This window comes from Microchirus variegatus (assembly GCF_963457635.1).
Source record: "Microchirus variegatus genome assembly, chromosome: 8".
In the NCBI taxonomy this organism is placed as follows: Eukaryota; Metazoa; Chordata; class Actinopteri; order Pleuronectiformes; family Soleidae; genus Microchirus; species Microchirus variegatus.
Genome location: NC_139809.1, coordinates 19,172,700 through 19,461,057, shown reverse-complemented (window position 1 = coordinate 19,461,057; position 288,358 = coordinate 19,172,700). Strand labels below are relative to the sequence as shown.

The 288,358-nt window shown below is 40.4% G+C and overlaps 12 protein-coding genes across 14 annotated transcripts; 8 read left to right on the top strand and 4 right to left on the bottom strand.

The window, feature by feature from the left end:
• The first annotated feature begins 57,900 nt into the window (after positions 1–57,900).
• Positions 57,901–63,787, top strand: LOC310930395 (arylsulfatase A-like). Its single transcript, XM_083893363.1, has 8 exons — positions 57,901–58,148; positions 59,334–59,574; positions 59,655–59,873; positions 61,173–61,342; positions 61,503–61,627; positions 62,072–62,199; positions 62,279–62,381; positions 63,419–63,787. Exons 1-8 carry the CDS (start codon positions 57,922–57,924, stop codon positions 63,712–63,714), a joined length of 1,509 nt encoding a protein of 502 aa, XP_083749489.1. The 5' UTR covers positions 57,901–57,921; the 3' UTR covers positions 63,715–63,787.
• Positions 63,788–67,999: 4,212 nt separating this feature from the next.
• On the top strand, positions 68,000–75,298 carry LOC310930287 (arylsulfatase A-like). Its single transcript, XM_083893216.1, has 8 exons — positions 68,000–68,271; positions 70,450–70,690; positions 70,925–71,143; positions 71,463–71,632; positions 72,486–72,610; positions 72,892–73,019; positions 73,099–73,201; positions 74,966–75,298. The coding sequence occupies exons 1-8, from the start codon at positions 68,045–68,047 to the stop codon at positions 75,259–75,261; spliced, it is 1,509 nt and encodes a 502-aa protein (XP_083749342.1). The 5' UTR covers positions 68,000–68,044; the 3' UTR covers positions 75,262–75,298.
• A 2,752-nt stretch (positions 75,299–78,050) lies between these two features.
• On the bottom strand, positions 78,051–109,222 carry mapk8ip2 (mitogen-activated protein kinase 8 interacting protein 2; the record flags this gene model as incomplete). Its single annotated transcript, XM_083893562.1, has 14 exons — positions 78,051–78,123; positions 79,313–79,411; positions 79,504–79,574; positions 80,276–80,398; positions 80,491–80,600; positions 80,695–80,867; positions 81,821–81,896; positions 83,098–83,306; positions 84,235–86,485; positions 87,648–87,851; positions 88,037–88,115; positions 88,231–88,470; positions 96,063–96,168; positions 109,158–109,222. The coding sequence occupies 14 exons, from the start codon at positions 109,220–109,222 to the stop codon at positions 78,051–78,053; spliced, it is 3,879 nt and encodes a 1,292-aa protein (XP_083749688.1).
• A 2,899-nt stretch (positions 109,223–112,121) lies between these two features.
• LOC310931152 (zona pellucida sperm-binding protein 3-like) lies at positions 112,122–114,175 on the bottom strand (the record flags this gene model as incomplete). Its single annotated transcript, XM_083894262.1, has 8 exons — positions 112,122–112,180; positions 112,300–112,565; positions 112,649–112,731; positions 112,811–112,928; positions 113,028–113,205; positions 113,295–113,398; positions 113,519–113,637; positions 113,729–114,175. 8 exons carry the CDS (start codon positions 114,173–114,175, stop codon positions 112,122–112,124), a joined length of 1,374 nt encoding a protein of 457 aa, XP_083750388.1.
• A 1,259-nt stretch (positions 114,176–115,434) lies between these two features.
• Positions 115,435–117,602, top strand: LOC310931151 (zona pellucida sperm-binding protein 4-like; the record flags this gene model as incomplete). Its single annotated transcript, XM_083894261.1, has 8 exons — positions 115,435–115,891; positions 115,993–116,177; positions 116,261–116,358; positions 116,487–116,644; positions 116,726–116,918; positions 117,008–117,197; positions 117,299–117,374; positions 117,511–117,602. 8 exons carry the CDS (start codon positions 115,435–115,437, stop codon positions 117,600–117,602), a joined length of 1,449 nt encoding a protein of 482 aa, XP_083750387.1.
• Positions 117,603–119,135: 1,533 nt separating this feature from the next.
• On the top strand, positions 119,136–128,020 carry chkb (choline kinase beta; the record flags this gene model as incomplete). The annotated part of the gene is made up of 11 exons (XM_083894260.1): positions 119,136–119,467; positions 120,008–120,116; positions 120,268–120,381; positions 120,822–120,955; positions 121,057–121,161; positions 123,052–123,110; positions 125,964–126,051; positions 126,161–126,269; positions 126,473–126,573; positions 127,792–127,873; positions 127,964–128,020. The coding sequence occupies 11 exons, from the start codon at positions 119,136–119,138 to the stop codon at positions 128,018–128,020; spliced, it is 1,290 nt and encodes a 429-aa protein (XP_083750386.1).
• Positions 128,021–129,774: 1,754 nt separating this feature from the next.
• Positions 129,775–135,673, top strand: LOC310931112 (kelch repeat and BTB domain-containing protein 13). Its single transcript, XM_083894218.1, has 8 exons — positions 129,775–130,176; positions 130,742–130,930; positions 131,352–131,536; positions 131,631–131,982; positions 133,364–133,509; positions 133,589–133,743; positions 134,403–134,560; positions 134,677–135,673. Exons 1-8 carry the CDS (start codon positions 129,949–129,951, stop codon positions 134,857–134,859), a joined length of 1,596 nt encoding a protein of 531 aa, XP_083750344.1. The 5' UTR covers positions 129,775–129,948; the 3' UTR covers positions 134,860–135,673.
• Positions 135,674–137,651: 1,978 nt separating this feature from the next.
• cpt1b (carnitine palmitoyltransferase 1B (muscle)) lies at positions 137,652–151,282 on the top strand. Of its 3 annotated transcripts, none has more exons than XM_083893434.1 (19): positions 137,652–137,737; positions 138,919–139,071; positions 140,018–140,157; positions 140,280–140,451; positions 141,363–141,464; positions 142,791–142,928; positions 143,009–143,086; positions 143,252–143,326; positions 143,527–143,611; positions 144,290–144,485; positions 144,577–144,762; positions 145,353–145,458; positions 145,538–145,654; positions 145,753–145,917; positions 147,074–147,208; positions 149,265–149,417; positions 149,507–149,620; positions 150,365–150,457; positions 150,607–151,282. In XM_083893434.1, exons 2-19 carry the CDS (start codon positions 138,931–138,933, stop codon positions 150,742–150,744), a joined length of 2,334 nt encoding a protein of 777 aa, XP_083749560.1. In that variant the 5' UTR covers positions 137,652–137,737; positions 138,919–138,930; the 3' UTR covers positions 150,745–151,282. The 3 variants fall into 3 exon arrangements, with proteins under 3 accessions (XP_083749560.1, XP_083749558.1, XP_083749559.1); XM_083893432.1 differs by having other exon boundaries at positions 143,219–143,326; positions 150,607–151,278; XM_083893433.1 differs by lacking the exon at positions 137,652–137,737 and adding an exon at positions 138,068–138,196 and having other exon boundaries at positions 143,219–143,326; positions 150,607–151,279.
• Positions 151,283–151,458: 176 nt separating this feature from the next.
• On the bottom strand, positions 151,459–158,835 carry sephs1 (selenophosphate synthetase 1). Its single transcript, XM_083893435.1, has 10 exons — positions 158,796–158,835; positions 156,920–157,042; positions 156,718–156,814; positions 156,228–156,331; positions 156,001–156,108; positions 155,076–155,230; positions 154,902–154,992; positions 154,703–154,802; positions 153,898–154,110; positions 151,459–152,267 (listed from the first exon to the last, which is right to left on the bottom strand). Exons 2-10 carry the CDS (start codon positions 157,013–157,015, stop codon positions 152,053–152,055), a joined length of 1,179 nt encoding a protein of 392 aa, XP_083749561.1. The 5' UTR covers positions 157,016–157,042; positions 158,796–158,835; the 3' UTR covers positions 151,459–152,052.
• A 4,830-nt stretch (positions 158,836–163,665) lies between these two features.
• bend7 (BEN domain containing 7) lies at positions 163,666–172,862 on the bottom strand (the record flags this gene model as incomplete). The annotated part of the gene is made up of 9 exons (XM_083894259.1): positions 163,666–163,721; positions 164,266–164,379; positions 164,485–164,602; positions 164,963–165,070; positions 166,571–166,920; positions 167,007–167,123; positions 168,055–168,405; positions 168,480–168,557; positions 172,799–172,862. 9 exons carry the CDS (start codon positions 172,860–172,862, stop codon positions 163,666–163,668), a joined length of 1,356 nt encoding a protein of 451 aa, XP_083750385.1.
• A 2,217-nt stretch (positions 172,863–175,079) lies between these two features.
• On the top strand, positions 175,080–182,217 carry prpf18 (PRP18 pre-mRNA processing factor 18 homolog (yeast)). The gene is made up of 11 exons (XM_083894068.1): positions 175,080–175,234; positions 175,773–175,850; positions 176,076–176,102; positions 177,214–177,315; positions 177,517–177,630; positions 177,911–178,057; positions 179,567–179,635; positions 179,862–180,002; positions 180,100–180,171; positions 180,267–180,422; positions 181,773–182,217. Exons 1-11 carry the CDS (start codon positions 175,169–175,171, stop codon positions 181,851–181,853), a joined length of 1,053 nt encoding a protein of 350 aa, XP_083750194.1. The 5' UTR covers positions 175,080–175,168; the 3' UTR covers positions 181,854–182,217.
• Positions 182,218–279,409: 97,192 nt separating this feature from the next.
• mafb (MAF bZIP transcription factor b) lies at positions 279,410–288,071 on the top strand (the record flags this gene model as incomplete). Its single annotated transcript, XM_083894204.1, has 2 exons — positions 279,410–280,443; positions 288,044–288,071. The coding sequence occupies exons 1-2, from the start codon at positions 279,467–279,469 to the stop codon at positions 288,069–288,071; spliced, it is 1,005 nt and encodes a 334-aa protein (XP_083750330.1). The 5' UTR covers positions 279,410–279,466.
• Positions 288,072–288,358: the final 287 nt, after the last annotated feature.

Below are 288,358 nucleotides of genomic sequence, written 5' to 3'. Positions count from 1 at the left end.
TTGTGTTGATGTCCCAATATTTATTGACCTAACTGTATAATAATACATAATACACGGAATATATACACACATGTTTTATTTTTATTTGTCTGTGGTGTAGTAAGTCCCAATCATTTTCCAATTGATATCCTCAAAGACATTGTCCCAGCAGAGCTGTCACTGGAAAGCTGGAAACTAATTTAGCTGCTTCATACAGCATAGCTAAAATTGGGTGGAAACGCCATGCTGAGTAATGTTATATATTTTATATGACAGAGTTTTATTCTGGACCTTGTTCATGCTTTGAGGCAGGACTTTCAAAAATGGATAAATAAAAGTTGCATGTTACTGCAGACAGGATTATATTTAATAGTATGGTTCACATGAGGCAACAGTTTAGTGAAGGTGCACAGAACTAATTGAACTGAATGGGGGAACATCTCTGCAGTAGGGCTGCAACAATTAATTTAGTACAACCCAGTTATTAAATTAATAACTAACAATTAGTCAATCAATTGGCTTGAGTCATTTTTTAATAATCATAAAAAAAGAAAAATAGGTTCAGAATCAAAATTAAAGTGCGTAATCCAGACGGTGCAATTTATAACACACAGGTTTCCCATGGTTCCCAAACTGTGGTACATGTACCACCAGTGGTACGTGAACATCCTCTGGTGGTACCTTGGGGAAAATCACAAATACTGTTCTCCTGTATGTACCAGGGTATGTGATGGGAGTGGAGCATAATCATTATTAGAATCAACTTATCTCTCATTCCAGCTTAGTCTAATCTCACTATACCAGTGTGTGAAGTATATGTGAGGAAGAGGAGGAGGATGAGAGAGCAAATGATCTAATTGGGAAATAATCTGCCTCCTGTGAACTAATTACAACCTTTGAAAAAACCTGTTTGTGGTGAAAAACATATGAGGAAGTCCTCATTTTGAGGTTTGACAAACGCCAATCAAGATTTTACACCATTTTCTGCATTTTATGAATGAAAATTAAACCAATTGAATGAGAAAACTGTTAAATTATTAATTAATTAAGAAAAATCCTACACACTGCAGCCACGTTTCCCTTTTCCTGTGGAAAAGCTTCAAGGCTTTCAGGTAGCACTTTTATTTTGTTGCTCTATGAAGCAGGGGGAAATGATAGTAAATGACTTGATTTTATTCCACACATCAGAAATACTACAAAGATTGTTTTTTACCATGTTAAGAATATAGCCAGAGTTCGCCCGTTTCTCTCTCTTGCCAGCACAGAGGTGCATGCTTTTATCTCTAGTGGGTTAGATTATTGTAATGCCCTGCTCTCTGGTCTTCCAAAAAACAGCATCTCACACCTTCAACTGCTCCAGAACTCAGCTGCACGTGTGCTGATGAAGACCAGAAGGAGGGCTCACATTAAAACAGAAAAAAGAGTTTTAGAATCGCTGAATTGGCTCCCTGTGCGCTTCAGGGTCGATATTAAGGTTCTTTTATTAGTTTTTAAGTGTCATAACGGACTTGGGCCTTCTTATCTGTCTGACCTGCTTTTACCGTGTCAGCCCTCCTGGACCCTGAGGTCCTCCGATACTGGTCTTATATCTGTGCCCATGGTTAGAACCGAAACCTTTGGTAAAGCCTCATTTTATTATTACGGCACTCCCCTGTAGAACAGCCTGCCAGAGGGCCTCAGGGCTACTGAGTCTTTTGATGCTTTTAAACGCAGGTTCAAGACTCACCTTTTTAATTTAGCTTTTAACTAAGTCCCCTTTTACTCTTTTAGTATTACTCATTTATGCTGTCTTATCATTTTTCTTTGTCTTTTAATTTTTTCTGAAAGGTTTTATAATTCATTTACTTATTTGTTTATTTATTCATGTATTAAATGTAGGGCTGTCAAAAGATTATACTTTTTAATCAGGTAAATCACAGGGTAGCTGTGGATTAATCACGATTAATTACCATTCGTAAATATTCCAGAAAAATTCAAATTTTCTCTTTATATTGTTGTTTATAAGTATGTGAAAATATAAATGTAAAGGACGATAAAATAATGTAAATAACTTTTTTGTAAAGCTATACAAACTTAGTAAAAAATAAACATTACATTGTAAAGAACCCAATTATAAGACAATATAAATATATAGAAAAATACTGTATATAACTTCTTCTTTTTTAAACTTTACAAAATTATACATTGCACTGTAAATAACTCACATTATAAACAAAATATAAAGTATAGAAGTTAAATAGTTTACTAAACCTAAACCTACAGCAGGAAATTCCTCATCAGCACTTTGAAGCACTGCTTCTACTAGTTAGCGTTAGCGTCAGCTAGCATTCTGACGCTAATGTTAGCTGCTGTCTGTGTCTCCGTTAGTTAGACAGTAGTTAATGTTATGATTATATCTTTATCTGCGCCAGTAGCTCCACTTACCACTGTGTGTCTTTCTTTCTTTTTTCTTCATCCTCTTTTTTTTTCTTCCTCTTCTAACTTCCTGATTGATAACTCCTCTTCATTTTCCTTCAGCTTCGTTTACAACTTGCAGAACGATAACTTCACACAGGTTAACGTGAGGTGACGTGGGACCCCGTTAGGGGGGTTTCCTACTGAGATGTCATTGTTGTTTAAGGGGGACGGGGATGCGGCATGGATGTATAATATGAACTGGATAGAGCTCCGCCCCCTCTGCCTTGAAGACAATTTTTGCATGGTGGCCACTGTGGGTACTGCAACAAAAAATCCCATGGAGCCCAAAAAGCAATTTTCCCATTGACCGCAATAGTAAAAGAGACGCCTGTAAAACTGTCCACAGGACACCTCGAGACATGGACACGGGCTTTTATAAATCATTATATTCTATATTTTTAGTTCATGGAGTTTCATGTTTGAAAAACATTCCTAAAGGCCATAAAAAGCCCAGACAAATCTTACTTCTCAGAGTGACGTCACAGCTGTGTACGAGCACAGCCAAGCGCGGTCATGTGGCGTCTCGGGAACGGCGCTGAGGTCAGTGAACCGAACGACATTAAAACTTTATGAGAAATGTGAATAAATGAAGACAATGAGGGGGTTTCGTTTACATTTTTAAAATATGATGACAAAGCAGGTTTTAGTTGATTATTCGGCGCTCATTAACATTTATTTTCAAACGTATTATCGATGTATTAACGAGCTGCTTTGTGGGTTCATTGAGGAGAGGAGACTGACATGCTGCACTTTATCACATCGTGACAATGATGACGGTGTGGACTACGGAGCTGTGACCGTGTGATGCACTGAGACCTGCGGTCACTTCACCACTGATTCCCGGGGAGGATGTTTGTCTTATCGTAACTATCTGTTCATGAAGTTACTGTTAAATGTGATGAACACGTGAATTATGGTTGAATATAAACAGGTTGAGTGAAAGAATCGGGAGTTATAAAATAACTTTAACACGTTGTTATCGTTCGTAATAATATTTATACAATTATATAAGGGAAACCAGACAAAGACAACATGATTCCCGTAACACATATAAAGTAATAGTCACGGTCCTAACCCAAATAAACCATTTTTATTGATCGTTTTAGTCTTTAACTCCGTCATTGTACTTTTCAGCTTACTATATTCACTTCGCTATCGTTGGTTTTGCATTTATTTACAAATCCATGGTTTAAAGCCGAAGTTAACGTGACGCCGGTATTCATGAAATCAACTAGCGCACGTCATTAGCGTACTCCCATCATGCCTTTCGATGTTTTTTCCTTTCTTTTAGTACTTATTTTATCTATTGTCTCTTAGGGCGCTTTTACACCACTAGTTCGATTATTTGATCCGCACCAGGCAATACACTTGTTATTATGTAACATATGACTCCAGTGTGGTCCGCTTTCACACCAGCAAACGAACCAAAATTGGCCCGATTGATGTTTCATCAATGTGTATATATCTTCCGGTAGAAAAGCGCCAATTTTGACTCACTATGGAGCAACACATTCGCACATTGCTACTGCAATCTGCTGATGCGCTGGAGTCGGCGAAGACGTATAGCGCGTCATTTCAGGCAGAGGAGACGCGATATGTTCATGAATGTGGTCGTGCTAACTATGAGACGAAGATTGCTCACAGATTGCTCCGAGTTCGCGTTTTCTCACCAGAGGGACCGCACCAGAGTCTGACATTTTGTGCGGAGTCAAGCGGACCGAGACCACCTCTTATTAGCGGTCTCGGTCCGCTTGATTTGGTGCGGACCCGAGTGCGATTGATGCTTTCACACCAACGAAACGAACTAGAGTTTTTGGTTCGAATGGATCATCAACTGCTGTTGGTGTGAAAGCGCACTTAGTTTCCAGCTCCACTGTTCTCCACATGGGGGCCCTCCACTCAGGGAGTTCTGCCTGGGTCCCGTCCTGGGGGCTGTCCGGACCTGGATAGTTAGGGAGTCCCAGCCCAGGGCCTTGTGGCTGTGGTATTGAATGTTGAGATTTTCGTTTGTTATTTTGGCCTGGATTAACCCTGGAGTATTTTGTAAATATATTCTCACAAGCCCTGTCAAATTGTTTAAATTATGTAAATTGTAAAAACGGTTGTGTTTTCACACAATTTTCACTCTCCATTCAGTTTTCTTTATGTTGTGCTCTGGCAGCTGCTAAGCCGGGTGTAACAATTATATCTAGGTTATATAATATCATCCTATGTTCTTCACCTCAAGAAGTGTCTGTGCAGTCCTTGCAACAGCTCAACTAATGTATCTCCCCTTTTAACCTTCTTTTAATGTCAGATAAAAACAGAGAAATGGTTGATTGTATATTCCTGAACACACTGTATTGAGATAAGTGCTACAGGGGGTATAAAAAAGTTATTGTTAATGAAAAAAAATGAATAGGAATGAAATTCTTCAGGTTTTGCCTTCAAGTGCTGTCAACCTGTCTTTATGACAAATTAGCTAGGACACTGCTGAACTTGTAAATTATGGGCTAATGTGTGTGCGTGTGTGTGTGTGTGTGTGTGTGTGTGTGTGTGTGTGTGTGCGCGCGTGCGTGCATGCTTATGTCCCTGGGAGCCACAAACAAGAGAACGCTTGCTGGGCAAAGGATGCAACCTTTGCATTTTAAGTTGATGCCAAAGTCAGCAAGTCCCAGGTGTCACCTGCTCATATTTTTATGTACCCATGGCTTTTCAAAGACTTTGCAAAAACAAGGAAAAGGACAGTATGCACTATGGACATAAAAACAGAAACTATGGATGTGATCCTTTACCCTACAACTGAAATATTCCAGTCAGACCAATCAGACACTAGGTTATTTCCACTATTTTACAGGCTCTTACTGTACTTTCACAATAAATCATATCATTAACATTTCACATCCATCCATTATCTACCGCTTTATCCTACAAATTAATTCTCCAGTATGGATAAATACAACCTTTTGGTCAACATTGTTCAACAAAGTTCAACTAACTTGAACAGGGCTTGAACTCAACATGACTGTGAGGGGAGATTAGCTACTCTAAAAACAATTGCTTTGGCTCATCAAAAAAAACAACAATGCAACACTTTGCATCAATCTTTTTTAAGTAATGACAACTTCTAATGAAATTACATTCATTGAGTTCATTGCGTTTCTTCTGCAATAAAAGGTTTTTTTAATTACCAACTACTTATTATTGGTAGAATTAAATAATTTTGTTTTAGTTAATTACATATAAAATTAAGATGTTCCAACTAGTTTTTCCACATTATTTTAAAAGTTTTTTTTTTTTTTTTTTTTTATAATGATAATGATTTTTTTTTTAACACATTATTATTATTTATTTATTTTTTATTGTTTAACTGTTTCCAGTTTACTATCTACTTTAGCCTTTTAAAATGTTATTATTCATGAAGCTTTTATGAAATTAATTAACTCAACAACAAAATTGTTAGGCAATTAACTTTTTTATTTTATTTTGAACTGCATTTATATTTGGTCCTGCAACTTTTTCTTTTTCTTTAAATCACTATAGTAACGAACATTTAAATCAATGTACAAAACCTGCACATACATTTCCACAGCACATGGTCAGTCTTTAAAGAGTTTGAAACATTTTAACACACAATGCTTGATCATTCATTGGAACACCTCTTTTAGGATTAAATGCTGACTTGCTATACATTACTTAGCCAGTTGATCATATCACCATTCAGAATATGACCCAATTCATTGCTTTAGTTGACATTTTTTGTTAGTGAAATGATTCTCACCTCGAAAATGTCCATTGTAATGCAGTTGTTCAGCCGACAGGTTCTCTCACACACTGTTAACTGTCTGAACTTGGCAGGGGAGAGGACTTGAAATCCTTAAGATTGTGAAAAATAAGTTATCAAGTCATTTCAATTATGAAATTAATTTACTTTTTGAAGTTTGAGTTTAAATGAAAAACAACATTAAGTGGATGTAATTACCAGCATTATTATGTCAACACAACTCATCGAAATAATGTTTGTAACTTAGAAGTTGTATCTAAATCAATAAATTTTTACATTCGCAGCCATGCATTTAATTAAGTGGAAGTAACAGGTTCCCTCACACAGTTGTACCACCACCATCACACAGTTTTGCCATAAAATTAGGATTTGTTCCATATTTGAAAGATAAAAGACAACCCTCCTTCTGCTGTCTGGCCATCTCCATATGTCTGTCATTCATAAACTATCCAACAGAAATAGAGAACTTTTAATGTGTCATCCGATTCAGTGTGAGTCTTGTGCATCATAGCAACAGAGACGCGGTGAGATGTAAAAGTAAAATGGTGACAGGAGGGTACTGCTCAGGGGGGAAATAAGAAGATTGCAAAACTATAATACAATTATTAAATCGATTTTAAACCCATATTTGATTGAAAGAAAATTACATATACATCGAAATACGAAAACACTAAATGGTCTTTAGTAGTGTGACACGTGTGAAAGCAGTGTCTTCAACACAGTGATTTACTGTACAATCATTTGCTGTGAAAGTAACGCAATTAGTTGCAAGTAATTTACTGTGAATACCCAGTTAAATATTGTAGTGTATCCAAGTTCATACTTTGTATGTTATGAATAGCAGCAGCAGCAGCAGCCTGTACAAAACAATGCACCCTGGTCTGTACGCCCAGTCAGAAAAGCGGATTTTATTCTCTCACTTCCTGCCAAAAGGAGCAGAACAATGAGCATGGCTGGCCTTCACTATTGGATGATGTGGATTGGGGGGTTATTGGAGGGTCATTCACTGTGAGGAAAAAAAAAATATGGGCCTGATTCTGCATTTGAATATAATTCTTCTCTGAAAGCCTGAAATGAAAAGAGAAAATGCACTGAAGGTTTAATGCCATAACAACAAGATGCACAATGCCCTTTTTAAACGACCCTTTGCTATTGTAATGAACAGGTTGAACCCGGGCTCCATAAGCAGCAGATGGGGGGAGTGGGCTGGTGTATGGAGATAGATGGCTGTGTGTGGTGAACCACCCTTAGCTTTGGAAGCAGTGACATCAGTGATATGGCAAACTGGCCCTCTGTTGGATGCTGAGACACATGAGACCACTAACCAAAGAAAAGATGAACTCTCCTCTGTGCCACCTTGACAGGAGTAAACTTCCAAGCAGCCCCACAGTCCACCTCCTCTCCTCTCCTGGGTGTTTGTGTGAGTGAGTGTCTGAATGGTGAATGAACGCTTTGTTTTCAGAATGTTTCATTGTAGAACTGGAATTGTGCCGAATGGAGCTGCAGGTTCTGCCCCAGATGCCGATAGATAATGGAGATGAATACACGATGGATGATGACATACTGTCCCAATGCTCCAAGATGTTATCACAGGATGGTCAGAAAACATTACTCCTTAAATGACTCTCTGGATGATACTTTTGGAAGATTAAAAGTCACAGACTCTTTCCCTGATGTGAATACATTCATAAACTAAGTTGTTCAACTGAGGAGGGGGGCAAGCCATTTTGGAAATAAACAAGCAGAGGAGATTCTGGTTAAAGAAACTACGAGCTAAACTGAGGAAAGAGAAGGTCTGTGACCTGATGGATCCTCAGCAACAGACTAGGGCTGTAAAGTCAAAGTCCACTGGTCGACTAATTGGCAGACACGCTCTGGCTCGACCAAAATTGTGATTGGTCGACTAATTATTATTTTTTTTTTATTATTATTATTTTATGGTGAATTCCATTGGCAGGAAAGTACTCATTTTGGTTGAGTCCAGCCCAGTGGGTTGTTGTCCCTCCGTGGCTCATGAGCGACAGACAGATTAGCGTTGACATTAATTAGATGTGAATTTTGAGCTTTTCATGTTAGGCTACAGTCAGTCCTCCTGTCACATCCATGTCAAAGACATCAGCAGTGTGGCAGCATTTTTCAAAAGTAGATGATGGTAAAAAAGTGGAACGCAAACTTTGCACGCAACAGTTTGCTTTTCACAGTTCTACTACAAACATGGCATATCGTTTAAAAACGCTAAGCTAAGGTTGCTCCGTCCGTTTTGAGTATGAACATATCAGAATTATTAGCATATATTAGCATATTCAATGTTTGTTTAATAATGGTTGATTGGTTTCATAACTGCAGGCACATCTGCCCGCAACAGCGGCAGCGTCCCGCGGTCTATTTGTGTCTCAGCCGTGAATAGGGGTGTCACAGTATGAAAATTGAACCTCACCAAAATTATCACGGTTTTCGGTATTATCGCGGTATTTTTTTTAAAGTGTGTGAATATGTTCAGAAAGCATTGATAGTCCTAAAAGCTATGCATTTTTTTGAAGGCTGATATATGTGACCACAAGTCGGCAAAGCGCAAAACGAGAAAAAACTGGAAAAAGTTTTTTTTTTTTCAAAATTAGGGATTTCCGTTTTTTTCAAAATTACACAAGTTGAAGTTTTGAAGAAGCCACTACATGCTTCAAATCACAGTATTGTGGGTCTTTCTCCTCCTAGTTGGGAGGGCGTCGCCCAAATCGTCCCTATACACCGGCCGCCCCTGATATCACGGGCTATGATATTGCGCAGATGAACGTAATGCAAAACGCTGTCAGAGCCGTCAGACTCTGTTGATCTCCAGCCGTGGGCGCGGGTCTTTTCAAATTAAAATAGCCGCACTCCCAAAGTCATTTTTAGTTGAAATTTCAGGGCTTTAGTCGACCAAGAGTTTCTATGGTTGATTATAGCCCTACAACAGACCCAGCTCAAATGAGGAAGGTGGCCACCAGGTTTTACAGTGAACTGTTTACCAGTACAGAGAGGCATCAGACAGGGATGTCCCCTCTCCAGCATGCTGTATGCACTTGACATCAAACCCCTTTTGCACCACCTATTCTTTTGGTTCAAACCCTTCACAAACAGTCAGCTTGTCAGCCTACGCTGACGACGTCACCATCCTAGTCTGCACACACATCAGTGTTATTCAGACTAAAGTACTTCAGCTGTGATGCACAGTCATAGCAAATTTACATCAGGATTATTGGGATTATACTCTCTTTGAGTTGTTCAGTGAATGGGCTCTCGATGCAAATGAAGTGGGATAATTGATATTGATCTGTGAGTACCTGCCCCCTGAGAAGGATAGTGTTTAGTGTCTATATGAAGGGTATTGATCAACTGTCAGACTCATTGGAAACAAACATATTGTGCATGATAACGAGGTGTGGTGATTAGAGTAAACATGCAGGGGAAACCCAATATCATGCAGCATCCTCCCTCTGTGAAGTTGATATTCCACACACAGTCACTCAGATGAGCAGGGGAACGCTGGAGAGATGCAGAGATGGAGAGAGATGGATGTTTTGCACCTGGCAGAGGGAGACTGATTAATCATTTGTGACAAAGGAGAAACTTTGAACAGATAATGGAAAGGAAAGAAGAAAAATACCGGTAAAATGATCACCAGAAAGACGAAGCCCTGGATGTTGTGTGGATATGTGGTTGTGTATATACGAATTAAAAGATGATAAATAAGAAAGGTGTGTTGCACAGAGCTTGAGAACACAAGGTAAATCCTATGGTTCAAAGGAGTAGAGTGAGAGAAATGAAAGAGAGAAAAAGAGGGAAGCGGAGGCAAGAATTTGAGAAGAGAAGCATGACGAACTGAATCCTGAGGATCACCTCCTGGCTTTAAACCAGTTCTGTTGTCTTTCTCAGTTAATCCATCATCAGCTGTTCCCACATCCCTGCTGCCAAGCTGGAATGTGTGTCGTCCTGGGTGAGCGAACAACCTGATAAATGAAGGTCAGAGCCAGACAAAATGGCCACTCTCAAAACTGTTTCTAGGGCCGCGAGGGGCCAAGTAAACCATTTACTGACCTGCAGGATCTCGGGTATGTCAATGTTTTAACAGTGTGTAGATTCAGTTCAGTTCATATTCAAATGTCGGTTTGTTAATTCATGTAAACAAGATTCTTTTTTTGTGTTCAGCTTGTCCCAGACGCAGTGCAGTGTTTATGATAGTCTGTAGAGGGTGAGAACAGCTGGTGGAGTTAAAAAATTTAACTTTCTGTGTGTGTGTGTGTGTGTGTGTGTGTGTGTGCGTGCGTGTGCGTGTGCGAGGGAGAGAGAGAGAAAGATAGATAGCCGGAGCTGCAGTGGCTCAGCGATCGGCCATGCAGAACACAGAAACAGTAATCAAACACAAAGGCAAAAACAAACCACCATGACTACAACCCTACCACCTGGAACACCTGCTATCACGCATTTTTACCAGGCTCCAGCTTCTAAAGCCCAAACTTCAGGATTTGCTCTCCAAATGTCTGCAGCAACCTGGGAATGTGGTTAGCCATTTGTGAAGGGCAACCAATAAAGAGGTTAAAGGGTTTTGCAAACAGCACAGTGCAGCCTGGCAGAGAGGGACATAACAGTGTTGGAGCTGCATACAAGGTATACAGGCGATATCACATTGCATGTTTTTCAGTTAACTAAGTCCATGTCAGATGTCAGCCTCTGGAATCCCTCCCCCAGCCAGCATGTCCATATGGGCCTCATAAGGGTTTTGTTCGATATGACAATAAGTGTTTTTCATTCCCATGATTTCCCCACCTGTGTTTGCCCACATGGGAAGGTCATGTAACTTAAACCTTTATGGAACCTGGATAATATGCTGACTTCAAGCCCATGCCCAATAAGTACCCACTTAGTACGCTGGTTAGGGTTACAAATGTTACAAAAGTTTCCATTATGGTACGGCTTGGTTTGGTACAGTACTGTGTACGGTTTGGAATGCTAAAGCCCTTGCGCTTTACTTGTAAGCTTGGATGTATGGCAAGCCGTTTGAGCATTAATTCGATATCCTTGATATCAGACTTAAGGTCCATGTACGAGTAAGCTTTTTGTCTTCACTAGTAAGACAGTTTGGCACTGTGTCTTACAAGTAACGCTTTTTCCACTACTAGTACTAATTTTGGCCTACTAGTGCACAATCAAACCTTATCAGTAAACCACATTGCTGTACTAGTAACGCTACTAGGCCCTACTAGTAGGCATGTGTCACGCACTTGTAGCCTCCTAGACCATACTAGTAGTGCCAAAATGCCCACTAGTAGCACTTCTAAGGCATTTTTACCTCACTAGTACTACTAGTAAGCAACAAAATGCCCACTAATAGTACTAGTAAGGTATGTCTTACCTCACTAGTACCACTAGTAAATACCAAAATGCCCACTAGTAGTACTAGTAAGAGACAAAATGTCCACTAGTAGCACTCGTAGGATGTTTCTGACCTTACTAGTACTACTAGTGAGGCTAAAATGTCAACTAGTAATACTAGTGAACATTTGGACCCTTACTAGTGCTACTAGTAGACCAAAGACACCTTACTAGTACTACTAGTGGACATTTTGGTGCTTACTATTAGTACTAGTGAGGCCAAAAATGTCTTACTAGTGCTACTAGTGGGCATTTTGGCGGTACTAGTAGGGTCCAGGAGGCTACTAGTGCATGACACATGCCTACTAGTAGGGCCTTGTAGTGTAACTAGTGCAGCACAGTAGTTTACTAGTAAGGTTTGATTGCGCACTAGTAGGCCAAAAGTAGCACTAGTAGTGGAAAAAGCATTACATGTAAGACACAGTCATTCTACTAGTGCACCCTAGTAGTTCTACTAGTGTGCCAAACTGTCTATCTAGTGAAGACAAAAAGCTTACTAGTACATGGACCTTAAGTCTGATATCAAGGATATCGAATAAATGATCAAACGGCTTGCCATATGGATGTGAGCTATGCCAGACTGCCGCGTAGTGCGACGTTGTACCGGTGCAACAACAACGAAAGACATTTTTATTCATTTTCTGTTTTCATATTTTTTTACGCAGCCCCTGAAGTGACATGAGAAAAAATAAAAAAAGACAAAAAAAAATGATGAAAAAAAACTTTTCAAAGTCGAGATCTCGAGTTTCCAAAAAATTGTGAATTTTATATTTTTTATTTTATTTCGTATTTTTTTTGAAAAAAAACAACAAAAAAAAACATCACAGCAACCCCAAGCTAGACTAATGGACGATAAAGACACTGTGTGCAAATACTGTGTATGTCGTCTCGTTTACAGTTTAACATGATACTTGTTACAACTTTACTTGTGTTTATCTGTTTGTGTGTTACGTGTGTTGCAATAATCCCACAAAACATAATACATTTTCAACAAACGTAATAGCCCCTGCCTACTGCAAAATAAGCACGCTTTCAACCCTCAATATTGTAATTTTGTGATAACACAATGAGTATCCGTTGTTGTGGTTGTTGTTTGTTTGCCTAAACACACACTAATACTGACCCTGGCTGTAAAATCCAGCTGCTGGCTCTCCGCTCCATTATCACAACGGAGGACCCCCGCACGCACGCAAGCAAGCAGCATTGTCATTCCTTTTCAGTCCACAACATTATTTAGTGTTTAAACATAAACAGATTCATTTCTTTGCACAATCAAAATGCTTCTTATTAATGAGGAGCACCTCTCGCTCACCGCTGTCCACGGTGCTGAACCAAAGAAGCCCTGAACAGGGCGCACGTGAAAATGTTCGAGCGGCTGACAATCAAAAGAAACTCGAGATCTCGAGTTTAAAAGTAGAGAAAAAAAATATGCATTTTTTTTTGATAATTTTTTGGAAACTCGAGATTTCAAGTTTTTGTTTTTTTCCGTCTTTTTTTTTTTTTTCTCATGTCGGGGACTTTGGGGGCTCCATACTATTTTATGTGTTCCAAAGCAAAAATTCTCAATTCAAGATTGCAATGAGGCAGCCATCATTTTTATTTCAGCAATGTTGTCGTAACTTGTTGAGGATGCATACTAAAACAACATGTAAGCAAAAGCTTTATGCCATTTTTTTTTTCAGTAAATAAGAGGGTGTGCAAGCCTTTTTTCACTTGAGCGAATAAAAAGAATAAAACAAAGGAATAACATGGAGACAATTTTGTTTACAGCCCTCATTGAGTCTCAACCACAGACCGTATATATTAAAAAAAAGTCTTACGGGTACCTCCTGAAGCCAATTAACCAGTAAAAAAGAATATAATGAATAACCACTATACACAAACTGACAAAAACAATTCTGTTTGAATGGATGTCTATGGGAGAATCAGCCCACTTTCCTCTTGATATGTAACGTTAGTAGACCTCTTCCTGAGGAGCTCATGGTCCCAATCGCTAGTTTCACATCTTGTACAACAGAGCTTGGTGTCAGATTTGTAAATGATGTTGTTATTTAGAGGATAAAAGACGAGGAAATGTGGATATGAATGGACACCAGTGTGATTGACAGATTGTAACGAAGCTCCCTTTACAAAATGTCAACATGGCACCGGTCAAATTTGACGGGTGAGACTTTGGAAAACGGGTCTCTTATGGGTGAGGTCACTACCAGGAGACACTTGGTTTCAACAACCCCAGGAAAACTGGAGAAGCTGTGACTGTGACATGGTTGTCACCAAAGTCATTTAACAAAGTTAATATGCATGATAACACATGGTCAATGGCACATTAAAACTCCCTTATTCATGGATACAATACAAGCATGACCACCCTTTCTCTCGCCACCATTAATAACTGCTGATTGGACTTCGCAGCATCATCCACCTTCAGTGCATCACTATATGGGGTAGATTACACCGACAACCATAGCCATGATAATGATAATGGACTGGAGAGTACTCATAATCAGCCATGAGACAGACTATGATTACAGTTGTTATTAGTTATGATTACTTGGACTGATTAATAATTTAAATATTTCAAATTGATGGGTCCTAATGTGGTGCAGCAGAACTCTTATTAAATGCACTTTCGTCAGATTTGTTTGAAAAATTGCAATTGTTAATATGAAGTTTTCAAAAACATTTTGCTGAGTGAAACTATTTCAAAAAATGACTGTGATTTTCTTTTCTTTCTTTTTTTATTAGACACTATAACTTTTTCTGTATGGTTGTGTGTAAGGAGCATATGTGTACAGCTAAAGGCGGTGCTTCCTCATTACAGCTAAAGGCGGTGCTTCCTCATTAGCCTATTTATGCTGAACCCTTGTTTTCTTAATTGACATACATTAAAACTATCTACTGTCCCCCTTCTCGAATTTTTGTGTAATTTTTCCATTTTTTTGTCATTTATTGTCCTTGCTCTTATCAAAAGAGTGTTAGGAAATACAGTCACATAACAGGAATTCACTGCTCATGTTTATGTGGGTGAAACCATGTCTTTATTTACAGTACATGGAAAGCTTGCACTCCAAAATGTGCTCATTTGTTTGGGCTGCTATAGAATCATATTGGTACAATATAGTGGCCTTCGTAAAAGCAAGGCATTTGGCTAAGAACATGTAACAGGTGTATTCTAAGGCTATGGAAACCAATCAAACTTTATTTTAAAGTGAGTATACTATACAATATGGAGAGTGCATTCAATTTCTGCCAATAAATCCTCCTAAATCTTCCACATTGGACCTGAAACTGATATTTAACAGATTCCTCTAGACTTTGGAAATTAACATTTTTGAGATATAAAAGTGCTCAAATATAAACTTCCTAGTCACAAAATAGGTGAAATATATTGAGCTATTTGACTAAGTGCCCACCATCCAGGCCTGTCATGATCTGAGGTTTTCTCTATTGATCAGCGTAAATGTAAATATATGTACCTGAATGAACTGTTTTTGGGCAAATTATAAAATGACAGTGATAGGATTCTTTGGGCTCAAATCGTTCAGGGAGAGTGATCATTATTTGCACACACACTAATTAAGAGATTTGACCTCTGCATTTAACCAGGTGCAGTAGCAGTTGCCAGCAAGTGGGGAGCAATGGTGGTTGGGAACCCAGTGACCCTTCTGTTAAAAGCCCAATTCCATTCCACTTGGCCATGGTTTGCCATAATAAATGATCAAAGTGATGTATGTTGTAATCAAAAACGAATGGCAGTCCAACAAAAATGTGTGACTTTTTGGCCAGTCTGTGTATTTGTATTTTGCCTCAGCTGGACACTTGACAGTTTAGTGGAATAATTGTCATACTAACTGGACAAGAATCCAAGATGTCGTTACAACAGTGAGAACCTGAATGCACTAAGCTTATGAAATAAATGAATGGCACTGAAAAAAAAATGAATCATTGATATGTTTAAGGCCACTGTCATCAACTGTTTTTCTTGTTGATTTATCCACTCGTGAAAATCTTGAGCTGGTAACCATGGAGACCCCCAAAGTATTTCTAAGAAAAACAGAGAAGAAAGCTTTCTGAAGACATTTTAACAGACTGTGCAAACAACCCACTGCTTTGTTACTCAGACAAATGCAAAGACACAATGGCTTCTATGCAACTACAGGCAAAAGACAAAATCCATAACTGCAGTGATTTCCTGGTGGAAATAACAGGGCCATTTGAGCACCACTTCTGGTGGCCTTCACACACACACACACACACACACACACATGCGCGCACACACCTCTGTGTACACAGCAGAGTTTGAATTGTTGCGATGGTGACAAATGCATAGTGAGAGAGCAGAGGAAAGCGAGATGAGATTTTTGTGGGAAAGGTTTAATCTTTTCCAAACATTGTGCCAGATAACACTGCATGCACACACACACACACACACACACACACACACACACACACACACACACACACACACACACACACACACACACACACACACACACACACACACACACACACACACACGCACACACACACACACACATACAGAAAATCCCAGGTGATAAGAGGATGAGGGGCTGGCCAAGGAATGTCTAACATTTGTAGAGGATTCAGAGAGAGAGAAGGAGAGAGAGAGTGACAAACATCGACCCAGGAATGGACAACCAAGATGTAAAGAGGAAATCAATGTCACTATCTGTCCTTGTGCACTAAAGACACCGTCAACAAATAACTCACATCTGCCCTGCTCACAAGTGCAAAGTGGGGAAAACTGGCTGTGGAGGAAAGTAACTAAGAACATTTCTGCTCCACTTAGTTCACATGTTTGAGCATCAGCAATTAGTTATTTATTATCAATATTAATATTATTAGCATTATTTGTATCATTATTATTATTATCATTTTTCGAGTTCAAAATCGGCATAAAACATGAAAATTGTTTACTTCGGGGTTAATACAATGATAAACTAGAAAAGCACTCCATACAGATGGACTTCTTATTTTCTTTTGACTGGACTTCAAACTCAAGTGGCCCCCGTGTCATTTGAGTGTGAGACCCCCTGCTGTAGAAACAAACCACACCGAATGTCTGGCACAGAAGATAGCGCTGCTTCTTTATCTGATATTCAGTGGTACGCAAAAGTTTGGGCACCCCTGTAAATTTACATGATTTTCTTTTATAAATCATTAAATCAGTTAAATATATCATATAGGAGACAAACAGTGATATTTGAGAAGTGAAATAAAGTTTATAGGATTTACAGAAAGTGTACAAGAATTATATAAACAAAATTAGGCATGTGCATACATTTAGGCACCCTTGTCATGTTATTGATTTCAATACCTTTAGCACTAATTATCAGAACTCAAAATTGGTTTGGTAACCTCAGTGACCCTTGACCTCCATACACAGGTGAATACAATCACAAGAAAGAGTATTTAAGGAGGCCAATTGTAAGTGTTTCTCCTCTTTGCATCTTCTCTGAAGAGTGGCAACATGGGAGCCTCAAAACAACTCTCAAATGACCTGAAAGCAATGATGGTTCAACATCATGGTTTAGGGGAAGGATACAGAAAGCTATCTCAGAGATTTAAGCTCTCAGTTTCAACTGTGAGGAACATTGTGAGGAATTGGAAGACCACAGGCACAGTTCTAGTTAAGGCCCGAAGTGACTGACCAAGAAAAATCTCAGATAAGCAGAGGTGAAGGATGGTGAGAATAGTCACAGTCAACCCACAGACCAGCTCCAAAGACCTACAACATCATCTTGCTGCAGATGGTGTCACTGTGCATCGTTCAACTATTCAGCGCACTTTACACAAGGAGATGCTGTATGGAAGAGTAATGCAGAAAAAGCCTTTTCGCTGCACCAGCCACAAACAGAGACGCTTGAGGTACAGCATGCTAAAGCACATTTGAACAAGCCAGCTTAATTTAGAAATAAGCTGCTGTGGGCTGATGAAACTAAAATAGAGTTATTTGGGCAAAACAAGGGGCGTTATGCATGGTGGAAAAAGAACACAGCATTCCAAGAAAAACACTTGCTACCTACAGTAAAAATTGGTGGTGGTTCCATCATGCTGTGGGGCTGTGTGGCCAGTGCAGGGACTGGGAATCTTGTTAAAAGTGAGGGTCGCATGGAACGTCCAGGAAATGTCCAGGAATCAGTGACAAAGTTGAAGTTGTGCCGGGGCTGGATCTTTGAACAAGACCCTAAACGACCCTAAACACTGCTCAAAATCTACTAAGGCATTCATGCAGAGGAACAAATACAATGTTCTGGAATGGCCATCTCAGTCCCCAGACCTGAATATTATTGAAAAGTTGGCGTGTGATTTAGAGCATGGTGTCCATGCTTGGAAACCATCAAACTTGACTGAACTGGAGATGTTTTGTAAAGAAGAATGGTCCAAAATAGCTTCCGCCAGAATCCAGACTCTAATAGGAAGCTATAGGAAGCGTTTAGAGGCTGTTATTTCTGCAAAAGGAGGATGCACAAAATGTTTCTTTTGTGGTGCCTAAACTTATGCGCATGCCTAATTTTGTTTACATAATTCTTGCAGACTTTCTGTAAATCCTATAAACGTTATTTCACTTGTCAAATATCACTGTGTTTGTCTCCTATATGATATATTTATTTCTTATTCAAACAACCAATGATTTATAAAGGAAAATCATGAACATTTACAGGGGTGCCCAAACCTTTGCATACCACTGTAAATGAAGGTGTAGCTTCATATCCTCTCAACTAGTGATTGTCCGACCATGAAACTGTGCATTGAGGATCCACACAGCACTTTAAATTGAACTTTGGTGGATTTCAATAGTCATAGTGATCCTCAATTATTATGGAAATTATAAGAATTATGTCAACAAGTGGTTGTTCAGACCAAGTTGATCACACCATCAAATGACTGAAAATGACCGCCATGTCCAAAATATTGCACCGAAACACTAAGACACTGAGGAACACAATACCTCAAGGACTGTTCTCTCTTTCTCCCTGCAAAGCTTTCACCGGGTCGCTATGGTAACTTCGGTTTCATGCCAAGATCACTTCCAGAGAAGCAGATTTGAAATTCTTCCTTTCTTCATTTCCTCCTATTTCTCTGCCGTCCATCACTCTGCCCTCCCTCCCTCTTCTCACCTCAGTCTGTCTCACCTGGTTGTCAAGAAGCACGAAGAACTGTATATCAGTAACCCGCCATAAACTCGAGCTGACATCGACTGAGCTCAAAAACCCCTCAGTATTCACCATCTTCCTCATCTCACAGAGTGGATTAGCTGTGTTGACTTTGTGTTGTGGTATGAAGAGATAATTTACTTCCCTGGCAAAAATAAATACATTTAGAAAAATCTGCACAGTGACACTTTCTGCCGGGAACCTGCGCATTATAATACGCCAATAATTGAGAAAACAAACAGCACTTTATGATAAAAGCAGCTTGTAATCAAGAATAAAAGCCTGCTAATTGCATTACTAAACATTTCTGTCTCACATCTCATGCTCACACACTACAAAAGGAGAGCATGTGTATGTGCTTTCTGGAGTTTAATTACCTGAGTTAATATGTGTAATTGTGTCAGATGGTTTGGGATTAGAGCCCCAGTCAAAGTATAATTATTGAGGCGTTTCTCTTCACTGGTTTTTCAGGGTGAAAGATTATTTCAGGGTCTTGAATTCAACAGGGAAATCAAAGTGCTGGTGAGTATAGACTCCCTGGAAACCACATTACTTTAATGTCACTCAGTGCAATAGTAATAGCAGTAATAGTGAGTGTAATGCTGAAGAATTAAGGAAGTCAACATAAACATGACATATACACTCAGCAGATATCAGTCATCACCAACATGGGCCCTTCGGTGTGTGTGTGTGTGTGTGTGTGTGTTGAGGTTAAGGTTAGGTCAGTTGTAGTTATGATTAAAGTTCCAATTAACGCTGTTTTTTGTGTATCTGCATCATTACCTTGTTTATGAAGCCCTGAAGGTTCTAAACACACAGTTCAGCCACTGCTGAAAACGTTGTGTTTTATTGTAATCTCGGGCTCAGCGAGTTACAACATAACATCACTGACTCCAGAAACTCCATCCCTGGCCGTCTCACCTGATAATCAAATCTCCGCAACAGTATCGGCACATTGTCAACACTGATTTCGTCCAGTCTTTGCCTTAGCTTCAATTTCAATGAATTAGCCTTACTAGCTTACTAACTGTGTCTGGTTGTCAAAGTGTTCGGCCGATTCATGAAAATGAAGTCAATGTTGATAATGTCTTACTACTGACATAACCACATGTCAAAAAAAACCTTGAATTATCCCTTTAATCAAATAATGACTTGCGAGGACTCATGGTTCTTCATGTCTTTGTATTGATGAGTGTCAAAACTGGTGTGAACTTTCAAAACATCAGAACACAAAATCCAAAGACAGGTAAAGGAAGAAAAGGCTGGCGCTTTGGGAGCATGGAATGGAAGGAATTAAGCAAGTGAAGTCAAATACAACCTGAATAAATGAACCCTCAGAGTCAGCGGAGCACAGATTCTAGAACAGGGCGAAATGATTAAACACATCGGGGTGGTTCAGATAATCACAAGAGTGGGAAACAGCACAGAGCCAAAAGGTAATGCTAAAAAGACACGAAAGAAGGAAGTAAGGAAGTAGGAAGTAGGAAGTAGGGAAGTAATTTAAGACAAGGAACAGAAGGAAAGTGACCTGGAGGTAAACCTATAGCAAACCAAAAGGCAAATCAATTAAGAGACAATTTTCATTAAAACACATCACTCCAAAACTGACGGACCTTGATGAGTAGAAATTTAAATATTTCCATTCCAAAACACCAAAGATCTCTGCAACTCTTGACAAATCCCATCTCCAAATATAATTAGTTGTGGCCGAGGACAGGACTTCACAAAGTTTTAGCAGCAGAAAGTTTTCAGTGGCCGACATGCTCTGACCTCTCTGTCCAGAGCTGTCACTGAGCAGCAAATGGTGCACAGGACAAAAACAGACTCAGGGACGCACTTAGTATAAGACACAGCAATCATTGACCTACTCCGCATCTGTTCTGAAAAGTGTCACACTGAGAGGGTCAGTGAGAAGACTGACTGACTGAACACACACACACACACACACACACACACACACACACACACACACACACACACACACACACACACACACACACACACACACACACACACACACACACACACACACACACACACAGGCTTGCACTGATATCCTTTTAAGGACATGCATTGTCTTTTGTCTCCATTAATTTCGGCAGCCTAAACAAAGTTTAGTTTAGTTAGTTAGTGTCTCATCCTTACCACAATTCAAATGTTCGTTGTAAACATCAGCAGGACCAGGTTTTCCTTTTGTGTTTATACCACAAAAGGTCCTAAAAAGGTAGCACATACAAGTACACACAATCACACAATGCTATTCTTATACGCTACATTCACTTTCCAAACCCTGACCATTCGCAGCCAATAATTGGCCGTTAATATGTGTTACCCAGGGCATAACAGATGCCTGCATTCTGACTTTTAACCTTAACCATTTCTGGAGGTCTGGAAAATCCCCCTTGACCGGGGGCCATTAAAGTTGCTGAAGTTCACAGATATCTCCTGCAACCAGGCACTGATTGGATGATACTGCTGAAATCACACTAGTGACCACTCACATGTGCCATGTTTTATTGTCTATTTTCCTCTAAACAGGAACGTAATGTACAAAAATGACATTATGTTCTGTTGAAGCTAGTGATTAAGGCTATGAATGCATCAGGAAAATGTTTACCGACACTACTAATGAAGGGAGAATTGGAAGCTCATTTACTCATTGTCTTCAATACAAATGTAGTTCTTTTTGTAACCAGTGTTATTGCTCCCTAGTGGCTAAAACTACTTCCACCACTTTTCAAGGCAAAAGACTACACTCATATATCATATATTAGTGCCGTATGCACAGACAAAACAGACAAGCAAACAAAAGCAATACAATAGAACAAAATAGACACCATTTAGTGCTTGAGAAATCTGGGTTTAAAATAACTGACCTTAAAAAGTAAATTGCTGTGTGTCTACAGACATAATCCCTATCTCCTCTATTCAGTTTTACTCAGTTCTTATTTCTTACGACAGTTTTTAGCAGAAACAATCAGGCCACAGTGTGGGTCCAGATCTGATATAGAGGAATGCCTGTGAGAGATCAAATCACGTTAGCCTTATACCACTGCAGAGAAATATGTAGGCAGATACATGAGTAAGAGTAGTAAGAGAAATCGATGAAATGCATTGTAGAGGCAAATGTAGATTGATCAATGAGTGTAAATAGCCCGTTATTATAGAATTGAGGGAAATTTACACCTGAGAAAACATGCACCTAAACAGACTCACCTGTCTGCATTCTGACCTGTAACATTAACCCCATTGGAGACCATTTTTCCATGCAATCATGTTCCTTAGTTTTCTATTATGGCTGAGGCATGGTGACTCCACAGGAATGAACCATCTCTCCGTCTGTTCTCTCACACTTTCCCCTCAGTGTGGGCTGAGCACTGAGCACTAATTACTCCTTGTATTGGCCTGCCTGTCAGTTTTACCCTGGCCTCATAGAGCTATTGGCTGATAGTTTGGTGCTGTTGAGCCATTGAGAGTTAGAGGTGGAAGACGGAGATATTATTATTGTCTGGACCTCTGCCCAGCAATAAGATGAAAAGCTAGGAGACTTTTATGTCTGTCCGGTGGCCACTTTTAGCCAAAACAGAAACAAAGACGGGCCGGATCTGATACAAAAAAAAAAAAAATACATGTGAGAGGTGTAGTTTTGGCCAAACACACATTTCATGACTGAAAGTGAGATTAAATCTATTTGTGAATGTGAGTCTATTAAAAAAAACACATTTTAGATTCCAGTGCAATTTCACAGGCAAATGGAGACGGATACATGTCTGAGATTAAAGGTCCAGTGTTTACAAATCAGTGACATCTAGTTGTGAGACTGCAGATTGTAACATACAGAGGATTCATTCACTCACCTCTCCCTTTCCTCGGCTCATCAGGGAAATATAGTGGCCTTCAAGTTTATTCCGAGCCACACTTTGCGACATGGATCTTAAAAACTTTGGTAAGACATCAACTTTGATGTTTGACTTTTGTCAATTTTGTTCCAGGCTATCTTTGGTTGCAGGATCATGATAACGGTCTTCTGTGAACCTGTCTGACTGTATGATGTAAGACCACTGTTTTGGAGGCTTGACCAAAGACAGTGCCTCAAACAGAAAAACCTTTTTTAAAAGGCTTCATCCATACTACCCAATTTATATTTTACAAATGCTAAGATTCTGATCCGATTCTGCCTTTCTTTCACTCTACACACAAGGCACTACTTCCTGTCCTGTAGTATCTGACTTCACCATCGGGTGGCGGTACAAGTCTAGACGCCGGGAATAGGTTGCATTCCTACCAAAGAAGAAGAGAACGATGCTACAGTTCCCTTGAGCACGTCTGGTTGCCAGGTAGGAATGTAACGATGCATCGGTGTGACACGATCAAAATCGGTACAAATGCGTGACGATTCGCACTGGTTGACAGAAAAAATGAATCGTGATTCGCAAATGTGAGAGAAGTAGGATATGTTCTTTTTCTTCTTTCTTTTTTTAGAAATAGGTCACGTTGGGGTACAGAACGAGGGAAGACATGGCGACAGTAGGCAACAACTTTGAGATAGAGGATGCACAGAGCTGCTTAAAATCACCTGTGTGGTGGCATTTTGGATTCCCTATATACACAAATATAACCGGTGAGAAATGGACAGACAAAACCAAAACAGCATGTAAATATCGCAAGAGACTGCTAACATATAGCGGCAACACGAGCAACATCCAGCAGCATATTAGCCGCCACCTAAGTGAGAAGCAAAGTAACGTTACCTGCCAAACTATAATATGTCATATCTTAATACACACAGCACATGTTTAGACTTTTTTCCTACAAATAAAAGATTATTTTATTTGGCCATAATTTGTCTGTAGCTCATTTTGATTAAAAAAAAAATTAATTGTGAGCAAATCGTATCGTGAACAAAAAATCATGAACTGTATCAAGTCGTGAGTTGAGTGTATCGTTACATCCCTATTACCAGATCAAGTCTCGGATGACGATCCTTGGAAACTACTTCTTTGGTCAAAAATGTTTTTCCCTTCTTGGTGAGCGGGGCTTAACACTCCAGCTACTGGTGGGGGGAAAATTCCATTTCTGAGCAAGCACACGTATGTCAAAAACATTTACTCTAAGACTCACTGTCACCTTGTCATTGGTCTTCAAAATCACTGTTCCGCTATTCACTATTGTTGTTTCTTGCTTGCAATACTTTCTGAAACTACAAAACTATTTTCACTAACTGGTATGCTGCCTGTGGATGTAGATCAAAATGCCTCTGTACGTAATTGGAAAGACCTACAAGGTAGAAGTGATGGCTATCCAGTAATGATGTCTAATGACTTCAAATTGAAAGACAGCTGCTCTTCAGTGGCCACCATGTTGGATGTACAGAAAAGCTGCTAGATGTTGCTTCTCTGTCAGTTGAGTTTAGCTGTCACTAGAGTGCCTGGACGGGTTGTGATTGTTTCCCTTTTTTAAGAGAAGCTGGCCAAAACGGCGTACATGCCAGACCTGGATTCACCCAAGTTAGCGGAGGAGAGAATCAACATCATGCACTGTGTTTTTAGGTGTATTAGTGTGGAAGACTGCAGACAGAGTGGAAGTAGCCTAAGGCTATGAAAACCAAACATTTGTATTTATTTTAAAGCAGTTACACACTTATGGCACTTCACAGATCCAGCACGACTCGGCACAGCTTGGCACAGCACGGCTTAACTCTAAAACTTGACGTCGACAGACTTTCCTGGTCACTGATTGGCAGAGAGTGTAATCACTAGAAGAGTTATTAGCGATGTCCGACACAGAAATCAAACAGAATAACAAGACTTCAAGCTTTGTATGAGAAAAGACGGCAGGTGTTGAAGAAACAACGGTCGCAAGGGAGTGACGTTTTTCTGTCAGCTGACTCTCAGCGGTGGTACTGTCCTAGCTCCACCCTGACTGTACCATTTTACTCTGGTATCCCAAGGGAAGGGTACCAAGAATAGATAAGTTGGGGCTGGTTATTTTAGTACCCAGCACAGCTTTATGCACACATAGGTATGGGTAGTACATTCACTTTACGCTAATAAACCCTCCTAAATGTTACACACTGGAACTTTGGTGAAAATGATTCAAGAATGAAAAGAAATCTATAACTAGAAATATATAATATATGTATTATGTAACTGTATATAATAGCCCCACAGCTTTATTATGAGGTCTTATGAGATGCATGCAGAAATAAACACATACACATACACATTTATTTATTTCTGGGACGTTTTGCAGCCCTTCCCTTGATAGAAAAAAAAAATCTACTGCAAGGCTAGAAGAGAAGTAATGAGTTTTTGTGTTTTTGCTTGGTTTTTCTGACCAACAGCTGAATCGTGATCAGAGTGAGTGTGCTACCAAAGCTCAGAGCACAGAGAGGAAACTGCTGCACAGACCAAGGCACATGTTTTTCGGACTGTATGCAGAGGGCAAGAATTCAAAGAGCTCATCTCCAGCATTCTTAATTAGGTTTATAAGAAAAAAAAAACGAAAATTCAATGAGAAATGTAATGTTTCATAGAGAGACAACATCATCAAATGCATATTATCATAGTTGTCTTCCGTGTGTAACAGCGAAGCATTGTTGACAATAATGATATTAAAAGGGTAACAACCACACATGACCCCCTGCTGTTCTCTGTAATTGCATTTACTTCATCCAGCTCGTGGGCACGGACATTTGTTTGCATGACCACTGTTTTTGTCTGTTTCTAAGGATTTCTGTGAGTTTCCATGGCTGTCCATGCTATCCATCCACCAGTTAGGATTCAAACACTCTTCATTGCATTTCTGTGAGCAAAACCCCTCAGAGCAGAACCTTTGAGTTCCTGTTCCACATCTCTGAAGCATGGAAATTGCATCTCCTCAATCACTGTACAACTGTGCCATATTTCCCACTACATAGAGGTGAGTGAGTTTGTCTTTTGCCTGTAAACAGCAGGCCATAGCAGGAACCTGACTCTCCATTAGCTCTGGTTTTGGTTGCAGCTTTTATAATGGAGCTGCTTATAATTATGATTTTTATAGGGTCCCCATTAGCAAATGCAGAACATTAGCGGCTAAGCAGGGGCCACAAAAAGCATTTAAACATGACATCAGATAAAATGAGACGATGTACCAGGATGTCAAAAATACTGTTTGAATGGAAGTCTATGAGAACACTTTGGTTTTCCTTTCTCCTTAGGAGTTAATGGTTTTAATCACACGTCTTATTTAATAGAACAGGATGTCAATTTTATAAATTGTGCTCTGTGTTGCGGAAAATAGGTGATAGTATGGCATATATGAGCGGACACCAGTGACAGACGGTTTAGTCCAATAGGAGCCTGATGGCAGGTGACGTCATTTCCTTTGTCAAAGTTTAGGAGTTTAGATTTTCACTGGTGATGACTGGCCACTGGGTATTGTGTATTGTACTGTTTTGTTTTAGCTATATCATTTAAGGGTCACAATTCATGCTGTTGTTTTCCTATGCGATGACAATAATGGCCTTTTGATTCTGATTAAGGACTTTTCACTCTCACTTTGGGACTCAGGATGTGCGTTGATTGGCATTCTTGTTAGAGTGACTCACACACAGTTTCTCTTCCAAGTGTTGGTTGATTTTAGACCCTTTCCATTTTTCTGCACTGGTCCTTTTGGACATGGCAAAGATGGCCAATGAAAAGAGGGGTCGTGTAGGCCATAATTCCTTTTTTACCTCACACATACACAATTTTACCTCTCACATTCACAATTTTACCTCTCACATACATTTTTTTTACCTCTCACATACTCTCTTTTACTTTGCACATACACAATTTTGCCTCTCACATACACAATTTTACCTCTCACATTCACAATTTTACCTTTCACATACAATTGTTTTACCTCTCACATGTAATGTGTAAAAAGTATAATGTGAGATGTAAAACAATGTTATGTGAGAGGTAAAACAAAAAGTAACGTGAGAGTTAAAAAAGTAATGTGAGAGGTAACAAAAATGTAATGTGAGAGGTAAAAAATGTAATCTTAGAGGTAAAAAATGTAATGTGAGAGGTAAAAAAAGTAATGTGAGATATAAAAAATGTAATGTGAGAGGTAAAAAATTTAATCTTAGAGGTAAAAAATGTAATGTGAGAGGTAAAAAAATGTAATGTGAGAGGTAGAAAATTTAATGTTAGAGGTAAAAAATGTAATGTGAGAGGTAAAAAAAATGTAATGTGAGAACCCTTTTTGGATCCAGGTAGAACCTTTTTATAAAGGTCCCACCTGTAACCCTTTTGGAGAGTTGCACCGAGAACCCTTTTAAAACCCTTTATTCGGGAAAGTGGTTTTAAAGGGTTCTCTGGATCAAAATGGTTCTTACTGGAACCATTAGTGTTACCAAGAACCCTTGAAGAACCCTTTCTTTGGGAAAGCAAATGGTTCCTCAGCCCTTGTAGAAGGACCTTTTTGGAACCCTTATTTCTAAGAGTGTAGGGACCTCAAACTCAAATGACACGAGGGCCAATGAACGTCTAGTTTGGTCAGCAGGGTCAAGTAAAAAAAGAAAATCAACTGTTCATGATGATATTACACACCATTTCAAAATAAAAGCATAGATAGGTGCATTAAAATGATAATTTAAACGGTAATTTTATGATGGTCCTTAAATGAGAGCGCAGTAGTGAAGAGCGATGGGTCGGACTTTGAACAAGTCGTGATCGTGTACTTATCTCAGGGGAGAGACGCAGGAGGGTGCTGCGAATGTCTGTAGAATATCCAACCTGAAATTGATTTTACCTCCATTGTTGTCACATATTTATGAGGAAGCGTACAGCTTAAACCTCTTATCCATTTTGGTGGCAGGAGTTTTAGATGTCAGCCTGCATATGTTTGTGTTTTGTGATTTGTGTTTGTGTTTTGCAATTGTCATCTCTCTTTTCTTTAACAGCTACACTAATCTGCTGCACAGATATCGCACTGTGAACAAACTGCTGAGGAGAAAAAAAAGGGGATGTGTAACACTGTTGCATACTGCAGAACACCAGCACATTTATTTGCATAACCCAAGATACAACTATGTGTTGTGCTGTGTCACTGCAGGGAGTGTGAGCATCTGACTTGACAACCTATTAAGCCCATGCAGCCCATTAGAGTGCAGAACCTGCGTGAAACCAAGTCAAGGTAGTGTGTCTTCACTATGGCTCTATGAGCAGCACAGATGGAACCCCGTCGCTTGGCTGCTCCTCAGCTCACTCTGGACACCAGGTTAGTGCACGATGATAATTTACAACTCTTGTAGCATGAAAGATCTTTAACATTAGAGTCCTTACACCGTCAATAAAAGATTACAAAATGAAGAATCTTGCAAAAGTAAGAATCACATTTTTTGTGTATCCTTTTGTGGACATTAAAGGCGCCATATGTAAGAATGTGGCCAGAAACGGTTACTACACTCAAATTCAAAATACTGAGGTCTTTTAGGTTTCGTTTTCACCGCCATTGTAGCTCAGACGTAACTGGCAATCCGTGGTTGCTCGGCAGCTGAGACTCTACTGACTGCAATGATTGGTATATGGCGGTAGGTGGCGCCACATGCCAAAACATGACTTCAAAACATAAACATGATTTGCAGCCTGCAAAATATTGTTTTTAATGCAACTATTTTGGCTGTACTGTTGTTGTTGGTGAGTTCAGTTTGTTATATGAACATTATTCCTGAGTCTCTGTGACATATTAGGAGGATTTTATGGCCAGTTGCTTTAGATTTATTACATAATGCACCTTTAAACAATATATATACAGTTGTTTAAGATTTGAATTACATATTTTATAATGAATATTTTAATTGTAGATATAAAAATAAAGTAGTAGTCTTCTTTGGAGAAGACAAAGTTAAGGAAATGTTAAAGCCTAACTTTCATTTATTATTACTTTTTATGACAGAGTATATTTTACTATTGTTGGTTTATTTATTTCAGGAATCTCATGTCTAAATCGCAATGTTTCAGAGCTCCAATGTCTCAAAGTAAGCTTTCAGGGGAGCTTTTCGGGAGACCAAGTTCCCATCATCATAATCAAACATCCCCTTAATTTGAAACATGGCCTTACTGAAAAAAAAAAGCTCTCAGGAATAAAGTCAAATTATTATTAGAATAAAGTTGTAATAATGTGAGAATATAGTTGTAATATGAGAAATAAAAGTCAAAATATTACATCGATTTGTTTCCATTTTTTACTGGCCTATGCCTCCATCCACATGATGTAACGGGTAAACCCATCTGTGCAGCCATTAAGTGCAACGCCATATTCGTTTATCAAAGAAATCTTATGTCATAAAGCATTGTGCAGTGTGCCACTCTTTCTGAAATATTATATATCAATCTATTTGTTTCTTAAGAAACTATAAAACTTCTTTGAATAGCATGATGGAACAGCTTCAGCCTTTGCAATCGCTCACTTCCTACCATTTCCTCCTGCACAAAAGGAGTCTTTCTTCAGAATGACTTCAGTGTCCTGATACTGATGTGACCAAAGACAAATGTCCTTATTTGTCAAACTCAGACCAAAATATGACTGAAAATAATATCACGAAAATTTACTTTTCTCATAATATTACAACTTCATTCAGTGATATTCTGACTTTTTTTTGTAATAATATAACTTTTTCTTGTAATATTTGACGACTTATGATAATTGTCTTGCAATATTATGCCTTGAAATCTTGAAAGTGTAATATGTTTTCCCATCAGCCTGGCCCCAATACTATTGTCCCTTTCTCTCTGTTTTTTTTTTATTTTTTTACATAACAACATCAATAATTATAACACTAATAATAATTGCACGGCACATGCGTTATGTGTATGTAGCAAAAGTTGTGTTACAATATCAAAATTGTATTCATGAAACTATTCAGTGAGCCGTATGACACAGCAAAATGGATGAAAACACACAAACATTAGTAAGAGGGCTTGATAAATATTGTTTATTTAGTTCTGTTCCACTTGTGCCTCAGAGACGATAAAAGCCGAACAACATACAACTGTAGAAAACTAATGGTACAAGGTTTTATTATTGTAATCAATAAACGATGGGGGGAAAAAACATGTTCATTTGTTATACTACACCCATGTTACTCCTGCAAGGCAACACACGCATCAACAACATGATTCATTTAAGAAGCAACGTTGCATTCAATTACAGTACGAGTGTTTGCCAGGACAACAACCTCGAGTTAGCCAATAACAGATGCTTAATCCTAAATTTGCATTCTTGCATTATAAACCGTGCAGATTATAATGTAGATGCGGTTTGTGAGAGAATTCATAAAGAAAAAAATTCTTGCTCTATTGATCTACATGCAGAGTTATCAGTTGTAAGCATACATCTCATATACCTGCCGTTTTTATAGTGTTCATGTCAAATATTGAGCAGCTAATCCATAGCATCACTACATCATTTTTATGTAGTGGCCGGAAAAAGGTTAATGTGAAATAAAATAAAAATGGAAACACAGAGAGAGGGAAAGAAAAGATGGGAAATTTAAAGAACTTGTAGTGATGCTTCATTAATGTGTAGTTATGAGCTCACAAGTCTGTTTAATGCTCAGTCTTAAACTCAGAAAAACAATGAAGAAAAAACAGGAGAATAAATGAAGCTGGTGGCAAAGTGTCTCAACTTATGATGACAATTAGATCAGCAAGAGAGCTGAACCACAGAGCAAACACTTAACACCATGCACCACAACTGAATGCTTCTGATTTGACCCCTCAACACAAACATCATTTTATTATTATCAGATTTAGGGCCAATTCCAATTCCTATCTTAACCCTCAATCTTAACCCTCAAGCTCAACCCTTAATCTTAACTGGGCCTAAAAACCAAGTGTTGAGAGTTATTTTGTCACTTAGAAATGGGACACCCCTTAAATACAGATACGTCTTCAGACTGTAGGGGGCAGAATAACGTGAAAGCTGCGTCCAGTCTGTCAACTCCAAAAAAGAAGAAGAAGAAGAACACATTTACGTCAGGATTATTTATTACGATCCGTTTGTCAGTCAAGTTATTAGGTTGTCCTTTTTTTGACACAAAATTGCAGCTGAATAATGCATAATCATACAATAATAATGCCAATCTGATGACATATATATATATTATCATACCAACAACACCTCCAAATGACAGTGTTCAAAATCTCACAATATCAAATACTCAAGATCGAAACAACAACGTGACAACAATAAAAACACAATGCACAACGGCGCACACCCAATTTACAAAGCCACCACACACAATATACCACAGCCAAACAGCCATTTCAGCACCACAGACAAGCTGCCACTGGGAGCCCACGTCAGGTCTTGGCCCCCCCACACACACACCTACGCATCACAGTTACGCATTACAGAAATTCCACTATAATTCAAACAATATGTAAACAACATTATCAATTCCACTTAGAATAGATATGAATTAGACTCAAGCTGGTGCTTTGGAGCCATGCTGGTACCGTTCACACTGGATAAAATAGTACTACATGATACTCTTAAAGCTCCCATAGAGTGGTCCTATCGCACATATTGTATATGTGAGTTATGGAGGTCTACTTACATACATTAACTTGTTTTTATTGTCAAAAACCTCCTAGTCGCTGTAAATGAGCCGATAGAAATCTCTCCTCACTGAAGCTCTCTTCAGTCGCGCTGTTTCAGACTTAAATCTCACCCCAGAAGACAGACTGTGTTGTGATTGGCCAGCCATCGAGAACTTTCCCAACTGTCTTGTGATTGGCCAATACCTGGAAGTGACGTAATCAGCACGCCAGCTCTCAGAAGTACAGCTCCCCCCTCTGGAACGGTGGATGCACTGCTACTCATTATCAAAACATTGTTTTAACAATGTTTAAAAATAGCTTCTTCACGACTCCCCGCCGCAGTCCCTTTTATGACTTTGACCCGGAGTCAGAAGACACTGTCGCTCGTGAAACACCTCCACAACGGACGTTATTCTACTTCTGCGGTTCAATGTACGCAACCGGATGTGCCCGGACTAGTGGTGATCCTTACATAACGTTTCCGGCTTTTTCAGAGCACTTGCTTACGACGTAAAACAGCGTTAAATGCAACTTCCTGTCTAAGGGAGCTTTAAATTAACTTTTATTTTCCATTACTATATGTTAGTCCATTTGACTTCATTGGTATGATGATCTAAACCATTTTTATATTTGGTACCTATAGTATATAGTTTAACCACTAAAATGTCCACATATTGTGGAGCTGAAATGTGAGAAATATTTAAGTTGTGAACAGAAGTCTGTGTTAAAAATACATTTAAATTAAGAGAAGGAAATTCCACTTTAAGAGATTTTAATTTTATTTTTTTAAGGATTAGAATTTGAATGAAGAGAATCTAAAGTATTATGTTCTGTTGTGGGTTTCTTTGGTGCTTTTGTTTTGTGGTATTGTTGCTGACATTCTGAATTATTTAAGTTATTGTACAGGTGAGGCCAAAATAAGCTTCGAGCTTCAACATTGAGAAATGTATCTTGAACAAATGAAATAAAATGTATTCATTCATTCATTCATTCATTCATATAAATAGCTGTACAGTTTTTATATTTTTCCAGCCTATTCACAACACGAGCTACACTGTGGAGATGACATAAAATAGGAGACTATAAAGGTGTGTTTTTTCCTTTGTCTCAACTTTAATCAGCGTGTTAAATTATTGAAACGGCCAAATCAAAACCCTGGACTGGAGCCTCTGTGTGTGGTGTCACATTCCAAAGAATATTATTTCACGCCTGTAGACTGAGGTAAATTAATGCAATCAGATACCGTCTGTTGATAGAAGAGGCTAAATGTCAGGGATACTGAGATCAGTTTCCTCCCGGGCGTCCTCGTGCCGACCCACTTCTCATTATTAGCCACTTGGTTGGGAATATACCACCCATAAGTATGTTTGTATGAGTGTATCATCATTTTATTATAAAAGCCTTAGAATAAACACATTTTCTTCAAGGGTTGTGTTTTACAGAGACGGCCATCTTTTGACTTTGCAGTCTGGATAAAATGGATAAACAGACCAAAAAGTGGAAAGGTTTATTTAGAAAAGCACTGCAGTTGTACACTAACAAAAGAGTGCGATGTGTTAAATTTGAACAGTATAAAGCGTAATTAGCATTATTTACAAATCTCTCAATGTTTCTTCGTCTCTCATTGTCCAAAATCAGGCCAAAATCTGCTATTTACAGGTGTTCTTCCCACTCTCTCCTCTCTGGCGACAAAGACCCTGATTCTCTGGCTTCCTGAAACAGCACGAGTAAAATGTCTGTAACAACCACACGTTGGCTTCTCGGCCTTCGCAAACTGTTGGATTTTCTCTGATAGCACAAAAACATTGCGTAACTACAGTAATGCAACGAGTAGTCCGCGATATGCTCGGCTTTAAGGGGATAATGGCCAATTTGCACAGAATAAGAACTCTCAGTAAAACTACCACAAGTGGGAGGGGTCAATTGATTTATGAAAAGACACACATAACAACATAGCACCAGGAAAATGTCAAATGCCTAAGATGTAAACCCTGACCAGGGATTGGTCAACTGGTTGATTTTATTAGCAACATATCCTCAGCCTACTACATAACGAGGAGCTTATGAAGAGGCACCAGGAAAATTCTTGGGGACCCAAAGATATGACAATCATAAAACCCCCTAATTTACAGCTCATCATCTTTACATCCAAACCCCAGAAGTACCACTGCATGACACAAAAAACTAATAAATAACAAATAGGCCTCCAAGAACTGGTCTTAATGGCATGATGACATCACTGTGCTGTATATATGTTTGTAAGCGTGTACAGTTTTTAGTTATTCATGTTTAAAAATAAACGTTCAAAGTTTGAAAAGCACTGATTGCATTTTTATGAGGGCTCACGGTGCACAGGTGATGATGGTGGGGGGGGGCGGTTGTTGAAGGGTCCCAATTACCCTCTTTCTCTGGCCCCCCGTAGGATCACGTCTGAGCTTATGTAACTAAAGGCAATCACAGACTTTTCCTGACACCTCCATGCTGAAAAATCAGTGGAAAACTACTTGTAAACAATATATTTATTTTGTATTCGTCTATTCTTACAGCATTAGTATAACCTGGGGTCATTTTTTCAAATTAAAGTTGTCACAATCTTTACTGACATTGTCTGGTAATGATTACTGATGATGACAGATTTGGACTAAAAATCACTGAGACGCTCTGTTATCATTACTTTACCTCATAAACAGGGCTTTACTACGCTATACATACTTGACCTTGAGCATCTTTACAGATATTAAATGTGTCATTTCTTTATTAAAATATCTCAAATGATTGATTTCTGAATAAAAGTTTTGTTTTTCTTCATTTTAAATTCTAAATACATTATTTTATCATGCAGTAAATTGTAAATAACTGCCAGATATTAGGTGTTAAAGGATTAACTTTGAAGCAGGTTCCAGGTCGCGTGGTGTTTGTGACACATGAGGCTGATAAAGCCACTGATGGGCTGAGATTCACCAGCTGGTGTCGAATTATGATCTCCAGTATGGAGTGGAGAGAGGGAGGGAGGGTGGAGAGAGAGAGAGAGAGAGAGAGGGAGGGAGGGTGGAGAGAGAGAGAGAGAGAGGGAGGGTGGAGAGGCGAGAGAGAGGGTGGAGTTGGTTTTTTTGTTTATTTGGTGGGTTTTATTGTTTAATTGTTGCGTATACGAGCAGGGAAATGAGCCAACTGATAATGACGCCTACTCTGCTCAAATCAAAGCCCGGGAATCAAATACATGTGCTCACTTGATGGCCAACCTGTAGAAACAGTGGAACAAATATAATAATTTCGATAATAAAAATAATAATGGTCATGAAAGGATTTATTTTTTTTGGTTTTTTTTATTTAGATTTATTTTTTTTACCTGTGGCCCATCACTGGTCCATGCACCACACTTTGAGAAGCATGCTTTATAGAAAGCACTCTGAGAGCACAAATCCTCCGCATGGCTGCTTAGTTTGCCATATGTGGATCAACTCCACAGTATAACCAGTTCTTGAACAGTAACATTGTATCCACAGTAACTTAACTTAACAGGAGTTATGCTGTTCCCAAACAGACGGACATATGGAATGCAGAGAGAGAAAACTTTACGTCACTTCTAGACAAAATAATGTATTACTTATTGATCCCAAAGCAGCATATAACTACCTGCACATGTGGATGTTCTACTTCCAACAGCTGCAGCTGATTGTTGTTTTCTACAGAAACAGTTGAATAATCCAGCAGAAGAAAATGTTAGTGTCCATCTGTGGTTTCAGTGCTCTTATAGTTCTCAATACTAGAGCTTTTGTCAACACACCCTCAGTGTTTAACTTCTCTTCAATGATCGACCAGTCGTCCACTGACCTCGGCAGCTCCCCACCCCATGTTTGCAAAATCCGAACAGCGGAGAGAGAGAGAGAGAGGGAGAGAGAGAGAGGGAGAGAGAGAGAGGGAGAGACAGCAGGAGAAGCAGTCTCAAAGTGACAGATGAGACTGATTCCAGCCCCAAAGTGCTCGTCTCATCCTTGATGGGGGGTTAGAGACAAACAGTCAATCATTCTTCACAGCAGCTCGCCTTAAAACACACACATACACACACACAGACACACACCTATCAGTTCCTAAGCAATGACACAGAGCTTCAGCATTTACCCCAATTTTCTTGTCTGAAGAGAGAGAAACACCAAATGAGATGGTGAGATAATATTTGTAGTCTGTGTGAAGTCCAGCGGTGTATTTCTCAGCTGTGAAAATAGAAGAAAAACCCTGAAAAGCAATTAGATGAAGCCTGTGTGGTTTTTTTTAATGGTGCTAAAATCTTCTCCAGAGAAGAGGGGATTTGTTCTATTGCTTAGCCATCCAGTACATTCTTTTTATGTATTAGTCTTTAGTTTTTGTGTTAAGGCCATGGTGTTCAAACTGTGGTACATGTACCACCAGTGGTACACTGTTTATACCAGAGTATGCGATCAGAGTAGAGCTGAGGAATCTTGTGTGCTTAATAACATATTGTGAGGAAGAGGATGATGACGAGAGAATTCATCTGCCTGTTGTGGAATACATCTTTAAATAACGATGTTTTGATAATGTTGGGAAGTTGGGACAGTTGGGAAGGCTCGGCGCTGGCTGGCCAATCACACAGTCTGTCTTCTGGGTGTGAGATTTCAGTCTGAAACACCGTGGCTGAGGAGAGCGTCAGAAAAAAGAGATTTCTATAGGCTAGGGTTAGGGTTAGGTTTTGGTTTTTTTTTAAAACAAGTTCTTTTTAGACCTGTAGTGACATATAAATAAATTTAAATGGGTTTTTAATTATTTGGTACCTAAGAAATCTCAAATGGCACAGATGGTGCCAAGCTGTGCCAAAAGAGAGAACGCCTAGACAACTCTTTACTAAAACCTCTGAAATTTCACTCTGCTTCATTTCAGCAGCATCAGACTTTGTACAGCTCATGTCCACATGTTGTTACATGACCTCCATGTGTTTTAAAGATCCTACTGCATATTTTAAAGGTGATATTTGCTTTAAAATGCAATATTTATTTAGGCGAGAGAAAAAAATCCTTCAGTTATGCTGTGTTCCATGTACATTTACTCTGACACAGTGGCGTCTACAGTGAAATGGAATGGAATGTAATGAAATGGAATCTCACAAGTTTTACCTTTATATTGATACCAAGATAATCCACATAGAGCTTGTAACTGCAGAGATTTACTCTATTTAGTTTGGGCATGTCATTTCCGAGCAGGGACTCCAAAAAGAGGGTCAGGGAAGAAGTGGTTGATGAAGTAGATCTCCGTAACTAACATATATGTGCAACAGGACCACTCTATGTGAGCCTTAAAGGGACACTGTGTAGTATTTATGGGTTTATTTAACCCAAAATACACTCTTTTATACATATTTTGTGCTCCTGCATTGTCTATTCGTTGTATAATAGTTTTTGTTTCATTTTCGTAGTGTTTTTTAAAAAGTCATGTAAAATAATATGCTCGTGGGCCGCAGTTGCATTGCCACTGTTAACAGCAAGACGCCATGTTTCTACCGGAGCCTGTAAGGACAAATGCGAGAGAACAAATGAAGCGTCGCTTTACTTGTAGCGGAAGTCCCGCCTCCTCTCTCTCTGCTTCGTCTGCTACGGCCATGGTAGCTCGCCCTCTACCTCGCCTCACGAACCTCATCTGCTGACACGGAGAAAGACGACGAGTTTTTTGTTGTAAATTTCAGCCTCTCCTCTAGATGGCACTATAAACTACTTACTTCACCTTTAAGTCCATAAAAACAGCAGATGGAGAGGAAATTAATCAAAACAGCATAAGTATGAAATTCATTCATTACGAATAGGAAGTTGGAAAAAAATAGAGAAAGTCATGCACAAATAAAACTGCTTATGGAACAACTTGGATTTGGATTGCATTCAGATTATATGACCTCATAGGCCGATTCCGGGTCAAATTTAGATTTTATGAATAAAAATCAGGTTTTGTCCAATCTGATTTCATTATACAACTCACCTCATATAAACAACCAGAGTTGAAACTAATTTGGGAGCAGCAGGAAAATCTCAGTGGTGGCAAGTCGCAGGAAGTAAAGTTTCATGAATTGAGAGAAAATGGGAGCTACCAAAATGAAACAGGAAATGATGAATAATGCTAACAACCGGACTGAGATTTAATGTTTCATATCACACACAACTGATGTGTGTGTCAGTACGTTAACATGCACAGTTTAAAGGTCCCATGACATGCTGCTTTTTGGATGCTTTTATATTGGCCTTAGTGGACCCCGAATACTATATCTGAAGTCTCTTTCCTGAAATTCAGCCTTGGTGTAGAATTACAGCCACTACAAGTCAGTCCCTAAATGAGCTTTCCTAAAACGAGTCATTTCTGTCTGTAGCTTTAAATATGGTGTAATACAGCTGCCCATCACCCTTTTCCTAACACAGAATACCAGGTCCTTTTGTGTATTCAAATTAGGATGTCTAGACTGAACTACAACATCTGCAGGGAGTCGGCTCCTCGATACCTGCAGTAGACAAAGAGGGGTGAAAACACGGCCGGGAAAGGCAGACTCCTTTTTCTATTGGAGGAATGCGAAAGGGGAGTTGCTTAGATATAAATGTTTCGGGCTCACTATGCTCTGGGTCTTTCTCCAGCTAGGATCACTCATGTGTAGATTGACCTTTTCTTTGCAAAGAAAATAAAAACTTATCGGCCGCGGAAGTCTCTATTTCATTCTTCACCATCACATTATCCAGATATGTTAGTCCGATTAGGACTTGCTCAATTTTTGTCCGACTAACTTGTTTACATGACATGAAGAAAACCCAATCATTCACATGCATGTAAATGCATGAGTAAATGCATGAGTGAGAGAGACAGATTTTAGACAGGTATATCAGTGAATCCTGAGTAAAGATACTCAAAGGAAGAGAAGAATAAAGACAGTTATTCTGAGTTTGGCCACTTGTAATAACAGGTATCCCAAAAGAAAGTGAAACTGTGAAATACAAAATATTCAAGCCATATGTGCATTTACTTTCTTGCAGATGAGAAGCTCAATACCACTATCATAATGTGTGTGCATTAAAAAAAAAAAAAAATCATGATCTTACACCAACAGAGAATCAACTCTCCCCTGCTCTTCTTAACCTGCTTGTGAAGTCTCCTAACTCTGCACCTTCACAGTTAAATGCTCTTAAATCCTGCACATTCATCCTTTAAAGGCTCACTCTCCTGTACAATTGTAAAAGTGCTTCTCATAAATCTGGTTAAATACACAAGTTCCTTTTTATTCTAAAAACATTTTCTGTGAGTTTGCCACCAAATCTGTTCAATCTTACAAGCTGTCTACAGGCTACAGACACTGTTTATCTCCTCAGTGCTCAAGGGAAAACGTCAGTCGCTTCCTGTGTCTGACAGGGAGTTGAAAGAACCTCTGTTTTGCTGGTATCACGTCCTCTACAAGTGTGCCACTGGCTCACTTGACTGCCATTTCTGTGTGTCATTACAGTACATGTGAGTCTTAGTACAAGGATGGAACATTTGTACTAAAGCACAGAGATGTAGATGTTTAAAGGCATGCTGTGCGCCTGCAGCATGAGAGCTTTCTACTGAGAACACAGAGACTCAGGCCTGAGATGACTCTGTCACTACAGACTGGCAGACATCTGGACCTGTACAAGTAAAACATGTGGCATCGAGTTTGATGCATTTTAGAAAATGTCGCCAATGATTCATCTGTTTCAACGAGTGAGTCACGACAGCATATCATCACTGCTAATTACTGTCAACTGGGTAAACATGAGCATGTTGAGAATGAATAAACCAAAAAAAGAAAACATTACTTATTAACTGGAAAGCAGGAAAAATCCATTCATAAAAAAACTCTCACAAAGATATTTCTTGCAAGTTGCTAACCACTAGGCTGGTACCTGCTCTTTAGGTTTTGGCAAGCCATGCTTCATGTTTTCAGGCATCGACACTGAACAAAAACGCAACACTTGTTTTTGCTCCCATTGTTCATGAGCTGAACTCAAGATCTAAAACATTTTCTATATACACAAAATCACCATTTCTCCCAGATATTGTCACAAATCTTTAAAATAAACTTCTCCTTTTGTCGAGATAATCCAACCCTCCTCACAGGTGAGGCATATCAAGATGCTGATTAGACAACATGAATATTGCACAGGACTGCCTTAGGCTGCCCACAATAAAAGGCCACAGATGTCGCAAGTTTTGAGGAAAGTGTGCAATTGGCATGCTGACTGCATTACACTGCAAATAACCCACATTATAAAACAATATAAATAGAACAATAAAATACTGTAAATAACTGAAAAACATATATAAACTGAGCAAAAAAAGATATGCCTGCCTTGCCTGTTCACAAGCTGCGCCTCTGGCTGCATGTCACCATTGTTTCTACGCAGTTTCAAATACTCCCGGCACCATAGCAGCTCCCATACAGTAATGGCGGCTGCACAGTCTCACTGGTGGCAATGTAAACCCTGATGGTGACAGAGTCAGTGCTGTGCTGTGCTGTGCACCTGCAGCTCTGTGTGGATGTGTGTGTGACCTCTGTGCTCCACCCTGCACTCCAGCTAATTGAAACAGATGGAGGAGTCGGGGAGGGTGAGGAGGAACCCCTGAGGGCAGCGGTGATGAAAGCAGAAAAGAGGCACAGAGCATGTCGAGGCCAGCAGGTGAGGACAGGGAGACGACCCCTTTTACTTCTGCAGCACATGTAAACAATTTTACCTGGCGAGGCGTCTTAATGAGCAACCATGAGTCATGAGACGCTCTGTATAACACAGAGGAAACATCTTGGAAAAGGAAAATCATGAATTTCTCATCATGTCTATTAACCCAAGATGTATTTTTTAATATAAGGTGTTTTAATTTCTCCCAGAGTTATTAAAGTTAATATTAAATTCAGCATGGGGTATTAGCAGCAGTAAAAAAAAAGGCCCTTATTAAAGATACTAAAATGTGTGCTAGGAACGCATCATGTTCAAATCCTCACAGCATCTTGGGAAATTTATGGTGCATAAATAGCAAAGAAGCATGTCTTCCTACTAGTTTTCTGCTCATACTATGCAATGCCTATCATATTATCATATCCACAGCTGTGGTTCAGGGGTAGAGCAGGCTGTCTTCCACACGGACGATCAGGGATTCGATCCCCAGCTGTGGTAGATGTGGGGGTCGTACCTATGTTGCCCGGGTCCTATGTTCCCCGTTTTTCCCAAAAAAGGTCCTATGTTCCCCACTTTGTGGAAGCCTGGGTGTGGAGCTCCAGGGTAAAGGGTTAGGGTTAGGTTAGGGTTAGGGAGAGAGAGTGAGAGAGGGAGTTTCCCGGTTTGTTCACGACCGGCAACAGGGGTCCCCGGGTCCTTTTGGGTAAACAGTGGGGAACATAGACCCTTTCTCCCTTTTTTAGAGAAAGGGTCCTATGTTCCCCGGTCACATACAAAGCGGGGAACATAGGACCCGGGGAACATAGATACGGTCCCGTAGATGTGTAATAAAGTGCTGCATATAGATGCAGTGAATGGGTGAATGGCAAAATTATAATATGTAGTGCTTTGACTATCCTTTCACTGAGTGTCATGGGAAGTCAACATATTTACAATTAATACATCATATACTCAAATGCTAATATGATGTATTTAAGTAGAATTAAAACATGCAATCCAATGCGTTCCATCTCGGAGTGATATACACCATCATCGGGGCGGCAGTATAGCTCAGTGGTAAAAGCTGACCCTGCACAAACAGACTGCAGTTCATTTATCATTTACTCTGTCCTACCTGTAGAGATGTGTCCCACACAGGTGGAGAGGCAGAGCGGCGTCCCAGCAACGAAAGTTCAAAACAATTCTGTCGTGAAAAAGCATAAAACTCCAGCGACCACAAAGGACAGCACTGTATCGGCTTCTCTGAGAGTCAAGAAAGAACCCGTGCAGTTTTCTGGGAAGACGCTTGGGAGACATGTGGCTGCTGCTCTCAGGCTGTCCAGCCAAACACTGCCTGTTGCTGTCTGTCCCTCCGTGTGTGTGTGTGTGTGTGTATAGCGGCCTCTCTTTGTTGTCCATGGTAAGAGGATCCTGGCTCTTGAAACAGTACCTGTCCATTCAAAGGGAGATGGACAGACTTAACTGAATCATGATGAGGAGATGTTGGCCGTGCAGGCTGCAGCAGACCGGTCAGAGACCTGAATGCCTCCTCTGTGAGAAAAGGAAGGACGCAAAATTCTGCAACTTCCCAGTAATTACTTATCAATGCTTACTTGTGTGTGTGTGTGCATTTTTCATCACGAGGTGGGTTCAAAGGTCCACTTTGTTTAAGGGGGGTTCAGAAGCGGATGATATGGCTGAGGGGGTCTGATGTGGATGAAAGGGAGAGCAGAAAATGAGGCAGATAGAGTGAAAGAGATCACTTTTTTACCTGTGCACAAACTCTCCCTCTCTGCAGAGGTAATCCACACCTGCATTAATAATTAAGGAATGCTTTTTGTGAGTGCCTGAGAGGAATCCAGCCATTGTTTTCTTTCAACTGCAACCTTTTCTTTCACATTCACAGTCAGCAAAGTTCTTTTATTCCGGTAAGCACTTCATCAGATCGGAATTAAAAAGGTAAAGATTTGCTTCTGATAATTACCCTTCTCAAACACACACACACACACACACACACACACACACACACACACACACACACACACACACACACACACACACACACACACACACACACACACACACACACACACACACATTCTTGTACTTGCTGCATACTGAGGACCAGCATTTCCACTTTATAAATCAACACAATTACAAATATCTACTTCATGAATGACATTAATAAAGAATTACTGGTTGCAGTACCATAAAATGTCTGCAGGTGGAGCCCCAGAGCAAAAAGGGCTGGAAAACTTTTTTAATTTTTTTGATTTTCGGTCCAAAATTAGACGAAAACGTCATACTATACTATGTCGTCCAAAAGTTGAAAAAAAAAATTTGGTGCAAAATTTGACAAAAATAAATTTGACCCAAAATTTTGGGTCCAAAATTTGACAAAAACGTCATACTATACTGTCGTCTAAATTCTTTTTTTTTTTTTTTTTTTTTACAAATTGAGTATAGCATGTTATAGCAACCTAAGGAAGTGATTTCAATGAAAACAAAGTGAGGACCGGCCAAAATGTCCTCACTCCGTAAAAATGTCCTCACTTTTTTGGTTAAAAACCCTCACTGGTCCTCGGTATGCTGCAAGTACAAGAACACACACACACACACACACACACACACACACACACACACACACACACACACACACACACACACACACACATTCTTGTACTTGCTGCATACTGAGGACCAGCATTTCCACTTTATAAATCAACACAATTACAAATATCTACTTCATGAATGACATTAATAAAGAATTACTGGTTGCAGTACCATAAAATGTCTGCAGGTGGAGCCCCAGAGCAAAAAGGGCTGGAAAACTTTTTTAATTTTTTTGATTTTCGGTCCAAAATTAGACGAAAACGTCATACTATACTATGTCGTCCAAAAGTTGAAAAAAAAAAATTTGGTGCAAAATTTGACAAAAATAAATTTGACCCAAAATTTTGGGTCCAAAATTTGACAAAAACGTCATACTATACTGTCGTCTAAATTCTTTTTTTTTTTTTTTTTTTTACAAATTGAGTATAGCATGTTATAGCAACCTAAGGAAGTGATTTCAATGAAAACAAAGTGAGGACCGGCCAAAATGTCCTCACTCCGTAAAAATGTCCTCACTTTTTTGGTTAAAAACCCTCACTGGTCCGCGGTATGCTGCAAGTACAAGAACACACACACACACACACACACACAATAGTTCCCTCACTCTCCCACCTGAGGAGGGCAGTGTCCGTTACTCATGTCAATGAGTTTTTTGGCTATTTGGCAGTCTGTGAGTCAGTGCACACTGATCTCATCTCAAATGGCAAAAAAAGAGGCCAATTTGCATATTCATGGTGAAACTGAACAATGCTGACTAAATCTGATGAGGGTCACCTTCAAGGAAGCTGATCACTGTCGAGCGCTGTCTGTATACAGACACAAGGAGGGGAATGGAGAACAGTTGTTGGCATGTCAATATGTGGCCAGCATAAAAATGTATATTTATGCACACATACACACACACAGGTTTGCGCAGCTATCCTTCTGAGGACACGCATTGACGTCCACGAGGGTATCACAGACGACGCGTTTGCACTAGCGCACTTTGCATTACTGTATTTATGTGACGGCTTCTGAAAGATCAGAAGTTGCACGTCAAAGCCAACGTGTGGTTATACGGTAATTTTACTCGCACTGTTTTTTTTCCATTTACAATTGTTAATTCATTGTAAATAACTGCCAGATATCGAAAATTATTGTTATAGTTATGGAAAAATGAACAAAAGCAATACTCACAGGGCATTTTCTGGCTGTTTATTGGTTAAAATAAGCAACAACAAAAAAAGCCCAGACAGACATTTTGAGGCTGAGGTGTTAAAGGGTTAATTTGAACAGCCTAAACAAAGTGTTATCCCTGGCCTTAACCATAACCGGTTATTTTTTACCCTAATTTAACAGCTTCAGAGTCTTTGTGATGGTTGAATGTCTTGTTGCATGGCGATTGGCAGCTATCTCCACTCCCCCAGTGCGGTAAACAACACACATTCCCTAGCTTGGTACAGGCTATAAGATCAAGTCAGCGATGGCGTTATTCTAGATGTTCATCATGGCAGGGCCGTCAAAAAAGAAGCAGGGAAAACCTGTAGGAAGAGGAAACGACTGTCTGACCGAGCGAGGGGTCACACACGCGTAAACACAGATCACACACAGATCTGTAGAGTTAAAGGCAAACAATTCATCAGACTTGAAAAGTTCCTCTTTAATGTCTAAGCTCCACAATTCAGATCATAGCTCTGAACTTAACCACACCTGAAACATGAATACAAATCCATCAACTGTCACATAAAGTGAAAGTTTTGAAATACCAAGAAGATATTCACATTTGTATTACATTATACAAAGGAATTCATATCATCTCATGGCATGAAATGTTTGACAATAACGTACAAGAAATACAAACCTTATTTCACCTTTTCAGAATGAGCTGACATCACTATGGCCCAAAACATGGATATCAGAGCATGAACTAGCACGTACTTAAATTGCGAAGATAATGAAACTGCCACTACTATGAAGAGCAGATGGGTCAGCTGGTGCTGGTGCAGCTACAGCCAGTTCAGATGTTTTAAAGATTGCTTATGATCTGTTGAAGAGGGTGCAGTGTTTGTCTGAACCAGCCTGTCAGCAGGGACAGAAGGAAATATTGAGTTTAGCCCAACAAAAGGTTTACCTGATAAAACCTAAGTCTGCTATAACATAATAATAACATTTAGAATTAGGGTGAATCCTAATTCCTTGCTTAACCCTCAATCTTAACCCTCAGTCTCAAAAAGGTGCGCTCTCTCTAGTGCAAGTGCTGTCCCGATTCTCAGAAAAATTAAGTTGAGGGGCGAGTTTAAGGGCTGTATCGCCCTCAATATTGAGATTTTCCGAAACCACCCTTGGGAGCAAGGGCTACCCAGAATGCATTGCGCGTTTTCACGTAACAAAGATGGCGCCGAAAGCAGCGAAACGAGTACGCTACAAATTAAGTATTTTCTTTGTTAATAGAGATATAAAAATGATGAAAACCATTGTATTATCTTAGTTTAGGCCCATTTTATGGATTACTGACGTCATTGTTGCGTAACATTTATTTTTATTTTACGATCTTTTGTCAATAGCCGCCCGGTGCGGACAAGCGATCGTTTGCTTTGGTTTACTTTTCAATAAGTCGTGGTGTGTGGTAACTGTCAGCTGAATATGTCTGTGGTTGTGGTATTTGTATGAGTATCATCTTATAACTAACTGCCAACCTAATAACTTGACTGACAAACGGATCGTAATAAATAATCCTGACGTAAATGTGTTCTTCTTCTTCTTTTTTGGAGTTGACAGACTGGACGCAGCTTTCACGTTATTCTGCCCCCTACAGTCTGAAGACGTATCTGCTCAACTCAACATTTGGTTTTGAGGGCCAGTGAAGATTAAGGGTTGACCTTGAGGGTTAAGATAGGAACTGGAATTGGCCCTAAAGATTGTCTAAGTCCATATAGAGAACATTTGAACACAAATGGAGACAGCAGTGAATTAAAAATTGCTGATTTTCTCCACGGACTTCAGTGCAGGGAGTGAACAGTTTATGATATCATTTAAGTAAGATGTTGTAGACATAAGTGAGCATAGAGATCATTTAGGTGAGCCTTTTGTTAAGTGGCTGTTCTCTGTTCTGTCCCTGCTGGCGGCCATATAATGAGTGTGAGCAAATGTCAGGCTAGTTTACGGTGTTTAAAATGTGTCACTACCTCATGCAACCACACTTCAAAACATCTGAACCATCCCCTTAAGCTGTGACATTCATAATCGCAGGAGTTGTTCTGTACTCCAGCCAGAGCTCTGTCACATCTCCAAATGTGAAATAGCCAGCACTTTAAAGATCTACAAGACAAGTGGAGGAGCCACTTCAGCACTGAAAGACATTGTAGAGCGAGACAGGGACCAGCTTTTATTAAGCGCGATACCCAAGAAATGAGATCTGGATTTGTTAGTATTGAAGTGGTAGACTAATTGGTTTAAGGATTTATACCTACTCTGAGGCTAACCCCAGGAACATACTGTATATGGGAGCTGATATGCAGTGTGATAGCTTTAATACCCAACTGACAGAGCAGGAGATTCAGCTCAGTGAAGAGTCACTCCTCAAAACGATGTCCCTAATAGCTTGCCTCGCCAATTTTTCGAGTAAAATCTAACACTTGTATGGTCTAATTTGCTAATTAATTTACAGCTTTTCTCTGCTTCCTCGCCAAATGGATTCCATGTGATGTAAGGAATCTGGCACAGGAGGCAGTAACAAGGATAATGAATGATGCTGTTCCCCATGAAGTCAGAGCCTCATTATGAAGCAGAGAAACACATTTCTGTTCCTTCTTTTTTACCATTGATGAGTTAGTTTTTAAATGCAGGATTTAAGGAATTTATGAAGGTGTCTAAGGGTGAATTCCAATTCCTTGCTTAACCCTCAATCTCAAAAATGCGCGCTCCCTCTAGTGCAAGTGCTGTCCAGATTCTCAGAAAAATTAAGTTGAGGGCCAAGTTTAAGGGCTGTATCGCCCTCAATATTGAGATTTTCCGCAAGGGCTACCCAGAATGCATTGCATGTTTTCACATAACAAAGATGCCGCCGAAAGCAGCGAAAGGAGTACGCTACAAATTAAGTATTTTCTTTGTTAATAGAGATATAAAAATTATGATTACTTAGTCATTGTAACATTTCTTTTTATTTTACGATCTTTTGTCAATAGCCGGTGCGGACACGCGATCGTTTGCTATGGTTTACTTTTCAATAAGCCTTGGTGTGTGGCAACTGTCAGCTGAATATGTCTGTGGTTGTGGTATTTGTATGAGTATCATCTTATAACTAACTGACAACCTAATAACTTGACTGACAAACGGATCGTAATAAATAATCCTGACGTAAATGTGTTCTTCTTCTTCTTTTTTGGAGTTGACAGACTGGACGCAGCTTTCGCGTTATTCTGCCCCCTACAGTCTGAAGACGTATCTGCATTTAAGGGGTGTCCCATTTCTAAGTGACAAAATAACCCTCAACACTTGGTTTTGAGGGTCATTTAAGATTAAGGGTTGAGCTTGAGGGTTAAGATAGGAATTGGAATTGGAACACAGATGAATGCACCTGATATTTTATGTGATGTCATGTTAGACATGTAAATAATCTAAAAAAGATTTGTGAAAATAGCAAATGTGTGAAAGCTGCTGTACAGTGTCATTGAATAAAATTGAACAATGAGGGTCTGCAGTTGAGCTTATATGACTAGAGAGTACAATCCCTTAAGATAAGCAGTACTTGGTGTAGAGGTGGGGGTAAAGGGGTAAACACAGGAGTCTTCATGTGGGCACCCTCCTTCATAGGTGTTTCGCTGAAAGGTCCACAACATCTCCAGAGGGCTCAATGGCTACACCTGGCGTCCCAGGTGTGCCCCCCCCCCCCTGCTTTTACCCCCCAATGATAATTTTTCAGCCCAGTTGGGGTCCTTTCTCTTCGTTCTGCAGCATCTGACAGTGATTTGATGGCTTGTCGGAAGGCCTGTCCTTGCACTCCCATTCCCTTAAGAAGCTTGGTTGTGGATGTGGACAAATCCTCTACACCCAACCTCAACTGGAAGCACCTGGGCACTTCGGAGTACTTCAATCGCTTACGCTCATACGCTTCACCAACTGCAGCTTCCCATGGTACAGTTAGTTCCAGCTGAAAGCGACTTCTGAGAGGTTGACTACAAGACCAGGTCCGGCCTGAGGTTGGTAACGATCTCAGGCCGAAAGGTGAGTCTCTGGTCTAAGTCAACCTGCATTCTCCAGTCTCGGGCAGTGTCTAGGAGGGTTGCTTCCACTCTTGCAGATGGCTTTGCTGGGAGTTGTCCTGATCTTGCAAATGGGGTGATGTTTGTGTGCCTAGGCATTGGAGGACGGAGCCTCACTTTGGTGCTCTTAAACTCCTCTGTGAGGCTAGAGACCATACAAGCCGATGTTGCTGAGGCAACGCGGAAAGTCAAGCCACTTCTTGATGGAACTCCATTTTGGTCCTGGAGCTGAAGCTGCCCTTGCCTTCTCCTCACTGCTTCCTTGACCTCGCTCCACATGGGGGACTGTCGCCCACTTGGTAATCTGGTCAAGGAATAGGTGGCATGTCTGGTGGTATCTCCCTCTGTTCAAATCTTTGGCCATCTCTGTGGGTTGTTTTCAGGTGGTCATCTAACTCCCTCTTTGGCACCTTCAGTGACCCGCTCTTCTTATCAATCAAGTTGGTCCATGCAAAAAAAAAAACATTGACATTGCGGTAACCACTTAAGGTCACTGTTGTGCATATTTTTTACATATATCACCTTTAAATACAGACTAATAAACAAGGGAATGAGCTTCAGGTGCAGAGGTGGAAGGAGTCGACACAGGTGAGAGGAATGAACAGAAGCAATGACAAAAAAACATGTTACTATTATCATTATAATTATTAATAAATAAAATGCATAAATAATACATGCATCCTGACATTCACATACGCGAAATCTGGAGCTTCCTCCCTTTCCTTTATTTATTTTTAACATCATCTCCTCTTGCCCGTATCAGAACTGCTCAGTGCTTCGTGATGCTGATCACTATAAACTCTCAAATGAGAAAATAATCATTAAGTCTGCTCATGCGGTTCGAATCCGTTACAGTTTGTGGCTCCAAAATCATTAAGAGTGATACGGTTGCAGACTGTACTAAACCACTGATGTTGCTAATGAAAGTATAAAAATACTGTTTACATATCTGACTGTGAAATGCTGTATGTTCTGTTTGAATTTGTGTTCAGTCATGTCACTGTATCACTGTACATGTGTGATTTAATAAAATCTCCTCTGTTGTTCATTTCAGTAACATGATAACTGCAGGAGAAGGAACCTCTGTACAGTAAGTCAAATTGACAAGAAGGTCGGGGACAGCTACAGTGCAGCATAATTGGCTCGCTATATATAGTATGTTCCAATTACAAGTGATGACAATGCAAAATTCAAAATGAAATGAAAATAAAAGAAGTTTCCATCTACTTTGTGGGGGCTGATTTTTATTATTAGATACCAGTGACTGAAGATTATAAATTCAAAGTTGTTTACCATCAAAGCAGAGGGTTCATCCTCAGCAAAAAACTACATTTTGAGGTTACACGATGTTTCCCTCTGAATCGTGCATGTGTGTGTGTGTGTGTGTGTGTGTGTGTATCTCTCAGGCTCATCCTTGTGTGTGACGAGAGCAGAGGTGATGTGTGGAAGTAGATGTGCCGTGTGGCAGCAGACGACAGCCGGAGGGTACAGTTGGACGACGGCAGAGGGTTTGAGGGCCACTCTTTGCCCTTTTTACAAAAATGATATCACCAGGCAGTTGTGGAGGAAATGGTCGCCAGGCCAGGTCATGCTTATGACAAGCTGTCCATCATAAAAAAGCAGGGAAGTGGATCATGACCCAGTGTTGCAGGGGCAGTTTATGACTGACTGTCACTGTGTGTTTGGGAAGCAACGTTGAGGTGACAAAAATACTTGCAGTCTTTACTTAAAGGTCCAATGTGGAAGACCAAGTTGAAATTAAGACAGAATAATTATACGTGTAAAAATATTAGCCCAGGATGAGCCTTTTATATTGATATCAGAAGCTGTGTCAGCTCCACAGAGGTTGACATTTTGGACCACCAGGTTTTGTACAGTAGCCCAAGGTCACAAATAAATGATGCTACATATAATGTACTGTGTAATTCTAAATGCTGATAATTAATACTTAAAACGCTCTTTAAAAAAATAAAAGCACTCATTCAAATTCTTTACTCAAGTAAAAGTAAGAGAGTACAGGCTGTAAAAAGTACAAAAGTAAAAAAAAAGTCAGCATATGAGTGATTGAACGAACAACCAACATGGTTCTGACAGGGGAAAATATCATTGGACACTGCAAAAATATGACTGTACATGCTGTCTATTTTTTTCCAACATTTTTTTGTTATATATATATTTCTTAAGTTTATTAAATTTTAGCTTATTTAGTGTGTATATTCCCTATGTGTTTTAGAAATTGACAATAAAGTTGACTAAATATCAGGCAGAATAGAATATACATATAAATATTAAATATAGCCATGGATAGATAATGCATTATTCAGTTGTCTCTTTTTTGAATATTTTGTACATTTTCTTCCTCTTACCTGTGTTTCCTGTTTTTTTTCTCGATGTTTTGAGAACACTGAGGTTCAAAGTGGCTACAGCTTCTTCATGTTCATGTATATTTACAGTTTGCAGGATACACTGAGTGAAAGAGGAGCTGCTCACACAGACCCCCCAATAAATAAATAAATATATAAATGTGCTTTACACATAAAGGTGTAGAAAGCACAGGTATTCATGTTCAAATGTAGTGAGTAGAAGTAAAACGTCTTTCAAAAAAAAAGATGTAAAATCTACTTAAGCACAGAAACCATGTAAGAAAAAGACAGCACTCATCCTGAATGTAATGTCACTTCATTAATTTGCTGTTGTGGAGAACTTTGGCTCTACATTCAGTAAAATGAGAGCACCCATGTATGAGCCGAGCATGTCGACAAAAGTGCACATTACCCCGACAGGTACTCAAACATTTATGAGTTCTTCAGCTCATGTTACTCCACAGAGGCCTGTTAGATTTCATTGCATAATTCCGTGCTCTGTTCCGATGCCTGCGTTGTGCCAGTGAAGCTCTGTTTATCTGCCAGGTTGTGTTTCTATAACAGCTCCCTCAGCTAACAAGCCAGAATAACAATGACTTTTCATCATCAAAAGGACTAGTTGATCCCCAGTCATACAGGAGACTGATGCTCACACAACAGCTTCAAGCGAATAACTGTGGCTGTCTTCACAGAATTTAAGCTTGCAATCAAAGCTAAATGAAAAAAAACAAAAACGTTTTAGTTATTTTCCGACTGCACTGACGACGGTGTGATATTTATCTTAATGATGTGCACTTTGTCTGTATGAAAACCACAGGACATTAATCAAGTTTTTCAATATAGACTTTTTCATTACGGTATCTTTTCTGAGAAGCAACTTCAAATATGTACGAATGTTCTGCTGTCACGGCAGCGCTGAATGAAGGATTGTAAAGTGATTTTCAATCACATAAAATGTACCCCTGCATCATATTGGCACCCACTGGTTTGCTGAAACCTCAAGTTCACTATTTTTATTTTCATCATTAGTATCAATATTTTGTTATTGTTATTGTTTTATACCATTTTATTCTAATAAACCCCCCTCTTCCAAACAGCAAATATCCATGACATATCTGTACTTTTTGCACTCACCTGCCAATTCATTAGGTACATATGACACCTGCTGTAGTCCACCTGCCTCATGTTCGCAATGACTGTAGAAAATCACATTTCTTCCCCACTGTGATGCTTAAGTTGAACTTTAGCAGGTCGTCTTGACCATGTCTACATGTGCCTCAGTACGTTGAGTTGCTAATGATTGGCTAATTAGATATCTGCATTTACATGCAGTTGTACATGCATGTGTATAATGTGGCCAGTGCTTGTAATTCTGTAATTCCTATTACTAAATTAGGTCAATACAATGCAGAATGTTATTTTCACAATAGGAAATAGCAGTTATAGACAGATTATGTTTATGCGGGAGTGAGGAAACCGCATGAAAACACGACCAAGACCAGCATAATACGTCAGAAAGCTAAACTGCAATTCAGCAATATCAGATTCATATTCTTGCTCATTAAATTGTGTGGCATGTAGAGTGTAAATTCTGGTTTAGATATTGTGAGATTGTTTGTGAAACTAAATCTCCCTCAGACACTGAAGAAAGACCTACAAGGAGGGGAAATGTGATCCAATGGCGCCCACTAGTGAAAAAAACATTAAATGCATTTTGGAAGCTTTTTAACAGAAGAGTGGTCCTGAAACATAACAGCATTAAACGTCTGTTTAACTCACAGTTTCTGCTTGTTAATATTGTGTGGACAAACAGCAAGAGGAAGACATGAATACAAATGGCCTGTCGGGGCTTGTTTACTGTTGTCTAACATACTAGTGTTTACCTGCTATTTCTGAGGCAAGATAAACATGTGAGCATTTCTTATTCATAAGAGGCAGAGACGTGTAGAAGAGTAGGATGAAGAGGTGAGGATGGAGGCTGCATGGCCTCAGGTGTGAGCATAGTTTTTCTCTCTCCTTGTTTCTGTCCAGGGGATGGAAGTAGAAGGTGGGAATCGTTTTATTCATCAGCTCTGCAGGCCTGTTTTGTTCGACACTTCCATCTGCCTGAAGCAAACACATTACCTTACATATGCACATATTTGTAAAGTGCACACAGATGAACACACACCCTCAACATTAGCTGGGGGAGCAGATGTTGATGATTTGCACACACTAACACAGGTTTGTGCAGCTATTCTTCCTAGGACGGTGCATTGAATTCAATTGGTTTTGACACTCTAAACAAAGCATTATCCCTAACTTTAACCATAACCAGTTAATAATTAGCCCTGAATTCAAGTCTAAAGTTGACTAGAAATTCCCTAGAAATTAGGCTCTGCCTCATGAGGTCCTGCATTTCTTCTCCATGAGGACTACTGGACCTAACAATGTCAGTGTTTCTGCACGTCCTAAAGAGGTAACAAATACAAGTAAATGGTTAATTTTTACATGGCGCATTTCTAGTCTTGATGAGCATTCAAAGCTCATTTACACACACACAAAAAGAAAAAAGAAAAAAGAACACGTTGAAGTTAAAGACAGAATATCACTCCCTATGTTCATAATTGTTTTGGTCCTCACAAAAATACCCATACAAGAACACAAACACAGAAAAAACATCTCGTATTCCATTTTAACTTCCGTTCATTTCGACAGCTTACCCAAGGCCTTGTTCCTTTACCACAACCAATGAGTGTCTAACCTTAACCACAATTCAAATGTTAGCCCCAAACTCAACCATCCATCCATCCATTATCTACCGCTTTATCCTCCACCAGAGGGTCGCGGGGGGTGCTGTGCCTATCTCAGCTGACATTGGGCGATAGGCGGGGTACACATCGCATGTTTTTGGACTGTGGTGGGAAGAACCCGGGGAAAATCCATGCACACACGGGGAGAACATGCAAACTCCTTGCAGAAAGGCCCTTGTTCCGAAGTTGTTCCAAACGGGGCTCGAACCCAGGAACCCGGGTCTTCTTCCTGCAAAGGCAAGAGTGCTCAAACTCAACCAGTTCCTCAGAAATTAGTTCTGCCTCACTATTTGTTAGGAAAACTGTTCCTAAATACAAGAACACATATACACAGATGATGGATGATTTTTTTTCTTTTCTGTCAACGGAAAAATATCAGAAATCTGCCTTTGACTGATCAATCAAAAGTGACAATATCCAGAATGCATGCTGCAGAGTGTGCTTGCTCGGGTGCATTTCACTAATGTGAGCAGCTTGTAACAGCTGTTTCTCAGTTTACAGACACACAGAACATATTTAAGGTCTAAACATATGATCTGGTGCTTGGTGCTGGAGTTTTAGCAGAGCAGAGTCTGGTCATGGCTAACTATGTCACAAGAGTTGCTAATGTTGTTAAAGTGATGGTGATGTGATGTTCACCATGTCCGCCACTGCTGGGTGCACTTTTTCCAACAAAACACGTTGGCAACAGGGAGAAAACAACCTTATCAGAGAGCTCATTTTGGGGCCCGTTGATTGGCTGATACTTGGGAAGTTGAGCATTTCTCAACTACAGCATTTCTACAATTTTCTATCACACATCTTTCATACCCATTCTAACGCAGCCATCACGAACAACATGGGCTTAAGTGTCTTGCCAAAGGACATGTTATAGACTTGTAGAGTAGCAGAACTGGGAATTGAACCCACAACCGTCCAGTTGAATAGACGACTTGCTCTACCACTTAGCTACCATCGGCAGATCAGTTTACGCTCAACTCTGCTCTATTCTAAGTGATTGAGAAAAGTCTCAGTGTGAGTCAGCTGTCAGTTCTTCAATCATACCACACTTCCAGTGCTCACTGACAGTTCAGGGTTGCAATATGTTGTAATGACTCTAATGAAAATGTTATTGCATGTAACCCTGCTAATTACATTAGCAGCATTCTAGCAGTGGCCCAATGACATTCTGTGCCCGAGGCAACCTGCAGATGGTCATTTATCCACAGCAGGTCTCCTCATCCTGTTAGATAGGCTGTCCAGTAAACACCCTTGTGACTCATTAGGGGCCAAACCCACGGTCATAATCATAAATTAAGTTGTTTTTCTACTAATGAAGGCTGCATCTAGGAATTCAAACTACAAACTACATCAAGCCTGACTAATTCAACATTTGGCATGGAAACATTTTTTGGTCTTTGTGGATTTTAATCTCATAAGGGACGGAAAGGAGGAAAGGAGGACTGTCAGTGTCCAGACTCTGGAGCTTCCTGAGCTCAGGGTTCTAACACACAATGACAAAACGCACTTCTGTAGAACTGAAGTGTCTTAGGTGACAAGAAAATGTCTTTAAGAAAAAGAAAATATCAAGTCCAAGGAGGGGGCAAGAAAGAAAGAAAGTGCTGATAAAATTGCATTAATATTTGTGGAGCCTCTGTTTCCTTCACACACACACACACACACACACACACACACACACACACCGCTGAATGTAGGTCAGCACTGTAGAGAGATGTAAAAGAGAATAGTAAATCAAAATTATCTATCAGCCAAATGTTTCCCTCAGGCTAATCAGCAGTGCTGGACAGCACACAAATGCATACACACACACATGCACACACACACTGACATACAGTATATATGCATATATATGTATGTATATACACACACTATACAGCCAGCTCCTCGAAAATGTTTTACCTCATCAGACCAGACTACTGGTCCTGAAAAATGTCTGTTTATACCAAAAGAGTTCCCACAGAGGTAACAAATACAAGTACACATACACATGTGTAGGCAAATGCGATATGATACATAATTCATCAAGACCAAAAAAGGCTATCAATGAATTGCAATAAAAGGCCTTGCACTCATCATTGAATCTGTTTTAGGTGTCTTTTTAAAATGAAATATCTGTATCTATCTAAATCACCTGAGGAAAGTGATGAAAGTCAAACTTGTGTTTTGGTTTGATTTGCATGTATCCATGTCCTCATTTTAAACCTGTCTCCCTCTTATGAAAACACTATGCCAGCTTATTTAAATGCATACAGCACCTTCCGGTTTCCTTCTCCCTGTCCACTCGGATGAAGCACGACTCTGAGAATAAATAAACAGGCTCAGTTCTTTCACTGTGGATTGCAAAATCAGCTGTGATGTCCACTTCTCCTGAAACCGGTGACTTGTGCTGCACTGCACCACTGATTTATTCCCCCTGTTGTTTGTGCAAATGACCATTTGCCAGGTCAAATCAGCAGCTGACGTCAAGGTCACCATCGAGGACAGATCCTCAGCTGCAGGCTCAAACACTACTAAGTTTAATCAAATGATAAAATTAAACATCAGACATGCAGGACAAGCTGGACCGTCAACACAAAGGAGAAGGTCACAAGACATACCCTTGTTCATATCTATACATGTAAGTGTTTGTGTTAGAGTTCTTATGAGCACCTGTCATGTGATTGACTCAAAACAATAACAGTAACAGTAAATTATCATTTATAAGTCAATCAATCAATCAATCAATCAATCTTTATTTGTATAGCCCAACGTTTACAAAACATAGTTTGTCTAACGGGACATCACAGGGTTGGTAACATCCTCCTTCCTTAGACCCTCGACCAGGGTAAGGAAAAACTACCAGGGAAAAAAGCCTTATAACAGGGAAAAGAGGTATAAATTGTGTAGCGGTCTATTAGGTGGATATAAAGTGATTCAATCACAAATATAAGAAGGGGCTTGATTATTTAGGGCCTTGTATCCGAGTAGAAGTATTTTAAAATCTATTCTACTTTTTACTGGGAGCCAGTGCAGAGAAGCCAAGATGGGAGTTATATGATCACTGCGCCAGTTGAAGGCTTCTCAGGGACTTACTAGGACATCCTGACATTAAGGAGTTAAAGTAATCCAGCCTAGAGGTTATAAAGGCGTGGATTAGTTTCTCAGAGTCTTGTCGCAATATAATATTTCTAATTATTCTTAATGTTGCAAAGGTGGTAGAAGGCTGTTCTATCGTATTTGATTAATGTGTTCGTCGAGCGATAAATCCTGGTCAAATAGGACCCACAGGTTCCTTACTGTACTGCAGGGGACTGGGGTGTTACTGCCTAGGTTTATAGCTTGGTTTGAGAATGGTGCTCTTATGTGTTTTGGCCCTCAGACTATGACTATGTTTTTTCTGTGTTAAGCATTAGAAAGCTCTGGGTCATCCATAAGTGACTCAAATATATTGTTTAAGTAATGTAGTTTCCTACTTTTTAAATTTCAAAGAAACATTTCTCTGCGTCCCGTCTTCTGTGGTTACGGGAAGAAGAACAAGCTGGAGGTCCTCTGATATGTACAGTGATACTGATACAACAAAATTACACATGGTTCCTCCATACATGTGTCACATGTCACATGTCTATGGGGTGCCGAATGTAAAAAGTCAGTCACACTTTTCTAGCTGATATATTTTGATTTTTTTACCTCACTTTTCTCACATTTAGCTCATTTTAACATTTAGATTTAGATAAAGATTTAGCATTTAAATTTAGATTTGCCAGTTAGATTCACCATTTAATGTGTACCTCAAATGTGAAGAAAATTAGCTAAATGTGAGGAAAGTGAGGTAAAAATTCAAAATATATCAGCTAGAAAAGTGTGACTGAATTTTTACATTCGGCACCCCATACATGTCAACATGTTGCACTTTGTTACTGCACTTTGATTTGTAAAGGTTTTCCTTGAATTAAAAACAACTTATTTGAAATTGATGTGCCCTTGTCCTTTTTGCAATAAAGAAGAGTACGTTTTACAAGGTGTACATTTAAAAAAAAAATAAAAAAAATCCTTATAGAAGGCCTTTGTTGTTTTTTTTGTTTTTGCTATCACGTTGCTTAAAGGTGAAGTAAGTAGTTTATAGTGCCATCTAGAGGAAAGGCTGAAATTTACAACAAAGAACTGCTGCTCTGCTCACCCCCTCCCTTCCCTGAGCGCTACGGTGTCCGCAGCTGGTCAAATGTCGTCCTCGTTGTCTTTCTCCATGTCAGCTGATGAGGTTCGTGAGGCGAGGGAGAGGGCGAGCTACCGCGGCCATAGCAGACGAACGAGAGAGTGGAGGCGGGACTTCCGCTACAAGTAAAGAGACGCTTGATTTGTTCTCTCGCGTTTGTCCTTACAGGCTCCGGTAGAAACATGGCGTCTCGCTGCTAACAGTGGCAATGCAACAGCAGCCCGCGACCATGTTATTTTACATTACTTTTTGAAACACTACGAAAATGTAACAAAAACTATTATACAGCGACTAGACAATGCAGGAGCACATAATATGTATAAAAAAGTGGATTTTGGTTTATATAAACCCATAAATACTACACAGTTTCCCTTTAAATTTCCTCACCATAAGTGTTTCTGCTATTACTGCACTTTTAATCCTCTCACTATGTGTATTTTCACCTGGGAAAGAAGTTAGTGTTTACTTGCTTGACAAATAATATAACTTTAGTCAAATTCCATAAAAAATAATTTTACATGGGGTAAATACATGGACGGGCTCTTGGTTGTTTACAAACATTGCGGATATAGGTAAAGGAGAACAGAGACTACATTTCCTGGTACGTCATCGTTATGCGACGGTTTCCGCGTTTATGCACGTGACGCTTTGTTGTGGTTGATGTGCGGCGGCTCCTCTGAACTCTCCGTGTTCAGATGTGAATGACAGCAGAATGAATTACACCTGCTGCTTCCTGCTCTTCGTCGGCTTCTGTCTCTGTTTCAGTGGCGCGGCTTCACCGCCCAACTTCGTCCTGTTGTTCGCAGATGATTTAGGCTTCGGGGATTTGGGTTGTTATGGACACCCGACTTCACTGACCCCGAACCTGGACCGACTGGCTGCGGGAGGACTCCGCTTTACAGACTTCTACTGCACCAGTCCTGCCTGCAGCCCTTCAAGGTAACTCTCTCTCTTACACACACACACACATACATATATATATATATATATATATATTATATATATATATATATCTCAACATGTCTTCACCTCTTAACTATCATAACTAAATGCCTAACCCCAACCCTAAAGCAAACACAGAGACCTCATTCTAACCCTGACCTTAAAACCAGTCCTCACTTTCTCAAAATATCTTGACTCCTTGTCTTTTGATCCACACAAGGACACGCATACACAAACAATGTTTTTATATTATTTTCCACTTCTTAATTATAGGCTTACATAAAGCAGGGGTTTTGTAAAACAAAGAGGAAATGTCAACACTTTTAAGAATACAATACAGAGAACATGAAAACAACATTCTGGTATGCAGTGCTGCGTACTAATGCTGCGTTCCAGAGCCCATCCAAACCAGTTGGACGTGGGACTTACCTACAACGAGAAAAAGTGCACTGGAATGCCTGCCGAAGTGGGACCTCCTACTCACGAAGTCGGGCCTGATCGACCTACCCCGACTGCACCAAAATGACATCGGAGAATAATGGCGGCGCCCATGGAGTCCATGAACAGGCTATAAACTTTACTTTTCTGTGTGTAGAGTTGTTTTAAACACAGCCATTTTATCACAACTTGTTTTTCATGTTATGGCGTTAAATGATGTCGTCGTTGTTATCTGTTAGCATGAAGATATGTAGGGCTACGGTAAAAGTATACTCATGACGTTATATGTATGGCTTTTACATATACGGCTCGCTTGTGTATGTAAGTAGACTGAATTGCTGACAGTCAAAATGCCTCTTCAAACATAAATCTAAAGCGCCGCAATCGTCCATGTTTTCTAACATCAGACAAGTAGGAGCTAGTACAATCCAGGTAGGATAAGTCCCACATCCCATTTGTTTGGATGGGTTCTGGAACGCAGCATAACACCAGGAAGTAACCTGAGCTCTCTGTGAACGTTGAGAATACCACAGTTACACTTAAGCTTGCAGGCTTTTTATTTTCACCTGATTCAGATCATCAGGTCAGATTCCACCATAATTACTTCTCTGTTCTGTACACCGCCTTTTGCCCTATATCAGCTGAAATGGGCCCCAGCAAGTGAGCTGATAGACAATGGTTTGAATCTGACAGATATGTCAGTCAGCCCCTCCATTTTTGTTTTTGGTAACTTTGGCTTGTCAGGGCGTCATTGTTGACGGGACGCTATCAGACTCGCTCGGGCATCTATCCAGGAGTGTTGTACCCAGGCTCTGTGGGTGGTCTTCCCCTGAATGAGACCACCATCGCTGAAGTCTTGAAACCTCTGGGCTTTGCCACTGCTGCCATAGGGAAGTGGCACCTGGGATTAGGAAAAAATGGGACGTTTCTCCCAACCAAGCAGGGGTTTGACCAGTTCCTGGGCATCCCCTACTCTCATGACATGGTTAGTGTGGTTGAAATGTATCGATCTTTGAAATGTAATGTTCCATAACAAAATAGTCTTTGTCCCTGTTCTATCCTCAGGGCCCCTGCTGGAACCTGACTTGTTTCCCTCCAGACGTGAAGTGTTTCGGAGTGTGTGATAATGGTTGTGTAACAGTTCCGCTTATGCACAATGACGTCATCAAGCAGCAACCAGTCAACTTCCTGGACCTGGAAAAGGCTTACAGTGACTTTGCAACCAATTTCATCTCAACATCAGTCAAGAATGAACAACCTTTCTTCCTCTACTATCCCTCCCATGTAAGCAACAAATACTCACCAGTAACCATAGCAACCCTCTTTCACACCCTGATAACAACCTGAAACTGGATCAGAGGGGTGACCAATCTGCATTGTTCAATATTGGCAGTTTTCAGCCTCAGAGGCTCAATATTAGTTTTTTCCACCAGTTAGTCAGAACTGATAACTTATGATATTATGACTGATAACTTAAGAAAGAGACGTTTCACCTCTCTTCCTTTCTTATTGGAAGAGAGGTGAAACGTCTTCAACTAAACGAGCAAAGGAATTCCAGTCGCCTACAGCTAACCACAGAAAATGACAATGGACGACCGAGAACCTTCAAAGACAACACCTGCACACCAAAAACTAGAAAAGCACTCAGAGAGAGCAGACCTCCACCAAGGCAGCTCGGTGCCTACAAAATACACCCTGAGACAGCCAGACAGCCAGTGTTGTAACCAGTGATAGCGTCTATGGCTCACGCCCAAAATGTAATCACTTGTTCACTTGTTCCATTGCAGACATTTCATGAAAATGTCATCCAAATCCATCCATGATCTTTCGAGTTAGTTTCCTAACAGACAGACAGACAGACTAACAAACAAACTCCGGCGAAAACATAACCTCCTTGGCGAAGGTAATAATAAATAACACTTAGTAAAAGATCAGGGCTTTCACCCATGTAAATCCAAGAGAGATTTTCAAGGCAAGGAAATCCACAATGTTTCTGGCCTTGTTGCTGTTTAATCATGATAAATGAGTTAAGTGAGCAAGTTGTAGTTATATGAACTCCCATTTTCAAACTTCAAGTTTGGCAATTTGACCAGTGCCATGTTGAGGTTTTGCCAAGGCTCTGCCATCTCAAGACATTTAACCACAATGACAATGGAGTTTGCATGTTCTCCCTGTGTGCATGGTTTTTTTTTTTTTAGGCGTGAGAGTGTGAGTGAATGGTTATTTGTCTCTATATGTGGCCCTGTGATGAACTTGCGAAATTCCAGGGTGTACCCTGCCTTTTGCCCTATGTCAGCTGAGATGGGCACAGCACCCCCCGCGACCCTCTGGTGGAGGATAAAGTGGTATATGATGGATGGATGGATGGAAGCTGTTAAATTTGGGGGGGGATCCTGCATAGTTCTGCTTTAACTCAAGTGAGAGGTAGAAGCTCAGTTTCCCACAGACTTCAGAATTCAGTTCATCTTTCCATTGGAGTCATCCTTAGGATGTTTCAACTTGCAAACTGGAAGACTGTTGCACAGCCTGTGGTGGTGAGAGAGCAGAAAGTACAGTAATTGCTTCTTGTGTTTCCTCCTCCAGCACACTCACTACCCCCAGTATGCAGGTGAAGGGGCAGCTGGGAAGACTCTAAGGGGCCCATTTGGAGATTCTCTGTTAGAGTTAGACAACACTATAGGAAACCTACTGATAACTCTTGAGAAGACAGGAGTGATCAACAACACATTGATTTTCTTTACAGCAGACAATGGGTAGGTTTGCTATTTGTATTCATCTTCATACTTTCTGTGTACATCTGCCCGCCACAACTTGAGGGTCAAGGTGCATGTTATCTTTGCCCTTAGTGGCTTTCTTGTGATACAGAAAACTATTGTCTTTCTACCAATTTCTGTGTTATTTTCGTCTCTGTAGACCTGAGCTGATGCGTATGTCTCGTGGTGGTAACGCTGGCCCTTTGAAATGTGGTAAATCCACCACATATGATGGAGGCATGAGAGAGCCAGCCATCGCTTACTGGCCCGGCACCATCAGGCCAGGTTAGGACACTATCGTGCAGTATTTCCCTAACTTTTTGTTTAGGGACCCACTTTTTAAAAATGACAAAATGTCATGAACCAATTCACAAAGTAAGAATGTGACAAGAGCACATTTGTACATGATATAACATTTTGACTATTTTTGCTTCTATTTTGCAACCCTTTAATTGTTGAATAAATATCTGAATAGGTAAACCAGACATTTCAATCAATCACAACCTTTCCTGACCCAAAGTTAGTCATAAGGAGTCTCTCAGGTGGCTGATGTGACACACATTATTTTCTACACAAAACAAAGGGTTTATTTGATGTTTTATGAAAGTTGAGGGAATTTAATCTTTTAATGCTGCACGTGTCTCTTAACTAGACTATGGCACTGAAATACCACAGTGAAATGAATGGACTTATCCTCATGTTTTTCTGTCATCCATGTCTTTACTGTAGGTGTGACACATGAGATGGCTAGTACTCTAGATATCCTCCCCACCTTCGCTACGCTGGCAGGAGCCAAACTGCCCAAGGTGATGCTGGATGGGGTCGATATGACTGAACTCCTTGTCAACCAGGCGAAGGTAGAGGCATCATATACGTCTCACTCAGCAGATGCTGGAATATTGTGAAGACTAAGATCTTTTAATCCTTTTTTTGCAGAGTAAAAGGGAGACGATGATGTTTTACCCCACAGATCCCACAGACAAGTACGGTCTGTTTGCTCTCAGGCTGGAGAAGTACAAGGCTCACTTCTATACACAAGGTAAATAAGGTTTTATGGACACTGTGGAAACGTATAGATCAAACATCATCACACAGCAGTGTGTGAGTGATATTCATTCAAATATTGAGCTTCTTCACGTTACTAAACTAACCCTAACCAACAGGCTCAGTATTACACACAGTATCAACACTTTACATTAACGTAGAGTAACAATATGGTAGTGTGGGAATGTAATATTAATACCACCTTATTGCTATAGTAAATAGCAAGTAATAGCTTTATAATAAAAATGGAAAATGTGAGGCAGGGCAAATGTCAACATTATAACATGATAATTACCAATTCTGATATTAAATTTCAAGTTTTATTGTCTTTGTAAACATCCTCAGTTAGCTCAGCTCATCAGTGGTGAAAACAAACATCAGAGTCTTCATGACGCTGCAGAGTGGTGGGGAACAAAGCTACATGTGGTAAAGAGCACATGACTTCTGATGACAGAAGTTATGTTTACAGGTGCAATTTACAGCGCCATCATTTACATGGACACAAAATGAAATGATCCGATTATGGCATGCATACACATGCATCAAGTGTTCAGTAAGAATGGACTGTTTTGACATGCACAGTGTTGACTAATTCACCAGGAGTCTGTAGAAAACAAATTGCATGTGTCTACTCGTCCCCCCACTGTCCACTATCCGTCTTATTTTCTTCCTCTTCCGTGCCTGTGACTTGAAAATACAGCAGTAACCAGGAAGTCATGATCGTATGGATATATTTATATGAACACAGATCTGAATGATGATCGTCATATACCAGCCCTCTCGTTCAGAAATGTGTTTCCGAATGGGCCATATCGGATCAGTTTTTTCAGATTGGCGTGTTTACACGTTCTCTCTCTGTTGCTGGTGGTCACCCAACAGTGTCAGACATAACAACACTAGCCACTCCTGCCAGTGGCCTCTAGCAGTAAGCATTACTGTATTAATGTAGCACTTACATGGGGCATCATTTTATTGCTCAGCCCTATCACACGATCAGAACTGAGGTGGTTTTGATTTGTTTTTCTTGAACAGGTAGCATCAAGAGCAGTACCACGCCAGACCAAGACTGCCCAGCATCAGCACTTCTCAAGGCACACGACCCTCCTCTGCTCTTCGACCTGGAGGCTGACCCCTCTGAGAACTACCCACTCCCTCTGCGGGGAAGACCAGACCTTCCAGCCGTGCTGGAGAGGATCAAGAAAATAAAGCAGCAGTTTGAGGCCTCCATGGTGTTTGGCGTGAGCCAGATGTTGAAAGGAAAAGATTCCACTCTGGAGCCATGCTGCAATCCTCAGTGTACACCCAAGCCCAGCTGCTGCCAGTGCTGATGGCACTTCTTATGTCATCAACTCTTACACCCTTAAACTTTCAGGGCGATTCATACTGAACAGTAAAATAGCTACTAATCTTTTTCTCAATGAGGAGTTGGAGATTTTTATTTGATTATACACTCTCTGGCCAACATTTTTTATACACCACTTGAATTTGTGTTGCACTGCCTTTATCTTTTGATAATGTAAGGTCTCAACACAACATTAATCTGCAGTTCCCGATGCAGTAAGTCTTGTGTTGTGGGCAACAGTGGGTCAGTGGTAGAGTGAGTCGTCTTTTACCTGGAAGGTCAAGGGTTCCTCTTATCATGCTGATGTGTCCCTGGGCAAGACACTTAACCCCCTGATGCTCGTGACAGTGAGTGAATGAAAGAGGCGTAACAAAGTGCTGCACATGGAGAGTGAGTGTGAATGGGTGTGATTGGGTTAATAGCAAAAACTAGTGTAAAGCAGGTGTCAGTAGTCATTAAGACTAGAAAAGTGCTATATAAATACAGATGACATTGTTGATGGAGGTGGACCAATTCTCCAGCACGTCCTATAGATTCTGGGGTTTCAATACAGACTATTAGTAACAATGATGACTCATGCTTTCTGAACTGTTCGTCAACATAATTGAGCCTGATTAATCCTTTCATTGTCATGTTGGAATAATGACAAAAAAACTGGTCAGCTGAGTACCTAAATATACCATATAAACCAATTAATATACTAATCTGTTTGGGCACATAAAGTCGACCAACCGAAGCAACCCAGATCATAACCTTTCCCCATAGGCCAGTGTATTTATAGCTAATCATTAACAATGCACTTTATATTCTTAATCAAATTGTTTCATTGGTTAGTTCTTTGTAGACTTTATGTGTGAAAATCCTTTCTATCCTTTTTCAATCAATGTGAACAGTAATGATAAGAATACAGATTAACACTTTAACAAGTCCATGTTTTTAAAGATACATAATAGGATGTGTCTGTTCCATTTGGTTTTGCTTTACGTACACAGGAATCTGAGGAATCTTGTTACTCTAATATAGTCAAAAGGTTTGTGTTTAAATGTCGGTGGCAGCATGAGACTAGTTCATCCTCGGAGGCTGTTTCTGTGTGGATTTTCTCCCTCAGTGAGTTACTGACTGGTGATTAGTTAATTATATATCTGAATTTAAGCAGTTATACAGTTCTGAATGATGTGGTTCTCCTTCAACTGTAACCTCCTTTATCAGTCATTGAAATTACATGGTGATAAATGTGCAGTTTGGATGGTTTTTTTTTCACAATTGCACTTATAGACAGAGCTGTTTATGCAGCAAGGAGTAAGGAAACTGCATACACTGCAAATGTCAGAAAGAGTACAACTTAATTTATTATATTCTTGGTCATTATATCGTGTGCAATATAGAGTGTAAATTTAGGTTGACAAGAGATGTCTGTGAAACTAAATCTGCCTCAATGACTGAAGCAATACATTAAAGAATGTACGGGGAAAATGTGATCCAATGGCGCCCACTAGTGAAGAACCTTTTGGAAACCTTTTGGAAGCCTTTTAACAGTCTCTGACCTCGCCTGCTCTGGACGGCCAGAGCCAGTGTCGAGTGCACTCGACACAATCTGCCTCTGAACTTTCCAGTGTTTATAGATTGAATGGCACAAGATGGGCCCCAGGAATTTAACTCGATAAAATTGGACACCTCTACACAAGTGTGTGGAAAAACCTACTCCATCATTTTCTCCATCAGCTCTGTGGGGATGAACACATTGTTTTGTTATATTTGGGTTTCTTCATCTTTGAACAGTCTCATATGTGCTTTTCTTTTACTGGGTGCAAACATAAGTATATGTTTAGGCCACAAATTGACTAGTGCTGTTGCCTTAAAGACCTGGGTTGGCAAAGCAGTTTGACTGAGGGCCTTTCAATATGTATTTTTCAATGGTTTTCAAGGGTTTCCTCAAATTGGACACTTCACAGTGTGAATAGTTGTCGATCTCTGTATGTTGGCCCTGGCACAGGCACTGACACTGGCGACCCGTCCAGGCTGTGACTCCACCTTTCACCCTATGTCAGCTGGGATTTGCTCCAGCGACCCCTCATGAGGAAGAGGATGGGTGGACAGTGAATGAATGAATGAGGTTTTGTATTTGCTTTTCTCTGTTCACTTCAGTGGGTTATGTATTAAAATATATATTTTGCAGTGAGAAGACTTTCTCTTTTTTGTGTTGTATCACTCGTTGTCCTCGCACACAATGACTTTAACATAGACAAAGTCATGCATGGACAACTGTGTGCTCATCAGAAAGTTGTCTGTGCAGATTACTACTCATCCAGGCCTTAGATATCCACAACACACTATCAGTAGCAACTGGACTTTATCTCTCAGGTGTATCTTCAGGTGTTCCATGTGTGGAAAACAAATGAAAAAGTAACCCAAGTAAGAAAAAAAATCAGTTCCATTAATATTTATACACCATCTGCCTGTGTTTCCTTCACACACACACAAAGATGCGGAATTTAGGTCAGTACTATAGAGAGATGTAAAAGGGAATAGTAAATCAAAACTATCTTTCAGCCAAATGTTTCCCTCAGGCTAATCAGCAGTTCTGGATAGCGTGTGAGATAAATGCTTACACAAATACACACATATATGCATGCACTCACACACATAAAAATACAGGTTTTTGTTAGGACACATTCCTAACCTTGACCATAACCAGTAACTGCCTAAACTAGCAGTTCACATGATCGCACTCCAAACCAGTTTCTCAGGAAATAGGTTTTGCCTCATCAGACTATGAGGACGACTTGACCTGAAAAATGTGTTTGTTTTTCTGCCAGAAAGGGTCCCACAGAGATAACAAATACAAGTACACATGTGCAGGCACATGGTGCACAATTCATCAAGACCAAAAAGGGTACCTATTATGTGAATTAGAGTAAAAGGCCTTGTACTCATCACTGAATCTGTTTTGGGAGTCTTTTGTAAATTAAATCTGTAAATCACCTGTGTTTTTCGTTGGGGTTTGATGTATTCACTGACTCCTTCTATCCCCCACCATGCCAGCTTATTTAAATGCATACAGCACCTTCCTTTTTCCTTCTCCCTGTCCACTCGGGTGAAGCACGACTCTGAGAATAAATAAATAGGCTCCGTACTTTGATTGTGGATTACAAAATCAGCTGCGACGTCCACCTCTCCTGAAACCGGTGACTTGCGCTGCTGCACTGCACCACTAATGTATTTCCCCTGTTGTTTGTGCAAATGACCATTTGTCAGGTCTCAAGTCAAGGTCACCACTGAGGACAGACTCTCAGCTGCAGCCTGCAGGCTTTTCAAATAATAAATATAACATCGGACATGCAGGACAAACTCATAAAGGGGAAGGTCATACAATATACACTTGTTCATACACTCTTAGAAATAAGGGTTCTTCTACAAGGGCTGAGGTTCTACCTGGAACCATTTGCTTCAAGGGTAACACTTATGGTTCCAGTAAGAACCATTTTGATCCAGAGAACCCTTTGAAACCCCTTTCCTGAATAAAGGGTTTTAAAAGGGTTCCAGATGGAACCTTTATAAAAAGTTTCTACCTGGAGCCAAAAAGGGTTCTCATATGAGGACAAGCCTAAGAACCTTATATGGTTCTACTTTTACGTTTATTTCTAAGAGTGTATCTGTCATATAAATGCAGAGACTCTAAACTTAAAAACTTAAAAAGTCTTGTAAGGCCAGTTTTTACCCAGTAGCAAGAATTCTAACACAACACCGATGAAAATACAGCCAAGAGCCAATAAGAGCACCTGTATTAAATCATGTGAATGAGACAGAACAACAACAACAACAACAACAACAACAACAACAACAACAACAACAACAACAACAACAATACAAAAATACAAACTTATTTATAAAGTATAACTGGTGTGCAGACATCTTGAAAATTGAAGGAATTCTAAGATATGTCACAATTCTAAAACATATAACATACAACATATTTAAAATGAAGGAAAGAAAGAGAAGGGCAGAATAGAAATATACATTAAAATAATAAAACAAACAAAGAAATTAGTAAAATCATTGTAATCAATGTAACAGGGAGAGTTCATTCTTATTTTGATTTGACATAGCGACATTTGTGTGTGTAATATTTTGTGATAATAATGAGATTATTCACTCGACCAGCGCGTGCGTTCGTCCAATAGGAACAGAAGAGACTTCACTTCCTGGTACGTCATCTTTGTGCGACGGTTTCCGCGTTTATGCACGTGACGGTTTGTTGTGGTTGATGTGCGGCGGCTCCTCTGAACTCTGCGTGTTCAGATGTGAATGACAGCAGAATGAATTACACCTGCTGCTTCCTGCTCTTCGTCGGCTTCTGTCTCTGTTTCAGTGGCGCGGCTTCACCGCCCAACTTCGTCCTGTTGTTCGCAGATGATTTAGGCTTCGGGGATTTGGGTTGTTATGGACACCCGACTTCACTGACCCCGAACCTGGACCGACTGGCTGCGGGAGGACTCCGCTTTACAGACTTCTACTGCACCAGTCCTGTCTGCAGCCCTTCAAGGTAACTCTCTCTCTCTCTCTCTCTCTCTCTCTCTCTCTCTCTCTCTCTCTCTCTCTCTCTCTCTCTCTCTCTCTCTCTCTCTCTCTCTCAAACACACACACACACACACACAAACACACACAGAGACAAAAACACCTAACCTTATTTTTTAAATTAAGAATCAAATAGAGAAAAAATGTTTCTCAATTGCACTAATGCTTCATCAGAAGAATGAACAAAAACATAATTATTTTCCACTATAAATATGGCAGAAATATACATATATATATATATATATATATAAAATATTAACCCTTCTGGCCTTCCTACATGCAAAATCGTCAATGATGTCTTATGAAATCAGCTGTTCTTGAAATGACAACTTTAAAACATGCTGCTTTCTCTGTTTTTCACCATGTTTGGACAGAAACAGGTTTGTGTCTCTCACTCTCTTAAAAAATGTTTAAAAAAAAATAAAGGTTCAATCCACCCAAAACAGCAGCAAGAAGCAGGCACGACCCCTCCCCCCATCTTGTTCTTTTCTTTTCTCCTTAATTTTAAATATAAACCAGGGACTAAACCAAGTGCAACATGGTAAACTTCCCTTTATTATTATTATTATTATTATTATCATTATTATTATTATGGCAACGATAATAATAATAATAATAATCATCATACAGGTGTAGAATAAAAGTTTGGAATTTTGTTTGGAAGTTTGAAACTGGGAATGCGTATTTTGAGATATATGTATAGTAGTGGAATTAACGATATATTTTTCATACTCGTGTCACAGCAGATGTAGATGTAGATACGTTTTGGTTTTTGTGCAAAAAATATATCGTTGGAGAGGGTAGAAGCATAGTCGTCAAGGAGGTAGCAGCCCGTTCAGCCTACTGCTGTAGTCATTTGTCATATCGGGAGGTCTTGTAATGTTTGCCCATATGCAATAATGCATTATAAAGCCAACATGGGCTGATACCAATAAGGTGCTGATGATATCGTGCATGCCTAGTGTAAAGTGTACAAATACAGTAGTCGGAAAAACAGTGCAAAATCTACAGGGTCACATTGTTTATAATTGGGGCTGAAACAATTACTCGATAAATCAGTTATTAATTGATAACTAAATTAGTCGTCAACATTTTGAATGTTGTTTGAAGAATTAAAACAAGTTCTCTGATTTTTCAGCTTCTTGGATGTGAATATTTTCAGTTTTTTTACTTTGACTACACAACCTCAGCACTACCAAATGCATTTTTTTTTTCAGAAACACTTGCATTTAATCACACTTGTTTTTAAAGAGGAATTAGGCCTTTGGAAACTAATCAACACACAATAATAATGTCACTTTACTTGGGCGCATACCTTAGAAATTACAGATAAGACTGCAGTGATTAGATTAATTCATTGATCATTTATGAAGAGGACTGATGATTATTATGTAACTGTAATATCTTAATGTGTGTGAAAGTTGCCGCAGTAATATTTATACAAATATATAAAAGTCTTATTCTTTGTGATTCTTCTCACCAGAATAAAATAACCAATATAATACAATATAAAACAAAATCTAATATATTCATGTATAAATATTATACAAATGTGTTGGTAAGAGTGTTATGCAATAGAAACTGGCATAACTATGTAAAGATCTATGTATATTTATTGACTGCAGTGCAGAAAAGGTGGTTTGATAATGGTTTGAATGAAACATACTTTGTATTCAACTCGGACACACTCAAAGCAATTTAACGTACCCCAGATTAGGATTCCAAGATGGTTAAAACTACTCTTAAATTAAATAAAGGATATGGTTGCCACCATGCAAACACACACAGCTACTTTTAACATCAGTGGGGAAGTGGGAAAATCCCCAAACATCACCCTTACATTTTCATTTCATTTTCAGACAACCAATATGCTGCGATGATGTCATACAAACCTCTCTTGATCTTGCGTTAGCTGTCGTTATCTTTATCATCATTGTTGTCACCCTCCTCTTGTGTTTGAAGACTAGTTTGTTGCTTGATGATAACTTCGCTCTGGCTCTCTCTCTGTTCCTGAAATCGTCTGAACATTGATTGGTTAGAATGTGTGGGAAATCTGAATGGACCAGCTTTTGATCAACTAACGCAGCCTACTTCCCAGTTCTTCCTGTTAAATGACAGCCTTTTTTTGGTAACTTTGGCTTGTCAGGGCGTCATTGTTGACGGGACGCTATCAGACTCGCTCGGGCATCTATCCAGGAGTGTTGTACCCAGACTCTGTGGGTGGTCTTCCCCTGAATGAGACCACCATCGCTGAAGTCTTGAAACCTCTGGGCTTTGCCACTGCTGCCATAGGGAAGTGGCACCTTGGATTTGGGAAAAATGGGACCTTTCTTCCAACCAAGCAGGGGTTTGACCAGTACCTTGGCATTCCCTACTCTCATGACATGGTTAGTGACTGAGTGACTGAAATATAATCTATGGTATATAACAAATTGGGCCCTGTGATGGACTGGCGACCTGTCCAGGGTGTACCCTGCTTTTGCCCTATGTCAGCTGGGATTGGCACCAGCGCCCTGACCTCATGTGAAGGATAAAGCGGTAGAAGATGAGTGAGTGAGTGTATCACAAAATGTACGTGTAATTTCGTTTTCAGTCAGTTTTTGTCCCTGTTCTTTCCACAGGGCCCCTGTTGGAACCTGACTTGTTTCCCTCCAGATGTTAAGTGTGTTGGATTGTGTGATATTGGCCATGTAACAGTTCCACTTATGCACAATGAGGTCATCAAGCAGCAACCAGTCAACTTCCTGGACCTGGAAAAGGCTTACAGTGACTTTGCAACCAATTTCATCTCCACATCAGTCAAGAATAAACAACCGTTCTTCCTCTACTATCCCTCCCATGTAAGCAACATATACACAAAGAGATAACTGGGTTCTCTGGTTTCCTCCCACAGTCCAAAACCATGCAGAAGTTAATTACACACTCTAAATTGACCATAGGTGTGAATGTGAGAGTATGTCTCTGTATGTTGAGCCTGTGATGGACTGGCAACCTGTCCAGGGTGGACCCCGCCTTTTGCCATAAATCGGGTTTGGCCCCAGCTCCCCAAGACCATCATGTGGAGGATAAAACTGTACAGCGGTTTTTTTTTATATGCAAAGCTTATGTTGGTGACAGTCAAAACTACAGTAACTGCACTTCTTGCGTTTCCTCCTCCAGCACACTCACTACCCCCAGTATGCAGGTGAAGGGGCAGCTGGAAAGACTCTAAGGGGCCCATTCGGAGATTCTCTGTTGGAGTTTGACAACACTATAGGAAACCTACTGACGACTCTTGAGAAGACAGGAGTGATCAACAACACACTGGTTTTCTTTACTTCAGACAATGGGTAGGTTTGCTCCCTGCTTTGTTTTTCATCCATTCATTCATTCAAGGTGGGGTACATCCCCAACAGATCGCCAGTCCAACACAAACATTTCCGAGGCAAACAACCACTCTCACTCTCATATCTACTGTTAATTTAGAGCCTGGTCTACTACTAAGCCAGCCCAACTATGTCCAGTAAGCCGTCAGCCAATGATGTTAGCAGGAATTAGCATAGTGTGTATAGTGATTAATTATAGATGAGAATGAGAGCATGATGTACCAAAAGGGATGCAGCAGTGTTCTGGGCTCAGCCTTAAGCTGTGTTTTCATTGGGTGGAACGGTTCGGTCTGGTATAGGTACATGTTTTTTTGTGTTTTCATTAGAAATAGCCCCAAAATGTCCTTCCATTTTTTTGGCACCCTTCCCTTGGGGTACCAGAGTAACATGGTACGGTAAGATATGGCTCCATCCATGAAAGTCAGCTGATTGGACGACAGAAAAGCATTGTTTTTGGACTGTGTGAGGAAAGTGGAGTACCTGGAGAAAATCCATGGGAACAACACACAGAAAGGCCTAGTTGAACTGGGACTTAAACTGGTGACCCTCTTGCTGTGAGGCTACAGTGGTTGTCACGTTTCTGCTGTGTGATCCTTTGTTTTGTTGTCTGTTCTTGTAGTCACATTCATATTTTCTGTCTATTGATGTTTTCATCTGCCCCCACATCCAATAGCTGTTGCTCAAAGGTCAAGTCATGTTATCTTTGCCCTCATTTAGATTAGATTAATTGCTTTCTTGTGACATTGAAACCTGTTATCTTTTTTAAAATGGTATGTTTTTTTTAATATAACAGTTGTTATTATATTTCTCTCTGTAGACCTGAGCTGATGCGTATGTCCCGTGGTGGTAACTCTGGCCTTCTGAAATGTGGGAAAGGCACCACGTATGATGGAGGCATGAGAGAGCCAGCCATCGCCTACTGGCCCGGCACCATCAGGCCAGGTTAGGACACCATTGTGCAGTGTTTCCCTCACCTTTTGTATAGGGACCCAAAAATGACAAACTATCATAAAGCAATTCACAAAGTAAGAATGTGACAATAGCACAATTGTGGGCAAAACTCAAGGTAAATGGTAAATGGTCTTGTATTTATATTTCAGTATGTGAAACACAGGTGACAAAATGTTTATGCCTTGGTAGAGGTCTGCCCTCTCTGATTGCTTGTTTTAGTATTTATAGTTATACCATTTGGATTCATATTTTTCTGTAATTCACGTATGTAGGTGTGACACATGAGATGGCTAGTACTCTAGATATCCTCCCCACCTTCGCTACGCTGGCAGGAGCCAAACTGCCCAAGGTGATGCTGGATGGGGTCGATATGACTGAACTCCTTGTCAACCAGGCGAAGGTAGAGGCATCATATACGTCTCACTCAGCAGATGCTGGAATATTGTGAAGACTAAGATCTTTTAATCCTTTTTTTGCAGAGTAAAAGGGAGACGATGATGTTTTACCCCACAGATCCCACAGAGAAGTACGGTCTGTTTGCTCTCAGGTTGGGGAAGTACAAGGCTCACTTCTACACACGAGGTAAATACAAGGTTTTATGGACACTGTTCATTGAAATGTCGAGACGAAGCTTCATCACACAATAGGGTTGGGTGATGTTAGAATGTTGACACTGCTCTTTCTTAACATTTAACCTTCTTTACATGCTATTGATAAAAAGTATATATGGGTGGAGTAGCTCAGTGGTTAAGACTGGTACTCCCATGTGCAGAGACATAATAGTCACAAGTTCAACTCCACCCATGGCTGGTTGTATTCAATTGTAAGTCGCTTTGGATAAAAGCATCTGCGAAATCACATGTAATGTAATGTAATGTGTTTTTTTCTCCCTCGTAGTGTTCGCGTGGTATGTTATAGCATGTCGTATTGTGTGAAGGTGTAAAAAACCTGCGTGAACGCATCATTTAAAAACCAGGAAGCGTATCTCAGCGGCTCTGTTATTGTTGTGTAAATCAGACCGTGGCAGCAGGTCAAGAAAGGTCAACAAGCTCCCGCTGTGGGGAGGACGTGGACATACGTGTACATTTACGGCTCACGTATTAAAAAAATGTTGGGTTAAAATCTGGCTCGGGCTCGTAAATACAGTTAATGTGTCGGGCTGGGTCAGGCTCGGACACAACGTGCACAGGCTCGGGTCGGGTTTGATTTTTTGGGCCCAATCTAAGCTCTAGGCCTGACCCGGCCTGGCCCGAGGATAATGGCGGGAAATATCGGCCCAACCTGGCCCGCGGTTCGGGTCGGGCTTCGGCTCGAGCATTTATCGTAAACGCATAGTCCTCCCCCCCTCCTCTTGCCCGACTCAAAACTCCTGTCCAAACATGCAAGAGAGAAGCCATTCAGCTCAACAAGTGAGTTGGAAATAGACTGGGTGTAGCCATGTTTTGCTAAAAACATGGCGCATGACTCACGGTACTCGTTGCAATTCCTGATGTAAAGTTTTAACTCGTCCATTTTGTTCTTCAGTGAATGCACGTTAGCCAGGATAAGCGAAGGTAGGGACGGCTTGTTCCCCCGCTGTCGGAGCCTCTTCCTCACTCCTGCTACGTGACTCATCTCTGAGTGCAGTACGTTTGCGCTGCGGGTCATAGAGTGAGTGACAGCGCGGACGAGATTCATGTCCTCAGCCACAGTTCTCAAGTTCTCTGTGTGTCAGTTCGTTCCTCAGCCACAGTTCACCAGTTCTCTGTGTGTCAGTTCGTTCCTCAGCCACAGTTCACCAGTTCTCTGTGTGTCAGTTCGTTCACGAATCATGAGTCAGTGACTGACAGCGCGAACGAATCACAGCAGCACGGCAGACACAGTCCTTCTTATTCACTCCCTCCCCGCTCGGCGCACGTTGGCTGGCGTTGTTTCCCGAAGATTCACGAGTGAGTGACGGTGCCGGCGAACGACTTCACGAGTGATTCACAGAACGCGGCAGTTCCACTCCCGGCCACCACGATCGCTGCTGAGCTCAACTGAACTAAGAGAGGAACGAATCAGTTCATGAAGAGATCCCAGTCAGTTCGTTCACTCAAATGATTCGTACTTTCGAACGAATCACTCCTGACCGACACAACACTACCGAACAAAGAACAATGGGACTTCTAACACAACAAATAGCAGCAGCCCTGCCGTCCGTGTTGCCGCAGAGCAGTGCCAACCGAGCTATCATGTGCATATCATGCGTATCATGAACATGCACATGAATTTTAAGTTCTGTTGAAGAGGGGTTGGAGGTGAGGTCCAAATTCTTTGAGCGTTTAACATGTACTGAGATGGTTTTAATTGATGTTTCTGGAACAGGTGCCACCCACAGCGGTACCACGCCAGACCAAGACTGCCCAGTATTTGCACTTCTCAAGGCACACGACCCTCCTCTGCTCTTCGACCTGGAGGCTGATCCCTCAGAGAATTACCCACTCCCTCTGCTGGGAAGACCCGACCTTCAAGCCGTGCTGGAGCGGATCGAGAAAGTCAAGCAGCAGTTTGAAGTCTCCATGGTGTTTGGTGAGAGCCAGATTTCAAAAGGAAAAGATTCCAGTCTGGAGCCGTGCTGCAATCCTCAGTGTACGTCCAAGCCCAGCTGCTGCCAGTGCTGATGGCAACACGTCTTTGTTTATCTACACTGTAACAAATTGCTGTAAAAATATGTCCTGTATTTTTGGTTCTGTACCATTCTTCTTGAATACAGTTCAGTAATGTAAATGTTGATGTAGTTGTGGAATCAAATTTTAACAGCAAACTACTGGAAAATATTATGATATAATGCAGTATTTTTGAATTTGTCGGTTAAGTTTGTATCAGAATCAGTCGTTTCTTTTGCATTATCCAAACAACGTCAAACTTGGCACTGAACTCGCTCATGCCCATAGCAAGACACCTGTCAAGACAGACAGACACACACACACACACACAATATATAAATGAACAGTAAAGACAACAATTGAGATTTTGGACATCAAGCATATATTTTATTCAGAAGACCAGATCCATGACAAGGCAGAGAGATTTCTTTTTTTTGTCTTTTTTTCTTCATTTTATTTTTCCTCATTGAATTTTACAAGTCCATGTTTTTAAAGATACAAGATAGGATATGTTTGCTCCATCACATACTGTTTTGCTCTAGGTACACAGTGATGAATCTTGTTATTGTAGTCAAAAGTTTGGTTTTAAGTGTTTAAATGTATGTGCCAGCGTCTATATGGGACTAGTTTATCTTCAGAGGCTGTTTCTGTGAAGTTGCATGGAAAGAAAAGGATGTTTAACAACATAGAAAATCATGATCAGAAGGTGATAGATATCGATCTGGGCCACACTGTCGGAGTTTAGAAGCGATTACTACAAAAAGCGAGACTTGGTAGTAACTTTGCAGTGACAGGTGCCTTAGCCACTGTTTAGGTCTTAGACTGCAGATCGGTCAGTGGTCTCATGGGTGTGTCACACACTTATGACGTCACATCACAAATATGCTCTAAAATTTGCTACGGAAGCTTGTCGAGGGTCATGAAGTCGTCAGGAACCTTTATGCCACATGTGTGACATGTAGGGATATTACCTTGATATAAATTATTGCAAATCACATATATTTGTTTTTTTTCTTCTAATCTCTCAAGGGGTTTTCGACTGCTTGTGATAATTTTTCTTTTTTTTTAAAGTTTATTTAGAAGTAATGTACATACGTTATTTCAGTAACATACTCAACATAAAGGACACGGCACTATCTTAGATTCGCTATAGTATATACATGATCTAACTGACAGCAATACATATGTAGATAACACCCAACCCTCCTTCTGCCATATAAACACTGAAACCCTGCAGATCTGAGGTGTTTGTTCTGGTGAAACAGCACGGATTTTGTGGATGGAAAGCTGAAAAAAATTAGTAAATAAAGTAAAAGAGTCCACTGTGCTGACCATATTATTTTATAATATAACCTTCCCTTATGTAAGGTGCTGAAACATATTTTTCATTAGGTTATTATGTAACCATAATGACTTAACCCTTGACCAAACTTAAAGCAATAAATAAATCAATTCCCTCTGCCCTTCATTGTTATAAACGACATCAAAGTCTAACCATTTACAGAACTCTAAATCCTTGCGTGTAATGCTTTTATAAAGGTGAAAATTGCATTGGGATGCCAGGTTTGATTATTAGAAGGTTGCCCTTACTGCAGAGTAGGCACATATAGCTTCACCGACACTTAGCTGTAAGTCAAATCACATCATCTCTATTCCCTCATTTTAACAGCAAAGTCGTAAAAAGAAAACAAAAGAGACTAAAGAACGTCACTGAAAACCAGAGTTGAACAGTCGGCGGTGTGAGATTATGGCTTTTCACGGGGCACTTCGCTTTCTTTGACCTGAAAGTCACATCAATCATTGCAAAGCATACAGTGATCCACAGTCAAACAGTGGACACGTTACTCCTTTCCTTTTTCCTGTGAAAGCTCCCCATGTCGAAGGCCAACAAGCAGTGCGTTTTTTGATAACTGGACACACGTGAAATGGTTCTGTTATATCATCCGAAGGTGCTGACAGTTACTGCGCTGCGACCAAGCTGAATAAAATATACGTATCGGGCTTAGTGATGCTAAGTCATGAAGACCCACAACACAAATAAGGACAAACTCCCTCCACTCGTCTCAACTGTGAGTGTTGTTAATTAGAGTGGATGAGGCGCCTGCACGTCTGCTTTCTATACACGTATTTACAACACACACTACTTCTCGTACGCGACACGGGGGTAAGCTCAGACCAGGGACGCTTCACTGTACTTTCTCTACTTTGCTCCAGTGTCACTATCTGTAGAAATCTAATTAGCTGTTTTTTTGTTTGTTTTTTTCCAATATTGAACAAATACATATTTACAATTAACCAAATGCCAACCTCTTGATTCTACACCACTAACTTACTGATTGTTGAGCTGCTTGCCATTCGCTTGGATATGTGTGTGTATCTTGGTGTGTCTGTGTGCATTACCCCTACTAGCCATGCATTGAAAAGTGAAACAGCAATAGTAGGTACAGTAGTTTCATTTCAAAAGAGGAACCTTTTTTTTTAAATAAACAGGTGCTCAGCGTCTTTGTTTTACATCATAGAAAAAGATCAAAGAAACAGGCAATCACTCCATCCAAGTGATGGAAATAAACCAAGAGAGGGAGAGAGAGAGAGAGAGAGAGAGAGAGAGAGAGAGAGAGAGAGAGAGATATGAAGGAACAAGTCAAATGCCTAGCATACTGTAGAAATGAAGTTCCCAGTTTTGGAAGGACACAGAAGAGTAGTTTACAAGGGAGAGATGGCCCCCCGCTTGCAGTGCCCTCTAGTGGCCGTCTTCATGAACATACACAAGCTGAGGAAGAAGATAGTCGTCATGGCAACTCTTCTTACTCAAGGTAAATGTCCTCAGTGGGGCAGGCGTACTCCAGGTGTTCCTGGTAGTACTCTTGGAAGGCTCGTCTGTGAAAGACAGACAGACGGATGAAGGGTGTGATTAAAGGAGAAGACAACCTTTCCTCGTCTAGATACAGTTTGACAGTCACACTGAAATTATGAATACACAACACAAATAGAGGTCAAAGATGGCTCGGTGACAATACCCATACCAATATCACAGCCATGAGTATATGTACTGTGATATTATACACAAATCTCCTGTGACCCATCTATGGGTCTTTGGAAACCACTGTTTTTAATGACCAAGCTGTTAACAATACATTTATGCTGACGATTACAAAAACATAACAAATATGCTGCCCTTTACATCACAGTACAGTAACGGTGTGGTACATTTTATAAGAGTAAAGTAAGTATTAATTTCTTTGTTCTATGGTCCTCACCTAATAATAGCTTTGTAATAATGTACAACAGGTGTGGAACACAAAGGAGTATGAGTTTCAACATTATAACATAAGAGTCAATTCTGTTTCTCACGCATTTTAATGTGAAGGAACTACACCGATGGAGGTCTATAGTCATTACATGGCATGGCTGTAATATTATCTCCTTACTGCCACATTCTTATTACAAGTTAGGAATTGCATTAGAAATAAGTTGGTATTGCCATTATTTGACCTATTTTAATAATGGTGAGAGAATGAGAGCACGGGAAGAGAAGCTGATATAAGAAGGTCATTTTAGCTCATCCCAGCACTCTATCCAGAGACAGTCGACTAAATCCATCTTTAATTATTCAAATCAAAGCTTAAACACAAGTGCACACATATATAAAAGCCTTGTGTCTGAAATAACTCTGCATCTAGGATTTACTCATAAACAACAGCACATCTTATAAGAGCATTTAGTCAGACATTTGTATTATTTCTAATTTTCTTTTTGTAAGTGATTAGGATGTTCAGTATCTTGGCAGATTAAGTGCACTTCATTTGTTTGAATGATGTAAATATGTCAACTCAAACATGGCTTATAGAATAAAGAGGTGTAAAGTAGAAATCAATATTGCAATTTGAAATAATGAAATTGGCAAATTGCAAATAGCTATTTTTGATTGTTTTATTCCAGTTACACAAACATGTTGTCATCCTTGCATGACAGTATAAATTCATATTTTCTGGAATATCGATCAGAATCACTACAATTACATATTAACCCCAAATCTCATAATGTAAATACTGTAACATGCACTCACCCAACACATTCTGCTACAGGTCGCATTGACTCCTGGGAAACAAACACATGGCAAGCAAATCTGTTCAGCATGGGGTGTTTGGTGATGAAGCCAAAGTAACTGCGAAGAGAAGAAAACAACGTGATGCACAGTCAGCTCCTGCACTGTAAGCTGAAAACATCAGGGTTGGACGTGTCGACGTGTTTGTTTACCAGTTGTTCTTTGGATGACACCCACAGAACGAGATGTTCTTCATCTGGAAGAAGTGGCTACATTTGTCGTACTGAAGACGGCAAGCACAGAGAGTCAGCGTAAATCAGTGAGACTTTATTTTTTTCTCAATATACAAAACAGTTCAGTTCAGCTCAGTTTAGTTTATTTCGAACGTGAATAATAACAACAACGAAAGAGGAAATGAAAATAAAAATAAAAAACAGAACAAAAATATACAAAATACATGTCAACATGTCCGAAAAGGAGTTGTAAGAAGAAAAACTTATATAATACTACCCCTTCTCCATTTTATAATTTTTATCACATATTATTTTGACTATTTGACACATACACATTTGTAAAATTATCATTATTATTATTATTTCTATATTACACATATTAAACAGTTTCAGAGTTGTGTGCCCGTGATTTGAACAAACCTAACACAGTATCATACAGTGCATGCAGATACATACATTTAATATAATTCCTTGGGGTTTATTTCAACACACATTTAGGAAATGGTCATCTACAGAAGAGGATTAGGGATTACTTGAATATTTAAAAAAAAATAAAAAGTCGAGTTTGTCCCTCTGAATTCTGACTTTAATCTCAGGGTACTGCAGCTTCCCCCTCAGAATTCTCACTTTTTTGTGTACGTGGGCCCTAATCCTCTTCCGTAATCATCAAAAGAGCATTCATATTCAATATTTATGCTTTTTTTTATAACTGAAAGTAATGAATTGGTTTCCTTACTTCATTTATCCATACCTCATCCAGGGAGTCGTATTCATCCTCCAGGCTCATGATCAGTTTCACTCCCTGTAAGCTAATCTCCAACTCGCACAGAGACGGAGGTCGCACGTGTACCGTCCTTTTTCTCGATATAGCAATCTGAACATAGCACAGAAATGTGTATATGTTAAAAAGACACGATTAAATGGTGCTTACGGTGTATGTCCTATTCATTTTTGCACTTTGCTGACCTTCTGCATGGCAGCACAGAGGATACCGTTTCCTTGATGATAAGGTACTTCAACGGAGCCCAAAAACTGAACGCCGAAAGTCTCGATCCATGCTGGATTCCTCTTCATCCCTGCAAGGAGTGATGTGGACAAATTATACAGAACATTATTCTTGTGACATTCAAAAGAAGATGGAAAAGAGAATAGATGTATAACTCCACTTACCCAACACCTCCTTAGACTGGCCCATGACCTCATGGGCATAAAATGCAGGAAAGATGCCCCTCTCTCCTGTCCGCATATTATAACCTCTGTACCAGTAGTCGTCCTCCTCTTCCTCCACATATAAAGGATCATCCACATCCAGCTCCAGTTCATCCGCATGTCTGGGAATGAACCTGCAGGGGGCAGCAAAGAGGAGGAGGAGCTAAATATCACCACCTTTTGTTTGTCCTTACATTGTATCCCTGCAGTAGTTTGAGCCAAAAGTATGTGTTTTGGTTTCAGGTGACAAAAGAACAAAGAGAGAAGAGAAAGCAGCGATGAAACAGCCAATCACACACACACACACACACACACACACACACACACACACACACACACACACACACACACACACACACACACACACACACACACACACACACACACACACACAGAACAAACAAAGCATTATCCTAAACCGCAACCAGTCAATGCCAAACACTAAACTTAAACCTAACCATAATTCAAATTGACACATCAGGACCTGGTTTTGATATCCACAAGGACTACTGGTCCTGACAAGGTCAGTATTTATGACAGAAAACGTCCTAAAACAGTAACAAATACAAGTACACACACACACACACTCAGTCATACACATGCACACATGTGGTGGTTGATCTAATTACTGTCTACCATGCAGCTCTGTCTGCTGAGCTGTAGCAGCCTCCTCCCTAACATCATTAGTGATTCAGTATTGCTGCATGACCCAAACAGCACACTGAGGGCCATGCAACTATGAGAAGATATTGTTATTGTTGTAAACAAAAGGTTTTCCCTTCATGCAAAATGGCAATTACGGCTTCTTTTGCAGGTATTCTCTTGGCTTACTCTATTATCCCATTGTTCTAAATCCTGGTCCTGGGGAACCCACTGCCCTGCAGGTTTTAGGTGTTTCCCTGCTCCATTGCACCTTTTTTTCATGCTCAGCTCATCATCAAGCTCTGCAAAAGCCTCACAATGACCCATTCACTTGAGTCAGGTTTGTTGGAGCAGGAAGTATCAAAAACATGCAGGGCAGTTGGTTTCCCAGAGCCAAGACTGAGAAACATTGTTCTCAACGACAGTGTAGCATAGATCATCTCACCTGTACACTGCCCTGTGGGTCTGGTCCCTCTCTTCTCCATCAATGGTGCACGAGAAAAGTCCAAAAGATTCTGTACCTACATGGCAAAGAGAGACTTTTTTTTCTTGCAGTACTTCTCACATGTTTCATGTTCCTGTATGTCTGATCTAATAGGATTTCAGTGAGTCTTTCATTATGCAAATCACCCTTCATGAGAAATATTAATATTAAGCATGAGCACTGATTGATGACGGGTGTACTCGGAAGCAGAGCTCTCCCACAGGTCTTGTGTGGGCTCTCTGTCATATTTGGAACACATGTTAATGCATCATGCTGACAGTAATGATTTAAACTGATATAAGATTCATCCTATGAGTCACGGAGAGATAATTATAGCACATTGAACTTTAACATTTTTGGACTTAAACTTTAGACGTTTACTGTCTTGCAAAGATGTTAGATTATGTGAGATACCCACACTCTCTTGTGCATGTATGTACAATGTGAGCCTAACGCTAGGAGACAGTTAGTTTAGCTTTAGCTATGTTTAACATATTGTAATACCAGAGTGGATTTGAGGTAACCGAGACTGTGACGGATGATCACGTTGGTTCACCTATTTAAACCAATGCTGTATGTGTATCATTTTCAAATTTCCCTATTTCCCCTATTATATTTCCAAGATCCTCAAGGTACATGCTTGTACCTTAGGCTGGTTTTCAATAAAATGCAAATTTTAACAGAATTTTTAAATTTTCAGTAAATAAAAATCTGCATTTATGTGCTTCCATGCGCTGCTGCGAAGCCAACATTGGTTGAGTTGGTTCATTATGAATAGTAGGCAGTAGTTAACACAAAGTAGGTCACTATAGAAGAAGAATATGAAGGTGCAACGAGATGACATAAATAAAGAGTTGCTGGTGATACATGGTCACATTCTGTTGCCGCTTCCCAGCTATAATTAGAGTAAAATGTGCTTCTTGCAGTAAGATGAGGAAAGTCGTGGATTCCTAATCAGTCCACACCTCCTCTCCTCTGCTGATGATTCTACTTTTCCAGGGAGTGAAATGCTTTTGATACTTCACTGAAAACAGAGTACCTGCATCTTATTTGCATTAACCTTTTAGCCTGACCTGATTACATGATTATTCGTTTGCCAAAGTATTGCAACTGATGTGGCATCACATTAACCTTTAGACAAAGCAAGTTTAGCTGGCAGTCTCCTGCAGCTGTAGCATCACACGAACAGATAAATGAGTGCTATTGATCCTTTCGATCATCTCTTGTGCGTGACTTACTGGAAGAACGGGAAGTGCTGTTGACGAACACATTGAGAAACTTCTTGGAGAATGGGAGGTCAGCTTCAGGGGAGGAGTCCTCAGAAGAACTGAGAAGTTCTGCTCTGCCCTTCTCATCATCTCGACCGTAGCCCACCTCAGTTGTTCCCAAAGGCTCCTCGTCACATAGCGTGGACAGCTCACTGTCGTCGCTCAGAACTGAGGTGCACCTGTGAGGACAACAATTATCAATGCTATATATCAGACAGCTGCTAACATTGAAAATAGTCATGTAACCCCAGAGTTAATTTCACAATATCACAGTGACAAAAGTGTGACAGTATTAAACAGAAGGTCTTCCTGACAAAACCTGATTTGTTTTTCAGCCACAGTGGAGCAGAACAAAGAGAATAACAGAGAACATCGTCATGGTTTTATGTTGATACATCATCAGAATCAGAATCAGAATCTGAATAATTGTTTAGTTACAGTTGCTCCATATCAGACTCAATAAATTACAGGAGGAGAGTACAAGAAGAGCACACAAATTAAAATTAAATTAAATTAAACCTTGAAATAAAATAAATTGAGGAGCACCAAAAAGAGCGCAAACATTACGATTAAAATTTAAAGAGCACAAAGAATTAAGATTAAAATTAAATAGCAAAAAAACTTATTTAAAACTAGAATGACAAAATGTGCAACGTGTAAAGGACAGGCATTATCAATATGATAATTACTAAATAAACGAATGAACTGCATCTACAGGTGGGAGTTAGGTCTCCTCTTTCAACCATGGTGGTCGGCTCTGTGGATTCTTGCAGTACGTGCAAGACTGAGCAAAGAAGAGGGTGGCTTAGTAGAGATCCAGTGAGGAAGTTGGACTACCTAGTAAGGGCCTGTGGCTGGTAGTTGGCCCTTGGTTAGCTCTAGTATTAGCCAGGTAGTGGTCCCTGATTGTGATCAACACAAATGATGCAGGCTCACAAATTGCATAAGTCATGCAATGCTTTTTACACTTTTACTAGCTCTCTACAAAGAGAAACATTACTATCACAACATCGCAATAAATATCATACTGTGGACTTGTTACCACAATATAATCATTGACGATTATATTATTCAAATGAAATGTAATTGTGTCTTGCCATAGCATACCTTCTGAGGCTGACGAGCTCAAGCTTGGTATTTTCATCAACCACAAGTGTGTACTTCATGGAGTCATAGGCCAGTCCATCATCTTCATTCGGCTCCCTCAGAGCCAGATCTTTTTCGCACAGTGGGAGGTCATGGTCAGATAAACGATGGTCTTGCACGCTGGAATCGACTGGTGGTGAACTGTCAATCTCCAAATCACCATCTCTGTAGGACTGCTTCGCCAAACCATCAAGGAATGGATAAGAGTCCCCGTCCTCCTCCTCCTCCTCCTCATCATTGTCTGTAGAGTAGGTAAGGCTAAAGCAGCGGTTGGTTTGTGTAGTAGGGATGTCCAGCGTCAGGCTATGTTTGACCTCAGTGATACGCTCAAGAGAGGCTGAGGAGCGGTTTGTTGGCCTGTTGGGCTCTGTCTCTCGTCCCTCATCCTTGTCACTGACCACACTCTCACTGAGGCTTGGTGAGTCCAGATCCTTCCCCCCCTCCAGCATCATTAAATCGTTATTGGGCTCCACATCATCCTCTTGTCTCCTGACGTTCTTTGATAGTTTGTCTGTGAAGTTCTTCTCAGACTCTTTAGCGGTATACAAGGAGCTGAAATCTGTAATCCCACTCTCATTGTTTACAAACCGTTCTAAAATGAGAGGGGCTACATTGTCACCTGTAGAGTTGTTCATATAGAGACACGGACTTCTAATTGCTTCTTCCTTTGAAGACTTCACACTCCCTCTTTCTCCAGAGTCCATCCTTTCCATTCTGTACCCATCGCCCTCCTCTTCTTCTGATTCCAGCAGCTCTGCTTTCTTCTCTTGGTCTTCATCATTGAATCCGTCTCCTTCACCAATGTCTGATGATGGGGAGATTGTGTCTGACACAGATGCCTTCCTCTTCAAACACTCCTCCGGACAGCTGATTGGGTATGAGCCTTCAGAGATCATTCTGTTGACTAGGTTGCTGAGTAGCCATGGTGAGTCTGAATTCTCACTCAAGTCATCTTCACTTTCTGATTCTGATTCTCCCTCACTTATTCCATCATAATCATCTGCATTTGGCATTAGCCTGGGACCCACTGGCAGGTAGAAGGAACGCTTGAAGCTTTCTAGGCTGTGGTCTGGTTCTATCTGGAGCACCATCTGTCTTGACAGACTGTCTTCACAGCGTTGTGCAGGTGGCAGAGTCTCATCTGGGTCAGCCTGATGCTCACAGGACAGCTCATCGTCCACGTTCTGCAGCCCCATCAGAGCATGGCCATCATCATAAGGCTCAGGGGGTAGGATGGGTGAGTCAACGGGGGATGGTGTGGCAATTGTGGGTGAGGGTAGAGGAGATGGAGATGGTAGACAAGATCCTTCTTTGATTGGGTCAGGCTGACCAAGAAGAAGAGAGGCTTTCAGTCCAACAATGCCACTGTCTTGCTCTAACTCTGTATCTGGGTCCAGTTCCTGGTCTGATGTGGGTGAGCTAGCTTCCTCAATGGAGTTGGTGAGATGAGATGAACGCCCACTGCTGCTTTCATCACTGGTAAGGTCCAGCTCTGTCTCTGAGATAGAGGAGATCATGTTGGAAACTACAGGACCTCCACAGGCAAATGCTGCCTCCAGCTCCCCTTCAAGGTCAGAGTCAGAGCCCGGAGAACTGAGATCTTTGTCCTGGTCTGAAGTTATGTAACCCTGCTGGTTCATATCTGCAATTCCTGGATCAGAGGATGGGGAAGTGGAGCTGTTAGCTGCTGCGTCCATGTTGGAATTTCCTCGAGTATCTGAACTGTTGGAGTGATCAAATGCCTCTGAGCGCCTAGAGGACACATAGCTGGAGAAGGAAGGGGGCTCAGAGGGTTCAATGGGGGGGAATTCAATATATGATGACCGATTTTCTTTACACACCATGTCATAGGTCTCTTTACACATAAACTCCACTTCAAAATCCTTATCAAGCTCTTCGTCAGACAAAGGTGTGTCAGCCCCATCATTGGCTCCAATGGGAGCAGTGGATGACAAGCAGTGACTGGTTCCATCTGGGTCTAGGTCGTTCTCTGGCTCCAAACCTGACTCGCTGGTGATTGTGTAGGTGTCAGTGGCACAGCGGTTTGAATGTTTGTGATTGTGGTCATTGTTGAGGTCATGGTCCACCTCTGTGTCTGAACACTGGGAGTGCTCGTCTATGGAGGGTACCCTGGTTGTTTGAATTGTAGGGTCTGGCTTTGGCTCAGTGACATCACCAGAGAGGGAGTGGGACTTCAGTTGACCAAATGAACCTGCAAAAATGAAACAGTGGAAAAACAAGAAGCAGGGTAAGAATGTATAAACGTAAAACATTGTGAATTAGAATGACAAAAGGTGAACACATTCAGAACTTGGCCATAGCTACTGAGAGAGCAAACAGAACAAAAACAAAAGAAGATCAAGGGCCAATTCCAATTCCTATCTTAACCCTCAATCTCAACCCTTAATCTTAACTGGCCCTCAAAACCAAGTGTTGAGGGTTATTTTGTCACTTAGAAATGGGACACCCCTTAAATGCAGATACGTCTTCAGACTGTAGGGGGCAGAATAACGCAAAAGCTGCGTCCAGTCTGTCAACTCCAAAAAAGAAGAAGAACACATTTACGTCAGGATTATTTATTACGATCCGTTTGTCAGTCAAGTTATTAGGTTGTCAGTTAGTTATAAGATGATACTCATACAAATACCACAACCACGGACATATTCAGCTGACAGTTACCACACACCACGACTTATTGAAAAGTAAACCATAGCAAACGATCGATTGTCTGCACCGGCCGGCTATTGACAGAAGTAATAAATAGAAATAAAAATAAATGTTACGCAACAATGACGTCAGTAATCCATAATATGGGCCTAAACTAAGATAATACAATGGTTTTCATCATTTTTATATCTCTATTAACAAAGAAAATACTTAATTTGTATCGCACTCGCTTTGCTGCTTTCGACGCCATCTTTCTTATGTGAAAACACGCAATGCATTCTGGGTAGCCCCTGCTCCCAAGGCTGGTCCCGGAAAATCTCAATATTGAGGGCGATACAGCCCTTAAACTTGACCCTCAACTTAATTTTTCTGAGAATCGGGACAGCACTTACACTAGAGGGAGCACATTTTTGAGATTGAGGGTTAAGATTGAGGGTTAAGCAAGGAATTGGAATTCACCCCGATACTAATGGATAAAGAGAGATAAAGGATGTTTGCATTTTTTAGTTTAAAAAAAAAAGATGAAGGATGGTCAAGTTCAGCAAACCTAATGTCATTTGTAAGATACTCATTTAATTAGGTTTATAAGAATGAAAAGAATAATGGTTTGCTGAACTTTTTTGTCAATTTCCCGTCACATCGTTTCATTTCACAACATGATGTTAATGGGATGAGCTCTAAGCTTGCTGGGCTGGCCTTCTTGTTACCGTATTCGGGCCGCTCGCGCCTGTTGCCCTCCATGTCGCAGAGGAGGGGCCTGTGAGGGGATTGGGGGTTCCTACCCTCCCCTGTCTGTTTTGGTGGAGTACCTTTGCTCTGAGACACTGGTGCCTGGGAGACTGGAGAGGCTGGACACTGGCCTGTCACATGGCTACCATCCTCCAGACATGAGTGGGTTGGGGACAGACGGCCTATAATTAGAGAGAATAATTAAGGTTAACAAACTAAATTTGGAGGCAACTGTAACAATCCCATATGGGATAACTATTACATAAGCGTTAATATGTACCTCACTTGTATTGGTCAAGATTCTTTGTTTTACATGCAGTAAAGGAAAACCAGTCTGGTTACAGGTGAATTAATTTAATGTGCTCACCCTGTGAGGTGGGGTTGCGTAAGGAGTCCTGCCAGCTTCCTTTCTTTGGAGACAGACTGCTGTTGTTGTTCAGAGAATCCTTGACAGAAGAGAAAGGAATGTATTTAACAAGCATATTCATCACAATGATGGTGACTGGACTGGATGATGCATAACCGGTGATTACTGTGGGGTCAGAGCTTCCGTGTGCTTACCTGCGACACAGCAGTGGTGAGGTTCAGGGTGGTGGGTCTGCTCTTTAGAGTACCAAGAGTAGGCGAGAGAGGAGGGGACGCAAATGGGGATGGAGGCGCATCAGGGTCAACCTCATCATCATCTTCCTCTTCTTCCTCATCATCCTCATCTTCATCATCAATCATTTCAAACTCCTGGAAGTCATCCTGAAAGGAGCAGACTGGGTGGTGCAAGTCACTCTTTTCCAGAATGAGAGAATCCTGAAAAAGACAGGGAGAGAGACTGAGTTAGTCATGGAGACACTGGATAACGTGACACTCACTAGTCATCATTCAGATGTTAAATGTGCCACTTATAGCATATTTCCTTTTTACAATAGATAGTAAGCTACTATTTAGTGAGCAGACAAAGGGAAACCCGATACCTTTTATCATTTTATACAGTTTCTTTTTCATTTTTTGACAAAACATTAGCATGTTTTTGAGAAATTAGGAGGACACAGATGGACAGCATGCAGCCAATGTTCTTTGACTGAACAGATGGCATCAGTAAAATGCTGGCAAACATACACATATCAAAGCACAGTGGTGGGAACCTAATAAACATAATTATATTAACAGATTGTAGTTTGTTCTTTAGGTTCTCTTGGGTCTCATGCATGTGAACCTATGAGGACTGCATTGATGCAGTGACAGCACATTATCCACTCTATCTGTGCAACGTTGCTTGTTAATTGTCCAGTTACTAGAAGCTGCAGCTTAACGTCAGAAGCATTTGTTTTATTATTTTGTGGGGACCTTAATATGTTTACATATTCACATTATGGGGACTTGCCTTCCTTAAGGGGACAACACAGTAAGTCCCCCTAATGTAAACTATTACATTTTAAAGTGGACATGTATGGTTAGGATCAGGTTTAAGGTCAGTTCAGTAGTAGCTAATGTGAGACTAAGTCTCCAGGAAATTAATGTAAGTGAATGCCATGTCCCCTGATGAATGGAAACCATGGAAACCAGACTGCGTGCGTCTGTCAGTAACACAAAGATGAAAGGATAATGTAAGAGGAGCAACCAAATTCAAGTCGATAGTTCCAACATCTCTCGGGTTTCAGATGGTTTCCCAGAAAGTGATGCACTAAGTGATTTTTGAAGTTCAACAGACAAGTGTGTTGCTGTATAGTGTTTATCTGTATGTTTGCTGCATATAAAAGTCACTTACTGTATTGACACACCTCTCACTGTGCTGGTTAACATTGAGGAAAATGAAAGATTCAACTGTCACAATTACTCATAGGGCTGTGCTGTGGGATCTTAACTGGTTGTTTTAACATCAGAATTACATCAGGAGCAGAGAAGGTCTCTGACTAACACTGATCTATAGATCTACACTCTATGATCTGACTGTATCTGACAATCCAAACATGAGGATTGATGCATCTGGTTTGCAGATTGACCAGCACAGCAGTTCTGTTGCCCTTCTGTGCAGTGCTTTTTTTTTTTTTTTTTTTAATGGACCAATCAAAGCTCACCCTTTCACCCATCCACCTCACAGATTTGCTAACTCCTGGTGCCTCCACTTTGTGCTACAGCAACATAAATACACAGTCAATCTCCCCCCAGAGTCTACACATGAATATTCTCTGTTAAAACATGACTGTGACTAAGCTGTGGAGAAATGTCTTGAAATTGTGTGTTATGCTATTTCTCTATTCTGACTTCACTGATTTACTGTCAAGATTCACTCTGCCGTTTCCCCACATCATGATCCATTATAATCCATCACTGGGGATATGTGACCTATGGCAGAGTAAATATCCTCTGATCCATCAACTTGGTTGTGAAAATGGCACATCTGCTTGACAGAATCATCTGTGCTGTCAAGAGACATTCTTTAGTGGAGCCAACAACAGAGAGACGAGCAGCTTAAAGAAACACAGAGAGAGGACTATAAATAAAGGGTTGTGTGTTGGTGACAATCGATCACCATGGTCTCCAGTTCCCAAGGACATCCCATCCGGTCCTGTGACTGTTACGAAGCAGACAGTACAGTACGCACACATGCTCACCTGCTGTCAGGGGAAGTGTTGTGAGTTAATAAACAGAGACTCTTAGAAACATCAAAGAGCACACATGTTCACTCATTCAGTCACTGTATCCTGCTTTATCCTCCACATGAGTGCCGCAGGGCTGACACAGGGCTAAAGGCGGGGTCACACGGGTCACCAGTCCATTGCAGTCCAACACACGGAACCATCCACATTCACATTCACACCTACAGTCAATTTAATTAACCTCTGCATGTTTTTGGACAGGGGGCCCACAGTTGGTGTGTAGTGGTTAGCACTTTTGCCTTTGCAGCAAGAAGACCCGGATTCCTGGGTTCGAGCCCTGTTTGGAACAACTTCGGAACAAGGGCCTTTCTGCAAGGAGTTTGCATGTTCTCCCTGTGCGTGCGTGGGTTTTCTCCAGGTTCTCCGGCTTCCTCCCACAGTCCAAAAACATGCAATGTGGGGATTAGGTGAATTGGTCACTCTAAATCGACCGTAGCTGTGTGAGTGAATGGTTGTTTGTCTTTATATGTGGCCCTGTGATGGACTGGCGAACTGCCCAGGGTGTACCCCGCCTATCGCCCAATGTCAGCTGAGACCTCTGGTGGAGGATAAAGCGGTAGATGATGGATGGATGTTTTTGGACTGAGGGCGGAAACTGGAGAACCCAGAGCTACACACCAAAAGCTACACACTCACACGGGGAGAACATGCAAACTCCAGGCTTTAAAATTTAATGTACTATCCATGAATGTCTGTATAAGTGTATTATTACTTTGGTTTTTGTAGCCTTCAGAAGCTGACATGAATCTACAGCAGTCCAAACATGCATGCACAAATGAAGACATCTCAGTTGACATAAACCAAAGAAGGATGTAATGCCACAGAGTTGTGAAAGAATTGGGAAAGGGAGGGATGAAAGGCAGAGGCTTATACTGGTTATATAAATATACAGTTAATTTACCATAGAGCAGGATTATGGTGTGTATGCTGATCACTAGGCAAAGAGATATTAATGTGGAAAAAAGAGGGCAAGGCAGCCATTGCATCTCTAATAAGTACAGACCAAATGCTTATTCAGCATCTGCAGCAGAGCAGAAGTGTGTGTGGCCATTCTTAATGAGGTGACCTGCTGACAGAGGCAGCAGTGCACACGTGAGACAAAGAGTCCTTGAGCGAGAATTGGCTGCTGGACTTTGTGAATGAAGAGGACGTCGGGGGGGAGAGAAGGGGAAGCAGAGCATGAAGTGGTGTTGTTAGATCTAACAGACGTCAGGTCAACAGAGAACAAACAAGACAGAGGTGCCAACTGTCCAGCGTTCTTGCTGACTAATGCACAGCAGCTGATTGAGCACGAATGTGATGCTGCCCAGACAGTGCAGGTGGTGCCGCATAATACACTGAAAATGTACTGTCATTGCAATTTCAGCACATGTATTTTACATAATGAAAAAGTTATACACATATCATAAAGACCGCTTCACCTATAACTATATATAGATTACCGTTTTTTTGTTTTTAATCATTTTCTCTCCATCCGGGTAAGGGATGCTTTTCATTATTATTAGAATTGCATAAACTATACATATATGTTAATTTTATTTAATAAAACCAAGATGTTGGAATTAAAAAAGTAATCCCAAATCATATCCTCATCATTGTAATATTCAACGACACAGTGACGATTATTGCATGCTATCTCATATCTCATGTGCCGATGTGTAGAGTCTGATCCTTGACACCATTGTCATTGGCTGTTGATTTCACACGTGCAGCTCATACACATTCACTGCTGCATCACCGGGCTCCCTTTGCAAAAGTTTCCAGTATTGCAGTATTACTCTAGCAGTATAAATAAAGGTTAAAAGAGATATATTCATGTTGATTCTGCTGGTTCATTGATAGCATGTGTGTCGGTGTGTGCATGCTTACATTAATGCAGACCACTCTCCGTGTAAATCCCCATCTTTAAACTCAAGAGTTTGACCACAGCAAGTATAACAGACACCACTGCTGAGTTAATGGAATGGAAAACTAATTCAGACAGTTCTTTCACAGCAGCTAGAAGTTAGCATTTGGGCTTCAATTCCATTCCAAGCAGCACAACGTTCCCCTACCCTACATCAGTGGCACCTTGGCAAATCATATTGTGCTTCTGTGACAACCCCTGCATGTGCTAAATTCCCTTTACCATTTTCATCAGTATGTTCTCCTTTTTCTTGTTCCCTGGCATGCTCGGGGAAATGGAGAGGTTAGCTCAAAAATCCTCTCTTTTCACCACAGATATTAGAAAAAGGAGTACTTATATATGATATAGTGAGAAATGGCCAGGATAAAAAAAAAACTGACATTGATATGATGGATCTTTAATTGCCTACCCTACAAGCTTTAAATGTCAGAATAAGCTGTGTCCTTGGAGTTTGGGGCTGGGGCATAATCCCCCATCGAGATTAGCTGATCCCTCAAAACATCAAAGGTTTGCTGTCCACTATGACCGAGTCAAACTGACATGAAAACCAACAGCAGCAGCAGCAGCAGCAGCAGCAGTCACCAGTAAAGCAGACTGATGACTGCTGCTGTTGACAGTGTCACACATCGCACTGTTGCATCAATTATATTTACTTAACACATGGAATTATCTGTCTCTGTGTGTGTGTGTGTGTGTGTGTGTGTGATGGCATGTGAGAGGCAAAGACGTGACATCCGTGCCATGACAAGGAAGAACTCGCAAATAAATTGCAATTTAAAACAACGAAATTCAAGTAACACCAATGGAGTACAATTATTTAATTATTTAGAATGTATTATTATTGGGATATACAGACACTGTTGCTTCATATAGTTTGTGTTTCATTTACATACACACTAAAGCAGTCTAGTGGTAACACTAAAACAGTCTTTTAATCTGATTGTCTCTTGTCCTAATCATCAATCTATTGGTGCTAAATTGACATTTTTGGTGTTATTTTAAGACAATGCTGTTACATCGTTTCTGCTTCATGAAGTCTCTTAATCAAAAACAATTAGAACACCTAGTTTGATGAAGCAGTGTGGAATCATGGGAATTGTTGTTCGGGCAAACCTTTGGCAACAGCAAAGGCAATTACTAATTGTTATGAGGGACACATATGATGCTAACTAGTAGTAACTTTGATGTTTCATATGGAGTAGTATACAAATGTGGTTGCCCATTTGCTCCATGCTTTATGGTAGACATGGAAATAACCAGAAATTATGCAGCTAAACATGATATTTATTGCAACTCACATAAAATTCACAATATACAGAATGATTTACCAAAATAGCTCAGCTCTAGCCCCTCTCATTTCTTGCTATTCAAAGAACACAAAGAGCTTTGCTAGTTGTCCTCAATGTGTTTTGCTGATGAGCGAGCAAAATATATTATTGCAGATTTAATTCAAGAGCTTAACCCTGAGAACGGAGCATCACTGAGCTACAGTAAATCTCTGCAGCAGAGAAGTGCAAGAGAGAGAGAGAGAGTGAGAAAGTCAAAGAAGGGAATCTTTTAAGCGGGAGGCAGAGGAGAGATGGAGGAGAGAGAGGGATGGAGGAGGAGGGAGAGATGGAGGAGGAGGGAGAGATGGAGGAGAGGGAGCTCTGTCTCCAAGCAACACTCTGCATAGCAGGTCAGGAAGACATATGGGAGGGAGAGAGCGAGAGAGGGAAAGCTGGAAGGAGGTTGTCTCTGCATAGCAGCAAACTGCACTGGGTCACCCCCTCTGCTGCAGCGCTGCCTCCACCACAGCACCAGCATAACACACTTACATCACTCTCCAGAGAAAGAGAGAGAGAGAGAATGTGTTAATTAAATCATAGTCTAACCTGCTCAGTAAAGCATATGCTGTTTGCTCTGTATAGTTTTCAGGAGAATCAGCTGATGAGACACAGACATCTCAGCTTTTTTCATGAATATCTGCGGCACGTGGTCGTTACTGAAGTGACTGCAATGCTGGAGAAACTGCAAGACTGTAGATTATAATCTGAAGGCACTTACTTAAGACAGCAATACTGCAAATAAAGCTGTGCTCTCGAGAAACCAAGCCAGAATCTATATTTCTCTCTCATGTCCCATGCTGCTCCCTAACATCTTCAAACTTTTGTTGGTGTTTTGATTGAGAGTGGCAAAAAATTGCATATTTGTCACCTGGAAATTGCAAAGGAGTCGATGGTGGTGTAACATGTCACATAATCTCAACCAAACAGAAAAGTAATTAGTATTTATCTGTTTTCTAGATGCTTCATAGCCCTGCAGTTTCTATCCATCAATTTTCTGCCGCTTTATCCTCCACAAAAGCTCACGACAGGGGGCCCACACAGAGATTTGCTCTCACATTCACATCTACGGTAAAGATTTAGAGGGTCCAATTATCCTAATCCCACAGGGAGAACATGACAACATGCAAACTCCATACAGAAAGGCCCTTGAGTCAGGATCCAACCCTTCTTGCTGTGAGGCAACAATAACAGCCACTGCATCACTATGTGACCCTTTCTGAAAATTTGAAGCTCATGTATCAACAAAGTGACTCCAAAGTGTTTTGTTAGCATTATTTATTACTTCCTGTTTTATTTTGGTTACTTACACTTTGTGACTACACTTCCTGTGTTTTTCCACCATTGAGATTAACACGTTTTCAGGGTTTTGAGCTACAGTTCGGCATTGATTTTCGTGTTGGACGTCTTGCTCGTGACTCTTCCTTTGACCGGCAGTCTGACAACGTCACAAGTAGTATCATCTCTGGAATCTCGCCAGAACAGGTACTACAAAAAGTACCAGGTACCAGGTACTATTACTAATAGAAACGCGTGTCGGGCTAGTGGAAAAGGGGCTTTTGTTCCCCTAAAAAAGCACTGACCTTTAAAATCTAACACTACTACAAAATGACTACATATTATGTGAACTAGATACATTTTATACATATTTGTCGTCATTTGAGGCATCAACATGCAAGTTCAGTTAACTTAATTAATTAAGAATAGAAATGGCCTAATGAAGCCAAAATATCCTTCTGATGGTCGTGTTTTTGATTGAATTCATTCATATTTAACGCTCTGTATAACATAAGGACATAATAGCTGTGTGTGTTGTCTAAATAGAAGAAATCAGTTTTGAGAAGAACGAAAGTGCTTTTAAGTGTCTTGTTTCCATTTGAAAGAAATCTGGGCCCCGTTGCACAAAAGTAGGATTCAGTTATCCAGGATAAATGACTGAGCCTGGTTCAACGACTCCAAAACAAAGGCGTCCAGGCTCAGTTGGTTGCACAAAGACCAAGCTAGTGATGAGCAGACACGGATTCATCAAGCCAGGTGAAACCAATCCTGGATCAGTGCGCGCTCACAGGTTCTCAGATTCACCATGACAACTGCGGCGTTCTTATATTTCTATGAAATTATTATTGTAATCAATGATTACAAATTTAGATGATGACACCGTGGTTATAGTTGAATGTGAGAACATAGTGTAGTGGTCAGTGGAATAACTATTGGTTTCCATTTGTGGTGACTGCTGGCTGAGATGAGTGATGAGATTTAATAAATCCTGGAACTTAACCTGCTCCAGATCAGGCTTAGGCCACAGGATAAATCTCCATGGTAACTTATGTCATAACATATCCTGCTTTCCCCCAGCCAGATAAATTAAGCCAAGATAACCAACATAGCCCAGCTAAATCCCTTATCTTAGTTTTGTACAACCGGCCTCTGTTGAGTTTGTGTTTAGAGTGGGGGAAAAAAACTTTTTTTAAATGTTTGTAAGAGATAACATTAAAACAAAGAAGCAAATACCTTTTCATACGGATCAGAGTCATAGTTGAGACCAATCCCACAGTCATCTGTAATTTCAGAGAGATCTTCATCATCAAACTCCTCCAGGCTGATGTCATGGGATGGCCTGGAAATACATGAGAGACAGCATGTTCACTACACAGTATATTATGTGTTATGTAATATCCCAGTTTCATCAGCGAAAAAAATCCGGAGAGGCATTTCTCACTGATTCATGCCCACACACGCTGAGCCACTGTTCTGAGGGAACCCAACACATGTCAGGGTGTGACACGGAGACAGCCTCGCTAACACCCACATTACTTACATTAACTTATAACACGTTGTGACACATGTCAGTGCTGCTGAATAAAAACAGAAACATTTCATCATGTAAGGAAATATTGGTCATTGCTTCTGAGTCTCCACACTTCTATTAACAGCACAGAAGTGTATAGCTTGTCTCTGTAATGATCCACAACACGGCTAGTTCTCTTGATCAGACTCCATCTCATTCATTTCAGCAGACCCCTCGGTTCTACAGCAGCTGGCTTGAGGAAAATGCTGCATTGCAGCTTTGCTGCTACGGAAAGGACACTCCATATATTACATATAGATGTGAGCTTACATCACACATACTCATATAGGTGTCCTGTCTACACAGGGATGTGCTGATGCTTATGAGGGTGAAAGAAAACCACAGTAATTAGTGTGTGGCAATGCTGCTGCTCTGCGTTCATGTACAACAGGATACTACAACAGTAAATGATGGTCATGGAAAAGATTTAAGATGATGGAAAAAAGTCTGAATGATGGTTTATTTGGAAAAACCCACAAAAACACACACACACACACATAGAGTACAGGCAGAATTTAAAGTGTAACTAAACCCTCTTCTGAAGCTAACTCCGCCCAATGCATGATTTTGAGTGCTTAGTGTGAGAGAGGGGGAGGGAGGGAGAGTGAGGAGCAGTGCAGGGGGCGTGGCCTGGTAGTGAAATCTCCCACCGAGTTGCAGCTGCTGTGAGGTTCTCAGTGAGACGAGACTCTCGATCACTCACACTCCTCATTTATATTCAGATATTGGTATATTTGCAAATGATATGAGCGATCATTGTGCTATAGCTACTACCAGACGAGCTAAGCTCCCAAAAGCAAGGCCACGTATTATTTTTAAACGTGATTATAAACATTTTTGTGAGCAGGGTTTTCAACATTATCTATGGCACTCTGATTGGTCCAGGATCTCACTTTTTAATGACGGATAAATTAGCTCACTAGGATCTTGTGATTGCACTGTGTTATTATGAAATCCCACTCTTGTTTTATCTGTAGTGTGTGATCGTATTCTACTTGTGCCAGGTCACTCTTGGAAAAGAGGTTTTAAATCTCAATGAGTTTTTTTTACCTGGTTAAATAAAGGAAAATGAAAATGACACTGTGGTGGAGAGAGAGAAAGGAGAAAGCACTGATGGTTATTAAAAAAAAAAAAGGGGGAGGAGTCCGGGACAACAAGCCTCGGTTGGACAAGAGGGTGATGGAGGAGTGTACCACTGATAAAATGTGAATGCAGTAGCTGGTGTTTGACCAGAGAGGCAGTAGATATACTGATGTTTAATACTACAAATAACATTACTAAGATGCCCATATATACTGATTTACACCTCAGTGGTTTAGAGGTTTAGTTCAAAACAGACTGTTTTCAAATCTAAACATTGGAAACAATTAAATTAGTGAACCACCAGGATTTTTAGAACGGGTCTACAGCAGAGGTGGCCCTAAATGGGTTATTTATATGTATTTTATTTTAATGAATAGATTAATTTTGCATCATAAATTACATATTGTTGTATATTACATTTTGAAATTCTGAGAACTATTGTCACAAATATTCTTATTGCAACATCACAATGGAAACCCCTGGAATACACTATATACATTTATATGGTAAATGTTTACATTGCAGTTTTCAGCAGTTAATACCTATTTTATGTTCAAGAGTATTTTAATATATCCTTTATGGCTTTGTAGAGTTATCTACTTTTACAAAAATTTAATTTGAAAAATGACAGGAATGCATTGCAAAATGAAAGAAAAACGGATAAAATGGAGATCATCAAGGTATTTCATGCACAGCTCAATTTTCATTCTGAACATTGTTGATTATTTTGCAACTGCTCCTGATATTGAAGTCTAAGATATAACACATTGATTTTCCATATGTGGGAAACGACCTAAAAACTATAAAGGCTGACCTTGCTGTTTATCTGGACAGTGTCTGAACTGACTGTTGTGAAGTGGCATATTGATTTAAAACAACATGGAGAGATTTCTTTAAAGACAATGACAAAGGCACTTGACCCCTGTTTACAGTCGTTTATAACTTTCATACAGAACACACACATCTACTGTATGGTTATTTGATGACTGCAGCACAGCAATGACATTTGCAGTACGTATACAAGAACCAGTAAATAGAAGGTTTTATACGATTTATTTAGGAGGTTGTCTTTTAAGTGAGCATGCATGTGGGAGTACATGTGGGGCAAGTAACATTAAAAGGCCCCAAGGGTCACCTTGTCACAACTGATATAACTTTAATTGTTGACACCAGTGTGATCAGCCTGTTTAGACTCAATCCATCCAAGAGAGCTGTGCAGGAGGGATCATCCTGAAGCGTCATGTTGCAGTTCTGGTCTGTGCGGTGCTCACAGAGGGACGTGTCAGGTATAGTCAGGTATAAGGAAACTGAAAGTGAAACGTGTTATGTTGCCTCTGTAGAGGCACAAGTCTGAGAGAGGAAGGGATCAAGCTGCTTTAGCAGAAGTACCAGGCCAATGACTTAACCAGCTCTGCCAGCATGTATAAGCTGATTGATTTGGCAAATCCAAACTTCATTTAACACTTCTAACTGTGGAATGAGCAGACCATTCCTTTACGGCGGGAGCCATGTTGAGTAGATTAAGGGTGAATTCCAATTCCTTGCTTAACCCTCAATCTCAAAAATGTGCGCTCCCTCTAGTGCAAGTGCTGTCCCGATTCTCAGAAAAATTAAGTTGAGGGCCAGGTTTAAGGGCAGTATCGCCCTCAATATTGAGATTTTCCGAGACCACCCTTGGGAGCAAGGACTACCCAGAATGCATTGCGTGTTTTCACATAAGAAAGATGGCGTTGAAAGCAGCGAAGCGAGTGCGATACAAATTAAGTATCTTCTATGTTAATAGAGATATAAAATGATGAAAACCATTGTATTATCTTAGTTTAGACCCATATTATGGATTACTGACGTCATTGTTGCGTAACATTTGTTTTTATTTTACGATCTTTTGTCAATAGCCGGCCGGTGCGCACACGCGATCGTTTGCTATGGTTTACTTTTCAATAAGCCGTGGTGTGTGGTAACTGTCAGCTGAATATGTCCGTGGTTGTGGTATTTGTATGAGTATCATCTTATAACTAACTGACAACCTAATAACTTGACTGAAATAAAATAATAAATAAATAATCGTGACGTAAATGTGTTCTTCTTCTTCTTTTTTGGAGTTGACAGACTGGACCCAGCTTTCACTTATTCTGCCCCAGTCTGAAGACGTATCTGCATTTAAGGGGTGTCACATTTCTAAGTGACAAAATTACCCTCAACACTTGGTTTTGAGGACCAGTTAAGATTAAGGGTTGAGCTTGAGGGTTAAGATAGGAATTGGAATTGACCCTTAGTCCATGACTCAAGCTCCTGTTTATATTGGATTCTCTATGGCCTCTATTTTATCCATGTATGATACAGTGGCAGCTGTACAACTGGTCCCTGTAAGGTTGATGTGAAGGTAAACTAATTCAACAAAACACAGACCCAAAATGTTAAAAGGTTAAAGCATGACACGTTTTTAACTTGTTTTATTCCGTTTTTTCCACAAACTCTTTGTTACCTACACCACATACTATGGTTCGATTAGCATTAGGACTGAATTAGGATTTCACGCCGATGAGGCAGAAAGGCAGAGGAGGTCTGTGCCTTTGCTCTGTAATAGAACGCTATGGCGAACGGCGAACGGACTATGAAAATCACCAAATGCGGACACATTCAAACCTGAAGTAAAGTTATCTGAAATTAAAAAATACAAAATTAAAAAAAATAATCAAACCTTACATGAACTCAACCTCAAATTTTCCCTGACAGCCTAACCTGACTGCACGTCACTGGTCAGGGTGCATTTCATACCAAAAGAAAGTCCTACTTTAACGTAAGTGTGGTGTAATGAAGCCATAATGTGATCCTACATACTTTGACAGCTGAAAAGCTGTTTATTAATCAGAAGAAAAGAAAGAAGAAAAACAGCTGACACGGACCGACGTGACAGGTAAGTGATCGATTAAAGATCAAACTTGATGATCGCTGTTTGGAGCTGTGAGGGAGAGAGAGAGGTGTACAAGCCAAGGAGAGCTTGTGATAACCCAGCTGCTTATTTGACCCAGGTCTGTGCCCCTGAAACGTATATATTCAGACAGAAAGTAATGAACTACAGAATACACCCAATAGTGTGCACAACCAGGTATACACCATATACTGTGTGACTAATCATTTCAATTTAATAATAATTTTGAATCATTGATGTTTAACAGAAGTTGCCTTCTTTTGTCTGCATTGCCACCTCTGGCATTAAGGCTGATACATTTCCTGTTTTATTGTGTAAAACAGGAAATGTAACTGTTTCAGATCGCTTCACTTCCTGCCCCGGTGTGTTTTCCCTCCAGTCTTGATTGTCTGCCCCGCCCTCATTATTCACCTGTGTCTTGTTGTCTCCCTCATGTGTATATATAAGCTGTGTTCCCCTTCCCCTCTGTACCAGTTTGAATCTGAACTGTTTTTAGAGTCGTTTTGTGGAGTACCAGTCTTAACAAAGGCTTGTAATGTCATTTGCTACCATTAGTCCCATTTTCACACTTACCATGATGCCCAAAATAGATGTAATTACAATGTTTTTATACCCACACAGAGCAGCAGGGAAAAAAAATCAATTCCCCTTCACAAATAACTGTAATACTCAATATTATAGTATTTCTTAAGAAGCAAAATAAGAATGTTCTTGAATTCTCAATGCTGCTGTGAACAGAAAAATAGTGCATCCCTTTAACAATATTGGAGCAGAGATGATATCTCAAAAACCTGGCTGAATGCAACTGAACCAAACATAAACCATCTTTAATATCATCTAGTCCTTGTTTTTCATTTCCTTTCCCCCTCCTTGTATCTAACATCACCTCCAGACTGCAGTTTGATTGTTTCTTTTTATTTTGTTGATGTTCTCATATGTCATATATATAAAACCATTTAGTTCTAATGATCTTGTTATATGGAGCAAAGAAACCAGAAAATATATTACAGCCTTATTTCTTAATACTGAAGCAGACACTCAACAGCTAGCTACTATTGTCAGAATCATAATTCATCTTGGGGGGAAATTGTGTTTTTGTGTATGTATATATATATATATATGTGTATGTGTGTGTATATATATGTGTGTGTGTGTATATATATATATATATATGTGTATGTGTGTATATATATGTGTGTGTGTGTATATATATATATATATGTGTATGTGTGTGTATTTATGTATATACTGTATATGTTTATGTATGTATATGTATGTATATATATATATGTGTGTATATGTGTGTGTATATATGTGTGTGTGTGTATATGTATATATGTGTGTATATACAGTATATATAATATATGTATATGTATATGTGTATATGTATATGTGTGTATATATATATGTATATATATATATTATAGTATATACAATTTAAAAAAAAAAAACACCTGTCAAAAGAACTGAATAAATAAGTGTTAAAGGTGCCATATGTAAGAATGTGGCCAAAAACAGTTACTACATTCAAATTCAAAATACCGAGGTCTTTTAGGTTTTGTTTTCTGACGTAACTGGCAACCTGCAGTTGCTCGGCAGCTGAGACTCTACTGACTGCAATGATTGGTAGACGGTGGTAGGTGGCGCCACATGCCAAAACATGATTTCAAAACATAAACATGATTTGCAGTCTGCAAAATATTTTTTTAATGCAAATATTTTGTCTGTACTGTTGTTGTTGGTGAGTTCAGTTTGTTATATGAACATTATTCCTGAGTCTCTGTGACATATTAGGAGGATTTTATGGCCAGTTGATTTAGATTTATTACATAATGCACCTTTAATATACAGTACATAGACAGTGTTAGAAAAGTCATTGAACCTGAATAAGTGAACCGTGTACAATCTAAAATATAAATGTAAGCTTTGAAATGTGCAAATACATTGGTACTGAAGGTAAATGCAAATGTGGCACAATTATACAAAAAAGCACAGTTTATATATAGATAAACTGTGCTTTTTTGTATAATTGTGCACATAAACCTGTAGTAGGTTTAACCTTCTTAAATAGAAACAAAACTTTACACTTTAAAATCATCTTTAACACACAACTGTGTTTTCATCATCTGTAAGCTAACTATGTCAATGATCAATTGTAGATATTAAGTGCAGACACAAACCCTTAATGTTTTACCCTTAAAGGCACTGTGTTTAAAATGTACCAGTATTTGTTGGTGAAGTTGAGTCAAATCACAAATTCCTTCCTAGTGTGTTGGAGAACCAATGACGCCTTCAGTGAGCATCACAACTCTGAATGAATGTTTATTATAATGGACACAAAACATTCATACAGTGTTGAATGGACAACTCTGTAGAATTGACCCAGCTCCCAAGATATATATATACTGTATATAAAAATGGGTAAAATTTTACACACTGGACCTTTAAATATGATGTAGATAAGCCAGTCATACAGCAAAATGCATTGTGTTTATTTTATTGCTATAATTGCACAAAATGTTTGTATTTTTAACTGACTTTTCTTTTCCTTTTTTTGGGGGGGGGGTGTCTCTACAGACACCGTTGTTCTCTCTGTCACAAAACAGAGTGAACCTCCTTACAATGAAGATGCTTTTCTAATATAAAGCCTTAACCCTGAAGAGCTCAAACTACCTCACATATCTGCTCTCACTTAAATAGATTTTTTACAGAGCAAGATCCAGTAACTACTGAACCTTTAATGTCCCTAAAGTGCACTCAAATACTGGCAGAATATTGCTTGAATGTTATATATCCACCGGATAACTTATTAACTGGAGTGTTATTATAATGATTCTTGTAATATTTTTTTTTTAGTTGTGACTTTTTATTGTCTTTGTTTGTTAATTGTGTTTTATACGTGTTGCTTGTTGTGCAGGTCACTCTTGGAACAGAGGTTTTGATCTATAAGAGACTGGTACATTTTTGCCATTTAATGTAAGGTTTATTAGTTTCTCTTTTTTCTTTATTGGTTATATTTGTAAGCTCCCTCTCCACACGCAGATATTTCTTTGGTTTTAGTCTTCTAATCGCCTAAACCAGTGGTTCTCATACCACATGAGAAAATACTGAGCTCTCAAAGTAATGTTAAAATATGTAAATAGACGGAGCAAAGTCACAGGAGGCAGATTTATTCCCAATAAGATCATTTGCTCTCATCATCCTCCTCTTCCTCACACATACATCCTGTTATGGAACGAGAGATAAGGTCACTCTAATTACACATAGCACAGTTTGAGAACCATGGACCCACTACATTAACTGAAAGGGTTGTTATTTCACTTGGTTGTCAGTATGAGTGCCTGAAGTCGTTTTCCACATGAAAACCACAGCTCAAATTCAGCAGCTGTACATTCAGTCATTCTTCAGTCTCCATCTTCTGTCATCTGTGCCACGCTGAGCACAATCTGAGTCCTTTACAACAAGAAAACAAGTCAGCACAAAATCACCATCCACTGATCCTGGTCATGTTGCTGTAATGGCACACCCACGTTTCCTTTCCTGCCGCCTGTAAGAACTTTACTCTTTATTATTTTTCTTTTGTTCTCCCTCATTGAGTCAAAGTAAAAACATCATTAGGTGTTAAAACACTGAGTCCTGAGCATCTACACGGTCATTCATTTTAGCGCCACAATTATTGATCACTGTACAGCAAATGTAACTATTTTCATGACTATAGTCAATCAGCCTCAGCCAGCATTTCATGGCTAAATCTTCTGAAATGAAAAAGAACATAGAACTGAAGTCCCTGTGAGCTCCAAATACTAGGAGCACATTTGTGTAAAGGTGTATATGTAGCAGTGTCAAACGGTGATATGAGAATAAAATGAAAAGTGCTCTGTAAAAACAACACTAACATAGACACAAATGGAACATAGAGGCTGAACATGGGCTCATTGTTGTGATTAAGCTGCCTTTTAACCGTGAGCACCTGCTCCTCCTCGGTGACATCATGATTTTGTGTGGTTGCCACAGACTCATAAATAAGATCAATTTCACAGGCTTTTCACCCACCATCAGTCTCCAGTAATGTACCACCCCCCACCTCTCTCTCTCACACACACACACACACACACACACACACACACACACACACACACACACACACACACACACACACACACACACACACACACACACACACACACACACACGTATGAGTCATGCATTTAACCTAATGAAGCACTCTCTGTTCTCTCTGTCGGATCCAAGGCTGACGATCACGCGACTGTTAAAGTGACGGCAGAGATGATGCTTGTCGCTTTGATCATGTCATGATTTAAAATTTGGTCAGTGTCCGATCAATGGAGTCATCATATTTACGGTGAACATTAGCCACGAGAGAGAAATGTTCATGTAATCAGATTTATCACCATTTAACCACCAAAAAAAACTTGTTTTATTAAAAAAGATGACTAAATCTAGACTGTTAAAATATTACGTAATCAAATTCCTCAAAGTCAGTCGAACACACCTGGGAGTCAAACTACGACTGCATGTGTGCGTTCAGTCGGACAAGAGTTTGACTGGAGCTGACTTTGGCGATCTGCACTTCAACAGTTCCCACTAGGGCTGAACGAGGATGTAGCAGACGAAGCAGAGAGAGTGGAGGCGGGACTTCCGCTACAAGTAAAGCGACGCTTGATTTGTTCTCTCGGGTTTGTCCTTACAGGCTCCGGTAGAAACATGCCGTCTCGCTGCTAACAGTGGCAATGCAACAGCGGCCCGTTATTTTACATGACTTTTTTAAACACTACGAAAATGAAACAAAAACTATTATACAGCGACTAGACAATGCAGGAGCATATAATATGTATAAAAAAAGTGGATTTTGGGTCATATAAACCCATGAATACTATGCAGTGTCCTTTTAAGTCTTTAGAATAAGAAGTGTATAGATCAGGACAATTTCAGGTGATGTTGATGAAATTTCGATGATTTGTTCAATCCTCGTACCCGAGTTGTAAATAATAGAAGAAGACAACGGTGACAAAAACGTGGCACATTTCACACCGCTCCATATTTTGGACCAATGAGATCACATACAAAAACTGAATATGCTAAGACTCAAAATGCTAACAACTAGCTGCAACCTAAACTGAAACCACCTTTTTACTAAGAAGCGGGAAGCATCAGACACACTTCACACTTCAGCCAATAAATTGATATCCCACTAGCGCTAATATACTGGGAAAAGGGAAGTAGTCCAAATACACGGTGTAGCTGAGCTTCAACCCACCACAGCTTGCCTTCAATGTGCATGGAAACATATACTGACTGAAGATGTTGAGGATGTACAGAGTGAGAGATGAGAGACAGAGAGAGGATGGGAGCATGGGAGGCAGAAATGAAGCTGAAATGAGTCTGTATTTGATTTAAGCCTCTTACCTCGTGGTAACCATACACCCAGCATCACCCACCCACCTCCCTCTCTCTGCCTGCTCCAACAGCCTTCAAAGAGCCTGACGGCAAAAGTGGAGCATCCACTCCTCAACTTATATGATTCAAACACATTTAAAGAGGGCGGTAGAGTGGTGTAAATCAGAGGGATAGTAACTGGAAAACTCCTTTGAGAGAACATTTGAGAAGCCAGAGCACATTTGTGCTCCAAAATGACTTCAATAATTGATCAAATTGACTAATATTTCTAACGCAATCCGTTCACGTTTAGTCTTCCTAAACTAAATAGAAAAAAATCAAATGATATTTTTAAAAGGAAAGCTTGGGATTAATCTGTCTGACATACTGGGTACTGCTTAGCTTAATGTTGGTTTACTTGAATCAGAGCAGAATAACACGGTGAGCCTGAAGAAGAAGAAGAATCTTGCCTTTCATTGGCGTTCACAGATTTACAGCTGCACCTCGGACGCATCCAAAAAGTGGACTCAGCAAAAAACAATTCCTTCACAAATTTTGAATTTTGAACATTGGAACACGTAGGTCATCGTTTTCTGGTTTAGGTTGACCGAAAGAGGGATTATACATGACCAATATAATACATAATGATCATATATATGTATATATGAGATTAATATATAAATTAAGCCTTGATGTAAAGAAATCTGTAAAATGTATCATCGTAATCTGGTTTCTGCTGATTTACACTCAGAGAAATTACAGTAGACATTTCCGGTGCTGGGGGGGGGGGGTCTTTTATGGATTATGTTGAAAACAGGATTATTATTGTTGTGTAAGGCAGATTATTGTAGCGCACCATTAAAACACAGGTGGTTTCAGTTACACATGAATAGAGAAAAAGACACGACGCGTGTAGAAAAACGTGTACAACAAAGGTGAGGTGCATGCAATTCCATTGGAAAAATAAACTCAAACTATGCTTTATTTCCAGATGTTTCGTCAGTCTGATCAATCTGTATTTCACTCCACAGCTGACCCAAGACAAAGAAATGAAAAATGACTAGGACTGATCAGTTGATTATTATATTAATCGTTTGATCCATAAAATGTGATCAGTTGATCCCAAACATTGAAATGTTCCTAAATGTCTCGTTTTGTCCACAAATCAACATTACTTATTATTTTCTTTGCCAAATGGAGTGATGAAACTAGAAGATATTCAAGTTTAAGAAGCTGAAAAATCACAAAGGTTGTTTTGATTATTAATAAAAATCTAAACGGTTGACGATTCATTTAGTTATCGATGAATTGAACATTATGAGAAGGCCGTCGTTTTGCCCGTGCTTGTCATCCCTCAGGATGAAGTCATAAACATTTTCTCAGTGATGTTAATTCACAATTGTGACGCACTAATGGTCGTCTCTGCGCTGTGCTCTAAGGTCATTATGTGAAAAACAAAGTCACGTATTGATCTGATATGATCTGCTCATGAGGTGAAGCTACAGCAGGAAACTAAATCCAGCATGAGTGCATTTTGTGGATGAAAAAAAACACCTCCACTGGGAGCTGCTCGCTAATGTGATTGCATTCTGGAGGACGTGGGACATGTGGACACACACACACACACACACACACACACACACACACACACACACACACACACACACACACACACACACACACACACACACAAGGACAATGAAATGCATTAGTGCACAGAGAGCCTTCACTATCCAATCCCTCCTATCATTCCTGTGTGGCTGAGTTAAAATGACTTGATTCAGTTCAATTGCAGACGATTGTTTTGTCGTCACATTTCTTAAATTGCATGTGTTCTCTGTGTGAAGATGAAGTTCTTGCAGCAGGAACAGTATTGTGTCTGAAAACCGCATCAGATACAAAAGAAATATGCATTAATTATATCGGGATATCATTAGGCTATGGCCCTGGACAAAAATAGATCTTAATATTGCAGCAATATTTTAGCGTGGAAATATTCCAGGTCCAAGTTTCATTCAATTTAACAATTCTGTCCTCAAACAACTAAACACCAACAATGGCTCCATGTAATGGACATCTGCTGACTGGCAGTAATATAATAATAATAATAAAAATAATAATAATAATGATAATAATTTAGGGGATTAGGTGAATTGGTCACTCTAAATTGACCGTAGGTGTGAGAGTGTGAGTGAATGGTTGTTTGTCTCTATATGTGTCCCTGTCATGGACTGGCGAACTGTCCAGGGTGTACCCCGCCTATCGCCCAATGTCAGCTGAGATAGGCACAGCACCCCCGCGACCCTCTGGTGGAGGATAAAGCGGTAGATAATGGATGGATAATAATTTAGACTTGGACGGACAAACTACATATAATGGAAGACGTGATAATGATAGATATGAAGAGCTTTTGTGAACTGCATGCGTTTGTACATTATTTTGCTTTGTTGCTTTTATGTTTGTTGAGTATTACTATTACGTCACCATTAATGGACAGCTGTTTTTGGAAAATTGTCTTTCAAGGAACTTCCATGGTTCATTCCATAAAACAACACAGACCAAACACATCCTCCAACTCTATTTTTTGTGGAAACCACTGATATCAGAAGTGGTGTCTCCAGACAAAGATGGGGCCTAATATTACTGGGAAGACACTTGGTGCTACTTGGTTGTCTCTCATGCAGGACAAAAGACACAAGTGAGGACAGAAGTGGACCTGTACTGGCTTATGGATACTAATACAACTATTTGTTTTCCTTCCTTTTCCCTGTCTTTTGTTGTGTTGGCACATTTAATGAAACACTTCAATACTACTACTACTAATAATAATAATAAGAGAGAAACTATTGTCCTATAAGGTCACAACATCATCACCATCAGAGAATTTTTCACAGAGCATCAGTATCAGTGGGACAGACTTCTCTCTCCCTCTGTGTGAAAATCATTGTTCAGCAAACATGCCCTTGCTTTGGGTTGGACTCAACAGGGCGTGGGCCTCCCTCACACAGAGAATGCGCAAAGCGGGTGAGTGACTGTCGCCACGGCTCGGGATCAATCATCTGCCCTCTCCTTCATACATTTGGACCATTATTTGCTTCCAGACAGTGACAATAAATGAGGAACAATCAGCTCCAAACACAAGCAGAGCAGCAGTGATGAGCTGCAGCACCTATGAAGGCCTGTCACAGTGTACATCTATGAGGATACTATCCATGATGCATATGTGCATCAAAAACAAAGTAGAGAACAGGTCTATTCCTGCTGTCTAGGGCCCTTTCTCCCTCTCATCACCACCATCATCATCATCATCACCATCATCATCCCTCCACTGTCGCTCTCCTCTTACCTGCAGCCAGGAGGAGAGAGGGAATGGAAAGTGGAGAGAGAAAACATCTCAGCCCTGTCCGCCATCTTCTTCCACCACAAATGACTCAGAGCGAATGCAGAGAATCACGAAGGAGGCGCAGTCCATTCACCGTCACAGCGGCAGGGGGCAGAGGGAGGACGGACGCGGCCGTGGACAGTGTCGGTGTCGGTGTCTCTCTCTCTCTCTCCCGCTCACTCACCCGCGGATGCCCCCCTCCCCCGGCCGCAAGCCTGCAATCAGACGAGCTGCCTGCACAACACCAACATCAAATCTGCATCCAACCATCCACCGTGAGGCGCGCGCGCAGGGCAGGAGGAGGAGGGAGGAGAAGAGGAGTCACAGCAGGAATACACCGCTCACGAATCAAAAACGGAAAAAAAATGAATACAATCCAGTGTTCGCTCCCACGATGATGCAGGAGCGTCACAGTCAGCGTCAATGCACCGCAGTCCGTGTTTGCGATGATCGCCAAATGTCTGCTGTTGTGATGCTGCCGGGAAACACAGGGGAGAGAGAGGGAGAGAGAGGGAGGCCAGCAGTGCAGGAGGAGGGAGGGGTGTATGTGTTGGGGGGGGTATAACGTCAGTGCCGTTCCCGTATGCGCACTTGCGCAGGACCGTCCTGCCTGAGCGGATGCTGTCAGCGCTAATGTCTGCAGGTCTGACAGAAGCAAAACAAACTATTTCCAGTCGCAGATATATTTGATTGATTCAGTTCCATTCAACTTTAGTTGTCCCATTTATTAATTCAAGGTCAGGGCCAGCCCAAGCCTTTTTGGGGCCCTAAGCTGAATTTGATTTGGGGCCCCCCTATCCCTCAGAGTAGCCAGTGCTTTGAATATTGAATTATTGTTTCAAATCTAACAGTATAAATTGCATTACTGATAGTTGTGTTATCCACACCAAACCCATGTCACCTTTGTTTTTAACCTTGGAGGGCAATAAAAGCACACACATGGCCTAGCATTCATTTTCAATTCAATCAATTCATATTGAAGTATGTGACTACTTATTTTCGTATGTTATGAGTCTGGGACGACATGCAGTCCGCTGAAAATACAATACGGAATCCATCCTTCTGACTGCAAGCCAACCAAAGAAGTTGAGTCGGAGGTCGTCACATACACATATGTAATAAATTAGAATCCAAATAAAACGAGGGATGCTTAGGTCTGATGGGAGAAATCAATCGATATCAATCACAAATGGATCTTGCTCCAGATTTTGTGTACATATACAGTATATGAGGGACTATTACATGGCTTTTCAAGGCAATACAAACGTTTTTTTAACAGGTGTGGCTCCCATAAGAGTTATATCTGGGCTGACAATATGGGCCCCAAGTGGGTTAGTCCCTGGTTTCCATGGTGGCCCCACCCATGTTTACCCACTTCAAGCCCATGCCTACTTTGTACCCTTTCCAAGCTAGCTGGATATTACGTGAGAAGTGGGCTAATTATGCAGGTCCCATATGGTTTCAGTAACATTATATGCATGGTGAGGCCACAATGGAAACCGCAGACAAATATGTTATCCTGAATATAAACCTTAAATGTCAAGACTATTCTCTCTATTCTGTTGTTGTTGTTGTTTTTTTAAGTCCTGGATCAACACCAAAATGTAATAATTTCCCATTTGGCCATAACTCATATTAATCACACAAAAGCATGCTGTGTATTTTGTATTAATTTGACTGACTTTGCTTTAATATGATTATACTGTGATGTTAGTATTTACGGCTGGATCACAGATTCTCACCCAAGACTCTGGCAGATATCATGTTCTACTGTATACATGACAATGGCGCAGTATGGAGCTGTTCACGGCATTTAGTGCTGAAATTGTGTTACTTGCTAGGCTGTAGATGCTCAAATGTGCCACAGGGGGGCATTAAATACCCACTTAATGAGTGAAAAACCTGTGGCGTCATACTTAAATAAATATACTCAACAAAAATATAAATGCAAGCACTTGAAATGGTGAACAAAAATAGAATGTCATGACATTTGCTCAGATTCTTGATACATTTGTTTATGGAATGATTTGTTTTGCTTAAACCCAGTAGTCCAGTGTCACTCGGCCACTCCTATTGAGTATTTGAACTCCTGAGAGTCATGGAGCATGGCAGAGTGGTGGTCAATATGTGTGACCAGTACACAGACACTCCTTATGGTCTGCTCAATAAAAGGGCACACCAAAATGTGGACTTTTGTCACTTTGTCAATATGCCACAGATGTCACAAATCATGAGGGAGCGTGCCATTGGCATGCGGAGTGCTGGGTTGAGCGTTACAGCTGTGGCAACACAACTGAATGTGAATCATTGCACGATCGACAACCTGGTGATGTCCATGCGTTGCCGGTGTAGCGCTCTGCGTGAGGCTAATGGTGGACACACACGTTATTGAAGTTTGTGAACTTGGATCATCGACCCCCATTGTGTTCTTCCTGCCATTACTCCAGGACTTTTGTTTTGAAATTGATCCTAATGCTCGCAAATTAAAGCCACTTTATTGATGAAGTTGTACTGTTATTTTTGGATAGTTACTCTCATAATTACTCTTATAATTATGACCTTACAAGTTACAGAAATGTTTTATTTTAAAGAAAAATAGGACATTGTTTTAAGCACAGGTGTGTTTTTATTTTCCTTAAATGGAAGGATTTACAAACTCTGAAGTGGGCAGATGTAGAACATGTGTAATATTCATTATCACTCAGAGGCCAGTGTAAAACACGTTACACTTTCATCCCAGGGATTTCTGTTTTCTTACACTTACATCATGTTTCTGACATGTTACATGTTGCATTTAACAGAGTAAATGGGGTTGTTTCCTTGTTAAATCTTTTCTGCTAAAACTATGAAAGAAAATAACATACTGACGGATCTATGAACCAATGAGAATGTTTATTTTGATGGACATTGCTGTGGCAGGGAATAGAGTTAAGCAGTCCTCTCCCCAATGTAGACTCCCAGGGCGATATCACCTACCCATTCGAAAGCTGAGGATGAAGAAAGGAAACATGTTATATTATCCGTGTGCCTCTTGCATGAAAAGTAAATTCATCAATATGGTAATGTTAACATAACATGTAACATGGCTGTGCAATCGTCCTCCTACCATCAGCTGTGGACACATCACGCATTTTTCTTGCGGGAACACCTGGTTTGCCTCCGGCACCGCCTCCGGCACCGCCTCTACTACCGCTACCGCTGCTACCGCTGCCACCGCTGCTACCGCTGTTGGGGTCATAACCAACTCCATATCCAGAGGAGAAAGTGGTGGATGTTCCACTTGCAATTGCAGGAAATGTTCCACCGACTGGACCAAATGAGGCAGACTCGCAGGTGCCACAGACTGCATCAGTACCAGTGGCCTCCTTCCACCTGCGAAGAAGCGTGCATGTAAGAAGTCCCATATCAACTCTCCTGTTGCATGCACTTTTATAAAATGAACTCGCATGACTCACCCATTGATGTAGGAACAAGATCTATGTTGACTATCAAGGGGATACGCAGCTAATGTTGCTCTCAGTTGGCAGGTGATATAGATCTGTTTGAATAACAGTGAGTTTGAGTATGACACACAATAGAAAACATTAAGCAATTATTTAAATCTTGGAGATAGTGACCATTCCACTGTCTGAGCCCTGGAACCTGAAGGCCTCCATCTGGAACTGAAGCTTGTCATCTGAAGAGCGGCCCATGAACCTTGAGGCTGAGCCTGTGAGTCTGGCATCAACCAAACACCTGCATAAGAAAAAAAAAAATAGACAACATATTATTACATAAAATTTGAGCATTCTGTGATATTTATTTTCAGTTGTATTTCTCATTAAAATACATTACCCATTGTTCTCAATGAAGGCATATCTGGGGTTGGCAGACACATCAGGGGAAAGAGTAGCTACACAGTTGTCCACATAAACACGGAGGGGAGCATGGAAGTACTGCCTCACAGATGCCTCAATATTAATCATATCCCCCAGGAAATACTGGTAGCTTGGCCTCTCATATTGCCAGTCATCTGTGCAATGAAATTATAATGCAGTGATATATTTTAAATCACAGTTCCATAAAGGTAGCAGTATGTAGATAAATGGCTCCATCACTCACCTGTCATAAGTGTCAGTGTAAAGGATAAGAACTCCTCTGCCACCTTAACGGCAGAGAATGGGATCCAGAGGGGGTCAAGGGGAAGGCTGCTCACATTGTGCTTCCTAAAATGATAGATTGCAGAATTTTAAAGTCATTCATGAAAATCATTCATTCATTCAAAGCTTTATATAACAAAGCAGTTTAAGATGTTGCAGTATTGTATTCATTCGCTTGCGTTTTACCTTGGGTAGTGGCATTCCACAATTACAGCAGCTTGGCTGGTCCTCACCACAGGAGAATCACCTATAGTTTGTGGATTATAGTTCATCGTGAAGGTGTAAATGATGGAATCTGCTGACGACTGGAAAGAGAAGAAAATAAATCACTTGTAGAGTCAGATAACATCATACATGTATTCATACAGTTTGCTTAACAATTGTCTCGGCGCTTACTGATGTTAGGCTGCCACACTCATGGAGTTCAGATTCAAAAATCAACACTTGAGCAACATTGTCCTCTGCAACAGCGGCACAGTTTCCCAGGGTGAGGTCAGCAGGATTGATGAACTGGCCAATCCCAAACAGGTCCTTCTTAACTTCCACATGAGCGATCTTCTCTCTGCACTCAACTGCAACTGTTGCAGCAGGAACGGGATATCTCAGCTCAAAAGGCACGGCAGGTTGGGGATCAGGCTGAGCAACTAGAGGATATGACCAGGTCATTGGTTTCTCAAAATCCTGCTTTGACTGTTGGGGTGGAGGCAGCTTTTTGGTATGCTCCTGCTGAGGTGGTGGCTTCGGGAAAGGTTTTGAGGGCTTGTAGGAGGCCCACTGAGCGTCACAGAAGCTCCCAAGCAAGGACAGTGCCACAAGGCACACTGCAGTACACTTCATGGCCATGGCTCCACAACAACAAGTGATCTGGACAGTTCACTGGGTGCTGTAAGGAAGGAGGACATTGTGCAGGTACTTTTATAATAGGGTGAGCCTGTTTACTCCCAGCACTACGTCCGGCCCCTTCATTTGGCCACTCCCTAAATGGAATAGCATCAAAGTTGTCAATCTGAAGATGTGATTTCGTATTTGTCCCTTAAGCACATGATGTGTAAATAGTCAGTGACCATGGACCAAGTTATGTTGACCGTGGGTTAGGTCTACTTGCTCTTGACATGACATGTCAAACCCAGTTCGATGCCAAAGTACATTTTGCAAAGACCTGCAAATCAATTTGACCCCAAACAGTGCCACTTCAAACTAAATCAGCAAACTGAATACCAGGAAGAAGAGATACTATCATTTCAACACTCTTAGTCAAAGCATAGAGAAAAATGAAATGGCTGAATGTGAGGGTTTCCATTGTTTCAGGGCACTGATGTGTTTTGACTCGATGAAATCCAGCTGTGTTTTTAAGTGCCAGTGTGTAACTGGCTAGTGTTGCTACCTCCCTAGACTTAACCTCACTTCACTAGCATAGCTGTCATGCTTCCACCTCCCCGCATCACTCTGTGTCTCAACAGGCACAAAATCATAGATTTAATCAGTTTGTGTGAAGTGAATTTCTTTCTTTCTCTCTTTATGATTAAGAATAATAATTTAAAATGTCTGTGCTTTAAGGATTAATATATGCCCTTGAGAATGCACTGAACATGCTCCATGTGGGTTTTTTCCATCTCTTTGTATATTCTGTTATACAGAGAGATAGTATCTACTGATGAATTTTCTTTCTTTCTTTCTTTCTTTCTTTCTTTCTTTCTTTCTTTCTTTCTTTCTTTCTTTCTTTCTTTCTTTCTTTCTTTCTTTCTTTCATTATGATTAGGAATAATAATTTAAAATGTCCGTGCTTTAAGGATTAATATATGCCCTTGAGAATGCACTGAACATGCTCCATGTGGGGTTTTTCCATCTCTTTGTATATTCTGTTATATAGAGAGATAGTATCTACTGATGGATTATCTCAGTGAACCTGCGTTTACTTTTTTGCATGATCTCTAATCTCTCCATTGCTCCACTAGAGGCCACCCTGAAACTGGAGCATTTGATTGGTTGTAGGCAGCAAACAGGATATGTCAACATTACCCACACCTTATAAAAGTCAGCACATCTCCAACATATTTTTCACAGCATCTTGTGTTCTTTATGAACCACACTGCTGTGAAGCCATGGCAATGAAGTTGATTGGTAGTTGTCTTCTGGCAGTGGCCCTTCTTGGCTGGCTGGCTGATGCTCAATATTATCCGGGCTCGAAGCCCCAGAAGCCCGAGGAACCCCAGAAGCCCCAGCCGCCCCCGAGGCCGCAGCAGCCCTACCAGCCACCGCCATCACCACAGAAGCCCCAGCAGCCCTACCAGCCACCGCCATCACCACAGAAGCCCCAGCAGCCATACCGTCCACCGCCATCAGCACAGAAGCCCCAACAGCCCTACCAGCCGCCGACAACACAACAGCGAACTCAAACACAAAAGAAAACTGGACCCCAGCAGCCTTCAGAAACATTTCACTCCTGTGAAGTGGCTGAGCAGTACAAGATACAGTGTGGGGCTCCCAGCATTTCTGCTCAAATGTGTGAGGAAATAAACTGCTGCTTTGATGGGCGCACATGCTATTATGGCAAATCTGGTGAGTATTTTATTAGTCCTCCAAGGCTTTTTAAAAAAACTCTCTTGCTTTGTTTTTTTTGTTTGTTTTAATATATAATTATTGCTCTCTGGCTATCTTAGTGACTCTTCAGTGTACCAAAGACGCCCAGTTCATTGTGGTGGTGGCTAGGGACGCCACCCTACCCAACCTTGACTTGGACACAATTACTTTCCTCGGAAATGATCCAGGTTGCAATCCAGTTGCTACCTCCTCTGCTTTTGCCATCTATCAGTTCCCTGCAACTGCCTGCGGAACCGTCATCATGGTAAGGGTTACTTACACTTACACAGATTATATTCCTTTTTGTCAGATAGCAATGCAAATTGAAACGCTACCATCTCATTGCAGGAAGAGCCTGGTGTTGTCATCTATGAGAACAGGATGTCCTCCTCATTTGAAGTTGCCATTGCATCCAGAGGAGCCATTACCAGAGACAGCAGCTATGAGTATGTGTTTTTCTTCTCCTAAGACTAATTACTTACAACATTAAAGATAGCAACATGATGGTTTCTGGTCCACAAAGATGTATCAAGAATAAATATCATAATAAACCTCACTTAATGTCTTGTTTTAGGCTCCTTTGCCAGTGTAGATACATCGGCACCACAGTTCAGGCTCTGGTCATAGAGGTTGGCCTGGTTCCTCCACCACCCCCAGTTGCAGCTCCTGGACCCCTGCGAGTGGAGCTCAGACTTGGCAATGGACAGTGTTTCAACAAGGGCTGTGTGGAAGGTTTGTTTGAGGGAGCTACTATGACCAATTAGCCTCATTAAACTGTAATTGTGTTACCAACCAAACTTTATGTTTGAGCAGAGGATGTGGCCTACAGCTCCTATTACATGGATAGTGAATACCCCATCACGACGGTCCTCAGGAATCCAGTGAATGTTGAAGTCCGAATACTGGAGAGGACTGATCCAAACCTTGTCTTGACTCTTGGAAGATGCTGGGCAACTTCTGACCCCTCCCCTCACAGTCTTCCTCAGTGGGACTTGCTTATTGATGGGTAAGCACAGGTTTTAGATGGTCTCTGAGATAGATGAGATGGTCACACATGTTTAAAATGGTATTCCACCCTCTCTCCTCTTGTCGTAGTTGCCCCTACCGTGATGACCGCTACCTGACCTCACTGGCGCCAGTGGGTGCCTCTGAAGTCTTCTACCCATCACACTACAGGCGATTCATTTTCAAGATGTTCACGTTTGTAGGTACTGCTGCCTCCAATCCCAGCAAGAAGGGAGGTGCTGAAGATGTGGGGGGCGCTTTCACTCCTCTCAAGGAACTGGTATAAGATCATATTCCCACAGAATTTCTTAACTTTTTTGTGACTTTCTTTATGATATTTTATATCATCGACACTTTTGCAATGTACTTGTTTTCCACCAGATTTATATACACTGTGATACAGCTGTGTGCCAGCCTTCTCTTGGAAACAATTGTGAACCACGGTGTTACAGAAAGAGTAAGTAGTATTGCTGTGAAGGTTCTCAGTCTTCCAGGTCTTATAGGCAACTGGGCTGGACATGTTTTAAACTAATTAACTACTAGAGATCCCTCAAGTCTCACAGCAACTGACCACTGCTATGTTTCGTTCACAGGGAGAGAAGCTGCTGCGTCTATCAAGGCAACTACCAGACAGGACACCGCCATGGTTACCAGTCTACCCATTTACATTGCAAATACTCAGTAACAACATCCACAGAACTTTCTTTTCCTGAAATTTCTGTTCCTTATGCTACCTGGAAAGTGATTGAGTTTCAAATAAATATTCAAGTTGCTGAATGTGTTGTGTGATCGCATGTCTTTCAGATATACTGAGATATCAATGCCAAATATAAGATCCGTGCACGTTATGAGTGCCAACACAGTAATATGAGGGGAACAGAGATATGGCGTGAAGTAAGTGGCAGCCCATAAACTCCCACTTTATATAATAGTAATAATAATAACTTCAAAACATTAAATACCTAATTTTCTTATTTTATTAAGCAATTTATTAAGCAATAAACACATATCTACAATTTTTGGGTGATAAATATATAGTAAAATAAAATATCATGAACTGGCTTATGGTTATTATATTTAATGTAAGTATGTGTGATTTAGTTTTAAAAAACAAAACAAAAAGAACAGCGCACATACTCAGCATTTCGGTCCATCCATCCAACACTCATGGGTTTGATTGTTGTTGTTGTTTTTTAATGTTTGGTCAGACAAATGCAAATAAATATATGTTACATCATTACAGTTACATGAATAAGATTATCACATAATGTGTCCCCAAAAACAATTAAATAAAAAAAATAACAATAATAAAAAGAAGTCTGCAGTCCAGCAAAAACATGCACATCAAGCCAGACCAACACCACACAACATAAAACAAAAAACATGTCAACACAACAGCAGAGTTGTTTTTTAAAAAGCTACAGTATTTTATTGTTCTTTACAATTATATTTTCACATACTTATTAATTACAAGGTTTTTCCATGTTATTTCATTCATTTTGAAAAATATATATATTGAACTCATACATTTTTCATTGGTGTCAGATTATTTATAACATAATGGTGATGAACACTGGTTGGAAAGAAGAGCCCCCTGGGAATTTTTGCTTAGGGCCCCTACAGACTCTAGAATCGCCTCTGAAGTCTATGTAGCATACACACCTTGTACCGGAACACATTAAAAACATATGCAGAGGTAGGTAGTGTCAACCTTTCATATCCAACAATTGAGCTAGGAATTCAAAATATTAGTATAACAACAATGACTTAAACAAGGACGATGAATTCCTTTCGTGGCTGTGTTGTGTGGTTTGCTGTGTGACTCTGGTTTTCTTACGTCACAGTCTAGCTCCGATATACACTTCATTTCCCAGAGGCCTTCGCGTCACATTAAACTCACGTGGGAAGTTACAACCCTCCAACATGACCAATGAGATCAGCAAGTGAACCCGGAAGTGCGTTGTGATTGGACACCGAATACGCCAGTTTGGCTTAGTTCGAATCACCAGTGGCTGAGTTCGGAGGCCGTCAGGGTGTATTTGTCTGTATATAAAACTTCGGTGGCTTTTATCTTTCCTCCATGAGATTCAGACCATCCACATATGGGCGTATCTTCCGGTTAAGTAACATTACCGGCGACCTGCGCTTGACTCCGTCGTGCCGTGTCGGAGCGTCATATAACCGCGGGTTTCCTTTACTATTCGCCCGGAAACTCACGATGCAGTCAAGTGGGAACATAAGCAACTGTAGCGGTCGCGACGACGTGTGCTCTGGCAGAGTAGCGGAGCCTAGCCCGGAGCTTTTCAGCAACATCCCCACCATCACAGCAGATGATAGTGGTCCTCCCGTAGACAAGAGGCGACTGGAACTGCCGAGTTTTCTGTTAGAAGGCAACTGTGATGACGACTCGGAGGCTGAGTCTTTTAAAGATGGAAGAAGCGAAGATGTGGACAGGGACACCCGGAGCAAGGCGTTTGTTTGGTGCAGAGACTTTCTGTCAGGCTCGTGGAAGACTGTCCGAGAGGAGGACTTTCAAATCAGCATCGTCAGGTAAATAAACGAAAAATAATGACGTTATTAAGTACCGCTTTTCCTTTATTAACAAAAGCTAACAAAGAGCTATCCCTTCTGTCAAAATACACCCTCGTTTTATGTGAAACCGGTTAATGTATAGTTATCTTTCTTCTATCTTTTATCAAGGTTTTTATCATGATGTGATTTGAGCAGAGCTGCACAATAATGGTTAAAAAAAAATCATACTGTGGTTCTTATTTTGACAAATATTGTGATGGTTGATGCAACTCCTCATTTTTTGCAAATACGTCATCACATTTTTTCCGTCAACTCATTAAACTGTTTCTCATCTGAAGAACAAGATTTATAGGCAGTTGAATTTCTGTAGCATTGCAGAATTTCATCATATTGTTGTTTTGTAATCATCCAAACACATATTGCTCTGTTTGAATATAATGCTGGCTTCAGGCGATAAAGCAAAACATAAATGTTTAATTCTGTATGACGTGGATCTGTGGTGTAAAGGTTATCGTTCCTCTCTGATGTGAAAGTAACACTAATGGTCTTGTGTTGCAGTGGAGGACTGAGTAATCTGCTGTATCTGTGTAGTCTGCCTGAGCGTGTGCACACTGTGGGAACTGAACCTCGTCTGGTGCTCCTCAGAGTTTACGGTGCCATCCTACAGGTTGGTTTGTCCAAAAGGGATCTTCATGATATTCAGTTCATCCGTAAATGTGTGTAGCTGCACATCTCGAATGATCATACACAGGCTAGAAAAGGATAACCTGAAAGTGTGGTAGAAAAGCAAAAGCATCACAATCTTGTGTCTTGTACAGGGAGTGGACTCTCTGGTGTTGGAGAGCGTCATGTTCTCCATCCTGGCAGAGCGATGTTTGGGGCCAAAACTTTATGGCATCTTTCCTGAAGGACGCTTGGAACAGTATCTTCCGGTATGATGTACACATAAATAAAATCAGGGGTTGACCAATTCATTTTGCACTTTTGTTATCCTCCATCTGATTAAAACATTTTACAAATTATCCCCGATATTGCTTAACTTAAATTGTAACTTAAATAATTTTTTCACACTGTGAAATCCGCTCTCACTCATTTGATAGTTTTGTAATCAATGTTTTTTTTGTGCGTGCTTTACAATTACAAAAATTGCTTTTCCGAGTCAAACAGTGGTATCTCGGTGCCTATGTTTTGCATTTAATGTAAAAAGTTCATTATGTATTCTATTTTAACTCAGTTTTTTTAGACGATAGCAAGTTTTCCTTTCCCTTTCTTAATAAAATTTACTATTGTACAAAAAACAGAGTTCCTCTTTCATCATGTTGGTGAAGCCCTAGCAGGAATTCTAATTTTCCATGTGTCTTTGTTTTTCCAGAACACCCGCATGCGCACAGAACAACTTTCAGATCCTACCATTTCAGCTGAGATTGCCACCAAAGTGGCACATTTCCATGAAATGGTCATGCCCTTTAATAAAGAGCCAAAGTGGCTCTTTGGGACCATTGACAAGTAGGAATCCTTTGATATCACACTCTAACTCTACTCTAACTGCCTGTTTTTATTTTATATTGTGTGTTCTCACATTCATGTTTTTGTTTCCTCTCCTTTAGATACATGGATCAAGTGATGAAACTTAACTTTGTCCGGGATGCACATTTGAAGAAGTACAAGAAGCTGATGAAGATGAACCTGGTTGCTGAGCTAGAGAGCCTCCGGTAAGTTAAGGGAACACGCCTCATAGGTTAAGATGATGTTTGGGGTATGGATGAAACTGTAAAGTTGGGGTCAGTGAAAATAATGGGATGAAACTCAACAATGTCAGTACATAACATGTATTTGGTGTTGTTTCAAAATGACTTTGATGGCAAGCAGCAGAAAGATGATTGAGTCATTTCTGCTTCAGCCAATCACCAATTAGTGGTGTGAGTAATATGAGTGGCCTCATATTACTCACTGTCATGATGCGCTTACTAGGTATTTACACACAGAGGAACAGAGAGTGCTTCATTAGGTAAAATGCATGACGCTTGTGTGTGTGTGTGGTTGAGTGTGATACCAGTTTTTCGTGTCTGATACCAGGTGTCAAACCATGAAGCATTTAACAACACATTTGTGACATTTCGAGCTATTTCAGAGACGTAATATTAAAATATTCTCCCATAAAGCAGACATGACCCAGCTAAAATTCTATTACCAGTGTTTATTTACATTTTTACAATCTCTGCATAGTGAAGAATGTTGAATTTTTGGGTTGTATCGGATTTTACATTTGCATCTAATCCAGTGATTTTGAGGTCTGAAACTGAATATCGAATCGACTCATGCCTAAAACCAATTCAAAGTCTAAATATACACCCTTCACACCGTCTGAAGTAATTACTCTGTGCTTCAGCAGAGGGCACAGTGAAATAGCATTATGTATGAACTGCATGTATGTTGTGAGATGGCGTTCAGGTTTAGATTGAAGGACGTGAACGATCGAATCTGAACTGGATTTGGACAATGTGGCCTTATTTTGCAGGGAAACCAAACAAACAAGAATGGAATGGAGTTGATGCTTTCCAAAACTAATTCATATGTGAATTTTACACCATAATGTACATGTCCCTAGAAGTTTCTCTACACAGCAGCAAATGTATGAGATAAGAGTACCAATACAACGTGTTATGATTGTGATAACAGTAACCGTGAGATTGTGTAATGTAGGTTCATGTGAACAGATAACGTTTTGCATGAATATGACTGTGAGTGTTTTAGTTGGCTGAGTATGTGTATTTTTGTGTATACTCCTATCTCTGACCTTTGTTCCAGTCCCTCCACACCACTGAGATCACCTCACAGTCTGACCTTGGATGCAGCCAGTAGAGACTCATCCCAGTGTTTATTGAGTTTATCTATGAGCACATTTTTGTTGAGCAGCTGTCCCAGTGTCGCAACAAAGAAAACATTATTTACCATGACACGGTATGTGCTGATAACTGCTGCTGCCCTGAGAACGTTGGTCAGTCAGAGTGACATTGTTTTTCTTGACCCTCTCACTAACTCAGGAGTTGTTGGCTGCCTTCTATTGGGGTTGTGTTTTTTTGTGTTTTTTTGCTGACTTCAGAACACTGAATCTTTAGAAATTTGGCAAAGGCCATATTTATTTCTTATGTAAAATCCCCTCAATTCAACACACTTGCAAAATACTATTGTAACTTCAAACCCAATTTGATTATATCGTCTGAAAGTCAGCTGATCACTTAAACATAACACTTGTCAGAAGTAATAATCATCCAGACGTTTGCCTGATAAGAGATAAAGGAATACATGCACAGTGACATGATAACAGGTGAATGCTTATCTCGTGGTTTCTTCCATGAACAGTGTCCAGCACGAACAGTACTAGGGCAAGGGTGGAACTCTAATGAACATTTTGCAATGCAGTCTGGCTTTGCTAGCTGTAAAATAGTATTGTATAACATCTGCATCTCATTGCATCACTGTAGTGTTCCTGGTCTGGGATACCTTCACCTACTTCTTCATTCTGGACTGATTAGATTGGTTATAGTGCTTAATATGCATGCAACACTGACTCACTCTGATCATGTGACCCTTGTCTCCAGTGAACTGCTGGCAGTGACTCCATCACCGGTGGTGTTTTGTCACAATGACATCCAGGAAGGTAACGTCTAACACACACACCCCCCCCCCACACACACACACACTGATGACTATCATAACATTTCAGACTTGACCATTAGTTTTTAATTATAGCTGAGAACTATTTATATAATCCAACCACCATATTGGTTTATTTTGAGTTGTTGTAAGAAAAGAGTAGTATCTGCCATGGATGGCTTCAATAGTGTTGCATTCATTGTCCTGTTGTAAATACTAAACCCTGGTTCTAAACAGTCAATCACCTATCAGTTTCTACTCATTATCGCTTGTTTTTTTGTTATTTTTACATGTTATACGTCTATTTATTACATTTTATACCCTATTTTCAATAAAGCAGTTAAAAAAAATTGAATTGACATGACCAGACCGGACCTTGGCTTCACTCCCATTTCTGGATTTTAGTCTGAACCGATCAGGCATCCTCGCCCAATACTGTCAGCCGTATTCAACATAAGTCAAAGCAAAGGCTTGGGTCTATGAATAGAAGCAGCTCATATTCATATGCATCATCCTATGGTTGAAAATGATTCACAGAAGAAGGTGTGAATGATTTAGGTTTCGAATAATTGAGTGTCTACAGGAGTTGGAACTTTTCCAAACCCAAGTTTGAATTGTTTTCTTTCCTGACTTTGTGTACTGAGTCACAGCGATGAAGGAAATATCTTTGGTCAAACTGGTTCCAGAGAATGTGTGGCACACAGTGAGATAAGATAAACCTTTATTAGTCCCATGACTTAGAAAAGTGCAATGTTACAGCATCACAGACAGTAAAAAAAAAAGGAGCGCTAATGAATAGTAAACATGCAGAAAAGTAAACGTATAGAAAAGTAGGAACATTTGAAATATAACAAAATGAAATAAGATTTAGACTAAACAGTGTTTTTCCACTGAATGGGCATATTACGTACAGAATGAAGAGTAAGAGAGTCTGTACACTAAGATATTGCACAGTTGTATGGATTAGAAATTCACATACTTCTGACAGCTGCAGGAAAGAACACGTGACACTCACTCACACTCCTTTAACGCTGACACTGGTTCAGTCTGCTGCTGAAGGAGCTGCTCAGTGATGTGATATGCAACGGTGTTCTGCAGGAGGTGGGACTGAATGAAAATGTACGCACATCAGAATAAGGGTCCAAAGAACAATGGTATTTTGATTTATATTGTTATTACTTGTGAGTTTTCTGTTCAAATATTTTGCAAACTTGAACCCAAATTTCAAAAAGACGATGTGTGTTTCCATTGAGATGAGCAGCAAGTGGCCCAAAAAAATAAAATTGGACAAGTGGATGAAGTTTTGTTTCCTTCCCATCAGGCTGGTGGAAATTTAGTATTTTCCTCCTCATTCCTCAGCCATTTCCAGTATATTTCCAGTGCAGATGCTAGAAGTTAATGAAGTTTCATCCATCCATCCATCCATCCATCCATCCATCTATTTTCTACCGCTTTATCCTCCACAGGAGTGTCGCAGGGGGTGCTAGGCAAGGCAAGGCCAGGCAAGTTTATTTGTATAGCACCTTTCAACAACAAGGTAATTCTAATTGCTTTACATAAAAGATTAAACAGCACAGAAAAGAGACATTTATAAAAATGACATTCAGACATCAAGAGTCAAAATCCAAATCAAGAGTATTAAAGGAATAGAGGTTACAGTGCAGTATTGGAAAAAGTCTTCAGTCTTGATTTAAAAGAGGTGAGAGTTTCAGCAGACCTGCAGTTTTCTGGGAGTTTGTTCCAGATATGTAGCTCATAGAAACGGAACGCTGTCTCTCCATGTTCAGTTCTGACTCTGGGGACACAGAGCAGACCTGTCACAGACCCTCTGAGAGTTCTGGATGGTTCGTAGCTAAGCAGAAGATCAGAGATGTATTTTGGCCCTAAACCATTCAGCGCTTTGTAGACCAACAATAGTGTTTTGCAGTCAATTTTTTGATGTGCAGGAAGCCAGCGTAAAGACCTCAGAACTGGAGTGATATGATCTACTTTTTTGGTCTTAGTGAGGACTCTAATGCAGCAGCATTCTGAATTAACTGCAGCTGTCTGAAGGACTTTTTTTTGGGAAGACCTGTGAGGACACTGTTACAGTCGTCCAGCCTGCTGAAGATAACTGCATGATCACTGGGCTGCATGTAGAGACAAACAACCATTCAACCATTTGATCACATTCACACCTACAGTCAAGTTAGAGTGACCAATTTACCTAATCCACATATGTTTTTGGACTGTGGAAGGAAGCTGGAGAACCTGGAGAAAACCTACACGCACACACAAGGGGAGAACATGCTAACTCCATACAGAAAGGCCCTTGTTCCAACCGGGGCTCGATTCCAGGTCTTCTCTGCAAGAGTGCTAACCACTACTCCAACCGTGTGGCCCTGTGTCATTCATATGATCATAATCATTCCTGTGCTTTTTGTTTGCTGAAACTGTTTTAATTGCATCAGTATGCCAACATTTCTACCTCCCTTTTTTAATTTAGTTTAACACATTCAATTTAATAATGACATAATTCAAGTTTAATTAAAACGTCCTTATAACAGTTATACATGATTCATGTTTGTGTTACAATTTGCAGCTTTTGACACAAGGATTTATGTCCAATGACATAAATCATGGTATAAAATTGAAGTACAAGTAGTGCCGCTGCTGTATGGATGGAAGGAGTTGATAAACATCAGTGTCTTCAGTTACCAGCCACCAAAATACTCATCATTTCATCATTTTATTTACACACACGATGTTCTCACCAACCACACTCTTATCTTTATAGTTTAGTTTCTTGCAGAATCCTTCTCTGGTCTAAGAATAGTGTGAGTGAAGTGGATGATGGTGGTGTTTTTTCTGACTGCAGGTAACGTTCTTATACTGGACAACAAGGACCAAACCGCCACAGATAATCTCATGCTGATAGACTTTGAGTACAGCAGCTACAATTACAGGTAACGTGTGACCTCTACTCATACATTTAGTTAGAAATTGTCATTTTTGGTGCTACAGCATTACTGTTTATTTATGAATTGGTATGTTTTTTTGTTGTTTTCTTTACAGGGGTTTTGACTTTGGGAACCATTTCTGTGAGTGGATGTATAATTACACCTATGACCAATGGCCTTTCTACAAAGCCACTCCAGAGAACTACCCCACCAGAGAACAGCAGGTTGGTCTGAACACTGTACAAGACAGACATTACTGTCCCGTAGCTTAATCTTTTGACCTCACATCGCCATCTAGTGGTGAAAGTTGTTAAAGTTTAATTTGACTGGGACATAACCAAGCACCATAGGACCCCGTTTTCTCTCTTGCTTCCCTTACAATGTGTGAAAGTGATGTGAAATGTGTCTTGTTTTTCTTTCTTTGCAGCTTCATTTTATCAGACATTATTTGGCAGAACAAAGGAGACACTCTGACATTCCCACGGACCAGACGCAGGTAGAAGAGGACCTGATAATTGAAGCAAACAGGTAATAAGTTACTATAAAGCACACATGAGCAACATAAGGCCCCAGAGGAAACCAGTTTAATCCTCGCTGTGATGTCCTCACAGGTTACTGCACTAGAGACAGATCCACCTTGTGATATTAGCAGTTTTGAAATGGAAAAGCTGCTTGGATTGTCATGCTTTTACAAGTGGACATCTGAATACTTTTAAAGTGGACCTAGACCGGAAGTTCCAATTAACGCAGTTTTTATTGTATATCTGCATCATTACCTTGTTTATGAAGCCCTGAAATTTAGAAACAAACAGTTCAGCCACTGTTGAGAACGCTTTGTTTTATTGTAATCTCGGGCTCAGCGAGATCTCTAACAAAACCCGGTCCGGTTACGTAAACAACGGTTCTCCTGAACAGCAGATCGTCCTGCTCCGGGCACTAGTCCGGGCACATCCGGTTGCGTACATTGAACCGCAGAAGAAGAATAACGTCCGTTGTGGAGGTGTTTCACGAGCGACTGTGTCTTCTGACTCTGGGTCTGACTCTGGGTCAAAGTCATGAAAGGGACTGCAGCGGGGAGTCGTGAAGAAGCTATTTTTAAATATTGTTAAAACAATGTTTTGATAATGAGTAGCAGTGCATCCACCGTTCTAGAGGGGGGAGCTGTGCTTCTGAGAGCGGGTGTGCTGACTATTTCACTTCCGGGTACTGGCCAATCACAACACACTCTGTCTTCTGGGGGTGAGATTTATGTCTGAAATATCGCGGCTCAGCACACCGTCAGAAAATAGGATTTCTATTGGCTCGTTTACAGCAACTAGGAGGTTTTTGACCATACAAACAAGTTAATGTAAGTAAGAAGACCTCCATAACTCACATATATGTGCAACAGAACCACTATGTGTGAGCTTTAAAGTCTGATTTGATGAGACGTATGAAAAGTCTACGCTCAGGACCTGTGGAGCACTATACAAACTACGCACACACACCAAACATCTCACTTCAATAGCATTTTAACAGGTGAAACACAGCCAAACCTTTATTTTGAAATATTCAGTGGAAAGGAAATTTATCTGTGATGTTAAATCTTAAATGTTTTTTTTATTTTTACTTGCTTCATTTATTGTCTGGAAAAAATTGTTGCCCATCCCTGCTTTAGTCTGAATCCGTGTAATCAAGCAGAAAAAGAACAAGAACCATGTCTTTTTTATTATGATATTGACTTGTTTTGTTGGTTTGTACCTGTAGGTATGCACTGGCTTCACACTTTCTCTGGGGCCTGTGGTCCATCATTCAAGCCAAGATATCCAAGATTGAGTTTGGATACATGGTGAGGATAATGTTTTCACTTTAAATGATTTATTTTTGGCTTAAGTTGTGGTGAATCTGTGGCTTGTTAACATTGAGTTTTTTCTTGCAGGATTACGCTCAGTGTCGCTTCGATGCATACTTCAAGCAAAAAAAGCAATTTTCCTGAATTCCATCACGTGAAGACATTTTTCTCTTCTTAATCAGTAATGCATTTATGAAACTCTGGCCCTATGCAGCTCTACTTATGACAAGTAATTTAACTTTAAGGCCATGCACATGGAAAAACCAGTTGAATGAAGTATGTGCCTATGCCCGTAGAGAAATGACAAGCTCTACAGCTCTGAATGTTATTATTTATAATTGAAGAGGCTCCGTCAATTGATTGACAACTTTCATTTCATTTTATCACATTTTGTTTTTAAAAGTTGCACTTGAAGTTATAGGACCATTTCTTTCTTTTTTTGACATTGGTGTCAAATCTGTAGCCGAGGGATGTCTTGGATGGATGAACAATCATGGTCAACAGCGTTCATGTTCTTTTTCCCCCACTATCATACTGTAACAGTAGCAACCGTTCATATCAGTGAAAAGGTGTGTTTTTTGTTGTTGTATAACTCGCTGCTTTTTGTGTTTGTAGTCATTCTACCTCACCTCTTGGTTCTGAAATTCCATAAAGGCTGATTTTTACAGTCATCCTCTGAGGGAATAAGCAAAACAAAAATATTCTGGCAAATATCTCTGCATGTGTAACAAGTATTTTTACCCCAGTATGTGTGAAATACACAGGGTTACAGTTAACAGTTAAATCAGTAAATGAGTGTAAGACATTTAAACTGATAATATTGGATCTGGATCCGCCTCTCTAGATTATGAAAAGTATTACCTGTAAAATTCTGCTGAGTTTTACATTTTTATTTTTAAATATATAATTTTAAAAGAAAATCAGGTTGTTTAGTTCTTTAGAATATTAATATCCGGTTAATTAAAATGTCCATTGGACACATTTCTATGGTTTGTAACCACTTAAAAGCAAATTGCCTAAAATAGAGGCAAACGTGTTGGAAAATCACATGAGATTTAACCTGAATGTGAAGTGAGCTCATTCAATTCCTCATCCATTTCTTCTTTAAAGCACTGCCATCAATATATGTTGATTAACATGTAGCTGCGTTGTTTACTTTACTAAAAAAGAAGTTTGACTGTAACTTTTGTTGCAGCATTGTCTGTTAAAGTTCTGCTTTTGTTGGTCCTGCTTGCACACACAACACAAATGTAATTTACAAGCAAATAAAAACAGGTGGTTAGAAACCAATCGTGTCTCTGTTTATCTTTGACTCGTCTTCAAACGTATTCAAAACACACTTTTTGTGAGACATGAAGCTGCACTCGTATTACACCTCGCCTTGAACTGAATACCCCACGATGACGTCCAGAGAGAGTGAGGGCAGCCATGTTTGAATGTTGTCCTTCCATGTGCCAAGAATAAACCAGCAGAGATGGCGAGCGAGAGAGAGAGGTACACTGCTCTGAGAACGAGGGATACCTAAATTTAACTGGACCCGATGCAGGAATTTTTACTTGGAACTTGTATATTTACCAGGCCTTTTATTTATGATGCTGTTTCAGCTGGCATCTTAGATGTTAGCTGACAGCTGCTCTGCTGCTTGTGTTGTGGAGGGTCACGTGACTTTGAGAGCTGCCTGAGACTGGGCCAAGGAGGCTGAGACAAACCAGACGGACATGGACTAAACTGGCCTTTCTGTCCACAGTGTTTTTAGTATTTCTATTTAAAAGGTTTGCTCTTCACAGGAAATGTAATTGGGGACGTGATGTGTAACTTAACTCCCTTTACTAAAGTGTACTGAAACCTTTATTCAGTCAACAAATTTTAGTTTTCTTGTATCTAATATTTTATTTAAAATAGTTTATAAGTTATCTCCTTCAAGTTATGCAATTGTGTGTATAGTTTGGTGTTATTAAAGTGCTATACAGTATTGTTAAATGTAGGGAAATAAATCGAAAACCTAAAAATCTACCTTGCACATAGAAAAGCCCATATTTGTTCACCTCTAATCCAACCAATCTGTCAGTGACATGAGTCCTTTCAAGCAGTATTTAATGATGCTCTTTGAGTGGATGAGCTCATGGCTGAAATATTGTCTCGTACATCTTTGGAGAGATTTTTCAATTGTTAATACCAAGAGGCGATCATCCGATGCGGACACAGAGGAGTGGAAAAGTGACGTGGCACTCCGCACATATCGCTACGGAGATGGGGGTGAAACCATGGTTACAGTCGAGACCTGTACACATACTTTCCACGTGAGTGAAACGCAAAACACATTCATTAAAGGCCCAGTATGTGAGAATGAATAACATCTAACAGTGAGACTGCAGAAGTGTAACAGTGGAATGACCTGCACACACCAGGAAGAACGATGTTCATTGTTTTCAGCTGAAGCTTGTGAACTGCACACTTTGGCTGGTTTGTCTGTTCAGGCTGCTGTAGAAGCGTGGTGACCTCTGTAAAGCAAGGCCCTTGTTTAAAACACTGTACATGTGAAAATCTTATTCTAATTACACATTTACAAAAATGCTTGTAAGTGGTATCTTCAATGCATTCTAAATTGACCGTAGGTGTGAGAGTGAGAGTGAATGGTTGTTTGTGTCTGTGTACCCCGCCTGTCGCCCTATGTCAGCTGGGATAGGCAAAGCACCCTGTGACCCTCCTGTGGAGGATAAAGCAGTGGAAGATGGATGGATGGATATCTTTAATGTCCTTCCAATAAACTGCCCAAGTGTGACATACTGGACCTTAAAAGATGTTCAAATTGGAATATATATATTTATTTGTATACATTTGTGACTGAGATCATTCATTTTTAAGGTGGACCTTGAAAGACTTTCAGAGTGCAGCGATTACTTCAGGGCTTTGTCCCAGTCCAAAATGAGAGAGACCTCAGAGAGTTTCATCCACCTGCACCATGTGTCCTCCTCTGTCTTCTACAATATCCTTGAGTTCTCCTTCCATGATAGGTTTAAAGTCCCAAATGAGGAGTTGGACACACACATTCAGGTATACACACATTCCTCACCCCCGTTCAGACCTGGTTTAAATGTCCATCCTCAGTCATCCGATCAAAGCCAGACTCTGCCAAGTTCAGGTCTAAACACGAATGTGTCCTTGGATACGATCACAGAATGAGCCTCCCCTGCTGACATTGTCTGATCCACAGTAGATTAAGTTGTTGTTTTTTTTACACTGATCAGTACCCATGCTTCATTTGCAGTCACCACCATTCCATTTGAATAAAGGGTGGGGCCGCCACATCCAATCATGTGGTCACATTAGAAGCATCCAGGACGCATTTTAACGCCATAATGATCAGATCACTGAGGACAGATGTTAATAATAGATGTTAAAAATGACACCAAATTAATTACACCAAAACCAACCTACCACTTCTTTCTTTCTTTCTTCCTGCGTGACTCTGGAGGTGGGCAGCTATCTCCTCACAGTGGCCTTCCTCTCAAAGTGTCTGTCAGTTCTGGCAGATGAACTCAGGCCAGATAACTGTTTATCTTACCTGAGTCTGGCTCAGGAGATCTGCTGTGCAGAGCTAAAGATGACTGTGATGACTTACCTAAGTAGAAACATGATGGAGCTGTCACTCCTCACCAGGTATGCGACATTACGTAACAGTACAGTGGTTATAAAGCTTACGTTGCTCCATTTCCTGCTCTGGTAAAGCCACGGACTTGTCATTAAAATGCAGCCGTCTGAAGGATGAGGAAAAGGATGAGGTCATCGAACTGAGGAATCAAGGAGACCGACATCTCTGCAGCATCAGGAAGGAGAACCTGACGACTTGGAGTGACCCAGAGACAGAACGTGCCCGACATGTTTTCATCCTAAAAGAGGGAGAGGACGGTGAAAACTGGAGTCCAGTCACAGAGCTTCCATTCAGAGCTGATAAGTGGTGTTTCACTGCAGTGGTTCTCTATAACTACCTGTACATCATAGGAGGCTACAGGCAACGTGTGAGGAGAGGCTGGGAGTTCAAGATGGCTTCCTTTAGGTACAATCCCTTCACTCATACGTGGGTCTCCACAGCTCGTCTGATCAAGGTTAGAGTCTCACACCCATCCTCACGTCTACTGGATCCCCATTTAGTACCAATATTTTGTATGTATTTTTTATATACATATATGTGTATATATTTATTCATATGTACTGTATAGCATTTTATGTTATAAAATATGCTGTATAAAGCCTTACTTACCGATTTGAAACTCAAACTAATTTTTAATGGGATCCCACTTCCCATCTGCATCAATACACAGTCAATTTGTGCATAATAAAAAACATGGCCATTTCTTTAACAGCTAGCAATTCTTTGAAGGTACATACTGTATGTTTGGTAAATAAATTCACCTCATTTCACTTGTGTGACACAGTGGCGTAGGCAGAAATAATATTTTGGGTGGGCCAGTACAAAAGTGGATGGGCCATCTTTGTCCAAAAAAAGGAATTAGAACTTGAAAAACTATTGACAAACTGGAAAAACAATGACTAATTTACTTTGTAATATTATGCATTACAAAGGAAATGACGGCAAAATACTGCCTATAACACAAGCTCTACCATCAGAGCTTTAGAAAGGCTTGTACACAATACAACAGTGTAGACAAAAAATGTGTTTGCATATCGGCAATATTGCACCACACAATTAATCATTATATTGCACAAAGTGCCAGTTAACCCAAACAGCAGAAAAGTTGTTAACATACAGTTTGACATAGGCCTACACCAGACAGAATTCAGTTTGGCACCATCTGTGCCATTTGAGATTTCTTAGGTACCAAATTATTAAAACCCATTTAATTTTATTTATATGTCACTATTGGTCTAAAAAGAACTTGTTTTGAAAAAAAAAAAAAAAGTATGATAACTCGCTGTAAATGGATGCTCCCTGTGCGGTGCGTAATAACAACTCTGTGACTGCAGCATCTTCAGTTACGCAGCGCCATAGCTCTGGCTTACCTTGGTCAATTAGGGTGATTGACAGCTCGTTTCAAACCTCTAAACCGGTAGAATCAGACCCCGGTCTCCAAATGTGTGTGAATCACTTCATTAGCGAATCAAAAGGACATAAATGCATATGACGCATTTGTGCGGACATTCGCCCTTCTCTAATCAGAACGCTCTCATGTCGCTCTGTAATGATCAATCAGACCGGGATTTGTTCCCAAAGAATGCTGGAAAGTGTAGTTCTTCATTAGAAGTGGTTTTGTTCCGGTGGAAATGACTTATTTTGATAAACAGCAAAGGTAAGACAACATTTCTGCTTGTATTTCTTGAAAGTCAGTTGTTGTTTTGCTCTTAGTCAGCATGATGTGAACCTCTTTGACAGTGTTTGGAACGTAGAGAGACAGACATGTGTTTATATTTGTATGTATATATCATATGTTTTATGATGGAAACGTTCACAATGTGTTGCCTCCACAGAAGAGAAGACACTTCAGTGCAGTGGCATGTGAAGGCTGTATTTACGCTGTGGGAGGCTGGTACTTGGACTCTCTCGTGAGTCCGGACTCCTGCACGTCTCTCTACACAGCTGTGGAATGCTACGATCCCTGGCAGGACACATGGAGGTTTGAGTCCTGAGCCAGAACTATGAAAACAAAATATTGGCCGTTGTGTTGTTGTGACTGATTGTAATCCCTGTCTCAGATTTGTCTCCTCACTGCCACTCACTGACTTCCAGTTTAGTGTGTCATTGTCCCATGATGTGCCTCTTCTTACTCGCCTTGGACACTGTCTGTATGTGTTGGGAAGCATCCAGAGGACAGGAGAGAAGCTGCTGCTACAGTACGACACAAGGCAAGGTAAAGTCAGTTAGGGCCGCACATACTGAGGTCTTTTTGATGTTGAATTTTAAAAGCGTTTGCATTGTTTTGCATGGAAATTCACATTTGAATACTTCAATATTCCCATGCAACTTTACATTTTTCATTCATTTTCTGCCACTTTATCCTGCACACAAGAGTCACAGAGATATGCATCCAATCCCAGTTGACGTAGGGTGAAAGGCAGGTAACACCCTGGTCAGGTCACCAGTCCAGAGAGACCAACAACAACTCACTCTCATGCTCATGTAGAGTGTCCCTGACACTGTGAGAGGAAACCGGAGAAGAGAAAATCCATGCACACATGGACCTCAGACATACCGGGATTTAAACCAGCAACCTCCTTGCTGAGGCAACAGTGCTCTTAACTGCTGAATGTCACCTTCACTTAGCATCAAAATTCAATAGATGCTTACTTTATCCATTGTGGGCTATTGTTGAAAACATGGTGGTCCAAAATGGCCGCCTTCGAGAACTGACCCAGCTCCTGATGTTGATGTAATTTTTGCCCTAAATTCGAAAGGCTTTTAAAATTCAACTTGTGTCCTCGTCGTCTTCTCTGTTTCCTCTACCTCACTCCGCTGACTTCAGATTAGCCGTTGACTGTGTTTCACTATCACGTGTTTTCTGTGTGACAGACTCGTGGTGTGAACTGCTGCCCACGCTGACCAGAGCAGACACAGACCTCCCTACTCTGTACTTCCTGTGTGCCACAGACAAGCTGCATGTGATTGGTGGAAACACCTCAGAGAACGTGGTGACATCATTCTGCGTGCGGTCACAGAAATGGGGACAGGTGAGAATTCACCGCAGACTTAATGAGACAAGAACTGAGTTTAACAACGAGAGTAATGTGCATGTGAAGGTCAGAGGTTTATACATCTGTACTCCTATTTGTCATATTTTGTCCAGGTGTATTTGGCTGAGAAAGTGGCATTTGCAGGACAGGGGACGGTTGCAGAAAACAAAGTCCTGATTCCAAGTGTTGAGCACAACTCGGTCGCTGAGATCGACCTCCAAACTCTGTCCCTCAGAGCTTTTCCTCCTCTGCCGGTCTCCATCCGCTATGAAGCTACCTTTCATCTCCACTTCTAATCTATTTCTTAGCTTCTCTGCTACGCTGTGCATAGCTGTGATTGTTGTGGCTGAATTAGTCCTCTCACACATTAGGTGATAATCTCAGGTGGATTATTATGACCCTTTGATTGTAGGCCTTAGTGACAGATTAGGGGGAGAGTTTAGTCTGTAAGAACACTTGCTTTTATTCTTTCTTCTTTATGCTTATTTGATAGTCATTGGCCTGCATTTACTTTTCCTTGACGTTTTAGTCGACGACTGAACATGTGGTGATTTTTTGTTTGTTTGTTATTATACTGCCTTTATTTGGTCTAAACATCCAATGTCTATGTCACGAGGCGTCAAGTCTGTTAGTGTTTTCTTTGTTTCAGTCAGTTCTTTGTGTTTAGTTTATGTTAAAATGTCACTTTTGCTGTTGGGTTGGATTTTCCTTTTCCCTTTTATTTTGGTAAATGTTCAGGGTTTCCTGTTATACTGTCACATCATCCAGCTTGACACATTTCCCCTAATTCCCTCATGATCTTCACCTGGTGATCAATCACTCACCCCTGCCCTTGATTCCCTCGCCCCTATATAGTGTTGCCAGTTCCCCTGTCAGTTGCCAGTGCGTTTTTTCTTTTGCTTCCGGAGGTTTTTGTCAGTGCTCACGTCTGAATTACTCCAAGTATAGTTAGCCCTAGAGCTCTGCTTTGTTTTTGCCTTCTCTAGAAGAAGTGATTTAGTTTTTCAGCCCACGTGTCAAGTTTTGTTTTGTGGTTTCCTTCTCGTTGAGAAGTGATTTTGATTTGATGATCCTGGCCGTTCAAGAGAACCAATAAAAATCTTGAATCAATCATCGTGCCTTCTGTCTCGTGCACTTGGATCCAAGCAGTGTACTCGCATTCCTAACAGTCTATCGCTTCACCGTCCACATTAGGGTTGCAGGGAGCTACTGCATGAACTGCTGCATGTTTTTGAACAGTGGGAGAACATGCAAACTGCAAAACTGAACAGAACAGTCATATGCTCAACAGTTTGACAACATAAAGTATTTTGTTTTCAGTCTCCGATAAACTTCACATCTTATTTTCTAACACAGCAAAGCAAAGCCATTAATAATAGATAATGGTGCTTCTGCAACATCCTGCCTTTGGGCCACATCTGGACTACAAACCAGTTTTATCCGGCCCGCTGCGTCCTCGCGGTTCACCGCGGTTGTGATGACAGAATCAGAGTTTGGATGAGAAACAGCCTCGGAAAGAGAAAAGGTGTCTCCAAATGTCATGTTGTTTTTTTAACCAAGAGTTGATCTAAATAAGTGTCTTCACATTCACATTAATAGCACAGAGCTTTATTCTGAAGCAGTGAGATGACATGTCACAACAACAACAAAAAAATGTATTTTTACATTTAAATGTAAATGCTAAGCTTGTAGTAAATAAAGTTTTTTTTTTAATGAATATTATTTCTTTAATCCTTTTTTATTTGTGGCCCTTTACTTTGCTTGTGTCATTTAACCCTTTAAGATACGCACCAAGAAAAATGTAAAGGAAAAATTATTTATTTGCATTTTTTATTCACTTATGATAACAATAACGTCTATAAATACATATTTGTTTTAATTAGAGGCTACAATATTTCAGATACAGTCCTCTACCAAACGGTTGAGACATCTGTTCATAATAAGTACAACATTCAGAGAAGTCACACTAAGTGCAATTTCTTGATCAATAAGTTAAAGTATAGATTTTAACAACACTTACCCCTTTTTCCCCTCTAATTTTACCAACATTAACTAGCTTCTCTACCTTTACCATAAAATGACAAATCAACTGTTTGGTAGAGTGTGTTTTGAAAAAAAAATATTTGACCCTTATAAGACTTATTTTGGTTGAATTAAGTTATAAAATTCTGTACAACAACTCCTCTGAAACGATTATATGTCAACAAAATAGTCAGAGCTTCTAAAGTCCCGCCGATATGTGTCATCAAAGACGAGTTAATTTTTGTTGTGCCACTTGCTTTTTGAAGGAATGCTGTAAAGTCAAACTGCTCACAGACGCAGTGCCATCTAGTGGATATTTTCCTAGCATTGCACAACTACACCATATGGTAGAGATGGCTCATTCAGGTTCAGCTTGATGCATTTTTCAATGAGATATCAACCAAATAGTTGAGTAGTACCTTAAAGTGTTAAAGGTGCATTATATAATAAATCTAAATCAACTGGCCATAAAATCCTCCTAATATGTCACAGAGACTCAGGAATAATGTTCATATAACAAACTGAACTCACCAACAACAACAGTACAGACAAAAAAATTGCACTAAAAAAAATATTTTGCAGACTGCAAATCATGTTTATGTTTTGAAATCATGTTTTGGCATGTGGCGCCACCTACTGCCGCCTACCGATCATTGCAGTCAGTAGAGTCTCAGCTGCCGAGCAACCACGGGTTGCCAGTTAAGTCAGAAAACGAAACCTAAAAGACCTCTTCTTTTTTTTTTGAATGTAGTAACCGTTTTTGGCCACATTCTTACATATGGCACCTTTAAGTCGGTTAAGTTCTGTACATCCTAACACAGCACTGTAGCAGAGACATCACAGCATGTGACGTCAGGCCCCCGTCTGTGTTTGATGGTGTCTTGTTACAACAAAAAGAGGTATGTCACAAAACAGAGAGAGAGAGAGAGAGCAGGAAAACAAAAGCTCTGATGTCAGTACCTGAGGAAAGCCATTTCAAGGGCACAGGAGTCACACACACACACACACACACACACAAACACACACACAGAGAGAGAGAGAGAGCTTCACTTGAGCCTCAGTATAGAGGGCATTTCACTGCCTCACCGGCACAAACTAAAGTCCCAGCTTGGCTTTGCCTGAGTGGATCACATTGACTCTGAGTGAAACACGGTAAAATATGTGCATGTTTATTGTGGAAGCTTTTTCTGATTCATGCTTGTGAACTAAACTCTACCATTTAACTGCATGTATGTCGTCCATGTATGGGTGGAACATTCTCAGTGATTATTAACATCTTTTTAATGATCTGTGACATTATGTAAAACTTTAAATGACAACCCAACCATTATGGGAGAGTTGAACTGCACAGTGCTGGAATTAAAATCTGCCTTTTTAAAACTCAATACTGCCTTTAAATTGATTCTCACAGACTCCTGTAATACCAAAGAGTTCAGTATCCATCTGTGGGTTGTTCTCTGTTTATATTTTCTCGGCCACCTCAGGCCTGCGTACACGCTCAGCCAGTGCACTGCTATATCTGGCCAATGAACTTTGTCCCACTTGGTGACTGTTCAGTCTCATGACATGGAAAAAGAAATACTAGACTTGTCCCACTGGACACTACACAGGGTAATCTGAACTTCACATGACAATGAAACATTGAGAATATGTAGAGGAAGAGGATTCCAGGAGTTTGTGTCTTTTAAATCTCCATTTGTTACCTTGCTAAGTAAAAATACTTTGTGACTAAGACCCAGGACTGTGTAGATTTAAACAGCTGGGAACATAATGTAGGTGTCTTAAAAATGAATAGTTATCTTTCTTATCACTATGAATAAGCAAACACTGCACTTTTGCTCCAAATAGTTTTACATCTGTGAAATATTTATTATATTTTGTTTTTGTTCATGTTTAATTTCAGTCAAGTTCTTTTGGAGATAATAGCATACTAATATTTAAACACATAACTAATGATGAAATGTGAATTTGTATTTATTTTTTTGCCCAAATCTGAACATAACAATTTAATCATACATTTAATCTGCAGATGATATTAACTTGTTATTATTCTTTTTAAATCTTGGAAATATTGATACAATATTGTTTTTGTAGGTGCTATAGGTCCTTATGTTTAAGGTTTTATTTGTTTTGTTTTTTCTTTTTAAATATACTACTACTTCAAGATGGCGTCACATGTGGACGCATCATATTCTCTATCATTCTTTTCTGTATATTTTGATCTTGTCATATATGTTATATTCTTTATACAATGTGTGTTGTGGCCAAGGGAAACACAGTTTTCAATAATCAATAAAGACTCTTTTGCCTTTTTTTTTTACTTTCCATGTTAGTAAAACACAGAGATGGCTGAGGCTCATCAGGCGGTGGGATTCCAGTTCACCGTGCGTCCTGATGGTGTGGACCTCACGCTGAGTCAAGAGGTCTTCAAAAACATCTACCTGTCAGCAGTGACATCATGGAAGAAGAGGGCCATACAGTTCAAGGTATAGTCGGATGGAACCAACAAAACCAAAGTTGACTATTCTTTCATGGAGTCTGAAAAGAAAATTAGACAAAGAAAATTTCAATTATTTTCAGGATGCTAAGTGTAAATGTTCACCATTACATCATCTTTAACTGTGCAAATTCACAATATGTGATTTTTTGTGTTTTATGGTAAATTTGTGATATGTGTAGTTCGCAGGTAATGTTTTTAAAGTTCAAATACAGTATTTACAGTACAGTATAAACCCTAACCCTGTCAAATCACAGCATGACATGAAAATGTTAAAGGCGCCATCTGTAACAATGTGGCCAAATAGCTCGACAGTCGGGCTATGATGCTAACTTAGTTAGCCAAGCTGAACTTACCTGTCTCGGAGAAGAGTAGCCAATCCTGCATCCGTTTTGGAATTCAAGCAAACTTTATCTTGGCATTTTTGACATTCATACCTAGGTTTTTTAGGTTTCCTTTCGATTCATTTCAATTGCAGCTATGTAACTGGCAATTCATCATTTTCTTTCTTATTTCACTTCGGGGGCTCCGTAGTAATGCACTTCCACAGTGGTATAACTGGATTTACAGTAGTTATACAGGGTAATCCTGTGAAGTAACTGTAAATGTAGTATTACTACTAATAATTATAATAATAAAGGTTAAATAATAAAAGTGTTACTGAAGGAAAATACTGCTAAATCACAGTAATATGGGGTGATGTTGCAGTAACATCAGTACTTATTCAGAACAATATAGTGAAGTTACAATAAAAGGATTTACTACAGCTTTGACCTCATTTCTGTAAAGTTGGAGTTTAAAACAAAACGGTATTATACTAAGAAATAATGTGATGTTACAGTAAAAATACAGTGTTTGTGTACAGTAAAATAGCTCAATCACAGTGATGTTCTTAAGTTATAGTTAACAGATGTCAATTTGTGTTTCATTCACAGAACGGTGTCTTGGCTGGAGTTTATCCAGCCAGTCCGTCCAGCTGGCTGATAGCTGTGATCGCAATGATGAGTTCTTTGTATATTCGCATGGATCCCTCGTTAGGGATGATCGACACCATCAAGGACAATCTGCCTCAAAGGTCAGACATCCCACACAGACCAAAATCAAATCATACTGTCAAACAGCACAGGTTTGTTTATCATCTACATTTATAGTGTTCTGGTAACATAACCAGGCCATTGTTGTGCCTTCTCTGAGCAGAGACTGTATGTCAGTGCAGACCCGGGCCGTGCTGAGTGCCATCCTCTTTGCTACTGGACTGTGGCTGTTCCTCATCTACCTGCTGAGATACACTCTCAAAGCTCTGCTCTCCTACCACGGCTGGATTTTTGAGTCCCATGGAAAAATGAGCGCATCTACCAAACTGTGGCTGGTACGTTTGTCCCTGTGTTTGTCCATTCCAACATATGACTGACTGACTTAAATCGATGTAATGGGGGTATATGTTAAGGTCAAATGCTGCGACCCCAGCTACAGGAAGTCCACATCCAGTCTACGCCGAGTCCCAAGCCTGGATAAATGGGGAGGTTGCCTGATCAAAGTGCATTACAGATGTAAAGGCACAGCAACATAAACAGTACAAAACATAACATCAATAACAATAGAAGTAAAACAATAAAATAGTGACATAATAAAAGTGTCTGGGTTGACTATTTTTATCCTGAGGTGAAGGTGAAGGATCCCAATTTTAAACACTGCAGAACTTGATAAACAAGTTCCAGTTTCTGGAACACACAAAATAAACTGCATCTATACTTAACATTACTTTGTCCATCCACATATTATTATTATGAATTACTTTTCTATACACCCAAAGCGTACAAATTACTGTCTGTGTCTGCCAGTTTGCACCAAACGGTCCCATTCATCCATTTTTCCGAACTGTGGGAGGAAGCCAGAGAATCTGGAGAAAACCCACGCACACACGGGGAGAACATGCAAACTCCTTGCAGAAAGGCCCTTGTTCCAACCGGGGCTCAAACCCGGGAACCCGGCTTCCTCTCACAGACCAAAAACATGCTGATTAGGGATAAATAATTAAATAATAATAAATAAATTGGATACACAGAGACTAAGTTTCTTTCATTTCTGATGACATATCGTTGGTCATTTGATTTGACATTTCTGAAGGAAACTTGATGGCTCTGTTTCTACCTCTCTCTCTGATGGAGGTTCTGCACTCGTGTTTTAATAGAATTCCTTTCTTACATCATTTCCTGTGGTGTCCCTGCCTCAGTGCAGAGGGCATGACTGATGTGTGTGATCTTGTTTGTTTGTTACCAGAGTCTGGTGAGGATGTTCTCTGGACGCAGACCGCTGCTCTACAGTTTCCAGGCGTCTTTACCCAGACTTCCTGTGCCCAGTGTGGATGACACAGTTCACAGGGTGTGTAATAAACACATACATTTGACTCCCGTGACATTGAGTTAATTAATTGTAATTAATTAATTCAGCTCTGACTGATTATCCTTGAATATTGGGACTAATATAATGACCACTTTATTAGGTACACAGGACACCTGTCAGGTATGGGCTACACTAATGCTATGATTCCTCACAGTACAGTTGAATTTAGGTGTGTGCACGACCTCTGTTAAAACGTAAGAAACAGGTAGTCGTGTTTAAATGTGAGTATGCTATGATCATCAAATACGATAAAATACTTAGAAGCCAATAATCATGACCCTCAATAAAATACAAATGACTAATATAATGTCAGCAGTGTCACCTCGTGTGGTATTCTACTGTTTTAGCTGATCTAAATAAAGGTCCATTACGTTGTGCTTTCAGAGATGATGTAACATGTGGGTATTTGAGTTCCTGTTGCCTTTCTATCATCTGAAACCAGTCGGGTCATTCTCCTCTGACCTCTGACCTCTGACATCAACAAACCGTTTGCTGCTCTCTGGATTAAAGCTCTTTTTTAGACCATTCTCTGTAAACCTTTGAGATGGTTGTGAGTGAAAAAGTCCACGACATAAGTTTCAGTTTCGCGTCCACATCATGTAGTTATTATATGAACTGGAAAGAGCACCGCCCCCTCTGCCTTGAAGACATTTTTTACATGGTGGCCACTGTGGGTACTGCAACAGAAAACCCCATAAAAGCCCAAAAAGCAACTTTACCATTGACCGCAATAGTAAAAGAGACGCCTGTAAAAGTGTCCACAGGACACCTCGAGACATGGACAAGGGCTTTTATAGATCTTTATATGGTAGCAACACTACTGCGCATGCTCTATGGGCCCCATAACCCGGAAATAAACGCAGAAGTCAAAAAACTTTTTTGGCATATGCGCTGGATGAGCAGCTAAATAGGAATGAACGGGAGCGAAGGGGCGGAGCTCTCTCCAGTTCATATTATACATCCATGGTCCACATGCCTACATTTATTGAGTTGCTGCAATGTGATTGGCTGACTAAATATTTGCCTTAAAATCGAACCAGGTGTGCCTAATAAAGTGGCTGGTGAGTGTTCATATTCGCCATCTCAGCAAATCACAGAAAATGTCTGTCACATTGGGGAAAATAATGTTATCAAGTGAAGGTAAACATCACATGTTGTCATCTTATCCCCAGGTTATTTAAAAAAAAATACACAATTTAACTTTTCTTTTGACATCCTCCAGATTTTCTGCTTCTATTATTATAGTTGTTGTTATTTCAGCTGCACACTGACCGCACACACCACATGTTTTTCTCTCCCCAACAGTATCTCGAGTCAGTCCGTCCTCTTCTGGACAGTGAGCAGTACAAACAAATGGAGATTTTGGCCAATGATTTTCAAGATTCAAAAGCAGCTCGACTGCAGAGATACTTAATCTTAAAATCTTGGTGGGCAACAAATTATGTGAGTATCATTATACTTGGAATGCTATTCTAATCAGGATGATAATGATGGTTTATTGATCATCTAAATGTCTGCTGTAGGTGAGTGACTGGTGGGAGGAGTATATTTACCTCCGGGGCAGGAGTCCCATCATGGTCAACAGCAATTTCTATATCATGGTAAGACAATACTAGTGATTTTTTTGATTGTACATTATAGAAGTTAAGTGCTGTAATAATATTTAAAATATGCAAAACTTCTTTATGTTGATGTTATACTGTATGTCCTGTGGTGCATTAATGTTTGTGAAGGACCTTTTGTACGTGACTCCAACTCACCGGCAGGCTGCACGCGTGGGGAACGTGGTTCACGCCATGCTGCAGTACAGACGCAAACTGGAACGTGGTGAACTCGCACCGGTAATTCTTACCATGACATTATTATAGTATGTTCGCATGTGACGACATGTTTTCTCCTTGTCCTCTCTTTAGCCTGAACACTGAACCTTTGTTTAAAGCCTCTGAAAACTTGTTTGTAGATCTAACTATTTCTGTAAAAAAGGTTTTATATTATTTATTACACAATGACCCACTGATTACTTTGCGTTGCCTCTTCCCAGCTGAGGGCTTTGGGGACGGTGCCTATGTGCTCCAGCCAGATGGAGAGGATGTTTAACACCACCCGTATTCCTGGCATTGAAACAGGTGAGAGACTCTTCAGGTGTGTGTAGGGCAGGGTTTAAGTGAATCAATGCAGAAGAGAGAGTGAATGGTTGTTTGTCAGCTGATGTTGGCACATGACCCTCATGTGGAGGATAGAAGCGGTAGAAAATGGAAGTTCAGATCAGGGTCAAATAAAAGCAAGATAAATCTTTCCCCCAAGAAAAAAGATCTGACACACTGGACCCTTAAAAGTCAGTTAAAAATCAGTAATGTGGAGATCATAAATGATGAAGAAAGTTGAAGATTTCACCAGAGGCTGTGTTTGAAAATGAACATAGCCCTCTGCTGTCTTCTTCAATAGAACTCAATGTCAATTTAGTAAATGATGCCCCCATTTTTCAGAAAATAGTGTGATTGACAGCTGGTGTGGTCCAATCAGAGCGTGGTTGCAGGTGACGTTCGTGAGCTTCAACTTTCAAAAACAGACATGGTGCCGGTGAGATTGCAAATCTTGAGGCTTCACAACCAGAGTGTGTTTTGACACCAGAGGTCCGTATTTATATGAAGCCTGAGGTTTTTTAGCCCACAGACAGTTGTATTGTGTCCAGTGTGTTTCCAGCTCACCCTTTAACAGCTGCTCTGTAAACTCCGGGTGTGAGTTGCTTCATTCAGTCTTGGTCGTTGCCCATGTGACCTCCTCTTGCTGCTTCACCCCTGCAGATATTGTGCAGCACCTGACTGACCGTAAGCACCTGGTCGTCTACCACAAGGGCCGCTTCTTCCAAGTGTGGCTGTACACCGGGGGGCGCCACCTTTTACCCAGTGAACTTGAGACACAGATTCAAAGGATACTCGCTGATACATCAGAGCCTCAGCCAGGAGAACTTAAATTAGGTGCTCTGACGGCGGGAAACAGGTACATACAGCACACACACACACACACACACACACACACACACTTGGAGAGGAGAGTCACTGAGATGCAACTGTCCCACTCTGACTTCTAGAGTTCCATGGGCTCGTGCTCGGATTAAATATTTCAGCCAGGGAGTAAACAGAGTGTCCCTGGATGCCGTTGAGTCAGCTGCCTTCTTCCTGTCACTGGACGATGAGCCACAGGGTTACGACCCTGCCAAGACTAATTCACTCGATGGCTACGGCAAGTCACTGCTGCATGGAAAATGTTATGACAGGTAGGCCAGGGAGTCGAGAGAAGGCTTTACTTCATGGCCTTTTAGTTGAAATGTGTTTGTATTTTAATAGGACAGCATCAAATGACTTTCCTTGGGAGTTTGACACACGATGCACGAGTATGAGTTGTGTAGTGAATTTTTTTTCAGCGAAACAGACAGATTTAATATATTTGTTTTAATATTTTTTATTTCTTACAATATTACAGTGGTTTTCTCTCCACAAGAGTAATGGAAAACTCAACAGGTGTAATTCAGTTTTCTAGACCCAAAAACAAACCCAAGAAATAAAGAAAAAAAAATCCATTACTTAACTCTATGCAGATGAAGAATCCAATTATCAAATAAAACATCACTATCAGCAGAAATAAACAAAGTTTTGTCAAAACATAGTGTTAAAATAATTATTTTGTTATTTAAGTGCTGTTATTCTTAAAAAGCTGACATTGTTACACTTTCTCACCGTTACTTTATTCACACTAGTCCTATAATGCTGCAGGCCTGCACAAAAATAAAAACAAATGTGGATCAGTTGGATATTTGCATTCAAGTACTAACCTTAACTCTTAACTCTTTTTTTTTTGGTCTCACAGGTGGTTCGACAAATCTTTCACCTTGATTTCTTATCCAAACGGAAAAATGGGTATAAATGCAGAACATTCTTGGGCTGATGCCCCGATTGTGGGACACATGTGGGAGGTATGGACACGTGTGACACGTGTGACCTGTGTCCATTCAGAAATAATATAACGTTTACAGTGACTTGTCATCTGTGTAGTACGTCCTTGCAACAGACTGCTTCCACCTGGGCTACACAGAGGAGGGACACTGTAAAGGAGATGTGAACAAGGGTCTGCCTTATCCCACCAGGCTACAGTGGCAGATTCCAAAGGAGGTTCAGTAGAGTCTTTCTTTGTTATTTATTGACATTTTTTTGGTTTTGGGGCGTACCTGAGATTACCTTCTATCACCAAACATTCCCCTCATCTTTAGTGCCGAGACGTCATTGACACATCGTACCTCTCAGCGAAGCAGATCGCTGATGACGTGGACTTTCATGGTCACCTGTTTTCTGACTTTGGTAAAGGCCTGATTAAGAAGTGCAGGACCAGTCCTGATGCCTTCATTCAGATGGCTCTGCAGTTGGCACAGTTCAGGGTAGGAATACAACGATTCTACCTTTTAAGGTTTGCACTCAAGTGTGTTTGAAACTCATCCGTGACAGACAGATATGAGGCGCCCATTGTAAAGTTGCGCATGCTAAAATAAACAGCAACTTTTTGCCACATTTGGCAAAAAAACATGTATAGAAAACATGTGCATTTTTTTAATGTTAGTTTTGACCAGATTTACAGCAATATTTGTGAAATTTGTGATGTTTACTTCTCTTGTGAAAATATAAGTTCAATGTTTAATCTGAATAAAAAATCTAAATCTAAATGTTAAATGTTAAATATAAATGTTAAATCTAAAGGCTAAATATAAATTTAAATCTAAATGTTAAATCTAACTCTAAATGTTAAATGTTAAATATTAAATATAAATATAAATATAAATATAAATATAAATATAAATATAAATATAAATATAAATGTTTTGTTTGAAACTAAATGTTTAGCTAATATGCAAATTCACACTGCCGGTAACCGGATGTACCAAAATAAAAGCTTGAGGAGGTCAGGCTGTGTTTATACGATCAAATAACGAATAATTTCTCGTGTCAAATGATTTCAAAACTGCATTCCGGGAAACAGAAAAAATATTTATTTATTTGTTTTCTTATTTTGCTGCTTTTTTATAGTAAACATCACAAATTTCACAAATATTGCTGTAAATCTGGTCAAAACTAACATTAAAAAAATTCACGTTTTTTATACATGGTTTTTTTGCCAAATGTGGCAAAAAGTTGCTGTTTATTTTAGCATGCACAACTTTACAATGGGTGCCTCATAGACAGACACAGCCATCCATCCCTTATTGTGATAACTCTAGTGGTTCTCGAGGTTTTATGGAGGTAATAAGGAGCTGCACTTTTACTTGGTGTTGTGCTGTGTTCATGCACATACACGTACATAACTGTATATCGGTATGTTTCATTTCAATTGAATGGCCACTTAGATTCTAAGATTCCTGCTACCAAAAAAAGTAATACTTTAAATTAAAGCTTTTCATGAAATAACTTATGTGAGGCTTTATATCATGATATATACAGTATGTGTAATTCATATTGCCCAGCCATACCTGCCACATCTTTTCAATGTGTACATGTACCCTCCACCATCATTACGAGACATGTATTTGTCTGCTTTCACAGGATCAAGGCGTGTTCTGTCTGACGTATGAGTCGTCAATGACTCGCATGTTCAGAGACGGTCGGACAGAGACGGTGCGCTCCTGCACCTCTGAGGCCGTCGCGTTTGTCAGAGCCATGGAAGACACTGCTGCAACAGTAAGCCGCACACACACACACACACACACACACACACAAACACACACAGAGAGAGAGACACTCAGGACTATTTAAAGCACTCAGGGAAAGCAAATCTCTGCCAAGGCCATTCAGTATCCCGGTGCCAGTACACTCCCCTGTTTCACAAAATTTACAGATATTTAAAAGAAAAACCTCCTGACACCAGATCTGCGTGTGCGTCACCACCAAAATCTAACGACCTCTTCTTTGGACCATGACCTACATGCCCAGAAAATGTCATCCAAATCTGTCTTTTACTTTTTGAGTCATTCTGTCCACACAGACAAACACAGACATGAGGAATGGATTACTTAGATATTGTGCATTCTTATCTTATTTTTATTCTTATCTCTACTTTATTACTTACTCTACATTAGAAAGTGTATGTTAATTTAATTTTTTACCATATTGTATTTCATTTTATTCTATTTTTACTCTTATCTTACGTTTTATTTCTTTTTACTTATATTAGAGCGTCATTTTTACCTTATTGTATTTTATTTTATTTGAGCCTTACTTCTATTTAGAGTGTGATTTTTTACCATATAGTATTTTATTGTTATCCTATTTTTACTCTTATCTTTACGTTGTCTTTCTTTTCACTTATTGTGCCCTTGCATATTTCTGCACCTCTTATCGCCTTAACTGAGCTGTTGTAAATGTGTGTTTTCCCCGCCGGGGGAGGAATAAAGTAATTCAAATTCAAATTCAAATTCAAATTCAAATTCAAATTCAAATTCAAATTCAATTCAATTCAAATGAACCCTCAGAACACAGTTTTGAGGCTGCTTTTTCCATTACTATGTCTAAACAGACACTTTATACAGAGGCTATAAGAATGTGCGACATAGAGCGTCTTATGTGCTTTTTTTCCAAAACATTTTCACCAACTATATAAACACACCTGAGCAAAAAGCACTCAAAATTTATACAATCGGATTAAGTTTGGAAATACGTCACAGTTCAAAGTTCACTTGGCTCGTTTTTATGAACAAAGATGAAAGAAAAATGTTGTGACTTCTGCACAATTATTGCTGCTTTATATCACTAATAAAAATGTGATATAAAATGACTTAACAACACATAAGAAGACGGAAAAAAACAACCATTTGTGTAAAAGCCTGGATATGTGACCTATAAACACACACCCTAGGACGTCCATATAAGGAGTTGTGTATTATTCCCACTGCAATTTACCATGGGTGCACCTGCGGCACAGATCTGTGCCGTGTGAGCACTAAGGGTTAAAAAGCTCCATTCCACGCAGTACTGCAGTACTCGTGTGGAGGATAAAGTGGTAGATAATGGATGGATTATCAGTGGTAGATTGAGTCGTCTCTTAACTGCAAGGTTGTGGGTTAGATTCTCGGCTCTGCTAGTCTACATGCCGATGTGTCCCTGGGCAAGACACCTCGCCCCACACACCAGCAGCACAGTGTGAACATGTATGAAGGATATGTGATAGAAAATGTGCTGCTCATAGATGCATGAATGTATGAATGTGTGTGTGTGCGTGTGTACGAATGGATGAAAACTGTAATGTAAAGTGGCTTTGAGTGGTCAAAAGTGCTATATACATAGCACATAAACATATATTTCCATTTACTACTTCTACTACTCCAATCCAATCCAACTTTATTTATACTGTGCTGTACATCAGAGAGAATTAAATAAAACATATAAACGTGTAACCTAATAGACCTAAGAACAAACAATAAAACAATAAAATACTGTAGCAAATACAAATAAACAGGTCATACACTAAAACTATAGAAAGGTCTCCTACTAGGTCGAAAGCCAAAGAGTAAAAATGCCTTTTAAAACATGAATCTTAAAACTATTTTCAGAACAAAATGGCTTTATTTAGTGTGACCTTAGTGGTCTTCTTCTCAGCACAGTGTGACCTCTGCTCAGGACTTGGTCACCACGTCCTAGAGATAATGTATCTCTGGACTTTAAACTCTCTTGTTTTTCTGGTTAAATTGACCACAAACCAAACAAAATGGTCTATGCTTTCTTTTTTTTTCTTTTTAAGAATGCCCAGAGACTGGCTCTTTTTCGGAAGGCAGCAGATAAGCATCAGAACATGTATCGTCTGGCCATGACTGGCGCCGGCATTGACCGTCACCTCTTCTGTCTCTACATCGTGTCCAAATACATCGGCGTTGACTCACCATTCCTTAAAAAGGTGATCATTGTTGCTGTCGTTCTTCAGGTCACTTTAACCAGCACGGCCTGATCATGTGTGTTGTTTCCCCCGCTCACGTGTGACTCCAGGTGCTGTCAGAGCCGTGGAAGTTGTCCACCAGTCAGACTCCACAGCAGCAGCTCAACCTCGTGGACATCAACAAGTTCCCCAAATATGTGGGCGCTGGTGGTGGATTTGGACCAGTGAGTTCAAACTTGTAATGGTTTTGTAGTCAGGAGGTGATATCAATTTAACTCGGTAATAACAACATTCATAGTCTAGTAATAAGGAGGTATTATTATAGTAGCTTTCTAAGGAGAGTTATTGAGTTATTAAAGTGGAAAAAAATTCACCCTTTCACACATTTGTGTTTATTATTTGCAAAGCTATGCAAAAAAATAAAAACAATTTCGCAGAAATTAGACTTATTTTACTCTCTTGAAAATCAAATGTTTACTTTGCAGTTGATAATCAGAGTGGTGCACTTTTTTTGGGGGGGGGGGGGGGTCGTACCTGTGGAGCTCCAGGGTAAAGGTTAGGGTAGGGTATGGTAGGGTTAGGGAAAGGGTAAGGTTAAGGGTAAGGGTTGGGGGTTAGGGGTTAGGGTAAGGGGTAGGGTCCTATGTTCCCCGGGTCCTTTTGGGTGAACAGCGGGGAACATAGAATCCTTTTTTAGAGAAAGGGTGAACAGCGGGTATGGGTTAGGGTCCTTTCTCTAAAAAGGGGTCCTATGTTCCACGGTCACATACAAAGCGGGGAACATAGGACCCGGGGAACATAGATAGGGTCCCCTTTTGGGGTCAGTGCTGATATGAACATGTTTGTAAAACTGGAGATTCTTGAGTGAAACTAACTGAGATGTGCTTAAAGGGATAGTTCTGAATAAAGGGTGATCAAAGGGATAGTTCTTGAGCGTTTTTTTTATGCATATGTTAAAATGCTCTCAGGTGGCTGATGACGGTTATGGCGTGTCCTACATCATCATTGGAGAAAACCTCGTCACATTCCACATTTCTTGCAAGTTCTCGTGCCCCAACACAGTAAGAGCACAAACTGAGTCATCATTCATTAATTCTACTGCAGTCTACTAAATAATCTGTCTATAATCGCTCATCCTTCCCTCTGTGTGTGTGTGTGTGTGTGTGTGTGTGTGTGTGTGTGTGTGTGTGTGTGTGTGTGTGACCTGCAGGACTCGTACAGGTTTGGACAGCACATACAAAAGGCCATGCTTGACATTCAGGGACTTTTCAAGCCAGATAATGACAAAAAGATGGTTGCCGATAATGGGAAGATTGTGCAAATGGAAAATGGGAAAAAGCACCTTTAATTAACGGTCACTGTGCAGAACATCTGTGATCTGTCGGTCTCGGTTCACATTAACAACACACGGCTGTGCTGACAGGTGCCGCTTATCTCTCTGCTCACATTCAAGGACGTAACCATTCCACTTAGTGACACAAGGGAATCGTTGTTACACGTCCTTTTTATTTATATTTATATTTATATTGCACTTTTCAGACCTGCTTGGTGCTGAGGAAAATCATCTTTGGTGAAATTAGGAAATACTGTTTTTTTTCCAATGTTGTTTCTCCCTTTTTTTGGGGGGAAAATCTTGAATGTACAGGAAAATGTAATTAATGTGTGGATTTTGGTTTGTGCATATAAAATGTGTATCTAAACACATCAGTTCTATATTTAATCACATGTACAGCATTTATGGGTTTGCTGTTCATTTTCTACACAATTCACATAAATCATTAACATCTGCACATTTCATAAAAAATATTAATATGAATCATTAAAAAGACTAATAGTTAAAAACACATGCAGAAACTATATCATAAGAGGAGTTTATTTTAAGAGATGGGCTCTGCTTTCCATTTGAACATTAACAGTTTTGTTCCAACAATGAGAGTAAACAAAAATAAACGTGTTCAGCTGGAAGCTTTGTTACAGTAAATCAGATTTGTGTACGTTCTCGTCCTTATTCACATGGCTGCAGCTCAAACAAACGGTCTTCTATTTGAATATTTATTAGTTTGTGTGGGGACAATACAAAAAAAAGTCAAAGAAATTTAAAAAAGAAAAAAAAAATTAATAAACATTCTCGTCAAACTCCTTCAAGGCATCAGTTACAGCAATGAACTAAAAACTAGGCTTTATGACTGTACAAAGTGAACGGACAAACACAAACACATCACACCACCTTGATGTCGCTCGATGAGAGCAAGTTTCAGAGGCAACAGACTCCAGACTCCTATGATTCTGAATGAATCAAAAGTATCAGATTATTGTCTTCATCGCTCTCTCTCTTTCATTCAAGCACATTTTACAGAATACAACAGACAGAAAAGGCATATGGATTTTAAGTACACTCTTATTTCTTACCAATATTTTTATTTTTTTTAATGAGGGTGTAGTTGAGGTTGAGTCCACTGGGTGGCGACATACTCCTCCAAGCCACTGTGCGCTGCCGCTGGTTTCCATGTAGAGACGCACCAGCCCAGTCTTTTCTGTGTACATACTATTGTGTGTGTATATATTTCAACACTCTAGGATGGTTTTGTAGTTTATGTGTCTAAAAATCACTCAACAGAGCTTCCAGGTTTCTGCTCTATGATTCAGCAAAGGTGGATTAAGAAGTTGCACCAGGGGTTGGGTTGACGTTCTGTGTGGCAGCTTGCGGCGCCACCTCAATGATCCGAGGTTTGTCGATGATGCGGGCCGTGCGGTTGCCTTTTTCTACAATCCCGATAATCCACGCTTGGTGGCCCTCTCCGTACTTTGGAGACTTGATCTCAGCACAGAAGCGTGCGGCCTGCTCCCGCGGCAGACAGATGAGCAGGCCTCCTGTAGATGAACGGAGTTTGGTCGGTTAAAATGCCTTAAATGATGATTTTCATGAGCGATCAGTTTTCTCACAGCTGCATGTGTTAACCTTTCACCCTTGTGCCGATGTTGACAGATTCAACTCTTACATTTTCATACCAAACCAGTTTTCACAACCTCACAACTGTGGGTCATTTAAAGATCTGTTAGCTTGAAGGATTTTTCTTTCTTTGGAGCTTTTCCATTATACAGTTCAAGCACTACTCGACTCTACTCGGTTTGGTATCGGACACGTCGTTTTCCATTACTGTAGTACCTCCTCAACGTGGGGGGTCGTCATAGCATGACTGTACTAAAATGCTGTGACATTGTTTTCTACGCACGGAGTGAAAACTATGAAAAATTCGCTCTGCTCTTTAAGAGTCTGTCACCACGTTTTATTAACATCTACCCGGATCCCCTGCACTTCATCGCGACTGTACTCGAGCTTCGTCATAAAGATGTAATGTTATGTGAAGTGTTTTTGATGGGTTAGGTTTAACTGATGTCTAAAACACATGTTACTATTTGAAATGAAAATGCATTTTTTCAGCATATTTCATGTCATAACTAATGCTGTCAGGTTGTGCAACCAATTTAAACTAATAAATGATAAATTAAAGTGACCAAATGGCTTATAAATGTAATGTATGTAGTTATTATACTGAATATATATATCTGTGTGATTATTTCGCTGTCTTTAAATGTAAAATTGGATGTTAAGGATGCTTAAAACCTGACCTACAGAGAGCAAAAATCTTAAATTATTATAAAATAAAACACAATGATAAAAAAATGTTTATCTAATGTAGACACCTTAAGGGATAGTTAGTCCTAAATATTAGGAATGGAAATATATATTTTTTATAAATATTTGGTTGCGCCACCAGACATTTTTTTCGTCATGAAGTTAAAAATACTGTTAAAAATGAGTTAATACAGTTAGAATAGTTATTCAATATATGAGACATATTCAAGCACATTGTTCTGGACTCAAAAATATGTTTTACATCTACACTGAAAATACTTTTTAAAAATACCTTTTTGAAACTTCATTTGTCATTGACCCAAATACTGAGATTTTAGACATTTCCTTTGCTAATTAAAGCATGTTTTAAGATTGTTAAGTCTTTTTAACTGATCAACAGTTTGGCATTGTTCAGTTTGAATCTTGTGTCGGATATCGGGCTCATGACTCTTCCAGTGATGACACTCTCTGACCAATCAGTGGACAGCAATCTGACAACGCTACCTTTTAGAATTGGCTCAGTTCGCTTGGAACCTCGTCAAAAAAAAGCACCAGGTACTATCACTAATGGAAAAGCAAAAAAACTAATTGAGTAATGCTTGAATTGTATAATGGAAAGTGCCAACAGTGAGATATTTACACATCACTAAGGTCTGACTGCATGTTCAGTACTGGTTTCTTTCCTTCTTCATCTTCTTAAAGGTCCAGCATGTAAGAATTGAAAAAGATTATTGGCATCTAATAACTGCTCACCACTCCTTTTCCCCAAGTGTCAGGAAAAGGCCATTTTTTATAATGCTTCCCTGTCCTGTTTTGTGCATTTTGTCATCACACACACACACACTTCCATCCATGAATACACACCTGATGTTTCTGGGCAGGTGCCGTGCATGAGACCAAACATGTTGCCGCAGGCTTTGGACACGGCGGCCATTTTGGCAAGGACCGGGAGATTGTGGATGACAAATGACACTTCACTCCGCTGTTGTTTCGCCAACGTCTGCGCATGGCCAAGGATGCCAAACCCTGTGATGTCGGTGGCTGCGTGGGCATTGAAGGTGTGCATGAGGCCGGCAGCTGCATGGGTAGAGGAGAGAGGGAGAGAGCGCAAGAAAGGAGAAAGGGAGAGGAAGATTTAGACGGGCATTATAGACTCACACGACAGTTTACATGGCTGAATGTTAGTCAGTGAAATGAATACATTCAGATTATTTCGTCAAACCAACTCATTGTGAGCTAAATATGCAAACTTAAAAGTATATGAAAGACTTGTTAGAGGCCAAATGTGCATCTAGTCAACTACGCTATGTGCCATTTTCAATTAAAATCACAATTTAAAACAATGCAAGCACCAAAACAGCTTTACATCACCTGTGTTCCTCAGCGTTTGTACAGAATATAAATGTAAACACTAAATTCTAAGATGTATATAATGTTGAAGAGGAGAATATCTGCATTTGCTTTACCTGGTCTTTACCAGGAATTTCTGCCAAATATTATATATATTTTCACCAAACATAAGTAAAGCCCTGTACTTGTGTTCAGTTACAATTATCAACAACAACAACAGCTGATGTGCTCATACTTAACTTGAAATGTTAATTTCACTAAAACAAAACAATGACAGTCAGGCAGCTGAAATGTGGTGATGCATTCTAGGTCATTTTACCTGTCCTGTTGAGTCGTGCCATGTTCATCATGGCTTCGTGGTAGGCCAGCTCGACGTCTTCCTGTGTTACCACTAACTTTATTTTGTTCCACTTGTCAGGCTGAGAAGAGACAAAAAACAAACAAGATATGCATCATTATCATGAAAAAAAACAATAAGTGTCCAAGACGATTACATACAAGTGAGTAGACAGACTTACAATATCTAACCATTGGTGTACAGCTACAGCAACTTGTGTTCCCAGAGGCTTAGTCAATACCAACACGTCTCCTGGCACTGCATTGTCTGGCCTGAGGAAAATATCCAACATTGTAAAATGACAAACATTTAAAGTTGGATCTTAGACAGTGTGAGAGGAGGAATCTTTTCCTACATGATAAATTCGTTGGGCTGGCAGACTGTTGTAGCAACTCCACCCATCACCACCCAGGGATTGAGCACTGTTTGTCCTCCCGTTACAGACGTGCCTGCCTCCTCTGCTGCATCCTTGAATCCCTGGATGACCATTGGCATGACTTTGTCCCTCTCCTGCAAAACCCAAGGAATGCCAGAGCAATAAAATAACATGATGTGAAAAAAAATGATATGTTGTTTCTCAGAAATCTTTACATTAGATTTCTTTGGTTTGTTTTTCCCTGAACACAGTTGGTACTTTACTAACTGAAGTCTAAGACATCTAAAGAATATTGTAGCACCTTTATCTCACCTTCAAACAGCCTTTTCTGAGTGGAGTCTGACGTAAACCACTCACTCTTCCACACCAAAGAACAGAGGAGAAGATCATCATCATAATTTCGAACGCGCTGAACAAATCGACCGGGATTTATAATATAATTATTAATTAATTATGTTTGAAGACGACGAGGTCGGCGATAACGATGATAAATACCACCGTAATCGACGGAGTGTTTACAACCACGCAGCAGGGGTGACAGTGGATTTACCGCTGTAAGCACTATCACATGTGAAGCAGACTGTTACAGTCATTACATGCTGTTCTTGTTCTTCACAGTCCATCAGGGCTAAATCAAGGCACTGACACAAGTTGATATTACTAATTACTAATATGGACTTTGGTGCAGGGAGCAGTTTACAAACTTAAATTTTCAGCGAGAAAAGGGCTGTCTAACAAAAAAGTAGAGAACATGTTCTTCAGATATCATAGACTTGGGCAGATGTAGGTGATAACTTGGCTAAAATTGTGTGCAGTGTTGATAATAATAATGTATTAATATGCCATAAGAAAAACTGTAAAACAAATCTGAACTATTCACATCGAAAGATTACATGGCTCTTACCTTCTCTGACATTTTGTTGCTGACTCCCAAGAGCATCAGCATGTTGTCACACTCTGTCACTCCCATGGCATACAGGTCACTTAGAACATTGGCACAAGCAATTCTTCCCTATAAAATAGAAATATTGATAAACTAAGCATTCACTGGGTGTGTACAGTAGACCCACATTAGGCCCAGGAACAATGCACGTTAGCATGTAGCAAACAACTGATGACATAATTCCATACCATCATGTATGGGTCGTCCACAATGGGGTAGATGTAATCTGTAGTCTGCACCAGAGAAAGACCTCCGTGTCTGAGGGGGATCACACAGGTGTCCATGCCTATGCCTGTGAAAATAACAGCGATCAATGACACCACGGCTTCAGGTCACACAGAATTTGACGGTTTTGCTTTATTTATCTAATGAAATAATGCTACTTTCTTTACTTATTGGCCTTTCAATGTCATAACTGAAGTTTTATTTAATTGAATCTTTTTTAATAAAACTTATTTTAATCCCCCTACTCATGCAAGGCCACTGAACTTAAGCAACTAAAAAAACAAAGCAACATACGCTGCTTTATTAACAACAATGAGTGTCCCATACTAAGATGTTTTGTTTACCATTGCTATATTACACGGCTGTTAAAGATATGGTAGTTTGATAAAACATTGAGAAAGTGGTGCACTTCAGTTGTCTATCATTGTTATGCTGTATGAGGATCACAATTACCTAACCGGGGCATAACTGCCCCCAGGAACTGTTCATCCTCTTGATAGTGGTTCTCCTGTAAAGATTCTAGCAGCTTCTGTAGTACATCTTGTGGCACCTGTGACCAGAAAATAACCAACATGTTCAAACAATGTTTTTGAAATGTGTTCTTAAATCAGGTGGAGTCTTTAGTTCATGAAAAAGAGGCAGATTTCAAACAAACCTTGCAGCCTGTGCCCTTGAGTTCAGCGAAGCGTGTGAGTCTGAAGTTCTTGTCCAGCTCATAGCTTTCAGGGTTAAACGACTCCCTCACCGACATGTCTGAAGAAACTCTGGTCCTTCACCGCTAGAACCACAGGGAAAAATTATTAGAAACAGTCTGGATGTTACACAGTGCTGGGACAAAGATGTGTTAATCGCATAGATAACAGAAGGTTCTAAAACTCTCAGCTATTACAGCCCACATGGCTATGCCATATGGATTTATTCACTCATGTGCTATACAGTGAATCATGCATCAATGAACAAAAGAGCTTGGACACTGATATAATACAGCAACAGAACTGCATTGCTCACTGTATGTGTAGTTTTTAAATGTATTTGAATTGTCTTGGTATTGTCAGGGCTGCATTTGACAATGTTTGAAATTATTAGAACATCTAAGCTATAAACTGTAAACTCAGAAAAATATTGCAAAGCGAAATACCAGTGAAATTTCCTTTACATTTAATTATCATTATTCTCACTACTCAGCTGCAAACGACTAAATATTCCCAAGTGTAGTATACGTACAATTCATCTAGTGCAAATGTGTTTTCCACATGTGAAGATAACACCAATAAACTATTAAAAAACAACAAAGCTTACAACATTAAACCCCACAATGAGCTGCAGCACAGAAATAAGTATGGATTTACAAGAGAATGTACGTCCCACAGTGTCATACACTCCATAACATGACATGAATATCATAATTTGTTTATAATTTTTGCCATTTTAGGAGGTTCTTTATATGTTTATTTGATTTAATTATGAGCAGCATAACTCCAAAGGTAGAGGATGGATTTGAATTAATTTAAATGATTGGATTTTTGATTAATCACTCATTAACCATGGTCAGATATTTGCACCCTCTACAAACCTTTTATGTGGGGTTTTTTCATGTCAGATTATTATTCAATGCAATTTTGTCACAATGGCAATGCTACATTTATTTAATAGTAATTGCAGTAATACAATGTCCCCATGTTGAATGAATGGTTAAAAATAATTTTATTATAACCCACCCTAACCCTTACCATTCTGAATTCATATCACAACTAAAATCTTAACGAATTATTCACCAGGACATAATATACATTCCCAGAAAATGTTATCAAAATCCGTTCTACACATTTAAAGCAATGCTGCACACAGACATAAGTTAGTGAGAGTCCTCGTGGTTTCACTGTGGGACTGTTCAAGATACACAAGACCGCCAAGTTCATTCAACCCAACACAGACAACATTACTGCTGTGCACTGGTTAACGTATACGTGCAGTTTATTATAACACCACATTATTAAGCGCAGGGCGCTCAGGTTCAACACATTTAAGCAGCTGACTGAGGCTGCTACATCTGTTCTGATTGTGTTTGTTTTGCTGAATACTGAGTTTTGCTTTCAGAGCTAGCTCTTGCTAACACATCCATGCATGAGGCGCAGTGCACAATCGGCTCTGTGTAACAAATAGCTAAAAGCTAATCATCTGAAACCCAAATAAAGACGCATAATGTGCGTGTTGTGGCCAAATTATGATACACCGAGGCGAAAAACAGCGCCGACTCTGTGCACATGTAAGTTACAAAGTTGCAGAAGAGCACCGAACAAAAATGTCGGCAGCGGAAAAAATTAACCCCTTCCTGCCCATCGCCATGCGATGAGTGCAACATCAGAGTTAAAATGAATGAAAGTGCGCCAAACACGCGACATATGCAAAGTTTGTACAGATGTGGTGCAATAGGAGTGTTTACAACAGCCCTAACTGTGATTTTAGGACCAAAGCGGAGTTATATTCTTGCAACATTTCCCCTTTAATTGCTCTGACCAGTTTATCCTTACCAGCTTCACGTTAGCGGTGGATCCCAACAGAAGAGCGGGGAAGGGACCACAATGCACTGCGGCGAGAATCGGACGACGTGAGACAATGCCTGACGAAAATCGACACACATTTGGCTTCTTTGTCAAGATTAGACGTTCAACAAATCCAGCTATCACACAAAATGAACAATCATCAAATGAACACTCGTATAAAGTCGAGTGTCGTCTCAATAACATGACATTTGTTTGAAAATAAAAAGGGGAAACTCTCGAGATATCAAAGGGTCCTACGCCTGGACAGTGGCGGTTTCAACATCCCCTTTAACGAGCGGTGAAGTCTGGCAACAAAATTTCTACAATGGAGTGTACCTTTAATTCACTGTTTTCCCTCCAAATACACATAACGACACTACACGGTCTGGGTCAATAGAAATCTGTAAACACGAATCAATACCCTTATCTCGTAATATTAAGGATATTTCTATTAAAACAAACAGTTTGTAACAGTTGTTCGCACACATTGATATGAATATATTGGTAGAGGCTAAGCCACTGCTTTAAGGCTCTGGGATGTGACTTATTTGAGTGTTCTATTCTCAAAGTCAGAGACAAAAGGCTTCCAATCAAACACTCCTTAAATGTATTTTCTTCATCGATAGTGTTTAATTGGTTCATTGAAATTACATTAATAATTACTTAATTTAATAGAAATATTAAATGTTCTTTTATTACATTTACCTATCTAGACAAATCTCATTAATAAAAGTAACACAAGGATACAGTTGTGAAGAAACCATTTTAATGATGAAAACAACTATTCACTTGTTAGGCACTGCATTTTCATATGCAAGAAAAAAATATGTATTATCATCACAATGTAAACACTGATATTTGTAACTACTCTAGAAAAAAACCCCCACTTTATTACTTTTTCATTTCTAATACACATCAAATACTTTTTTAATGCATGAATCAAGCATGATCCACAAAACGACATCCCTTAAATCGGCCCACTCAGCATACTTAACAGGTTCTATGATGCCATCCTCTATCAGCTTCTCTATCTCCTCTTCTACTTTCACTGCCATCGCGTATACGGAACAGCATGGTCAGTAGAATTTAGTGCACGCCTCTGCCTACATTCTGTTCACTGAAGCGTGATGCTTCTTTTTCATTTATTTCTACAAGCCTTGGCAATATGACCTATTTTTCCACAACAATGACATGCTGCATCCTTAATTCTACACTTGGCTGCGCCATGTTGTTTCCCATGACAACGGAAACAACGGTAGGAGACCTCGACTCCCGTCCTGTGCTTTCTGTTCACGCTGTTACATGTTAATTGAGGTTTGAACTGCAAGTCCTGTGCATTTTTTACAAGCAGCCTCCATGGCCATTGCTATTCTAAATGCTTTGTCAAACATCAGGCCTGGTTTGGACAGTAAACGTCGCTGATTCCTGTCATCATTAACACCGCAAACGAGACGGTCCCTCAACATCCGTTCCAGTGTAGCACCGAAGATACAACCATGAGCTATTCTTCTTAAAGTGGACCTAGACCTGAAGTTCCAATTAACACTTTTTTTTAGTATGTATCTGCATCATTACCTCGTTTATGAAGCCCTGAAGGTTCAAAACAAACAGTTCAGCCACTGCTGAGAACGCTGTGTTGTATTGTAATCTCGGGCGAGAACAGTAATCTTCAGCGAGATCTCAGAAAAAACCCAGTCCGGTTACGTAAACAGCGGTTCTCCTGAACAGCAAATCCTCCTGCTCCGGGCACTAGTCCGGGTACATCCGGTTGCGTACATTGAACCGCAGAAGAAGAATAACGTCCGTTGTGGAGGTGTTTCACGAGCGACAGTGTCTTCTGACTCCGGGTCAAAGTCATGAAAGGGACTGCGGCGGGGAGTCGTGAAGAAGCTATTTTTAAACATTGTTAAAACAATGTTTTGATAATGAGTAGCAGTGCATCCACCGTTCCAGAGGGGGGAGCTGTGCTTCTGAGAGCTGGTGTGCTGATATGTCACTTCCGGGTATTGGCCAATCACAAGACAGTTGGGAAGCTTCTACGCTGGCTGGCCAATCACAACACACTCTGTCTTCTGGGTGTGAGAGTTGAGTCTGAAATATCGCGGCTGGGGAACAGCGTCAGAAAAGATTTCTATTGGCTTGTTTACAGCAACTAAGAAGTTGTTGACCATAAAAACAAGTTAATGTATGTAAGTAGACCTCCATAACTAACATATATGTGCAACAGTACCACTCTATGTGAGCTTTCAGTCAGCCATGAAAGTAGCAACAGATTCCAATGGCTGCCGAAAGAAGGCGCAAGTCAAATGAATAAGTCTGAACAATGTCACTGGGCTTACGGTTGGTGCTCTTTCGTTAGCATTATCAACTGAGTGTACGTTTTCGAGCAGGGCTTTTCAGGACTCACCGGGTTTCTCGTGAGCTCATATGTGGCTGACCACACTTATGAGGAGAGCTCTCCGCTTTCTCATGTCATCAATTCCATTTGCTTCAAAAAACGGATTGAGGTTTTCACAGTAGCCTTCCCAGGTCTGTTCCTTTGCATCAAATGCTGCCATCTTTGTTTTCTCCTCGTCGCTAAAAAAATTAAGTAACTTTCTTCCACAAAGTAAGAGAGCCCCAGAGCGCATTCTTGCTCTTGGTTGAGGTAGCTCACTACTGACTCACAAAGTCTCTCAGATAAGCGCTTTGTGCGCTCCGAGCTGCGTATCCGTGTATCTGGCATAACATAAGCTGGTGGTTGACTTGTCTCATCAGGCTCTTTCACATCCCAACCTCGTCAACAAATACGTAGTAACTTGGTTCCACGAAATAAGAGACACTCTCCAGTGTCTGGCACTGTTTATTCAGGAAAGTTAGGCCAGCAGTTACATGATAACTCTAGCCTATTCTCGCATAACTCTGTCTAACAATATACCAATCATAGCTATTTATATATCTATGATCATCAAAGGTACAAAGGTCAACGGTGGCCTTTAAAGATAACATTATCGGTCATCACAGGCCCACGATACCTCATGTTAGGCAAGGCCTAGTTCCTACTTCTAACCTCTTTCAATTTATTACATTTACCAATGTAGACAGAAATCATTTATAAAAGTAACAGTTGTGATGAAACCATTTTTAATGATGGAAACAACTATTCACTGATTAGGCACTGCATTTTCATATACAAGAACATTTCCATCACAATGTAAACACTGATATGTGTAGCTACTCAACAAAAAAACACTTTATTACGTTTTAATTTTTAATAAACATCAAATATTTTTTCACTGCAATGTTTGAAATGTAGGCTGGTGCTGCCCTGCACATTTCACCCACAGGTCGCCTTAAAAGCATGATCCACAAAACAACATCCCTTAAAATGTAATTTGTGCAAAATACATAAATGCTGAACTGTTGTAGTACTTTATTGTGACACTTAGTAATCTAGAGAAAGTACTCCGAGAGCACCGACCTCTGCCAATTTGGCTCAGATTCTCAGAGTTAAAGGTCCAGTGTGTAACATAAACATTTAGAGGAGCTTATTGGCAGAAAGTGAATATATGAATGTGAAGGATGTATGTAACGTGTGTAATTGTTTGGTTTGCCTTGGAGTATGCCTTTTATACAGTATGTACGTTTGAGGGCCTTGATTTACAGAGGCTGCCATCTTGCGTACGAAAGCCAAACATATAATTGCATTTCGAATGGAAGCAGAATCTAGCTACGCAAAGGAAGAAGAACAAAAAACCTTCTGTTATGGGAGGGCCATCATAGGGGAGAGGGGGAAGTGACCACAGGAGTCCTCTGTTGTATTTTCAACATCAGCGTTTCCACAGAGTTCCACTGGGGAACACAAGCACACCTACTGTTTCAGTCTGTGCTGATCGTATGTGCCGACTGCACGAGTTCACAGCAGAAAAACACTTTCTAGTCCAGTTGGGGGGTGTGCTTTTGTTTTGTTTCAGCAAAAAACATGACAGCCATTGACACTTATTTGAGATTATGCATTGGGTCCACCAGTACATGTACAACTCAGGGCTCAAAGAATACAAGGACATTCAAAGAGGGCAAACTTCCTAGAAATGTCAATATTTATATATTTTTTTTATATTTTATATTTCTCATATACTTTTGTTTGAGCTCTTTTAAGGCATTTTAACATTTAAAATGCCTGCACTTTACACTCTTAATAATTTAAGAGTAAATTATTGTTTTATGGTGCAATGCCATATTTTACATAATTTCAGTCTAACTTTTCTCTCTTTTTTATCATGTTGTACTCTGTTTTATTAATGTTATGAATGGGATTTGATCAAATTGTACATTTTAATGTTTCCAAAATGTAAATGTTGTTTTGTGTTTGTGTAATGCACACTGAGATGCCCTTGTGTATGAAATGTGCTACACAAATAAAGCTGCCTTCACTGGAAAGGAATGTGAGAGCCTAGTTAAGCATGACCAGAACTGCAGGCATGTATGTGCATGTGGGAATGCAAATTGGTATAAACGGGCCTTTAGATGTCACTAATTGTTACAAAGTAGACCTTTTACAATTGTTGAATGAATGAATGAATGAATGAATTAATTTATATATTTTTTTAAATATTGTATCTGTGTCCAGATCATCACTAAAATTTAAAATAAAAACAACCTTTACTCTTTGTAGATATTCTACTCGCAATCAGTCAGTCAAATGTGGCCAGAAAACAACCTCCTTGGAAAAGGTATTAACATGTGAACTATAGGTGTGTGTGTGTGTGTGTGTGTGTGTGTGTGTGTGTGTGTGTGTGTGTGTGTGTGTGTGTGTGTGTGTGTGTGTTAGCATCTGTTAACAAATGAAACATCTAAACAAATCCAATGATGAGGACAATCATGTTGTGCTCACTGCTGTCTCTTCCACTGCTGTGGGCTTGTTATAGTCACAGCCTGTAAAACAAAGAGGAAAAATATGGAAAACAGTGAAATACAAATCCTTGTTCATGAGGGAAAGTAAAGACAACTGTTTTGTTCTCACAGGACTTTTGTCTCAGTTTTCTCAAAGATGGTGTTTATGCCACATGGTGGAAAGATAATTAGCTGACATTTTGGTAAGCATGCGAGAATGTTAAATGTCACAGTGGCAGCTTGACAAAGACATATGAGTTAATAAGCATGATAGGAAAGGAGCAAAGAAAAGAAAGATACATGAATACCACTGCATAAATGGGCAGACTAGCATATGTGTGTGTGTGTGTGTGTGTGTCATACTTGTCGATGGTCCATTTAAGGGTTCGTCTGAATCGGCAGCATCTGAGGAGTCAAAGGAGTGTGAAATTTCACCTTGCATTTTGTGGGCTGGTACACTTTATAATACGAAGAACACTATTTTAAAAATATCCAAATCATAAATCATGGGGAATTCCAGTCACAAATATGAATATACAGTACACATTACTGCAAATAAAATTCATAGAGTACATAAAGTACAGACCTCTTTTCAGCCTCCTCCGGGCAAGTTTAATTTGATCTTGAAGGATCTGTACCCAGTCTCGTGGCCCAGGCAACTTTTCTATTCTGTGTTCAGTGCAGTATTTCTCTGTAAAAACTAAATAGAGTTCACACAACTATGTTAATGTTTTCCCCACACACTCTGTAATGATTGTTGTACTATTACGAACGACTAAATCTTTAAAACTTTAAAAAAACATACCTTTAATGGCACCTACAATGTTCTGGTCCAAGCCCTTACGGTTATCATTAAGTCCTCTCTTTCTTTTACCATTTGGCAGGGAGTTAGCCAGGGTAGTATCATCAAAGAAGGCACACACCTACACATACAGTTGCTCATTAGCAAACATTGGTGAGATGTACATTACTACAACAATCATAGGGGTCGTACCTATGTTCCCCGGGTCCTATGTTCCCCCATTTTTAAAAAAAGGGTCCTATGTTCCCCACTTTGTGGAAGCCTGGGTGTGGAGCTCCAGGGTAAAGGGTTAGGGTTAGGGTAAGGGTTAGGGTCCTATGTTCCCCAGGTCCTTTTGGGTGAAAGCATACACATACAAAGCGGGGAACATAGGACCCGGGGAACATAGATACGGTCCCCAATTATAAGTATAATTGTCAGAAACAAAAGCAAACAGCAAGTGGTGCAACATGACCGTAGTGTCTTGGTGGTTCTTACGCACCAGTTTCCGGAACAACAGGCTCCCAGATCGTGTATAGTTAATGAGAATGGAGTCCAGCTGAGTTTTTGAGATAAACACATCATAATCTTTGGCAAGACGAACCTCAGAAAGGGACCAAAAAACACAGTATGAATGATAACGTCCAGAAATAATACAATAAACTAAATACCACATTAAGGGAAAAGAACATGCTGCTCAATCCAGTATGTGTATCTAGACAGGTTTTCAGCCTACAGAGGCTTAGTCTTAATGAAGAACCCGCTTGGATGAGATGTGAAACATCTTCATCTTAACTCAAGTAAGTCCAGATGCCCACGGCTTACTCCTGGGGCCAGTTATTCAAAGGTAATCTGATCAGATTTTGGTTAATCGGATTGGATCGAATCTGGAAAATGGTTTGTTCAAAAAGAAAGAAGGATTCTGAAATCTGATCAGATCATGTAATCCAATCCTAGTTTGGAAATGGATCAAACCTTCAGTTTGTGTTGCTCAAAACTTTTCAGTAGGTTTTGGATAATTTGATCCACAAAAACAGGATTACCCTGATCCCAACAAGGGGTGGGATTTCAAGGTGGGTTTCAGGGAGAAAATCTAGTAAAACTTTAAAATTGGTCAAATAATACATTTGTGTCATTCAGTGTATATACTTTTATTTATATTTTGCACTTGACTTGTTTAACGGTTACAGTGATCAAGTAGCATAAGCTACCAATTAAGCCTTTCAGTATTATAAAGTAAAAATAAAAATGATCATGTCCCCATGAAATAAACCCCCCAAACAGATTTCAATAACTCTTTGATTTCAAACAGTTGCATCCCTTACTCCACGTCCAGTCAGTCCCTCATTCTAACAGAACACCAGAGGTTGGTCTGGTTCTTCAACAGGCTCATGTGCATCATAAAAGGCTCATAAAAGAAATTATAAATGGAAGTGGATGTTTATGTTTTGTGTTTCGGCTCAAAATAAACACTTAAAGTGACCCAATGTTGGCTCTTCTACCTGTTCTTTACATAGCTGGTAATCCTGAAAACTGTGTATCTGGATCAGGGTGATCCAATCCAATTGCTTTGAAAAACCGACTTAAAAGCAAGACGGATTACCTGATCCTGGATAGCAAAAAAATGGGATTTCCAAATCTGGATCATTTTGATCCGGATTACATTTTTTGAACAACTGGCCCCTGAAGATGAATATGATCTGGCTTCTGTGTAACAGAACTTGCGCAGTCACAATGCAAGAAATATACTCTTTTAAAAATATGACTTGAGTGAGATTCCAAAAGGTCAGAGGAAACAATAGTTCTCAGAAATTAATGCAACTTGACAATGACAACTGATAAAATGTCTATGTATAACCTCAACACTGAATGGAGTCAAACAGACTTAAGAAAAACCTTTTCTTATAATAGAAGATACCTCTTATTTTATATATTTACAAAAATAGTGCGATGTGTAATTTACATGTTTTTAAAATATCATTTAGGCTGAAATAAATGCAGGAAACACACAATGTGAGATTGAATAAGTCCAGACCCTAATCAAATCAAAGACTAAAATGAAGCGCAGCAAATACACAGTGACATATATGTAAGCTAACATGCAGATTACCTCTAATGACTGTGGGTCCCTCAGTTGGTTCAGTGGAGGACTCTGTGAGTGGTTTAGAGTAATTGAATTATTCTGAGGTGGCGGCACAGAAACCTCGGAGGGGATGAGATGACTGGTGGCTCTGGATGAGTCTTGCTCTTTCTCGCATTCCTTCCTGTTTCCACTTTCTGCAGGTGTAGCTATGAGTGGTGATGCCTCCAGAGAGCTGAGAGCAGCTCTTCTAGTACTTGGCACGCTCAGTGGTGCCACTTTATAAAATGGCCTCCACTTACGTGGCCTACAACAAGGAGCTGGTCCTGGACCAAGACGAGGTTGGCATGGTGATGCTGCCTGCTCCTGTCTTTCTAATGATGCCAGAAAAAGACATTAGTGCATTTTATTCTCTTGTTTATTCTTCCTAATTTTCTCTCAGAGTGAGTATCTATCATCAACTGACCTTTTTGAGCATGCATCATCCTCCTCACGGTTCGCAGTTCCTGCAAAATAGCCTGCAAGGTGCCCTTACAATTACACATGCAGCAGGGGGTTTCTGGCACAGCAGGAGATACTGCATCTGCAGGAGAATCAGTAGTATATTGGTCAGTGACTGGCATGAAATATGCCAACAAATTGCACAGCATTCAATGTACTACCCAGATGTATATTTGTGTAAGTGCATAATGATTTAGCAAAAAAAAAAGTATTTGGGTTTTCTTAGCCTTATGGCTACTTGACTCTACTCTACTTGACTCAATTTGGTGTGGTATCAGTCACATCAATTCCAAGCCAATCAGAATCCTCAACAACAACAACAACAACAACGATTGACCTCACCCTCGATGTATGCACGTAACTATTCAAGTGACAGAGTGACAGCAGCAATGATCGCGGCATCCTAAAATTCCCACGCCACTCCTCGGACCAAAAACTGGCAACGCTGATCTGGCTCGTGGCAGAAGAAGTTCTTTAATTGCTGACCTCCGAGCCCTAATACGTCTCTGCTCCTCGACGTAATATAGGAGCTGTATTTGCAAATGCAAACATGTAAAAAGTGCTTGCACCAACAGAAATGCTACTGCTACACGGAATGCTTCCATGATCATAATCAAATGTAAAAAGGTTGTACTTTTGGAGCCTAGATTGCCTATAACTCTGTTTGTTTCAGTTTTTCTCCGTTTACATGCAAATCCAAAAACTGAGTTTTCCTTAATCTCCACTTTTGTCTGAGTTTTTTAGAAAGAATCGTTTTCAGAGGCGAAATCGCCGTTTGTGTGTAAACGAAAGGCACAAACGAAGCGGAAAGTCTCAAAGGTTGGTGACCCCTGCATTAGATGAATCATTAATTGTTACACACTGGACCTTTAAATGTATTGTATGGGGGCGAACACACCAATAACAAGCCATTTACACAAATGCCTCAACAAGGAAACAGCTCCTGGTGTTCAGCTCTACACAAGATCGATTTTCATATTTGCTTATGACATGCATGTGCTCCACCACTCTACCTTCAGCTTCATTGACTTTGAGCAGATTAAGTAGATCCTTGTTGTTGTGGATCCTCAGGGCTTTGGAGTGGGTGCTGTACTGGCCACAGACTGGGCCTTTGGGGGTGGTGGTGGATGCAGATGCCCCGAGATCTCCTGCACAGTCCCAGCTGTTGCTCTGATGATCCTCTGATCCGAGGCGCAAAGGTGCAGGCTGAAGTTCCAAGTCCCGACATCCATCCTGGGGCTCCTTTGTTCCAGCGTCCTGCTCTGCTCCAGCACGTTGATACACCCTGCTGCTCTTGTCCCTCAGAAGCCTCATCATTCCTGTGATTTGTCTCTTGATCTCCACGCCCTCATCCCCCAGCCAAACTACTTTGAAAGAGATGAGTGGAATTAATGGGATGTGTTTTGGTCCTATTATTAATCCTCACAGTGGCACATACCATCAGGCACAGCAGCAACCTTAGGCTCTCCGTTGGCATCTTTACCGCTGGAATTCATCATATATGAAGGGTCATAATCTGCATTAAAAAAGAGCAGTGTTTTCTCATTAAATCGTAGAATAACACTGATTAAACGAGAAGAAAGGCTTGGAGAGCGAAAACCTCCACCAAATCTACTCAGTTTGTCAAGCTTCACATCTGCATCTTGATCTTGAACTACACAGTAACAGATTTACATGAGATGCAATTATTAGTTTTTAAAGCTATTCAGACTTATTCATGAAAATGTCAGAAACTCCCCTGTGGTTCACAATTGGTTGGTTATGGCTAACGATATATATGGGTCATAACCTTTCTGTTATGCTGCTCTAAATCAGACAAACAGATGGACAAAAACATAGGTGGAGGTAATAATATGCAGGTAAAATGGGGTCAGCATCGTTCCCATTGGTCTAGGGTTCCAGTGGTCCTCAAAATATGTATACCACTTGAGTAAATATTGAGCTCTTGAAGTAATACAGTGGTGTAAATAGGCCGATTTATTCCCAATAAGATAATTTGCTTTCTCATTTGCGTCCTCTTCCTCACATATACTTCACACACTTGAGACAGCAGTTAGATTAGATAGAGTGAGAGGTAAGGCGACTCTAATTATTATTATTTAATTTAGTATTATCTTTTGTTATTTGATCAGCTCCATTCTGAACACATACTCTGGTAGAACAGTATTTCTGATTTTCCACCAGAGGAAGCTTGTGTATCACAGTTTGAGAACCATGGTTGACGTTGCTATATTTTTTGACTTCTCCCTGGCTCTTGTCTGTTTGTCCTGCAGGTATTTGGGTGGAGTTATTAGCACAACTATGCAAGGGTTTTTGTGGAGTTTTTCCTCATTGGATGGTACTAAGGATTTCGGGAGTCACTCGCTGTGCAGACCTTAAAGCCCTTCGAGGCAAACAGTTTGGAATGCTGGGCTATATGAATAAAATTGACTTGACTTGACAACTGGGAGCCTTGCTGTGCTTAACAACAGGCAGTCACACTCTTTACTCTCTCAAATCATCAGCCCTTACAAAGGTTTTTTGTAAGTTATGTTTAGTGCTACAATATTGTTGCATTGCTTTCATATGACTTATTAAAATCCATTCGCCTTTTGTGAAAACTGTGTGATTTATGAGCGACAGAATGCAGGTGACCTTGCTGTGTTCAATCCAAGTATTGCTGCTCCTCTGCTGTCAAGTGTTCAAATACAACAAAAGTGCTGAAAAGGATCATCGTTTTTCAAACTGCCAGACAAGAACCCTTATGTCAGTAACAAAGCACGATATGTAGAGCACTTTTATCCAAATTCAATTTCTTACGATAATGATATGTACATGGAGTGCTGCAAGTTGTGTGCTCAAGCAAATACGCATAAAAGCTTAGTCTGTGTTCAGATGATGTGTGAAAATAATATCTCTGTTTAAAGGGTGTATCGTACACCTCTGTGTATACTGAACACTTAAGTTTCTGCAATATCACCTGCATGTAAATCCACAGTCATGGGTGGGCTGGGTTGTGTATATTGATGGTCTGATAAAGCTGTAGTGCCACTGAGGTTTTTTTTCTTTTTTTTCCTGTGCGCGTCATTACTTATCAAGCCGTATTAAGGAATTCTGTGTTTGAATTTATTTCCCAACTTGATAGAAATTGAAGTTGCTGTGAGAAAACACTGAATATTTCAACATTTCTCTCTTCACTTTATTACCCACTTGTGTAACCTTTACTTTTTCATATAAAGCTTGTAGTTGCAGAGATAAATTGTGTTGCTTTTAAAAGGCCTGTGTAAGGTGGCTGACAGGGGCAGATGCACTGCAAATCCCAAAACGCCAGCAAATAAGAAAACGCCAGCAAGTAACGAAACGGAAGTGCTCCGGGTCTGTGGGGGCGCTGTTGTGCAGGTCTTCGACCAACCTGTTGACTCGCAGTGTTGTGCTAACACCTTTTTTTTAAATAAACTTTATTTCAACTTTTCCAGTAAACATATAAACATATGCAAAACACCTCAAAGGGAATGAGGGTTGAGCAAGGAAATTGCATCTCGTCATTTAGAAAGGATACCTCCATTGTTACCTTGCCTTTATTGCCTTGTTGTGATTGATTTGTTTTCAGTGTTGTATTTATTCTCAACAAAGCCTTGTAGATTTTATTTATTTAATTTGGTTTTGATAAATAGATCGACGAGATGCAATTGTATATCCCATTTGAGGTATATTGTATATGTGTATGTGTGTACTGGAAAAGTTTAAATAAAGTTTATAAAAAAAAAAATTTGGCCCAACACTGCGAGTCAACAGGTTGGTTGCAGACCTGCACAACAGCGCCCCCACAGACCCGGAGCACTTCCGTTTTGTTACTTGCCGGCGTTTTGTTATTTGCTGGCGTTTTGTTATTTGCTGGTGTTTTCTTATTTGCAGTGCGTTTGCCTCCTGTCGGCCACCGTACCTATGACTCTTCAATCCATTCTCTACATGACGCTATGCATCAGAAGTCCTCTTTCCTTTATTCACACTGGGAATCCTTGCATGGCTTGTTTTTAAACTGTTCAAATATGAAGTAACATTTAACAAATGATAATTGTTTATTTCTGTGCGAGTCAATAATTGTTTTCAATCTGTATTCAGGAACTTAAGGAAGCTGAAGACACTGGGATTTTTGTTGGGAGTGACCAGGATGGACAGCATTAGAAATGAGAATATTGGAGGGACAGTTCGGGGTTAAACAGTTTGAAAATAAAGTGAGAGAGGCAAGGTTGAGCTGCCAGGCAGGAAGAAGAGGAAGACCACAGAGAAGGTTCATGGATGTTGTGAAAGAGGACATGGAGACAGTTGGTGAAACAGAAGAGGAGACAAAGATGGAGACAGAGGATCCACTGTAGGGGTTGGAATCACAGGGTACCTCACAATATGATGCAATATGTGATACATGGTCCACAATAGCAATAACATTATGATGGTAATTAATATATTGTAAGACAATTAGCGAGACAAAACGATATCTGTCTAACTGAAGAAAACAAATGTCTGTGAAAAGTGGATTTATTTATTCTAGAGCTGAAACGATTAATCGATTATTAACGATAACTAAATGAATCGTCAACTATTTTGTTCATTGATTAATCGTTTTGAAGCTTTTTTCATGATTAAAACAAGATTTCTGATTGTTTCGGCTTCTTAAATGTGAATATTTTCTTTGTTTCTTTGCTCCAGATAACAAAGAAATCATTAAAACTGAATAATGTTGGTTTGTGGACAAAATAAAGACATTGGTGAACATCACCATTTCCACGTTTGACACACATTGATTAACGTTTTTTTTAACATTTTCTGACATCTTATGAACTAAACAATTCATCGATTCATCGAGAAAATAATAGTTAGTTGCAGTTCTTATTTGTTCACAACAACAGAGAACAAAGTGCATCAAATAAAGTTAATGTATTGAACGTGGATGGGACATCTCTTAACGTGGCTTCCTCCGCCATTGACCCGCTGTTGACTCCCTAAAAATAAACACATATCATATTTACTAGCATATCGATTATCATACTGGATGAGCAAGGACGGAAATTTATCATCATATCGATATTTCAACTCACCCCTGATCCACTGTGGCGACCCCTAAAGGGAGAAGCCCAAATGATAAGAATTATGGAATTCAGTGTTGAACTTGACTCATCTGTAAATGATAACGTTTTGGTCCCATCCATTATCAGGTTACTGCTCATTATCAGTCACAGCTATGAAGACATTGGTACAGTTTTTAAACGCAGTGCATTTTACATTAAAGTGTCATGAATTTTTTTATGTGCTCCTTTTTCCTGCCTTGAGAACCTGGATTAAACTGATTATGTTGATGATTCACATGTTGATGTGTAGTGTGCAGACTGACCGCCCTCCCCCATCCCATGTAGAAACCACCACCTGTAGGTTTAGTATGAAGTAGTGTAGTAGGAGAAAGACAGCGTGGCAACTGGAGCTTAAAAGTGATCTAGAACAGCTGTTTGTTTTGTGATCCAAGATAACCTGCTTGATTTAATATTTAAAAAGAGAAAGAAAGACACGACAATGAGCTCTGTTTCGAGAAATGTCCAGAAATGTGTTTTAGAGTTTAACTGGTTATAATGGAGGCTCAGACTGTGAGTGGTCATCTGTCGTTGACACAGCGCCAGACACAAACCCAGACACAGACACGGACGCGCGTCTGTCTCGTTCTTCATCATTCATCCAGGTGCAGCAGCATCAGCAGCAGCATCAGCATCAGCATCAGCAGCAGCCTACCTTCATCCGTGACCAGCTTAAAGCTCCGTGATTTCCTTCTCCTCTTCCTTTCACCACACTCCATCTCTCCAGCAGGATGATCATCCAGAAAGACGCGCAGACGAAAAAAAAGAAAAAAAAGATCCACTCAGTTAAATCTCCGTCCACCTTATTGAGCAGTTACATTTCTCCTCAGTCTGCGCTAAAGTCATCCGCACATTTCCACCTTGTTGCACTGAGCCTGGCCTGATAAACGCTGCTGTTACATCTATTTTCCTTTACCCAGCACGGTGTGGTTCCTCCCTTTCGTCATGCAAATAAATTAATGACTTAAATATTGAAAAATCCTCACATATCCCCGTGCGCCACCTGATGGTAACACTCCCATGACAAGGTCGAGACAGACATTTGAGTTCAGAGACACAGTCATTTTAACTGAAAACACTAACACTTTACATACATATTACTATATTATGTTCATGAATATTGTTAATTTGTCCTGTTGTTGTAGACTTTTATAAAACCAAATGGCCACATATTTAACTATTGATATTTATAACCAGAGGAGGACAGAGTACACAGCTTCATTACTTGAGTAAAAGTACAGATACCCCTTGCTAAATTTTACTCAAGTACAAGTAAAAGTACTACAGACAGCTGTCTACTTGAGTAAAAGTACTGAAGTACAAGAGTACATTTTCTAAATATTGCATTACTACTGCCACAGTTCTTACATTTACATATAGAAACGTCCTACATGGAGTTATGCAAAATGTAAATGTTAATACCTTGAAAAATGTCAAAGGAATTGAAAGTAAAATTAAGTCATTTTCATCTTTTTACCGTGTTGTTTTATTTAACATTTCTCACTTGCCCACAAGGCAGTAGCACAATGGCAACGCTCTCGCTTAGAAATGTAAGGAAGTTTATTTCAATGTACGCACCTTGACATGCTTCCTCAAGTCGGTAGATTAAAGTCACCATATGTAAGAATGTGGCCAAAAACGGTTACTACACTCAAATTCAAAATTCTGAGGTTCTGACTCTTATAGGTTTTGTTTTTCGCCGCCATTATAGCTCTGACGTAACTGGCAACCCGTGGTTGCTCAGCGGCTGAGACTCTACTGACTGCAATGATTGGTAGATGGCGGTAGGTGGCGCCACATGCCAAAACATGATTTCAAAACATAAACATGATTTATGGTCTGCAAAATGTTTTTTTTTATGCAAATATTTTGTCTGTACTGTTGTTGTTAGTGAGTTCAGTTTGTTATATGAACATTATTCCTGAGTCTCTGTGACATATTAGGAGGATTTTATGGCCAGTTGCTTCAGATTTATTACATAATGCTAAAACGTTAAAAAAAACTTTAATTTTTGTAGGTGGTGATGAAGTTTTGTTTTGGTAAACACTTGAAGCGAACATTATCATTAACTTGTTCAGTAAATTGAAATAGTCTGGCGAGGTGGGGCCACGGGTTGGTACATTCCCAGGATGGACCTACTGCATCTTCATCCATGGTTTCATCTCTCAACTAAATCTGACCATGGGTTTTTTTTGTTTTGTTTTTTTTAAGTAACTCACGGTTATGGATAGAAATGTATTGGAGTAAAGAGTACAATATTTGCCTCTCAAATGTACTTGAGTAAAGTCATGAGTACTCCCCAAAAATGATACTCGAGTAAAGTACAGATCCCAGATATTTTGAGTAGAATAAACTAGGGTCCGACCGAGGGCATCATGTTATCATGAAAACATGGCCCTCAACCTCCTCTGCTTTTAAAAAAGAACTGTCGGTGACAGACTATAGACAGAATATAACATATATCTAGCAGTATTGTTATAATAGAGGGTCGTGGGGGAGTTGCTGTGCCAATACCCATGGACTGTGGAGCACACATGGAGAGAACATGCAAACTCCATGCACAAAGGCCCTTGTTCTGACCGGGTCATGGACCCGGGTCTTCTACTATACAAAATATATATTGCATTAGTCTACACAACCTTCGCTGGCGATTTTATAGCTTTTTGAAAGCAGATATTATATTCTAATTCACTGGGATCATGCTCCCACTTATATAATTGTGATACTAATCACAATGTATATATGTTATATGTTATGATGCATGCAATGTATAACTAATCAAAAACTACGAGGTGTAATGCTGCCCTCCACAGTTCGAAGTTCTTAATCACAGTTCCAAGTCAGTTGTTCAATTGACGAAAAGAGCCCCACTGAGGACTCTTATACTGAAAGGTGTGTTCAGCAAACTTCCTGTTTTGTTGGCTCTTCCGGTTTAAACCTCCAGCTCGCTGCGCCAGGCTAATATTTTGGATAAGGCATATATTTGTTAAAATAAGGGGCTGACGAAAAATATCGACGCCCTGTAATGGATATACTTAAAGCTGAAATAGCCAGAAAGAGGAAGCTCCTCGAAGACAAACAGCTTGTTGACGTAAGTTGCTGATTAAGCTGCTTGTTGTGTTAGCGTGATGCTAACCGAATAGCCAATGTTGACTTAAGCCGTCTCAGTTCTTTCAGTAATGTTGGTATTAACACGTTTCCACGTGGAAATCTATACATTACTTAACTGAACAGACAATATAAGACACGACAAACAATCTTAGTGTCTTAAAATTAACTGTGTGATATAGCATATCACAGACGCTAGCATACCCATATGGCTCATTTTAGTGCTAACTTTGGTGATTATATGAGTTTATCTTTGGTATACTTGTGTTATGTATGTGGGTATACATATGTACACGGATCCAATTCCACAACAATGCTACTACTACTAATAATAATGATAATAATACAAATAACCACACATTATTGTTGCCTCTCCTGTTGAGCTGTCCTAGAATAACGTAAGAGGAAAAAAGAAAGAACCCTTTTTGTTTATTATCCAAAGCACTTTTCCAAGTTCACTCTGTATTTATTTTATAAAGGCACTTGCAGATGTTTAATAATGTAATTTATCTCTTTCCCAGGAAAACAAAAAGTTCTTCAAAAGGAGCGATCTTGCTCGCAAGGAACAAGAGGATTACTTCATAAGATGTGGATATAAGGTTAATACCACTTTCTGTCTCTTGCATTATCTCAAAAAGTCAAACCTTTGTCACTTCACTGATTTTCCTCAGTCCAAATTTGGAATAAAGTCTTGTGTAAATAAATAGTTTGTCAGGAAACAGAAAAATAAGGTCAGGCATTGATGCCAGAGTGCCCATTCATGTTTGTGTTTGTGTTTACTATGCTGTTTTCTCCCAACCTGCCTCTGCTGCCTGCATCTGTAGGTTCAGAGAGAGACTCCCGAGAGCCAGGTATGGGATTGCACCGTGCAATTAGCTAACAGGGTGCATGATAAAGGAATACAATGAACCATGTCCCAAAAGCTTTTGCTTCTTTGGTCTCTTTTTTGAAAGTTCATTTACTGAAGCTCGTAAGGATTAAAGCAGAAGAGGCATCTTTGCTGGTTGTTAGACATAACCTGGATGATGAGGATGACGTTTACTCAATCTGCCACATACCTATTTGACATCAGTTCATCTCTGCTGACAATTATTGATACATTTGTCTTGCTCTAGGTAATTTCAGAAATCAATTTTTTTTGGTCTTTAAAATTCTTAGTTAATCATATAAGTCATTGTTGTCAGTAATGAGTATTTCTTTTTGGTTCAAAGTTCACTTACATTTCCTGAACCATCTAATTTATCCTGTACTGGTTATGTCTAACAAACTGTTCACAAAGTCAGCAACAGGTATTTGTCAGAACGCAAGTTAACAAAGAAAGGAAGCAGTAAAGTCAGAGTGGAACACAGCAACAGTGTAGATTACAGCATGGGTACCGGCTTAATTTTTTAGGCCATTTACAAGTTTTTCCCTAGTTTTGTTTCATTAAATTTACTAACAGCTGTCCTACAGATTAATGCATTTCCGTTCTTTGCTAAAGACTTAAAATGTCAGACTTAATAAGATCAGATGGACTTTACTGTGTTTATTCGAGGAAGGGCTGTTGTTTCTGTGGCAGGCTTCTATCATCAGTTTGTTTGTTCTGTTACATTGTGCTGTGTGAAGCACAATCTAACGGTGCAAGGATGCATGTGCCTATGAAAGCATGACCTGGTAGCATACGTTATGTTTCTTTGTTTCAAACAAAGTAGTGCAGTGCAGTTACACTCATATTCCACTAAATGAAAGTTGTGAAATTACAGTAACATTCAACACGCTTGCTTTCACTGGTTCATTTCAGGTAAGATATGGAATGTACTCTTAAGGTATCACCTGCAGATGCTCTTACATAATGCAAGTGGTATTTGTTTTTGTTGTTTTGCTTTGGCCTAGAATGACAAATGTTTTGATCTTAAGTGGACCTTATATCACTTCTAAAACTTTCCATTAATATCAGTAATTATGTTTCCTCTTTTCCTGAAGATTGAAAATACTGAGGAAGATGAGCCATCCACCTCAGCTACTCCAGTGTTGGAACTGGAATTAACTGAAGAGAAGCTGCCAATGACTCTCTCACGACAGGAGGTGAGTTGATATGTGTGTGATTTTGCAAGAAGGATGCTGTTCACTGACCCTGTTAGGTCCAAGAAAGTAATATAGATTTTAATCTCAGTGTGACTTCCTAGTAAAATTATGGTTGAGAAGAATTTACATTTTGCTCCAATTATGTCCTATTTCCATACTACTTTTTTTTTATTACTTAAATGTGGCTTTTTCTGTGTTTAGGTAATTCGACGACTTCGAGAAAGAGGTGAACCAATTCGACTTTTTGGAGAATCTGACTATGATGCCTTCCAACGACTTAGGAAGATTGAGATTCTGACCCCAGAAGTGAACAAGGTAAGAGTATCCAGAGCACAACATAAATTAACACTGACTTCACTTCACCTGGAAAACATCATCACCACAACACATTTCTCATTATAAGTCTGACATAATCTGTCACCACAAACAGAGTGTTGTTTTTTCTGTTGATCATTGGTGCTCTTTATGTGTTTGTGAGTATGGCTGCTAAATTGTGCCATGCGATCATTTTTAAAAATCCTAATATGTATTTTGGAACATTTCAATGACTGTTCACTCTTTCTGCACCTGGAATTTGCTGCTGTCCCTTTTTTAGGGTTTGAGGAACGACCTGAAAGCAGCCATGGACAAGATTGACCAGCAGTACCTGAATGAGATAGTTGGAGGAACAGAAGCCGGAGAAGTGGACACACAGCACGACCTTAAAGTACATGAAGAAAACACCACTATAGAAGAACTGGAGGTACATTTCTCTGAGAACCTGATATAATGACTGTTGGTCACATGAAATATTTTGGGTTAACACTTCAAATCCCATCACACAATTTAACGGGAAGAAATTATAAAGAAGTAGATGCCATTCTGGTGTATTTGTATTTGTTTGTGTATTGTTAGACGCGTACTTTTATGTTAACAAAAACAGGATGATTCACCAACAAGTAGTTTCAAATAAATGAAGCACCATAAATTTCTGAGACCGCCCACGTCACATTTTATTCATAAATGTCCAGCACCCTTCATCACATCAGCAAAGAAACTCTCTCCAGTGTCCCTACGTGCTGACCGACATCAGTATATCAAGAGAAGATGGAGATGGTTGAGCATTGCTTTTTATTGATAACTGGTAACACTTCAGATTAGATTTATTAACACATATTCACCATTAACTAGGTGCTTACTAACATGCATATAAGTAGCATTTTACCGAGATTTTATAAAGAAATTTGCATGAAATGACATCAATAAATGAATCGGTAGGCCTAGTTTGATTAGTCGGACTATAGTTAGGTGCATGAAATTCACATTTGATTGCTTGAGGTTCTGTCTAACTTCAGAGTAGAGAGCTGGTTGACTTCAGTTTGTCCGTGACAGACTTTTATATTTTGCCTACTGATCTTCTGAGTCCCTCATTGTCCACCACAGAAAATGGCTGAAGGTCTTTGGATTTACGTCCTCTGCTATTTCACAGATACAGCTCGGGCTCTGTTATGGGGAAGTGGGATAAAGGGATTGTGAATGCTATCTTCAGGGTGATGATTTGCCTTTGCTCCATTCTTCTTTCTTCACACAGGGAAACCAAAATGCTTCCGCACATGACATTTAGCGGCTAATGGAGCATCAATGATTTCAAAATCTTTATGTCTCCTATATGCTCACTTCCCTGGCATCTGCCATTTTTGCTATAAGAGATCTGTAGAGTCGGTCAGTGCAGAGTGATGAGACGACCACCTTTGTAGTTCAATTTTCATGTTTTTTTCTCCCACAGATCAGTCATAGTCTTATGCAGTCTGCGAGTTGTCTCTCAAAAAAACATTATAATAAGATTGTAAAATAAAATGCAATAGCTAATAGTGCTATACAGCACTGATACTGTATTATTTCACCTCAGGGTGGCAGCACAGTCATACACTTGTGGACATGGTTTTATTTCGTAGTAAATACAGTTTTTTTTTTTATCACTGAAAGGTAAACTGGCAACAGACCCAGAGGTTTAAATGGTTATTGATGCTGATTATTAATTTCATCTTTCTAATATAAATAAATACAGAACTACCATTTAAGAGGGGTGTTATTTGTTTACAATGCTCTGTTCTTCTCCAAATATGGGCATAGGTGTCCGGTGTTTTGCTCAAACCTCTGCCTTGGAGTGGAATTATGTGCAGTTATTGTTAATTAATCTGTTCCCTGTTTTCTAGAGTCTGTCAGTGAAGGTTATGGTTGATTTTATCTTTAATATTTGAACTCTCTTTAGGCTCTGGGTAACACCCTGGGAACAGGAGATGACAATGGAGACCAGGATGTTATTGACAAGTTTTTGAGGGTAAGACACTTTTTATTTATTTTTTCAATAAATAATCAATTATACATAGAAATGTAACCATATTTCCAAGATGGAACATGTACTGTGATACACAGCATTATTAAAGGCAACCATTAAAGTTGCAGTGTGTAATTTTGGTGCTTTGTGTTGTTGATATTATTCTGCATCTGTTTCAATTTCAATTCTGAGTAATGTTTTCTTACGAGCCATGTTGTTTTATTATTAGTTTCTTCTCGGTGTTTGGGCCAAGGATCTGAACCGCAGAGAGGACCATGTGAAGCGCGGTGTTCAGGGCAAACTGGCCAGTGCAACACACTCACAGACTGAGTCGTACCTCAAACCCCTCTTCAGGAAACTCAGGAAGAAGGTGTCCATTTTTAAAACCTGGAGGATGTGTCTTTTGTTCTTTATTGCTCTCTTTTTGGTCAAAAGGTTTGACGCATAATTGTTTTTATCTCTTTCAGAGTTTACCAGGTGACATCAAAGAGTCAATCACAGACATTATTAAATTCATGTTGGAGAGAGAATATGTCAAGGTTTGTGAAATGATCCATAAACGCTGATTCTGTTTCCTGTGTGCCTTTTGAAGGATGATTAATTACTGCCACAAAAACTTCTGTTTTTCTTAAAGGCGAATGATGCCTACCTGCAGATGGCCATTGGAAATGCTCCCTGGCCAATTGGTGTGACCATGGTGGGTATCCACGCCCGTACAGGGCGAGAAAAGATTTTCTCCAAACACGTGGCGCATGTTCTCAACGATGAAACACAAAGGAAATACATTCAGGTGAGATTTTCACACTGTTTTTTTTTTTTTTACCTCCGCCAAGGAGGTGTATCTCGGAGTTTGTTTGTCTCTCCGTCAGTCAGTTAGCAACATAACTCAGTCACGGATGGATTTGGATGAAATTTTCTAGTTTCTGTTAGTGATTTATTGTATTAATTGTGAATTTCATTATAATATTCAGATTAATCATAAATAATTGAACATGCACATTTGATGTTCTGTTAAAGAGGGGATGGAGGTGAGGTCCAAATTGTTTGAGCATTTAACATGTACTTGAAAATAACACAATAGTTACTTTCCCTAGTAACTCATTCAGTTAATTTTTTCGAACTGAAGGTAAAAAGCAACTGTAACTAATTACTTTAACATTTCCAACACTGGCCATATGTTCGCGAAAGACACAGAGCAAGCAAAGCGGTAAATATTGTTTAAGTATACATCGTGGAGTCTCCCTGTGTTCTTTTAATCAGGACAGTGAGACCGTATAATCACCCGTAGGATTGTCTCAGCCAGTAATACAATCCTTAAAGGGACACTGCGTAGTATTTATGGGTTTATATAACCCAAAATCCACTTTTTTATACATACTATGTGCTCCTGCATTGTCTAGTTGCTGTATAATAGTTTTTGTTTCATTTTCGTAGTGTTTCAAAAAGTCATGTAAAATACCATGGTCGCGGGCCGCTGTTGCATTGCCACTGTTAGCAGCGAGACGCCATGTTGCTACTGGAGCCTGTAAGGACAAACCCGAGAGAACAAATCAAGCGTCACTTTACTTGTAGCGGTCCCGCCTCCACTGACTGAGCAGATACGTTATACAAAAGACTACACTTATTCATCTGAATAAATACTAGAACCTCATCTGCTGACACGGAGAAAGACGACAAGGACGACATTTGACCGGCTGAGGATACCGTAGCGCTCAGGGAAGGGAGGGGGTGAGCAGAGGAGCAGTTTGTTGTTGTAAATTTCAGCCTCTCCTCTAGATGTCACTATAAACTACTTACTTCACCTTTAATACTGTTTTTGTTGACCTTAGAAGCAGAGCGGTAGATTTTGGGTTACTTTATGAAGTTTTTTCAGTTCATATCTTCTGGAGGAGACACAGGAGAGCTGGTCACTGCAGCTTGTCTCGGTTTCAACAGGAATATGTCGTTCCGCTTGTGTCGATGGAAGTAAATGTAATTATTATTCTGATACGTCAATGATTGTTTCAGAATTGAAGGAGGTACCTAGAGATTCTCACCTGTGTGGGAAACGTTTTCTAAAAAGCAAGATGCATATATGACTCACTTGCAAATTTCAATGACAGTGAATTTTCTGAACTTATTGTTTTTTGTCTTCCACCAGGGACTGAAGAGGCTGATGACCATCTGCCAGAAACACTTCACCACTGATCCATCAAAGTGTGTCGAGTACAATGCTCTTTAAGTGTCGTCCATCCTATCATTATATCATGTTGTCAAGAGTGGTTGGATTTTGGTCTTATTCAAGTGTGGTTGTGGAAGAACAATTCAAGAACATTCACATTTATGGATGTTTAGAAGAGTCGGATCCATTTTCTGCAATTTTCTGGAATATTAAAATAGGAAAGGGTTTAATATCATGAGCTACTCTATTTCAAGGCTGTAAAATTATTTTCCCTTACATGCTTTCTTTTTATGTCTTTTTTTTCATGGTGTAGCAAATCAAAGTGTTATTTGCAGAGAAAGATCCACTATGTGTAAGTTTCATTACACCTGAGATATTAAAGTTCTGCTCAGTCCATTTTGAGTCGTCATGTTTTCAGCAGATAAATAAACCAATTCCTGTATCTGGATACAACTTGTGTGAGAAAATGAAGTGATGTGTAACACCCGCAGCAAACCACAGAGAGCTGAAAAATAAATTTTCTCATTCCATTTCAATTTGTTCCATAATAATTACGTAGATTTGTTCTCTTTTCCTCTGCAGCTGGAATACGAAATATGATTATTTAGCCACCACTGTTCTTGACAATGTGTGTGCAGGGAAAGCTTTTATAATAAAACAAGTACCATGATGCTCTTTGATTGCAGCAGTGCACGCTTTATAAGTGAAGAATTCATTAAGCAGCGTTAGGCAGATGAAAATAAATCGCAAATTAAGGACTCATTGTTCTATTATGTGCTCTACTGGATGGCAATTGGGTGAGGGAAAAAAAAATAATTAAAACGTAATTTGCAACCACTGATGAAAACCTCTCAGTGTTGTGCTAAGACGGAAGCATCCAGCATCACATGTTGACCTTATTACACCGAGTAACCATGGAGACCTGATCTGCTCATTGTGGTCATAGTGTGAACCCACGTCACCAAGGTTTCAGTCCGTCAGCTGCACACGTCACCGCCTGAGACTCAGCTGGACACAATGACAGTTGGCAGTGCAAATACCATGAATATGTCATGTTTTTCTCTCTTCCCCCTCTTAACCGCTCACATCTGACACAAGAACGGAATGGAGGAATATTTGATCTCAGGGGCTGAAACTAACATCAGGAGAAGTCTTTTCTGATTTTTCTACATGTAGAAGCTTTACTCGGTTTGTCCTTGAGACAAAATGTGCCAAATGTTTTGGCTTTGATCCACAGTCTAAACTGATGTGTCACTGTCAGCCAAGGACTTTTAAATGATTATATTTGTAGTTCGTTCTAAACAAACACAAGACTTCCTTGTGTGTGTTTCTACACCAGAGGGAAAGCTGTGACCTAGTTTATCTTTATCTTTTTAGAGCAGTGGTTTGTCCCACAGACAGAAAGACATTTACTTAAGCGTGGACATCTGGGAGGAAGTGTCATTTAATGATTTAATTTTGGAATGTTCTACATTCTATGCCAATAAAAAAAAGTTTTTAATTCACAGCCTTTAAGTACATCCAGTACAGTATATATTTAAGTTCTCATCCTTGCATTAGAGTACACATGTAGTAGTTCAAATATTTGATGGTATCTAATGTGCTGATGCTCAATCTTGTTTTCATTACATAACATAAATATTGTTCTGAAGCTTGACTTAAAAAAATTATATCACAATTCAAGTTGCAATTGCAATATTTCAGAAAAATCTCAATTGGATTAAATTGGTTTTTAGAATTCAGATGAATGATAAGCTGCATTTATGAACCCTTGGAATACATTGAGCACTGAGGCTGCTTTTTTCCATTACTATGTTTAAATGTATAGTACATACAGAGGCTCTAAGAATGTCCAACTTAGAGTGTCTTATATCCTTTTTCTCAGCACAATCTAGACAATCTGATATATATTTTTGAATATATTTAACTATATAATACAACGGAGTATTGGGGCCGCGCTGAGAAAAAAAATCCACAGACTTCGAGAATAAAGTCATAATTTACCAGAATAAAGTTGTACATTTACAGCTTTAATCTGGTTAATTTAGGAGAATAAAGTTGCACTGTACTGCCGCCGTCTCCTGGAGCCAAAATCTTAATTATCAGTTGGATTGTTTCTTGAGAAACCACAAAACCCCTCTGATCGTCCCCACCATCCACCAATAAAGTTAACCAGTTCCAGTTATTTCACCCTCCACAAAAGCAGTGGTTTCCTCCAAGTCCGCCTGGTTCTCTCTGCGGAAGAAGATGCATTTTCTTGCATATTCTTTTTAAAGTCCTGATACTTATTACGATGTGATGCTGATTTGACAAAAGATTAAGTATCTCCTCGTTTGTGGAATCTATTCTAATCCGTCCAGAGATCCGTCCAGAGATCAGTTCTGACAATTTCAGATCCTTCTGTAAGTTATTCCACGTTAAAGGGGAAGTACAATATATTTAAAAGCCTTATTTCCGTCATCTTTAGAACAGAATGAGAGCGAGGACCGTATTGATTTTGTTTTCTGCACATGTAGGTAGACGGATCAGCAGGAACTAGGCCAAGAATAGTTTTATATACAAAGATCGACCAATGTGAGAGCCTGCATACATTCAGGAATGTATGCCATTCAGCATACAGAATACAACAATGTGTCCATTTTCTTCAGATGCTGTTCAGGGTGTTCATGAACAACAAACCATAATCCAGCAGCGGTGAACTAATTGCTAATATCAAGTCCCTCCTTGGCTTGAGGGAGGAATTTGATTTGTTCCTAAAAATTAAATCCAATGTGACCTTCATCTTACAGACTGAGTAAGATGTTAGGGAGGTTTGATGGTATCATATCAAGCCATCCCAGCTTTTAGCAGTGCTGTCACTGTGTCCTCCTTCTTTCACTTCAGCTCGTCTCAGCACAGGTAGCTGGTGTAAAGACCAGATTTGCACTGACCCTGTGTGGACGACTTCCTGTTGTAAATTGTACTCAGTCATAGTCAACGACGCCCTGAACAAGAATCCGTTGAAAATATTTGCATATCGCTTAAGGAATATTTTTAATGAATTTTTGAAAATCAGGAAAGCGATCCATGCACTTAGGCACTTAACTTTTTCGTCAAAAAAGACCCCAAAAGTATCTTGGAATGTCTTGAAATTGTACACAGTCATAGTCAAGCATGCCCTGAAGAAGAATCCGTTGAATATATTTGCATATCTCTTGAAGAATATTTTTAATGAATTTTTGAAAATCCGGAAAGCGATCCATGCACTTGGACATTCCAAGTACGGTTTGTGATATTTATAGTAATTTTGTATTATGATGTGTTTTATTTATTGTGAACAACTGTATATATCTAAACACTTACTTTGAAATTGTGTGAATACAAAAGTAGAATATTTATTTTCTTTCTTTTCTTTATATTTTTTACTCCCACATAGTTGGACTCACTTGACGCTCTCCCTTCTGACCAGACTTGACTTATTTAATAGACGTGTTATTCATGCGTGTACTCTGCCTTCAGCCTATTCTGCTTTCAAATGAAGACACTTTTGCTCCACACCAGGATCATCTGACACCGTAATGGAATATTTCAGAGGATTGTTTTGTTTCCAGGTGACCACTCTGCATTAAAGTCTGTGAAAATGCCTTGTGTGTGTGGGGGTCTTAGCTGTAATTAGAGCTTCACCTTCTCCTTACACCTGGACTGGCTGGCTGTTATGATTGTTGCCAGGCACCTGAGCAGAGGTGGAAACCAATTACCAGGGGAGGCGTATCGTGCACCACACAAATGGTCTTCACCCCCCACCACCACACACGTCTTCTTCTCTCTCCTGTGTGTATTTGTCTTGCTTTTGGTCAGTTTCTCTCTGCATCATGGTGGGTTTAATGGTTTTATGGATTCATACGCTGTTCTTAGGATTTGTGGTTATATCAGGAGTCACTAACGATATCATTTGATAGAGCTCAAATGGAACTTAAAGGTGAAGTAAGTACTTTATAGTGCCATCTAGAGGAGAGGCGGAAATTTACAACAAAGAACTGCTCCTCTGCTCACCCCCTCCCTTCCCTGAGCGCTACGGTATCCTCAGCTGGTCAAATGTCGTCCTCATCGTCTTTCTCCGTGTCAGCAGATGAGGTTCGTGAGGCGAGGGAGAGGGCGAGCTACCGCGGCCGTAGCAGACGAAGCGGAGAGAGAGGAGGCGGGACTTCCGCTACAAGTAAAGAGACGATTGATTTGTTGTCTCGCGTTTGTCCTTACAGGCTCCGGTAGAAACATGGCATCTCGCTGCTAACAGTGGCAATGCAACCGTTATTTTACATGACTTTTTGAAACACTACGAAAATGAAACAAAAACTATTATACAGCGACTAGACAATGCAGGAGCACATAATGTGTATAAAAAAGTCATATAAACCCATAAATACTACACAGTGTCCCTTTAAAGGTCAGATCAGCAGTTTGTATAACAAGTGTGGCAGTAGAGGACAAACACAAGGTGCTTTCACTGAGAGAATATAACATCAAATGCATTTAGTTTGCTCTTACATCTGTCATTTGCAGTGTTGAGCATTTGCTTGGTGACCTTGAGTGTTCTGTAAGACACCTTAAAATAAAACAAACAGCAGAACTGCGAACGTCTAAAAATCTCTCCCAGCGTTTACTGCTTCTAAAATACACTTTCAGTGCATCTCTCCTGTGTTGATATGAAGTGTGTGTCCTCTGAGGACTCCTCACTGTGGTTAGGAGCGTGCATAAGTTAGCAGGAGGTTTGATATTCGCTGGATATTCGTTTTCGAAACACTTTTTCTCAATCAACAAATAGATATTTTCTCATTCTGATTGCTGTAGTAGTTGCCAATGGTAGACGGCTACTTACTACAGGTGAAGTTTTGTTGATATCTGCCATTATTGTGACACAGTATGAAATTATATATTTAACAACAGCACTTTTCCTGTGGCTCCTTCATGGCCACTGCTTTCTATTCTTCTGAGAGGAGGTGAGAGAAAAGAGAGAGAAAAGTGTCCTGTGTTACAGGTTTTAATCAATTGAAAGCGGAATGTGTGTGAGAGAGGAGAGCTTCTGCTGTGATGCTTCCCACGATCACATGTGATAAGCAAAACCATTCACCAGCGTGTCGTATCCCCTGATTTATTTCTGCCTTAATCTTCTGACTGTTAACTTTCATTATCAGATCAAATTAGTCAAGATCTGCTTTTCAGTTTGTTGTGTTTGTCTCCCAAACAGGGCACTGGTGTTTGAAGTGACTGTCACTACACTTTATAATTGGTCCTAGTGGGATTGTAGGTTTGTTCTCTCTCTCTCTCTCTCTCTCTCTCTCTCTCTCTCTCTCTCTCTCTCTCTCTCTCTCTGTGTGTGTGTGTGTGTGTGTGTGTGTGGGAGAGAGAATCGAACTGTCCTGTTTTAGCCCAGTAAATCAATAGTTTCTCAGATAAAACCAAACCACATTGTTCATGCTCCACCTGCAGTTCGCATCTATTGGATTTTCGAGAATGAGACTCACATGCCTGTATATGTGACCTGAGGCCCTGTGTGGACTGCTGACTCAGCTGAATATAGTTTATATACATTATCAAAAAGACAAACAACAAACACAACAATTACAACTACAGACTTACCACTACTGTAAACCACCTATCTCACATCTCTTTAGAATAAATGACCCATTTTCAAAGATTATGACAAGTAACAGATGGATAGATTACATGTATTTATTTAGTTTATTCTATTCATTTAATTAACAGGAACAATTCAGTTCAACACAAGACAGAAATACATCACACACATACACCATACAACATTTATATAAGTTTAGCTAAAATTTGTACAGCTCTGATTTGAGCCAACATTTCTTTTTTTTTCATTTCTTTTACGCTGATCTCGTTGAATCGTTTGGATAAAATGTCAGAAAAGGTTAAAAACGTTGATCAGTGTTTGTCAAACCTGTAAATGACGATGTTCTCGAATGTCTTGTTTTGTCCACAAACCAAAATGATTCAGTTTGAATCATTTCTTTGTCATGTGGAGCAAAGAAACTAAGAAAATATTCACATTTAAGAAGATAAAACGATCAGAAATCTTATTTTAGTAATGAAAAAAGCTTCAAACCGATTATTGATTATCAAAATAGTTGACGATTAATTTAGTAATCGATTACTTTCTGCTTGTCTTTTGAAACCTGCTCACATGATTAAAAAAAAACTCTTTTCAGTAAAATCCAAGTTAAAGAGATGAAAAAACTCAAATACCACTTCTACAACTACTTTATAAAAACATGGAAAACAGTCTGATGCTGATCACATCATGGACAAACAACAGGACATTCCCCAGCCCCTTACCCTTAACCTAAACACAATTATAACCCCTCAAAAAGTAACTTACAGTTGTGGGGAGCACGCACACACACACACGCGCGCGCGCACACACTCACACACACACACACACAGAGAGAGAGAGAGAGAGTGAGAGAGACTTGCAGAGGAGGGCGCATCAGGATGAAGTCGCAGCTCAGCTGCTCTGTCCTGTGCTTGGATGTAAATCCTCCTCCGTCAGTGAAGGTGCAGTTGTTGTTGTTGTTGATGATGTTGTTGTTGATGATGATAATGATGATGATGATGATGACGATGATGATGATGAGAGGAGGCTCGGCTGATTGATCGGTGGAGGACTCAGCCATCACTTGTCAGTATGGACGGACTGCAGGCAGAAAACACGGGGGACGCCGCGGAGGAAAAGTATCGCGCTCTCGCCTGTGACACGGCTCTCAGCACTCTGCTGGCCGTGGTCGTGTACGTGCTGGTCAAAGTGAGCCTGGACGGCATCAGACAGTGGCGGGCCAGGATCTCGGTGCTCATCGTGGGCTCGGGTCCCGTGGGTCTGACGGCGGCGCTGGTCGCTGTCCGCTCCGGGAAGGTGCTGAAACTGACCGTGCTGGATGAGCGGTACCGGAGCGCGCTGCTCTGCCGGCCCCAGCAGATCGCTCTGGACCCACGCAGCGTGAAGTTCCTGCTGGGACTCGGCGTGGACTTTGACAACATGGAGGGCTGCTGGCACAACGATCACTTCTTCACCAGGATCGGCGTGTTTCAGGAATATCTGCTGAGCGTCCTGGAGCAGAAGAGACAGCAGGTGGACGTGAAGGTGCAGCTGGGAACAAAGGTAGTACACACAAAAAACACACAAGTCAACATGACGACACATTTCAACACTGACGCTTAAGTTGTAAAACTTATTATAATTACACTTGTTATAAATATAAACAAGCAGAGACTTTACCATGACTTTACCTAGGCGTTTTAAAGCTGCAGTGCAAAATATGTTTTGTCTTAGCCTTCATCTGAAAACAGGCTCTGTCACCTGACTGAGGGAGCTGTGTCTGCAGGAGCAGTATGTTTGCTATTTTGTTATAACTATGGGTCATATACAGGAATTACCACCCATAGGCAAGTTTTTAAAATAGGCGTCCCCTAGTGGTAGTATAAAGAACACCAATCTGGTACCTTAGGTGTGTCAAGTATAGCTTCCACGAGGTTTCCAGCAGTTAGCTTGGTAGTTAAAACAGGGGTGTCAAACTCATTTTCACATCAGCATTAAGGTTACCCTCAAAGGGCCAGCTGTAACTGTCAAACAGAATAAATGTAACTAAATGTAACCAAATATAATGTAAACTAAAGGTAACTACTCCGTAACATTTTGCTCAAGAACTGTCCGTATTTATTACTTATTCAAGTTACAAATGTGATGCATTATAGATGTAACCTGGTCCGCGATGGTGTTTCATGACAAACAGTTTTAAGAGTCTGTATCTGGTCTGGTCAGACCTGCTCACACACCTTCAGCATGCACTGCTTCAAAAACACATCCTCAGAAAAAGACTTTGAAGCACAGGTGATTTCTTCAGCCACAATAAAGCGAGCTTTCACTGCCTCATTGTTTATGGTGGCATTTCTGAACACATTCTGCTGCGATCACAGTCTCAATCTCAATTCACTTCTCAAACTTTCTGATATTTAACAATGCTGAGGTTGGCACTCAGATTCACAGCTCCCTGGTTGGCAGTTTAGGGGAAATGCAAAAATTGTTCTAAGTTACATTTCTCTTGTTTGCCCTTAACTGCCGACCGGGAATCTGGATGCAAAAATACCAGAGTAGTCTGCTCTACTCACTATGATTTAAAATCAAATGAAACCATTTTTAAAATTCTGTAGAGAAACATAAACCTCTTAAAAGAAACGTCTGGAATCCTTTACAGACGCTGCTGATCTGAGAATAGTGTGTAGTGTGTGAACACGGTCTTAATCTTTTAAAAGCTGTGTCTCTTTAAGCTGTCAACATATGAGTCTCTCTAGATTCCAGCAGTCAAGGAAAAGAGAGCTCTGAGCAGCCATGGAGACATGAGCTGTCTGCTCTCAGTCTCCTGAGTCAAACACAAACGTCTGTCTCGAGCTCACTCCGTCCTTTTCTTACATTTAAAAAAGCCTTTTCACTTTGCCCTCAAAGCACCACGAATAGCAGTTGCACAGCTTTATTCCAGGAGCAATCAGTTTAAAATCCACCATTTTCTCATGTATACTTCTATTCGAGTGAATTCAGGCTTGTCAGATCACCTCACTCACCTTATATAAGCTGACCTCATACACGAGGACAATCAGTGGGAAGTAAAATCCAGATTTGTCCAAGTCTTATATCATGATTCAAAGGGATTTCCAACCAGTGTGAGATTTTGAACGGAATCTGCAAGGTAAAGAATTTGTTTTTGTGTGTTCTAAAATTGTATTTAAATTCTGATTTTAAAAACACACACAATCTTAGCATGATCAGAGAGGTTATTCTTGTTTTGTTAAATGCTAATAACCTTCATTGACACCACAAGGACAATAACACCTGATCAAAGCCTGTAGCAAGATTGTTTTGTTTCAAAATGAAATACACAAATGTTAGAAAAAAACAGCTTTTATTTTCATTTTCATCCTTGCATTAGAGAAAAGTAGATAATAAGGTAACGTTATTATCATGTGGTAATTAATGCTCCATCTTGTTTTAAATATTCATTCAATAATTCATCCCTGTCTAATCTAGAGCAAAGAAATAATAATATAATAATCTATCTGGAAGTTGTGTCTGTGTATGTGCCTGTGACGGGTGTATCTTGCTGACCGTTAGTCAGATCGACCTAAGACTGACTTAGGATATGGATATGGGTTGAGCATGGCCCGATGTTGTGCATCCTTTCACGTTTTTTGGAGTCATTTTAATTTTCACAGTTTTATCACGCTACACCAGGCAGGGGTGCCGTCAGGATTGTCTTAATATGAGAATAAAAAACAAAAACAATGATTAAATGTCTGGTGGATATTTGTATTGTGGCTGGAAACCAGAGTATGGAGCTCTTATTGCATCCTGTGTAATTGTGTTTCCCCCCCCATACCATTAATTATCATTATCATTATTAATTATATAGCAGCAATCACAACTATCTCAACTGTCCACTTATTGTTGCTGCTAACGTTATTGTCACATTATGAATAAAATAGATCATTGTTTACCTCAAAACTGAATCTTCCTGTTAAAGGTGAGGTTTGTTGTTCACTGTGTAAACAGTTTGCCTCGACTCTTTCTATAATATTGTACGGACTCTGTGCTACAATGTAGGACGGCTCCAGTTTGACTCCCAGTAACTGCAGCTTCCCTCTCTTCTGTCCAGTGACTCATCAGGACTTAGTGAGATGAAAGACCAGGTTCAGAGAGACGCTTTGATCACAGCGAACTTCACTTCCACTTAGTGCTCCTGCAGATCTCTATTTCCACTTGATTAGACATGCACCCTGCACCTGATCACTGTGTTTCCCTTAACCCTCTCAGCCTTCAAAGGTCTGACAAAGCAAAGGGGATTTTTTTTAAATCACCTGGTCACAAACATGAAGCTCTCAGCCATTACAGACTTTGAGACAACAACAATACAGCCTCCACTCCACGTTAATGGCTCACATGCAGCCTTCTTCTAGATTAGTGGACATGTTTCAGCTTCACTTCTGTGGTTGATTTAAAAGTGTTTGTTTTATTGAATGTTGGATTATATTTGACAAACATATATTGACAAAAAAAGTTCAGTACATACAGTAACTCATTAACACTCCAGTGGCGTGCACAGACATTTGGAAGGGCAGGGGTGGCCACCTACTGTGAACAATTTAAAGGCTAAAAATGTACACTGAAGGCAGACATGTCTATATTTCTGTAACCTTTTCCTCCCACAGTCCAAAAACATGCAAATTTGGGGATTAGGTAAACAGGACACTCTAAATAGAGCATAGAGAGTGGATGGTTGTTTGTCTCTGTGATGGACTGTCGACCTGTCCAGGGTGTCTATACAATATATATCAATAACCATAATTGTATAATGACAATAAAGATGATTCCCTTCCTTGTAAGCTGGGATTTGCAGCAGTTTATATCCACCATGTGGAGGATAAAGAGGCACAAGATGAGTGAGTGAGTTGTAAGGGCAGCTCTTAGTGTTTTCTAGGCATAAGAGGGCACAAAGTGTGTTTACATTTAAAAAAAAGCACCTGTACAGAACCATGCGTTTATCCACATTTCCCCTCTGGAGAAAATGTCCCACATTCTCACCCTTTAAACCACAGCATCATCATTTTCTATACAGCTCTGAATATCATTTCCTCTGTACAACCTCTGGGACACTGTCATGTAGGGACAGTGGGGAACTTCATGACACCCTTTATGATTGATTGATTGATTGATCAGCAGGAAACTTTACATAAATGTTTGTACAGTTTCAAATTTCATAAAGAAATGCTTTCATGTTGTAAAGGTGAAAACTCAAATTCATACCTGAATGGTGATTTTAAATCTTTAAACCTGAGAGCTTTCTTATCATATAAATGCTGCAGTGTGTTAATAAATATAAAGGAAAGTCTTAGATGAGGTGGAAGAAGCACATGGAGCAAGTAAAGTGAGCTCCAAGTGATTCAAGTTCTGAAGTAACTGTGTGTTGATACGATGAACGTTTTTAAACTCGCGAATGATCTTGTTTCCTCTAGTTCACAGAAGAATACCTGCGTCGCGTCCCCCGCAAGGAATGGCCAAGTGTGATCGTGGTGGCTGATGGGTCGTGTGGTGACTCCTGTTCAGTGCTGGGCATCAGCTGTGACTACACTGTGGAGTCCTGCCACGCCTATGGGGCTAATGCAACTATAGAGAGACTAGACCAGAGACAGGTTAACGCACAAACACACACACACACACACACACACACACACACACACACACACACACACACACACACACACACACACACACACACACACACACACACACACACACACACACACACACACACACACACACACACACACACACACACACACACACACACACACTCATTCCCTGGAGGCTTACTTTAACCATTAATGCATCTGTGCTGCAGGTGCACCCATGGTAAATTGCTGTAGGAATAATACACAACTCCTTATATGATCAGTTTTTTAGTAGTGATATAAAGTAGCAATGATTGTGCAGGTTTTTTTGTTTTCCTAAAACGAGCAATGGGAACTTTGAACTGTGACATGTTTCCAAATTTCACAAATTCAATCAGATTTTAAACATTTTGAGTACTTTTTGGTGTAAACAGATTTATGTCCCCACAACATGCATAACTAAAAAAGTAATATCATTGCACGTTATACACAATTTAAACATTGCCTAATATTTAAATATATTAACTAAACACATTTACATCTAGTTAATGGTGAATGTGTGTTCCCTCATCTAAAGTGCTACCAAGAAAAGAAATTAAAGAACACAAAATCAACGTTTTCAAATTAAACATGGACATTTAGATCCTTGTGAAAACCCCAGATTTTATCGTAAGTGGATAAACATAAAAGGATAACACATTCCAGAAGGAAACAATACCAAAATCAATGCATTATACAGTGTGTTTCACTTCCTTGGCACAGAATCTACAAACATCAGTCGCTTATTTGACACCATACAAAAATGCTTTGTTGTAAAATCCACTGCTCGGTGAAATATGAAATTTCTTCACCGTGTAAAAACAGCTGTTATGAATATGGCGAAATATTGCACAGACCTATTCTACACTAATGTGCGCTAATGCATTTACTCCTGTGCACACACACAGAGGTAATATCTGCCGTTTGATGTTTGTGGAGAGGGCAGAACCAGGATATTGCTGTGAAGGTGAATTTATTTGGCCTCATAAAGCTGATGTGAGCAAACAGTGATGGTGGCGCTCACACCAGCAGCTGAGCACAATGTGTGGTTCTCATATAAACAGTCAGGCTTCAATGGGCAGCCTGTTTGATCAGTGGTCATATTTTGATTTGGTCAGTGAATCAGAGGCAGGCAATGGCCACGACAAAGCTTTGACTCATTACGTCCCTCCTGGTCAGACTTATAATTTGTTCCCTGTTGGCTGAATATGAATGGAAATATCAATACATCAGCTGCGGTGTCTTTCACACCAAAGGAGGCTTGTCATTATTTTGGCAGATGGTTCTCTGAGTCATAGCTCAGTGTTACTAAGAGACCCATAAAACATGAGACAGATATGGAGCTCTTCCAGGGAGTAATCACGTCTAAAATACCCCCCAAAACATTGAAATTTCTTCTTTCTTTGGCTGTAAAATACTGAATATGATTTAAAGATGTAAAAACAGAGGATGATCTATCTATCTATCTATCTATCTATCTATCTATCTATCTATCTATCTATCTATCTATCTATCTATCTATCTATCTATCTATCTATCTATCTATCTATCTATCTATCTATCTATCTATCTATCTATCTATCTATCTATCTATCTATCTATCTATCTATCTATCTATCTATCTATCTATCTATCTATCTATCTATCTATCTATCTATCTATCTATCTATCTATCTATCCATCTATCTATCTATCTGTGTCATAATGAGGATAAAGTGGGACATAGACTCAAATACAATCTGAATAACAGCCGCAGTTACTGAGGATAAACAAATCAACAGGCTTTCAGGTTAACATCTGACCAACACTGGACACAAACACAGCTGCCCATGAGGCTGACGCTGCCTTTTATTGTCAGCTCTTCTCTGCAACTGTTTCCTGTAGTGATTGAATTTACCTCTCAGGATATGACCTGGTCCGCCCTATACCGTCTCCTCCATCCTCTCTCAGTCACTGCTCTTTTCCCCCTCACTGTCTACCCCCACTGCACTAAACGCTGTTTCATCCTGTTTGTCTGGTTTATGTCATTGACAAGAAAATTGATCAATTTCGGCTTTAGGGAAAATCTGCAGCCACTGCCAGTGAATGAGGAACAAGCCATTCTTAATCATAACTCAAGTGACAACTTGAGAAGACCCAGGTTCCTGGGTTTGATCCCCGGTTGGAACAAGGGCCTTTCTGCAAGAAGTTTGCATGTTCTCCCTTTGTGTGCATGGGTTTTCTCTGGGTTCCTCCCACAGTCCAAAAACAGATGGGGATCAGCTGAGATAGGTGCAGCACCCCCGTGACGGATGGTTCTGTCATACCCATTCACACAGCCATGATGAGCAATGTGGGGTTAAGTGTCTTGCAAAGATCAAGTTGAAGACGACTCGCTCTACCAATGAGCTACCGTCACAGTAATCTACATCTACACATATCTACATCCATATTACAGTAATGCTGTAACTATTGATGTATCTGATGTATGGTAGGTATTTTATGTGTTTTCTACACAATTGTATTCTGTTAGCTAGACAAAAAAAGTAGTACAGTAACCATTGTCATGAGGGATATTTCAATGGTCCTCTGCCACAGCGACAAAACATCTAAACATTTTGACTTGCAGTACTTACACAATGCCTTTTGGGGGCACTGACACTGAATGAACTGTTTTGGCAGAGATATGAGGTTTTGCAGGTGAACCATGGTGTTGTGCTGAACCATCCAGGTTATTTTGCCAAAAGCATCAAGAGTGTTGAGAAGAAATGAGCCAAACCAATTGAGAAGGATATTTTGCTTTTTGGTGACACTGACTATTTATATGGGAAAGGAATTTAGTTTTGAAGCATGAGTGAACAGTTTTGGGAGAGATATGAGCTTTTGCAAGTAGTGCTGAACTGTAAGACTGTTTTGCCAAATGATCTTAGAGTTTTGAGAATGTAATTTCCGTTTCAAGAAATGAGCCTAACCAATGGAGAAAAACATGTCATGTAAGAAAGCAGCACTCTGCATGCGTGGGAACCAGTTGCCTAACTGAGGACACGGCTCTAAAGTTCTGGAAAGCATGAGAAGGAAGCCACTGAAGTTTTCTGTTTCCACTGGGTGGCGCTAGAGGAAGATCCTTGATTAAATGTTATCATGGAGTATATCAAGTGTGGCTCTCACCTTGAAATTTTCATGAAAATCAAATCATGTTTGTCACTTGTCAGTACAACAGTTAAACACACTAAATGAACTTGTGAAGTTTTACCTCTGGTTGCTGGATTCAAATGGCTCATTTCCTGTTGGGCTTTGAGTTTTAAAACTTTCTTTCTTTTTTCTATATGGATGTGATCAATTTGTACACATGATTTCATGAGTGTTGATAAAACTCAGCACAAGGGGTGAAGTTAAAGGTGTGAGACCAATTAATTTTGCCACCCCGTGTGCATGACCTTTAAAGCATGTACATTTTCACTACAGGCTAAGTTTAGTGAGTTTTTGAGCACATGTGGGCCTTTATAGTTTCAACTTCATCTCAAGTGCTTGGACCCAAATAAATGATGATATCAATCTGGAAGTGTTTTTAATTGGCCCTGCTCAGACCTCAAAGGTTATATCACATGTGGGTAGCACTAAGTTGGACTGTTCACACCTGGCATTAAAAAGCATCCTGGTTGTGTCTCCGCTGACCGTATATCATATATATGATTGCATCTGGTGTGCCCTGTCTTTTAGTTAAATACACACTCATGTCATGACTGTGTGCAAGAACAACATTATATTTTCAACAGATGAATGACAGTGGTCTCTAATGCATCCTGAGGATGGATTGCGTTCATGCATGCTACAGATGTGGCCACATGTGTCATCAGACCACCTCTGAATGTGTTTTTTTCCCCCCCGTTTCACTTCAGGTTCCCACTCCTGAGATCCGAGCCCACAGTCTCTACTTTGACCTGTCTGCCTATGGAGTGGAGGCTTTCCGAGAGCATCGAAACCCGACGTCCAAACCCGGCTTTCACTTGAAGATCTACGGCACCTTCAGAAACCGCTACATGGCCCTCGTCTGCCCGACCTCCGACACCAAGATGGTTCGCTTCCTCAGGCACACAGCAAACTCCTCTGTAAGACTCTTTTATATAAGTTTTTTTAATGGCTTTGGTTCACAGCTTTTTCAAGCAAGTGGCTCAGGACAGCAATACAGAGGGAGTCCACTACTGTCTGAAGGTGTTTGTGTAAGTGCTTGTGTGTCTGTGGCCTTCTACCCTGCTGTTACAAATTGGTCAACAAATATAGGACAGAATGTTTCCTCCTTCCTGTGCTCAACACCAGACTGTGTTTTCACGTCAACTTCTTCTCTGATGTCTGGAGTCACAGACAGTGTACAGTGCACACAGGTATGGAGCGAGATCATCCTTGGAACGCTTGTTGCTATGTGGGTGGCCATACAGATGCACTGTTACTTGGTAACAGATGACTGTGCAAGTATGGGTCAAAGAAGAGCGGCGAGACTAATCAACAAAGCCGGAGAAAGGCTTTGTCACTCAATACCCACAATTACTGTCACATCAACGAGCATGCACACAGCAATCTGTGCACACGGTTTCAGCTCCAGCTTTAATACATCATCATAAAATGACAATCTTTTATGAGTCATCGCAGAACATAGCATTTTTTTGGTATACATTGGTTTCCCTTTATTTGGACAACATATGTGTTTATTTTATGTTGTTTGACATCTTTATGTTATACTTTAGCTCCAGTTTGCTTTTGTTTACAATGAGTTATGATGCATCTGCTCATGTCTCTAATACCAGCCTTAATATGACGTAATTAAAGATTCCTGTGTGAAATATTTAGGGTGGCTTATTGGCAGAAATCGAATAAACTACCTGTAATTACACTTGTATACGCGTATAAACACTTAAAGGCGCCACATGTAAAAATGTGGCCAAAAACAGTTACTACACTCAAATTCTAAATACCGAGGTTTTTTAGGTTTCGTTTTCTCCTCCATTGTAGCTCAGATGTAACTGGCAACCCGTGGTTGCTCGGTAGCTGAGACTCTACTGACTGCAATGATTGGTATATGGCGGTAGGTGGCGCCACATGCCAAAACATGATTTCAAAACATAAACATGATTTGCAGTCTGCAAAATATTTTTTTTAATGCAAATATTTTGGCTGTTCTGTTATATGAACCTTATTCCTGAGTCTCTGTGACATATTAGGAGGATTTTATGGCCAGTTGCTTTAGATTTATTACATAGTGCACCTTTAATATAAAAAAAAAACATAGGCTGCCTTCATAAAGTAGTACCATTTCTTCCCTTAGCGATGAGTGAAGGAGTCGTGCATTTGTTACAACCTACAGCCTCACTTTTAAATGTGACTAATTCCTGTACTCTAGATCTTTAAAGTGACCAAATTCACAATTAGCATTATTTAGTTAGTTTGCTTTCCATTGTAGTGTATTTGAGTGTTCACATGTGTGTAGTTATGATGTAATTGTGATTACATCTCACACTCAGTGACCCCTGCTTTAAGTATATGTTGTAAACTATAAAACAATAACGTGTCGTCTGTTTTGCTGCCCAGATCATGAAGAACATTTTCCACCAGTCCTTTAACGCCTATAAGACGGATATCGAGCCTCGCCTCAGCGACGTCACGTGCCACCACATGCAGTGCAGCCGCCGCCTCTTTGAGATTCAGCTGTCACACAGACGCATCAGCGCTGCGTACATCGAAGGGGACAACGTGGCAGTCACTGTGGAGGGGGAAGCAGCACGTGTCCTCAACTTTGACACAGGTACGGGTCTATAAAGTGCCTAAAACGGTTTTGCAGAGCTGAGAAATGGAGGAGATGTTTTTCTTAAAATACAGTATATTATTCAGGTATATGCTGTAAGTAGCTCATTTGCTGTAATTCAAGTACAAGTGGAAATAGAGCTGTTTCTCTGTGTGTGTGACTCATTACTGCACTCTGTGGCCTTTCAACTGAAGCTTCTCTGGGTTTTGTTTCTTGCTTGCTCTGTGTGCACGTGGTGTGCTGTTGTGTTCTATGACTTCAAGGCTACAGTTTTGTATTTGTCTGCAAAATAAGGAACAGAATGTCTTACCATGAGTCACTTTTCCCCAAAATATTCAAATATGAACATATTACATTTTACAAGACATTATATATTCTTTGGGCCAATTCCAATTCCTATCTTAACCCTCAAGCTCAACCCTTAATCTTAACTGGCCTCAAAACCAAGTGTTGAGGGTTATTTTGTCACTTAGAAATGGGACACCCCTTAAATGCAGATACGTCTTCAGACTGTAGGGGGCAGAATAACGCGAAAGCTGCGTCCAGTCTGTCAACTCCAAAAAAGAAGAAGAAGAACACATTTACGTCAGGATTATTTATTACGATCCGTTTGTCAGTCAAGTTATTAGGTTGTCAGTTAGTTATAAGATGATACTCATACAAATACCACAACCACGGACATATTCAGCTGACAGTTACCACACACCACGACTTATTGAAAAGTAAACCATAGCAAACGATTGCTTGTCCGCACCGGCCGGCTATTGACAAAAGATCGTAAAATAAATGTTACGCAACAATGACGTCAGTAATCCATAATATGGGCCTAAACTAAGATAATACAATGGTTTTCATCATTTTTATATCTCTATTAACAAAGAAAATACTTCATTTGTAGCGTACTCGTTTAGCTGCTTTCGGCGCCATCTTTGTTATGTGAAAACACGCAATGCATTCTGGGTAGTCCTTGCGCCCAAGGGTGGTCTTGGACTTGGTCTCAATATTGAGGGCGATACAGCCCAACTTGCCCCTCAACTTCATTTTTCTGAGAATCGGAACAGCACTTGCACTAGAGGGAGGGCATTTTTGAGATTGAGGGTTAAGATTGAGGATTAAACAAGGAATTGGAATTCACCCTAAGTCTTACCATCAGTCCTGTGATGCCTGCTTAGCCGCATATTTGTTTTCAGATGCTTTGGTGTCGTGACCGTCCACTCAGGCAATTTTGCTTATGTATTTTACAGCAAAAAAAACAACATTTATTTATTTGATTTTTCTAATGGGCCAAGAGGACATTCAAAGTGGATCTAATGCCAAGCTGTGTTCACAGCAGCTCCTGCTGGACCCTAATGTTCTTCTAGACTGTATATTTCTAACTCAAACATGATTTTTATTTTACTTTTACTATTAAAACCTTTTCTCTGACAAGAAGGTTTGGATCATACAGCTCTTCCTACATTCATGTAGTAAAAGAATCAAATGCACTGCAGGTACGCTTTAACAGAAGACCATCTTTCGAAATAAATAAAAATTGCACTTTTAAAATGATATTTTCCATACAGTTCACATCCTTGATCTTCTGTATCCATTGGTCCAAAATAGGAGGCTTCGGCTTACACCAATTCACAGTAATTTCCTAAGTTTATAATTTCAATAGTAAAATCTATTTGATTAAGTCTATGTTTCCCTTTTCCTCTCTCTTCATCTTCTCAGGTTTTGGGGTAAATCTAGGTATGCGTGGTCTGGAGTCAATGGGATCCTTCATTTACAGAACAGCCACTGCTGTGGACCAGAATGATATTTTAGAGGCACTGTCGGCGAAGATGCAGCACTCCAGACATGTAGCTGAGGCCTTCAGGCAGACCGGCCTGGCTGAGTCTATGTATGAATGAAATAAAAGAATGTCCCGCTGAGTACATGGCACCAGTGTGTGAAAAGTGTCGGTGGATAAGCTTTGTTTACAAGAAATCGTGAGGGTATTGCTGAAATGGACCACTCATGGTTATGTTGTAAACAGATGGACATGAACATGTGCCCGTATGTCTCTGTGAGATTCAGCAGGTAGAGCTGCTCTAACTGCTCCTCTGGAAATGTGTTCATGAAAATGAAATGGCAAAGTATAATTTGCTCTTAAACGCCGGGGTTTGCTCTAAAATGAGGGGAGGAGCTCTGTCCGTCGCTGTTTATCAGTGTTTGTAAAGAATATTAATGTAAACTACTTGTTCAACAAACATGGAGAGAAGCAATGTTTTCAGTTGTATGTCCTGCACTCTACCTCCCTCTTTCTCTATCAGTGGTACTGCAGCCTCAATGCTGGAGTCTGCTCTTCTTAATTTCCTCATCTTTAGCAATTTTAAAGGTGCATTATGTAATAAATCTAAAGCAACTGGCCATAAAATCCTCCTAATATGTCACAGAGACTCAGCAATAAGGTTCATATAACAAACTGAACTCACCAACAACAACAGTACAGACAAAATATTTGAATTAAAAAAAATATTTGGCAGACTGCAAATCATGTTTATGTTTTGAATTCATGTTTTGGCATGTGGCGCCACCTACCGCCGTCTACCAATCATTGCAGTCAGTAGAGTCTCAGCTGCCGAGCAACCACGGGTTGCCAGTTACGTCAGAAAACGAAACCTAAAAGACCTCGGTATTTTGATTTTGAATGTAGTAACCATTTTTGGTCACATTCTTACATATGGCACCTTTAAATAAAGTGGCACAGCTTTTCTGTGTATTTTTGCACCCAGGGAAGACAAATCGACAAGGACATGTCAGCTGGTAGCAATGTTTATTTACTAAAGTAATAGCAATTCACCAGAATGGTAAACATCACTGGAAATTGAGGAAGTATATATTTCCAAATGCATCTTTTTTTTTGCATTATGTGACATGTAATCCCCCCAAAAATAAGATCAGCTAATATCTGACAATCACAATAATGATTCAAATCAGTTGTGATCTCAACCAGTCTTAAGGTAAAATGACAGAGACAACACAGAACAAATCTGTGTCATACTCTGACATGAGACCTTCAAAGTGAACTCATGAACTGTCTTAATTACAACAACACCATCGTCTTATGAAATAAAGGACATCTGTGTGATTTGTGCAGCTTTAATCACTGTCATTTTCTCCCTTCACGGCAAAAATAAGTGACTTGATTTCCAGCACTCAGGTGATTGTGTTCTGAACAGCACATCAGTGACAAGTGAGTCAATTAGCTGGAACTAAAGAACTGTTATTGTTTGTGATTCATCATGGATGAACAATCAGGTGATGTGAAAAGGCAGCTGCTCCAAAGTGTTTTCATCCAGCACTTTGTCTTTGTGTTGGTTTGACAATGTGGTGATGATTGTGGTAAAAATGTGCAGCATTTGGTGACTTATTTTGTGTCAGTGCTTCGAATCTAATATTCAGGCATTTTTCAGAAATAGAGGACGGGAAACATATTAATGGAGAGTTACTGTACTTTAAAAAAAAAAAAAAAAAATGGTATTAAAATTTCACTTCACTTTTAATTATTTTTCTGACAGAGGATCTACAGGGACTCAATGATCGCCCATTAAAGTCTATTATGATGAAGCAGACTAATGTCCTGCTCCTGCTGAAGTGTCGTTAAAGATTATTTAAGCAAGAGTGATCTTGGTATCTTTGGTCTTTATTGGACAAACTTTCATGTCTTTAATTAGAAAGTGAGGTCTAAGCTGTGTAAGTAAAGGTCTAAAAAAGTTAAATTATACTCTATGAGCCAAATTCATTTTGTATTATTTTATGTAATTTAATTTATGTAATGTAAAAAACCGGCTGCAGCCCAGACACAGGTGTTGCTGATTTGGGAAGCAGCAGTTTTCGACTGTACGACATGCCGATGTGCTTCGGTTTGTTATTTTGGTTACACGTGTTATGAGTTAACGTTTTTGCCGCTTAATGGTATGAAGGAAAATAAACCTGCGTGATAATTGTAAACACAACTGAACTTTGTCCTTCGTTATGTTGGAGCTCACTGGGCGCACGTCTGAAACTAAATCCTCCTATTAGCAACCAGTACTGGACTTTATTTAGGACTAGGTGGAAAACTGCTTCTATTTGGATCACTGTTCGTTCACCAAGAGGTAGTGATGGGATCGGCAGTTCATTTGAGTGTACTGAATCACTTGAATCAGTTCATTAAAATGATTTGTTCAAACGATTTGTTCACCGAATCGTTCAGTGCTAAGCAGGAGCACTGAAAAGAATGGAATGAATCAATTCATGAAGTGATCCCAGTCAGTTTGTTCACTCAAATGATTCATACTTTCGAACGAATCACTCCTGACCGACACAACACTACCAAGAGGACGTGGACCTGTTACAGTGTGTTTTACGTGTTCTTGTAGAGGCCACAGCTGTGAGGAGGGCTAATGTTTGGAGTTGCCTCTCGCTATTTGGAGCTGTACTGGAGCAAGCTCCAGGGCCTAGCGGAGCTCCAGCATCATCAAAGTCGGCCAACGCTCAATTGGGGGTAAGTGTTGATCAGTGCTGATATTGTGAATGGCCATGGTTATTTGTGAGCACACATTCGCGTAAATCCAATGCATTGGTAACAGACCGTCTAAAATATCTCTGTACACCGAGAGAGGAGCAGTTGCACAACACAAACTTTTTCCGGATGAATTGATTAAACCAGTGACTTTACGTGGCCTCTATGGCTGAAGCGGATAAAGGTCGACCTGGCCTGGAGACTGAGCCTGGTGTGGGTGTAGAGGTAAAAAATACTGAAAAACGTGTGGGTAAATGAACACCTGAAGCTTTGTTGGACACTTCACATTTCAACTGCCTTTCAAAGAAAAAGATGAGTCCCTGCAGGGCCGTTTCTAGCTGTTTGGGGGCCCTATGCAAGATACTATTTGGGGGCCCCTATTTTTGTCAAACTCGAGGTAGAGATTCCTAACTTTTTCTGATTACCCCACAAACCCTTACATGCTTTGCAAATATATGCATAATGAACGCGCCGTTGTGCTTCGGTTTGTTATTTTGGTTACATGTGTCATGAGTTAACGTTTTTGCGGCTGAATGGTTTATGAAGGAAAATAAGTCTGCGTGATAACTGTAAACACAATTGAACGTTCTCCTCCGTTATGTTCACTGGGCGCACGTGTGAAGCTAAATCCTCTTCATTAGCAACCAGTACTGGACTTTGTTTAGGACTTAGTCCATACATATACAATTATCTTTAATTTAGACAAGTGCATTAATGTATCATTAGCTAAATGATATTTGGATACAGTGTTTTCATAACTGAATATTAACAATGGTTGCTATGATACAGTACTATCCTCTAGTGGTGTAGTCTGGCAATTTCAACAGCAAAAAGCAGTTTGTCAAAATCACTTCAGTTTGTCTGTATTTCATAGTCAAATGTCTATTTCATATTAAAAACAATATATATATATCTATAGATCTATATGTGTATATATATATAGATCTATATATATATGTCACTACCGGCCAAAAGTTTTAGAAAACCCCAATTTTTTTGTGAAATTGAAGCCATTCAAGTCTAATGAATAGCTTGAAATGGTACAAAGGTAAGTAGTGAACTGCTAGAGGTAAGTGTAGACCGGCAGTGTATATATAACAAAAGGTTCATTTATAGATATATTTTCTTATACACCTCTTAATCCCAGTATGGGACATCTAATATCTGATTTAAATGTTGTTTGTAGTGGAAAGGCTTTGATGGGATGATTACAATTTTACTCAAAAATGCAACTTAAAGGTCCAGTGTGTAAAATCTAATGACATCTAATGGGGAGACTCTGGCTGATTTGTCCATTGTGGCTGCTGTAGCAACATGTCACCACAGGATGGCGGCCTCTGTAAAGCAAGGCCCCCTGCCCAAAGCTCATCCACTCATCTTCTACTGCTTTGTCCACCGCATGAGGGTCACAGGGGTCACTTTGCCAATCTCAGCTCACATGCTAAAGACTGATAGTAATACTATGAAAAACAATTTTCATAGTATTTTTGACGACATACTATACAATACTTTGTATTAATTATACTGTGACTTTGTGGTGTCATTTTGGATGGGTCATAATGTGACCCATCACGGGTAAACCAGCATATTTTATGTATTTGATATTAGAAATATGTATATTACCTTTCTTGTTTTTCATTTTTTATGAAATCTATATTCATATTTCTGTAGCCCGGACTAAAATAACACTAGGTTGTAAATAAGTTGATTTGCTCAATAAATTAATAAATAATAAACAAGCTATTTTCATTATGAAAAAAGGTTAATTTGATCGTAATTCATGTGTAACTGTTTCTATTCATTGTGTCATTTATTCCTGTAAAGCTTGTCTATTGGTTGCCTGCTCAGTTGTCATTTAACTGTCGTCCAATCGTGTGATACCGCTCTGTCGGTGAGTCTGCTCCAGACGTAGCTTACCACCACCAGTGAGAATGTGTGTATAATGAAAAATGGGTCATTTGTTGCCACAGTATAGCTACGTCGTACTTATTTTGTGGGCTCAAAATACTATTTCGTGTGCACGTTATAGCTATATTAAAAGTCATTCTTAGAGTGATTATGAACTTCAACACACATACTCATGGGTAGTTTATTCAGTTACACACTGAACTTTTAACAGTGATTGTGGAAACCTTTGTACCATCAGTCTGCACAATAATACCAGTACATGTTAACGAATCAGACAGCTCTCACAATTGTTATTATTATTATTATTATTATTTTCAAAAGAAGAAAAAGAAACAAGCATGTCACACTTATTATGCACATTGTTTATTATGTTTATTGTGTAAATAATATTTCTAAATATTTGTATTGTTTTCCAATTGTTTTTACTTTCAATTTCCATTCTAATTTAACTTTTTTATTTTTGCAATTTGCTTGTAACTGTTGCAGCCCTGCTGTATCCATGTGCATTTTTAACAAACGGCAGCAACATACATTTAATCTTGCACGCTGAGAACACAAAGGGTATTGAATGAAAAGGTAACTTGCAAATACAGGTCCAGTCTCACTCGACATTTGACTCTTCAGTGACGACACTCTGACCAATCAGTGGCCGGCAGTCTGCCGACGTCACATTTTAGTATTTGCTCAGCTCACTTGGAAACTAATCAGAGCAGGTACTAAAAAATACCAGTTACTACACACTATCACTGATGAGAAGAGCCGAGTAGTTCTACAACTATAATGGAAAAGTGACATTAGTGGACAATTCCCTGATTGTATAAATTGTTGTTTTTCCTCATCCCAGAATGAGCCTTTTACAAGAGCAGGGTCAGCCCTACAGAGGCCGCCATTTTGGATCACAAATATTTTATAGTCCGCACTATGCTGAATAAACATCTTTTGAGTTTTGATGCTAACTGAAGGCTACATACTGTATGTTCTGCAACACACGCACGCACGCACGCACGCACGCACGCACGCACACACACACACACAGACACAACCTCACTAATGTTGCTACATTTTGCACACTGTACATTTTAACACTATTTGATCTCAAAGTTGTGTCAATTCATTCATCCGAATAAAATAATAATAAACGCAAAAAAAAAGTGAGCTGATTTAGAATGACCAGGTGTGAATGGATGAATGCTTTATTTTGTAAATAAATATTTCTGAAAATAATACAATAAAAACATATTGGAATAAGTCCTATTTGATCCATAAAACCCTAAAAGTGACGTAAATGCTTCACTTAAGTTACAGTTATCATGCTTTAAAACATTGGTTCTCATAGTGCGGCCCGCGGGCTAATGGGTGCCCGCAGAAACATTTCTGGCGGCCCCCAATGAATTACAGTTGATAGTTTTAATCCAGGAGCTACTAAGCTTGTTAAATGTTTATTGGACATTACTGGATACAAACCAATAAGTGTAAACTGTAGAACTGCAATCTGGTCATTAAAATTATTACTTTCTGTTTTTCCCCCCTTTGGTGGCCCTCAGTCCAATGTTGGGTTCCTAAATTGGCCCTCGGGTATCAAAACTTTGAGAACCCCTGCTAAAGAGAGATGTCTGCCAATGGACGAGGAAATGACAGACAGCTACACACTGGTGCTGTGTTTTTTAAATGGCTGGTTAAAAATGTCTGTCTCTGAGATAAAAGACTGTCAGACTAATATTGGTCATAGTGGTAAATACAGCTACAGGTGTATTTACCACTGGAATGAACGAAATAATATGAAGTAATATACTTTATATTATTATTATTATTAATATAATCATGAGTCAGAGTGAAGTGATCGAGTACAAAGATGTGACAAGACTGAAAGATAAGATATTTTCCAGTGCACCAAACGGTGATGAGTCTTGAGCTGCAGTCAGTCGAGGTGAGAGACGGTGACCTGCTGAGATCTATGAATCTGCTCTGTCCCAACCGGTCCCAACCTGTCCCATCATCCAACAGCCATGTTAAAGCTCTTCCTGCTCCGTCTAATTAAAAACATTCCTCCTCTCGCAGTGCCCTCCAAGGTCAATAGTGTGGACCTTTTGAACCAGGCCCTGCAGTAGCACGAGGCCTTTCATTAGATTAAACACATTAATGAGAAAATCTTTTATCTTTGTATATAATTAAAACCAGGTTGAAGGACAACTTAATCGATGATGTGGAATGACAGGTTCGTAAATTAATTAGACCTGCCAATGCAGGCCGCTCTGCGATCAATGCTTAATGTTAAGCAGAGGCTGGATGTGTTGTATAGTCACGGTAACAGACATCTGTCAGTCCAAATAAGACCATTTGATCCTGGATTAGTGATCATCATTGTGTCTGTGAGTGTGCATGGCATTATGGGTAAATGTGGCATCTCACTTCTCCACTCACGTATACGGAAACTACAGTTTACACTCTTTAATAAAGACTCCCATGATGCCATGATAGCTGACACGTGCACAGGATTGATTTGATATATGCTGAGTCAGCATTTCCAAAATTTTCTGGTTTTCTCTAACATGATTGCATCTTCTTCTGCCTGGTTGGAGTAGTGGTTAACACTCTTGCCTTTGCAGCAAGAAGACCCGGGTTCATGACCTGGTCGGAACAAGGGCCTTTCTGCATGGAGTTTGCATGTTCTCCCTGTGTGTGTGCGTGGGTTTTCACTGGGTTCTAAATTGATTGTGAGAGTGAATGGTGGTTTGTCTATGTGTCCCTGTGATGGACTGGCAGACTGTCCAGGGGTTACCCCGCCTATTGTCCTATGTCAGCTGAGAGTGACACAGTGACCCTCATGTGGATGATAGCGGTAGAAGATGAACGAATGGTCACTAGCTCTGCCTATACGTTTTGGCTGCCCAGTACTTCTAATTCTTGGTTCCCAGCAGACGATTTGGTGAACCACAGAGTCATTTCTCCACAGGGATTAATAAAGTACAAAATAAATAATGCATACAGCAAAACATAATTCACAATCACCCCAACAACAACAAAAATGCACATCTGCAGCCACGCTTCCGTCAGTCTGCTCCAGAGCAGCTGTGGCTACACGTAGCTTACCACCACAATTAATAATGGGCAATTTGTAAAGCGCTTTGGGTGTCTAGAAATGTAATGAATAATAAGAATTTAATGTTTATCGGAAAAAAATGTCAACCACATTAGTTGAGGTTAGAGGTAGTTTGACTCCAATTTCCACAATATGAATGAACACTCAGGGTGTAATAGTATGAGTGATCAAATGAGTATTTAATGGCTATGGCCCACAGTCAGTGATTACATTTAGTTTGTATAAATAACAACAACTGCATCCAAGAAAAGTTAAAAGTCTTCTGCAGGCTCTTTGCCTGCAGAACTTCAGAAATCAAAGACTTTCATGAAGAAGTAGATCGATGAGTCTTAAAAGTGATTGAACTACCTTTTCATCTTGAGAAATGGGGATGATGGAGGTGGACAGACTGACTCCTGCTGAACCATTGCTGAATTAATGTTACAGAATCACTGAATGTTGATGAATTCCCACATGCGACGGAACTGTCTTTATTGGCTTTGGCATCATGCCGCCATAGGAGGGCAGTGTTGTCCTTATAATTAGCCTCCAGGCTCTCGCTGGCTTTGGTTGACTGCAGGGACAAAAGGCAAAACTGGAAGTGGAGTGATGGGATAGACGAAGACTGTGTGACTGCTGTGTCCTGTTAAACATCCAAAAATATTTATTCTGATTAAAGCAAACAGAGAAGTATTTAGGGGCAGGATAATCTGAAACAAAATTAAACTCATGGAAAAGCAAATTCAGCTTCCACATATGGCTCATCAAATGTTCATTAGTTAGTTAGTTTATAATTATGGGGATTTCCACAGTGTGAAGTTATCATTCATCCCCTCATGATAAGCTTATCATTTGAGACGAGGAAGGGGAGGAAAACGAGGAAAGTGTTTTGTGTTTGAGGAGATGGTAGAGGATGTAAGCATGAGGCCATATTGACGAGCCTTCAGCTGCTGTCTGACACACAGACAGGAAGTCACTGTCACATGACTGAGATATCGGCACCTTGTCCGATTGCACAGAGGGCCTCTTATGTTTGCTGCCAGCTCGAATACAGACCGAGTCATTCATATACAAACACACGCACACAAAGACAAACAGGGTAAGAGAGTGAGAGGGTGAGGACAAAGCCAGGAAAAAAGGGTGAAAGAGGAAACTGATTTATTTGTTTGAAGCTGCAGAGTGCAATGCTGCATGTATTCCATTTACATCAGAAGTCAGAACGGGGAGAAAAACACGGACGCTAACGCATCTCAGACTAGCCATTGTTAGCAAAATCAATTGATAACAATGCACTACATGGTATTTGGCTCAAGCAATACTATCAGACCTGACTGAGGAAGCGTCTGTGTGTACACAGCAGCAGTGCAGGGGCGGGTGGGCATAAGAATCGTTTATCCTGTCAAACTTTTTTGTTGCCTTCCATCTGTTTTGACAGAAAAACAAATCACTTCCTGTGTGCAGTGTGTGAATGCTAGAAACACAGGGAGTTGTGAGGAACTGATCAGCATTGTGTGAACTCATTTAACGATGGTTTCAATATAACAATTAACGCTGTATATTTAAAAGTTACACACTACAGCTTTAATGTCTTAAACGTAATTCTCGAATTGCCGCTCTTTTGCATTGTTACGCATGAAATTTAATCAGCCGAAGCAAGATTTCTACCTGTGACAATTATCAGTCATCCTATCTTTTGAGCTCCTATCTGTCCCGTCACACTCACGCCCAATTTCCCTAAACTGTCACAGCTAATAATTGGGGCTTCTCTGTCAGGAAGGAAATCAGGACTACTGTTCCAACTAAAACACACATCCCTCACCCCACACCTCCCTTTATCCTTCACCTCCCCCTTTCTCCATCATCATCCTGCTACCCTATTCCAATGGAATTCAGCACTCCACATAGAACACAGTGGCCACCTCCTCCTCCTCCTCCTCCTCTGTCTCTTCTTCCTCCCCCAAGTGTGTGTGCATGTGTGTGTTCGGGGGGGTGTACGATGTGTGACAGTGGTAGCCTCAGGGCCTGGTTGCTGTTGACAGGGACGAGGGTCTCTGATTTGAGGAGAGCCGTCATACCATCGACTGCAGCTGCCTTCTCGAGTGACACCTCCCTGTTACTGGGGCAGATGTGGACACGTTTGTGCATGCGTGTGTGTGTGTGTGTGTGTGTGTGTGTCTGTGTGCATGTGCATGTGTGTTGATGCCAAAGCTGATGGACTGACTGGCTCACCTGCAGTGCTCAGGACAAACAGGGGGGAAACTTTCCCTGATGAGCTGACAGCTCCTCATGTTGAACACCTAACTGGGCTGCAGTTGGTGCTCGGACAAAATGCAGAAGAGGTGAAGGAAAAAAAGATGGGGGAAAAAGAGTAGAAAATATAAGCCAAGCAGTTTGGGGGCGAAAAAAAAAAAAAAAAAAGATGTGGAAACTAAACAGCACGCAGTCCCAACATGTCATGCTCGTGTGCAGCATGTGTAAATGTCTGTGTGGTTTTGTGTGTCTCTGTGTGCGTCTCCAGAGTCCAGGCTGCATAGATCACCATTCCACCTTATCTAATTTCATTAATGTGATCTCCTGTCCATCCTCTGACGGCTTAATAGCCATTATTTGTGGGTCCCTTCAAATAAAGGCTGAGCAGTAAATTGCAGTCTGTGGAAATCGAGATATAAACGCCACCCTGCATTACTGTATAATATCTTTCCCTTTAATTAACTGAAAGCCATGCTGACATTTATTGGATTGCAAGTTACTTGTTAATGGCAATAAATTGCGAAACAAAAAAAAGAATCATTGCTTATTTTACATCAATAATTTGTGGACCTTTTGCTAATGATTATTCATTACTCGCCTATGGGGACTGTCGTGTTTGGTGAGCTAAAGTGAATGAAGAATGTGAAGATTTAAGTGGGCAGCATCTACTTAGTGTTATGGCTTCGGTGCCGTGCATTAAATGCTCCGCTCCGTTGCCGTACCTTCACCCATGTGACGTCTCCCGTGTCTGACAAGAATGTGTTCGCTGAAATTTATTCTTCATTCCATCAGACCGGACGCACTTTTAAGGAGAAAGTGTAACAATTTAGTGTAGCAACACGTTTGCATGCTGATATTCTCATGTTAATCATCACTGGCCTGTGAAAAAGAACATTTTAAATGTTAATGCAACAGCAATTAATCAAAACTATAGCTGAGGTTTTTATTTTATTTTATTTTAATTATAAACAACTCATTAAGAGGAAATATATTCCATAAAAATACTTAAGGAAACAGGTTAAATGTCATTTATCTCAAAAATCATTGTCAGGTGTCACAACTATAATATATATATATATAATATATGTATTTATATTCTGTATGTAGGCTGTTTGTAGCATTTTTGTTTGAGAGCAATATCCCTGTGGGGATAATAAAGAAGAAGAATATAGACTGTATGATTCATTGGTTGAAGTTAAATGGGATATACTTTATGCAAAATATGTACAGCAAATACCATTAGCATTTAAAAAGTGTAATGCGATTCATATTTAAAACCTAAGAGAATGTGTCAAAAAAAAACCTGAAACATAGAAAAAGAGATATGCACAAACCTACACACAGACCTCACTGTCCCACTGTCTGTTTTATTCTAATCTATTTAGTTCATTTTCAAGTGTCAGCAAAGTGAAAGTGTGTCTGCTCCGGGCAAAAACATCATGTTTGACGTGTTTGTGAGGCGTAGTGAGGCTTTTTAGGTTTTTGGAAACGTCCTGCATTTCCAACCTATTGACTAACGTAGGCAACCCAGATGCTGAGGTGCAGGAAGTGTCTGGAACAGCAGAGCAAAACCCCAAACAAAATCATAAACAGAGTTCTTGCCCATTAATGACATTAAAATTCAAGCATCTAAACCCGCCGCGCTTCCTGCAGTTCGCCACTGATTCCAACAAAAAGACTTCCTGTGCAGTTTAGGAACCAATTTCCTGTAGTGCCTCTCAGTGTGTGCATCACTTAGTCGCCACCAGCTTGCTCTGCGGAAGAGCATATTCCCTGTCGTAGAGGGCACACACACACACGTCAGAGGGGCGGGTGGCTCTCGTCAGACGATGCCACTTGCTCGGTGCTGGCACTGATCTGGCGTGAGGGTGGTGGTGGTGGTGGTGGTGGGGGGTGGGGGGGGACTGGGATCTGACAGCACTGCCATAAAAATCAGAGTCTTCAAACGGCAGGAAAGCAGACGTACTCCCCCACCTCAAACAGTACACACAAACACACAAAGTCAAAAAGAGCAGTCAGTCAGAGTGTACGCATGCAGCTCGGGCCTGTCACTGCACATCTGGCTGATGGAGTTCTCTACATGTGAAATCGCTTTGTTTGTTGTGTGTATCTTACATGCGGTTAGGAAAAGGACAGTGAAATCGACACAATCTCAGTGGACTTATGTGTGCTAAGGTATTTAGTTTAGCTAACTGAATGTCATTAGTACTATTGCAGATATACTACAGTATCTATTTAAATACCTTTTAAGATGCACTTGAATATGTTTTTGTTAATGGTAGATGTTTCAACTTAAAGAATATCCATTCTAATCAATTATAATTTTAATGAATTATCAAAACAATTGTATAATAATAAAGCAAACTTCATTGAAGACCATGTACTTTAAACATATTTAGAGGTGGAGTTTGTGAAATGTATCAATATTGATATAAAGCATCACGTTACATCTGAATATCTCTCATCTCACGCTTCTCTTTCAAGTGTGTTGTTGAACCATGTAGCATCAGTTAGCATTAAAACTCAGACCAGCTCTATTTTGTCCATTGTGGGCTACAGTAAAGCGATGGTTGTCTAAATATCCACCTCTTTAGCATTGACCCATAGACTCATTCTGTAATAATGAAAAACAGTACATGCAATCAGGTGATTGTACACTTAGATTAATATCTTATTTTCAATAAGTACGTCTTTATTATGACTCAAAAATAGCACAGTCAAGCACTTATGACATATAAGTACATTTTTGTTATGCTGAAAATAACACACTGTCATTCATGTACACAGACAGAAAATGTGTTTAGTTTGTCCATTAAAAACACAGTGGTCCAACCTGGCGTCCTCTGGCTCCTGATAAATATATAAAATATCAATATAAAGAGCTCAAAAACAATAAAAACCTTCAGATGATTTGAAAAATTGTAGAAACCAGTATGAATGATTATTACAGCTTACAGATTATTTTACATTCCATTTCTACTGAATGGAAATAATTTCACATAAATCTTGCACACTGGACCTTAACGTGTATTGAAATATATATATATTTTTTTTTTTTTTTACCTGAGATGAAGAGCAGCACGGGGGAGGAAGAGATAAAGGGATGGGAGGGAACAGCAGGCATCAAGCAAACAACAGCACAGTTTAAATGATGGGACATGAGATGGGAGCCCCATGACGACGACCCACACCGTGTACTCTCTTCCTCTGCGGTAACCTCTCCCGTAGCCGTCTTGCCCCTGGGTGTTTGCCCGGGTTACCCTTTCTCTTCTGCTTCATCTGTTGTCTCTGGTTTGTGGATGTGACCAGAGACGGCCTCTGAGAGAGACGTCCCTCTCCACAGATATCACGCCGTGTCTCTCACACGCCTGTCTCAAATGCCTCTTACTCATCCCTTCTGATGCCCCCTATCATCCTGCAAATGAGCAACTGTGACAGGGAGAGAGAGAAACAGAGAGAGAGAGAGAGAGAGAGAGGAGGAGGAGGAGAGGGTGAAAGAAGGGGGCATTAGGAGAAAGCTGTTTATTGTGCAAGGCTGACAGAAAACTCTCGGAATTGCTGAGCTGGGATCATGTTGAGTCACATAGACTGTGACTTTTTAGGGGAGAAACAACTGCTTTGGTAAACTTGGAATGACTCTGGAATAATCCTGACCCTCCCCCTCACCCCTCCCCCCTCCTCCTTCTGCTATTGTGGAATGTCAGGAGAGAAATGCACCTCAGCAGTTCATCGCTGCACTAAAGAGCCACACACAAACCCTCTGAGATGACAGGTCAATCCTAAAAATCTCAGCGCTCCAGAATGTCACCTCTCTTACCTTTGTGTTCCATCTGTGTCTGACTGGATCATCTCACTGGTGCGTCCCTGTACACTGAACACAACGTGGCTCTGTGCCGTCACGTGACATATCAAAGAGTAACTGTGCGGCACTCCAAGAAAGTGTTCACTTTCACATGCAGTGGTTTGACAGAGCTTTACTCTGGAATTGAAATAGCTAGAGCATTCATTATTGAGTTGCTCAATGGAGTGGTTTAAATGACCTCATTGAGGTGGTCAAAGAACAACAAGCATGATGTGTTTGTCTGTATCTATGAGCTCATTTTAGTCACTGTGGGCCCACGGTTGGTGTGTAGTGGTTGGCATTCTCGCCTTTGCAGCAAGAAGACCCGGGTTCCTGGGTTGGGTTTCGAGAGTGTGTGATGGTTTTTTCCGGGTTCTCCAGCTTCCTCCCACAATCCAAAAACATGCAATATGGGGATTAGGTGAATTGGTCACTCTAAATTGACTGTAATTGTGAGTTGTTTATCTCTATATGTGTCACTGTGATGGACTGGTGAACTGTCCAGAGTGTGTACCCCGCCTATCACCCAATGTCAGCTGAGATAGTCACAGCACTCTCCAGTGGAGGATAAAGCGGTAGATGATGGATGTATTTACGCCATAAAAATAACATGAAGAATGCTTATAATTGAACAATGCTTACTTGTACTCATTTACTTATATTTAATCTGTTAATATTACATTTTTTTTTCATTTTATTTTAGTCTTGAGTGTTTACCTCATTTCCTTTCCTTACTTCTTTTCCTCACTGCCTCACTTCTTCACTTCCTTGTGCTGGATGTTTTCCTCGATTATCTTTTTATCCTGTGAAGCACTACGAGTTGTATGAAAAGCGCTCATTGAATAAAGTCTGATTGATAGAATGTTTAATCAAACATTTACATTATGGACACATTATGGATAGATGGCAAAAAACACAATGTAAAAAAGAGTGTACAATGTTGTGTCAGAAGCTGTTTTCAGGCATTTGAAAACTCACCTTATTAATTACTCATAAAATAAAAAAAAATCCCTAATTAATTAATGAGATAAGCAAAGTTAAGGTGGAGGCTCACTCCAATGTATCAGCAAAGACACCCAGTGAGGGCTTTTAGTAGAGCTTTATAAAACCAGCTTTCTTCACATGGATCTTTAGTTAATCCAGAGTTATCTGGACATCCTTTACATAATATTAGCTCAGCCTCCCCCAGCACAAAAAGAAATAAATCTTATTAGCCATCTGGACTCTGCATTTGCAAAATGATCAATTTCAATCAAAGGAAATTAGAGGAGTACTTGATGTATTTGACAAACAGATCATTGGCCCGCTTTACCTCTGACCCGTGTGTGACGCTTTGTCGGACTATAATCTCTTTAGAATTATTGGAGCATTCAATTAGCCAGATTAAATGACTAAGCCAAGAAACATGATGCTAATAGAGGGAGATGAAGCTGCCTCTGTGTCTCAGTTTCACCCTCACCATCCTTCTCTAAGTTTCTGTTTATCACAGACTGTATGCACCGACTGTGTTGTTCAGGACAAACACACACACGCACGCACGCATACACACACACACACACACACACACACACACACACACACACACACACACACACACACACACACTGCACAACTATTCCTTAGGACACTACACTGATTTCCAGTTGATAAGCCCAATCATAAACAGTTAATGTCTAACCCTAACCTTTCACTAGCCACTATTCAAATCTGAACCAGAAATGAGGTTCTGATTACTGAAGACACAAGGACATGGTTTATGCACGTGAACGTCCTAAAGAGTGAACAAATACATGTACGCGCACGCACGCACACACACACACACACCAAAGTGTCATGGATGTCACGGAAACTCAGAGGTCATTACATTGACTCACATTAATTTCCTGGGCCAATTCCAATTCCTATCTTAACCCTCAAGCTCAACCCTTAATCTTAACTGGCCTCAAAACCAAGTGTTGAGGGTTATTTTGTCACTTAGAAATGGGACACCCCTTAAATGCAGATACGTCTTCAGACTGTAGGGGGCAGAATAACGCAAAAGCTGCGTCCAGTCTGTCAACTCCAAAAAAGAAGAAGAAGAACACATTTACGTCAGGATTATTTATTACGATCCATTTGTCAGTCAAGTTATTAGGTTGTCAGTTAGTTATAAGATGATACTCATACAAATACCACAACCACGGACATATTCAGTTGACAGTTACCACACACCACGACTTATTGAAAAGTAAACCATAGCAAACGATCGCTTGTCCGGCCGGCTATTGACAAAAGATAAAATAAAAATAAATGTTACGCAACAATGATGTCAGTAATCCATAATATGGGCTTAAACTAAGATAATACAATGGTTTTCATCATTTTTATATCTCTATTAATAAAGAAAGTACTTAATTTGTAGCGTACTCGTTTCGCTGCTTTCTGCGCCATCTTTGTTATGTCAAAACACGCAAAGCATTCTGGGTAGCCCTTGCTCCCAAGGGTGGTCTCGGAAAATCTCAATATTGAGAGCGATACAGCCCTTAAACTTGACCCTCAACTTAATTTTTCTGAGAATCTGGACAGCACTTGCACTGGAGGGAGCGCGCATTTTTGAGATTGGAATTCACCCTTACTCTAACCTTAACCTAAACTCAAAATGTAATAATTTATGTTTTGTGGACTTGCTTGTTGTCACTGTAAAGAAGGCAAGTCTCCATGTGTTGTCTGCAGCAGGGACCTTTTCATTATTGTGTGTGTTCATGTGCACTATCAATGGAACTGGTACATTTTAGTGCGAAATCTGAATTTAGGATATGTTATGGTTAGGGTTAGGCATTAACATGTTGGGTTGGTTAGGGTAGAGATAAGGCTTTGTTTAGACTCTCCATGTGCCTGGAAATCATTGCAGTGTCCCTAAAAGGATGGCGACACACACCTGTGTGTCTGTGAGTGTGTGTTCTGCTCCAGCATCAGCCAGCGACATCACAGAGCATGTTTAAGCTGAAGTCCCAGAGGCTGTGTTACTGTGTCAATGGACCAGTGCCTTTGTGCTGGGCACTGTGGTCACTGGTTTATAATCATATAAACCTCAGGGGCCCTCTCCTACACACACACACACATAGATGAAACATTGTAAAGTACATTATATTAGCTTCTCATTTATGTACACATGCCTCTTCATTCATAAAAAGCCTGCACTTATTGTCCATGTAAATATAATGATTATTCAAATCTACAGAGATGAACTCAATCACTCATTTTATTGTGCCCTAATTATAACCTTTTTTTTTTTTTTTATGATTTTTTAACTGTGATTAAATGAGTGAATAAACTGTGTACTAATAATTGTCTGTGCCTGTGGGCATATGACATTAATTCACCAAACACACACACACACACACATACACACATACACACACACCCAGTACAAGCACACATAATACGTAAGTAAACTTATCAAAACATACTCAGTTTACAGAGAATTTGAGGAATTAGAAAAAGGACACATTCAGGCAACAGTTCTACTGCAGTTTGATAAACGTCAAACAGAATACATTTGATATGCCACTGAATCTGAGTGAGCCTTCTCTGAGTAATTCTCTATTTTCTGTATTTACAACTTTTGTTTTAAGATTGTTGAAACCAGAGCTGGTGTCATTTTCAAACCTGACCTGCATTTTTGTGGTCTCTTTAGCTATACATTAAATTATATCACTCTCATCTGCACAAGGTGATGATGATGATGATGATGATGGTGATGATTGTTGTCCATCATAGAACACTACATGGTTTCAGGTGCAACAAATAAAGCTCAAGAGGAAAGCCAGCGATTGCCAAACTGGCAGTATTGAGACTTTAGACTTCCCTGGTAGTTGTTCAAAGCGGACCTAGACAAGAAGTACCAATTACACTGTTTTGGTGTGTATCTGCGCCATTACCTCGTTTATGAAGCCCTGAAGGTTCAACGACAGTGTCTTCTGACTCTGGGTCTGACTCCGGGTCAAAGTCGTAAAAGGGGCTGCGGCGGGGAGTCGTGACGAAACTATTTTTAAACACTGTTAAAACAATGTTTTGATAATGAGAAGCAGTGCATCCACCATTCCAGAGGGGGGAGCTGCACTTCTGAGAGCGGTGTGCTGAATATGTCACTTTCCTCATACTACGTCAGCTTGTCGCCTAGTGATAAAGCAAGTTATGCTTTGAAATTCACCTTGGTGAATGGGATACAGCTTGATGACACATATGGTTTAGGCACCGGTGAGTGGATTAATGACGAGACAAAGTGGCCCCGTCTGCAGTGGCCCGATATCCACTCGTACCTGATCGACACTCCAAGTCTTTATTCCAAGGAGAACTTAAAGTTCTACATGACTCTGGATGCTTACGAAAGTGAACTGTTAAAGTATTAGCGACACAACTTGTCCAGATGTTTACCGGCTGCTTCTTACAGCTCACTAAACTACCCTGGGAAGGGCGAGCAGAACAAGTACGGTGGACAACGTGAGTGTCTTTAAAAGGTTTTATTCTACACACAACTTAATAGGTTGTAAACCAACAAAGCAAACAGCTTCTGATGATCAGTTATAGATGAAAAACAGGAAAATATACATGCTGGCAAGTTCCACACAACTAGCAAAACAACCGGAGTACATTAGCTTCTAAGCTACGGTAGTTTGTCTTAAACCTGAGTTTAATTACGCTGTTGCTCTCAAACATTGTTTTTTAACATTGTTATGCATAGTAATAATTACTTCATTCACATTAACTGATATGGAGTGAGTGTACCATACGGTCTACAGCTGTAATGTCGTGAGTCGCGAAGGCATGACGTCATTGGGCTGAGACGCACGGTTTGTTATGCTACGAGTGCATGTTGAAAATAATGTACCGTGAGCACACAACAGTGTCCGTATATTTGTGGACATAACATTGGCAACAAGGATGGAGCTTCCTTTTTCACCGTTGCCCTCGTTCCTCGCTCTGCCTGGGGAGCCGCCTATCCCGTGGTCCCGCTGGCACGACTCGTTCAAGACGTTTATTACGGCTGCCGGGCTAACCGATGCTAGTGACGCTAGGCGCCGAGCCATACTGATCCACAGCCTGGGGAGCGAAGGACAACAGATCTTCCGTACTCTCGGACTTGCACAGACATATGCGGACTGTGTCACCTTACTCACCGGACATTTCGCTGCTCCACAGAGCGTCATCTTCCGGCGATTATTTTCCGACGGCGCCGCCAACAGCCGGGTGAGTCTGTCCAGCATTACATCGCCGATCTCCGCTGTTTGGCTAGCCTCTGCAAATTTGCATATTTAGAGGATGAGATGATTCAGGACCAGCTAGCAGAGCACACAACTGATCCCAAGTTGCGGGAGAGGCTGCTCATGTCCCCCAATGACCTGCCGCTGTCAAAGGCGGTGGAATTCGCCTTCCAGCTAGAGTCTGCCGCTCTGTTGGTTTCACATCTGGCAGCCTCCGACCCCGCCCCCCCGCACTATGCTCCGCTGGCACAGGCTGTGGGGCCAGCAACACAGCTCTCGGGCCCCACTTCTGCAGATGATAACCTGGAGGTGAATGTCGCTGGACGACAGGGCGCCACAGCACGTCGGCTCTGTGGTAATTGTGGTTCTTCCTCTCACCCCACACGTGCCCCAGTCTGTCCAGCCACAGGACAGAGATGCCAACGCTGTGGTAGACCCACTTCTCAAGAGTATGTCGCTCTGCGCCCACCTCCACAAACTCCCGACCTCGCCCATCAAGCCCATCCACCATCCACTCTGTTGGTTCCAGCGTCAAGGCATTTAAGTGGTGCACTGTGGAGCTGGATGGTGTGTGCCTGCCACTGTTGTTGGACACTGCGGCCTCCAGGTCTCTGCTCAGCGAGTCCACGGTCAGGCAACTCTTCCCTCAACAGACTATCAGGGCGGGCGCAGAGTAGTTGTGTGGTTATGGACACACTAAGATCGGCATGGTGGGCACTGTTACCTTCTTTGTGCGCTATGGCTCGAGGTCCCTACCCGCATTCACGTTCCAGGTGTCCCGTCATGGTGCCAACCTCCTTGGGTTTGATCTGTTCTGCGCCTTAGGTTTCTCCATCACAGACAACACAGGTGCCACCATAACGACGGTGACCACACCCTGGCAACAACGCTGGCCGTCGCTTTTCGCTGGCCTGGGCTGCCTCACAGCCTTCAATCATCAGCCACTCATTAACCCAGCAGTGTCCCCTGTTATCCAGCCTCTATGTCGGCTACCCCTCGCCCTATGTGACGATGTCACGGCTGAGCTGCAGAAGCTGTTGGACGCTGGCATTATCGAGCGTTTGACGCTTCACCCTGGATCTCCAACCTGGAGGTGGCAAGGAAGAAGTCGGGCGGCCTGCGCCCCTGTGTCGACCTCAGACAGGTGAACAGGGCAGTGATCCCCGATAAATATCCACTGCCTACAATGGAGGAGCTGTCTGCTCAGTTCCATGGATCCACGGTCTTCTCCAAGCTCGACCTTCGCCAGGGCTACCTGCAGGTTCCTCTACACCCAGACAGCCGTAACCTCACTGCTTTTGTGTCACACATGGGAGTCTTCCGCTACACCCGCATGCCCTTCGGCCTCAGCTCGGCTCCCAGCTGTTTTCAGAAGATCATGGCCACCATCTTCGCTGGCATTCCGGGTGTGGTCGTATACTTGGATGACATTGTGGTGCACGGGCAGACGGTTGTGTCCCACGATGACCACCTTTCCAGAGTGCTTAATGTGCTTTCTCGCCACAACCTCACAGTGAACGGGGAGAAGTGCATCTTTGCAGTTCCTGTCATCGAGTTTGTGGGGTTCCGTCTATCTGCCTCTGGCCTCAACCCACTTCACTCAAATGTCGATGCTATCCTGCGCCTGCCTGAGCCATCCTGTCCTGCACAACTATCGTCGTTCCTGGGAATGACTGCCTTTTATCTGTGCTTCCTTCCCCGCTACTCTGAAACCACTGCACCGCTGCGTGCCCTCCTCAAGCAGGATGCAGCCTGGTCTTGGACCCCTGCCTGCTCTGCCGCAGTCTCTAGGCTCAAATCACAGCTCACTTCCCCGCCTGTGCTTGCCCACTTCGACCTGCAGAGCCCTACGTTTGTGACCTGTGATGCCTCTAACACCGCAGTTGGTGCTGTTCTGTCTCAACTCCAGCAAGGGGACGTGGCGTTTGCTTCAAGGTAACTCACTCCAGCTGAGCAGAAGTACTCTGTGGGTGAGAGGGAAGCGCTGGCCTGCGTTTGGGCATGTGAACGGTGGCATATGTACCTGTACGGACGCCACTTCACACTGCGGACGGACCACCAGGCCCTTACAGCCCTGCTGGCCACGACGGGATCAGGACACAAGCCACTACGCCTATACCGGTGGCCGGAGAGGTTGCAGGCATACAATTTCACCACACAGTTCACCCCTGGTCGGACAACATTGTGGCAGATCTGCTCTCCAGGGTCAAGCTAGACTCTGCTGGAGGCATTTACCAGGACCCTTCGGAGCCGGAGCTTGTCCTCATGCTGCACACGCCCCTCCAAGGAGCCGTTTCCCTGCAGGAGCTCCAAGACGCGTTGGCACAGGATTCTGTCCTCAACCAACTCCGCACTGTCATCCGAGAGGGCTGGCCCAGGAAATTTTCGGAGGAACTAGCGCCCTTTCACCGCATCAAGGACGATCTCTCCTGCTGGAACGACGTCTGCGTGGCAAGGGGTCTGTGCACGGTGGTCCCAAGTGCCTTGAGGGCACGTGTCCTGGCCATGATGCAAGGTCACCTGGGCGTTGTGAAAGTCAAACAACGCTGCAGGGGCTTGGTCTGGTGGCCGGGCATCGACAGGGACGTGGAGACAATGGTGAAGGACTGTACAGCATGCCTCACCAGTGGTAAGACAGGGCTGCCCACACCTCCGCCTCTACAGCCCCTGCTGTGGCCGCCAGCACCGTGGACCCACATCCAGGTGGACATCTGCGGTGAACTTCGTGGCGTCCCTCAGCACCAACGCTTCCTCCTAGTGGCCTACAACCTTCACTCTAAGTGGCCTGAGGTGCTGCCAACCAGTTCTGTCACTGCCATGGTGGTCATCGACTTCCTGTAGTCTCTGTTCGCCCGCTGGGGTGTGCCCAATACCGTCACGACTGACAATGGACCCCAGTTAATCTCTGCCGATTTCTCCTCCTTCCTGGTGGGGAGGGGAATCAAACATATTAAAACGGCCTTTTACCACCCCCAGGCCAATGGTGGTGTGGAGAGGTTCAACCAAACCCTCAAGAATGGGCTCAGAGCACACCTAGCTGGCGGCCTCCCATTCTTATCAGCTATTGCTTCTTTTATCATTTGCTCGTTCCAGTCGTTCTTTCTGATGTCTTGCAACCAAAGACGTCTCCGGTTAGCCTTGAAAGGGCTGCAACTCGGTATCCGGTAAAACTTCAGGCTTTTGTCTTGTTTGTTAAAACGATTAATGCATCCGACAGCACAATAAGACATGTTGTTGTGTTGCTCACAGTAGTGCTTTCTGCAACCGACATGCGCAGTAGAGAGAAGGTGACGTGCGCGTGATGTAGGCTGCCAAGGGGTATGATAGGTAAACCCTCCAGGTTGACCTGCCACTCACCTCCTCATTTGCATATTTAAAGCTAAAGGCAAAAAGGACTCGTTTAGGGACTGAATTTCGGGAAAGAGATTTCAGATATAGTATTAGGGAGCCACTAAGGCCAATATAAAAACATCCAAAACTGATCTACAGTTTGGCACTGTTCAGCATGATTCTTGTGTCGAACGTCTTGCCTATTCGAGACAAGTTTGGTCGACGTAGATCTATGTTCTGAGAAATCATTGACTTTGAGAGATTTTATTTGACGTGTGCTGTGTGTGTGCCCATGTATTACTAATGTTGTGGGGACGCAAACACAGTCACATTATGGGAACTTGTCTTCCTTGTGGAGACAAAAAGCAAATCCCCATAATGTAATCAATGAGAGCACTCGGAGAGCGCAGACCTCCGCCAAGGCAGCTCATCTTGATGGAGGTAATGACTGTGAAGGTGAAGAAATGTTTTAAGAAATGTTTTAACGTTAGGTTGAGGTTAGGGTTAGGATAAGGTTAGGGTCAGGGTTAGGATTAGGCCCAATCAATGGGGAGCAATGGGGTTGCACGCCTTGCTCAACAACCCTCCAGTTACAAGCCGAGTTCCATTTCCACTTGGCTATAGGCTGTCATCAGAGTTCCTAAGCAAATTAAATGTATAATAAATGTTGGTGAATGGTTGTTTGTCTCTATATGTCCCTGGTGATCTGTCCAGTGTGTAGCCCATCTATCGTCCTATGTCAGCTGAGATTGGCACAGGCCTCCCTGCACCCCCATGCAGAGATTGAAGTGTTAGAAGATGGAAATAAACATTACTGTGTTATAATTATTATTGTTACAAGAATCAATAAAGAATATTTTTTACAACCATACAACATCCCATATCATTACATTACTGTGTAGTATTTTCAAATACATTTGCACCATGCAAACCATCTGTGTAGCACACTTTAAGGGAAAAGCCATCAGACTATGTAGGACCACATACGGATTAAAACAGAAACACCTTGTTTATCTTAAAGCCCTACACAGTGGTTTTCCCGCAAGATCTCCATTAACACTAGACTGAAACAGGTGCTAAAGTTCCTATCTGCCATTAATTATTGGTGTTTAATTTCACAGGCCTAGATGTGGCTGTTACACACGCACATAAACACACGCACATACACACAGTTTGGGCCATAAACCCCTTTCTGCCAACGGCTGATATATTGCACCCTGTTGACACATACTAACAGTGATATATACCAGAGGATGAATCTCTAATTAAGCTTTGGCAGGGACTCCACAGTTACTTAGTGCCACACTTCATTATCTGCACACAGTCCTGCTCCCACACTACAGGCCTGCCGTTGATTTAAGGCAACATAGAAAATCTCTACACTACATTGCATCTGTTTCCCCTCTTGCAACAATTTTCTCTTTGTGTTTTATGTAACGTTTGGTTTTAGTGAGAGATTAAATTTAAAGATACAATCTGGGATTTATTCAGCCATGGACCTAAACTCGGCCCGTGGTCTCACACATCAGCCATCTGATGCAACATTAAGTAGTTTGTAATTGTTTGAGATTTTCAAAACAGAGGAGGAGTGCTGAAACTCTAAAAACTCCACTGCCAGACTTAGAAAAGCACACCAGCCAATTTGTACCATCCTACCTGCCTGTTATAACAACAGACGGCATTATGAAACGGCTTTAGCTCCTTGGCTCCACAGCCAATCGGCGAGCTGCGTTTCCTGTGATCGCTACATGCACCGTGACAGGGAGAGGTCAAGAGTCATGATCTGTGATGATAGCTGGGCTGACAGATGTCATGTCAAGTTTGTAATGGCTTTGTTTTAATGACGGACCGAGTCACAGCTCGTGTACGTGTAGGGCTGCTGTTCAACACATACTGGATCACTGTCACACAATCCTCGTCTTCCTCTGATGCAATGTACTGTAACCACTTGTGATCCGACTGTCACTCAACATAACAATGTACCAGAGAACCTGCTGGACAACTAATTCTTGCAACAACTAGTTAAAAAAAACACTATGAGAAATAGGAAAAAATTTACCTACTTCACAGTGGAAACACATTAGCTGTTCAACTGCTTGTTAGTGCAAATGTCTAATTAGCAGTCACATTACAGCAATTAAAAGCATTTAGGTATGTAGATATGGTCAAAACAACGTGCTGGAGATCAAACTGAGCATCAGAATAAGGAAGAACATTGATTTAAGTGACTGTCACTACCAGATTTGCATCGTTATCTGATTTGCTTCAGACCTTCATGCACATGCATAAGACAATCAGCCATCTTGGAGAGTTTAAACAAGACTGACAAATTAAAAAGAGCTAAAGAAGCAAATAAGCTAGAATTAAAGAAGCTAAAGTCCCAACATACAAGTTACATTTTATTATTTAGAATTTAGAATAAACACATTTTAATTTTTTCAAATGAAGGTTGTGGATTTGATTACCAGCTCTGCTAGGCTAAATGCTGATGCGTCTTTGGGCAAAATATTTAACCTCATCTTGCTTCTGACGGCTCTGCCACTGTGTGAATGGGTAATGAAATACAGTGGATACGCTGATAGAGTGTGTGAATGGGTGAATGGCAAAAACTGTGGTGTACAGCAGCTTTCAGTATACATCAAGACTAGAAAAGTGCTATATAATTACAGACCATTTACCATTTAATCAGTTATGCAAAATTGGGTTGTTTTGGACTAAGGTCAGTTGTCAGAGAGTTGAGACTGTTGAGTGTTTAAAGTTATTCTGGAGAAATTGGCAAAAGCGCTTACAGGACATTTTCTGGCCCTTTTATGGTTAAAATAAGCAAAAAAGTCCAGACTGATATTTTGAGGGTTGAGCATGAGGGGACAACAGCAGAACACTGCTGCATCTATCTGTGCACAGCCTGCACTAAATGATATGATTCGTTGCTGAAGACTCTTGGTAACTTCTGCAGAACGTCTCTGCCTTGTTGGCTGACAACTTACCAGAAATATTCAATCTGGCTCAATGAAAACCAGGAAGAGACCATGCATATAGTCAGTTCTAATGCAGGTGGCTTAATTGGTGTTGCTGTACAACTTTGAGCAAAACATATTGGGGCAGTGACACAAATCAGCCACTTTATTAGGTACACATGATATAAAACAGAGGCCAGAGAAAAACACTCAAATTTACTGAGTGAAACAACTTTGCGCAGCTGTGTTCATATTCTGCTAACTCTCTGAAAGATTTCAATTTCTAACTCAACCTATCATAGTTGAATTTTCATTATGTCCATGCACTGAATGTTCTCTCTCGCTTCAGGCCCACTTCTCCACTTCTCCCTCAACCATGGCCTTTTTTTGCATCATTGTTTGACCAGCATGGAGGCCCACGTGTCTGAAACATATAACAAACAGAGCCGGGGTTGCACATGAATCGCAGGGGGTGTGAAAAAATCTTTAAGAAGTGTTAAATGCTGAGTCGTGTTAAATTATAACCAAAGAAAGAGACTCTCCAAAGAATTAGCACTTAATTAGGTCTTAATTAGCATAATTATGCATGCTAACAGTGTCTCGACATAATAGCAGTTGTCAGGAGGGTTGAACCATCTGTAACGGCAGAGGATTAATACATCATCTTTTATATCCAGCAACGCTTTACCTCTTCTATCTCGAAGTGCTTTTCATTAATCAATTTCATTTTTATTGGAGAGGAAATTTGGCATTTTTCATTATGTGCCATTACACCACTCCCTTTGCAGCTATAATGGTTCTAATTAGGCCTCAAGTGTATCCTCCAACACAAACACTTGAATAGACAGTCAGAGAAGTGTGCACGGGCACACACACACATACACACACACACACACACACACACACACACACACACTTGCACAATTGTCAGTGTTGTGTTAAGTTGACCACACTTAACATCAGTGACCTGGGCAGGTTCAGGTGCTGGGGAAGAGGCTAAAGGGTAGAGACCGGGGTAAAAGAGGGGAGGAGGTGGCAGGACTGTCAATGAGGATGAGGACAGAGGTAGAGAGTGAGGAGAAGGAGAAGAAGGAGGAGGGTGTTGGTAATCAATGAAAAGTCTTGAACTTAGGAAACCCTTTTCATGTTTGGTAATCAGCTGAGAGAACCTGAATCATCGCCTCCTGCTCGAGGGAGGATGAGAGAGGGGACATTTGCATAAATAAGCATTTGAATTTTTTTTAGGAAAAGTTGTGGTGACAGTAACCAAGATTGAATTTGAGTTCATTCACAATCATGTTGCATCATTTCAATAAATGAGCTTTAGCCCTAAAAGCTCTCATCATTTTTGGAATACTTCTGCCATGAAAGGTTTGTTTTTGTCCAAAAAGTAATAATTTTTCTGGTGATAAAGATCTGTTTAGTGTATGATTGGTTGGTGTTTTTACAGACTTTTCCCTTCCACAGGTGACAGACATTTTCTCATTTGTGTGACAATGTATTAATGAATTGGGTTGAATGAATTTACATTTACATTGGTGTGAAGAAGATTTTAAGAAATACACTTTAGCTTTAATGGTTGGGGAAATAATCTGAACCCAAAAGGCTGCTCAATTTTCCACACTCCCCTATCTCGCAACGTTGACATCATTTTTTTTTTTTTTTTGAAAGTTCAGAGTCCATATCTGAAACAAGATCACCGGGCAAAATCTGAAATTCCTTCAGAACATGTACTCAAAGTCTGTCAGACGAAGACAAAGTATTTGAATGGGCTTTATTGTTGCATAAATTAGCTAACACGTCCTTTTTGGTCCATTTTCATTCCCATCCCTTCTTCTGAGGAATCAATATCTTGATGGCTAACAAGCATGGCACATCTCACAGTACTCTTTAGGAAACGGTGACACACACACACACACACACACACACACACACACACACACACACACACACACACACACACACACACACACACACACACAGTGGCGTTCACTGAGGTGTGGTCAGGGCACATACACACCATAGCTCCAATCTATAAGAGCCGTGAGCCTTAGGCGACCTTGAGACACTCCACTCTCCCTGGCCTTGCCAATAGCATAATTGCATATGTGTGTGTGTGTGTGTTGTCTGCACAAGTTTACTTTACTTAAAAATAAATATACATTTATAAAACGCATATAAAACTGTTAATGCTGAGCTAAAGCACATACTAATTCTCTTCATATGGTATTTAAAGGAGTGTGTCATACATTGGAGCAAGGTCTCCCACTCTCCATTTCACCCCCGTCTCTCCTCCCTTCACCTCCCTCTCCCAGGCCCACGGGGACATTAACATTATCGATGAGCTCACCCCGTCACCCCAGACACAGGCTCTTAAAAGAGAATAATTTCATGCAAATGAGATATTGATGAAGTAATGATTAATTGGCTGCCCGACTTTGTTAATATGCAATAGCTGTCCTGTAATATGCATTTCTAATGACTCTGTCTCAGTGTGTTCAAACAAATGGCCGACTTTGATCATTGGGGTACTTCAGCATGTTAGCTCGGGGATAAGCTTTGCCTGAGGGGTTTGTGCAAACTACCATGGGAATGCAACCGCACAGGAAGGGGGAACTTTCCTTTTCAGGGTGTTTTTTTGTCTCTCCCTTTTCAAGATTAGATTAATTTGAAAGGTATATAATATGTATATTATCAGAGACAAACACATGAACATGTTCTGTCCATGTTTCCTGTACGGATTAGACTTGTTGCACAGATATTAAATATAACTCTACATACAGTATAATACTTTTTTTTCTGGTGTGCTATTGCTTCTGTCAAAAGGGGCATGTTCCCCTATGTTGGCAGGAATTTTTCAGGATCATGTTTGCATCGGGTCTTTCCTGTGCACATTGCATTTCTCTACCTTCAATTAATCTGTATTTATTAACACATTAATCATGTCATTAACCATTGACCAAAATATTGGAAAAAAAACCAAAATAGGTTAAATTTACAATAGACTTTGAGTAGTAGAGTAGAATTCACTTCTGCAACTTTTCATTGGCGTTTGTTTTAAATGTGTTTTCAGCTGTTTGCAGCTGTCTCACTTTACTAATGCAATGTTGCTGTTGCCTCTTTTTAGCAACAGAGAGAATAGTGTGGCGCTGATAAGCTACCTCAGCATTGTGTGAACTCGTCTGACAATGGTTTGAATCCAACAGACATTTGTTTATATTTAAACGTTAGGCGCTGCAGCTTTAACTGTCATTCAATAAACAGATGTAAGGGTTGCTTCGTTTCACTGCCTTGTTTAATTTCCTATCATTCACCATTTCCTTCAACCATGTACGAGAACATTTAACGACGAAAAAGCACACTTTGATAGCTTTAGTGGCTCCTGTTCGGCTAACATCAAGTGATGTGACACCATAATAATGCGATGGCTGGCATCAAGCTATTCCTGCCTGGGCCATTTCTGTTCTAATGGTCCTTTTCACAAAATGTTCTGACAGTGGCAGCTTTAACAAAATGGAAAGTGTGGGTGAGGTCACTGCACGTCTGAGGTGGAGATTTTTAGCTGTCTCATATGAAGTGACATGGTTGCAAAATAATGGCAGGTCATTTTAGAATAACCCTGTGTGTGTGTGTGTGTGTGTGTGAGAGAGGCTGCATGAGGCTATAAGTGTGCCTAATCAGATGGACGTCCTCAGGGACTCTCATGGATCCGTCCATGTGTCATCCAGTCTATGTATGGGTCAGTCAGTCAGTCTGTCCGTCTTGCAGCAGGGAGATGGTGTGTTTACATGGCACCAACAGTAGCACGGGCGAACAGGGTTTCAGGATTTGGTGTGTGTGACCTGCTTGATGCGCGACCTGAAGACGGATGGAGAAACAGGACTGGACAGACCTGTCAACAGACATTGACCTGCTGACACCTGTGTGTGTGTGTGTGTGTGTGTTTGCAGGCACGCGTGTGCATGTGCGCACCTGCAGAGCTGGCAGTTGATGGCTGCCACTCAGATGACTAATATGCCACCAGTTGAGTGACAGGTGAATGTGCTATTACCCTGACCTGCTCATTTAATCACCCAGTGTCCAATGATGCTTCCCACATTGTTAGCTGTAAACATCATCTCTGATATTCCACTGAGGATCAAGTGTGTGTGTGTGTGTGTGTGTTCAGGTAAACAGTGTAAGCTGTGAGTTAAGATTCCCACTGTGCTCAAACTTAGTCCTGTTAATGGTCATGTGCGTTATGAAACCTGAGTGCCCATACAACTGTGAACAGGTGTTTACTATTCACAATTGCACATTTCACATAACCTTTTGGCAGTAACAATTTTGACACAAGCAGAAATATAAAGATTTGTGATTAAAAAAGGCATCCACACACAGAGAGGACATGTAGAGTGTTGTTAGGCCAGTGCAACGCTGAATACATTTGCAGTGTTTGTGAATACTGCATAGTTGATCTGCTACATCACACAACCAAACATTTCACGACCCCACTGCAGTACCTCGACCCCCTGTTGAAGACCTCAACTTAAAGAATACAAGGATATACAAATAAGGATGAACTAAGTGAATGGAGTGGATGGTTGAGTTTACATGTGGACTAAAGAGATTTATTTTAGTATGAAACTAAATGCATAAATTGTCTATGAACATGGAACACAGAAAGTGTGAGTGGCCCTTAAAGGAGACATATTATGCAACATCAACCTTTTAATCATTTTAATACTTATATTTGGGACTCTGGATGCCCTATGAGTAGGCAATTGTGAAAAAGATGACTCACTTTTTGTGGTACAGGAGATAAAACATGCGATGTTGACTCATTGCTATGTCACAATGAGACATTCCTGAAATTGTTGTCTCGCGGAGCTCCGCTTTGTCCCTAAAAAAGAAAATGCGAGAGGGCAGGCGAGGGCAATGGTATCCGAAAGAACGCAAGTCTGCAACGTGTTCTATTCTTGGCTGCACAGAGTTCTACACAAACTTCCAGCCTCAGAGGATTTACGTGTCCAGTGGATACAGTTTTTATCGGCTAGAGTCGGCAAATGATGGCTTTTCCAAATGCTAGCTGCTGGAGCCTCAGTGACGCTAACGCAGTTTCCTGTGTCTCATTTGCATTTAAAGAGACAGGCACTCAAAACCGCGCGTTCTGAACTGGGCTGTTTTGGCAGGTGATTGAACTGCTGTGGTGCTTCATGCTTATGGTATTTTGACCAAAGCATGTCACAGACATGTTCATTAGGACACCAGGGAATTAGGTTACCCTATAGAAATAGGGTATAATATGCCCACTTTAAACATTTTAGACTTTGCATAGAATTGTTATGATCATGGAACTCCAAAATTGTTTTATGTTTATGAAAAGCTAACATACCAATATGTTCGCAGTCTCAATCTGCACAGTTTATCCCCTGTAAAACTGCAATAACTGTATTTCCCAAAATGTTTTTCAGGCTATTCTGGTGTAACTTCTGTTTTTAAAGATGTGAAATGTGTTTTCCATCATCTGTGGACCGCTTGGGATGAATAACAGATTGATTGACTGAAACCCAAGCTGTTGCTAACCTCCAGCCCAACAGTTGCTTCTGCAAGTGTCATTGTCATCTCCACAGTATATGGAGTCCATGTTTTTTGTCTCGTAGCCAGGTCGTCTCACAACCTGCCACTGGTGGTGAATGTGGGGAGCCATGCGTCATCAGCAGTGAAAGAATGGAACAGTGTTGGACAGATAAGAGCAACAACGAGTTTCCCAGCTGTGATAAATCCTCCGGTCAGACAGTGCTGCTATGTCCCCCTCTTTCATATATGGGCCGTTTTATTGAATTTAGCCTCTGATAAATAAATGGACTGCCACAGACCCATTTAAGCCTGCCCTGAGGAGGATACTTGGCAGGGATTTCACAGTTGGCCCTCTCTCTTGCTCTTTTTATCTGTCCTGATAGTGATTTTGTAACAGATCAGAGTAAAATGGTCGGATTTTAAAATAATATGGAAATATGGAAAAAAAGGCAGACAGATTGAGAAGTACAGATAAAATCCTGGATGTGTGTGAAAACAATCTCAGAAAGCATTACATTTTTGCCGCGGCAGGACACTGTGTACTGTATATGGACCTGAGAGCAAAAACAATTTTCAGAAGCGAGTGCAGAAAATGGATTGATGGATGAAAATGTGAATCAGGACTCCACTGTGATTATTTTGCTACAGGAAAAACCAAAGCTGTAAAATGTCTATTCCTCATCATAGACTGTAGAATAAACAAATATCTATAATTTTGGTATTTTTTGAAAATCACTTTTTTTTGTGATAAAGAAAAGCAATAGCTAAAGTTATTATTGACTTGTCAGTGTGAGTTGAAATCAAACTGAGCTTTATTTTAACTGTCTTCATTATTTATTATGTAGTCTGCTCTCGGCCTGTGGCTAAGTAATGTCGCAGGTGAATGTCCATGTGCTGATCACGTCTAATCAAGGTAAAGATCCATTAGGTTAGGATGCAAATGTATGTATATGAGGGTCATTGATTGGGGTGAGCAGGCTGTTTTTTAAGGCCTGGTGATGCTGATGAGAAGGGAAGGGCCAGTGTGACCTGTTTGGATCTAACTCAATACAGTGTCACATTACAGTACAGCTCAATCACTTACAATCCTGAGTGAACCAGGTAATAATGTCGCTTCCTGTTGGACCACAGACAATCACAAGATTAACATGACCTCTACAAGCTTACAGAGCCAAGGTTCTCAAACTGTGGCATGTGTACCACCAGAGGGAGCTTGCGTACCACTGGTGGTACACATGCCACAGTTTGAGAACCACGGCTCTATAAACGTGTAGAGGTTTGAGTAAAATCGGAAACAGTGTTCTACCGTATTTACCAGGATGTGAGCGGGGTGGAGCTGAGAAATTTTGACCAGAGTTCGAAGAAAATTAAACAAATGACAAAAAATAATAATTAGAGCCATCTTATCTATTACTCCATCTTAATCTAAATTCACTATACCAGTGTCTGATGTATATTACAGCTGTAATAACTCGTTCCTTTTTAGGATTCCGCTCGCTCTGAGTCACTGATCCTGGTGTGCGAGTCACTTGAATCACTTAAGTCGTTGCCAAATCGCCAGCTGAATTGTTTAACATTTATTTTCAAGTGGCACAGTGGGCATTAAACATGTCCGGTGTCACTGTATGTATTTCTGGCTGTAACCGCGGATTCACTCATGTATGCTAACTAGGGCTGTAACGATATGCGTACCGAAATCGAAATTGCGATACTCAGAGCCACGAACCTGTCTCGTGGTGTGAGAAAACAGAATCGCGAAAACGCCCTTTCTAACTCCCAGTTATTTCTCCCAGCCACATGATATGAGCTGTTCGTGCTACCAAACTTATTTTTATTATATATTATATTTATTTATTTATATTATATATATATTATCATTATAGGGGTGTCAAATTATCGAGTTAATTGTGATGAATTAATTACAGTCGTCATTAACGCGTTGTGTTTTTTAATCGCGTTAATCTCTTCTTCACCGATGTCCCCGCTACCAGGGGCAGCGTCAGACGCAGCGACAAAAGCGTCATAAAACCATGTCTAACTTTAACAAACACAGATATGGTGCATACCCACAGAAAGGTCAGAAACTCAGCTAAAAGCTCATATAAACCATTCTTAAGTTCACCAAACACAGTTAAAACACCGATGGATCAAACCCGCAGGAGCAGAAAAAACCCGTTCCAGCACACACATTGAAAAGTGCCACCGGAGCGTCAGCGTGATTATGTAAACAGCGGAGAATTCACAGATTTTTATCACTCTACGAACAAGATTCACGAATCCAGCCCCAAAATAAGAGCAAAACATCAACTGACTTTCAAGAAATACAAGAAGAAATGTTGTCTTAACTTTGCTGTTTATCAAAACAAGTTATTTCCACTGGAACAAAACTGCTTCTAATGAAGAACTACACTTCCCATCATGCTTTGGGGACAAATCCCAGTCTGATTGATCATTACTTTGTATTTTTCAACAGTATTATTTTGGTACAGAAAAGAGAGAAATCTTTGGTTATTTATTTATTTTCAAATCTGTTCACAGTGTTCCAAAATATTTGTTATTAAAGAGTGGAACTGCCGCGTTCTGTGAATCACTCGTGAAGTCGTTCGCCGGCGCCATCACTCACTCGTGAAACTTCGGCAAACGACGCCAGCCAACGTGCACCGAGTGGGGAGGGAGCGACTAGTAAGAAGAACTGTGTCTGCCGTGCTGCTGTGATTCGTTCGCACTGTCAGTCACTGACTCAGTCATGATTTGCGAACGAACTGACACACAGAGAGCTCGTGAACTGTGGCTGAGGACATGAATTTGTTCACGCTGTCACTCACTCTATGACCCGCGGCACAAATGTACTGCACTCAGGGAGGACGTGAGTCACGTAGCAGGACACTCGGCTCCTGCTAAGCACTGAACGATTCGGTGAACAAATCTTTTGAACGAATCATTTTAATGAACGGATTCTAGTGATTCAGTACACTCAAATGAACTGCCGATCCCATCACTAATTCAGACCTCTTTGGACAGTGCTTCAGACTCTACTGGGCAGTAACCGGTGGACCAGTGGTCCAGACTCACTCATAAAGTGCTAAGCTTAGCGGCTCAGAGTCAGACTCGTCTTTCTTCAGCTCTACAGGAAGTTAATCGTCATATTAACTCATGAGTGTGTGTGTGCTTTGCGCTGTGCTGCCTGACAGAAGTTCAGCTGCATTTTAGCAGCTCTACTTGCTACTATGGCTATATTGATCATGTAATGAGTTTGACATGTTTATAAGAGGTATGTATACAATGAGGTTTATAATTTAGTCATAGTGTAGTTAGAACTGGATAGATCCCGGTTAATGGAGACCTCAAATTTGTGATTCATGAGTTATTCAACAGATCGGGGATTAACTCAGATGACTGGACCAGCTCTGAAGAGGAGAGAGGGAAAATTATCTTATTGAGAATAAAAATGCCTCCTGTGAAAAGTCTGTATTTTAACGTTGGTGATACTGGTGTTTTAATGGAGAGCTCAGTGTTTTCTCAGGTGGTACTTTAAGTTTTTGAACCACTGTTGTAGAGTGATCGGGGATGTTAGAGAACAAAGAGAGCATGCTTGGAGTGGAGGCAAAGCACAGACTGGAGCAGAGTTCCTTTTCCAAAAATGTGACATAAATCATCAAATACAAAGATTTCTTTCTTCCTGTGTGTCGTGCAGAATAATAGACCGTCACTAGCGTTACAAATTAAAGGCACAAAATTCTGAATAATTCAAAGCAATTCACACAAAGGTTTACACGATTAATCAAATAAATACAGTTTCCACACAAAAAAGAAGAAGCAAAAGAAGTCTGCATCTCATGATGATGGAGAGGAAGAGTACAGTCAACAACACTTTGTGGCTTCAGGAAGAATTTTAGGAACAAAAACAATATTTGTGGCCACTTTGGCCTCATGTAGTGAGTCTCGTGTTGGTCAACCTGTGCCTTGAATTTTAAAGCAGCTTGTGCAGCTCTAGAATATTCTGTCTGATCCTGGTTCTGGCTCTTGCTCTCTTTACTACATCCTTGGCTTTTCAGGAGCGGCTCCCTCAGGCCGTGCTGGTCTTTTCATAGGCTAACAGTTCACTGCAGGTCCTTAATAGGGTCAGTGAACATGTAGTGTTGGTGCAGACAAACTGTTATTGTTGCATTATGAGATTTAGTCCCATCTTTTATCTCACTATAATCAGCCTGTCATTTAAAGCTCGGGACACAGCACCCGCCCGTCAAAGCGGCCTCAGGGTTAGTGCAGGGCTGAAGACAATCCCAGCTGACGTTGGCCCAGAGGCTGGATACAGGTCACAGGTCAACATACCCAATGTATATGTAAACTACATTATACATACAACCTATAATCATTGTCAGTCAGTCTGAAACAACTCAGCATAAACACAAATACATTTAATCTAACCCCACTGTTGCACTTTAAATACTTGCACTTTTTTAAAATGTTCACTTTTTTTATTGGGGTATGTTTATTTCAGTTTGCTATCTAATTTTAATCTGCACTCTTTTTCACATCTTTTAAATTAAATGTAGTTTTTTTTGTATGGAAGCACGTAATAAAAAAAAAAGTGGAAAAAAATCTTGATTTTGAACTTGAATTCAGAATCAACATAACTTTCCATATAAAAGTTACAGGACAGAATGTGTGCAAAGACGACAATATAATTATACATATTTTCTTACCCAATACATTAAGCAGGACAAAAGAAATATTGGACAATAGCCCAGTTATTGATGAAGAAAATACTCTTTCGGGACAGAACAGGGCAATGTATAGGAGCCATACGTACCTGCATGTGAACAGCATCAGAGAGGACTGTGTGTGTGTGTGTGTGTGTGTGTGTGTGTGTGTGTGTGTGTGTGTGTGTGTGTGTGTGTGTGTGTGTGTGTGTGTGTGCGTGTGTGCAGCTATACCATCTGTAGTAAGAAGAGCTGACAGCTCCCACACCCACAGTGCACTGTGTGTCTATGGGCTCATTCAGAGTGACAGTGTAGATTAAAGGTGTAATCCTCGCAGAGCTACAGGAGAACTATCAGGGCGCGCACACACACACACACACACACACACACACACACACACACACACACACACACACACACAGCACAGTCATAATTAATTGAAATGTTCATTGAGGAGAAGACTCAATTCTTAATTGCTTGGTGCTGGATTAAGACAAAATCATTTATGAGGATGAATCAGATTAGGATCCACAGTACTCTTGATTGTTAAAAAGTGTGTGTGTGTGTGCGTGTGTGTGTGTGAGAGAATGATTGTTAATTATCACAACAAGCAAACCATGACTGACACCCTCTGTTTGGGTTACCATGTTAGCACAGTGAATGGTATGTGTTAACAATATGTACTCAAAGAAAGTTCACACTATTTGTCCTTTTTTTTTCTTCCTCTTCTTCTTCTTCTTCTTCCTTGTTCCCAAAATGAAATATCTGAGGTGGCAGAAAAATAAAAGCAGTGTTTTGAGTTTTCCCCGGATGTGTCGAGGAAAAACACTTAAAGGGAGGCTTTGATCTGAGTTTTAATTAGCCCCTATCCCCCTCTAGTATTCCTCTTTTCTGTATTTGCAAGAAAGCCAATGAACAATGCTCAAAACTGAGCGCCTTCTGCCGATATCAGCATTTTACTTAACTTTCCCTCTTAACTTGTTTTTTTCTCTCTCGCTTTACTGCTCAAAGTGAACCCACACTCCCCCCAAAATACCACCACACACTGTATCAGGACACCAAAGAGAGACTTCCCTCTATGTCCATCTCCTTGCACTCGCTCTCTTCCCCTTTAAAATATAATGTGCCATACTGTGCCTATGATACATTCATCATGTGGATGTTTTTGGATCAATATTAATTTCAAGCCTTTCATGATGGCAAATCGATAGCAGCAACACTAAGAGGCTCCTTTGCATGTTGAGCACCTTGTCTCTGCTCGTGAATGGAGATGTGATGAGAGGAGAGAGAGAGAGAGAGAGAGAGAGTGGCAGAGAGACAGAGAGAGAGAGAGAGAGAGAGAGAGAGAGAGAGAGAGAGAGAGAGAGAGAGAGAGAGAGAGAGAGAGAGAGAGAGAGAGAGAGAGAGGTACCAGCAGGGAGGCCCAAACCCACTCATTATGTCCTCCAAATTAGACACCCTCACTTCACCACAGTGGCCTTCCATGAAGACTCTCTCTCAGTGTGTGTGTGTGTGTGTGTGTGTGTGTGTGTGCGTGTGTGTGTGTGTGTGTGTGTGTGTGTGTGTGTGTGTGTGTGTGTGTGTGTGTGTGTGTGCGTGTGTGTGTGTGCGTGCGTCTTCTTCCTGCTGAGTTCATCATGTAGGAAATTGTGCCAGTGTTTCCACTGAAAATCTCTCTCACTGATCACTTACTGTACACATATCTGGACAGGCTTGTGTGTGTGTGTGTGTGTGTTCTTGTATGTGTGTCTTTGTGGGGACCAAACAACGTGAGGAGATTTTTGCCTGGTCGTCATTGTTCTGACACAATTTAAAAAGGCTTTGAGGGTTAAGACTTGGTCTTAGGGTTAGAGTAGGGTTTATGTTAGGGTATAGGTTGTAATGCTTAAAGTTAGTGTATGGCGCTAGGGAAAGCATTTCAGTGTGTCCAAAAAAACTCTTAAAGTATAGGAAATGTGTAAATGTGTATACATGTCTATATGGAGATTAGGTATTGGTCACTCTAAAGCATTGGTTCTCAAAGTGCGGCCCGCGGGCCAATGACGGCCCGCAGAAACTTCTCTGGCGGCCCACAATGAATTACAGTTGATAGTTTTAATCCAGGAGCTACGAAGCTTGTTAAATGTTTATTGGACATTACTGGATACAGACCAGACTGTAATCTGGTCATTAAAATTATTACAAATGGGATTTCTTTCTGTTTTCTGTATCAAAACTTTGAGAACCCCTGCTCTTAAGTGTGTGAATGTGAGAGTGAATGGTTGTTTGTCTCTATATGTATCCCTGCCATGGACTGTGACTGTGGAGGATAAAGCGGTAGAAAATGAATGGATGGATTTTTAAAATAAGAACCATCCCTAAAATAGTCCTTAAGAATGGGAACATGTTTGTGTGAAATACTGTAAATAAGTGACATGTCAACTCTCCCTATAACACTGTCATTTTCACATAAGTGCAGTATCTCATGTGCAATCCTGGTTCAATATGTTATATTCTGGTTACTTTATGTATTGTATAGATCATTTATTCTATTTCTTATGAACTGAATAGTCAACATCTTCTTTATTGCACATTAGTAGAACTAACAGAGGATTATCTTATCTTCACCACAGCTCATCTTTTCAGTGGACTTTTGCTCTCATTTGCCCCACAGGTATTCCACACACCTGCAGGCTGACAGTTTGAACGCAGTTTTTCCAAAAGCTCTGCCTTAACTTTATTAATAAAAGTACTGATATATTGATTTAGAGCGACCAACACCTGCATTTATGTATCTAGGTTTTACTGTGTGGTCATAAAACATTTAGTCATACCTTCTGCTAAAAAAGGCTGTGGTCATTTTATAACTCAATGTGTGATTTATTTGAACAAAATTCTCTATCATTAATAGCTTTGTAGAATTGTCTTAACCACAGTATTGTACTGAAACCTGGTGAAGGCCATGCTCTCTTTATCAAGACAGACATGTGTGCGTGTGTGTTTTAGGCTGTAATGTTTTCAGTAACTCTGTGGTTCAATCATTACTGTGTGTGCATACTATATCTGTTACCTCTGTAGGACTGGCAACACTGACCTTGTCAGGACCGGTAGTCCTCATGAAGACCAAAACCTGGTCCTAATGAGGCATCATGTGATTTCTGAGGCTCTGGCAAGGCTCTGGGTACTTTGGCTGTCTAAATGAATGGAGGTCAGTGCAGGGTCCTCACAAGAATAGCTGTGTATGTGTGTGTGTGTGTGTCACAGCGATGACACTCCAATCCAACATTTATGAGGCCTGTGTGTCTTTGTCTCTGCCCTCTTTTTACTCTCAGTGCACCTGTTATAACACAAGGTGACTTACACACGAGGCCGATGATACGTATGGCATTATAAGGGCCAATTCCAATTCCTATCTTAACCCTCAATCTTAACCCTCAAGCTCAACCCTCAAGCTTAACCCTTAATCTTAACTGGCCCTCAAAACCAAGTGGTGAGGGTTATTTTGTCACTTAGAAATGGGACACCCCTTAAATGCAGATACGTCTTCAGACTGTAGGGGGCAGAATAACGCGAAAGCTGCGTCCAGTCTGTCAACTCCAAAAAAGAAGAAGAAGAACACATTTACATCAGGATTATTTATTACGATCCGTTTGTCAGTCAAGTTATTAGGTTGTCAGTTAGTTATAAGATGATACTCATACAAATACCACAACCACGGACATATTCAGCTGACAGTTACCACACACCACGACTTATTGAAAAGTTAACCATAGCAAACGATCAATTGTCCGCACTGGCCGGCTATTGACAAAAGATCGTAAAATAAAATAAACATTACGCAACAATGACGTCAGTAATCCATAATATGGGCCTAAACTAAGATAATACAATGGTTTTCATCATTTTTATATCTCTATTAACAAAGAAAATACTTAATTTGTACTCGCTTCACTGCTTTCGACGCCATCTTTCTTATGAGAAAACACGCAAAGCATTCTGGGTAGCCCTTGCTCCCAAGGGTGGTCTCGGAAAATCTCAATATTGAGGGCGATACAGCCCTTAAACTTGACCCTCAACTTAATTTTTCTGAGAATCGGGACAGCACTTGCACTAGAGGGAGCACACATTTTTGAGATTGAGGGTTAAGATTGAGGGTTAAGCAAGGAATTGGAATTCCCCCTAACATTCACATGAGCAAACAAACACACACAGGCAGAGAGCGCCAAGGACCGTGAGCTGGCCTCTAATGAACTTTGAAAGTTCAGTTTCTAGGTGTGTGTTTGTGTGTGTGTATGAGACTGAAATAGATGGATGGAATCTGTGGGTTGCATAGTATTATAATTCTACAAAAGGCAGAGGGACTGGAAGACAGAGAAGGCAATGAATAAACGCGAGAAGTGGCAGTGATATAGTAGACTAATATGTGATGAGCAAAGTGAGGAAGAGCTGCAGAAGTTTTGTCCCTCCATCAGTAGCCCCGGTCCTTGGTCCCTCAGTGTGCCTTTCTTACCCCCCAGAGGGCCTGTTGTTTAGGGTTGCAGAGCCACCTAGGCCTTGATGAATTTCCCCTCGTCAACAAATTAAGAGTTGCTATTGTTGCTGTGACAACAAGGCATCCTGGTCGCCGTGGGGAGCACCATGGAGACCAGTGACAGAACTCCAGAATTCTCCTAATCATCCCCAGCTGTCAGGAAGCACCTGGCCTGACACCTCTGCTTAAAACCTGTCTCCCAGGCATAAGATAATTACAAGTGCCAGCAGAGGAAGAGAGGGAAGGCAGAGAGAGGAGGAGAGCTGGTGAGAGAGGAGAGAAAGAGAGAATTCTTTCTTATAAGTGGCTGTGTGAGTGGAGGAGCTTTTTTAGACAAGTTGCCATTGAAGTAGAGGAAGTGTTCAAAGGCAGGAGTGGAGTGGAGTGTGGGGAGGCGTCTCGGGTGTCTCCCCTCTTCCCCTGCAGAGAGGGCCTGGGAGGGGGTCCCTAGATAGCGCTGTGGGGGACAGGTGAGGGACGGAGCTGTCACTGGGCCTACAGTCAGAAGACAGAGACTGTTTGACTGGTCCAGAACAAGTGTTTCATGGATTGCACCACATTTTGGGGGGTAACAGTTTGAGGAGTATCTTTTTTTTTCGTTCATTATTATTTTAGAAAAGTTACACCAAAGTTGTTGAATCTCTGGTCTTCTCTATATGTGCAGTATATGGTTGCAGGGGTAAATAGAGTAATGGCTCCGAGAGCTTACAAAACAAAACAACACTTGGATGCTGACATGCAGAAGCGAGCCTCTCTGTTTTTGACAAAAAAGAGAAGCACACAGGGCTCGTGTCACACCAGCCCCTCTCTGTAAGCAGCCTGATTGCCATGTGGGAAAATTCAAACCAAATCATATGTACTGAGCAACACACACACACACACACACACACACACACACACACACACACACACACACACGCGCGCGCGCACACACAGGCCATTACATTGGCTTACATTCATTTCCTGCTACTACTGGTCTAACCCTAACCCTAACCTCACCTAACCATCAATACCAGCATTTTTTCATTTTACTATTTTTATTTGCATTACGGCATTTCTCACACGATATCTGTACTCTCTTCAGCTGATGTTCACCCTTTCTCGCAAGAGTCTATTGTTTATTTCCCGTGTCTAGAGTTTTTTCTTTTTTATTGTTAAACAAGAACAATCTCTATTGGAAATTTATATTCACTGACTCGTTGCCACATTTGTGTCCTGGAGGACAGCATGACAACAGGACACCAAATAAAATGGACTGTGTGCTTAAAGTTTAAGTCATTGTTGGAAATGTTGAGGATAATCTATGCACAAGTTGGCAAAATGTGTAACTAAACATTTGAATCAACTGATTTAGTGAACGTCACTGACATCTTCTGGTATCTTTTATTCACTTCAGAATGTTCATAATGATTTGGTTATTCAGACGTACACACCTCATCAGCATTATTTAAACAACACCGTGTGTTATGGGGACTTGCTTTTTGTCCCCATAAGGAAGACAAGTCCCCCGTAATGTGAGTGTGGTAACAAATATAGGTCTCCACAACATGAGTAATACCTGGAACACTCACACACATGCTTACGTCTCATTACATGCTCTCATTTCTCTAGCAGCGGGGCCTTCCCTCAGAATAACAGTCCTGTCATCGCAGCCACAGGGGGCTAAATTATTCAAATACTCTAATTCTCCCCTTCTTGCTCCCACTCACCCTCTCTCTCTTTCCAGCACTCTGCCACTCATAATTTGTCGTTTCATTGTCGCCAATTTAGAGGCAATCCCTCCCATTAATGATGCCAACTGTTCTAAATGGTGTCGGAGCTGAGTGAACAGTGGGTGGAGGTGGAGTTGGGGGGGGTTAGGAAAAGCCGTGCACGTGTGGCAAAGACAATGCTGGGGATTTTACAAGCTGCTGTGCAGATAAAACAGGATGATATAGTGACTTTCACCCGTCTCCTGCCCTCCCACTGCACGCTCTGATTGTTAAACAGGTTTTGTTTTATTAACTGTTTAAATGTACATATGTGGCTTTATTTGCCTGTCACTAGTAAGCATCTTTTGGGAGATTATGAAATATACCTACATCTGTTTCCTGTGCAGAGGCTGTACTCGGATGCGTAAAACTCCGGAATTTATTTTCACTACGAATCAATTAGATCATATACTTTTATGGTCACGCCTGTGTATTGGCAAGTGGCGCGCCATCTAAAAAACACTTTGTTTTTGTATTGACTGAATGAAAAGTACAATAAAATTGAATACATCAGTGAGAACAGTGATGATGCAGCAAAATGGCCCTCAGAGTGTCGTCCTTTTATGTGTTCTCCTGAGAGCAGCTCTACCTGCAGAAATACACCGGAAATCACATTGGAGCCATGAATATTTGACACTGTAAATAAGTAATTCATGTGCATCAATCGGCGTCATGAACAGGAGAAATAAAGTCAATATTTCATCTCTTTGAATGTATGCATAGAAAACAGCTCTACTTCGCCTTGAAGCTGAATCTACATCTTTATAACCAGGGTATTTTTTGTTAAACCGGTGAAAAGTTATCATTACCTTGTGATTTACACTCTTGTCACTTTTGCAACAAATGAAGCCAATAAATTGAGACACTTGAAATTAATTAAGAAGGTTATTTTTTGTCACTAACTTCAATTTACTACACATTCTGACCTTGTCTAAATAAATTAAAATTATGGTAAATAAATTACCTGTTGGCTGAAGGATGATGGATCAATGTAGGAGCCCAATTAAAAAAAATAATCTGTGAAATACCTTCTTGACCACGTACGCTGCAAAAAAGCAAAAGAAAAAAAAGAAAAGAAAAACATAATTTCCTGCTATATATAATAATGCTTTGTGTTATTTTACATAAAAAAAAGAAAAAAAAGAAACAGGCCTTTTAATAATTTTTGAAACCTTATCTGAAGTGATGACAATCACAGGTCAATGAATAAATGAGGAGTGAAGATGTAGATGAAGGAAGTCACATGGGCAAAAGGCGAGGGAGCAAAAAATAAATATTGACTTGTACGAGAGAGAGAGAGGAGCGAGACACAGAGAGAGGGAGTGAATGAGAGAGAGGCTCGGTTAAGCTGTGTGATGGAACCGCGCTGCTATCTTAAATGAGGAATCCCATATGAAGGTCTGGATTAACCAAATTTAATCCCTCATCAAACAGACAATAACAGTTCAGCCTAATCCCCCCAACCCCACCCCCCAATTCTCAGATTAGCAGCGTTCCTGCTCACGTCTTGGCAGCACAGTAGGGGCCGGTGTTGCTGCTGCTGCTGCTGCTGCTGCTGCTTCTGGGCCGACAAGCTCTCCTCCACAATGACCTCTGCACGAGGAAGAGAGGCTGAACCTCATCACAGCAGCCGCTTGTCAAACAACAAAGTTTTAGCGGATGAGCAGCGATAAGAGACATTCATGGGACGTCGGCGGGTGGAGATGAGGACGTGATGCGTTTGTGACTAATTTACAAAAATAGAGACGTGTAGAGACGAAAATAAATTGTATATCTCATTACAAAAGAACGCCATTTCATTTGTGAGCAAAAACTGTTATTATTGTGAGCAAAATAGCCCACATTTTATTCAACTTAACATACAGAATTTGAAGGATTTAGCAGATAACAATGCAAGTAGCAATAAATAAATAAAAATGATCCAGGGTTTGTTGAAAATAAGAGACAGAAGTTCAGAGCGTTACTACCAATATAATTGGAAAATACAACAGGCAAGAAAACTGGACAGACACACACAACAGAAACACATCTCGATTAATACAATCTTAATCAAATTTCAAGTTAATAGGAACTGTCATATAAAGTGCACCCCCCCCCCCCAAAAAAAAAATATAATATATTATGTAAAAATAAATAAATAAAACTGTGCAATCATGAACTGTCCATATTAATAATGTTGATTCCAAAGAACATTTTGTATATTTATTTGTTTTTCATCCAGAAATAAATTCCAGAAATGAGTGATGACCTAGCCCACAATAATTACTGAGCAGGTTCCTTTGACAAATCGACGTTCAAATCTGACTCAGTGTCTAAATGATCAAAGTCTCTGCAGGTCCTTTCTTTCTACAAATTGTACATATATTTACATCACGGGACAAGTTTTTATAAATGACCATTCTAAAGTATTTCCTTAGACTGAACCATCTCCACATTTACACTCAATACACTCTTTCAATGTGTATATGTAAATATTTAAAAACTAGTGCTGGAACAAGGTAACATTGTTACTGCTGTTGTCACTATAATGATTTTAATTATGGTTCTGTAAGGTAAGAGTATAGGTGAAATAAAGATAAATGTTTCTATTGAATAATGAACCAAAATAATCCATATCAAGAAGTTCAGATGTTCAGTGAAACAAACAGGGGCGTAAATGAGACAGAGAGAGGTGTCTGAGTGCACTTGACTTTGAAGACCTTGATTGTTCTACAAAACCTGTAATTAGCGGGTGAGATAGGGGATGTAATTACCTCTAAGAGTGAGGACCCCAGAGCAAACAAATATGTTCATCAGGCAAATAAAGGATTACTGTGTGTATATACTCACTTCACTCACTTAACCCGCACTGATTCATCTGGGACAAGTAAAGCACGACGTAAGACGAGAGGGTGAAGGAGATGCGGAGAAAGTGGGAAAACAAGAACAGAGACAACCAACGGAGTCGGGCCTGTAAGAAATGCTGACACTCGCTCTTCTGTGCCGGCTGCACCAGTCATTTCCTTAGATAAAACATAAATAGGCGAATCCTCATTGGGAATACATGTGAAACCGAGAAGTATTTATTTATGTTTCCTTGCGCTCTTACTTTGAAATCAGTGAAATGATTACTCCAGAACAATTTCATCACAAACTCTTTGAATTATGAAGAATTTCTACATAACTATAATTAAAGCTTATGAAGACGGGACTTTTTGTTAACGTTTGTCTTTTTTGCTGATGGAGTCGTGGAATTTTGATTTAAACCTCTGTTGACTGTCTTACAGCACTCATGCAAATGCTGAGCTTCAGTTTCTCTCTTAATTAAGGTAATTGTGATTGAAGACCGGCCTGTTTTTGTACAGCCTGCAGGCAGAAAAGGTTGCGTTTTTGCAGCGCTCGGCCAACCTGAAACCCTCCAGACACCAGGGGACAGCGTGTGTGTGTGTGTGTGTGTGTGTGTGTGTGTGTGTGTGTGTGTGTGTGTGTGTGTGTGTGTGTGTGTGTGTGTGTGTGTCTGCTGACCTGTGGAGACCCTGCGTGTCCAGGCAAAGATGCACAGATACCCTGAGACATGTTTGTTGACAAACTGATGTACCTGAGCAGTCAAGGTGAAGATGGGATGTGACATAAAGAGCTAGGAAGTTGTTTTTGAGAGTTGAAACACAGATGTGAAGAACTGTGGACAAACACAATGGAGTTAAAGAAGAAGAATCGGTTTTCACACTGAGAAGGCTTTCCCGATTAGGTGAAGTTTTGTAACAAGAAAGCAGAGGTCAATCTGATTTGTTTTCATCCTGCACTTTCTTTGTCTTACCATTTAAATGTTATAAATACTGCATTTTTTTTTTCTCATTTAGAGAAATGACTGTATTTTGCGTCATTTGTTTGAAAACAGGCTCTGAGAAGCAGAAACTACAGCAGGAGCCCCGGTAAACATTTATCCTGTTCTGAAACTCTCCATTGAGCTTCTTTGTATTTCTGTCATACTCCAAACTGTTTGCAGACATCTAGTTTTATAAGCCGCTGCCTCCGTCTGTCTTGGCATATAACAAATCACTTCCTGTGTGCAGCACAGGCCTATTGCCAGATGAAGACATTTTTTGACAATGGTTTGAATGACATACAGACATTAATGTGCATTTGAGGGACACACTTCGGTTTTAGGACAGTGTTTTAAGATTAAAAACTGTGGACATATAGAGAAAAAAAGAATAAAAGGATCATTTTTCACACTCAGAAAGGCTTTACTCCTTTTATTTGACATTTTCAGTTACACGTTCACCCTCTCCTGGCTTGAGTGCTGTTTTTTTTTCATTTTTTTTCATTTTCATCCTCTCCTTTATTTTACTGTTTTAATGTTATCACTATTGTCATTTAATTAACCATAATAGAATTTTATGTTGATGTAAAATGTTCTCTTGTGTTAAGTACACCTGCAGAGGACAGAACTCACACTCTATTTATATCTGGCTATGGAAAAAAAAAACCTGCACACCTTTATCCTATAGAGAAACACAAAACTGCCTCCTATATGTAAAGCACTTTGCAGTGTGTGCAAGTCTATACTGTCATGCCCTAGTTTTCACTATCTGAGCTAATACTATTTAGCCTACCTTGCATACCTTTGTGCTGTAACTTTGCTTCCTTTTAACTCTTTATATAATGTTCCTTTTATTTTTGCTACGTGAAGTGCACTGGTATTAGTCATAAAATTCGATTTTAGTTCGTTTTTTTTGTATTTCTGCCAAGGCTTGTAGTGTCTGAAGTTGTGGTCAGTGTGTGTGTGTATATGTGTGTGTGTGTGTGTGTTTGGAGTAGTTATAGAGCTCAAGTGGGCTAATGTACTGCTGCCAAAAACAGTAAAGCAGCCCCTGCTGATATCAGTTATTAATATTTAACTGTCCACTATTAAAGTTTAAGGTGGTTGAGATGGAGCTTGGGGGAAAAGAGGCTACTTCATGATCACTGGCTGTACAGCACAGTAAACACGTTCACTAAAGCCCCTGACAGCGTTACAGTGTGGATTTAGGGAGCGGGAGGCAACAGTGCATGAGGCTACAGTTTCCCTGTGTCGACATAACAGTATGAGAGAAGACGCCGTTTCCGATAAATGCATTAATTTCTGAGAGAGCATGATTCTGTCGTGTACATGTAAATAGTCTCAGCATCAGGAATAAAGTCACGTGAGTGTTGCTGGGGATTAACAACACATATGTCTGAAATTACGTCTGGATTTGCATGGCCTGATCAGAGGCTGCCTTTCTCGGCTGATTGTCATATTTACTGTCCTCAGTCATCGGGGTGCAGTGAAAAGTCTTGAGTCATTTCCTTTGTCATAAAAGTCCTATACATTTGCTTTTATTTGATGCTGTAAACTGGTGCTGGAAAACAAATAAAAATGCCATATGGTTTATTGTGTTTTACATTCAATACCGCGTATATAAATGCATCGCTTAATATGAAAACATAGAGGAAATTCTGTCTTAATCAGCAGATAAACACAGCTTGGTGAGAGGGGTCATGGTTGTGTGTTTTTCACTTCTCCCGAAGTCATTTTTTTCTCATATTTCTCCCGCAAATTTAATTTGGGGAAAATCACATTACTTCACTGTATCACAGGGCTGTGAGGAAGCAGCCCCCCCCCCCCCACCACACACACACACACACACCACAACGTGCTGTGTTTCATGTTCCTCCCAAAGAACCTGGAGCGTGACCTCCCTGTGACGTTTTGAGGTAAACAAGTCAAACCAAGGTTAAAACAGGAAGAAATGCTGTGTGAGATTCAGCGATGTTCCAACTCGCTCATGAAGAGGTTCTATAAAAGAATAGGCTTGCTCGCTGAAAGTGAGCATGAAAAATACCCCACCTCCACGTTGACCCATATCATCCATTATGTGTGGTGATTATGAGAATAGAAGTGCCTTATGGGTAGCCACAGTTCCAGGGAACAATAGCTCACTGTCAGGTGGTGTTTTAACTGTAGGATGACCAGCTTTATTACACGTTGATTATTGAAGCCTCCGAAGTCTCACCAGCCGTCATTATTCTGCTTCTTTCACTGAACCGCTGGATCCGTCAATGACCTGTTTCGATTTATATTCAGATAAATGAACCAACAACTGTACCACACACAGGCGTTTTGAACGAGGTCACGACCAGAGAGAGAGCACAGCTGACAGGGTTTGTGATAGATGTGGCCCGCACATGATACTGGATCATGTACCCACTCTTTCATCCCCCATATAAAAAAAAAAGGGGGCTTGAAATAAGAGGTGTGTCTTTTTCCAAAACTGCTTTATGTCACTGTGCGTCTCATACATAATGCATTCATGCAAATGACAATGTTCTGCTTTCAGGAATAACAGGACAGAACCCAAATCTTTGCCAAAATTAGTCTTTTAATGAAATTTCCATGAATGCAAATGCGGGCCAGGTCTGAGCGTTATTCACGCAGGAATTAAACCAAGTTGGCCTGGTTTATCTTAATAGCTGATCTCAGCCCAGAGGGGCTGGTATTAAGTCTGTCCGTCGCAGCACAGAGCTCAACGCAATCACAGCTTTGCCTCCTCTGTAGCTTAGCTTACTCCAGTGACCAGCACAGAATTAACATGTGCATGGAAGTGAACACACACACACACACATACACACACCTGCACATATACACAATCCCCCAAACACGCCTCAGTGCATTCCAATATGATGTTTCTCCATTGATATCAAGGCTGTAATTATACTGAGTTGATTATTAAGGTCCATTTATCTGTGGAATCCGCCCTAAATGTCTAAATAACGCAAGCCACATTTCATAACAGTGTTGATTATAAAATAAGTTAGAAACCTATGTTATATAGCATCTATTGTGTTTCAGTTACTATATTGCTATTGAGATTTAGGGCCAATTCCAATTCCTATCTTAACCCTCAAGCTCAACCCTTAATCTTAACTGGCCCTCAAAACCAAGTGTTGAGGGTTATTTTGTCACTAAGAAATGGGACACCCCTTAAATGCAGATACGTCTTCAGACTGTAGGGGGCAGAATAACGCGAAAGCTGCGTCCAGTCTGTCAACTCCAAAAAAGAAGAAGAAAAAGAACACATTTACGTCAGGATTATTTATTACGATCAGTTTGTCAGTCAAGTTATTAGGTTGTCAGTTAGTTATAAGATGATACTCATACAAATACCACAACCACGGACATATTCAGCTGACAGTTACCACACACCACGGCTTATTGAAAAGTAAACCATAGCAAACGATCGCGTGTGCGCACTGGCCGGCTATTGACAAAAGATTGTAAAATAAAAATAAATGTTACGCAACAATGACGTCAGTAATCCATAATATGGGCCTAAACTAAGAGAATACAATGGTTTTCATCATTTTTATATCTCTATTAACAAAGAAAATACTTAATTTGTAGGGTACTCGTTTCGCTGCTTTCGGCGCCATCTTTGTTATGTTAAAACACCCAATGCATTCTGGGTAGCCCTTGCTCCCAAGGGTGGTCTCGGAAAATCTCAATATTGAGAGCGATACAGCCCTTAAACTTGCCCCTCAACTTAATTTTTCTGAGAATCGGGACAGCACTTGCACTAGAGGGAGCGCACATTTTTGAGATTGAGGGTTAAGCAAGGAATTGGAATTCACCCTAAGTCTCTTTCATTTCTTGCTCTTATTACCAGATGAATAACATACAATAAATAATAACAATGAGGTATTGCATATGCATATGCCTTTGCAGCAAGAAGACCCGGGTTCCTGGGTTCGAGGCCCGTTTGGGACAACTTCGGAACAAGGGCCTTTCTGCAAGGAGTTTGCATGTTCTCCCCGTGTGTGTGTGGGTTTTCTCCGGGTTCTCCAGCTTCCTCCCACAGTCCAAAAACATGCGATATGAGGATTAGGTGAATTGGTCACTCTAAATTGACCGTAGGTGTGTGAGTGTGTGAGTGAATGGTTGTTTGTCTCTGTATGTGGCCCTGCGATGGACTGGCGAACTGTCCAGGGTGTACCCCGCCTATCGCCCAATGTCTGCTGAGATAGGCACAGCACCTCCCGCGACCCTCTGATGGAGGATGAAGGGGTAGATAATGGATGGATGGTTGGTATTGCATATGTGTATATATATATTCACAAGTATGTGCATATATATATAGGGAAACATGTCAGATTCAAAAGCAGCTGAAGCATCAGTCATTCATATACTGTATGTAACGCCATGCGTCCACTACAATGGAATAGTATGGTTTGGTATAATGTGGTCCGCATTTTTTTCTTGCGTTTTTTTTTAGGAATAGTACCAAAATGGTCGGCCCCAACTGTTCCATTCTTTGGCACCCTTCCCTTGGGGTACCAGAGTAAAATGGTACTGTACAGTCAGTCAGCTGATTGGGCCACAGAATAATGTCCCTCTGAAATGATGGAAATACAGCATTTTTTTTTTTTAATGTTGATCCTGGGAGCTTATTGGTCCGCTGAGTGTAACCGGTTTTGACGTCATCCAGGAACCAATCTCGCATTTTGAAGCCTCAAGACTGACAGTTTTACAACCGGACACTCATATGTACCATGCTTTATTGTCTACTGTCCTCAAACTGGGAGCATCCTTTACAAAACTGACATCATTTTCTATTGACACCTCAGGAAAATGTTCACTGCTTTAAGTAAAGTGTTAAATAAAATTTTAAAAAATCCCATAATTATGTACACTCAAGCAGACATCTTTTTTGCAACCAGTGGAGTTACCCTCAGGTGTATACTTCCAGGTTGGCCTCCTTCAGCAAACCAGAAGGCTGTATATAATGTATGTATATCAATATATATACATACATTACTGTGCAGAACCATTCGATTTGTTGTTTTAGCAATGACAACGACAATGGAGGATAATTATTTCTATTTCACTATTTTATTTCAATATTTCCATATTTATGCAGTTTTTTTTGTTCAGAAAACTCTACAGGTGTAAAGTATTTAGCGTGATCTACCCTTACACTTGAACAATAACACAGCTCTGTTAATACTGGAGTGGAGCCTTGATTAATGTTACTGGTAAATCCTGTGTTTGTCCTACTATTTCGTTTAAAGAAATATCTACTGTAAAAAACATCTATTACGCCAGGTTTATTCAAGACATGCTTGAGCGTTACATACACATGTTGCATGAGTTAAACTCATTGACAGCTCGCTAATATATAAGAGCAGCTTTAAGTCCCATCACTTCATTCCAAATTCACATGAGAACAGAATTTGACAGACAGAAAAAGTATAGTTTCAGTACAAGGGGCTGTATGGCTGTATGCTCCCAGCTACAGTCGACTTCCTTTGAACCATTCACAGCTACACTGCCAGCAGACATCTCACGCTTTAAACTGGTATCTTTTGTGTGTTGCTGGTGGGTTCTAGAGAGTTGAGAAAAGGGAATCTGTCTTTTGTTTTTCATGTTGCACCCAGATTTTCCACTTCAGGCCTGGACGGAGCAGTGTGTGTGTGTGTGTGTGTGTGATGTGCATACATGCATGTTTGCATGGATAGTGTCCTATATGTCCCATCCAAAGTACACGCACAAGCTTCACAAGTGTTATCCCTCAAAGTATTCACTGAGTGTCTTTCCCCCTCTCGTCACATTCAGAGGATCCATGCATGTTGAGCTGGAGTGCCACAATTGTTCCCCTCGTGAGACCATTGTGTGTTTTAGTTGTAGTGTCCAGTGTTGAAGAGGAGCCACTACTCTCTTCCCTCTATTTTCAGCACAAAGTGACTTGGAGTAACTGCCAGTGATAACTAGTAATTACATCCATTTAAAATGTGCATTATTTTACCCTTGCATTAAATAAACTAGTGAGGCAGAAAATTGTTCAGTTTTATCCTCAGCCCTACAAACACACACTTTTTCGAAAGGAAGCACTTATTTTTGACGGTTTTATCCTTGAGTGAGGCTAAACATTGGTGCGGAGTTTCCATGTTAATAGTCACACACAGGAGGCGGTCACAGTGAAGTACCCCAGACTAAAATTAATCTCTCCAGTTCCCTGCAGTGACTCTTACCCTGAGTCATTGAACTTTGACAGAGGATTCATCTTTTGAACATAGACTAAAGTATTCTGGCAAAATATATATATTATTTTTCACAATTCTACAAAGAGGACATGATTTCTTGGATGGAAATACATTTGAATGGACACATGCTGCCTATTCACCAAAGGAACTTTCTCTTAATACCAGACTGGCTCTGTCCCTGACTGTATTCGTGGACTCATTGTATGCACGTGGCACAAAGAGTGATAGGAGTCTTTAGAAAAGAGCGAAGCACTCTACAGATTAGACCCCATTAGCATTTAAGGTACTGTCATAAATTCCACCCAAAGTGAAGGGGAGAGTCGAGACAAATGAAGTAGGATTAATAGAAGTCCAAGCCTGACCGATAGTGGGGGATTGTGAGGCAGGGTCACCTTGGGATAGAGGGGGCAGGGTGGCACAAATCTGCAATGGGAAGACTTGTAGAGGTAAAGGTAAGATGAACTTAGACATCTCAGACGTATGAAGTGTTTGGTACAGTTCAGCATTGATAAAAGGAGAATGAGTGAAAAGGTAAGAGGTGAGAGAAAAGGATATGAGTGTAGGTTGTACAGGAACAGAAAGAGAGTTGGTTAAGTCTGTGACCTTAATGCAGCTGACCTCCAGACAGCTAAAGAGGTCAACATAAGCAGACAGATAGCTACCGAGTAGGGACAGAGGTGGAAGAGGGTACACTGGTGTAAATGTACACTATAGTCAATACTTTGCTTAAAGTGTATGTGAAGCAAATGCAGAGATCCCCCCCCCCCCCCCCAGAAAATGACTGTGGAGTAAAGACAGACAACAGTTTGTCTCCAGTCTTCTGTTCAGGATTTTCTACAGAATCTTAAAACACGGCTCGATGAAGCACTGGAGCCATGGTAGCATAACTCCTCCTCAAATGCTCCAACGCTTCTCTGTGCTTCCTTTCGAGCAGTCACCAATTAATAACCCCAAAGAGACTGTGTCTGTCCCACGACCTACTAAAGTCAACAATAAAATGGGATCAAATAACACCACTTTTAAATGTGGACTATTAAATATATATATATGTTTTATAGTGCTGTCAGTTAAAGCGAACCCGTTTTAACGGCGTCAATTTTTTTTATCGCGTGATTAATGCTCTTTTTGGCCGAGCAAACTTTGTCGTTTTTTTCACATTCCGTTGCCTCAACTAGTAACATAAGAACAACTACAACACCACGCCGGATCTAGATAGACCGGAAACAAAACAACAAACACGTTGCGCGAGCCGGTCAAAGAGTAGTCAGTAGTTTGTCTGAAAGGGTTGTTCAGTCTGTAGAATAAGATGTGTAATAATAATTCATCTAAAATTAGATTTTGGCTTGAACAAATATTATAAATATTGTGTCTTGAAAATGCAGTAACTTGTATTGCAATTTAGATACATTTCGATTAATTGTTCAGCCCTACACTACAGTATATGCCAACATATGCAAATAACCTTTACACAAAGCAAGCCAATTCACCTTTCTATGTTAAGAGTATTAAAATGAGGAAAAATAATGGTACAAAAAGAATTCAAGGGACATTTAGATTAGATAAAAATGTGCGATTAATTGTGATTAATCTCGAGTTAACTATGACATTAATGTGATTAATCGCGATTAAATATTTTAATCGTTTGACAGCACTAATTTTTTAATTAATGATCTCAGTACAGACAAAAATATTGATTTATTCTGTGTGACTGAAATTTGGTTGCATGAAGAAGATTTTGTTAGTTTAAATAAATTGACTCCACCCACTCATGCTAACACCCATAATATGGGTCCTCCTCCTCGGCCTGACCTTCTAGGAAGGCAGAGGAGCTTATATTATATTATATTATATATCTTTTCCTTTAACACTGAGCAGTGACTACTTTATGAACTTTTTTTGTGAATAAATAACATCAACGAGAGAAAAATGTATCATCTCCTCCCTTATAGTGGCACTGACTCATCTTTTAGCACAAGAGCTTTAGAAGCACCAGGTGTACAGATAGATAGTTTCTCTCCTATAGATCTAGAGTTAACATCATTAGTTTCATCATCTAAACGATCAACCTGTCAGTTAGATCCCATCCCCAACTGTTTAAAGATATTTTTCCTTTAATCAATAGCTCTATATTAAATCAAATTAATCATTCCTTATTAACTGGATATGTGCCACAAACTTTTAAAAGGAACCCCGGCTATGAAGACGTGTAGTTCTTAAAAGATAAATGTTAGTATCAGTGATAATAAAGTGATAAAAAAACCCTCTTGATGTCTTAGTTTTTATAAAATGTGTAAAAATAGTTTAACTTGTAGGTCGCCATTGTTATTAACGTCGCAATGCACTCTGGGTAGTGCACTAGCGGGCTCCGGGACCCTGTTATGACTGTTCAGCGACATAAACATGTCATCTGTTCAGCCTTTTCTTTTTGAACCTGAACAAATCATTAATGAGGAGACCGAGTGTCCTCCTCTACTTGTTTATCCAACTCACGTTTATCTGTGTTAGCGTGGTCCATGGTCAGTGTTGGGGGTAACGAGTTACAAAGTAAGGGATTACAGTAACGATATTACTTTTTTGGGTAACGAAATAAAATAACAAATAAACAAAAAATATCGGCAGCTACACTACTTTACTTGACTAATGTAACGCGCTTTTCTGCGTTACCCATGCCTGTGTGTAAAGTTCTGATGCGTTTAAGTGATGTGTGTGCATGCCGTTGCTTGTGTGTGTGTGTGCTTACCTGGGCACTGTTGTCATGGAGATTGATTTGAGTGACGTAGCTGCTGGTGCGAAAGGAGCCGGAGAACGTTGTTCATTCACATACAGGGATTAAAACATGTTTTGTCTTTTAATAATCCACTGTGCGTTTCAGAACGTTATGCGGCTGCATTGTTATTCACTAGCTCCAGGGCTTGAATCATGTGTGAATGACACAGCTTTGTGTATGAAGTATTGACTGTAATGCTAATGATTTAGCAACTAGCTGAGATTTAGCACATCATCAGCTCATTTAGTAACAGACTGGAGCACACTGTAACGTTACACTTACTGATTGCTTAACTGACTGAAGAGGTGAATAATCAGCTTCCTCTGTGACCAGTGGCGTGTCCGATGGTCCGCCTAACGTTACAGGAGCGGCTTTTCCGCTCAGGAGAGTATCCAGTGTCTCTTGTCTATGGCGTTTTTTTAATGCGCATTGCACTTGCTCACCAAGGGTATTTATGCTCCTTATGTGGGAAAATTGTTGGAAAAGCATTTGGTTTTAGTCTTCATTTATACCCGGCCTCTCTGGTGAGCTCTTTCAGCAGTTGTGGTCGATTGAAAGCCTCAAATGCATCAGTAAAAATGTTGAGAACACGGCCGCAGATCTTTGGGAAGTTGTATGCGTCCACACGCATCTTCCCACTCCTTTCTCCTCTTCTTGTCAGTAGGAAAGCAGTGTAAACTCACATCAATCCCCTTGTTGCCTTTTGACGAAATTGCATCCAAAATCAGCACAATGTGGCATTTTACTGTATAATTACTTTATTATTATTATTAATAATAACGCACGTAAACAAACACTCGGTCTATAGCTATTCAACCATTATACGTCATAGCCCCCAGAGTGCATTGCGCGCGGAAAGCATGGCATCCTACGTATGTCAAATTATGTACTTAATATATATTTTTAGATCAATCAATGTCCCAAACAACATATTTTAATACAAGAGAACAGCTTATTAGGGCCTATAAGTCTTCATAGCCGGGGTTCGTTTTAAAGTAGCAGTGATTAAACCCTCCTTAAAAAAGCGACCCTTGACAAAGATTTTTGGTTTTAGCCAATTACAGACCTATAGCTAATCTTCCCTTTGTTTCTAAAATCTTAGAAAAGGCTGTTGCCAAATAATTATGTGAATATTTGCGCACTAATGGCCTGTTTGAAGATTTTCAGTCATACTTCAGATGACATCATCACAGAAACAGCACTAGTTACAGTTAGTAACGACCTTCTCTTGGCCTCAGATAATGATCTAGTCTCTTTACTTTACTTCTGTTAGATCTAAGTGCTGCTTTTGACACCATGAACTAGAAAGAGAGACCATATAACTCCAGTGCTAGCTTCTCTACACTGGCTCTAGCCTCTCTACACTGGCTCCCCGTACAGTTTAGAATTAAATTTAAAATTCTCCTCCTCACGTACAAAGAACTCAATGGTCAGGCCTCTTCATAACTGAAAGACTTAGTTTTACCGTATAACCCTAACAGATCACTTAGGTCCCAAAATTCAGACTTACTTGTGTTTCCCAGAGTCTGTAAGAGCAGAATGGGAGGCAGAGCCTTCAGTTACCAGGCTCCTCTCCTGTGGAACCAGCTCCCAATGACAGTTTGGGAGGCGGACACTCTCTCTGTATTTAAAGTTAGACTTAAAACTTTCTTTTTTGATAAAGCTTATAGTTAGAGCTGGCTCAGGGAAACCTGGACCATCTCTTAGTTATGCTGCTATAGACCTAGACTGCAGGGGGAATTCCTGTGGTGCACACACACTCACTCTCTCACACTCAGGTTATGAATATGAATATGACTTCATTGTAAATAACCTTGTTCTCTCTCTCCCTAGTTTGTGTCTTTTCTTCCTTTCCCCTTTTAATAATTCGATATCAGTATCATTTTTATCAACAATCTCTGCTGCTGCCTATATAAATGACACTGTAGTTATATAACAATGTCATCATTGACTCTTGAGTTGTTGTATATCTGCTCCTGCTCCTCTTTCTTCTCGTCTCGACCTCATCTCCGTCTTGTCCTTTCTCTCACCCTTCCTGTCCCCCATTGTTCCTTTCACCCCAACCGGTCGAGGCAGATGCCTGCACATCTTTTAATCTGGTTCTAAGATTTCTAACCCTGTTAAAAAGGAGTTTTTTCTCTCCACTGTTGCCTAGTGTTTGCTCATTGTGTGAATTGTTGGGTTTCTCCGCTCTGCATGATGTGGTCTACAGTGCCTTGAGATATTGTATGTTATGATTTGGCGCTATACAAATAAAATTGAATTGAATTAATCACTGACCTTGTCAGGACCAGTGGTCCTCAGGTAGACCAAAACCTGGTCCTCATTCACAACGGTGTTACTACTCTCCCTTTAATTTAAAATGTTTGATTGTCCTTCAGGTGGGACCAGTTTGGGACAGGTAGGGCTAGCCCTAGTACCCCTTTTAAGGTGTGTGTGTGTGTGTGTGTGTGTGTGTGTGTGTGTGTGTGTGTGTGTGTGTGTGTGTGTGTGTGTGTGTGTTGTTAAAATAGCTGCTGTAATTCCACTGTAAATTAAATATCTCAAATGCAGTTATAAAGCCATATAAGTGAATACATAGCTCATATTGAGTTGTACAGTACTACATTGCACTGCATTTAAAGTGCATCAATAACTTTTCGAGCCAAAAAAAGGAACATGTTTACACTGCTACAGCTGACCTCACAGTCTGACTGCTGAATCATAGGTTCACAGCAGGTATGAACCAGAGTTTCTTTCTCCTCTGATCTGCAGTCTGAATTGACTTTCAGCCAGCAAAGGAGGTGAGGGTGAATGTCTGCCTTTATGCAGCTTAACTCCCAACCCTTACAGTAGCAGGGACAAGGTGACTTACAGGTAATCTATAAGAATAAGGAGCCAGGCAGGCGCCCTGGGCTTTTATTAGATCTCCAATACTCCCCGGCCTCAACCCCAGTCCCAGCCTCGGCCCCAGATTGACACTCGCTGGCTCCACCTAGAGAAGGGCTGCGTCGCAAATGACTCCAGACAGCCAGTATGACATCCACACAAAAACCACCTTTCCTTTAACTGAGGGGCCCAAGCAGCGGAGGATAGAGGCTGTTGCTGTCTCCTCAAATTCACTCACTGAGAAAGTGAGCGAGAGAGAGAGAGAGGCAGGGAAAGAGTACAGAGATCTATCCTTCAGAGCTTAAGGAGTTTTCTAACAGTACATTGACCTTGAGTGCTTGCCATTGATTTCCAGTAACGCCTCCCAAACAGCGTTGCAAACCCCGCCGAGCACCGCGGGACCCTGATTGGGAACAGATTTCCCAAATTCCGATAGCATGCCACCTGCCCAGGATGATGGATAGTCCTCCTGTATCCCATCAATCCTCACCTGCTGCCTGGGAGGTGACACCTGGGCCAGATTTATCATCATATACGACATCAAGCCAAGCGACCAATCGGACGGAGCTATACTAAACCAAAGCTCCTCCCCCCTGGAGGGCCCCATTATGTTTGGAAACAGATTTATTCCTCCAGTGTGACAAGAGGAGGGGAGAGAGAAAGAGAAGGATGAGGTAAACTGAATGATATACCACAGAACGTCCATTCATAAAGTTCAATTAAGTTTGGGAAATCCTAGTAGACAGTGTGGCTGAAAGTTTTCAATCAAAATCACAATTTGCAACAATGAAATTAGCAAATTGCACATTGCACATTTGATTGTTCTAGTTTTGAATAATTTGTAGTTAAAAAAAAATAGAATGCATACATTTCATACCTTTACATTTCCGCCATTTCATATTAGAAAAGTGAATATCTTGATTCAATTAAATTGTATTTTTATAGCCCAACATTACAAACACAATTTGACTCAAAGGGCTGTAACAGTTTGTATAGCAAGTGACACCCTCTGTCCTTAGACCCTCTGTCCTTAGACCCTCTGTCCTTAGACCCTCACATCGAGTGACGGAAAAGTCCACAAATAAACCTTACAGGGTACAAATTAGAGAAACCTCAGGAAGAGGCACAGAGGAGGGATCCCTCCTCTCCCAAGACGGACAGACGTGCAGTAGGTGTCACGTGTATAGAAACAAATTCAACACATAACACACAAAACCTCATATTTACAAAGAGAGGGACAGTGAACAGAAGCTTGACTTAAAAAAACAACAAAAAAAACAACTCATTATATTATCTATAATAAAATATATATAATAGATCAAATCACAATCATGATATTGCAATTAGATATTTTCCCCATATTGTTCAGTCCTAATGTTCAGTCGTGTGTAAGTAATGCTTCTTATCACCCTTGACTATTAATTTATTAAAAAACAGAACCAAAAAAACGTTTTACACGTTTTTATTTTTCAAATTTTAGAAAGCTTCTTACAGACTCCTGATGAGAAAACTGAACTTAATCGTCAAAATTAATAGAAGCCCTCCCTGGATTTGGAAATATATATATTCATGTATACTAAATAACCTACATACAATAACTGTATAATAGAAGGAACCATATTTTTAAGAATGCATTAAAACTGTTCCTGAAAGTTTGAATGAAAATATTATTTCATATGAACCTTTTTATAAATGTTAAATGTTTTTTGTCAGTATCACTGAAAGGCAGCGCGTTCATATGATTCACAATATACAGCATATCCCATAATGAACGGATCTCATTCCATCTCTCAGAAATGATCATGGAAGCAGAAACGGTGATCACAGGACCATGAATGCGCTAATCTAATTAATACCCTCCTGTTCCCGCCACTGATTTTATGACTTGTTAAAAAACCTTCTGCTGCTTTTATGGCTTTTTCGAAGCCAAGTGTGAGCTATATCTACTACAACACTCAATTTCTCTCCACCAGTGGTTGACCACCCTAAAAATTAAGAGCCTCGAGGGAACGCAGGGTTCAGCAGACTCAGAAGGCAGCTACATCTCTAGAACTGCAACAAACATTTAAAAACAATCGGATCCACAGACGACACAGCCTTGATTTTGACAACCTTATTCACCTGCAACCAGACACTGGACAATCACATTTTCCAAATGGTTGTTCTGAAAAACTGATTAATTTCAAATCAAAATCTCACTTTGAAACAATGAAATTAACAGTGTAGTAATTGCAAAGACTGCCATTGAATTATTCTCTTTTCGATCGTTCTGTCATCTATGACTTCAACATGTCTGGCTCTCAGCCGTGAAACAGAATATAGATGAATTTACCTTTATTAATGTTTTGATGCGTAGTCATGCTTATCACAGTGAATAGTGAACATGAAACTATTGCAAGGTGAGTGCTTTTTGCAACCTGTGGTGTCGCCCCCTGGTGATTAATGGCTACCACCATCCCACATCCCATAGGCTTCACTTTTCAAACGTCAAAAGTCTGTCTCTTATACACGGTCTGTCAGGCTGTGATTATGCAGTTTTTCCTCTCTACAGTTGATCATCCAGCTCTTACGAAAACTCTTTCCTCGCCCTCTTCTTCACAAACCTCATCCTCCTTTCCCATCTTTCCTTCCCTTTCGTTTGGTGGAGCTACAGTGGTTTTCTCCAAGGCTCACCAGGCACAGTGCTTTAGCCCTATGTAATCCTGCCAACCCTATTTCATTAGCCACGTGGACTAAAGAGCTTAACACAGTCCCATCGCAGTACGGAGGGAGGGAGAGTAAAAAAAAAAAAACACAAATTCCTTAGAATACACACACATTCTCTCTCTCTCTCTCTTTCTCCCTCTCCGCCTCTCCATCTTGCAAAGGAGCTCAGAATGGATTAGAAAGTGCATCAATGGGATGAGACATATTACCAATCGATTTGGAGGGAGCGTAGCATTGTTCGTCTGAGTGGAAAACTTTGGATCTGGCCAATGTGCTGATGCCAAATGCAACTGATTTGGAGATGAAGTTGTGCGGAGGAGTGACTCCTCCTCCTCCTCCTCCTCCTTCTCCTCTGTCTCTATTCGTCTCCCCTTTCTCATTTCATCCAAAACTACTGCTTTGGTTTAATCACTTGAAGTCATTGAGGACGGTTTTGTGGTCTGACTGTATTGTCTTGGAGAAACATGTTGGTTTAAGAGGATGTGAAGGAGCTTTGTACTGATCTAGGGAGAAAGTATAGGATAAACAAGCCGATTGGGAGAAACCTGATCAGTGTTGATGAAGGTTTAGGCTCTTGTCTTTCACTGATGTCGCCTGCCTGACAGCCAACAACACCATTCCACTGATTAGGTGACTGAAAAGAAGACTAACTATGCCCACACTTTCCATTCCTCACTCCTCATTACAAAAATCACTCTTCATGTCTGCTCTAAAACTACAAACACACTTTTCATATACCTTATACCATATATCATATTGGTCATTTACACAAAATTAAAGCTGAACTAGACCAGAAGTTCCAATTAACGCTGTTTTTTAGTGTGTATCTGTGTCATTACCTTGTTTATGAAGCCCTGAAGTTTCGAAAACAAACAGTTAAAGGTACAATATGTAGTATTTATGGGTTTATATAACCCAAAATCCACTTTTTTATACATATTATGTGCTCCTGCATTGTCTAGTCACTGTATAATAGTTTTTGTTTCATTTTCGTAGTGTTTCAAAAAGTCATGTTAAATAACATGACCGCGGACCGCGGTCGCATAGCCACTGTTAGCAGCGAGACGCCATGTTTCTACCGGAGCCTGTAAGGACAAACGCGAGAGAACAAATCAAGCGTCTCTTTACTTGTAGCGGAAGTCCCGCCTCCTCTCTCTCCGCTTCGTCTGCTACGGCCGCGGTAGCTCGCCCTCTCCCTCGCCTCACGAACCTCATCTGCTGACACAGAGAAAGACGACGAGGACGACATTTGACCAGCTGCGGATACCGTATTGAACCGCAGAAGAAGAATAACATCCGTTGTGGAGGTGTTTCACGAGCGACAGTGTCTTCTGACTCTGGGTCTGACTCCGGGTCAAAGTCATAAAAGGGACTGCGGTGGGGAGTCGTGAAGAAGCTATTTTTAAACATTGTTAAAACAATGTTTTGATAATGAGGAGCAGTGCATCCAACGTTCCAGAGGGGGGAGCTGTGCTTCTGAGAGCGGGTGTGCTGAATGTCACTTCCGGGGTATTGGCCAATCACAACACAGTCTGTCTTCTCGAGTGAGATTTATGTCTGAAATAGCGCAGCTGACAAGTGCTTCATAAAGGACAGATTTCTATCGACTCGTTTCCAGCAACTAGGAGGTTTTTGACCATAAAAACAAGTTAATGTATGTAAGTAGACCTCCATAACTAACATATATGTGCAACAGGACCACTCTATGTGAGCTTTAATAGAAGAGTGTAGTTTTGACAGGGGCCTGAGAATGCAGGGGGGCTGGACTGGGGTCTGGGCGCTCACGTTGTCAGCTAAGGGCAGAGGGTGTGGGTGACAGGGGCAGAGGCTGCTGCCATATTTCTTCATGAGGGCGACAGTGACAGAGGAGTGGAAAAAAAACGAATGGCCTGTCAGATGAAATGAGAATGAATAGTTCCCGTGTTCCACGGAAAGAGGAACCTCCAAGCTTCAAGGTTTGGTTCGTTTAGAAGCAGAAACCAGGACCAAGTCAGCACTTAAACCAGACTAAGTAAAATGATCTCAGAGTGTCTATAGTGGTCAACACAATATTCTGTTTGTTTTGTTTGTTTTTTTTTAGCTCCACCATTTTCTCTGGCCATGTTTGTCTTTGTTTCCCAGTCTGTGAGCAGAGTAACTGAAGGAGTAAAGGACAGATTTCTGATGTCGATTATGACCAAAGGGATAAATGATTTGATCTTGGTGATTTGGTATTTAAAATAATAAAATCAACCCCTGAGGCTGTCTGAGTTATTTCTATATCCTTTAGGGGGATAAGATGTATAGCTTTCTGGAATGGATCTAAACATGTTCTTTGCGGTTGCAAATGGACACACACCTCACTGTGTGCAGGATTTAATCTGATTCAATAATAGTAACAGACTGTGGAATGTCCAGTCAGTTTGGGGTGTGGTATATGGGTGAATTTTACAGATTCAGAACAAGCAGAAATAGCTGTGTTTTTCCAACTGTATGGGTGTGTGTTTAAGTCATGATCCCGATCCTGTATTTTCTTTCTTCATAACAAATATTTTATAATTTAAGTTATTAATTATTGTATATTGCATCAACAATGAATAAACAATGCAGCAATTCAGTTACATGTATGTTTACTCTATCTTTCCAAAGCAGGGGTTCTCAAAGTTTTGATACCTGAGGGCAAATTTAGGAACCCAACATTGGACTGAGGGTCGCCAAAGGACAAAAAAGGAATAAAACAGAAAGAAATCTCATTTGTACTAATTAAAATGACCAGATTGCAGTTCCACAGTTTAGCGTTAAGTAATCATAAGCATTAATATAATGTAACTTAAACATTAATATAATAACACTTTATTATTCACTGGGTAATTACCCAGTATTTTGGCCATTGTTCTTACCTTCTAATTACAGGTTAATACCAAGTAACACATTTCTGTTACCATATATTTACTGGTTAAATAGCTAGTAATAGCTTATTACCAGCTTATAACCCAATAATACACTAAAATTCACCATATAGAAACCAAGTAAATACCCAGTATTTTTGTTTACACTTATTGGTCTGTATCCAGTAATGTCCAATAAACATTTAACAAGCTTAGTACCTCCTTGATTAAAACTGTCTACTGTAATTCAGTGCGAGCCGCCACAAATGTTTCTGCGGGCCACCATTGGCCCCCGGGCCACACTTTGAGAACCAATGTTCCAAAGAGATATAAAAACATTGAAAATAAAAAGTTAATACCCAGGTTGCCCGAGTATGTCATTATATATGTTTATATGTTATATATTATTATTGTTGTATTATTATTTATAAGTGATTCACTGTTTGCTCCACACAGACATCACTTGTTAGCAATTGAAAAAAAAAAAAAACAGTAAACGGTGAAGTCTGTAACCTGACAAACTGCCTTTGATGATGGAACTCTGTCCTGTCACTGCTCCATTTCTCCAGCTATGTCTCTTTGGTGTTTTCTGTACTGCTGCTTCTCTGTGTATTTTTTCTTTAATGCCCCCCTTCTGTCTGCCCCTCTCCATTCTTTTTCGGTCTCATCATTAGTGCCTGTCCCATGTTGAGGGGAGAGTAATCTGAACAACTTGTCCCAGGGGCCCATTCCTTTACTTCCTGCTGTAGGAATAAGCGGCCTATTGATTAGTTATCAGCCCGTAATTGGGCTGCAATCTACCTCGCCCTCAGATATCCACCAGATATATGACACTCCTGACAGCCTGAGAGGTGGGTGAGGAGGGGGGTGCAACTGTGCTCAACAAAATGTCTTCCTGACCACACAGCAGATGCCAGCTGCTGCCCAAGTCTCTTCCCCCGCAAAGGGATTTTCAACATCACGCTAGGGAAAAAGATTATTCAATCTTTCATATTATGAAGCCAGCGATAGGACCAGCGGGATTTTTATGCTCTGCGTTAACTATGAGCACCCATTTTTTGCCATTTTCTCCTAGGAATAAACCCTGAAATTGTAATCAGAGTTTTAAAATGAAATTGGTGCGGCTTACTGAGAAAGAAACTTATATAAGCTCGGAGTGAGTACACCATTCGCATATGGATAATTGCCTGTGAGGGATTTCAATACAAATTGAGGCTCAGGAAGCGGATAAGCAACAGGAAGGGTGTCTCTGCTCCTGTGTAAGCATCCAAATCTACTGTGAGTGCGCAAAGAGCCATGACTAACTCTTACTAAGTCTGTTTGTGCATTTTTAGGAAAAACTCAAAGACATTTTCCTCTCCCCTTCATCTCATTCCTCTCCGCTGTCACACCCTGTCTTTTAAAAAGAATTTATGTCGCTATTTGTCTTTTAGAAATGTGTCTACACTTTCAGCTCATTACCTCGTAGTGTAAACTCTGAGCGGTCGTGAACTCGATCAGAGTTTTCAGAGGGAAGATGGAGAGCGGTTGTGTCCCTGTGGGTTTCTTCAGACAGACACAACATGTCAGAACCTCCATTTAGCAGCCAGATTAACGCCCATCCCCGCCCTCCCCCTGCTCCCTTGCTCCTCCCGTCTCTCCCTCAAAACCACATCTGATAAACATTTCATTTCCACACTCAATATTGCCATAATCAAACGTCCACCCATTACATGAAGCCTGTTCATCATCCCACATCACCCATCCCTCGGTCCAGTAACGATCAACCTCTTTTCCCCTCCGTCCTCCCCCCTCGCTCTGCCCCCGAGAAGTGAATATCCCAGTGGAAGTGCATTTGTCTCCTGGCATCAATACAGTGTAGATATAAAGGATTGTTGTATGAGGCAGTGGTGTCCTCTGGGCTGCATTGTCTCTGCATCTTCCTCTCTGACAGAGTGCAGAATAACGCAGAGAGATGTGACTTTAGTTTGCCTGCTCTCTCAAACACTACTCTGCTTACTAAGAGCTATAGGCAAATGATTCCTCAATATCTGCGGGACAGATGAGGGGATTATCATGGGGAGGCTAAAATTAATATTTACATTCATCTGCAATAATCTTAAATCACACGACACAGAGAGGTGTTTACATGCTCATATTTCCTTTGGCTGAATCAGAGACAATCCATAGACAATGAGAGTGTGTGTGGGCAGACTTCAGAGGAGGTGTGTTATGGACTGTTTTATCTCTAATGTATAAAGTACCATCTCACTTGTTGTCTGCTTTTCAAAGCCAGTAACCCCTTCAGCCCCATGAAAACTATCCATGTTAGGTTTATTGTAACAAGGAGGTTTGTGCTCATCTCGTTTGTTGTTCAGGTTACAAAGTATTTTAACCCTTTAACACCTAAGCCTCAGCATGTCTGACTCTTTTCTTTTGTCTTACTTTTAAAAGAGCCAGAAAATGTTCTGACTAAAACTGAGGGCGAATTACAATTCCTTGCTTAACCCTCAATCTCAAAAATGCACGCTCCCTCTAGTGCAAGTGCTGTCCCGATTCTCAGAAAAATTAAGTTGAGGGGCAAGTTTAAGGGCTGTATCACCCTTAGATAAACTCGATTGAGATTATCCGAGACCACCCTTGGGAGCAAGGGCTACCCAGAATGCATTGTGTGTTTTCACATAACAAAGATGGCGCCGAAAGCAGCGAAACTAGTACGCAACAAATTAAGTATTTTCTTTGTTAATAGAGATATAAAAATGATGAAAACCATTGTATTATCTTAGTTTAGGCCCATATTATGGATTACTGACGTCATTGTTGCATAACATTTATTTTTATTTCACGATCTTGTGTCAATAGCCGGCCTGTGCGCACACGCGACCATTTGCTATGGTTTACTTTTCAATAAGCCGTGGTGTGTGGTAACTGTCAGCTGAATATGTCCGTGGTTGTGGTATTTGTATGAGTATCATCTTATAACTAACTGACAACCTAATAACTTGACTGACAAACGGATCGTAATAAATAATAAATAATAAATAATCCTGACATAAATGTCTTCTTCTTCTTCTTCTTTTTTGGAGTTGACAGACTGGACGCAGCTTTCGCGTTACTCTGCCCCCTACAGTCTGAACACGTATCTAAATTTAAGGGGTGTCCCATTTCTAAGTGACTAAATAACCCTCAGCACTTGGTTTTGAGGGCCAGTTAAGATTAAGGGTTGAGCTTGAGGGTTGAGATTGAGGGTTAAGATAGGAATTGGAATTGGCCCTAAGACTAAGGCTTCCTGAAACAGCCAGAGTGAAATTACTTTAATAACCACCTGTTGAATTTGATGTGTAAGTTCTCAGCTTTCAGAAACTTTTGTAATGTTTCTGATAGCACAAAACGCCGCATAATTACGGTAATGCAAATTGTGCTTGTGCAAACGTGTCGTCTGCGATACGCTCGGTGTTAAAAGGGTTAAATATTAAGTATTGAGCGTCTCAAAGCTCACCTGGTGCAGACGAGGATGAGTCTTCTTTCATGTCCACGAAATTGCCAAAAACATCAGACGATAAACACTAAAAAAGTGTTTATCTTCAGTCTTCTCAAGATTTTTAGGTGTATCTTATGGCATGAGGATGCACCGGAGTCTTTGTCCAAAAATGTGTCTTTCATTGATGCAACACATGCAAAAAAAGCTCTGCCACTTTCTTTATAATCTTAAAGAGGAGGACATGAGTAACCTGTTAACCTGTTAACCTGCTTTGGTCCCCACTAAAGCCTGTATGTGTGTAAGGACAGAGCTCCTCCAGTGGACACACACACACACACACACACACACACACACACACACACACACACACACACACACACTTTACCCAAATGCTGCTTTCTAAAAGTTGGTGAAACAGGAGGTTTGTTACCAGAACGTTGAGATTTTATTTTGTACCAACACTGATGAACAGTGGTGTTCATCTGCTTTGGTCACCGATAAAGCCTGTGTACGTATGTAAAGACAGAGCTCCTCCAGTGTTTCAGAGCTGAGAAAGTTGCTGACTTTAACATTAAAACTACATTTTTAAACACTTTTAACAAATTTGGCAAGGTTAGAACATCAGGAGACGCGGTTAGAAGATATATTTGCATCACTTTTTGCAGACTTTTAAAAAGTGTCTTTACATAATATTATAATTTAGAATGCGTTGAGTCAAGCTTTTGTTTATTATAAAAATATAAATGTAACAAACTTTTTTTTTTCATATAAAAAATAGCATGTAGTTTCTGCAGCTGGGGGTCTCTCAATGAGAACTGCAACAAAAGACCTATTTTGATGACAATGGGAGGCAGCGTGGAATCATGGGAACTGTTGTCTGGTTGTATTGACAAAGACACATTTTTTTTTTTTTATTAAATTTAAAAGTACTGAATAAGTCTTTTCTTACTTTGAAATTTGATACTGGGTTTGCCCAGAAGTGATATCAGAGAAGGTTAACGCATAATTAAAAGGTAACCAAAATGAATAGGAATACAGATTTCAATACATTTTAAATAGTTTGTAAGTAAAATGGTTTGTACTTTACATCACATTTTAGCATTATGTAAGTACATCACTCAACAAAAATATAACATTAGTCTTTTTAATGCAGAAATGTTACCTACTGTATCTCTGAGTTGCATTAACACACATTAAATGTATGTTTTTGCAAGACTTACCATAATGAAAAGGACCAGATAAGGCACATGTATGAATATACAGTATAAAGAATAGTTTCATTATAGTATTCCTTTTGTATTTAGTTATTTGTGTGTGTCTATGATTGTATACTGTGGAATAAATATGCGATGCATGTGATGAGGAGGTGAAGGATGCAGAGGAAGAGGCCTCCTTGTACCTCCTCTCCCTATGACTCCACAGTACGACTCTGACTAATGGGGAAACTCTTTATGTGAATAAGTCACATTAATAACAGCATAGAGTGGACACTGTGGACATTAATAACACTATACTGTTACAGGGAGGGTATATAGTACTGTACCCATTCTGGCCACATCAATAACATCTCACAACCTCCAACTGCAGCATGAATCATCACACCAGTGCGTTCGCTGAGAGTCACACATCCAGACACTGCGTTCATATTTAAAAAGGAAAGAATAGAAAAACAGAAAGTCACGGTCAATTGCCATGAAAAGCTGAAATCACCCATTTGTACTTCAGTCATTAGAAAGCATTAGCTTTGGAGGAAGATGACTCACTTAAGCACCTTGTGTTGTTTTGTTTGTGCGTTGGTGATGCAGGGTGGTAATGAGGGCAGTAATGTGAGAGAGAAAGCGTTGCACAGGATTCATGTTTAATTTTTGTATGTTTTGTGTGAATAAAGAAGATTCACTTCATGAAAGTGGAATGCTTAATCCATAATGAACTATACTGTACATCCTCTTGCTGTATTAACATCTAGTTTCACATGTTTGTGTATTCATGAAGCCCTTGAAAATCACTAATTTATACAGCACACTGACGTATGATGTGTATGACCTATTAGCTGCATGTTATAGTTCATATTTTAAAGTACACCTGCAGTTTTATTGCTTATTATGCCTTCAGACTAGTGAAATCTGTGGTCAGTTATTCTGTATTCTGACTCTCTGCACTTTTGTCTCATTCATTCAGTGAATGCAACTCCTCAGAAACACATGGAGGAACTTTGTTCACACAAATTAAAGGGGGAACTAATTCAATTTTACCCTCACATCCTCTTTGAAGGTCCAGTGATAAAGAATTAGTGACATCTAATGGTGAGTGTGAGACTGCAGAGGATGTTCTTCTTTGGTTGCATATGCTCCTACTTTAAGGGTGAATTCCAATTCCTTGCTTAACCCTCAATCTCAAAAATGTGCGCTCCCTCTATTGCAAGTGCTGTCCCGATTCTCAGAAAAAGCCGTTGAAGGGCAGGTTTAAGGGCTGTATCGCCCTCATTATTGAGATTTTCCGAGACCACCCTTGGGAGCAAGGGCTACCCAGAATGCATTGCGTATTTTCACATAACAAAGATGGGGTCGAAAGCAGCAAGGCGAGTGCGATACAAATTAAGTATTTTCTTTGTTAATAGAGATATAAAAATGATGAACAGATCGTAATAAATAATCCTGACGTAAATGTGTTCTTCTTCTTGGAGTTGACAGACTGGACGCAGCTTTCGCGTTATTCTGCCCCCTACAGTCTGAAGACGTATCTGCATTTAAGGGGTGTCCCATTTCTAAGTGACAAAATAATCCTCAACACTTGGTTTTGAGGGCCAGTTAAGATTAAGGGTTGAGATTGAGGGTTAAGATTGAGGGTTAAGATAGGAATTGGAATTGGCCCCAAAACACAAAACCACGCACTTACACTTGAGAACAAGCAAAAACATGGCAGCACAAGACCATTGGCTAAAGTACATGAAATGCTTATTTCAGAGTTATGAAAACCTAACATGTTTTACCCCTAACTTATACAAACAAGGGTTTTGCATGATTGAAGATTTTTTCTTCTCTCTGATGATGTCATCGATGTGTTTTTCAGTCATAACTAAAATCACAAGAAGAAGAAATGTTTTGAAACAGTATTGTATTCGCTGACAGTGGACAGCTACAGCTACTCTTCCACAACGTTAAGTCTTCCAAATAGTGGACCAGAATATACATTAGTCAATACACAGGGGAGGAGCACAGCACACATGCAGGAGCCTGCAAGCCAAGTCACCACATCACAGTCCTGCTCGGGCACAGTTTCAGGCACAGTTTTTGTTGTTTAAACCAGGATTGCTTGTAAGAACACAAGTGCATCGGCGTGGGCTGGGTGAAAGCTCGTCCGCTGTTGTGTGATTGTATAAGCAGAGCTGTTTCTTGCTATATGCGGACTATGCAGCTGCATAGGGCCCCACGGCCACCAGGGGGCCCCCAAACTGCAAGTACAGACTCATATTTTATTATATTTTTGGAGAATTAAAAGTACCTGTCTTTATTTGCATGTATTGGATGCATTCATTATGTATATATTTGCAAAGCATGTACGTGTTTGTGGGGTAATCAGAAAAAGTCAGGAATCTCTACCTCGAGTTTGAAAAAAATAGGGGCCCCCAAATAGTATCTCGCATAGGGCCCCCAAACAGCTAGAAACGGCCCTGCCAAGAAGTCATTGAAAATCCTGTTGGACTTGGCTTGTTTCCCCTTGCAAAACCTGTGACAAGCATCATTGTGGAGCTGTAATACAATCATACTTAGGGGCAAATAAACCCTACTAAATGTTACACACTTGGCCTTAACTAATGAACACTGTAAATAGTTTTCTAGTCTTGATGATCACTCAAAGCTGCTTCACGCTTCAGTGTTACCATTCACCCATTCACATACATTCACTCATGTGCATCACACATCTTTCATACCTATTCAGCCAGCTTGAGTTGGGGTCAAGTGTCTTTGCCCAAGGACGCACCGGCATGCGCCAGGGCCCGAAATCGAGCCCGAAACATTCCAGTTGAAAGACGACTTACTCTACTGCTGATCCACGATCGCTCAATCACAATATGATGGTCAAATGTCAAAGACACTGCAACCTTATAAAATAAAGAATCCATAAGATAATTATGATCAAATAGACGTTATACTTTTTTTTGAATAAGAAGACTAAGGGGGTTAGTCTCTCATCAAATCCACAGAGACACGGATGTAAACTGCAACTTGACTGTTTGGCAGAGACTGTGAGGGAATAATTCAAAGCAAAATAAGTGAGTCCTTTGTTACACAGAGACCGAGAGCAGATGAGACTGCTCAGACGATTCCAGCTATGTCCACCTGCTGTGAGAGACAATAACCAGATGTGAAGAGGAGAGTTTGACACATGTAAGTCTGCTCATTGTGGCCAATTACCAGGTTGAAGCATCCAGTCTGGCAGGCACTGAGCCAAAGACAGAGAGTGTCACAGGCTGGTTTTCTAATCACATATTTTGCTGTTCTTCTTTGCATAATTTGACCATTTTTGAGGTTTTGATTGACTGTGGTAACGTGAATGTTGTCTTTTTATCCAGCAGGTGTAGAAACAAGCGGATGTGTTTGGCCTTTTTAAGACAGTGAATGTATTACTGTGTCCATCTAATGATCAGACTCACTTGTTAAACCCTTTTCTCATCCATTAACCATTAGGAGTTTCATTGCGTCACGTCCACATATAAACAGACAGTTCTCACTGAGATCTGCTTCCTGCTTCTTGAGCAGGAAAATGAATCAAGCTCGATTAACACAGGAGCAGGAACAGGCCAGTGAGAAAGTGGAAGATAGAGAGAGAGAGAGAGAGAGAGAGAGAGAGAGAGAGAGAGAGAGAGAGAGAGTGACTCGGCCTGTTCTGTCAAACACTTTGCAAATATGGCACTTTGTTTCTGCGATGTGGAAGCTTATTATCTTAATATGCGTTCCTTTATTCCCCCTATAAAACACTGGCAGAGAAGAGCGTGGTACCGTTGTTCACGATCCTCTTTGTAATAGCTTCTCACAGCCCCTCGTTTTATTACAAAAGATACAACAGTTAGTTAAGACCCCATGAAACATTTCATTTTCTGTCCTGCTAATTAAATGCGTCTCAGATGAGCCCACTGAGCCCACTCGTCTGGTTGTCCGCCATTTGAAGTGCCACTAGTGTTTAATATATGGCATTGCAGGGATTGAGAAGGAATATGAAGTCTACCTCCCAAAGGAAATGCAATGAATGATTATAAGACATAATCTTGGCAATGCAGAAAACCTTTATTTTCTAAATTTTTTCCACTTGGCAGAATGAAATAATACAATAATTATACTTGGGTTTTTATCAGTGGACAATCACCTGATTGTCTAAGTTGTTGTTTTTTCATTACCCCAGAATGAGCCTTTTATATTTATATTGGGAGCAGGGTCAGCCCTGCAGAGGCTGCCATTTTGGATCAGCATGTTTTAACAACATCTGACAATGGACAAACTAAAGATCTTTGACTTTTGGAGGCTCAATATGGCACTTCTGCATTATACAGTTCGAGCACTACTCGGTTCTACTCTACTCAGTTTGCCACATCGTTTTCCATTACTATAGTGCTTCCTCAATATGGGCAGAGTCCTCATAGCACGGCTGCACAAAACTACCTCGATATACGCGACACACAAGCTAGTGACGGTCAACGCAGCTGTTTTTGGTGTAAGTGAATCATTAGAATCAGTTAATTCTAAAGATTTGTTCACTGAATCGTTCAGTACTTCCTGCATGACCGGAGCACAGAATCAGTGGAAATACCACTGAATGAATATTGTCGCTACACTGTTAAAAAAAAAAACGGTTGTTTTTATGGTAAAAAACTGGCAGCTGTGGTTGCCAGAATTCCACCGTAATAAATACGGTAGAACCTTTTCTTACATTACGGTAAAAGTATACAACTCCTGCTGATGTTACAGTAAAGGTTTTTTACATATTCTACCATATAAATAACATTTTGTTTTCATTGAAAGTAACAATGTTTTGCCATATATTTAGCGTGAAAATACTGTATAAGTAAAGGATTTCTCCATTAAATATTACGGTACTTTTACGTAATTAACACAATGGTTATAAGTTTAACAGTAATAAAATGTAACCCTAACCTGCAAAAGATACAGTGTTTGGCTCTTAAAAGTATTACCGGATATTTCCATAATTACTACAGTGCAAGATTATTTAACAGTAGATTCATGTAATTTTTACAGGAAAAAATATGCAAAAATTACTGTTTTGGGAAATATATATATTTACGGTACTGCACTGTTACAAAAACTGTATTATAGTCTTTTTAAGTTTATGGACTTTTTCTGTCATGGTTTGACAGTTTTTTTATCAAATCTACGGATATTTTTTACAGTGAAATACACCAGACTCCTCTGTTAAATATTGAGGTTTTAGAAATGTTCCTGTTAACTGTTGGAGATTAAGGCATGTTTTCAGGATTTTGTAGTCTTTTTTTAACTGATCTACAGTTTGGCATTGTTCACTTTGATTCTTGTGTCAGACCTTTACAGTTTCTTTGGCTATGTTTGTCCCTCTTAATATTTTAAATAGCATGAGTGAATGCATAACTTGTAGATGCAAGTTATGCTGCGATGCCTTTTTCTCTGCTCTCTCAATCTGACTTTTCCTTTCTTTGTCGGAACACTGTGATAATAAGTTGTATTTGATCATTCCGTTACTTCCTCAGGCCACTTGTGAGCAAAACATTTGTGTTGTAAAGGTGAGTAGCAAAGCAAACAATGCACAGCTCCTCTGTTAGCGTGTAACTTCAGGGAACCCCAGAGGCGAGCAAAAGGTTAGCATGCTGACAATAAAAGTGATGTCTGCTGCAACATTGCTCATAAGTCATAGCGTAATGAGAGTGTTTTTAATAGATGTAACAATTAGTAAAGTCACCGTACCAGTAAATCACGGGGAAGTCTGGGAGCATTGGTTATCCTTTACCCAGGGTGCATCAGTGTTCTCCTGGGGTGAACTCTAAAAAGGTCAGACAGTGTCTCATTAACACTTACTGTAGCTGGGCTCCAGGACTATTAACACACAGCAGATCTGTGCACACAGTGTTAGTCCAGAGCTTTAGCAGTTTTACAGAAGAGTCAACCAATGTCAAACCATTCAATGTTGTCATACTCAAAGTTAAAGGTCCAGTCTGTAACATTTAGGAAGGTTTACTGGCACAAATCTATTCAATCAATAAATCAAATTGTATTTGTATAGCCCACAGTTTACAAAACAGTTCGTCTAACGGGACTTCACAGGCTTGGTAACATCCTCTCTCCTTAGACCTTCGACCAGTTTAAGGAAAAAACTACCAGGGAAAAAACCCTTATAACATAAGGGGAAAAAAGGTAGAAACCTTAGGGAGAAGCACAGGTGAGGGATCCATTCTCTGGATGGACAGATCCATAACGTACAATACACAATTACAAAGAATAGAAAGTAAAAAGTCGAAGTCCTCGTTTCCGTCCTGACTTCATGCCGTTCACTGGTGGCAGCAGAACTGTAAGAGATTAAAAATCAGTTAGTTATGTGCTACATGTAGTTTTTTAAGACACTTTTCAGTGAAAAAACTGATTGCCAAGATGATTTTTTTAAATGTTAGCCGAAAAATAAGAGCATAACATCCCATCAAACTGTTGAATGACTGGATTTTTGAGCAGATATTGTACGACTGATATTGTTTTGAGTCATACTACAGGCTGTCTTTCCTAGCTCAGTGTTGCTGTTGGCTCTGTCTGTCTGATGTAAAATGAATCACTTCCTGTGTGCAACAAGAGGATGTCACCAGACGACACAAGCGCTTACCTGAAAAGCACAGAGAGAGTAGATCTGATAGACTTAATGAGCATTTTGTGATCTCACTTAATAATAGTTTGAATCTGATACTAATACTCCCAACTTTTCCTCTGTACTATATTGTATGTGAGAGGGGCCTCCTCCTCCTCCTCCTGCAGTATAAGCTCATTTTATGATGTATGTCTAAGTGCAGCTTCTGTATCGTCTGAGGGGGAAGAAAATCATCCCAAATATGATAAAGACCGTAGTAAAGTTTGTGGCAGTGAGCTGGCTGCACGGAGCTCCAAAGGGAGGCTGAATGAGGTGCATACAGGACTATTAGCCCTCAGTAACACAGCTGATGCATTGGCTCCGGACTCTGCTTGTTAACCCATGAGGCTCATGGGCCGATAAATCCTGATTTTAAGAGATCTGGCAAACACAGGGCTCCCACAGCAGCAGCAGCAGCAGCAGCAGCAGCCAGTGCCCACTGCTGATTTACATACACAGACACATGGACAACTTAACCTGTTCTCTCTGTCTGTTACCTTTTATGAACCCAGGCATTCATTTAACATTTTTTAATAATAATTTAAATATTGGATGTGTTACCAGTTTCCCACAACTGAAAAATGGCATATTGTTTTGCATGAGGTGAGATCTCTTATGTCTAAAGTGCTGGCCAATAATTCAATGATGATAATAATAATAATAATAATAATGATGACAAGATTGTTTATTCAACTTTCACCCACGAGCAAAAAATAAATAATAATCTTTTTTTTATTGTGATAACACTTGTGGCCATATCACTAAGCCTTACTTATGTCACTATTTTCCCTGTCACCAAACTTTGCAGGTAGGAATTCTCACGAGAGTGCTTAAAAAGACCTTCAAAGCAAAACAACACCGACTCAGAAAAAATGATTGCTGTTAACTTTTAAGTCTTGTGTCCTCACCACCAAGTCTCAATTTACACTACGACAACACACGGCGTCGTGTCATCAGATGGGACACCTCGTCTGTTTAATATTTATTCAAAAGCATGAGAGGGGCCTCTGTTGTGTGTTCTAATGAATAAAACACGATGTTTATCCTTCCTGTTTAACGTTAAGTCCCCATGAACAGTCACAGGGACCAGGAGAATATTTACTTGTGTTGGGACACGGGGGAGTTGGATTATCTGCTGGCGGCTTTGTAGTTTTCTGAAGCTTTCCCATGTGACACATTCCATGGAGAGTGTGCTCTTATTTACTTTCCAGTCCTCTGTGTACAGCCATCCTTATTGTTTGTTCTTATGTGCCACCACTCCTGAGAGATACGCAGAGAGAGGGAGAGGGAGAGCACCAGGGAGACTGATGCTGATTATTACATTAGACAGAAGCGAGGGATGAGCCCGTACTATAGTCAGTATCACTATGTCTGATACAACATCCAAAAATCCCATATATTGCATGCTTCACTATAAACAAACTGTAAAAATGTAAATAAAAATCACAGCGGCAGCCTTTTAGCTGAGTCATGCTGTGGGTTGGTTATTAGAATATTTGTTACACAGTTTTTGAAAGTGCACAAATAGTTTAAAAGATTTAAAACGACTGTATTAGACTTGGAAGATAACAATGACTGGTTGTATGGATTGAATAATTATTGTAATATTTATTTTTCAGTACGGCTTTCTACCCATTTTTGTCTGTAATGAATAAGAGTGAAATGAATTAACAAACGAGTTTTAAGTCAGATAGATTAAAAGAAAAAAAAAAATATCTAAATAAAAGGCGAGACTAAGCAATGACAGAAGTAAACATTAAACGTCTGCGACATCACAACAAAATAACACCTCTAAACTAAACCTGAAAATTGAACCTCTCCAGTGTTGTGTGTTTGAAAGGAATGAGAAAGAAGTGTGTGAACTTATCCGGCCATATGCTATCTTTACATTAAGGTCACATTAAACAATCATTTTTGAAGCTTTCAGCATCAAATACTATATTCAAAATATATAATTCACACAAATACAAGAAAAGATTCAGTCAAATGGTCGACACCAGGGTTCACCGGACCAAAACATTCCATCAGCATCAGGCAAACCAGATATAGTGTTTGAACTTTTCGCTCTAATCTAAATTCTCCAATCTAAAAAATAGATTACATTATAGTAAATGTCACTAATTTGCCTCTGACTATAAACGACTTCAGTCTGAGACCTGGCCTGGTGATAATGTGCCTTTAAGACACAAGTGTGTGTGAGATGCAGAGAATAAAAAGTCATAAAATCATCTTAACAAACTATGTTTTCCCTTTCAGAAATCATTTTACTGATCTACACATTCTGTGACATCATTCAGTCTATTGTGTCTGAACATACCGTGTATTATGTTCTGTCAGATTAATGATGTTCTCAGTGCATTGTTGAGATAATTGAATCACAGATCTGGTGTTAGTTCACACGTCCTTCTTCACCTCAGCCTCAGCAGGAGCTCATATGAAGCACAGAGCAGGAGAGGATCCACTTACAGTTTTTCTCAGTCGCTTTGGTGCTTTTCTCAGATCGCGATGAAAATTCTCATAACTATTAGTTCAACCTCCCATGAATCCCATGAACTCTCACTTGGCATGTGTATACGGTACGAACCGAGCAGGACATAGTGCGTACCATTTCTACAATTCTGTGACACAGAAATGGAAAGTCAGCGTCGTGGAAGAGGTGTGAGGATGTGTGGAGGAAGGGGAAGAGGGAGAAGAGACCAAACACAGAGGCAGATTCCTGATGAAATTAGAGCTACAGTTGTGGACCATGTTGTCAATCACGGCCATTTCATAGGGTGAACAGGTATGTAAAGTATTATAGTATTGGACAATAATCCAACGTCTCATAATATCTCACTTAGTCCCCGTACTACAGCGATGTGTAACTTTACAATTAGTGCATCGTTGCTGTCTTGAGCATTTTCAGGTTGTGTCACTGAGTTCTGACCTTTTTTTGTTGCATTGAAAAACACTGAGAGAATAAAGTGTCATAATGAAAACATGACAAAGCCATTTGACTCTTGTTCATAAATGATGGTGTCAAGACTTCTCGTTTTGATGACACTGGCAGTTTCATTGACATGAATACTTGCTTTTGAAGAATGGACTATCTATTTTGAGCAAGTGACATGCTTTTGCAGGTTATCCTCTCGGGTTTGCACAAATGCACTAATTGTTTTGAGAAATGCACTGACTGCTGTGCAAATGTTAATAGTGATGTGAGAAAAGCACCAAAGCCACTGAGAAACACTGTAAAGTAAATAAAAGATGTGTACACTGTCAGAGAATCACTTAACCTGCTCGACAAACCCTCGCAGAGGCACACGCAGTAACTTTTTACACCGAAAGGTGGCGACATTGGGTTTCCTAACGATGCCATTGAAGCGGAGCAGCGCCTCGCTCCATTCACACAGTCTGACCCTGGTGCTCTCTCTGCTCTCTCTGCTCCGCTCTCTCTGTGTTCATCATCTGTTTCTGCTTCTCTTTCCTCAGTGAAAGGCGTTTTGGTGACAGTACGTTTGTGTTAAGTGTGGGAGACTAACTGTTATTGTCTGACCCCTTAATTAAAAAGTGTATATATAAATAGAGTTGATGAAACACCTTTAAGTATGAAGCACATTTAAATGAGGAGTCAGATCTGAAACAAAGAATATTCTTGACAAATTTGAATGATCGTTTATTACAATTTTAAAATGAATGAAATTATGTTACACATGAGATACAAATATAAAAAGATAGATTTATCATCTGATGTCTTATATTTGTATTTTTTCCTGGGTTAAGTGGACAGAAATAAAGGATGAATAATACTGGGTGTGTTGTCAGTCTCAGAAAACTTTGCTTTCTGTATTAATGCTAATAACGTGTCCAGACTGAGCTGCTCATTGGCTGAGTGTGGGTCAATTTCATATTTCAGTGTGACGTCATAGCGCCTATAAAACTAAGCAATGCTTTTTAACTCGTCCTCTGACTGATCCCATAGAAAAAAAAACCTATCAATCCTCGGGTGGAGATTTTTTCCCCCCTCTTTCTCCACAAGGCAACTCTTTGCCCGGGACACGCGCGTGAACCTCCTCAAATTGGCGCACTAATCCTAAAAGGAGCCATGAAGTGTTAAATGGTAGAAACAGAGAGAGCGGCGCTCAGACACCCGCACGCTGGGAGAGAGGGAGGAAACAGCGCAGCTCCAATGCGTCTGTGCAACACAGACTGAAGAAAAAAAAAAGAAAAAAAAAAAAAAAAAAACTTATCGACGCACAGAACCAAAAAACCTGCGCGGCGCAATTAGTGCGAGAAAAGCTCACTTTTCCGTCGGTTTTGAAGAAAATAAATAAAGAAATCAAGCTGGCTCAGTGCGTGTCTCAGCAGCCCACTTTGACAGGTGCTCCTCACCCCCTTTGGAGGACTGTCAACAGCAAGAGGATGGCATCAGAACTGGCAATGAGCAACTCCGACCTGCCCACCAGTCCCCTGGCCATGGAATATGTTAATGACTTCGATCTGATGAAGTTTGAAGTGAAAAAGGAGCCGGTGGAGCCCGATCGCAGCATCAGCCAGTGCAGCCGCGTGGTCGCCGGGGGATCCCTATCTTCCACCCCGATGAGCACGCCTTGCAGCTCGGTTCCCCCCTCTCCAAGCTTCTCGGCGCCCAGTCCGGGATCAGGGAGCGAACAGAAGGCGCACTTGGAGGATTTCTACTGGATGACCGGGTACCAACAGCAGTTGAATCCCGAGGCTCTGGGCTTTAGCCCGGAGGACGCCGTAGAGGCGCTGATCAGCAGCAGTCACCAGCTCCAGACCTTCGATGGCTATGCCAGGGGGCAGCAGTTCGGCGGCGCAGCCGGGGCAGGAGGCGCCATGGCCGGGGAGGAGATGGGATCAGCGGCCGCCGTGGTGTCCGCGGTCATCGCCGCAGCCGCGGCTCAGAACGGGAATCCACACCACCACCACCACCATCACCACCACCACCACTCAGGCGCTCACCACGGGTCCTCCGGGTCGCAGTCCGGCGGCGGCGCGGGGGGGAACCACCAGCACCTGCGCTTGGAGGACCGCTTCTCGGACGACCAGCTGGTGACCATGTCGGTGCGGGAGTTGAACCGGCAGCTGCGGGGGGTCAGCAAGGAAGAGGTGATCCGCCTGAAACAGAAGAGGAGGACACTGAAGAACAGGGGCTATGCCCAGTCCTGCCGATACAAGCGCGTCCAGCAGCGGCACGTCCTGGAGGGAGAGAAGACGCAGCTGATGCAGCAGGTGGATCACCTCAAACAGGAGATCTCCCGGCTGGCCAGGGAGAGGGACGTCTACAAGGAGAAATACGAGAAGCTCATCAGCACCGGCTTTAGAGAAAACGGAGGCTCCAGCAGCGACAACAACCCTTCATCCCCGGAGTTTTTCATGTGAGTCTCGGCGCTGAAAAAGTTTTTTTTTCTTTTTTTTCTTTTTTTTTTAAGTAATCGCGATCCTTACAAAGAACTTAGGATTCCGCAGCAAAACAGGTTCACTTATTTTATAATTAAAGCTGCGTTAGTTAAAGTGGGAGATTTTCCACTTTTCTGTAAAAGATGTATTTTTGTTTCAAATTTAAAGGATGCGTAAAATGGTCTTTATATAAAACACACAGAGACTCTGAGCAAATTCAACAAACATTTTTAAAGGACTTTCGTCCAAAATTCCCTGACATCACAGGTGCGCTCCTGTAGCCTCATCCATCCTCACCTCACTTTATTTTTTATTCTCATTTTGCAAAGTGAAACAATGCAGCAGCTTTATTTTAAGACCACTTTATTTTCATGTTTTGATTTGAATGATCTCATTTTCACTTCATCATCATATCGTGTGTCTTGTAAAAAATCAAAAAAAAAAAAAAAAAAAAGAGAAATAAAACTGATTCAAGTTGGGACATCAGACTGTGACGGTTGTGCAAAGTCATGCATGCTGGTCATGTACGGACTGTGGCTTTTATTTTGCCTTTTACTTTGTACTTTTCCTGTTTTTTTTGTGACTTTTTTGTGTATATTGATTGTATTATAAAAACATGACAACCATCCGTCAGTTTGCTTTCATAAAAGTTCACCTCAAACCTTTCTGTGAGGAAAATGACTGTGGAATAAAACAGCTTGATTTATACAAACACATTGTGAAAGCAAACACTTTCATTTAGTTGCATTATCCGCATTATTTGTTCCTCATAAATGCGCAGATTAAATTCATCACATGCGATCAACAAGTGGGACTGGAGATATGATCATGCATGTTTGGAAACACATAAGAAACAGGGCAAATATGTCACGCAAAACTGTTGAAACTCGCCATGTTCTCTACTTTTCTGCAACGTGTTTTCCTTTCATTTGAGGAATTTAATTGAGTTTAAGGAGATCCCCGTGGATTTTATTTCGCCAAATAAACTGTGGACTCTTCTAAAAATATATATATTTAATATTGTAGAATGATTATTATAACAATAATAATAATAATAATAATAATACTAAGTCATATATTCATCCTTTGTGATGACGCCCTTGGTTTTCTATAAATGCATTATTGTCTGGACAGTTATCACGCGGAAGATCGTGTTCACACTTTTAAAAATGGAATTTCATAAATAAACCGTTCATCAATAAACCATCATGAATGGAAACGAGAACATTCTCCTGGAAATGTTTCTTCCTCCTTTTTAGTTTTTTTTTCGTCACTGTCTTTTCTCCATCTAATCTGAAAATTACAATTAAAACATCTGCTCATAAACATCTGTGTTTGATTGTGTTGTAATAATAATAATAATAATAATAATAATATTAATAATAATTATAATAATAAGATGAAGTCCATGACTGATATGATTTGATCATTTTAAATTCATTTTATTCCTAAATTTCACACCGCACATCAATTTAACGTCCATTCTTTCATCGTCTTTTGTTTCTCGTGAAATAAAAGGGGCTTAACTTCACTTGTTGCGCAATTAAAGTATGTAATTTCTCTTAATAATCGGCTCGTAACTCTTTCATTTTCATCATCATTTAGATGTTTTCCCCCTCAGGCCCTGATAATAACTGAACTGCAGGCAGGTGGATGGTTAATGATTGATTTGAGAGTAAACTTGCACTTTTCACTCGGCAGATATCCACTTGTTGAATGTCGTGTGTGGAACGTTTCGTTTTCAAAGTCGACCACAAACAAAGCTGTGCAGGTCAAACATTAAAAAAAAAAAAAAAAATCCTGAATAAGTACATCAAATCTCACACGTGTCTATAATTTTAAATATGAGGTTTAAAATGAATTATTTCTTGCAGGTTAAAAAAAAAAAAAAACTATAATTCTTTATCATATGGCTAAATTATGATGATTGTGATGGTGATTGTGTTAACCCACAAGTGTGAAGTGTGTCTGTGTGATGTGTGACTGAATCAGAGCCACAGGAAGTTGTTCGGTCCTGCAGCCTCTGCCTCTGCTCTGGACTCAGTCTGCCTGCAACTGTGCATCATATACACACATACACACAGAGTAATGTCTGAGACGACGCATGCATGCTGCTGGAAACCTGTGTGTGTGTGTGTGTGTGTGTGTGTGTGTGTGTGTGTGTGTGTGTGTGTGTGTGTGTGTGTGTGTGTGTGTGTGTGTGTGTGTGTGTGTGTGTGTGTTGTGTGTGTGTAGAGGAAGGAAATTATATTTTTCTACTGCATGACCTTTGAGTGCTGGTGTTTTCTGTGTGTGAATGCATGTATACTTGTAAGTACTGGTTAAAACGCACCAAAGTAAGGACTTTATTTTGAATGAGTGGTGGAGACAAAGCCTGTGCTGGGTCTGTGCAACAGTTTCTCTCTCACACACACACACACACACACACACACACACACACACACACACACACACACTCATCCAGCTCATCTTAAGCCCAGCGTTGGGGACAAGAAAGGAGCCTCTTATGCCTGCAGGAACGATTTTCCCTGTGATTAAAAGTGAGTGAGAGACAGAGACAGGAAAAGGGAAAGAGAGAGAGAGAGAGAGATGCTGGCTGCCTTCCTGCTCCTTTCAGATGATAAACGATCAGAGATGCATCCTAGCTGAGGGGAGAGGGCCTTTTAGTGAGCATGTGTCCACTAATTTATAACCCTCCTATCTGATTAGGTCAATACAGTGTGCTGTTTAATTACATTTGTGTTATAACCTAGAGCTGGAGATGCTATACTTCTTTCTCAGCACCTCTCTTTTTTTTCCCCCCTGTGTGGAAAAAGAGAAGATTTTCTCACAACACTCTCACCTGGTACCTGCTCACACATCAGTGATGTTAGAATTAGAATAAGTTTTTTTTTTTTACACACACACACACACACACACACACACACGCGCGGGGTGCAGGAGTAGTGAGCAGCACTTATCTGCACCTGGGGAGCAATGGGGTTCTGATGCCTTGCTCAGGGGCACCTTGATTTAAACAGGGGACCTTCTGATTAGAAAGACCAATTCCTTTCCTCTTGGCCATGGGCTGGTCTTACTTGTACGGAGCTGCATGAACAATATAGCCAAAGATATTTTCACAATAATTAATGATTATGTTAATGATCACAATATATGTCAAATAATGTATTAATTAATTTATTTTTGCTAAGTACAACTTCATTGTGTATATGTTTAAATGACTTTAATAGATTAAACACATCTGAGGTCAAACATCAATTACAGTGTATAAACATTATGCTATATACAGTTCTTGCTTCACAGTGTTTGTGCTGCTTCATTTCAAACCACACAGTCTATTGGAGGCGAGTGTGTAAATTACACGGGATGCTTTATTCTTGTGTGAGTGTGTGTGACTTGCAGACACACCAGCAGGCAGGAGGATTCACTGTAACACTGATTCACTTCCTGTGTTGAAGGAGGACAAAAGGCAAAAGGAAACAACATTTCAGCACTTCCTCCTCCTCCTCCTCCTCCTCCTCCTTTCTCATGCAGCACTCAAGCAGATTCACTGCCCTCTGCCTCCTCTGCCTCATTTGTAAAGACTGAAGGAGTGTGTACGTGCAGTGTGTGCACGCGACGCCACATTATTAATCTCACCAGTATAGAGCTGTAATTCTATTCTCAGGCCCGGCATATTGACTTCTGCGCTGTAATCATTTGCAGTCTGTCCAATGATTAGGTTATTAAAGATAATGTAGTTGTCTGCTGTCACAATATTGGACTCTTCTCTTTTAGGTCAAGTATGGGAAATCAGTCTGAGATTTATCAGTATTGACATTTGAATCATCATCATGTACTTCACTTTAATGCCTCAGAATTAATATGACAAAGGCTGTGCACACTGTCGAGTCTTTGTGTGTGGAGGCTCAATAAGTGGCCGGCCTCGTGCTGTACTCTCACACTGAGATGGCAGCTGGGATTTTATCATGTCACAGTGATGCTTCTGTGTTAATTCCTGGAACAATTATTTCATCGCAAAAGCTGCGGTTTAACTATTCTATTTCTGTTCATCAACCCATACGTGTTAGAAACAGATAGGTTGAAATTCCCATGGTTGCAACAGGATACAGAGTTGTTTTGATGGTGTCTGATGGCAGTGCTCAATCACACTGTAAATGTATTACGCAGTGAAAAATGAACAGAAATTTGACTGATAATCAATGATATCGCAAATCAGACCGCAAGTGCAATGGCTGTCAGGAAAAAAATCAAAATCATTTCCCCCCCGAATTACTCAGGCTATACCAATTCTATTCTTCTGATGTCAATAAAATTCAAATTAAATACAGATATGTTTAAAAACAATATTTCTATGTTTGCACATGCAATTAAAGTATATGACATATCAAAATTGAAAATATGGGCAATGAAGTGTGTTGTGGTTCTGTCAGGAAAAATGGAACAGGAGACTGAATGTTCACTTAGTAAAACAACTGTTTGTGTGTGTATGTGTGTGTGTGTGTGTGTGTGTGTGTGTGTGTGTGTGTGTGTGTGTGTGTGTGCGTGTGCGTGTGCGTGTGCGTGTGTGTGTGTGTGTGTGTGTGTGTGTGTGTGTGTGTGTGTGTGTGCGTGTGCGTGTGCATTCGCCATGACAAACACCCCTAAGGGTTAAAAGCATATTCGCATTCAAAAGAGGAAACAATTTCAATCTCTTCCACTCAGTCGGCATCTGCATCACTCGCGCGATAAACATTTACATTTAAAGTGATTTAAATCAGCTGCATTCATGTTCCTCCGTGCTCCGTCCATCATCTGGTCCTGCAGTGCCACAGCTCCTCTGCCTCCCTCTCGTTCTCTCCGTCTTCCTCTGTCCTGAGTTATGTGTCATTTATTTGAAACCCTAATAATTTAACTTGTCCCCCTCCTGATGCCGCTGTGCATGTGTGGTGAGAACGCAGCAGCTGTGAAAGAGGGTTAGTTCCACCACCTCCTGTTTCTCTTATTGGCTTTAGATAGTGATTCTTTCTCTACATGTAAATAGACTCTACATGTAGAGTGGTGAGCATATAGAGCTAATGTCATTGTCTGGATGCAGTCCTGTAGTCCTGTTTTTGAGATGAGATCACTGTGAAATCATCAACATATGCCTATAATGTGATTATCATTTGCTTGTATGGGAGGTTCTTCACATTACACATAACTAAAGGGCAGCAGATGAAAGCTAATCATGATTTAATTATATGCGATCACAATATTCTGACTCGCAGATAAACACAGCTGAGGCTGTGTTGATGTTTGTCGAAACAGAAAGTTGAGTTGCAGGACACGTGCATGCTAATATGGTTGTCCAAAAGGTTGTGTTTTTGATGACCTGTTTAATGTATGCAATATGTGTGGTGTATACTAGGGATGAGCATCAGTATTGGTTTAATCCTGCTCAAACTCACTGGATCATCCAACAATCCTAAATATCATGTAAATGGTTCATCAAGCACATGCTGTAAATCTAGCCAGCCCAGGTATATACATTATTTTCATATAAAATATTGCCGTTAGCTGCCGTACATGTACATAAAATGCAGATTGGAGAAAAAGACTAAGTTTTGTTTACCATATTAACACCATAATAATAGATATATTTATATACTTTCAGGGGCAGTTCAAATGATTAAAATTGCACGAAGTAGCGAAGAGTTACGGTAATTTGAAATGACACATGCGCCGTGGTGTCACGTGTGATTGTAAAAGGGTTTTAATGTCTGATTTAAGTTAGGGAATTATGCGTAGCGTTTGTTTTTATTAAACTGGCCAAGTGGAAAGGGAACTTAATGGTTGGAGTCTAACTGCTAAGTTAAAGGTACTCAATCTCCATCTAACAGAGAAGGAGAAACTGAGGGAAAACAATCTTTCGGCCTCATATCATACCTCGTATCGGTCGACCTCTGGCACATGCGCGTGTTTGTGTTATGCAGGGTGGAGCCAGAGCTGAGCCCACTCCTGTGTGTTTTACCTGCATCTCAATGAAGCGAGAGGTGATTTACCCTTCTTTTCTCTCTCTCAGTCAGTCAAACAGACATTGATCTCTCTGCCAGGCAAGGTGACCCACACAGTGTTGTTCAGCTCTTCCAAAGCCTCTCCTCTCGCTTTCATTTGTACCTGGGAAAGGCCTTGACCCTGCACACTGCTGCCATGTAGCAGCCCACTGCACGTGGACCTCACTCCCCCCCCCACCCCCCCTGTTAAACTTAATGTGTGTGTGTGTGTGTTTGTTTGACTAAGCAAGAGTGGACACGTGGGGACAAGTATGTGTGTGCGTGTTAGTCTACGCGGTGTGCATACATGCGTGCGACTGTTCCTACGTGTCGCCGGGTGTTTATCACGCTCTCTGTTTGTGTGAGTGTGAAGCTGTAGAGTCTCACAGAGAGTCAGTCTGTCCATGTTGGTGACTGAGAGGCTTTTTCAGGTTTCTCTTCTCTTCTCTCTGCTGTAGGTCTCTCACTGGGAGCTCCCGCATAGCTGAATGGGTCAGAGTCCATTTGGCCCCAGTGTGAATCAGATTACACGGGAAATGAATGGTTCTCATTGTTGCTTAAAGATGGATTGGGGCACATTAATATAGTTTGTCGCTCCTTTGCCTCATTTCACTCCACTGAAGCTCAGGAAATAGAGCTATTCGTGATGATTTGTCACCCGCGGTTCTGAAACCATGTTTTCTTTATCCACAGTGGTCCCAGACATGAGCTCACATATAGCTGTGTTCACATACATGTGTGGGAATAACCTGTGCTCACAGACGAGCCAAAGAATGTTCATGTATAGACATGAACTCACCAAGTGTTTCACTTTTCTATATTTTCAAAATGACAAATTTCCCCCGTAGTTGCACCGATGAAGGATCATTTCATCTTAAATCAAACATCTAAACTTTTTTTGACTTGTGTGAAATAATGTACCTTTGATTTTGAGAGTTTATGATTTTATTGTGATGTGTTTTTAGTTGCGAGTCTGTGTGTGTGTGTGTGTGTGTGTGTGTGTGTGTGTGTGTGTGTGTGTGTGTGTGTGTGTGTGTGTGTGTGTGTGTGTGTGTGTGTGTGTGTGTGTGTGTGTGTGTGTGTGTGTGTGTGTGTGTGTGAAAGAGAGAGAGAAAAAGAGAGAGAGAGCTTGCATATGTCTTGGAAATTGAGCTGCATAAAATACAATATACATTTAAAAAAGAAGAAAAGAAAAGAGAGCAGCAATCTAAACCTTTGATCTATATTCCTACTACGTCATTTATTCAAATATATTTAATTTATGCTCTATTCTGCTTTGCGCTTTCCGAATTTCAGTTACAAATACAAAATTAGTCGATTGTGTATCATAAATTCAGTTGAGATATATTTTTTCAATCTTTCAGAAAACCAAAATTAATTGACGTTTATTATTATTATTATTATCATCTGATATTTTCCACATGTATAAATCTGAAACACTGCATGTCACATTACAGTGCACTTTAAAAACACAGCTTGAGTATGAATATATGGTGTATATAAGAGCAGGGATTCTGTGTTTTCGGATCGGTGCATTTAACAGTTTGTCTCTGTCTTTTGTTAGGACGTCGAGAAAATTCCTCCATCTGTGATGGAGAGCGGTGATCTCTCTGTCCCACCACCCTGAGGTAAGTCTCAACATTCAGTCACTCAAACACTCTGTTCATTCAAATTAAAATAAATATTAATATCAGTGATGCAGCAGTTTGCACAGGTTATATCTGCCACAGATGAATATTCTCCACTTTCATCCAGGTTTCTAAATGGTCGCTTTTTATTTCAAAAAGGAAGGTTTATGTCCAACACTAAACAACATTTTAAAAAATGTATAATTTTTTAGTTTATTTTAAGAAATAGTTACTACTTTGTAAAGAGAATG

Bases quoted from the DNA above. Each gene is read 5' to 3' on its own strand.
- LOC310930395 (XM_083893363.1), top strand. From the start codon at position 57,922: ATGAATTACACCTGCTGCTTCCTGCTCTTCGTCGGCTTCTGTCTCTGT. The intron at 59,575-59,654 runs GTTAGTGTGGTT...TTCTATCCTCAG, and splicing joins TCCCCTACTCTCATGACATG to GGCCCCTGCTGGAACCTGAC. The intron at 61,343-61,502 runs GTAGGTTTGCTA...TCGTCTCTGTAG, and splicing joins TTCTTTACAGCAGACAATGG to ACCTGAGCTGATGCGTATGT.
- LOC310930287 (XM_083893216.1), top strand. From the start codon at position 68,045: ATGAATTACACCTGCTGCTTCCTGCTCTTCGTCGGCTTCTGTCTCTGT. The intron at 71,144-71,462 runs GTAAGCAACATA...TTCCTCCTCCAG, and splicing joins TCCTCTACTATCCCTCCCAT to CACACTCACTACCCCCAGTA. The intron at 73,202-74,965 runs GTAAATACAAGG...TTTCTGGAACAG, and splicing joins GGCTCACTTCTACACACGAG to GTGCCACCCACAGCGGTACC.
- LOC310931112 (XM_083894218.1), top strand. From the start codon at position 129,949: ATGAGTCCTTTCAAGCAGTATTTAATGATGCTCTTTGAGTGGATGAGC. The intron at 133,510-133,588 runs GTTTGAGTCCTG...TCCCTGTCTCAG, and splicing joins CCCTGGCAGGACACATGGAG to ATTTGTCTCCTCACTGCCAC. The intron at 133,744-134,402 runs GTAAAGTCAGTT...TCTGTGTGACAG, and splicing joins ACAGTACGACACAAGGCAAG to ACTCGTGGTGTGAACTGCTG.
- cpt1b (XM_083893433.1), top strand. From the start codon at position 138,931: ATGGCTGAGGCTCATCAGGCGGTGGGATTCCAGTTCACCGTGCGTCCT. The intron at 140,452-141,362 runs GTACGTTTGTCC...GTTTGTTACCAG, and splicing joins CATCTACCAAACTGTGGCTG to AGTCTGGTGAGGATGTTCTC. The intron at 149,621-150,364 runs GTGAGTTCAAAC...AAATGCTCTCAG, and splicing joins CTGGTGGTGGATTTGGACCA to GTGGCTGATGACGGTTATGG.
- sephs1 (XM_083893435.1), bottom strand. From the start codon at position 157,015: ATGTCGGTGAGGGAGTCGTTTAACCCTGAAAGCTATGAGCTGGACAAG. The intron at 156,109-156,227 runs GTATGGAATTAT...TCTATTTTATAG, and splicing joins TGGACGACCCATACATGATG to GGAAGAATTGCTTGTGCCAA. The intron at 154,993-155,075 runs GTAGGAAAAGAT...TATTTTCCTCAG, and splicing joins CAGCCCAACGAATTTATCAT to GCCAGACAATGCAGTGCCAG.
- prpf18 (XM_083894068.1), top strand. From the start codon at position 175,169: ATGGATATACTTAAAGCTGAAATAGCCAGAAAGAGGAAGCTCCTCGAA. The intron at 177,631-177,910 runs GTAAGAGTATCC...TCCCTTTTTTAG, and splicing joins TGACCCCAGAAGTGAACAAG to GGTTTGAGGAACGACCTGAA. The intron at 178,058-179,566 runs GTACATTTCTCT...AACTCTCTTTAG, and splicing joins CCACTATAGAAGAACTGGAG to GCTCTGGGTAACACCCTGGG.